This window comes from Hemicordylus capensis, chromosome 5 (assembly GCF_027244095.1).
Source record: "Hemicordylus capensis ecotype Gifberg chromosome 5, rHemCap1.1.pri, whole genome shotgun sequence".
NCBI classification, from domain to species: Eukaryota; Metazoa; Chordata; class Lepidosauria; order Squamata; family Cordylidae; genus Hemicordylus; species Hemicordylus capensis.
Genome location: NC_069661.1, coordinates 32,370,020 through 32,619,814, shown reverse-complemented (window position 1 = coordinate 32,619,814; position 249,795 = coordinate 32,370,020). Strand labels below are relative to the sequence as shown.

Here is a 249,795-nt window from a genome sequence, read left to right as displayed (position 1 = left end):
CTGGTGCGTCACATGGGCAGCCAAACTCAGGCAGTGCTGCCCAAGCCTGGGTTTGGCGGCTCGTGTGAACAGCCTTACTGACTCCTAAAAGGCACAGGAGCTCCCATATATGTGGGGAGTTTCCTTGCCTACAAATGCTGTGTGCCAGTCATTTCACTGGAGGCAGCACATTTATGGGCACTTTCCTATGCATTATGGGGCTCTGGATGGGGACTTTTAAATGTGTTTCAACTGAGAACTCTCCTATGGTGCCTGTGTCATGGTAAATGGAGAGTATTGCATCTCTCTCAATGGCACTGAGCAGTATGCACATGCACAACATGATCTAGACCAAAATAAATTTGAGTTAGTTCACAAGGAAACCTTTAAAGAAGAAAGCATTATTTTAACTCTGCTACAGGGAAACAGTTTCAAGTTTCCCTACCCTTTAGGAAAAGTAAAAGTAAAATAATCAAATTTGCTTCAGCAAGTTAGCAAAAATGATGCAGAGATTAACACTGGATTTAATGATGCCACTTAACTGCTTTTGATCTTTCTCTTTCAATGGGACTGTGGTTATTATGGGAACCACATTTTTTAATACATAAAAATATGATGCTAAAATTTCAACAATGCATTATATATATAATTCTTAAAGGTTTTTTAAAAACAAAATTTGAATCACTTAATAATCACAAGACCAATTCAAAGCTTATGCTTTGATTTTTATTTCTAACTTGGTGCACAGTTCACCAAACACTGCTGATTCATAGGACCGGGTCTCATGATCAGTGAGACCCGGTTTCTATGGGTGAGCGGGAAGAGCAGGCTAAGCCCGCTCTCCCCGCTCACAAGCGGGCAGGGAGCCCTGGGCATCCGGCTCCGTGACGGAGCCGGCGGGGGTGGGGGGACTGGGGGCCGCGTGGCCCCCGCAAGCCCCAGTATGCCCTGCGCAAGCATGCAGGGCCTACTGGGGAGACTCCCGGAGCCGGGAGGTGGCTTTTCGCCTCCCAGCTGGGGGTCTACTCATGAGTAGGCGTGGCGCGAAGGTGTGCTGTGGCTACTCACGATCATAAAAAGCAGGTTTGCTGGAGCTCTCGCTCCGCAAACCTGCTTTTTACCAGGAGTTCTTGAGCGGGTTACCTGCTCAAGAACCACCGGGCTCGGCTGCGAGCCTGGTGGTTCTTGCGGTCAACAAAAATTGGGCTAGCCTCTGCTAGCCCGATTTTTGTTGATCGTGAGAATCGCCCCATAGTCTCCGTTCCTTGCAAATGAACTTTTGCAGGCTTCCTTTAGCAAGTTCCATAGAAGGAAAAGGAAACAGAATAGCCGCAGTGCTTGGTGGACTGTATGCCTAGGCATACCCCAGTCTCATGGTTCCTTGTGACTCTGGAAGCTCTGATGTGTATCCAGGGCTCCCTTCCCTTGGGTTTTCCATTCACCTCAATAGAAAGAGCAGTTTTACACACACACACACACACACACACACACTTACTTTTAGTTTAAGATGAGAGAGTTAAAGTGCTTACGATTTTCGCTTGTTTTCTATGGAAACTTCAAGTTAAGGATGTTTCTAGTACATCCCCCTTAACAAAAAGATATTTCTATTATCCCACCATGTTTACAGTGATCTTTCCATTACTTCACTCTTATTAACAGTAGGAGCTACTCTGTAGTAAAACATGCAAAGAATTTTGCCAGTGCTGCAGACACAGGGGCGACATTTCCAAACCAGCAGTCTCTGCTCTGAATGTGGGTGATCTTAGCCACACAGCTAAGCTTGCTGTGGTGACTCAGTTGGTACACATAGCTCAGCAGAAGAAATTCAGCATCCAGTTTTATTGAGGGAAATGACTGCTGCTGAGAAGAGTCAGTCGGGCCATTTGACATGCTGTGATATGTTCCAGGACTTGGTGACTCTGTTATAATGGGAACTTCCAAAGCTATTAAACTGAGAAATATTTAACAGGTTTGTTTCCGAAACAACAAAAGTATGTATCAATCTGATTTTTTGGATACATTTAAAGGAACCCGGGGCAGGGAAGAATGGACCTTTATCCTTGGCCAAATGTAAGTTGCTTACATGTGAAACAAAGCAAATTCTTTGCTGTTTATTTCCAAACTGCTGTGTCTTGGGCATTTTTCAACGGATCTGTAACAATTTGGAAATGTGGTGGTACTCATCATCGAATTGCTCTGTGCCAACATTCAAGTGACTGGCTGGTTTGGATTTTCTGACCAATACAATGTTCAGGGCTTATAGTGATAGAATGCAATGTTTACACCGCACCTTATCTATAGAAGCAGTGCTGTGCTTGTAGAATACATTCATGAGACTATTCCTGTATTAAAGTGGATGGGAAAGATTGCACTTGTAAGAGTTCCATGTATGCATTAGAGTACACATGGAACTCTGGATCAGGGACTTGAATGTAGGTTGCCTGATTGGAGGTTTTTCTTTATCTAGATATAAAGCTGCTTGGGCCTCCCTCCCTCCAGCCATTTAGGGCTTTATAGGTAATAACCAGCACTTTGTATTTGTGTCAAACCTATTGGCAGCCAGTGTAGTTCTTTCAAAATGGGTGTAATATGATCTCTTCAGGCAACCCTAGAGACCAACCTGGCTGCTGCATTCTGTACCAACTGCAGTTTCTGAACTATGTACAAAGGCAGCCCAATGTAGCGTGCATTGCAGTAGTTAAGCCTGGATGTTACCAGCATATGCACCACTGTTTTAAAGTCATTTATCTCCAGAAATGGACGTAGCGGGTGAATCAGCCAAAGCTGATAGAAAGCACACCTGGCCGCTGCTTCAACATGAGAAATCAGGGAGAGGTTTGGGTCTGTTAAGAGAACAGGTGGTAAGGTGCATTGTCCGAAGTATCTTGTCCACATCCTCGGGAGTCACAAACTGAAACTGATCCAATTTAACCACACAAGAGGTGCTGCTGGACATCTCCAAAATAGACTCTGCAGTAACTGTAGTGTCTAGTTCAGCTCAAATACGAGAGACAGAAAGTCTTTTTAGAGACAGAGAGTCTGGACTTTTGCAATATGATGTGAAAACTATATTGTTTCATTCACTGCATTTTGATCTGTGTCAGATTTCCACAAAACCCACTTCAAAAATTAAAAAAAAAAACAAAAAACCCACACACAAAAAAATCCACACTACATATTTTTGTCTGTCTCATTCAATTTCCTAGGATTTGTATTTTTCAGGCTTCTTGGCAACAACACTGTTACATCCTCAAAACAAAGCAGCTCTTCTGGTCATCACCTAGCAAGGAGTGAAGCAAGAGTACCTGGTCATTTCATGATACAAGAGGAATGATTGCAAATTACAAGCCCTTTTACTAGTAAAGGCCTATTGCTGCCTTTGGCAAGCAGTCTATTGGTCTGTGCAACCCAATATTGTCCACGTTGACTGGCAGTGGCTCTCCAGGGCCTCAGGAATGGTCTTTCTTTGCCACCTCTTTAACCCAACATGCCAACTACTGATGCAGAGACCATACCTCATGCAAAGCATATATAAGCCCATGCCTATAATGTGCATAGTTTTCATACACAGATAAATCCTTGCATTCATTTCTACATATCTGATTATACATTTTGATGGGTATGCATTCTCCTTGCTATAATTTAGTTTTATGCCAGTTTTATGTTACTTGCACTCCAGCACCTGTGAAAATAGGTTTTTGCAAATAATAATAAATACAACTGGCCTGATATTTCAGGCACAAATAGGAAGAAGGAAATGCATAACACATTTCTCTTCCATTGCAACTGCTGTATGGAGGAAGTGTGCAATATTTATTGCAAAATTACGCATATTTTCCACAGTACTAGGAAACGTTAACTCCTTCTCTACTCTGACGATATGTGATGATCACATGTGTCTGTCTGCCTATGGGTGGAGATTGGATATTTCCTCATTCATTGTTAAACAGTTTTCTCTGAAGAAATAAAATTGGTCTATTGAACATTTAAATTGTCTCGCAGTTTTTTTGACATCCTCTTTAAAAAATATGGTTCTTGGCAGATTTTTGAAACAAAATGTTATTAAATGTTTCTCATATAAAACTTGCAAAAGATAAATACGAGTATATGCAAGGAGCTCAATACAGCAAGATTTTAAGTCAAATGACAAGAAGCATCTGAAATGTCAGTGACTGTGTGTGCTTATCACTTTTTAGTGGTAAAAAATCTTCAGAACATCTAATCTCAATCATTTGAGCCAATGAGAGCCAAAATACATGCAGGAGATCCATGACCAGTTCTGATGCTTTAGCCTGCTTTTTGAAGGGAAGAAGACTTAGGAGATCGCCATGTCTGTGTCTGTGTGTCCCTCTAATAACTTTTGGGTTTGCAGCACATGGGAATGGCCTTAGGGGATCTCAACAGGGGTATTTGCCAGTCTGCTATGTTGGTTCAAGATAAGCCCCTTTGTAACGCATGTGGCAGGACAGTCCTAGGTAAGAGTCACCAAAGCGATTCTCACGATCGCCAAAAAGCAGGCTAAGGGAGACCGCTTTTTGGCGATCATGTGCTGCCATGGGAGCCATGCAGCTCCCAGAAGCAAACCGCCAGAACTATCCCTCCCCTTAGCCGAGGTTAATGGAGCGAGTGCGGTGACACACGAGTAGATGGAGTGCGGTGACACACGAGTAGACCCTTGACCGGGAGGCTGCAAACAGCCGCCCGGGCTCAGGGTTTTCTCCAGGATGATCTGCGCACTTGCGCGGGGTATCCTGGAACTTCCGGGGGCTGTGTGGCCCCCGATCACTGCAGCCCCCACCTTCTCCATGACGGAGCTGGCAGTCGTGTGGGCGGCCGATTCATCTGCCCAGGGCTGCACACTTGCTCGTCTGCAGGGAGAGAGGGCTAAGCTCTCACTGATCATGAGACTCACCTCACCATGTTAAAAGAAGTGGGAAGTGGGCTTCATTAGTTCAACTTAGACCTACTTGTTTTAAACTGAAAAAAATCAACTGGGGAGTGCAACTGGCTTTATTTTAGCAGGGGTGCTAGCAGAAAAGGGACTTTCATTCTTTAATCCTGTACTGTTTTCCCAATCAAAACCCCAGCTGGGACAAAAAGACAGATACTCTACTTGGATTGTAACTGGCTGACATGACGCACAGCATTATGGAGCCATAAGGCTGTGTCCCAGGGTTACTGCAGAGTCCTAAGATAGTGTCGGGGCTGCTCATAATGAGCAGTTGTGCTAGCAATGCATCTGCTGTTTCCCCCATTCATAGGAACATAGGAAGCTGCCATATACTGAGTCAGACCATTGGTCTATCTAGCTCAGAAATGTCTACACAGACTATACACAATTAGACTACGCAGCTTCTCTAATGTTGCAGGCAGGAATTTCTCTCAGCCCTATCTTGGAGATGCCAGAGAGGGAACTTGGAACCTTCTGCTCTTCCCAGAGTGGCTCCATCCCCTATACAGGTGAAACTCGGAAAATTAGAATATCGTGCAAAAGTCCATTAATTTCAGTAATGCAAATTAAAAGGTGAAACTGATATATGAGACAGACGCATTACATGCAAAGCGAGATAAGTCAAGCCTTAATTTGTTATAATTGTGATGATCATGGCGTACAGCTCATGAAAACCCCAAATCCACAATCCCAGAAAATTAGAATATTACATGGAACCAAGAAGACAAGGATTGTAGAATAGAACAATATCGGACCTCCGAAAAGTATACAGTGTACTGTGCTTGATTGGCCAGCAAACTCGCCTGACCTGACCCCATAGAGAATCTATGGGGCATTGCCAAGAGAAGGATGAGAGACATGAGACCAAACAATGCAGAATTGCTGAAGGCCGCTAATGAAGCATCCTGGTCTTCCATAATACCTCATCAGTGCTACAGGCTGATAGCATCCATGCCACGCCGCATTGAGGCAGTAATTGCTGCAAAAGGGGCCCAAACCAAGTACTGAATACATATGCATGCTTATACTTTTCAGAGGCCCGATATTGTTCTATTCTTCAATCCTTGTCTTCTTGGTTCCATGTAATATTCTAATTTTCTGAGATTGTGGATTTGGGGTTTTCATGAGATGTACTCCATGATCATCACAATTATAACAAATTAAGGCTTGACTTATCTCACTTTGCATGTAATGCGTCTGTCTCATATATCAGTTTCACCTTTTAATTTGCATTACTGAAATTAATGGACTTTTGCATGATATTCTAATTTCACCTGTATCTTACAGTGCTCACATGTAGTCTCCCATTCAAATGCAACCATAAATGCAACAATAAATGCAACAATAAAACCAGGGCAGACCCTGCTTAGTTAATGGGACAAGTCATGCTTGCTGCCACAAAACCAGCTCTCCTTCCGTTCATTACAATGAGGAAATCAGAGGAAGCACTGCTAGCAAATCTGCTCCTTCTGAGCAGCCCCAGTGCTGCCTTAGGACTCTGTAGCAGCCCTGGGGCAGAGTGTTTGGGTGATGGAGGGCAGTGCAACATGTCAGCCACTGTCTTATATTCACTAGTAGGGAGGGGGAGGGGGCAGAGGCCTGGAGAGTCCAAAGACTGATGATCATTGGAATGTGGGTAGAAAGGTGGAGGGAATAGTGTGTGTGATGGAAATAATTAAAAGTAACTTTAATGTATGTCTTTTAGCCTGCTGTCTTGTCAGTGAAGCCATAGGGGTGAAATTCACTGGGGAGACGCAAGGGCTAAGGCACAGCCAGCCAGGGGGAGCACTGGGGTTCCTAGGCAGTCAGACAGAGGGGTAGCCCGTAGCAAGCTCACACAGAGAATGGCTGAGCTTTATCCGTTCTGTTCTAAATTCCAGTGATTCAGCAATAAGGTCCAGGAGATTCCCAGACAGGCAGGAACAGGGATTTTTTCTGTAGCAATCCCACATAGGAAACTGCCCTATGGTACAGATCGCCACTCTCCAACTTATGAAGGTTTCCTTACAAAAAGCTCAAAGGAATCGCCCAAGGATAGTGATTTCAGCTCAGGATTTCAACAATGGTCTCATCACCTTAAGTGGCGCAGCAGGGAAAATGCTTGACTAACAAGCAGGAGCTTGCTTGTTCGAATCCCCACTGGTACTATATCAGGCAGTGGCAATATAGGAAGATGTTGCAATGGTAAACCCCTCCTGTATTCTACCGAAGAAAACTCCTGTGGCCTCCAGGAGTCAAAATTGACTTGACGGCACACATTACCTTTACCTTCTTGCAGAGGCACTAAAGGTCAGGAAACATTCAAGGAGGGGATAATTAGGAATTCCTGTTTTGAGGGCAGAGGGAAATGCATGGGTGGGGAGGATGCTGTTCAGATGGTTTGCCGAAACAAGAGCACTAATATGTCAATCTAATTAACTGTCTTGGAGGTTGCCTCCATTGCATTTTAGATTGTGTTTGCTCACTTCCTTATGGTTTGGTTTTGTCTAAGACCCCTGTTTGCTCTATATGGAAATTCAGATTTTTGGAGAATTCAAGGATTCAGATTGGGTGCTTTGCCTCTCTAGGGTGGTTTCCAGATTACACTCTGCAAGAGTTTTGCAGTGTGCCCACTAAGTGTGCTTCTGTACTGCCTGAATTGTGAGATAACTGTCAGTAACGTGCCGGCCATATCTCTGATGCCCTATTTTGGGTTTTATTGCTGTGCTGCAGCGGTACAATGTCACATTTGTATTGCAGTATTTTTCCATTGTAGGAGGGTTGCAATGATGATTCTGCAGTGTAAGTGGTGTGAATGGTTCATTCACGGAGGGGGCAATCTGTCGAAATTGCCCCTTCCTGCTTTGATTTTATGGCTATCTTTTTATTTTACCTTTTATTTCTTATTTTTTCGTATTTTTCATTGTGCAAAGGGGGAAAAGTGGGCAGATGGGAAGCCACCCCTCCTCGCTGCCCTCTGGAGGCAGTGGTGACTCCTTGCAAGGGGGCTCTGAGAGACTCTGCATGGGCTTGCTTTGCTCACCACTTTTCGGGGGCAAAGCAAGGCAGACAACTGCCTTGACTCCCCCAATACCACCCACTCTGCCATTGGTTTTTTTCTTTTGCTTCCAATGCGGCAATTAAAATTTTGTTTTGGAATGGTGCTTTCTCCCTCCCCATGGCTTTGCACAAGGCAGCCCAGAATTCTTTTTAAAAGGTCATCACATATGACCCCCACCCTCCGCAATCCCATTGGCCCAAAATGGAGCAGGAGGAGGGGGCAGATAATGTGGTTCAAGGAGAATATGGACATCCCTGCCTCAAAACCACGTTGCAGTGGACAGCAATATGAACGGCCGACAGCCTACCACAAAGCATTGAACAACCTTTTACTTGCCGTTTTAAACCATTAGAACATTCTGTTTCACCTTGCAACACTTTCTACTGGTGCAATCCTCATAATCTGGAAATTGCCCAGTATGCTTGCACCAGCTCAATTTGCATGACTGCTCTTTGGTCCAAATGGCATGTTTCTAAACATCTAGCCTTTCCCCACTTCAAACTAACTAACAGGAGTAGGGGAGATTTTCAGGGGCTAGTTTCTCTTTAAGGGATAAGTGTGTGTGTGTGTGTGTGTGTGTGTGTGTGTGTGTGTGATTTTCCAGGGCTAACATTTTCCAGGGCTAGCAAATTTGAGTGGTTTTTGTTTGTCCCTGTCTGGAGGGGGTGGAGTTAGCTAGGGCTGGGGGAGGCCGCACATTCCTTAGACATTCCTTTGACTCACATCCTGTGTCTCAGTTGGAAGACTACTCTCTACATAAGAGGTGAAGGCCTGAGAGCATAGCGAACAGAGCATAGCAAACAGGAGATTGGAGTTTTGCAGGAGTTTAGCAGGAAGTGTGCGAGGGAGCCTGGAACAAGCCCCTATGATCACAAGGAGTCTGGCGGAGAAGAGAACATAAGTACAAATCCATCCCTCATATTCTTGGGAAAGGCTGTTTGGACAGTTAAATAGCTGACCATTACAGCTGAAACCTATCCTTCTAATAAGCTATCTCTAAATACTGTAAACAGCCAACAAAAACAGTATGAAGATAGAAGGTCAGCAGGGCAGGGTGCACTTTCCAGTGTATTGCACAGAGTGCCACATGTATGACTATTTGCCCCATGGGCAGAAGTCATGGGTGTGTGCTTGGTGCAAGGAGCTCCTGGCTCTCAGGGAGCAAATTCGTTCCCTTGAGACCAAGGTGGTGGATCTGGAGAAGCTCAAAGAGACAGAGAGGCATGTGGATGAGACCTTCAGTGACGTGATAGAGACATCCCACCCCAGGGCTGATAGCTCCTCTGCTGTCCAGGAGAATGAAGGTCTCGGGCAAGGAGGACATTGGTCTGAGGAAGAGGGAAATGCTCCTTTAGAAGGGACCCCTTCCATGGATGATGAGCCCATATCCATTCGCACAGGGGATACTCCTCTGGGGGGTGGGGGCCTCCTTGTAGTGGGTGATTTGATCATTAGAGGTATAGAGAGATGGGTTTGTGACCTGTGTATTGACTGCACGGTGACTTGCCTGCCTGGTGCGAAGGTTGCGGACATCATGCAGTGTCTAGACAGGCTCTTAGGCAGTGCTGGGGAGGAGACAGCTGCCATGGTGCACATCGGCACCAACAATGTGGGGAAATGTAGTCAGGAGGTCCCGGAAGCCAAATTTAGGCTGATAGGTAGCGTATTGAAGTCCAGGACACCTAAGGTAGCATTCTCAGAAATGCTACCTGTTCCACTCACAGGTACAGTGAGACAGAGCTGAGGGGTTTCAATGCGTGGATGAGACGTTGGTGCCGGGAGGAGGGGTTTAGATTTGTTAGGCACTGGGATACATTTTGGGGCAAGCAAGGCCTGTACAAAAGGGATGGGCTGCACTTGAACCAAGATGGAACCAGACTGCTGGGGCTTAAAATCAAAAAGGTTGCAGAGCAGCTTTTAAAATGACACCTGGGGACTAGCCGATGGGAGCTGGGCAGTATCCGGTTCGGCAAAAGCCATCCTTTAAAGTGCGAGGGTGCAAAGGATTCAGCTAAAACAGAAGGGGATATTGCAGAACCGCATAAAGAGCAGACAGGAACCTGTGCCAAGTGGTCAAAGAGTCAAAAGAAAGATAACATACATCAGGTGAGAGATTCAGTATGTGGGTGCTTATATGCCAATGCCAGAAGCCTACGAGCCAAGATGGGTGAGCTGGAGTGCTTGGTTGCTAACACAGAAATAGATATAGTGGTCATAACAGAAACATGGTGGAACAGGGAGAACCAGTGGGACACTGTTATCCCTGGATATAAACTCTATAGAAAGGACAGGGAGGGGCACCTTGGAGGTGGAGTAGCACTGTATGTTAAAAAAAGGGATAGAATCTAACAAGCTAGAAAACCTAGGTGGACTGGAGTCCTTCACAGAAACCCTGTGGGTGACAAGACAAGGCCTGAAAGGGAACGTGCTACTGGGGATGTGCTTTCGCCCTCCCGATCAAAACGTTGACAGTGACTGGGAGTTGCAGGAGGAAATCAGGGAAACGTCAAGGAGAGGCAGGGCTGTAATAATGGGTGACTTCAATTACCCACACATAGATTGGGGGAATTCACAGTCAGGTAATGACAAAGAGGTCAAATTTCTAGATATGCTGAATGACTGTGCCCTAGAACAGCTGGTCTTGGAACCAACCAGATAGAAGGCGACCTTGGACTTAATCCTGAGTGGCACCCAGGACCTGGTGTGTGATGTCATCGACCCTTTAGGGAACAGTGACAATAGTGTGATCGAATTCAGCATACATGCAGGGAGAGAATCACCAAGGAAGTCTAACACAGACATTTTGAATTTCAGAAGAGGAAACTTCTCCAAAATGAGGAGTATGGTGAAAGGAAAGCTGAAAGGGAAAATCAGGAGAGTAACTTCACTCCAGAGTGCATAGAATTTACTCAAAACCACAATACTAGAAGCCCAGTTAGATTGTATACCCAAAAGGAGGGAAAGTACCACTAAGTCCAGGAGGATGCCAGCATGGTTAACAGGTACCATCAAGGAAACCATAAAAGGGAAGAAGACTTCATTCCAAAATTGGAAGACCTGTCCAAATGAACAGAACAGAAAGGAACACAAACTCTGGCAAAAGAAATGCAGGGTGACAATAAGGGAGGCAAAAAGAGAGTTTGAGGAACATTTAGCCAAAAGTATCAAGGGGAATAACAAAAACCTCTTTAAATACATCAGAAGCAGGAAACCTGCCAGGGAGGCAGTTGGGCTATTAGACAATGATGGAGTGAAAGGGATTATTAAGGAGGATATGGAGGTTGCAGAGAAGCTAAATGGGTTCTTTGTATCCCTCTTCATGGCAGAGGATACTGAGCATATACCTGTTCCTGAACCATGTTTTTCGGGGATGGAGGCTAAAGAACTGAGTCAGATAGAAGTGACAAGATCTGGAAAAATGGAAAACTAACAAATCACCAGGGACGGATGGCATCCCTCCAAGAGTCCTCAAAGAACTCAAATGCAAAATTGCCGACCTCCTTGCTAGAATATATACAGTAACTTATCCCTGAAATCGTGCTCTGTATAGGAGGACTGGAAAGAAGAAAATGTAACACCGATTTTCAAAAAGGGATCCAGGGGCAATCCAGGAAATTACAGGCTCATTAGCTTAACATCCATTCCAGGCAAATTGATGGAAAGCATCCTTAAGGATAAAATTGTAAAGCACATACAACAACAGGCTTTGCTGGGAGTGAACCAGCATGGCTTCCGCAAGGGTAAATCTTGCCTCACAAACCTTTTGGAGTTCTTTGAGAGTGTCAACAAGTGTGTGGATCAAGGTGATCCAGTTGACACAGTATACCTGGACCTCCAAAAAGCTTCTGACAAAGCTCCTCATCAAAGACTCCAGAGGAAACGTAGCAGTCATGGCATAAGGGGACAAGTACATGTGTGGATTGCTAACTGGTTGAAAGACAGGAATCAGAGGGTAGGGATAAATGGAGAGTTTTCACAATGGATTGAAGTAAGAAGTGGGGTCCTCCAGGGATCTGTACTGGGAACGGTGCTTTTTAATTTATTGACATATGATCTAGAAGTAGGAGTAAGCAGTGAGGTGGCCAGATTTGCAGATGATACCAAACTCTTTCAGGTAGTGAAATCCAAAATGGATTGTGAGGAGCGCCAAAAGGATCTCTCCAGACTGGGTGAGTGGGCAACAAAGTGGCAAATGCGGTTCAATGTTGGCAAGTGTAAATTGATGCACACTGGGACAAAAAAACCCAACTTCAAGTATACGCTGATGGGATCAGAGCTGTTGGTGACTGACAAGGAGAGGGATCTTGGGGTCGTGGTGGACAGCTCGTTGAAAGTGTCAACTCAATGTGTGGCAGCTGTGAAAAAGGCCAGTTCCATGCTAGGGATCATTAGGAAGGGGACTGAAAATAAAACTGCTAATATTATCATGCCCTTATACAAAACTATGGTGCGGCCACACCTGGAGTATTGCATACAATTCTGGTCACCACATCTCAAACAGGACATTGTAGAAATGGAAAAGGTACAGAAGAGGGCAACCAAGATGATCAGGGGCCTAGCGCACCTTTCTTATGAGGCAAGGCTACAACACCTGTGGCTATTTAGTTTAGAAAAAAGATGACTGTGGGGAGACATGATAGAGGTCTATAGAATCATGCATGGTGTGGAGAAAGTGGATAGAGAGACATTTTTGTCCCTCTCACATAACACTAGAACCAGGAGTCATCCCATGAAATTGATTGCCAGGAAATCTAGGATCAACAAACAGAAGTACTTTTTCACCCAGCGCATAATCAACTTGTGGAATTCTCTGCCACGAGATGTGGTGACAACCAAAAACCTGGATGGCTTTAAGAGGGGTTTGGGTAACTTCATAGAGGAGAGGTCTATCAATGGCTACTAGTCAGAGGACTATAGGCCACCTATATGCAACTGGTGCCTCTGAGTACCAGTTGCAGGGGAGTAACAGCAGGAGAGAGGGCATGCCCTCAGTTCCTGCCTGTGGCTTCCAGCGGCATCTGGTGGGCCACTGTGTGAAACAGGATGCTGGTCTAGATGGGCCTAGGGCCTGATCCAGAAAGGCTGTTCTTATGTCCTAAATGTGTGTCTCTGCAACAGTCTCCCTCAGTTTCAAAACTGAAAATCCAAGGTATTAGTTTTCTTTCACATTGTATGTATTTTATAGTTGTGTGCTGCCACAAGCAGTAGTGTACTGGAGGGATGGGGTATAAAAATTTGTAGTAATAATAATAATAAATAATAATAAAAAATAAAAATTTGTAGTAATAATAATAATAATAGTCATCATCATCATCAAATAAATAATTCAAACTGATAGGCATTTAGCACATAATACACCGGATCTGATAGTCATCAAGAAGAATCAGGTTCTGATAACTGATATTGCAATTCCAGGGGATAGATGAATTGATGAAAAACAATTGAAGAAAATAACTAAATACAAGGACCTTCAGATTTAAATTGAGCGGCTTTGGGAAAAGAAAACAATAGTGGTGCCAATAGTTGTTGGTTGAACTCCATCTCAAGACCTTGGGCATCAATAAAATTACAACACATCAACTGCAGAAGGCCACACTACTCGGGACAGCTCAAATACTACAACGCTATCTTTAATTTTTCTTTAGTTATCCTAGACCCTTGGAAAGCGCCCAGTAATTAAAATACCAAAGCCAGTCCATAACATCAGGTAGACTGTGTGTAAATTCCGGAATAATAACAATATACGATAGAGGACAGGCTGTCTGGTGAAAGAGCTTGTCCTCGCGGCTGCGTGGCTTTAAAACACATCCACACTGCTTGCTGAGACTGGGTGTTCTTCCATTCTCTGAGAGCATTGTGTGGTCACAGGGTGAGATGCTTCCGCCACCGGGAATAATGGAGAGAAGTGCGTAAATAACACAATGCACTGAGAGAGCAGAACACTCTGTCTATGCAAGTAGCATAGGCAGGTGTTTTAAAGTCACAAAGCAATGAGGACGGGATCTCTCACAGTCAGCATCATGCTGCACAGTTTTAAAAAGATCATGCTTTTAGTCAGGATTGGCTATAGACATTGTCTCTGATCTTGATCTAAGACATGCTTGTATATATTTGAATGTGTCTGTGTACTGGCTTAGAGGTGGAGTCCCTGTGTTTGTCTCCTCATCACTTGCTGACTTGAATTCAAACTGAGAGATTCTCCCTCTCTCTGCATAAGAGACTGTTAGCCTGTTTATTAGTTTCATCGCCTATGTTTAGTAAGTAATAAACATCAAACACTTGTTTCTCAGTTAAAGTTGGCTTCCTGTTCAGTTTCTTATAAAGGATAAGTAATTTCTCGGCTACAGTTATCAAAGAAACACATGATCATATTAGTTCACATAACATAACATAACATAAGTTCACATGATCATAATTAGGGTAGGACATACGTGTTCCCAATCTGTGATCGTGCGCGAGTGAAACAGCAAGGTCAGAGGGTGAGGAAGTGATAGTTTGTGGGGAGAGAAGCTGGGTCGGACGGTGCTGTCCTACCCAGCTTTCATACACATCTTACCAAGGTTTTACTCAGCTGAGTATCATACTCATACTCACTTTACCAAGGCAGGAGGAATTGCCATTCAACCCAGCTCCTCTTTCCCAGATGATCACTTTCTCTCTTTGTGCTTACAAGGCAAAGCACAAAGTTTCAAGAGTAATTTTGTATTTAGATGTTCTTTCCCTTTTCTAAGAACTCAGGATGATTTACAATAAATATATTTATTCCATGTTATCCTTGCCCCCAAGGGTGACAAAACATGATTACAGCAATACATAACCACAAGAAGGTGTAACCTGACTGGCTCACAGCCAGGCTGAACACCTATGGCACAGCTCCTCACACTGACTTTCTTTTTTAATAAGCACTGACAGCCATACATAAGTCTTAATGTCTGTAAATGAGGTATTGTTTACCAGCGCACCTCTTGTTCTTTTCCTCTAGTGCTCCTGATCAGCCTCAGCAAGATCAATTCCTTCAAATCCTCAAGGGGCAGAGAAAAGACCGAGAGACTTTGCAGAATCGATAGCGCTATGAGCATTTAATAGTGCTGTAAAACTCTAATGACTATTGAAACATTAATTGCTATTAGTTGATTGCAATCTCAAAACCAATTGAAAATAATGAAAAAAATCCCTGTCTGGGCACTTGTGTGTGGTCTTAGGCACGGCAATGTTTACTAGTGCCTGTATGGGGAAGAATTCCTTGTTTTGTTTGGGGGTTTTGTTGTTCAAATCATTGAGTCCGTCAATGGGTACAGGATGGAGCCCTCAGCTTTTCTCCTTAGAGAATATTGATTGAGGTAGAACAACACCATTTTCTATTGATCCTGTATTTCAGCTGCACAGTGAAGTATAACCATGTTTACAGCAATTAGCCTCTAATTAGTCTCCTGAAGTTCCAGCCCTTCTCTGATAAAATGAGTTATGGTAGGAAGGGGAGCTGTGATGTTGGAACATGACAAATACTTCTTTTCTTCTGAATACAAAAGTAGCTTGATACTTGGTTCGCATACACATCTGGTTAATGAGCCTTCTTCAGGACAGCATTTACTTCAGTAAGGTAATAGAAGTTTACTGTCTCTGATACTTGTGGATCCCAGGCAAAAGTCAGTGGAAATGACTGGTATTCAGGCATGTTGGAAACTGTGCCTACAGAGTGTTTCATAAGTTCATGTGTGAATTACAATTTGTTTTATATTATGCTACCCTAGATCTGCCAGGGCTTTACATCAAAGAAAGAAGAAAGATGAGAAACCCCAGTCTGACAGGATCTTTCAGAGAAGATGAGATTTATATGTAATTCACTTGTATAATCTCTGTAGTAATTCTTTAACTCATCAAATGTAGAAGTCCTTGTTCAAGCCCCCCTCATTTATATTCAGTTTAAAGGAACAATGCATATGCTATAGTTTTCACCCAAATGATATTTGATACTATTTGATAGTTCACATGCAATGGTAAGCTAGTATATTTGAGAGTAATGGAAGCCTGTAGCCAAAGAATTGGCTAGCTAGTTCAAAACATGAAATTCAGTCCATATCCCACACTGTTTCTTGCTCCTGCCTCCTGGGTACCACTCTGGTCTCTCTCTCTCTCTTGCCTCTGGCAGCATAGAAAGAACCTGAATATGTTTGCAAGAAGAAATGCATGAAAGCTAAGTCGCTTTTCTATGCACATGGAAACAAGCATGAGGTAGGGTAAGTATTTTCAGCTCAACACTAATCCAGACTGCTCTCTTAACCAAGAGGAGGGTTTTCTATGAACCAAGATGATCACTGTAAATTTCCCTTAATTGTCCAATATTAGTTAAATAATCATGTAATGAAATTAGGACTCCAGCACTAATGTTTTGGATAATGCAGTTCTAGGAAGAAAATAAACTCAAGGATAATACAAATTCCAAGGGCTTTTGGGGGGCTTTAAATATATTGGTAACATTTTGCATAATAGCTAGGTTTTAATTAGAGCTAGACTGCACAGCAATTTGTCTTGGATACTCTGTTGTGTTTACTACAGCAGACACAATGGAAAAGAAAGTTCATCATTAATTTTCTCATATTAAAACTGAGAAATAAAAAAGTTCTCTACCATAATATATGAAGCTTCCAGTGGGGATGCACCTCCCTTAGATTGTTATGAAATCGAAAGTGATATGCACAGTTCCCTGGAGACTCTCTCTCTCACTCACACATAGACACACACACACACACACACACACCCATAACATGTCATGGGGAATTTCCTTTGGTTGGAGTTCCTCTGAGAAGTTGTTATTACATGCTCTCTGATACCTGGCTTGATGCTTATTTATCCTGCATTTCACAGCTCCAACCTAGCCTTCTTTGCAGATTTGTACAGCAAACACCAGCTAACTCTTATTATCGACTTGTTAAAGGCTTGTGAATTTTAATGGAAGGAGTCCAATCTTTCTCCTCACCTGTTTCCCTATTCCTTCCAACCTATCTTGTTTGAGTCTCCCCCTGCTTTACCACTTGGCACCTCCACTCCTCAACATTTCTCTACACTCACCACTTCAAACTCACCCAGGGCCAGTTGACATTTTCCTGCCTGAGGCAAAAAACGATATGATGCCCCCTTCATTAATGAATTGTGTGCCTCAGCAGAGTAAGGAAGGGCGGTGGGACAGTGGGGTAGCAGGAGCCTGACACTTGATGCCTCCTATGTTCCCCCCTGTGCTTGATTTGAGGTAACTGCCTCATGGAAGGATGCCCCTAGGCCCACCCCACTACAGCTTCTACAGCTTCTGACAGGAGACTTGGGACATCAAGGATCCTGATAATGGGGGACTCTCCCTCTCCAGAATCAACTACTGAGGGGATCCCTCTTGCAGAGTTTTCCACCTATAAGGAGGAAGGCCTCAAGGGACTGTATTTCCTCTAACCCTGCTCCTGAGAATGTGTCTTTACCGGTGTTTTCAGACTGCAGTGGCTTCTCCCCTCCCGAGAAAACTCATGAGCTCCAGGAATCTCACTTTCATCATCACCATCTGAAGTTTCTTCTGAATTCTCTCAAACAGCACAGGAATATGAGAAAATTTACCTACTGCATGCTGTATTGGAGGGTTCAGCAATAGCTGCTCTAGTCCTGAGCCTCAGTGCTATAGTGTGTGTATGTGTATTGCATATCTCCCCACTGCTTATCCCCACACTTGGTGATTTCTTAAAACAGACTAGCTTGTATATTTAGACTAGCAAAATGCTGGCCATTATGACAGACATATTGATGGTGTGGTATTGTTTGTTCCATATTTCAGCAAAAAAGATCTCAAAGTAGTTTAAACGGGGGGGGGGGGGGAGATAGTTTCTTGACCCCCAAGGGTTCACTGTCTAAAAAAAAAGACAAGGTAGACACTAGCAATATCCACTGGAAAGATGCTGAAATGTGGTCAGACTTTTTATACTTGTCTTACTTTTCAAGTATGCCAGCCATGGACCAATCATTTTGCAAAGTGTTGGAGGAATTCATAAGTATTGGGGGTTTGTTAGGCAAGCATAGCGCATAATCTCCAGTCAGGTCTTATTGGTTTCCTCACAGTGGGGAGGGAAGCTTGATAGTAGCCACTCCCTATAAACTACTCATAAAATGCCCCATGCAGAACCAGGGCTGGCCCTAGACCAAATGGTACTCCAGCTGAGGAGTGCCTTTGGTGTCCTCTTCATTGTTCAGCATTTGAATATCTTATGTTTTATTGGATTAGTCAACTCTGTCACAACTTTGATGCATAATCTGAATGCATGATTTATCCCTGTCATATAAGGTGATACATTTGCACAAATGGATTTATGAATCTGTATTTATTGACGCGATAGACAAGCAAATAGAAACAAATCTGTTTCCACTCATCTTTTAAATGCTTTTAAATGTAACAATAACTGAAATGCCATGTAGCCCCAAGTCCTCCAGACAGTAGCTTGTGTTGCCTCCTGATAAATCTGACCATGTTCAGACTCCTACAATTGTGGTTGAAGCTGTGGGAGAATTTATTATTATTTTTTCCTTGGTGAAAGATGGCTCCCTATTAGAATACTGGAGAGCTCCTGTTTTACAATGACTGACATTTCCCCCCTTGAGTGCAAGCATATAGGGGCAAATACAGTTTTAGGCACAAATACTGGGACAGTTCCCTACGAGAAAGGGTAGAATTACCAAGTAACCTCATTCCACTAATGTGGTGGTAATGATCGCAATTACTTTTATTTACATACGTTCAAGTGCTGTGCTAAACGCTGTCATTAATATGAAGTCAGTTTTTGATTTGTGACTTGTGAAATGAGAGATGATTCCAGGACTGTCCTCTCCTAAAGCTACTCCCTTTTCCTCAAGGCTGTTGGCCAAATCCTGTCACTTGCAGAAATCAGGGCAAATCTACTATGGGAGAACCTGGGACTAGTCTGGAATTTGCTTACAGTCAGTAGTGTTGGCAGATGTGTGTTTTTGTTTTTGCGAAAATACAATTAGAACATTAAATTACAACACACACACACACACGACAAATTACATCTAATAAGAAACTTGGACTATATTTAGAACATTCTTAGGGCTGAGCTGAAATTCAGGGGGCTGGGAACAAGTCCGAAGGGACCATTCCTGCTGGCAACTAGCAGTCTACTATGACTACTACTGTGAATATATACATATTGCTTGTTAACAACAGTTCTCAAAGCAATTTATAGAGAAAATAAATAAATAAGATGGTTCCTGGTCCCAAAAGGGCTCACAATCTAAAAGAAGCATAAGGTAGAAGCCAGCAACAGCCCCTGCTGAGATGCTGTGCTAGGGGTGAACGGGGCCAGTTGCTCTCCTTCTGCTAAACGTAAGAGCATCACCATGTAAAAAGATGACTCTGCCCAGTTACCAGGGGCTTGCTCGGTTAGCATGATTTCCCCGCCCCCAGACATGGTGATACAGCATCCTCCCAAGGAGCATTCTGGGTGGGATATGGCAACCTCCTGGAACACTGCTGTGAAACAGGCAGAGATGAAAAGCAAAAGACAGAGAAAAAGGAAGACTGATTACATTGCTTTGCCCTTGAAACCTTCCTAAAATTCAGCCACAAGTTCGAAAATGGCCCAGCCTGCCTTAAAATGTAGGGTATTAAAGCAGGTGAGACTGCTATCGGACACTATCATTCATTCAGTTCTTCATATTCCTTTTATGATATCCTGAATCACAAGTCTCCATGCTTGGTTAATAACCTGAAGTCCCACTTTTGTTCTTGGTAAGGTTGTTAATTTAACACGGTTCAGAGCATTCAAAATAATTAAAAGCCCTTCTCTTTTAGAACGCTCTTGTGCTTATTGGCACTATTTCCCATCGCTAAATATAACTTTAGATACCATCTAAATGATCACCACATGGTTTATCACCAGATCTTTAGGGGAGCAAAACGCAGTATCTCACATAGAGACTGTTCACATGTGCAGCCTAGCCCAGCCTAGCCCCGTGCCAAACCTCATTTTTTAACCTGGCATTTTATTTTATTTTATTTTATTTTATTTTATTTTATTTATTTGATTTCTATACTGCCCTTCCAAAAATGGCTCAAGGTGGCTTACACAGAGAAATAATAAATACATAAAGATGGCTCTCTGTCCCCAAAGGGCTCACAATCTAAAAGGAAGCATAAGATAGACACCAGCAACAGTCACTGGAGGTACCGTGCTGGGGGTGGATAGGGCCAATTACTCTCCCCCTGCTAAATAAAGAGAATCACCACGTTAAATAAAAGGTGCCTCTTTGCCCAGTTAGCAGGGGTCTTTATGATTAGCTGTGGTAATCATCATCTGGCCAATTGCCACCGGGTTGAGAAGCTTCCCCCGGGCCCAGCACTGTTTCTGGCAGCTAGCCGGGGGAATGGAGCAGCCATGCTGGGCACGGCAGCTGCTGCTTTTGTAGCATGGGGCACCCTGGGATGTGGGAGGGGAGAAGTCCCAGTGTGCCGCTGCTCATGTGGCATAGCAGAGTGGAGGGCGGCGGCGGCTAATAAGTGGTTAGCTCCTCTTACTAGGTTAGCTCCTGCCTTCCCCGCAGTGCACCCAGCAGCGGCTAGGAGGTTGTGTGAAAGACCTCACTGTGTATCAACAACTATTATCCTTCAAAATATCTGTGTGCTTGTGCATGCCCACCACATCTGAATGAAATCACCCATTTCATTCACGTAACCAATAGGTACCATAATTTGTGCATTGCTCCCACCCTATCGTCGTGTGGCATCAGAACGAAACCAGTCAGCACAGAGTCAGTTCTTCCTGCCACTCTGAAGCCTCCTGTGAGAAGAAAAAAAAAAGCCAGCTATCAACAATCAGGGGCATCAGCACCACTGCTTGTGAATTCCCCCCACTCTTTGCCTCTTTTTGTACCCCTGTCTCCCAAATCACTGAAATTCCCTACTGACTTTGCATGCTGTGAAGAGGGTGGCAAAGTAGGGGTCATTTCAGCCTTAGAATCATCAGAAAAACGTGGGCTTAAAGAAAAGCAGAAAGCTGGGGATGGCATTTCATCGGTAACTCTTCTTGCTTAGCCTAAGGGCCACCATTACTGAGGATTTTTTGCCAGGGTATTTAAATGTGGATGGAGATATTCACAATATTCGAATGAGGTGGATTATAATTGCATCGGGTCATTCTATCTGATTGCAATACACCCTGATGTAACACACTAATCTGCACTCTTAGGCGATGAGCACAATGTCTAGAAGACACAGGGAGATGACTCATGGTATAATGAAAGGTTGCGGAGGGGGAGAAAAATGCAACCTTTCAAAATGCAATTGACTGTATTTTTCCATTAGTTTGCAATGACTCTGCAGGAGCTTTTGTACACTAATGAGTAAATAATAGGGTAACCCCCCCCCCCCCCCCGCAAGAAAAGTCTCCATACCACAGATTTGTAATATCTGTGTATAGTTCATGCCCACTTTGATTTACAGTTTCATATAATAAAGGCTAGAGATGAACAATAGTTTTAAATAAAGTCAAATATGGTATGATAGAGGCATCCATCGATGCCTGTGGAATACAACCTTATTTATTTTGTCCCACTGTCATCTCTGGTCAAATAGATTTTGCAGGTTTGGGGCTGGAAACAGACATCATTGAAGAGAGAAAGGTGGTATGCTGCAGCTATCATTACCACGGGTGTACACATTCATTTCTTTTGTCTGATTATCAGTGGGAAAAGGTTGGCTAGAAGCATTGCAAACCTCTGCAAAGCCTGTTTTAGCAGAGATAATGAACATGCTTCCTATGAGCAATAACGGCTCTATCAGACCAACTTGGGCTTTCTAAAATGATAATAACCTCTCCTTGCTTAAGAAGCATTATAAAACTTGCAGAGCCTGTTTGACAACTGATTATAGTGGGATGAGTGTGCATCTCATGGGCAATGATAGCTCTCTCATAGGAAGTTGTCTTCTACCACTGATCCACATAGCTTAGTATTTTCTACTTGCTGGGGCATCAGGCAGGAAATTTTCTCAGCCCTACCTGGAGATCCCTGGGATTGAACCTGGGAACTTCTGCATGCTTATCAGATGTTTTATCTCTGAGCTATACCCTCATCCCATACCACTTTTAGCTGTCTTAAAGAAAACAAAAACCAAAGCCTGTTGGCCATGGGAGAAAGTGGGAATTCTTCAACTTAAGTTGCCTATGATTTTTTCCTTCCGGGGCTAATAGCAGCTTTTGGGGGTGGTGATGATGGTGGTTTCATATGGGGAATCAGAGCAATGAAAAAAGATTAGACCACCCAGGCTCTGATCCGGATCCAGGTCCTATTGTTCTTTTTTGAGAAAGACAGAAGTGTTGGGAGTATAGTTGCCAACTCTGACTGTAGTTATTTCTACAGCCCCCACCCCATTTTTTCCAGTGTTTTTCACATCAAGCCATTAAAATATACAGGGTTGCTTTCAATAGTTTTTTCACACTCGACTTTTAGTTTGCATCTCTTCCAGAATGGAGGTGTGCATTCACATATTGACCAAATTTACCCCAAAGTCCCTGTGAGCTATTGGGGAGCACTTCACACACAATTTGAGTTTTTCATTGAGCGTTCAAGTGTAGCCCAATTTATATCCAAGGTAAAAAAATCAACTTTTTGCATTACTTATTTTTGCCGGGGGGGGGGGGTGGACTTCAAACTCGTAGTAAAACCTTGTAGAAAACCCATACGGTAAAGCCTGCTGTCTGGGAAAGCTCCTGGAGATCGGTGCCAATCCCTGGAGACACTATTCCATTCCAGGAGGTTTGGCAGCCCTAAGCAGAAGCTCCAGTCACAGAAATTGGCCAGGTCTAGTTTAGACCTCAGAGTCAAAACCCAAACCCTTTCTGTAGTTTCCCTGACTGCCCATTGAAAATATCCTTCTTGAAAAACCACCCACAGCAATAAGGTCATTTGTACTCTTAGGGTGCGAATAAATATAATATGTAAGATGGCAGCGGGGTGGGGGTGGGGGGACGCAATCTAGACTTTCAGGATATTTATCAACTGACTTGAAGTATGTGCCAAAAATGTATGCCCTACTACAGTTTTCTTATTGTGCTACAGATATAATGAATTTTCAATTAAGCCCTCTAGCAAGTCTGCAGGTTTTTAATTATTGTGTTTGGTAAGCCTTTGCTGGAACTCAGTAAAAACAAGCTGTAATAATCAAGCCAATCTATCATAAAACACCCATCAATACAGAACTCACAACATGATCAGCCAGACCCAGGTTTCTTGTTGGTAACTATGTTAGAGAATCTCAGGCCAGAACGACACAAATATGCACACCAAGTGGATGGTATGAAAAATACCACCTACTGTGTCATGTTGCAATTGTCTCTGTAATCTGTAGGAATACTCATGCCATGATGATGCGATGTCATCAGAAGTGGCACGAGGATCTGGGAGGTCCAGGCAGAGCCCTGTGATGCCCCCATGGTGTGATGGGTCTTCTCCCTCCCGCCCCATGGCATGGTTGAATAAAGCAGTGCTCCCCGTGGTTCCTGTCTGCCAAGGAAAGGTCAAAGGGAAGTGGACAGATGCTCTCTGTCTGCTCTCTTTTTTTCTTTTCCTGACAGCTGGGTACCATTGTGTGGGTGTAGGGGGAACATCCAGATGCTCCTTCTTCAGCACTACTGCACAAACAGCAGCACTGAAGCAGACTGTTCACTGCTGCCACTGCTGTCCACCACCACTCAGTAAGCCTCCTTTTGGCTTACCAGGTGATGTTGATGGGCAACAGCAAATGGTCCTCTAAGCAACAGGGCCATTTTCAATGCTGGATGCCCCAAGCCCAGGGGCGGGGTGTGGAAAACGGAAACTGATGCTGCTCCTGCAAGGCACACCTGCTACGGCTGCTTCTCACTATCACCTAATAAGCTTGGGTCCAATCCAATGAAGATACTTTCTGGGTGACAATGGGCAGTCACTACACAGAGTGTGACTGGTCAGGTGAACTCTTCAATGGGTGTGGTGGGTTTATGGCCCATGCCTCACCTGGTCACCATCTGATGCTACCTCTGGATGTCTTCATATTGTGTGTTTCCCTGATTCACAATGAGATGATATCACATCCTGGAGTTCTTGCCTCAGTAACTCAGAACACATTCTGTTGGAGGACTGTATCCTGCACAAAACCTGTTGAACTGAGTGTTAAACAAAGGCTGGTTTAGATTCTTTTGAGATCTTTCCTCTGACCTTTGCACTTTCTATTATAAGTTGAAAACTCTTGACACTGGGACATTTTGACACAGTTGCCCTGTCCAACAAGTAATTCTCCACATGCAGTTTAAGGTTGTACTCCTTGAATGTTTGAATCAGCTCTTATTCTCAAATACTGGGCAGTACAATCAATTTCAATTTTATTATTACAGCCTTAAGCCAACCAGGAAGAAAATGATAGGAAGAACATACAGAGGTGCAATAAATATCAAAAAGAATATCAAAAATGTAAAAACAAGCATGCAAATAAAGCTAAAAATACATTATAGAAAACCATGGTGGGATGTTTGTCTCATAGCCCCATAAATGAATTTAGCTACTATTTTGGTGACTTCATCAATATTTTGGTGACTTCATACTGGGCAATAACATGAGAATTAAAAAGAGAAGGAAAGAATTAATTTAGCATCCTAAAAAAAAATACTTGAAGAAGTGATACATTTTTTTACTAATTACACAATCGCTTTTATGTTGTGGATAAAAAATTAGTTGACATCCCAAAGCATCTAGTAGCTGAATTTACTTCTTCATTTTGACTTGTTCTATTATTTACTCAAACCAAAGTTTGATAAAAACCTTAAGCACTACTTAAAGCATGCAAATAATTAAAGCAATTGGGTAATTAGCAGCTACTTTACAGCAACAATGCTGTTGAACTTTCATCTTATAAAAATGATACTGCCTGGAGCTTATCCCTCCCTCACTTTTTGAGGGTAAATTAGGATTCAGATTTTAATAGTCCAAACTTAAAACACACACTATTTGGAACCTATTGAGTTTAAAAGAAGGAAGTACAAATTGTGGCCCTAATCTAGCTGCAGTCACCAGTAATTCATCACATATAGCAAGCAGTTGTCTTGGATGAGGATATACATTTCTGTCTGAATAATAATTGTTAAGAAATCAAATGAGTATTTCTGGGGGAAAGTTGCTGTTATAATGGGCCACATGATTGACAAGGATGGGGCCACAGCTCAGTGGTTCATGGTTTGTATTAGAAGGTCCTGGGTTCAATCCTTGGCATCTCCAGGTAAGGCTGGTAAAGACCATTGTCTGAAACCATGCAGAGTTGCTGCCAGTCAGTATGGTCAATACTGTCCTAGATGGACCCATGGTTTGACTTAATATAGGACAGTTTTATGTTTTTATCCTCTTCTTTTTGACCTATTGTGCATTCTGCTGGGCTGCTAAAAGGACTCTGTTTAGAGCATGTTGATTTCATGTGGAATTGATTAGCAACTGCCCAAATTCCAATTGCATCAAAATTGTGAAATTCCAACTCTCCATAATCATATAACTAGTTCTAGAAAACAGCATATTTTTTGCATTGATGACAAAGATAACAGCATACCCATCTGAATCACCACAGATGCGATTTGGATCCAAATTAATCTGAATCTGAATGGATTTAGATCCAAAACATGGGTCCCAGGGCCAAAAGGGTGGGGTGGGGTGGTAGTTCCTAATGGGTGGAGGCTACCACCCAAATTGCAGATGAATTGGGCAAGGGGCTGATTTTTGGTGAATTGTTGAAGTTTATGTGTCTTTAAGGTTTTCCGTTTCACGTCAGGGGGAAAGGGGTGGCCTAGAGAAGAGTGGGGTTGGTGGTAGTGCCCAAGGAGGGCACGGAAGCTACCAGAATTTTGTTGAAGTAATTAGGCAAAGGGCTGATTATTTGTGGTTTGTTGAAGTTCACACGTCTTTAAGGGTCCCCCCCATAAAGTATAATGGAGGTTTCAGCAGCCTCATAACTGCATTTGCGGGGTGCTGGGGTGGCCCAGAGCAAGTGGTGGTGTAGTGCACATAGGGTGCCAACCACTCCCATGGGTTGCTAACCAATGGGGTACAGGGTTCTGTTGTTTCTGATGTGTTCTTCTGAGTGTGGATTCTCTGATAGCAAATGAGAGTGGATTCATGGTGTCTCATAGAAAATCTCATTTACTATCAGAGAATCCACACTCAGAAGAACACCTCAGAATCAACAGAACCCTGTACCCCATGGGTTAGCAACCCATGGGAGTGATTAGCACCCTATGTGCACTACACCACCACTTGCTCTGGGCCACCCCAGTGCCCCCAAGTGCAGTTATGGGGCTGCTGAAACCTCCATGATTCCCTATGGAGAAAAACCTTAAAGATGCTTAAACTTCAACAAATCACCAAAAATCAGTCCTTTGCCCAATTCCTCTGCAATTGGGGTGGTAGACTCCATCCATTAGGCACTACCACCCCACCCTGCTCTTCCACCCCAGATGCCCCCTTTATGCCCCAGATCTGCCCCAAAGGCACTCAAACTTCAACAAATCACCAAAAATCAGCCCTTTGCATAATTCCTCTGCAATTTGGGTGGTAGCCTCCACCCAGGATGCAAAACAACATTCTGCAAGCAGAGCAGTGAGGCTTGGCATGGGACCCCCTCCCAGCACTCACACAAGTTTGAAGAGTGATGAATTGATGACAACAGCGGTGGCACACAAGTTTTTGGCGCATTTCCGCAATGGATTGGAGCCTGTGGCATGTGTTGTGAGCATTGTGAACACAACCTATGTAGAAGCAAACAATCTTTGAATAACAATGCTGACAACTCACAATATGACCCAATCTTCATTGCAAAAACAAGTCTGTGCGCACACAGACACAGTGAATTGAACCTGTCCTTTGCCCACACCACACCATGAGAGGCCCCTCAAAAAAAGTCACATTAGGATAGGCACACAGTTGCATTTTGGGATTGCATTGCAATGCATACTGCTGGGGTGAGAGAGAAAGACTGTAGTCACATTACTATTATTACCTGTGCGTGTGTGTGTGCTCTTCGAAAGGGTTAGTGGATTTTTTGAAAAAAATCCCTTGAATTTGTGTGTGTGTGTGCGTGTGCGCGCGCTTAAAGTGCCCATTTCAGGCATGTAAAGTTGTTCAGTTCAAGAAATGACTCATATGATAGTCATGTGATGGGCAACTTCACTGTTTCAGATGTTCCAAGAACAAAAAATGGTAGACAAATGAAGAAAAGCCTTCAAAAAGTTCTGTAAAATTTATTTTTCAAACATGCCTTTGCCACTGCAGGTGCTGCATCCTGAAATCTGCCTCTCCAACACGGAATATGTCCTGCTCCCTCCTCCTACAGAAGAAAGCTAGCCTTTCAGCCATGGAGTGTGTGTGTGTGTGTGTGTGTGTGTGTGTGTGTAAATGGACTTTGAGGTTTGTTTGTAAATAGACTCTGAGGTTTTTTCTGAGGTGTGTGACTGTGTAAATGGACTTTGAGGTTTGTGTGTGTGTGTGTAAATGTACTTTGAGGTTTGCCTGTCGGTTGTGTGTGTATCCCGAGCTGCCTCTAGCCCTTACCAAGATATACTTATGCTTTGTGACTTCTGACTGGGGGAAGAGTGTATAGAAAGAAATTGGCTATTTATATTTACAGTATATTAAGTAGGTAAGTAACCTAACTTGGGGTTATACCCATTTGTTACTGTATTTATTATGCTTGATCTGAACCTAAACCATTTTGATAATTTACTTCTTGAATAAGTAAATATTTTATCACATGCTTAAGAGATATTTCTTTAAATGCATATTATATTCTTGGCCGATTTTAAGAAATTGGCCTCACTGTCAATTGCACACCTAGAGCAGAACCAAACTACCAAGGGGTAAGAAAACTGGGAAAGGATGGTCTTTAAGGAATAGGGTAATTGGTGGCAGTGGGAAAGAATGGGACAGTGTGAGCTATGGTTACAGAACCACACAGTCCCTCACAATATGCAAACATCTGACTTAACAGATGGCTTTTCTTTGCTGAATTGGGACATATGAATTCATTGCAAATTGTAAGATGTTTGGGCAGGGGCTAGCTACATTACCTCTTATATGCCTGGAACTAAATATATGCTAAGCAGATGCATTACTAGTTGCAAAGCAAAAATAGTTTCTGTTGTTGTTGGCGTAACCATTGACATGCAAAGGGGAAAAAAATAATTGGATTAGGGATGCAATACAGACAAATGTATTTTTGCATACAGCCTAAGAGGCAAGCTATCTCTAAATACCAGTTGTAGGGGAGCAACAACAGCCCTGCTAGCGCATGAGCATAGCTGGGGGGAGTGCCGCGATTACAGAAGTGGCAGTGAGCGGAGCAGTAGCAGGTATGGGCCTGCTCTCCTCTGTGTTCAAGGGGATGTGTAATTCCTCCATTTTAAATGGATATGCCATGATTTGGAAACCGAATTGCATTTAGTGGACATCCCTACCATATCGCAGGGCTGTTCTTATGTTCTCATGTTCTTCAGCAAGACTGCAAATTTTGGAACAACAGATGCAATGCAGTAAAGCACTCCTTCAAAAAACATATTTTAATTGGATTTTCAATAACTGGCAGTAAACCCAACTACAAACAGACATCCATTAAAAAAAGAAGAAAAAGGAAATAGAAAATAAGAGGGAAGAACAGTTGGGTTTGACAGAATGCCGCAGCAGTAAAGCATACTCCCATGCAATCTCTGAAACCTATAAAAGTCACAAAACCTACCAACCATTGTTACTTCAGTATTGTCTGGATTTAGCTTTAATCAAAAGCCAGTGTGGAAAAGGTCCAAGAAACTAACAGAATCCAGAAATGTCTGAAGCTGTAGAGTGACAAGGTTTATAATAACTTTCCTCCAAAAGGGAAGATTAAGGATGGAGTGGTAGCTGTGTGAGGAATTAATGGAAAGATCAGCCTCCTTTTAAAAAAATGAAATAAAATAAAGGTCTAAAGCAAGGATTCTCAATGTATGGTCCCCAGATGTTATTGGACTTCAACTCCCATAATTCCCTACCAAAGGCCACTGGGGCTGGGGATTATGGGAGTTGAAGTCCAATAACATATGGGAACCCAACGTTGAAAATCCCTGGTCTAAAGGACTATACCAGGGGTCTCAAACTGCCCTCCAGCTGCTGTTGGATTACAGCTTCCATCATCCCAGCTGCAATTACCACTGAGGTTGGGGGTGATGGGAACTGTAGTCCAACAACAGCAGGAGAGCTCCAAGCTGGCCATCTTTGGTCTAGATGAAATAGAATTTCACTGTCATTTAACACTTAACTTCCCCCTATTCTAACAAATCCAATATTGTACAGTTCTGGATTTCTTGAGCCAAACTAGACACTGAGGCAATTCTCATGACCACAGGAAAGTGGTCACTTGTGCAGGGCATCCTGGGACTTCTGAGGGCCAGACGGCCCCCGATCCCCACTGCCCCTACCAGCTCCGTGATGGAGGCTAAGACCGCTCTCCCCACAGAGCCCGGTAAGGCTTTCCATACTGCTCCTGTGGAGAGCCTCACTATGTTCAGCTCATCATTCATGTTAACAGGCTTACTTCTTCCAAAAACAACATCTGCAGAGGGCTCTGATCTAGATTGGGGCCATGGAGGAGGGGACCCACACCATGATCCATATTGCTCCCCCATGGCTACTACTTGACAAGGGAAAAGGTTCCTGTTGGAGCCAATGGGTGTTTTTTCCTTGTCAAATAGCAACTGTGAGGAATGGGATCTGGATTTGGACCATGAGCAAAGGACCCCTCACCTCATCATGGTCCAATCCGGATGGTGGATGGAGGTTTCTATGAAATGAAGACTGTCCGTGATTATGGAGGTACTTATTGTGCAGGGTCAGAACTCCAGAGATGATTTTGATCTACCTGTTTTAGATGGGGTCACACTTCCCCAAAAGGAACAGGTTTGTTTTCTGGGAGTACTTCTGGATTCTCACCTCTCCCTGGTCTCTCAGGTTGAGGCGTTGGGCGGGCTGCTTTCTATCAGCTTCGGCTGATACGGCAGCTGCACCCATTTCTCAAGATCAATGACCTCAAAACAGTGGTACATCTGTTGGTGACCTCCAGACTTGACTTCTGTAATGTGCTAATGTCCGAAAAAGCAATGAAACTGCATGCCATCCACTTATGTGCAGTTTGCCCTTGCCCTATGTAGTATAAAGCCAGTATGCACCAGAAATCTGTAAATAGGATGGGGAAATGACAGATTAGGGGCTTCATCTACTGAAGGAATACTGAAGATGGTAGGTCTGAGAGAGATATGTTTCATGGAACATTCAGCCTCAACTGCAACATGAAGCAATTCAGTTATTTGAAATGTAGCCGTCAGCATGGGTTGTAATTTGCATCTGACAGCTACGGTATAAAATTTTTAATCAAAATGAAACTTTTACAAACTTGCCAACATACTCATAGAAATAATAAAACCACTTTGCTCCAAAATAGACTTTGGGAGAAATGATTGATGGCTTCTTCATAATTAAACACATACTAAGCATTCAGTGTCCACCAAGACAATTATTCAGACTTCATAACAATGCATAAAGAGGGGGGAAAAACTCAGTTAATGGGCTGTGACTATCCGCAGACACTCCATTATTCAATTTTATCCCTTAATTTTCAAGTAAGAGGAAGATAGTTAAGAGGTAAAACATTAAAGGTCTGCAAGCACTGAATATGAGCAGGAACGGAAAGTTTGGTACCAAAAAGGCCTACGCTATTTTTCCCCCTTCCTTGGCTTGTCATCAGCAAGGAATACAGATTCCACCACTACTGGCAGTCATCAAAGGGGAAGGAATTTATTGGTTGACATCCAGACTAATGAAACTCTGAAACTTCATGTGATGTGTTGTGTTGCTGCTGAGTTCCTGACTAATGCAGCATCAGTGCCTGCGGGGCGGGGGCAAATTTTGACGACCTCCTCTTCTTCTGAAGCTCTCTGTGCCACCCAAAAATATGTCCCTGAGGGTTGTGTGACCCTCAGGGGCATATTTTTGAGTAGCACTTAGCACATCCAGGGGAAGAAAATGTAGTCAAAATTGCCACTCTCTGTGTGAGTGCCAGAGCCCATTAGCAACACTGGGATGTTATTATTTTATTATTAATTAAATCGCATGAACTTCTCATGAAGCACTGATAGGAACATAGGAAGCTGCCATATACAGAGTCAGACCATTGGTCCATCTAGCTCAGTATTGTCTTCACAGACTGGCAGTGGTGTTTCCAAAGTTACAGGCAGGAGTCTCTCTCAGCCCTATCTGGAGATGCCTGGGAGGGAACTTGGAACCTTCTGCATGCAAGCATGCAGGTACTCTTCCCAGAGTGGTGCCATTCTCTAAGGGGAATGTCTTACAGTGCTCACTCATGTAGTCTCCCATTCAAATGCAAACCAGGGTGGGTCCTGCTTAGCAAAGGAGGCACTTCCTGCTTGCTACCACAAGACAGGCATGGGGCTCCCCCAGTTTAGTATTAAAGGAGCTAAGTGCTTTGTAGCAGCCTTGTCAACAATCCCACACAAGTTGTTAGCCCAGCGTTTTACGAACCTGCTAACCACCCATGTTTGTCATTCATGTCATATCAGCAGCTTGGGAAAAGAAAAGAAAAAAACAGGTTTTCAAAAACTTGCCTGCCTCATCATCTGGAAGTGCTTCTTGCTTGCTATGGCCAACCAGAAGAGTGGTCCCATGTGTTGCCTTTTCCTGCACATGTTCCAAAGCATGCCTCTAATGTACACATTTCAATGGATCTGTACTTATAAGTGGGCTACCAATGCTACTTTTTTGTTGTTTGCCAGGAAACCTATTGCTTGGCTCCTGGAGTTGATTTAGAATGCTTTAGAAGCTGCTTCTGCCTCCCAGATACTGAGGTCATTCACACAATCAATGGTTGATTAGTTTGTTAGTCTGAATGTCAGCCATTATTTACTTAAAGTATTTATGCCCTGCCCTGCAGGACCAAGCTCTCCTAGGAAGGTTAACAGAATAATACAATACAATACTATACTATACAATACCTAAAATCGTAATAGAAAAACAAAACCACACCATGAAACTTAAACAGCAGAGAAAACCAATCTGTTCAAAGCCTTGCAGAACACGGTCTTTACAAACTTCTTAAAGGCAGGGGCTTGCCAAACATTCAAGGAGATCTTCCAAAGATGTGGTGCCAGCACTGAGAAAGACCTGCTCCAGGATCACCACATGAATGGACATTAAAAGTCAGAGCAGGGCTTGAGAAGTTGACTGAAAGACACATATAGGTTCAGTGGGCAAGTTTGGTCATAGGTAACCCTGACCCAGGCCATCTAGGCCTTTAAAGTTAATACCAACATTTTATATTGGATCCAGTATGGTATAGTGGTTATTGTGTGGAACTAGGATCTGAAGGATCTGAGTTCAAACTTCCGTTCAGCCCTGGAACTCTCTGAGGCTATTCTCACGATTGGCCAAAATTGGGCTAAGGGAGCCTAGCCTGCTTTTGGCTGATCATGTGCTGCAAAGGGAGACATGCGGCTCCTGGCAGCTAGCCGCCCAAAATACCCCTCCCCTTAGCCGAGGTTAACGGAGCGAGTGCACTTGCATGGGGCATCCTGGAACTTCCAGGGGCCATGCGGCCCCCGATCCCTGCAGCCCCCGCCGGCTCTGTGATGGAGCCGACAGTCATGTGGGTGGCCGATCCAGCCACCCAGGGCTCCCTTTTGATCATCTGCAGGATTGCAGGCTAAGCCTTACAGCTCTTCTCACTGATTGTGAGAAGAGCTTCTCTGAGTGATTCTGGACCAGTCAATTAACCTTTCTCTAGTATAACCTTCATGTAATGTGTAATTTTATGTTGGTCTCTGACCGTAATAAAGGCTTATGTATGTATGTATGTATGACCAGTCAATTATCTCTCTACTTAACATACCTCACATGATTGTTATGAGGATAAACATAACCATCTACACTGCTCTGGGATTCTTGGAAGGAGAGTGGGATATAAATAAGCAAGCAAGTCTCATGTGGGAATAGGCCAATGAGTGGAATGCTCCTGGTCAGTTGGCAACTGTTAGTGTTATTGGTGCTAACTCTGTTATTTTCTGCCTCTGTCACTGTTTCATAACCAGTAAGGACTCAGGGATTCCCCACACAGGCTTCAGCTCCCCAAGTGAAACTGGTTTTTTTTTAGTTCCACACATGGCCTGTCCCAACCTGAAGCCTTCTGGATTTGCCTTTTAAGGAGAAAGTCCATGTTACTCAACAGTAACATGTTGTACAACTTTCTTTCCTGAAATCATTAAGTTGAGCATTTTCCTGCTCATGTCACCAGCAACTAATAATGTGGAGTGACAGTGGAGGGATGTAAAGTTAATAATGTCAACACACATAATAAGTTGTACTACATATTAGCAAGATGGGAGGAAGGAAATCATCGTAGGGTTGACCATTTTGGGCAGCAGCCCATGTTCTTCATATAATCTAGGCGCAAAAGCTCTCTCTCTATTTCTCTAAGGCGAACCCGTCGCGAATCCCATGTGTGGCAGTTCTCGGGAGAGTTCACAAGTGAGCTGCCGGCAGGGGGAGAGGAAAATGGTGGCGCCAGACAGGCTTGTGGGCAAGGGGGAAAAGAAAGTGGCAGCCGGGGGAAGAAAATGGTGGCAGCGGGCAAGAAAATAGCAGCGGCGGTGGGTGGGAAGAAAATGGCGGCAGGTAGGCAGTGAAAATGGCAGGGGTGGGGGGGGAGAACTAGAGGCTCAGATGCTCTCCACCCGGCCCAGCTAGCACTCTTTTATTTTAGTTTCATGATTAGTACTCCTAATGTAGTTTTCTTCTAGTTAAAGCAACTATGCCCCTCCTCAAATTTGGAATGGGACTGTGGTATGAGAATAAGGGGGTTCAGCCTTTACCCCCCACCCCACCAGTCATGCCCCAATCTGAATGTAGAACTATTAGCTGTTGGCATGGGGACACCATTGCACCCTCTGTGGCAAACTTACAGGTGAGATTTGGAGTGGGAAATTGGCTTGGTGAGAAAATTAATTGCACCCCTCCACTTGCTTCATGGTCCCAATCCAAACAAGCTCCCTCACAGTATTACAAGAAGAAAAATTTAGTTGGGAGTTCTGACCATAGAGTTTCAACGTAACATGAAGTTTCAGCTTCAAACCTCAATGATGTTCAAAAGCATGCAGACCAATGCATGTATTAAAAGTAGAAAGGTGATCACAAATGCCTCCCTGACATTGTATTTCAAGCAGGGGCCCTTTTGACAAAACAACTTCTATGTGAGAGCCATCTCTTCTAGAGCTCTATGGGGGAAGCGCTAGGAAGGGCCACGCTTCCTAGTGCCCATCCGTGCCATCGAAGATGGTGCTGGCGGCTTGGTATTTCCCTTCAGTGAGCTCCACTGGTGCTGCTTTGCAAAGTGTAGCACTGAGCAGTGGGAATGGTCACCTCCATGCAGTGCTGGGTGGTGGGGGTGGTGGCTGTGCAGAGTATCCGGCTGACCGTAACCTTTCTTGGGTCTAATCAATAATTAGGAACTGTACTTCAACTGGTTCTCAGGTTTTGTGATGAAGAAGACTGCTGTAGCCCCTTATTGGCTGACATGCTGAAACAGTATAAATAAAAGATGTAAAAAATAATAATTAAAAAATGAGGAGCGACAGGGAATGAAAAATATAATAAAATATGCTAGTGCTTAATAGTTAAAAGGAATTCGATTATACTCTGGAAAATAACAGAACTGAATCATTCTGGAAATACTTATGGTGTGGTAATAAATTGGTTTAATTTGCCTCTGGGATAAAATCCAATTTTTTTTAAAATAGCAAATGAATCTCAATACAGACATCGCCACAAACCATAAAATAGACAGTGCACCAGGCATGCAGCCTGTGAAATGTTCAGTTTACAATGAGTGGGAACGGTGTGATGATCCTACTTCCATGGATTTCCCCCCCTTGGTCTTCGGATTAGCCACATGATCTTATGGGTGCCAAAAGATATGGTAGGGTAACACCTCTCCTGCAGTCACTGCATTGGTTGCCCATTCACTTCCAAATTCAATTCAAAGTCCTGGTTCTTACCTTCAAAGCCTTGCAGGGTTTGGTGCCTGTTTATCTACAGAATCGTCTCTCCCATCCAGTTACATCCCGTCCTGTTAGATCATTTCAGATGGCCCTTTTGTCGGTCCCTAATTTTCGAGAGGTTTGGAGTTCTAGGACCCGCAAAAGGGCTTTTTCGGTTGCTGACCCACTTCTTTGGAATTCTCTTCCCCTTCAGATTCATCTAGCCCCCTCTTTACCGGTCTTTAAATCCTTATTGAAGACCTTTATTTTCCGCCGGGCATTTACCCTGTAGTTTACTCTATTTCCTTTCCATTATCTATTTTACTTTGTAATTTTAAATGTAATTTTTGATCATAATTTTGAATGTTACCTTATTTACATGTCATTGTACACCACCCGGAGTCTTTGGAGTGGGCGGTATATTAAATAGGGATGTGCCCGAATGTTATTTGGCACCAGCGGGGGTGGTACTTTAAGGGCGGGGGACGGTGTACTCACCCCTCCCGCCGCATTTCCCCCTTCAGCACTCTGTTATTTTTAAGCCCCTTGAGGTGGCAGCATTCCTCCCTGCTGCCCCATTTCCCTCACTGGCCGGAAGTGGCCAGAAGTAGCTATCGCTTATGCACCCGCTGTGTGTGTGCGCACCCATCTGCCATGCTTGCGCACGACAGGCGCATGCGCGATCGCTACTTCCGGCCACTTCTAGCTGATGAGGGAAATGGGGTGGCAGGGAGGAATGCTGCTGCCCCGAGGGGCTTGAAAATAACGGAGTGCCGGAGGGGGAAATGTGGCGGGAGGGGTGAGTTCGGAGGCCTTTATAATGGCCTCTGAAACATTTTGGGCTCAAGCCTAATTTTAAATAAATAAATAAATGGAAAATCTAGCATGTTTAGGGGCTTATTATTGCTTTTAAAAAAGTTTCAATGAAGTTTACTCAGGCCCTGTTCAGACATAGTGTCAAACCTTGGGTAGATGAAGCTGTGGTTAATCTGTGAAGCTGGGAATCATGCTGAAGACAAGGGTTTCTTAACCTTGGGCCCCCAGATGTTGTTGGACTACAACTCTCATCATCCTCAACCACAATAAATCATAGTTGGAAGTGCTGGGAGTTGTAGTTCAGCAACATCTGCGGGCCCAAGGTTAAGAAACCCTGCCGTAGACAATCGACCAACTGTGCTTTGGCAACCCCTGGCTTCTGGACATAGGAACCCCTCCCTCTTCCTGTTCTTCCCAGGCTGTATCTCAGCAAGCTCTGTTCTGCTTGCATCACCAGACTGTGAGCTAGGTGTCAGCACGTCAGTAAAATTGTCACCATTGGCTACCTTGTTAGAGGGGGCATGCTCATGGTGATCGTACCTCTTCGGCATTGATCACCCTTCCTTGGCAGGGCAAAGATATTTTAACCCTTTGCTCACAGCACTTGCACCGCTGCCTTTGCAAGAACTCTCAAGCTATACAGTCATGCACAAGCAGAATTACTGATATGCCAGGATGGCAAGGGGGACTTTCAGATGGCAATGAGGTCCTGCGGGAGGAATGAAGAACAGCAGTTGAGAAATTGGGTCAAGGGGGCAGTGGGCTTTTTGGCTGGGTGGATGGGAGAAGGGACGATCCACCAGAAAAACTGATGCCATGTCATATACACACAGTTGCTCCCAGAAACTAAGGTGTATCTCATGCAACTTAATTGCAGAAGGTGTTTCTGGGAACTGTTACCTGACACCCCTGAACCATCAAAGACCTGGAGGAGTATAAGACCCTGAGGTCTGGTCCAGATCATCAGAGTGCAGGTCCAGAATGTGTGTCTTCACCTTCTCCGATGTATTCCTCACACCCCATCTTCATGCACCCCATCTTTTCTTTGAACCTTAGCATCCTCAATTGACGGGATAAACCATTAACTGGCTATTCATTGGTTTCCCTGCCCCTCTTGCTAATGAACGTTCTCCCATCCTCTCCACCATTCCACTCTTCCCTTCTCCCTTGCTAGATAGACTTGCTTTGTAGATAGGTTAGAAGGATTTGTCTTTGCTTGCCAGGATCCAACATTCATTGTAATTCTTGAAACGTATTTCCTCAAGTAAATCTGCAAAAGACATCCCTGTTCTGATTTCTCACTAAGAAACTGGGGAGACCTGAGTTCAAATCCCCATTCAGCCATGAAACTAGCTGGGTGACTCTGGGCCAGTCACTTCTCTCTCAGCCTAAGCTACTTCACAGGGTTGTTGTGAGGAGAAACCTAAGTATGTAGTACACCACTCTGGGCTCCTTGGAGGAAGAGCGGGATATAAAATGTAATAAATAAATAATAAATAAAATAAAATAATTCCTTGCACATCCACTGGCTGAGCCCTCCCTGATTTTGATAGCCCAGGGGTGGATTGGCACATCAGAGGGATCCCTTGGACTGTGGTTTGATAGAACACTGGTACATTGGTTAAGTCTCTCGAACCAAAAAGTCCTACAGTGTGTAACACAAGTGACATGAAATACAGGTGGGACATAGGTGTGAATGGAAACCTCCTGCATGAAAATAAAGCAGCATACAAGCTCTCATTCTTATGATGGAAGGATGGGTAAATGGAGGCTGATCAAGATGCATGTGGTCAGAAATGCATTCAATTATTTGTGTTACTAGGGCTTAATGCATTTGTGCACAAAGCACTGCAGTAATGAATTGTTGGAGACCTCTCCTGCTAAGGAACGTGTGCGACCCAAAACAAGCAGGGAAAGTGGGCTTTCTCCAATGTGGTTCTGTCCTTTTAACTGCATGATCTCTAGGGACACGGCATCCCTGTTGCCAAGGAATGGCAGGAGGAGTAAGGATATGGCAGAGGGCAGAGCACCAGCTCCGAGAGGGGGCCAGCAAGAAACATGACCAACCTAGAACTGACACATTTCTGGGTTTTTCTGAGCCTACCTCTCTACTGTTGTGGGAGGAGCTTGCACACAAACCCCAGGTTATAGTGGCAGCAGAATTCAGATGACACAATGGTGCTGTCGAACCTCAGATTTCAGCAGTGAAAAAGTTATGCCATCGAGTCGGTGTCAACTCCTGGCGACCACAGAGCTATGTGGTTTTCTTTGGTAGAAAACAGGAGTGGTTTACCATTGCCTTCTCCCACACAGTATGAGATGATGCCTTTCAGCACCTTCCTATATCACTGCTGCCCGATACGGTGTGTTTCCCATATTCTGGGAAACACACCAGTGGGGATTTGAACCAACAGCCTCCTGTTCTCTAGGCAGGTTGCTACAAATCAAGGGTTCAAATTCAGGTTTGGAAGCAAAAACAGAGCTGCGGGTGACAAAACCATGGCTTCATACATTCAGACGATCACAAACTCCAACCTCTGGCATGTTTACCTCTGGATTGGCATTATGTCTGAATGGGACCTCAGTGTCTAACTGGGGGTAATGCTGTGATCTCCTCTACAAAGAACCTTTTTGAAAAGAGGCTGGATGTAGCCTCTGATTTTGCTCTCCAAGGCTGACATTAGGGAAATAAAAGCCCCTCACTAGGCTGTATAAAATTGCCCGATGTTTATTGACCAGCCTTCAAATGCTAACAATTGTCATAAGGCTGCTTACCAAAGCAGAGTAGTCATTTGAGCTTTCCAGTGAATTTGTAAGGAGTATTTCAAAAGACCCACTTACTGCCATTTTTTCTTCTTCTTGTAAATTTACTTCAGAACTCTACAGGAAGCAAGCTATTCTTTAACAATTGCTTTTGCAAAATACTACACAATAGAAACCATTAGAATTTATAAATGACTATCAAAATTCCTCATTTTCGGTTCCAGTCACAAGCTGGGAAGAATTTTCAAAGGTTCAGGGTCTGTTGTATTCAGGCAGAGTGAGTTAATTGTGCACTGTTCCCTTAAGCACAAGCCAGCCTTAATACTTCCCAAATCCCTTTCTTCTCTTTGCCTGGGAAAACCCTGCTGCAGGCTGTCATTAAGAGCTCTGCCAAGGATCTGTATAGAAGTGGCTTAAAAGAGTGCTGTAGTTAAGTTACCAACACCTGTGTGCAGTTTCAGTTATGTAGACTAGGTTCAACAGACAATACATATTAGTGGGGCTTCACGGGCCTATGTATTTCTTTGTTCCTCCTTGTGACTACCAGAGGCAAAATAGATCTTATGCAAAATGAGCAAAGATTTCCATTTTTTTCAAAGGTTTAACTTGATTTTTTTTAAAAAAAATAAATAAATAAAAATGCCAAGCATTGGGCTGTGAAAGCTGCTGCCTTTTATCTCAGAGAAAGTCTGGATTTTTAACAGCAACATGACAGGCAGAAATCCAGATGGTGCAGCTTCCTCCATGACCACCTCTTCATTCAGGAAAAGGCTGGTTGAATTTTATAAGGGGAAAAGATAGCTACACTAACTAGATTCCTACTGTGTGTCGGGCTCAAGTCTTGACAATGAAGAGTTTAATAAAGAGGCTTTGGAGCCAGGCCTGTCCCCACTTCATTTTCTTCAGAGAGCCATGAGGGGTGAGAGTGCAAAAGGCAAACTAACACCCAGTCAATGCCTTTCACCCCATCATGGGGCCAGAGATATTTATTTATTTATTTATTTATTTATTTATTGATATTGATATTGATATTGATATTGATATTGATTTGATTTGATTTGATTTGATTTGATTTATATACCGCCCTTCCAAAATGGCTCAGGGCAGTTTACAACAGAATAAAAACAAGTAAAACCAGTTAACAATTAAAATTAAAACTATAAAAACAGAATAAAACCAATTAAAATATTCAAACAGCTAAAAACCCTAGAGAACCAGGGCAAACATTAAAACAGTTAAAACAAATTAAAAACCCTGAAAGGACAGGCCAAAGAGATGGGCTCTCTTGAGAGTAAGAATTCAGTAAGGAATTCAGATTACGGATTTCTGCTGGGAGTGCATTCCATAGCCCAGGAGCAGCTACAGAGAAGGCCTGCCTCTGAGTTGCCACCAAATGAACTGGTGGTAACTCGAGACAGACCTCCTCAGATGACCTTAATGTGCGCTGGGGACCATGCAAAAGAAGGTGCTCTCTAAGATATCTTGGTACCAAGCTGTTCAGTGCTTTAAAGGTAATAAACAGCATTTTGTATTTTGCCCAGAAACATATCGGCAGCCAGTGTAACTGTTTCAAAACAGGCATAATATGGTCTCTCCAGTTTGCCCCAGAGACCAATCTGGCCGCCACATTCTGAACTAACTGAAGTTTCTGGACTACGTACAAAGGCAGCCCTACATAGAGCGCATTGCAATAGTCAAGCCGGGAGATTACCAGCTGATGCACTACTGTTTTGAGGTCATCCTCTTCAAGGAACGGGCGCAGCTTTTGAATCAGCCGAAGCTGATAGAAAGCACTCCTGGCCATGGCCTCCACCTGAGATACCAGGGTGAGGCCTGGGTCCAGGAGTACTCCCAATCTGTGCACCTGCTCCTTCTGTGGGAGTGTAACCCCATCCAGCACAGGAAGATCTAACTCCCCCCTCAGATTCTGAGTCCCCACAATGAGCAACTCTGTCTTGCTTGGATTAAGCTTCAATTTGTTCTCCCTCATCCAGCCCATTACTGCCTGTAGGCAGGCATTTAGAGAATGAGTGCCATTTCCTGAAGATGAAAAGGAGAAGTAGATTTGGGTGTCATCAGCATACTGATAACACCCAGCACCAAACCTCCTGATGACCTCACCCAGCGGTTTCATGTAGATGTTAAAAAGCATTGGTGACAGAATGGAGCCCTGAGGACTCCATATAACAGCTCCTGTTTTGAGGAGCAACTGTCACCAAGCTCCACCATCTGGAATCTACTTGAGAGATAGGAATGGAACCACTGCAAAGCAGTGCTCCCTATCCCCAACTCACCAGGCGATCCAGAAGGATACCATGGTCGATGGTATCGAATGCTGCCAAGAGATCCAGAAGAACCAGCAGAGTCACACTCCCTCTGTCGATTCCCCAGTAAAGGTCATCCATCAGGCTGACCAAGGCTGACAACCCCATAGCCAGCTCTAAAGCCAGTTTGAAATGGGTCTAGATAAACAGTTTCCTCCAAGACTGCCTGGAGCTGGTCGGCCACCACCCTCTCAATCACCTTGCCCAACCAAGGGATATTGGAGATTGGCTTGTAACTGTCCATCGCTAAGGGGTCCAGGAAAGGCTTCTTTAAGAGTGGTCTAACCATTGCCTCCTTCAGACAGGGGGGCACCCTACCCTCCCTCAGTGATGCATTTATGATATTAACTAGGCCACCTCCAACAATCTCCCTGCTAGACAGAAGCAGCCAAGTCGGGCAAGGATCCAGAGAACAGGTGGTAGGCTGCACTGCCCCAGCAGGTTGTCCACATCCTCAAGAGTCACAGATTGAAACTGATCCAACCTAATACTGCAAGAGAGATTGCTGGACACCTCCTCCATACACCTTGCAGAAATAGTGGAGTCCAAGTCAGCCCAAATACAGGAGATCTTATTCGCAAAGGACCCATTAAAGGCATCACAGCAGAGCAACTCCGGGGACTGATTGGAAGTAGAAGGAGCAGAAACCAAACTCCTCACAACCTGGGATAGCTCCGCCGAGCGTGAACCTGCAGCCACAATGCATGCAGACCAGAATATCTTTTTTGCTGAGCGTACTGCCACCGCACAAGCCTGCAAATGGGTCACATGTTAAATCCTGTCAGATTCAAACTGAGTTCTCCACTTGCGCTCTAGTCACCTACCCAACTGCTTCAGCCCCCTCCTTGTCCCCCCTCCTTGTTCAATTCTAGATATGCCCCTGCTTTGAGTTTGTGTGGTGTTACGTTTACCTCCCAACTAAGCAATCATGGCCTGGCTCTTAGTCTGAGGTAAGGAGGAGGTCTGCTAGGTTAGCAAGTGCAGGTCGGAATTCCAGTGTCTCTCTTGGAAGTTGGCTTTTGTCAATTTAGTATTTAGGAATCTCTCTTCTCCTCTGTGAAGAGGAGCCAGTGGACCTGAAAAAAGTCTGCCTTCCTCATCATGAGGTAAATGTGAGATTTGTTCATAAAGAAATTCGTTTTGAACAAGAAAGAGGATAATTTGTCCCCCATTCTGCACAGAAGCAATATTCCCTTGTCAAGGCAGTCTTGCTTTAGTACAGACCTTAGCACTAGGCCCCAAAGACCATGAAAGCTTTCTTTTAAAGTAGTTGTAGGCTTGTGGACATGACAGAGTAGACCTGCGGCTTATTGAAGGATGTTCTGGGATACCAAAGAGGCTTCCAAGGAACTCATTTATATTCAGTTCCTCAGGCTAAGCTTAATGATTTGATTTTTCATACCATGTGTAGGTCTCTTTTGAAATGCCAGTACTGTGGGGAATTTTGTTTTAAAAGTTCACTTTCTTTTATTTTACTTTTTATTGGATTCATGCTTATACACTTACCCAGTATACATTCAATTAAAATTTAGCTGGATAGTCACAAAGGTCAATCATCTAAAGACCATCAGTATACAATTCTGATGTGCTTCACACAATTAGTGTGAAGTGCCATGAGGGCTTCTGTGGGTAGAATGGGCTTAGCCTGCTCTCCCTGCAGACGAGCAGGCTTTTAGCCCTGGACAGCCATATTGGCTGACCACATGATTACTGGCTCTGTCATGGAGCTGGTAGGGGCTACGGGGATTGGAGGCCGTCCAGCCCCCGGAAGTCCCAGAATGCCTCCACAAGTGCGTGGGGCATTCTTGGGAGACCCCTGAGGAGGGGAGGTTTGTTTTCACCTCCCAGTCAGGGTCTCCTCATGGGTCAACTTGTCACAGCGCAGAGATATGCCAGAACATCTCATGGCCAAGAAAATCAGGTTAACCGAGTGCTTGCTCTGTTAACCTGGTTTAAAGGGTGGGCTTCTTAGGTGGGCTAGCTGCTGTGGAACCACTGGGCTTGCCTGCAAGCCTGGTGGTTCTCACGATGGGGGAGAACCAGGCTTAGCCCAGTTCTCCCCCATCATGAGAATAGCCTCGCTATCTTTAAAAGTTGTGTAGAAGAGGGTACAAGGGTTCTGCATCCACCCTGCTGAGCAGCAGGCCTTGAGTTAAGACTCCTGCAGCCAACTAAATGGGTGGTTCAAACTAATCTGTGATATTCAGCATGACTGCAGATCATGTTTCTTTTTATTTGCTGCAGTGACAGCAGAAGCCACAACTGACAGAATTCTCATCAGGATCTGTAGTCTAGACCTAGCAACTCCATGCTCTTGTGGCTTCCTCACTTCCCTGCTCACTTTCTGCCAAAACTGCACAGCACCTATTGTCTCTAGGCCCTTCAAGCAGTTTGTTTTGCCCTATCCCTACTTTTTTTTTGGTTCTTCCTTTCTTCAAGTACATGTCTCCAAGTGCTCAGGATCTTGCTGGGTGACTCTGGGCCAGTCACTTCTCTCTCAGCCTAACCTACTTCACAGGGTTGTTGTGAGGAGAAACCTAAGTATGTAGTACACCACTCTGGGCTCCTTGGAGGAAGAATGGGATATAAAATGAAATAAATAAACAAATACATACATACACACACACATGCATACATACATACAAGCCTTCCAGGATTGACCTGGTCTCCCCAGGAATTGGCATCAGTCTCTAGGAAAAAATGAAAAGTGGTCCTGGAGGCTTTAATATCGCAAAGAGGCACCTTTTAATGTGGTGATTCTCTTTATTTAGCAGGGGGAGAGTAACGGGCCCTATCCACCCCCAGCACAGTACCTCCAATGACTGTCGCTGGTGTCTATCTTACGTTTCTTTTTATATCAATCTTTTTTGTTTGTTATTTCTCTGTGTAAACCACCCTGAGCAATTTTTGGAAGGGCAGTATAGAAATTGAATTAATAATAATAATAATAATAATAATAATAATAAATAAATAAATAATACAAGCTACCTGTAGCCAAAAATTGATGGGATCATAAAATTGAAAAAGTGGTCGAAAATGAAGATGCAAAAATATTATGGGACTTCCAACTACAACAGACAAACATCTGCCACACAATACACCAGATATAACTGTAGTCGAGAAGAAAGAAAAACAAGTCAAAATAATCGGCATAGCAATACCAGGGGATAGCAGAATAGAAGAAAAAGAAATAGAAAAAATAACAAAATACAAAGATCTACAGATTGAAATTGAAAGGCTGTGGCAGAAGAAGACCAAAATAATCTCAGTAATAATTGGTGCCCTAGGTGCAATTCCAAAACACCTTGAAGAGCACCTCAGCACCACAGGGGCCACAGAAATCACCACCAGCCAATTACAAAAATGCAACTTTACTGGGAACAGCTTATATTCTATGACAATATCTATTATAATAACAACAACAATATTGATAATAAAATTCAGCCATCCCAGCTCCTTGGGAAGGACTGAATGTCTGGATAAAACAAACCACTCAATAACACCTGTCTGACTGTATAAACAAGAAGCAACAACAACAACAATATTGTGAAAAATATTGGAAAACATATGGGGGAGGGGGAGGGAAATCTCCAGGACCAACTTTAGTCAGAGTTGGCAACCCTACTTGGTCCTCATGTATGCTGACTTGAATTTCCTGATGGAAGAAAGGTGGGATTTGAATGTCAAAGTAATTTTAAGCAAAATAAATGAAGCACTAGACCGCCTTTCCATTTCTTTTTACACAGTGACTCTTACCTATGATCCTCTCTTATGCGTTGCTATTTTGATTTGCAACTGACTGTCAAAACACAAGTTACGAAGGGTGTTGCCTATACTTCGAGTGGCCACTTGAAACATGGCAGACTAGCAAAAAAACTCTCCTGTTGAGGTCCCCTTGCACCCCCCATGTGTTATGAATTTGGTGGTGCACCTATATTTTGAGCAGCCACAATCTTGAAACAACATCAAATCCCCATTCAGCCATGAAACTAGCTGGGTGACTCTGGGCCAGTCACACATCTCTCAGCCTAACCTACTTTACAGGGTTGTTGTGAAAGAGAAACTCAAGTATGTAGAACAATGCTCTGGGCTCCTTGGAGGTAGAGTGGGATATAAATGTAAAAAACAAAACAAAAAAAACAACAACACGATGAATCAGGGGGGAAATATTTGCAACAGGGTCCTCTAGGGCAGGGATTCTCAATGTTGGGTCCCCAGATGTTATTGGACTTCAACTCCCATAATCCCCAGCCCCAGAGGTCTTTGGTTGGGGATTATGGGAGCTGAAGTCCAATAATATCTGATGACCCAACGTTGAGAATCCCTGCTCTAGGGCCCCTTCTATGTGCTATGAATTTGGTTTTTATCAGACTGTGGATACAAAAGTTATTAGAAGGACACGGACACAGGCACATGTGTTTATATATCGTGCAGAGAACCAGACATCTAAGAGAGAGACATACACACTGCTTGCAAGCTATTCTAAAACATGCCTGTGCTGCTTGAAGAGACAGGACTGCTCCTAATAAGCATTGTATAAATGCAGATGAGATGCTACTCTCATCTTTGCCAATGGGAGTAGCATTGCAACTGCATTTATGCAATATTTAGTAACTTGCTCATGGAGCAGTTCCACTTCTGCAAGCAGGATGGACATGCTTTTCAGTGACTTGCCAGAAGCATGTGAACCTTTCTCGTAGATATCCACTTCTCATCATGGTGTGTAAGCTATAGGGATGTGCAAACTGATTCAACCATGAATTCATTTAGGTCGAATAGGGGATGATTCAATCATTCAACTCATGATTTGTCCCCTTTGCTAAGCAGGGTCTGCCCTGGTTGCATATGAATAGGAGACTACATGTAGCACTAAGAAATTCCCCCTAGGGGATGAAGCCACTCCAAGTTCCCTCCATGGCATCTCCAATATAATGCTCATAGACATTCCTGCCTGCAACCTTAGAGAAGATGCTGCCAGTCTGTGTAGACAATACTGAGCTAGATGGACCAATGGCAGCTTCCTATGTACCTAAGAATCAGCTTCCACGATTTGACTCAAATAGATTTGGGCAAATGGAGTGGCATTTTGAGGCCCATTGAGGAGGAGAGTTGGTCTACCAATTAGGATCAGTGGATAGACCAGCTCTCTGAGGTGGGCTGCCACACCATCTGGAGTGAAGAGTTGGTCGGTCTACCAATTGGGATCAGTGGGTAGACCAATGCTTTGCTCTGGACTTAGTGTGTTAGCCCACCTTTGAGAGTTCTCCCTGCCATTTTGAGGCCAGTTTCCCCAGCAAAATGGGCCTCAAAATGGCACCCAATTTTCCCAAATCACTTCAGGTCAAATTGGGGTGATCCATCAAGGCAGCTGGCCAAGACAGCTACTTTCGATGAATCAATGGGGGTGGGGGGTATCTGCAATTTGATTCAACCTCAAATGGAATCACAGATATTGATTCATGAACACCCCTAGTAAGCCTCAGATAGGGAGACACACATATACATGGTGATCTCATAAGCCTCCTCTTTGGAAAGCAGACTTAGAAAAATTGGCAAGGGCTTTTTATGGTAGCCCCTTATTCTGGCATTTTCTTCTAAAATTGCCCCCTTTCAGCTATTTTTTAAAAAAGACTTTTCACAAAGTCTTTGACTGCTGATGATCTGCAGTTTTTCTACTCTGATGTTTTCCTGTTATACTGCTCCTCTTATTGCTCTTCTAGTTGTTTTTTAACATGGTTGTTTAATGTTGCTGTTACCTTTTTGTACACAGCTTTGATAGATAGATAGATAGATAGATAGATAGATAGATAGACAGATAGACAGATATCCTTTATTATGGTAACCAACCAGATAAACAATCACCATACAGTTTGCAGCAGACAATAAGAACCTATATCAAAGTAAGCATCTCTTTGCATATTTCGCAAGCTATAAAACAAAATTTAGCCACATTTAGAGAAATGAAATCATTATAATCAGATAAAAGGTACTGCAGATAAAACATATCAGTATTTCCAGGATACTTTACTAAAAAGGTGAGATAAAACTATTTCAGATAACCTTATAAAACGAACAGTAGATCAAAACATGCAAGGTTGTTTCAATGGCACCTGTGCCACAAGGGCAAAGCTGAGCGGTGTAAGGTATTTTCTTAAATTTCCCATCTAGTGTGCTAAAGCAAGCAAGGGTCATTTCTCTACTGAATTTCAGGGTCATTAAATGATTTAAATAGCTTGCAAGTCTCAGGGAGAGGGGTTGCTTGGACAGAAATACGCCTTTTGGAAGACTGGCTAGATTTACAGTAATTGCCCTTCAACATCCATCCATTTCTCTGTTTAAGCGTTCTTTTGGCCTGATCGGGGCCCATCTTATTAAGTTCTTCCTAAGAAAAACCATAAGAGTATAATATCTGCTCTAAAGACCTTTTCTACTTTGAATCAAAATTCTCAGTTAGGGTCATGGAAACTAACCCTACTGGACAGAATAATAGTCTTAGCTAATATGCAAAGACACACAGGCAAAGTTCCATCTCTACTATAATTATCCCAGCTTCTTGACGGAGGACCACATTGGGGACATAACACAGAACCTAGAATATGGATCTTAGGAATTTGGGTTGGACTGATTCCAGTAGGATGCAGTTGTTATAAGGGCCATGTTGAGCTCCATCTAGGAGTTGTGCCCAAGATTTTGCCAGAAATAGCTTTACTGCAGTGGAGACAAATAAAGCTCCTTTGAAGGAGTGAAAAGATGTTATAGCAGATGCTGATTTCTGGGCATTTTGAGATATGTAGTCCAAATGGGCATTCTGGCTACCGAACGATTGAAAGACTTCTCTCAAGTATTTGAAGATTTTTACTTGTTCAATTTTGTAGCCATTCAAATGCCATGAACAAATTTTAGGGCGTTTGGCAAATATAAGGATTTTGACTTGGAGTAATCTCCAAGGCTTCCTCCTTACAATATAGAGCAAGAGAACTAAGAGCATGTTTTAGCCCAATCTGAGTCTGAGAGAGCAGAACTGCATCATCCACATAAAGCAAAATTGCTAAAGGTTTGTTTGCTAACTTTGATGGATGGTAAAACAGATTTTAAATAATCTGTTTTACCATCCACCAAAGTTAGCCATGAGAAGCCATGAATTTAATGTAAAAGTTAAATAATGACGGTGCCAAAATAAACCCTTGTCTCTCACCTTTTTGAGTTGTGATTTCTTTAGTGAGATGACCCCAAGCACTACAACGAATTCAAAGAAGAATATTTGTAAAGTTTTTATATTAGGAGTAATACCCATTTATCTATGGAGTTCTTAAATTTGGACCACAGTTTCCCTCTGGAAATCGAATCAAATGCAAATCTGAAATCAATGAAGGCAGCATATAGTGCAGTACTAGATTTATGTGTATACTTTTCTACCAGATGCTACAAGATATGCACTTGATCTAAGGGAGAACGACCTGCTTGAAAACAGCTTGTTCTTCTGCCAAAATATTTTCTAACTCAAACCAACAATCAATTTTTCATTTAAGTGTTTTGCATACAACTTACTGATAACACTTAAAAGACTAATGGGGTGGTAATTGCCAGGTATGTCCCTTTCCCCCTTCTTATAAATGGGAATTATCAAGTTTCCCCCCAAGACCTCTTTAATGCTCAGATAGAATAAAACAGATTTTTTTTTTTTAAAAAAAGTTAAAAATAGCAAATGTTTTGATGTTACACATCAGCATCAGTACTTTACAGTAGTGGCTGAAATGTGCTCTCATAAATCAACATCATGACTCAGCAAAGCTGACAATAGTTAGCCAATCCTGTTACAGTGTCAATTAGTCCTATTATCCCCCCCCACCCCATAAAGAGAGGGAGAGAGTAAAAATTCCCACCCTCACATAATAGGAAGGGGGAGTAATAATGGGAGGGAAAGAGTAAAAGCTCACACCCTCACTCAGAAGCCAATACATTTAATTGCTTCCTTAATTTCTTATTTAACATTCATTCTTGACTGGGTATAAGTAAAGTATAAGTAATTTCTCTGCAAGATTGGGTTTTGGGTCCAGTTGAGAAACAATAAGTAATTTCTCTGCAAGATTGGGTTTTGGGTCCAGTTGAGAAACAATAAGTAATTTCTCTGCAAGATTGGGTTTGGGGTCCAGTTGAGAAACAATAAGCTGTGAGATAACCAAGAGTTTGTAGTCAAGAAATCTAGATAAGATGACTACTTTTGCATCTCGGGTGAGGCATCCCACTGTTGAATTGCTCACTTGAGCTATTTTAGGTTCTGGAAGAACAAAGACCAGTAGAGAATGAAGAGAAACAATGAGAATCAGATTTTGCAAACAAGCAAACCATGAGACACATATCTCTGACTGTAAGTGATCAGTTAATCTATCAGATAGAAGACAAAAATACAGCAAGAGAGATGTGGGAAAGATTAAGGGATGCCTTTCAACAAAGAACCATGAATTGTTGAGTTTGTCTTATGTGGCAATTGTGTATAAAAGATTCAGAGACGGAGAGAGTTTGCAGGAGTACATGTGCTCATTTTTGGGAATACTGAATGAGTTGGAACTGCAGGAGATAAATATGCCTGAACCAGCAAAGATTGGACTTTTGCTTAATACCTTGCCTAAAGAATATAAGAACATTGTCAATTATCTGCAAATTAAAGAAAATGTGACGTTGAGTTTTGTACAGGAGTTTAATTTTGCAATTTAAAATTAAATTATTATTTTTAATTTGAAAAAGTAAAAAAAAAGGGAGGAATCAGTTAAAAATCAAGTCTACAGAATTGCTGGTGGTAGTCAAAGTTTTATATGTGGAAGCACCTTGTATCTGAGGAATGCTTGTCCTAGTAAAGAACAAGGGAATTATTTTCAATAGAGGAAAGGGAATAAGACTAAATTCCTGAATAATAGACTTTCTAACAAGCAAACATACCTATGAAAAAGTGCAAGCAATGAAAACAATGCTGAGAAAGATGAAAAATTGTTTGCTGCAAAAGAAATCTGCAGGGTTGATTCAAGTCAAAGTAGAAACAAAATATATTTGGATAGTGGAGCAGCTTCACATTTCTTCAATAATTTGCAAGATTTCTCTGAGATAATCATAGAACATAAAAGTCCTATATACTTTGCTAATGGGCAGCAAATTTTTGCAGAAGGAAAAGGGACAGTTTATCTGAAGTGTAATCTTGGTGATTGTGAGTCCTTTGGGGACAGGGAGCCATAGTATTTGTCTATTTTTATCTATGTAAACCACTTTGGGAACTTTTGTTGAAAAGCTGTATATAAATATTTGTCGCATTCGTGGTGCAAATACAATGAATGAAGTGTGTATTCCCGGGGCATACTATTTTCCAAGTTTACAAAACAGTATAATGAGCGTAAAATCAGCCACAAGGCATGGATGTAGAGTTCTTTTCAGAAGGGATCATTGCTTTATTTTCTGAAAAGGAAAACTTCTGATGGAAGGCATGTTGAGAGATGACCAACTATATGAAATAGATCACAAAAGAGAGCAAGCAAATGTTGCAAGGGAGTGTGCCCACAAAGATTGCATAAATTTATGGCATCGCAGTTTCAGGCATCCAAGCAAGGAATACATTTCAAAATTAGTAAATAAAAAGAACAATTTTTGATGGGAGTTGTAGTTCAACTGTTGCAGAGAAATTACGTATCCAATATAAGTAATTGAACAGGAAGCCAAGTTTAACTGAGAAACAAGAGTTTGATATTTATTATTTACTAAACATAGGCTAAGAAAACAAAACAAACCCAGGCAAACAACTTCTTATGCGGTAAGAGGGACAACCTCTCAGTTTGAATTCAAATCAGCAAGTGAGTAGGAGGCAAACAAACACAGTTTGACTCTACAGCCCACCCCCAAGCCAGTACAGAGACACATTCAAATATATATACAAGCATGTCTGAGACGATGTCTGTAGCAAATCCAAACATTCTCATTGACCCCTTCTTGTTGTCTTGTTCTTTAAATCACAAGTCCCAGTGCCTCTCACAAATTCTGAATTTGTCCTCTGGCTAGAGGCTGTGTAAGAATGTCTGCCTTTGGTCTGAGGATGGCTGAGGGTGATGGGAGTTGTAGTCCAACAACATCTGGGGACCCAAGGCTGGGAATCTCTGAGACTGAGCATGATGGGAAAGAACTCTGCATTAGGCCCTGGACAGCTCCTGCTAGTTAAGGTAGACAGTGATGGGCTTCAGGGCCCATAGGTTCACTATGAAGCTGTCTTTTTCTGAGTCAGACTATTGGTCCATCTAGCCCAGTACTGTCTGTTCTGATTAGTACTGGAACCCCAAGACTTTCAGTCAGAGAAGAGTCTTTCCCAGCCATACCTGTATAGATGCTGTGATTGAACTTGGGACCTTCTGCATCCAAAGAGATGTTCTTCCAGTGAGCTTGAGTTCAGGAGTTAACATGTATACTTACCAGAGGGCTTACAATACAAGGCAGAGCAAACAATAGCCGGTGAAGAAGACAGCAGCTTGATAAAAGAGCAATAAATTGCTATAACAGGGCTGGACTGAAATACACCCCCTTTACCACCCTATTTGCAGGCCGTGAAAGTGGGGGCACATTTTGGCAATTCTTTCAGGAGGATTAAATTATGTACCAGCAACTAGCAGCCACCATTCCCCTCCCTGTAATGATGTGACATCATGATGTAGCATTACTCAGAGGGGATAGAAAAGCTCTCTGCAGAAGTTATGTTAAATGTGTGTGTAGGGTAGGTGGAACCAGTGGGCACGAACTCATTCCGCACTCTGATGTTCAGGGCTACAAATGAGGGTTGATGCCGGGACTGAAAACAAACTGAATGGGGCTGCAGAGGATCATGTGGCAGTTGGTTAGAACCTAGAGTGATTCATGAGATGCTTTGGAACAGACCTGAATTCTGAGAGTGGAATTTGAGGCCAAGTCACACACAACCAAATGGTAGGTTTGTGATGGCTGAGTAGCTCTATGCTGTTGTAGGTGACCCTTCTACAATATTCTAGATTTTGCCCTCAGATTAAAACGCCAAATGGCTTGAAGGCATATTTGTCTCTTCTTTGGCATGCCAGTGGCACCTGTGTTTTTACTAGAACCCTTCCATGCAACTTTAGTGTGAGAAGCAACCTTGAAGTTTGTCAAGCTGAGTGCTGGTCACAATAAATTAAAGGGGAGAATCATCAGTCTGTATTGTGGTGGCTCTTGCAGCTGTTATTAATGCCCCCTTGAGGACCGTCAGTAACAGACTCATCACCTTGCTGTTGTTTCTGTCAAGGCAGAAACCTCTTTCCTGACATCCATCTTCAGACGCATTGATGTTCTTACCAAGGTTTAGAGTCTAATAATAAAATAAATGCCCTACTCAAATTCACAGCACAGGAAGAAATGAACCATAATAATAATAATAAAAGTCCCTAGTTGAGCTACTCAGTATTAGTGAACATAGGCTTATTATTGGTTAACATTCCTTAGGAAGGACATACGTTGGGGTACTTCAACCACACATTCTGGGGTACACAGCACAAATGGTCAAGTGATGCCTACACACTGGAACAATTCCAGTGCCTAGTAATAACAAGGATTGTACTGAATGTTTGCCTATTTCAATTTTCAGGGCAAAAGTAGTGGTTTTGGGCCCCCTAAGTTGTTTTCCACTAATGTTGAGAATGTTTATTTTTTTTCAGTCCTGCTCACTGGCAGACATACTACACAACAACGGAACATACGTGCAGTTGTGCAAGAGTACTGCTGTGCAAAATGCAAGAATTGCACAAATGCAGTTGCATGATGGATGACCATCCATTGCGACACTGCATTTGTACCATTCTTGCATTTTGTGCAATAGCGCTCCTGTGCAACTGTGCACACATTCCTTTACAAGGCAAACAGAGGGCCAGTTCAGGTGAACAATGGCCCGCTGCAGCCCTACATGCAGTAGTGTTAGGACATGCCCCCCGTGTCTGACGCCAGATATGTGTGTGTGGGCTGGTTTAGTTCCCGAGCAGGGCCACATGGCCCCATTCAGGAACTAAATGGCCAGCGCTGCATGTGCAGCGTGGCAGAGAGAGCCTCTTCTGGCCATGCTGTGAATGCAGCGCCAACCCCAAACTAGCCCCTGAACTAGCCCACACAGTGCCAACCCCAAACTAGCCCACACAGCCCCGTTTGGTAGTTAGATGGCCAGCACTATGTTCACAGCGTGGCCAGGGGAGGCACTCCCTGCCTTAAGGGAGCTAGATGCAGCGCAGGCTACCTACTAGAATCTACTAGTGTGCATGCGCGTGCGCACACACACACACACACACACACACACACACACACTAACCAATCACAACCACAAAAAGCCCCCTAAAAGCTTACCAATCCAACAGCAAGAGCACACAAAAACAAACACCCCCACAAACCTAAGAAGAACTATCCAACAACAAAACTAACTTACTAGAACTAATCAAGAAATATAAATTAATTTAAAATGGGTGGGGTGGGGGTCTCACCACTTTGATGGGCAGGGCAGGCAGTGGCAGAAAGACATGTGGGCCAGGCAACAGTGGCTGGCAGGCAGCAGTGGTAGGCAGGCAAGTCAGGCAATAGGCAGCAGTGGCAGGCAGGCAGGGGTCCAACCAGGCAGGTGGGTATCAGAGCTGAGAAGCAGGGATTGGGAGGTAGAGTCCACGCAGCAGCAGACCAAGGTGCAGAGCAATCCTCCAAAATGCAGAGCACAGCAATGCTCTAGAATCCAGCAGCTCCTGGAGCACAGTCAAAGCCCTTCTCCAAAAGCAGATAATTAAAGCCAAGCAGGCACTTCCTGGCTTTAAATACATTTTGAAAATTCCTCCTTTGCTCTCCCCCGTCAATGGGGGTAGAGCTGCCCTGACAACACATTTGAAGGACAACAAGCCAAACAGAGCAAAGGAGATTGCTAGCTAATTGGAAGGCAGTGGCCAAAAACCAATCCAGAGGGCTGAAATTTTGTCAACAATCCCTTTGTAATGGTGGCCGCCACATTCGAACCATCGAACCAGTTTGAATTGTTTTGATCCAAACCGGGCTTGGTTCAGTTTGAACTCAGACTGGCCCTTCCAACTAGGGGCTGGTATGGTTTGAACCAGTCAAACCGAGCCAATTTGAATCAAACCCAGGTTAGATTAGATCTGGTTCTCACACCCCTATCTTCACCCTGTGGTAAAGGCTGCTTTGCACAGCAGTCTGGATGAGGAGGGGGAGTGATTTTCATGTCACTCCCCTTCCTCCCAAAGCCATTTCCAGATGTAGAAATCAGTTCCTGAAGGCTGTGCAGCATGAGTAACTGTAATATATGTTGACCTAAGGTTCTTGAAAGAATGGCAGAATAAAAATGTTATCCATCATATTAATTTTTTCATTCTGAAAGCAGATATATTAAATAAACTCAATCCGATCTACTTATTGCATAATTAAAGAGCAACATTTCCACAAATAATCTGGAAAAGGTAATATAGATTGGAAACAACAACAAAGATGTTAGAAAGCAATTTTAGCTTGGAGAGTGGAGGATGCTGCATTTTCATTCATGCAGAAAGGTATTTATTGATGCATTCAAGGTGTTCACATTTGTTATCTAGTCAAGGAATAGAACATACTGTGGTATTTAGGTAAGCAATAACAGGCCTTAAATCACAGATTCAGAATACTGAACTGTTGACTGAACTCTCACTATGAACAGAGTGTAAACATCACGGAGGCTTACCCATGTTAATGAAAAGCTCTTTTTCAGTATTGAAGAATTGAAGGAAAATGTCTGTAAATCTTTTGTTTTTTTAAAGCTCTTTCTCAAAAGGAAGACTGGACATTTCAGTGGACACCTAACTCGAATTTGTTAAATTAGTACCCATTTATAAATTATCTTAGCTTATCTGCCTAGGATGACAATTTTCTGTTTGTAAAGGTGCTTTCTCGGTGTCTAGGAACAGTCTGGGGATATTCACAAGACCATGCTGGCACATGGTCGGGCAGGTGAGGGGGAAGGCAGGGTTTCAACTTACCTTCCCCCAGATGATCCTTTGTAGCCCCTGCAGCATGCAAGCCACACACCCACACGGCCAGCACAGCCAGGATCAGCATGACTGACACTTCACACTGCTCCAGGCAGTGCTGGTAAACAGAGGGCAGGACTCGTCCCAGCCTCCATGAATCCCACAGTGCACTGCGTGCCGAGTGCAGTGCAATGGGGAATTTGACGGGCATGAAGTGCAAGCAGCTTGCGCTGACACACAATCCTGGGAGCTACGTTAAGGGCACGTTTGCACCTTTAAACCCACTTAAGAGCCAGGCTGTGGGCGGATGGTCTCAGGGGCGTAACGATAGGGGGGCAGGCAGGGCACGTGCCCTGGGCGCCACTTTGTTGGGTCACATGTGGGGTGCCAAAAAGTGCCACGGCCCCCCCATCCCCCCTGGATCGCGCGGTGGTGGCGGGCTGCGGCGGATTGCGCAGCGGTGGCGGGCGGCGGCGGGAGTGAGCGGGGCGGTGGCGGGCGGGGCGGTGGCAGATCGCCGAGTGCGCAGAGCGATGCTGAGGCCTGCCGTCTGGCCTGGCGTCGCTTCCCAACTGCACAGGCGCGCCTCGCAGTTGGGAAGCGACGCCGGGCCAGACGGCAGACCTCGGCGTCGCTCTGCGCACTCGACGATCTGCTGCCGCCCCGCCCGCCACCGCCGCACTCACATCCGCCACCGCCCGTGCTCACTCGGGCACTCCCACGCCGCCACTGTGCGCCACAAGCCATGGGGCACACGATCCGCCGCCGCCCGCCACCGCCGCGGAGTCCGGCCAGGACGCAGGTATGTGGGGGGGGGGGCGCAATTTCAGGGGCAGAGCTTGCCCTGGGCGCCGTTTCCCCCCGTTACGCCTCTGGATGGTCTGCAGTGAATCCGTGTGGATCCCAGCGGTTCTCACGGGCAGCCAAGCTCGTGAGAACAGCCTCTCTATCTATGCTAATATAATTAAGGTTATCTCCTGATATTAGGGTGTTAACGAATACCTTGTGATGGCTGTCTGGTATTTGAGCACTGTATTTACTGGAGTGCTGCCTTTTGTGACTCATTATTTCATGAGATTAAGCCCATTGCAGTCTTAAAGAGATTTATCCGTAACGGAGCTCAGCAGGACTTCATTTCAAGTTAACACGCTTCGGACTGGGGATGATTATTTATTTAAAATTATATGCATCCTGCTTACTATGTTTCTCAAGGCATTTGATAATATCCATTTCACCTTCAAGGTATGTTTGCCCATCCAGCCATTCAGAATACACAGAATTGCTACAGAAAAGACAAAAGGAGTGAGCTTTGGAAGGACAAATGAATGAACTTTGAAATGGATCTGTTGGTGCTGGATGGAGAGGCCCATGCGTTCAGAACTTGCTGGATTTTGGGTTGTGCACTAATTTGGTAAAGACTTCATGTGCTGCATAAAGATCTGTCAGAACTAGACTACAGCTTCTAAGAGGAGAGCTGGTCTTGCAGTATCAAGCATGAATGAACTCCTTTGCTAAGCAAGGTCCACCCTGTTTTACATTTGAATGGGTGACTACATGAGCGCCATCTGCTGTAAGATATCCCCCTTAGGGGATGGGGTGGCAGCTCAGTGATTGAGCATCTGCCTTGCATGCAGAAGGTGCAAAGTTCATTCCCTGGGATCTGCTGCCTGAAACCTTGGAGAGCCACTGCCAGTCAGTGTAGACTGAGCTAGATGGACTAATGGTCTGACTCAGTATAAGGCAGCTTCCTATGTTCTGTGTTTGATTGCAGAGCAAGCAGATAAGGGTCAAAGGGGCCACAAGCAGCAGATGTGGTCAAGATAGACTGGTGTCAAGTGCTGGACTGGGTAGATGAGGATCAGAAGACATGGTTGTGGACAGTAGGATGATCAAGTAGGAACATAGGAAGCATATACTGAGTCAGACCATTGGTCCATCTAGCTCAGTATTGTCTACACAGACTGTCAGTGGCTTCTCCAAATTTACAGGCAGGAGTCTCTCCCAGCCCTATCTGGAGATGCCAGGGAGGGAAAATGGAACCTTCTGCATGCAAGCATGCAGATGCTCTTCCCAGAGCAGCCAGCCACATCCCCTAAGGGAAATATCTTGCAGTCTGCCATTCAAATACAAACCAGGGCAGACCCTGCTTAGCAGAGGGGGCAATTAATGCTTGTTACCACAAGACCAGCTCTCCTCCCAGGTTTATGAAGGTGAGGCGAGGCTCTTGATCCATCAGGTGGTATTGCTTAGACAGAGGACACCTGAGCCTGGAGGAACTGTGATGCAGGGCCAGCCTGGCCCCTGTTGCTTCCTCAGATCTCCTGGACTGAAGAGTTGCAGTATCGGTTCCACCCATTATATCGAGTTATCAGCTTGCTCTCTGCACAGCATTACAGTAGAGCAGGCTCCCTCTGCTTGGAAGCTGCTGCAGTGGTGCAGGGGATAAGTAGTCAGAATAGGTCTGAGACTCCCAGGGCAGGGACGGCCCTTCCATGAGGCACGGTGAGGCAGATGCCTCAGGCAGCAAAGTACTGGAGCACCAGTGAAGTGGAAAGGTGCCTTTCTGCCACTTTAGGATTATTGGAGCACCAGTGATGTGCAAGATGCCACTTTTAAAAAAAAGGAAAATTGGGGGAGGACAATGCACACAAGGGGAGGGAGCATTTGTCATCCTGCATCAGACACACAGTGGCCTTGTGTCACCACTGTCCCAGGGCTTTACAGGATTCAAACAATATGAATGTATAATGCAGGCCTGCTCAGTTTTGTCCCACCGCTCAGCTGTTTTTGGACTACAACTCCCATAATCCCCAACCGCAGTGGTCAATAGCCAGGGGTTATGGGAGTTGTAGGCCAACATCTGCAGGAGAACCAAAGTTGAGCAGGCCTGGTATAAGGTCTCTAAATGTTAGAATTCACTATTATGTTTTGCTTGGTTTATACTGAGTTCTCTCCTCCATTGAGTTAATTTGGGATATATCTGTGCAACTAAGGCCAAAATCCTATGTATGCTTACCTGAGAGCAAACCCCACCAAATACAATGGCATTTACTTCTTTGTAAACTTCCATAGAGGGGACTGTACCTGTAGAATTTAGCACTTTGTTTATTGTTTATGCTGGGAATCATATTAAACAAATACAGAACTCCAAATACTCTGTGTAAACATTGTATTTTATAATCATGCTAATAGGTGTCAATCATTAGTACTGATTTACATTCAAATGCAATGCACAAAGATACAATTGGATGGTTTTTAGGGGAAAATGGCTAAAATTAGAACATAATCATTTCTCTTGCTAAATGTGATTCCTGTAACATGCCACAAATTACAATTTTGAATAAATCATAAAGACTTTATAACAGTAGAAATGAACATTAATTCTCTTCATGGTATATATCCCACTTTCCTTTGTAAAATTAAGACAGCTTTCAACAATTAATATACAGAAAAATGTGCATATTTGAAACCACTGCAAAATACATACAATTAAAAATATACAGAACATATGCATATTTTAAAGCATTGCAAAATATACATAACATTAAAAAAAACCCCTCTTGTAGCTCATTCTCATGGCTGCTAATTTTTATTGGCACATCTCATATTCCCCTTGCCCAAAAATATGAGTCCTGTCACAAGCATATTACTATTTGAATAGCTAGGGCCGCAAACCTATGCACGCTTACCTGGGACCAAGTCCAACTGAACTCAATGGGACTTACTTCTGTTAAGCATACATAGGATTGCATAGCAGTTGGACGCCATGTATATCAGTTTAGGGCACAGAGAACTCTAAAAACTGTTGGGATTGGTTTAAATGTGAGACATAACATTCACATGCATGGCAAAGAACATGTATTGGCACTCTGCCTGACTCCTTGCCCAACTGACACAAAGAAACCTACCCCACCATATCTCACTTCCCACCTCCTGCCACCACTTTTTGTATCTTACGCCTTCCTTTCCTTTTCATATGACTGAAAATAGATGTCTGAATTTTCAGTTATGCTGCAGAAACCATAACAGAAGGAACATTCTTTGTTTTTTAGAAACCTCTTTTCTTCTCAAGACTTTTGTAGCACCCAGAGGGGTGAAATATATGTTTTTTAAAATGTTTTTCCCCCAGTTTAGTTATAATTCCTTTTCATTGTATAGATAAAGAAGAATCTTAGTAGACTAATGAAAAAATGTACATGCATCATCTAACCATTAAAAGTGGACAGTGAATTTTCAACTTTCAGATTAAAAAGAAAAGAAAAGCTCACAAAGTATAATTCACTAGCACTTTAGGAGCAATGTTCAAAGTAAAACATAAAGTACAAAATAGGACATTGTTGTGTTATTTACTCCTTTTTACTTGCTGTTTAGAGTCAATAATGGGTAAAGCATTTGAAAAAAGGGCTTTGTTGACAGCTACATTTGCTTATCTTCTCTTTGAGGCTTTGCTTGGTCCAGCTGAGTTTGCTGAAGAAACTGGGATTGTCTCTTGGTAACAGAAGATGTAAACTGATTGGTGCATGGCCTGTTAAGCAGGAAAAGATGATGCAGAGCAAGTACAAATGCTGCACAATAGGGAATAATGGAAGAGGTATATTACTGAACGGATGCTACCAGGTCAGTATATCACTAAAATAAAAGGCTGGTTGAATGGCAGAGTACATTTCTCAATATGTATTTCAGATTATCCAGGACAATTATATTACAAAATTATTAGAAATATTCATCCTGATTTTCAACAAAATGTTCTCAAAGTGGTTTCCATAGCAAAAGATATAAGAAAATGGTTTCCTGTCCCAAAACAAGACTCTCTCTCTCTCTCTCTCTCTCTCTCTCTCTCTCACACACACACACACACACACCCAGCAACAGACACTGGCTGCATTCATACGTAGTGGGAAACTAGAGGTGAAGGAACCTGAGGTTGACTTTCTTGTACGTCCAAATTCATGAAACCCCAGTCCTGACAGAAAAGCAACCTCCACAAACTAAAATTTGAACCCTCGGTCTGTAGTGAGTTTGGCTGCTCCTGCCCAAGGTTTGCAGCTGGCTGCTATCTATCTATATATTTAATTCTCCTGGGTGTGCCTTGGAATGTGCATCACAGCACGCAGCTGATTGGCTGGGCAACGGACACGCCTGATTGGCTGAGGCACAGCCAGGAGGACTGGTCGCCGTGGCGGCGGCAGGCCGGCTGCGGAGGCCACAGGCAGCAGCAGGTCTAGCCCGGCCACGGAGGCAAGGCCCAGGAGGGGGGAAGAAAGGGGGGGGGGCAGAAGTGGCAGTGGGGTGGAGAGGTAGCGGAGACTGGGGCAGAAGGTAGGGGGGAAGAGGTAACCGCTGGCCCCAAAGAACGCACAGACGCTCTGTGCGAGGTTGGCTAGTATGTCTGAATTCTGAATTGCAGGCTGTGCTCGCTGTAACCAGAGTTGGGGGAGGAAGCTCCACCCTCTCTCTGGCTGTTAGGGCTGTCTTTCATGCCAGAAGAAAGCCTGCACAGTCAGTTTCTCCTCCTCTCTGCAATCTCCCTGACTGTAGGTTGGTTCCTGTCAGTTTCATGTGAACGCGGACAGGTAAGCGCATGTGCGGCGGGTGGGGAGGAGGAAGGCAGAACTACAGGTCCATTGGACCCTTGATTCCATGTTATGTGTGAATGGGACCACTGGAAAGAGACTATGATTCACCAAGTAGGGACAGTTACTTTCCCACTGCTACATATAAGGAAGACATCTCTTTAAAAGGTGCCTCATTAACCTGCTTTCTATGAGCAAAATAAAATCTGCAGAATTAGAAAAGAGAAGAAATCTTCTCTGCGAATAGATTGCCACATATGATATATACATTCATGTAATCATTACATTTCCAACAGTATCCAGTCACCGTGCTATGAATTCTCATGTCTCCTTGGAATAAGATACCAGAAATGTATTGATGTATAAGTTTTATCTAAAAGAAATGTTATCTGAAAGTTGTATATTTTTACATTTCCATTGTTTTTCAGTTATAGTGGTCTGCAAATCAGTCTCCCATTTCGTTTATATCCAATATTTTCTGTTTCTGGTTTTAGAAGTACTCTGTATATTTCGAAAACAACATCTTTTTTTTTTTTTTTGCACCTCTGGATTCTATAACAGCTTTCAAAGTGAGTTAAAGGTCTAATTACATTCATATTTCCAATGGATTATTTTAAGAAGTTTCTAAGCTGTAAATATTGAAAATAAGAAGGAAGTTCTTCTTCAAAAACATGTCTCAAAACATTATATGATATTTCCATTCCAACAGTCTTCATTATATCTGTAAATTCACCTCCTTACCAAATTCTCAAAATTACCACATTGTTTAGCAGCCTGAAAATCTGCTAGACAGATTAGGAGAGGCTAATAGTGAAATATGCAGGGCTAGGTTCTCTTTGTATTTTCCGCACTAACATTTTAATGATGACCTTCCTGATCTTGTTTCTTTACAGCTTCTGTTGATCAGCTGAGTTCAACTGTACCTAAACACTAAGAGGGAGTTAACCCTTTCCGGCTCCTCATTTGGAAGTATGCTGCCTCTTTTATCAAGCCACTGATACGTGATGAGCTTCTTGTTTTGAGAGCAAGGGATCTCATTTATCAAAGGGTGTGATCTCTTATGCTTGGCCATGTGCTATAGTACTCACCTAGGAGCACAGGCCTCTGCTGTTTGGCATGCCCTTAGACTGTGATTGATCTTTACATTAGCATTCCAATCTCCAAAGTGTCTATAAGCATACTGTAGGTACGAAATGCCACAAGGATTTGTGGAGGGGAGCCCCAAACCCTGTACCAAGGGCACTATCCAATAGAGTGGGTATTGGCTCCATCATTCCAATAAAAATTATCTCTCCCTCACGGAAGATCAAAAATCGCCAGGGAACCCGTCCACATGGACAATAAGAAGTCATGAATTCATCAACAACTAGAAGAGCCCAAAGCAGCAGCAGATATTAGGCATTCTGGGGATTTCAGAATAGCTGGAAACCTGCATGAAAAGCATCTTGGGACTGGCAAAGTGAGTGATGCAGAGTGAGAGTTCTATTCAGAGAGGAAAACAGGAAAGAGGATATCAAGAAGTAAACAGATTAACGGATATCAGGCAAAGACACCAATCATGCAGATCCAAATTAGAATTTGGTTTTTAAATGGCAAGACATTTCCCCCTGTTCACGGCTGCAGACTTAGCAAGGCACCTTTCAAAGTGACGACTCTCTTATATTTAGCAAGGGGAGAGCAAGTGTCCCTATCCAACTCCAACACATCATCCCTCTTGTGGTTGTTGCTGGTGTCTACCTCATATGTCTTTGTAGACTGTTTGTCCTTTGGGGATGTTTTATTTCTTTTTCTATGTAAACTGCTTTGGGAACTTTTTTTTTGGTTGGAAAGCCAGCGTGGTGTAGTGGTTAGAGTGCTGGACTAGGACCGGGGAAACCCAAGTTCAAATCCCCATTCAGCCATGAAACTAGCTGGGTGACTCTGGGCCAGTCACTTCGCTCTCAGCCTAACCTACTTCACAGGGTTGTTGTGAAAGAGAAACTCAAGTATGTAGTACACTGTTCTGGGCTCCTTGAAGGAAGAGCGGGATATAAATGTAATAATAATAATAATAATAATAATTGTTATTATACAATAATGAATGGGATTCATGCAATGAGGAGATTAATCCCTGCCAGCCACTGGGGCATTGTTTTACAAGACACTTGGTAGATACTACCCCCCTCAGAACTTTTCTGCTATTGATCTGCCTCTTTCTAATGCTGGATCCTCAAGGGATCATCTTTGCAACTCTGCCTCAGGCCTACCCTGCCAGCATTCCATCCAGGAGAGCGAGACCACACTCTGCTTGTCTTTCTTTCTCTTTCTCCTTCATTTATTTGGACTAGGGCCATAGTGTAAACCTTGTATATTACAGTGCCTGTTGTGAGTCATTTAGCATTATACCTTCAGTCACAAAATCATGGATAGAAGTGCAGTTCTGCTGCTATGGGGAATGCATCTGATTTCCTCCTAGTTCTTGGTTCTACTTGTTTGCCTATGCCAAATACTTCAAGCATAGACAAAGGGAAACGCCCAGACCTAACTGAATCCTTATATTCTGGGAACCAGCTTCTATCCCAGTGGTGGTTTATGAAAGCAGAGTTCGCAACTGGAGAAAAGGCCTTTATGTTGGTAGACCTATGAGCTTTGGGCATTACAACTGTGGCATACTAAGGAGCAGCAGGAAGAGTGTTATTTTGTCTGTGCTGCAGAGACTACAGAGTCCAGGGCAAAATACACACAAATAGTGCAGGAACAGAAGCACACGTGTTGCAGGCCATGCCAACTGAGGTGTAACAGGTTAGCAAACAACTAGCTCTTATGTAAAGCTATAAACCAGCAGCTAAAGTTCAGAATTTGTATGTCTGTAGAAGAACCCAGGGCACATCTCTAAAAATATCTCTCTCTGTGTGTGTCCCTGTAGTCAAATCTAATAGCTCATATCTCTTGGGATGTTTACATGATTTGGTAATGAATGTAGAAAAGAAATAATTAGAAAGGAAGGTGCAGATACTACTAGTGATTAAAAACAACACCCCTTTGGTACAATATACAGTGGTAGGGAGGCAGAGGTATCAACAAGCTAATTTTAAAAGTAGGTAACATTCCTGCAGAAGGAAATAATGAGATGCCCCAAGTAAGAAGGTCAAACTCATTAATAAAAACACTGGCAAGTTTTGCTCTAGGTGAAGATGGTGGCAGCCAAGCTGTGAATGGCTTGGTTTTTAAATGACAAGATACTGGATCCTGTACTGATCTGATAGTTAATTAGTGTTTCTGCAGATCCATGTAAACAACCTTAATATTTATACCTTTGAAATTCTGAGGGTGATACCAGCTAGCTTGTTGCTGGGCTGTGCACAGAACCGTACAAAAGAACACGAATGCACCCTATTTCCCCAGATGGAGGCAGCCCTTCAGAATCATTTTCTCATTATTTATTCATTTCTGTGCCACTTTTGTCCTGGGGTATTTGAGGTGCTTAGAACCAAGTTAAAGCAACAGCATGCAAAATATAGAAACTAAACCTAAAACAAACATCATAGCAGACTACAGCTACCAGTTTAGAGGTCCATAGAGTTGGAGGGGACCTTGGAAGCCACCTAGTCCAGTGCCCTGCTCCATTCAGGAAATCCAGATCTAAGCAGCCCCAACAGAAGCCTGTCCAATCTCTGCTTGAAGACCCCCAGTGAGCAAGAGCCTTTCACCCTTCATTGCTGGACTCCTCTTGCCATTACCAAGTTTCTCCTAAGGTTCAACCAAAATCTACTACAACTAGATTTTAGTCTAGGTCTTATTCATATTCTAGTTCTGCCCTTGGGGGCTGCAGAAAACCATATTTGCTCTCTTCTAAGTGACAGCCCTTATGGCTTTTAGGAATGCCACCATGTTGCCTGACACCTTGGGAAATACCCAAACTTAAATACCCAGTTTCTTCAATTATGTTCACATTTGGGTTTCTGAATGCTAGATAGATAGATAGATAGATAGATATCCAAAAATTGAGGAATTAGCATCTTAAACATTGCAAATTTTCAATAGACATTAAAGGAGGGAAATAAGTTTATTTATATTAACGAATACACTGGCCATAGGAGTAATGGAAATTTCTGTTTTTGCAAAATACCTTGAATATGTATGCCCTTACCTCCGTTTATTATTTGCAGACATGTGCACTTTTCCTGGCAGGTTTCAAAGCAGAGTCTGAAATGACACATGCAGTTTATTAGGGCAGCAGAGGCGGCACTAGAAAAAAAAACAAATTGAGGGAGGGGACAGAAGGGGTAATGGGCATTTCGGGTTGGGTGCAGTATGTCCCACATGTTAGATTTCTGAAATGGGGGGAGGCAATTGGGGGGCAAAATACATGTCTGGAGTATTTTATCCCTACAGGGTATTTATGGATCTGACCACAGTTATGAACACCTGGTTGGTTTCTAGAATAGAGTACTGTCAAGTGGTGTCTCTTTATTTAGCAGGGGGAGAGCAACTGGCCCTATCCATCCCCAGCAAAGCATCCCTTCAGCGGCTGTTGCTGGTTTCTGTCTTATGTTTCTTTTTTAGATTGTGAGCCCTTTGGGGACAGGGAGCCATTTTATGTATTTATTTATATCCATGTAAACTCTATCTTTGGGAACCTTTGTTGAAAAGTGATATATAAATATTGGTCATTATATCTGTAACAATTCTTAACTTTTATATAGTGTTCAGATTAACCAGGTAGCCTTAAGCAAGCTACTCTCTTTCATCCTCAGTTCTCCTGTTTGTAATAAGGGGATAATAATACTGTAAGAATTACCTAGGGCTTGTTCATACAGATCTTTAAAAGGCAAAAATCCCACAGGGCCTTGGTTTGCCCTGATGGAAGAGCAGTAATGGTGAAAGCTCACCCTCTTTTTCATGCAACTATGAAAAGCACCCAAGACCTGCTAGAAAAAGGTGGTAACCCTTCTCCTTATAAATACACAGAGAGACATTCCTTCCTATAATGGGGAACTCAGCTCATGAATAATGAGCAAGCTGACACCAAGGAGAATGAAAACAAGATGCTAGCGAGGAGATGAAGCTCTAAGGATCTTCAGCCAGGCAATCAGGATAGTGCTTGTAATCATTAAACTAACAATTTGTCAAAGGGACCCAGTGCTATCCTGAATGGCTTTTGGATGAAGCTGAGGAAGCAATTTGGACCCAGGCAGACATTTAGGGGCAAATTTAATTAAAACAAGATGCACTTTATTGCCACAAGTCTCCGCGGGTTCAGTCAGCATAATTTGCAAAATTCAATGCATACAATCACGGATTGCACACCAAGAGAAGGGAATGGAGAGGAGCAGCTGGTAAGGGTAACAACATCATTTGTGGTATTGCCCTCAACTTGTGGTGTAAACATGAATCTTTTGATATGGATATCAGAGCACCTACAGAGGAATCTAATTTCAGGGACCAGGAGAAGTTTCAGCATTTCTGATGATGTGTGGGCATTTCAGCCTGTGATAGCCCACTGCCCAACCAATGTGGGCTAGTTTGTTTCCCAAGGCATGCATAGTGTCCAGGGCATGATCTGAAGGAAGAGAAGATGCCATCGCAGAAGACATGGCCAACTCCAGGGCATGTCCACACAGCCCCTCTCACTCTCCCAGTCAAACAGCAGTTTGCTAGCCAGTTGGGTGATTCTTTTCTCTTCCTTCTTTGGAGGCTACGCCATGGTCCAAGGGCAGCAAGAGGCTCCCTAGGTCCACTGGACCCAACACCTACAAAACAGAGGAATGCCTCTTTATGCCCAAGCATTTACCTCCTTGAGGGGCAGGGTGGCACTCAAGACACCAGCCTTATTGCAGGGCTGCTGCAGTTCACAGTTGATTCCAGACAATTGCTGCATTAACATTCCAGGTTCTCGGGGCAGCACCCAGACTAAGTTAGACATGATTAAGATGCATTGAAACTAATGGAACATTAATCAGTCATGACTAATTTTCTCATTTATTTCAGTAATGTTTAGTCACGACTAACTAGTCTGGATATTGCCCTCTACTTCTTGGTTTGCCTTGAATGCAGCCCGATTGTAACCAACCCTGTCTGTGATTCTGAATACCTGCAACCAAACCTAGCTGCAACTCCAGCTAAGAACAGGACATACATTCATTCATTCAACTTGAGAAATCAAGTTTCTTCTTAAACACTAAACACTTTCTAAACAGCTTCTCCTTAATCAGGTTGCATTACATTTGCACAGGTCAAATCTTCCTTTGCTTAAGTGCTCTGAGGGACAAATACTGAAAATAAGCATCCAATGGAAACAGCACTGTGCAAGTTCCCACACACTGTCGTAATGAGTTGTGCAGCTGCCTTCTCACGCAGTGCTCTCGTGCAACACTGCTGGGACTGGCTTTCAGATGCACAGCAGCCTTGGTGGGTCAGAAATGCCAGTGTTGCCTTGCACAACGTTGGCCAGTGAATTTTAATAGAGGGATCTAAAAGGCTTCAGGTACTAGTGGGGTGGGGAGTGGTAATGGAGTTGAAAGAGGTCTATCAACAGCTACTACTCGGAGGGCTATAGGCCACCTCCAGCCTCAGAGGCAAGATGCCTCTGAATACCAGTTGCAGGAGAGTAACAGCAGGAGAGAGAGGGCATGTCCTCAGTTCCTGCCTGTGGGCTTCCAGCGGCATCTGTTGGGCCACTGTGTGAAACAGGATGTTGGACTAGATGGGCCTTGGGCCTGATCCAGCAGGGCTGTTCTTCAACTATATGCTTTTGAGATCTGTCATCCAGATGATATTTTCAGATGTTCCTAAGTGATGGAGGGACATGTATTACATCACTGATTATTAAGTAACATCATTTGAGAAGTCCCGTGTTTCAAAATCAGTGGCTGACATGAAGAAAATTACTCAAACTAGTTCCATTGAAAGACAAGTTAAGCATTGCCTAACATGTCCTTTTAATTCCAGTGGGGCTATTTTGAGTAATTTTCCTCATCATGTCAGCCAATATCTCCAATTTTTAATTTTAAAGAACAAAAGCAAAATTTTTGGAAGTATTTATACCTACCTGCTTTCTAAATGGACTGCTGTATACAACTCCTTCAGTACTAAGATTGTCACTTCCTCTTTTCACAGAAACTATACAAATAAATAAATGCCAGTCATTGGTTTGCGCTTGCATGAAACCAGTTGAGAAAGGGGATATACAGGTGCTCAGGGTTTGCAACTTCACAGAGTCTGGGCCCAGCATACTTGAAGGGATGCCTTCAAGTAAGTCAAGTAATTATATTTCCCTCCTAGTCATGGAGATCTGACTAGGCCCATTTGTGGGTGCCTTGCTCTTTGAGGGCCAAACTAGATGTTAGGTGCAACAGTGTGTTTGTTAAAACATGAGCTTGCCCCTTTGATCGATAAAGCAGAGGGTCTACTTTTTATACTATAATGTGAGCACAGAGAAAACCCCATCCCTCCCCATCTTACTTTGCCAGGCTCCATTGCTTTTAAGCACTTCTCCGTCATGCTTCAATACTAAATGTGAGCCTGGCTGGGTAAAAACTGCTTAAAGCAGCAGAACACAGAAAGGTATGGAGAGGGAAGGGTAGGTTTTGTTTCTTCCCTCCATTTACATATATCTTGGTATAAAAAGTAGATGCCACTGTGCTTTATGGTCAAATGGAGTAGGCATATATTTAACGCATGAATCCTCCCAATGTCTAGTTTGGCCCAAAGGTACAGCTCTGGAGCCTTCTTGGTGTGCCCCTCTATTTCTGGAATTCCTGCCATGAGTGGTTCACCTGACTACCTTCCTCTCCACCATTAGAAGGCAGACAGAAATTGTTCCTTTTACAAGGCACAATTTAAAATTGCCTTGCTTGAATCCAGTTGACACTATACACAGCCTCTGTGTTTTTAACTGGAGAATTGCTGCTTTGATTATTGCCTTAGATGTTAAAGGTAAAGGTAAAGTGTGCCGTCAAGTCGATTTCGACTCCTGGCACCCACAGAGGCCTGTGTTTGTCTCTGGTAGAATACAGGAGGGGTTTACCATTGCCTCCTCTCGTGCAGTATGAGATGATGCCTATCAACATCCTCCTATATTGCTGCTGCCCGATATAGTACCAGTGGGGATTCAAACCGGCAACTTTCTGCTTGTTAGTCAAGCATTTCCCCCTGAACCACTGGTTTATTATTGCAGTTGTAATCAGATTATATTATTTATAGATGATAAGCCCAATACTTATACCCGGCCTTTTACCATGGTAGAACAAACCATGGGTTTGTTCTACCTTGGCAGCTGATTGTCTGGGCAATAGCTGCCAGGTAGAAGGCTTTCCTCGTGCGTGGCTGTGGCTGTGCCAAGTGGCTGTGCCAAGCACAGGTCTCTCTGGGATGCGGGAGGATTTCCTCCTTTCGGTCTCAGCTTGGTTCACCACCACACCACCACTCATGTGGGTGTGTGGCCTGCCTTCCCTGCAGCCCTCCTGAGTGGCGGCCAGAGGTCATGTGCATGATGACCTCATTGTATCCCTTCTAAATGACACTGCTCCATACTCCTCCTTTGGAATATATGAATTCTACATATCATTGACTGCAAAAATGAACAAGCCCACAACACAAACCCCACAAAACCATTTTCTTGCAATGGCAAAATCAGTCATTTGAGTATACACATAGATTCTCCGCATACTCAGTGGGGCCAGCCAAAATATCATTTTTGGGTGAAGAAGACATCTCTGTGGAAATACATTCCCACCCAGCAGCTTGTTAGTTACAGTGAAAGTAGTCTGGGAGAGGGGGTAACTTGTAAACATATTTAAGTTATAATTTTTGAGATTGAGCTAATATCACTTACCATTTGGGTGATGAACAATGGTGATTTTATCTGCGAGGAAGAAAAACACACACATGCACTGTGGTTAATATATTTGACAACACAGTTTTTTTGTTACCTCTTCCTTGATTTGCTGGTTGGTCCCTGCTCACAATGGGTATATCTCTACATTACGAGTGTATGTGTGTTGGGGGTGCCCTTACAGTAATACAATCTACCCCTCATGACCACAGCACAGCACAATATCAACACTTGTCTTGATTGGCACTTTGGCAAGAGAGACAGGGAGGATTATGGATAGATTTTCCTTCTTGAAAGCGGCAATTTCAGTGCATCTGCCCTTTCTTCGGGTAAAGGTAAAATATGCTGTCAAGTCGATTTCAACTCCTGGTGCAAAACAGAGCCCTGTGGTTTTCTTTGGTAGAATACAGGCAGGGTTTACCATTGCCTCCTCCCATGCAGTATGAGATGATGCCTTTCAGCATCTTCCTATATTGCTGCTGCCCAATAAAGTACCAGCAGGGATTTGAACCGACTACCTTCTGCTTGTTAGTCAAGCATTTCCCCACTGCACCACTTAAGGTTCCTTCCCATCCTGCAGTGTTGTTGCCTGCCCTCTAAAGGTGCCTGGGTTCTTCTTCAGCAGCAGTGGGGTACATGAAAGTCACTGTGACTGCCCTAGCCCTCCTCCGCCACCCCACCTCTGCTACTGCACTCTCTGGCAGCCAGAAGTGGTGCTAGGGGGTGAACAAACGGATATAGCCAGCATTGAGGGCTGGAAAGGAACTCTTAGGGGTGGTTGTAGCAGCTCTCAAAATGGGTAGCTGTGGGCACTTCAAGGCTTCGTCAAGGGGCATCTCAAGGCCTCTGTATATGTGGAGGCAGTGCAGAGGCTGTAGTGCAAAGCGGCCTTGGTGAATGTGAGAGTGGTGGGAGATGGTGAGTTAGTTCAGTTGAGACACAAACTGAGTGAGCTGAGTTGAGGCTGGCGTTATGCTTCCCCTGACAACTTTCTGTGCTTTCCTAGAAAGATCTGCCATACACTTTAAAATTCTGCCATACACTTTAAGATTCTTTAAGCAGAAGATTCAGTTCTATATCACATCCTGGTGCTGTTAGAAACACAATCCCTGCTTCCATTGCCTAAAACACTAGCATTCCATAAACTTCCATATCTTAAACATAAAATATGTTTAAACTTCCAAATCTTAATCATAAGATATGTAGCATCTTGTGTCTCTCTAAAGGAAGGCATATCTTCAGGTTTGACAAAAGCCCCAAATGATGAGTTGTATCAAAGCTTCCCTTCTGCTGGTGGAAGAGAACCCTTCGATCCAACTTGATGGAAATCCTCAATGAAAGTCTTTCCAGGGCCTTCATTGAGTTTTGGTACAGCCTCCAAGTACAAATGTAGCCTTCTTTATCCTACAGTCCCCATCTTCTGCCTATTGAAATGCTAGTTAAATGTAATTTACCATACATGCTTTCCTCCTCCGGTCTTTTTCTGATAATAGAGTCTCTAAGCTGGCGTATTTTTTCCTTAAGTGAGAAACAAACACACAAACAACACAAAAATCAATAGCTGCAGTTGATTGTTAAAAATAATGAATGAGTAGCTGGAGGAATTGAGCTTCTTAGTATTCTGCACACTTAAGCTTCTTAGCACAGGAAATCATTTTTAAAGGCATGAAAAAACCCTCTCTTTTTTTTTAGAAGAAGCCTTGTAGTTTTGGCATTTGATAATAAAGGATTTGTGGAAAGTTTTCTCTTGCTGCAAATGAAGCCCCATCACCAACCTTGCCACCCACTCTCCAAGGCCAGAGGCAATTATTATCATCCACAGAGAGAGAGGGAGAGCCTGCCTTGATCCTCACTTAATCAGAAGAAAGTGTTCTACAACAATCTAGACTGTAAAGGGAGCATAGGAAGAACCTGTTAAGCCTTATTCTATCAGCTTTATTTGCCCTCCACAGTCTCTTCAATTGCCTAGTAGAAACACAAGTGAAATCCTCATACGTAATATCCTAGAGTAGACCCATCAACAATAAAGGAAACAGAGTAAACTTAAAAAGCACAGCTGACTTCAGATTGACCAATCAAATGATGTATTTTCTATGAACAAATCTTAACTGTGATTTATGTGACATTAGCCTGCACGTGAGCTGCTGCCAGCACTCGGCACAGTCTGAAAAGACATAGATAGGTCCCAGTTCAGCTTAAGCTGGTCATGACTACAGCTCCATTCAGACATGATGTTGTACCTGTGTTCAGGTGTCTGCACACTTGCACATGTTTTTATGTAAATGACTGTACGGATGTTCACTTTAAAAGCCTCTCAAACGGAGCTTCCGATAGGAAGGTTACTGCTGTACAGGCATTCAACAGAACATGTGAGTAACTGCACCTGTGTACAAATCTGTACTTGTGTGCACTATTCCCAGATTGTGCAAGTGTTGAATGTAATGTGTGGATAGTGCAAAATCCCCTACTTATGAGTCTGACCACTGACTCCAGGTTGGAGGGGAAATGAGCAAAGTGCCCTCCAGTGGGCTTGCTCCTACATTGTGGCTCCCATATGTGTGGGGCCTGGAGGGGTCGGGGGAGGAAGACCAGTGATACTGCAGGCCACAGCAGCAGTAGGCCCTCTCCGACGTCTGGAGTCCAGCATTTGCCTGACAATGCCATATGCTGATGCCAAATACCTCTCTATTTCTACCTCCCACAGTCACATATGAAGCTGCTTCCTCTACTGAGCTGAAAGCAGAAACCCAGGGGCCTAGGTACAATACCACAAGAGGAGGGGGCAAATATCCCTGGGCCCTTGTGGGGGGGGTCTATTAGCTGGGTCACATCTTGCTCTTTGCTCTCGCCCTCGTGCCTCTCTGAAGAAGAGGAGGTGGGGAGGGCCCATCTTCACTTTTTCTTCCTTGGCCCACTCCAAGCTTGCCATGTTCCTGGGGAACTCCACTTGCACAGGAGCTGTATTTAAACTTCAGAGTGCATATAGGCCTTTACATCAGTGGTAGTGATTGTCAATATACCAACACTTCCTTTGTCCAATACAAAAACTCCACAACTGCATGGAGCTTATTCAGTTGCAAGTTGTTGGGGTTCAGACCAGTGTTCTCCATAACAGCAATTCCCAGATGTTGTTAACTACAACTCCCATAATCCCCAATCAAAGGCCACTACAGCTGGGGATGATGGGAATTGTTATCGACAACATCTGGGGATCCCCGTTACAGGGAACACTGATTCAGACAAAAATGCATGGAGCTGTTATTCCCCAGATTGTCAGAAACCAATCTGCATGTGGTCATTAGAATTGCATTCATGGTCTGTAAATTCTGAACTTTGTTCACCTCCTGGTTATATGTATATCTATTCATAAGACTGGGATGACATGTGAATATCCAACCCAGCTGAATGAAAAAGCCAACTCATGCTGAGTAAAATTAAGACTTAAAACCCCATGCAAATTTGAGACCCATCTTGTTGAAAATAACAGTCAATTTATAAGCACCCTTGAGAATTCTACCTGCTGGATGGCTTCTAATCCACTTCTATGATTCTGCCATTGTTTGAACTTCTCCAATGCTTTATCCATAGAAATTGCCCCAATTTTCACCTGCTCTTGCAAAAAGATGAGTTCTTCTTGCCCCGGGGGGATGCTTGGCTTGACAGTAGTATAAGTGATCCCTTCAGAATAAACTCTGTCTACAGGTAGCAAATGTAAACAATTAGAACAAAAGCAAATCCATGTCCACAGGTATATCTATTTTAAAACAAATAAGGATTCCAGAAATGGAGAAAATGGGCAGGCTGTGAGAAGTTACTGGGACGGTTCCAGCTTAATTTGTACTATGAGCTTCAATAGTGTATGTTTCAGGGCCAAACTAGACATGACAATAAACATGTTGTTGTCTATTTTGTCCCCCCACCACACCTTTAAAGTAGTTCTCATGAGCAGCCCCAATCTGGATAGCGACTGTGGTGTGAGGGTAGAAGGTGTCTAATCCATTGATTCTGTCCTGTTTTCCCACTGAAAGCCCCCAAAGTGATTATTTGTCCCTGAAGGTGCCATTTCAGCAGATGGTACCATCATGGGAGACGGTGTGGCATTAAAGGGTAAAAACCCATTACCTCCTACACTGCAGTCCCAGTTCAGATCGCTTCCCCGGGAGTTGCTATTTTACTAGCAGGAATGGAACTACCATTGGTTTCCTCCATCCAAAGGCCATGTGCTGTCGGAGGGCAGTGAATGCAGGCCCCCTCTGCCCACCACCATTTTTGAGGTTAAAGCAAATTTAACATCTTGTCTGGTCTGGCCTTCAGTGATAGAGAAGCAATGTTGCATCACCCTGCCCTCTCAGAGCTACCAGCCTACACCCTCACTCCTCCTTGGCCAGCTACAAGCAGCCTTTATATGAAAGAGGGACCTCTTTCCCTCCATTAAGAGGTCAGTAAGAGGTACAACATTGCCAGGGTCATCGCCTTCCCACTAGATGCAGTGGAGTCCCCAAATCTGGCTCTCAGCTAGTTAGCCAGTCTCTGGCTACTTCACACAGCCATTCTGTGAGGGGGATACCAGTACATTCATAGATTACATTCTGCATTGGGAAATTAGCAGATTGATGCCCACACAGAACTGCATGATGCCAATAACCAAATGCAAAGGGAATATCCTAGTATAAAAAGCATTCCATGGTCATTTGCCTGATTAATTCACCCTCTATTAAGTTTTATCTAGATTAAGTCATTCTCATAAGCGTTTCTGTTGTGAGACAGTACCAGGCCATTAACTAATTATGAAATTCAAGAAGAGAAGTTCTGACACATGACATTAAGGCCAGGGACTTTGGTTCACAAAACAAGGATAGGAAATGTGGCATTACTAAGATAGTGCCGCACAGCAACTGAACAACTTGTACCACACTTTCCTGAAGATAAGTGTCATGTTGTCCTGGATTTTCTCTACCAATGTAGCGTATTGCCGCAGAACCAAGAAACAAAGAAGGGCCTCATCGTTTTTAATATAGTCTCAATGGATACTGAAGTGGTTAGAAAGCCAAGGACCCTTAGAATGATCCTCAGGGTGCAGAAGAGTCACAAGGCATGCAAGGTTTAATGTTCTGGTTCTTTCTATGCATGCAGCAGCAGACAGACTGAGCTCCTTCCTTCTAGAACTTCCCTTTCCCCTTCCAGTTTAATCTCTAGATCAAGGAATGAATTACAGACACAATGAATTAAAGAATGAATGAATTACAGAAATATTACAGACACAGTGCTGGTTGGCCTTAAGGCAAGGGTGCAGCATGATTCATCTCAGCAAAAGAAAGAAAGAAAGAAAGAAAGAAAGAAAGAAAGAAAGAAAGAAAGAAAGAAAGAAAGAAAGCATTGTTATAGTATCATTCATTTAGAGCAGGGATTCTCAACGTTGGGTGTCCAGCTTTTATTGGACTTCAGCTCCCATAATCTCCAGCCCCAGTGGCCTTTGGTTGGGGATTATGGGAGTTGAAGTCCAATAACATCTGGGCACCCAACATTGAGAATCGCTGGTTTAGAGCACATGAGTGACAGCTCTGCTGCCAATCAGCAAAACTGTATTTTTAGTAAAGATAAACAGATTCTTCCAGTTCTACCCCATTATTATTCTGCCATTCTGATGTCCCTTGGGTTCTGTTCCATTTGTCTCTTCCACAACTGCAGGATTTTATTTTAAATGGCATCGATTAGTTTACTTGCCACCAAGGGACCATTTCTTTTTTATTTTAGAGTTTATTTTATATTTTCCTTCCAAATGCAGCAGAATGGATATCAAAAAAGAAGGCACTGAAGAGGACGTAGATGCTCCTGCGGCCATTTTAACTCAGAAGAATAGTGTGGCTAAATAAATCATGCTTCCCTTGGTGCCCCGTTCAGTTTAAAAATGCCTATACCTGAGATTTTAATTCCCTTGCCCTCACCCTCCGCTCACAGAAGGATCACAGTTGTGCTTCTACCGGAAGGTTTTGATTTGGGTAGGGGGATTGGGGCAATCAGATTCCAGATTTATTTTTAAAATTAGCTTTAATTTCTTACAGCATTCTGGAAATTCATGGGTGGCAAGCTGCACTGTATGTAAGCCAGTATCAAGCTTCAATTCAATTTGGACTCTAATATTCGGCCAAAACCAACAAGATGAAGTTCAGCAGAGACAAAATGAAATCTTGCAAGTGGACACCTGACTTGGCAGCCATACATGTGTGGACCTAGGTGTCTTAGTGTCCACTCCAGATCATAAGAAGTAATCATTCAACCCTATTCTGCACTGATCAGACCTCACTTGGAATACTGACTCGCCTACCTGAGCTTCCTGTCTAAGCAACAGGTGTGCTTGCTGCTTCTGCAGCACGTTAAGCCCTGCCAGCATGGCTTACGGAGGAGTGGAGGCTCCATTGCTACTGAGGAGTGCACCCCCGCACTCCCGATGCTTCTTCCACTGGAAACAATGGAGACAGAAGCAGGGATGCGGGGATACACTCCTCAGCAGCAGCAGAGCCTCCCGGTCTTCTCAAGGCATGCTGGTGGGGTTTAAAGTACAGGGGAAGCAGAGACCATGCCTGTCACTTAGACAGGTGGCTTGCCGAGTGGTATATGAACCACTATATTCAACTTGGACCTGCCCTGTGTGAGGTCATCTCAGGTGGGCCTTCTCAGAGTTCCGGGCCCAGGGGAGGGACGTGGGGCCCAGGCCCGTGGCAGGGCCTTCTCTGTTGCAGCCCTCTCCTTATGGAACACTCTGCCTCCTGAGATTCGCAATGCTACCTCCCTTCTGTCCTTTAAGAAGCCCTATTTTGCCAGGCTTTTAGTTTTGTGTGTGTGTCTTTTTCTTTTTTCCTTTCCTTTTTTTCCTTCTCCCCCCCCCTTCTTCCCTTCCCTTGTTGTTGTTTTAATTTACGGAAACTGCCTCAAATCTAAGGAAGTCAGGCAGTCAATAAATTTGCTGAATGAATGAATGAATAAATAAATATTCAATTCCGGGCCCTGCAGTATAAGAAGGGTAAATGAAAGGCGGTATAGAAATTTAACAATGCATAAATAAATAAATGGGAATGGGTTTGGAGGAGGGCAACAAGGGTGGTAAGGATCCTGAAAGTCAAGACCTATGTGCTGGGGATGTTTAGCCTGGAGAAGAGAAGTCTAAGGAGAGATATGATAGCCATCTTCAAATATCTGGAGGGGTGTTGCATAGGAGAAGAAGCGAACTTGTTCTCTGTTGCTCCTGAGGGCAGGACTAGAACTAGTAGGGGAATTTCCTAACTGTATGAGCTGTTTGATGGTGGAACAGTCTGTCCACCATTGTGGTGGGCTCTCCTTCACTGGAGATATTAATTATTTCCTGCACTAAGAAGAGGGTTAGACTACAAGACCTTCAAAGCCCCCTCCAACTCTAAAATCTTAGGATACTATGGGCTGCATCAAACTCATTACCAAGAGGAAAAGATAGAGGTTTAAATATAGATCTTGCTTGTGGATATTTAAGCAAATCTACGTGGGTTGCAAGTGACCAGTACTTTGAATCAGAATACCAATTGCCTGGGAAAAAACCCAGTGAGAACTTTCATACATGAAGCAGGTCTTGCTTCTGTTGGGTCTGAGCCACAAATATAAGCCTACAGTGGTTACGAATGCTCATTTGCATTACAGACAGACACCTCTTCTCTGCTTCCTTCCACATGAACAAAGATCAGACATTAACACAAACAACATGAGAAAGGCTCAAGGGTGATGGAAGCCTCATATGTGGAAAATGCCCTTCATCTGGAAGTGCTTAGATTAATGAGCAGGGCCGGTGTAATTTAACACTGCGGTAGTCAACTGACTACTAAACTGGAACTTCACATTAGGAAGCTAATGATAATTAACTTTGCCTAATTTTCTGCAGCAGAATACTGTACCTCCTCCATCATGGTCATGCTGCACTCTTAGGTTATCACTGGGCCCTGTGGTGCCCCTTGGTCCCTTGACTGACAACATATTGATCCTGATTTCACACTCTTTTACCAATGCAAAACAGCTTTGAAACATGACCATTCTTCTGTGGTTACATTTCCACTGTTTATTGTGCCCACTGGCTACACATTGTGCAGTACAATAGAGAATCCGGCCAGTATATTAGAAATACATTTATTTCAGCAGGTGATTGATGTTTAGAAATTATTTGAACTTGTACAGCAATAACCTTGGACATCGATGCACCAGCAGCATTAACACAGCTATTTAATCATTTCCTAGGAAAATGTTAGAATAGTGCTTGAAGGTTACAGTAAACTCCCTGCTCATAAAAAGGAACAAATAGTCAAATAGAAAATCTCTTCTCATTGATTAAATAGGCATGAACATAGCGCCTTCCTAACAGGACCCGTAATAATACACTTACCCATTCGTCAGGGGCGTAACTATAATAGGGCAAGGGGAGACAGTTGTCTGGGGGCCCACTGCCTTGGGGGCCCCCCAGAGGCAAGTCACATGACTGACTCCCCCAGCCACGCACCCGCCCAGGCCTCCTTCAGTTGTATTTATCCTCTGAAACTGATGTGAGTTTTAAGACCTGGAGCTACCGTTCTCTAGTACCATTAAATGACTTGCATCGTCCACAATTTACAAAACCTTAAAAAAAATAATTTAGGATGAATATATATATACACACACACACTTTACTCTGCTTTTTGTTACCACTATTCAGCCTCATTTAAGATTTCTTTACTTCATGAGCTGAGCTTCAGTGAAGGGAGGGGCCCATTTTAAAATCTTGTCTCTGGGCCCCCTCCAACCTTGCTCCGCCCCTGCCATTCGTGCTAGAGATGTCATTGAAGCTTACATTTCCAGGCTCAGAGATATGTGTTTTAGGGGCTTATATTGCTAATCTCACATACAAGGAGCTTTCCCAGACAGCAGGCTTTACTGCAAGACTTAACTGCAAGTATGAAGTTGCCCCCCAAAAACGATGCAAAAAGGAGATTTTTTAAAACCCTGGATAAATCCACACTTGGAGTATTGCATATAAAGAAGGACATTGTAGAACTGTAAAAGGTGCAGAAGAGGGCAACCAAGATGATCAGGGGCCTAGAACACCTTCCTTATGAAGCAAGGCTACAACACCTGGGGCTATTTAGTTTAGAAAAAAGACGACTGAGGGGAGACATGATGGAGGTCTATAAAATCATGCATGGTGTGGAGAAAGTGGAGAGAGAGAAATTCTTGTCCCTCTCACATAACACTAGAACCAGGAGTCATCCCATGAAATTGCCAAGAAATCTAGGACCAACAAACGGAAGTACTTTTTCACACAGCGCATAATCAACTTGTGGAATTCTCTGCCACGAGATATGGTGACAGCCAAAAACCTGGATGGCTTTAAGAGGGGTTTGGGTTACTTCATAGAGGAGAGGTCTATCAACGGCTACTAGTCAGAGGACTATAGGCCACCTATATGCAACTGGTGCCTCTGAGCACCAGTTGCAGGGGAGTAACAGCAGGAGAGAGGGCATGCCCTCAGCTCCTGCCTGTGGCTTCCAGTGGCATCTGGAGTGCCACTGTGTGAAACAGGATGCTGGACTAGATGGGCCTTGGTGCTGTTTCAGCAGAGCTGGTCTTATCAGTCCATCTAGCTGAGTATTGTCTACACTGACTGGCAGAGCTCTCCAGGGTTTCAGGCAGGAATCTTTCCCAGCCCTATCTGGAGATTCTGGTGGTTGAACCTGAGAACATATATATGCAAAGCAGATGTTCCACCTCTGAACTATGGTGACATCCCCAGCTCCTACATCCCCATCTCCCTCCTCCTATGCTTACAAACCCCCTCCCCTTTCCCCTTCTAGCCTATTTTCCAGGCACTCCAGCAGCAGGGAACAGAAGAAAGGAATGGATGGATGTTTCTCCTCTCCCCTCTCTGGTGCCTAGCATGCTGCTATGCAGTTGCCATGTGCAAGAATCCCTTGAGAAATGTGGATTTCCAAATAGTTACTGACATTTCAGTAGCTCCTGGGAAAAGTATGTTTTCCAGAGACTACTTGTGTCTGGTTTGCTGTGTAACAATATGCCAGATACCAGAGGAGGGGAGGGACCTCCCTCCTAGGGATGTGCAAACCGGTTTGATGACAAGCTGGTTTGACATTGAACCAGTTGAGTTCAACAGTTCGGGGTTGAACCGAACCACTCCCTGTTCAGTCCGACTCCGGACTGAGCCCGCCTGGCCCTCCTGGGTCATGACCTGGCCATCCAGAGGCTCAAGGGGCATGCCCTTTTGGAGGCTGCCGTGATGGAGGAGAGGCCTGGAAAGGGCCGAAGAATGCCTGAACAGGGCAATTTACTGCATAATTGAGGCTGGCAGGGACAGGGTGAACATCTGCAGACCTCTCCCCCACCGAGGCCTCGGAGAAGATCCCCGAAGGGGGTATGTGAATTTTTTTTTTTAAAAAAAAGAGGTTTGTGAACCCCTCCTGGACTGAACTGTACATGGAGAACGGGGGAGCGGTTGATGGGGAAAAAAACTAAACTAGCTCGGTCTGGTTCGGACTCGAACTGAAATGAGCCAGCCGGTTTCAATGACACCCCTACTCCCTCCTGCTTGCTGCCAGCCAGAATATGCAGTGGAGAAGAGTTTTAAACAGCCCATGGGTGGCAGGGGGAAGGAGGTTTGTGAGGAGTGAGTGAGGGGGCTTAGAGGTTTATAGGGATGGGATTAGGTTCAGACCAGTTTTGGCTTTTAAATAAATCAAAACTATTTCCTTTTGCGAGGGACACTTTGGCTTACTTAGAGTCAGTTGAATTCCAGGACACTCATTTCTATTTAGAACTGAGCTTAATGATACATAGAATCACATGGTTCAACTCTTGCTGGACTGTACCACTGGTGACGGTAAACTGCATAAGTGATTGCTTCCACATGTTTAAAAATAGCCCCTGCTGAAAGAAAAGAAGGATGCCAGGCAGAAGGGTACACATTTCAAGTACAGCCAGAGCTGTACCATCTGACTCTCTACTGGTTGCAGGGTTGGAGCTGATGGTGTCCCAAGGCATTCCAGGAACATGGCCCCATGGAGGGCACAGTTGCTGGCCCTCATCCACCCCCACCCCCACAGTGCTGTGTTCCTGCTGCCGTCTTCCTGCCACTCGGATTTTGGCCCTGAGCTGGCTGGGAATGGCGGGCACATGCACCCTTCCCTTTCCCAGCTGATTTGGGGTCAGGGAAGTTCCAAGTGACAAGAAAGTGGCAGCATGCAACAGGAGTGAGCTGCCGCCGGGGACAGGGTTGGGAAGTGAGGTGTGTGGCATGCTGCTGGGGATGCAAAGTATGGCTAGCTGCCTGGAGGGGCCGCCACAGGGGGGCTGTCAGGCTGCCACCATGGGCAGAAGGGCTGGGTCACTGCCACTGTGGCGGGAGGGCACCTATTTAATCATGCCCCCCTCCTTTTCCCTTAGAACATAAGAACAGCCCTGCTGGATCAGGCCCAAGGCCCATCTAGTCCAGTATCCTGTTTCGCACAGTGGCCCACCAGATGCCGCTGGAAGCCACAGACAGGAGCTGAGGGCATGCCCTCTCTCCTGCTGTTACTCCCCTGCAACTGGTACTCAGAGGCATCCTGCCTTGGAGGCTGGAGGTGGCCCACAGCCCTCCGACTAGTAGCCATTGATAGACCTCTCCTCCATGAAGTCATCCAAACCCCTCTTAAAGCCATCCAGGTTGTTGGCTGTCACCACATCCTGTGGCAGAGAGTTCCACGAGTGGATCACGCGTTGCCCTTGCTATGCCTGTGGCTCTTTGTCTATCTCAGCACTTAGTCCTAGAAGTAGAATTTGTCACTGCTGGAGCAGGAACAGTATAGTCAGAAAGAGCCCATACTGACATTGGTTCTGCATTGGTTTTGCTGGGTAGACCAGCAGAGAACTATAACGAGTGACAGACAGCAGCCAAAGTCAGACATCTTTCCTCTAAAAAACAGACAAACTGTGATGTAAATTCTGCTGGGGATATCAAGCAGTGAACGATGCTTTTGTTGATAGTTTTGTGATTAATACACAAGAAGAGTTAAATCCAGAAATGAGTCACAGTATGGCCATTACACAGTTGCTGTTCCTTTCTTTTTCAGTGCAGTTAAAAACAACAGAGTCAAGTCCCATACCTGTTTTTTTGACAGGATACACCAGTTTCTCATTATCAGCATGCATTCCAGTTGCCTTTTTCTGAAAAACTACAACAGAAAGCAAATTAGGAAATAAGCAATGGCAATACAGTAAAAAGAAAGGTGAATATCTTTCAGCTGCTCCGTGCCTTGCAAGTGAATCTAAGGCCCTTAAAAATAGATTGCAAGAAGAGACTCTCTCATTGTTGACTGGGTTATTTTTAAAAATAAATATAACGAGGCTCTACACACAGTCAATGTGTAGAGCTTCATGGAGTTATGCGGGAAGAGCGGGCTTAGCCTGCTCTCTCCGCACACAAGCAGTCACTCGTTGCTGGGCAGGCGGATCAGCTGCCCAGATGAGCAGCTGCTTTGGACAGGTGCTCCTGTGCCCAGCTGCAGCTCCCTCGGGAGATCCAGGAGTTGGGGGGGAAGGGGAGCACTGCCGTGCCATGCCCCAGCCCCCGGAGTCCCAGGGAGGCACCACATGCGTACATGGTGCCTTCATGGGGTCCCTCTCCCCCCCACCCCGAGTGTGTCAGCCATGGCTGTAAGCAGCCGCGGCTGACACACGATCAAGCAAACAAGGTTAACAGAGTGCTGCTCACTCTGTTAAAACCTCACTTAAGGGGAGGGGTTTTTAGGCGGGCTAGCCGCTGTGGAACCACTGGCCTCCCTTAGCCCGGTTCTCCCCCATCATGAGAATAGCCTCAATAACTTCTAACTTTTGGCAAATAAAATGAATACATATATCTCAATCAAACAATCTTTCTTATGGTCAACAACCTACATTAAACAATTAAATTAACAATAATCAGTAAGATAACAACAAATAACTACAACAATGCTAACAACTAAGATGAACTGAGCAGCTCTGGACAAATTTTACAGACTTTATAACAATTTTTCGCAACATTTAAGGAAATTAAATCATTCTGGTAGGACAGTAAACACTGAGGGTACATTTATGTTACATAGGCTCACAGCATGTACTTCCAACATTTGACACAGGAACAGCCAACATCCTAACTAATGAAGTGCCAGTGGTCCATGGTGCTGTAGATTAGTTTCAGACCAATGCAGCACTGATGCACATTGGAATCAGGGTGAACGCTGACCTCCAGAAGTCCTCTGTGAAACCTAAAACTATGTCCCTGATGGACACTTTTTGGGTGGCACGAGCACCAGTGCTGAGTTAGTCAATTCCATCTGCAGCACCAGTGCCTCTTATGGAGCACCAGCTTCATTAGTTAGGATAGGAACATAGGAAGCTGCCTTATATCAAGTCAGACTATTGGTCCATCTAGCTTAGTATTGTCTACACTAGGGCTGGTCAACTTCTGCCCTCCTGAAGATGTTGGCCTATAATTCCCATAATCCCTGGCTATTGGCCACTGTGGCTGGGGATTATGCGAGTTGTAGGCCAACATCTTCAGGAGGGCTGAAGTTGAGCGGGCCTGGTCTATACTGACTGCCTGTAGCTCATCCAAGGTTTCAGGCAGGAGATGCCAGGGAGAGAAACTGGAATGTCCAGTATATAGGTAGACCCTGCTTAGCAAAGGGTACAATTCATGCTTGCTACCACAAGACCACCTCTCCTCCCCTCAGTTTCCATCAGGGAACCCAACACCTGTATTGATTGATTGCTTAAGTGCCGTCAAGTCAGTGTCGACTCTTAGCAACCACATAGAAAGATTCTCTCCAGGATGATCTGTCTTCAACTTGGCCTTTAAGGTCTCTCAGTGGTGCATTCACTGCTGTTGTAATCAAGTCCATCCATCTTGCTGCTGGTCATCCTCTTCTTCTCTTTCATTTAACTTTCCCCAGCATTATGGACTTCTCGGGGGAGCTGGGTTTTTGCATAATGTGCCCGAAGTATGATAGTTTGAGCTTGGTCATTTGTGCCTTGAGTGAAAATTCTAGATTGATTCGTTCATTTGTTTGTTTTCCTGGCTGTTCATGGTATCCTCAAAAGTCTTCTCCAGCACCAAAGTTCAAAAGCATCAATGTTTTTTTTAACATACTTCAAATCTCAGTTACAAATGCTGGGTTCCCTGATGGAAATAAAGCAGACTATGCTGAGCTTGGTGGGTCCAGATGTCCAGATGTCATGACCAATCTCTACATATTGGAACCTGGACAGAAAGTAGAGACTGGTGTGGGGATGAGCAGGGGTGTGTGTGTGTGTGTGACACATATTCCCAGGACTGTGTGCTTGTGTGAATTGCAGATGCCGCTCTTTTGTGTAAAGCTACCTTCAGAGACAAGTTGCTCAGAATGAGACAAGTTGCTCAGATTGAGGAACCAGGCCTGAAGCCACAGCTATATAGGGCCAGCCAGGCTCCTGTGAGTCCCCTAGGTAATCTGCTCTGACTGGGCTGATGAGCGTCCATACCTTCTCTGGAGCTGTCAGCTGAGTGGGGCAGCTGAGTGGGACAGTAGGAAAGATAAGGCCAAGTGCTCCCCTGGTGGCACAGAAAATAGTGACAGGGCTGAGCTTCTGGAAGCCGTGGTTCAAGACTCGCCCCCAGCATCCCACCCCCCAGTATTCCCAATTTTGGCACCTAACAGCTCCAAATGTAGGACACCTGCTTTCCTAGTAACAGAGGAGTGATTATTATATATTGATTTTGTACAGAAAATACTAAGAATTGCCTTAGTAATTCTATCTTGAAAGAGAACATTTACGAGATGATTTTAGATAATGTAGTGAACCAAAGCAGGAAGAAGCCATCAGGATTACATTAGGAAAGATCAACTTTGGTGAATTTAGTTCATTCTCTCTGATCTTATTTTCTTTGCTTGAACTTTCTGATGTAGGATGTTGAGGCAGCAAAAGACTGATTTCTCCATTGGAAGCACCACCTGTTATGACAAAAGCCCTCAAATATCGCTGATGACATTACACAAGTCTTTTTGATTTGAAGGAAATGCTCGATGTGCATGAAACAACATTAGGGAAATGCTTAGGAAAGTGCTTTGAATGAGAATACACCAGTTATCATCAGACCATCAGAATAAAACAGCAGTTTGAGCAAGAACTCAGGCTAGTGGCATTAAGGTTAAAAGTTGTACCCCTGAAAGATGTTGAATTCCAACAAATAAAGCTGGATACTAAATTAACTGGGCTGTCAGACAACATGATTAGCAATCACACCTGATTTATTTGTTCTGGACTATACACAGATAGCAAGCAGTGTTCCCTCTATCAGATATTTCCAGATGTTGTTGAGTACAATTCCTATTGATTGGATTGATTGATTGATTAAGTGCCGTCAAATCAGTGTTGGCTCTTAGTGATCACAACTCTCATTACCCTCAAGCAAAGGCTATTGCAGATGGGGATGCTGGGAGTTGTAGTCAACAACATCTGGGAATCCCTGTTAGAGGGAACACTGATAGCAAGCAGAATATTTTGAACAGAATATTCAAGTAGAATATTGTGTGCATGCATGCATGTGCATGTACACCCTGCCTTCAAATACAAAATGAGCCCATCAGAAAAAGATTATAGCTTAGCCTAACATGCTAGTTTTCTATAAACTGGTTCTCATGATAATTCCATTAATTAAACAAAATCCTGATATCCCTGCTGCACGAACACTCCTGCAGAGCGTGTCATGTGAACTCAGAATATTTTTATTATCTTGGATGGGAGCCACAATTGACTGACATTTAATTGTCATTGACAAACTAACTTAAGATCCTAGATTAAGGATCTCATTTGAATGTAGGCTCGATGTCAGTCAGTCGTGCTGCCAAGATCACAGAAAAATCCTGAGTTCACATGACATGCTCCATGGGATGGGGAATCATATGCATGGGAGTCAGAGCTCAGTGGCAGAGCATCTGCTTTGCATGCAGAAGGTCCCAGGTTCAACTCCTCCCATCTCCAGGTAGGGCTAGGAAAGACTTCTGCCTGAGAACTTGGTGTACTGCTGCCAGTCAGTGTAGACTCTACTGAGCTAGATGGACCATCTTGGTAGAAGGCAGTTTCTTATGTTCTTTCTGTATTCCTATGATCTCGGCTTTTCATTTCACTAACATTGGAATATTCAATCATTTGATCTTCCCACCAGCAGTCTGATATAGTACCATCCAGCAATAGATTCATCACATAAAACATATGACAATACTCTAACTTAGAACATCAAGAGAGTTTCCCTTTGTATGTCATATGGTGACAAAGCGTTTATACACATGGTGTATAAGCATTTCATTTGAATTCTGCTTGGAAAGTGAGGTGAATCAAAGAAAAATATAAAACACATTAATCACAGCTGGCAGGCTCCCTCATTGGCAATCTTAGTCGAGATGCTGATGAGTCACCAGGCACAGAGACTGATGTATCCCCTTTAGGCCTCAGGCAATTCTCTAAGGTCAGAGATGAGATACATGGCAGATCACTGCAAGCAAACCTGCACCTGCCTGTGGTTAAACTGTACTAACTTCAGTCTCCAGGGCTGATGATCTGGTGCCAGTAATGAGCACAAACCTTTCACTATGTGCTAGGAAACAAAACACTCTCATACATTTATTTAACAGCTATTCTGGCATTGTGTAATTGGAAGCATCTTGAAATAAGCAGGTGAAGAATATTTTTTAAAAACCTCAAGGAATGGGATGGAAGTGCACTGAGAGTACACACCATTTGGACTGAAAAATCATTTGGCATTACTGAGTGCTGTTGATGAAATTTCACCATAATGCAGAATATTTATTCTGGTTTCAATTACAGAGTGACTGGAGGAGGCCACTCCACTGTTTACTGAAGGGGGCATTAGGACATGTCCACCCTTGCTTGTGCCCAGAAACAGTGATCCTCCTCTCCTGTGGTTCCTGGAAATTGAAGCTTCCCTCTCTCGTGATTCCCCATGGCAGCAGATCTTCATATGGCACAACTCCAGTTCAAAACCTGGGAATTTTGAATGAGAGTAAAGATCTGTCCCCACACCTGATATTTACCCTGTCCACACACACAATGCTCTGACACATTTGGCATCAAACTATCCTTTGGGTTCATGCAAGGCTTCCCAGGGGAGGAGGAGGAGGTTGCAGTGCAAAGGTTCTATCATTAATCAGAGAGAGTGGAGGCCCCACGGAAGTGGGCCCCCTTTGTTGGGTTTGCTCCGAAGGTATTATACCCCAAGTCCTCCTCAGTAGACTGTCTCTCTTATAAGAGTGCAGGTACGCTGGTAGCAAGCTGCCAGGGGAGAAGGAATGTGGTTTGGTCTGCATTGACTGCTATGCCGAGGTAAGCCCTCACAAGAGCATCTTTGGTCACAGCGGGCCAGACCCCCCCCCAGGACCCTTTGTCCTCCCTCATAGACATATCCCTTCCTAGGAAGTCACCATTATTATTGTTTTTGTTACTATATTTATTTATTTTATTTATATACCACCTGACTTTGAAGGCTCTAGGCGGTTCACAAAAGTAAATACAATAAAGGCATAATACAAGTGTTAAAACAATTTTAAATATTCACAGATTACTTAAAGCTAGGCTAAAAAGATGTGTCTTAAGGGCTCTTTTAAAGGTAGGTATGGCGCAGTGGGGAAATGACTTGACTAGCAAGCCAGAAGTTGGCGGTTCAAATCCCTGCTGGTATGTTTGCCAGACTATGGGAAACAACTATATCGGGCAGCAGCGATATAGGAAGATGCTGAAAGGCATCATCTCATACTGCATGGAGATGGCAATGGTAAACTCCTCCTATATTCTGTCAAAGACAACCACAGGGCTCTGTGGTCACCAGCAGTCGACACTGACTTGATGGCACACTTTACCTTTAAAGATGTTGAATCATGAACACATTCCAGAGCCCAGGAGCAACTACAGAGAAGGCCCGCTCCTGAGTTGCCAACAGACAAGCCGGCAGCATCCAGAGATGAACCTCTCTCGATGACCTTAATATGCAGTGGGGATCATGCAGAAGAAGGCACTCTCCCAGGTAACTTGGTCCTAAGCCATTTAGGGCTTTAAAAGTAATTACCAGCACTTTGTATTTTGCCCAGAAACCAATTGGTAACCAATGCAATTGCTTTAAAACAGGCAAAATATGGTCTCTCCAAGACACCCTGGAGTCCAAACTAGCCATTGCATTTTAGACCCACTGAAGTTTCCGAAGCACATACAAAGGCAGCCCCACATAGAGCACATTGCAGAAGTCAAGCCTAGAGGTTACCAAAGAGTGCAACACAGTTCTGAGATCATTATCTTCAAGGAATGGACACAGGCAACTGAAGCTGATAGAAAGCACTCCTGGCCAAAGCCTCAACCTGAGAAACCAGAGTGAAGCCTGGGTCCAGAAGCCCTCCCAAGCGATGTACCTGTTCCTTCAGTGCAACCCCATCCAGAACAGGAAGATCTATCACGTTCCTCAAAGTATGACCCCTTACCATGAGTACCTCCTTGTTTGGATTCAGTTTCAATTATCCCTTATTCAGTCCATTACTGCCTGCAGGCAGGCATTTTGGGGGTGTTATGCCATTTCCTGATGATGATGTCATGGAGAAAAAGATTTGGATGTCATCAGCATATTGATAACACCCCGCCAAATCCCCTGATGATCTCACCCAGCAGTTTCATGTAGATGTTAAAAAGCATCAGAGAAAGGATGGAGCCCTGAGGAACACTATACAATAGCTCTCATTTCAGAGAGCAACTATCTCCTAGCAACACCATCTGAAATCTATCTGAGAGATAGGAACGGGACCACTACAGAACAGTACCACCTATTCCCAAATCCCCCAACCGATCCATACCATGGTCGATAGCATCAACAGCCGCAGAGAGGTCCAAAAGAACCAACAGAGTCACACTCGCTCTGTCCATTCCTTGGTAGGGATCATCCATCAGGCAGACCAAGTCAGTCTCCACCCCATAGCCTGCTCTAAAACCAGTTTGAAATGGATCTAGATAATCAGTATCTTCCAAAACTGCCTGGCGTTGATCAGCCACCACCCTCTCAATTACCTTGCCCACCCAAGGGAGGTTGGATACTGGCCTATAATTAGCCATCACTGAGGGCTCTAGGGCAGGGTTCTTAAATAGAGGTCTCACAATTGCCTCCTTCAAACATGGAGGCATCCTGCCCTCCCTCAGTGAGGCATTTATGATGTCAACTAGGCCATCTCTAACAACCACCCTGCTAGATGTTATAAGCCATGTTTGGCATGGATCCAAAGGACAAGTAGTAGGCCGAGCAACTCCAAGGAGCCTGTTCACATCCTTGGAGTCACAAATTGAAACTGATCCACTCTAATTGAACCAGAGAAGTAACTGGCTCAAATGCAAGATATTTTAACTGCAAAAACATTTTTTAAAGCATCACAAGGGGATGATGAAAAATCCAAATCTAAATTCAGAGAGGAGGGAACCTGAGTCAATCCTCACAACTCTGAACAACTTAGTTGGATGTGAACTTGTGGACACAGTATGTGGAGAATAGAATTGCTTCTCTGCTGCATGTACTGCCACGGAATACGCTTTCAAATAGGCTTTGTGCCGTGTCTTATCGGATTCAAATCGAGTCTTCCTCCACTTACACTCCAGCCGTCTTCCTTGCTGCTTCAGCTCTCATAGCTGTTCAGTATACCACGGAGCCAGTTTTGAAGTGGAATGGAGAGGATGCTTAGGGGCGATAGTGACTACTGCCCTGGTAAGCTCCCTGTTCCAGGTCTCCTGAAAAGCATCAACAGAATCACTGGAAGAACCAACTCTAAAACCCTCCAAGGCCTCTTGGAATTCAATAGGATCCAGTAGCCTTCTTGGGTGGACCATCCTAATAGGTCATACACCCCTGAGGAGGTGGGTTGTGGCCATGAAACCAACCTTAACCAGATAATGGTCTGTCCATGACAATGGAGACACTCTTGGAATATCCACCCAAGGAACACCACCTCTAATCTGAGCAAAAGATCAAATCGAGAGTATTACCAGCAGTGTGTGTTGGCCCTGTGACCAATTCGGATACACCCATAGTTGTCATGGGTGCTATGAACTCCTGAATTGCACCAGACAAGCCAGCAGCAAAGTGAACATTGAAGTCACCCAACACCAAAAGCCTGGGCCACTCCAACACCAGCTCCACGACCAGCTCTGTCTGCTCAGTTAGGGACTCCATTGGGCAACAGGGTGCTCAGTAGAATCCCCAATCTATCCCGAGTCCCAGGCCAAGATACACCCACCCCCCCAATATGGTCCAATTGTCTCACAGTATTTCCGGTAAGGGAAATGTTTTTCCAATGGATCACAGCCACTCCACCCGCCCCCTTCCCCCAACCTGCTCCACTACAGATGAGTATCCAGCCCAGATAAGATGAGCTAGCGCCACTAGCCTTGCTTAACCAGGTCTCAGTTATACAAGCCAGGTTGGCTCCCTGGTCCCAGGTTGGCTCCCTGGCTGGAGAGCTGATCTTGTAGTAGCAAGCATGACTTGTCCCCTTAGCTAAGCAGGATCCATCCTGGTTGCATATGAATGGGAGATTACATGTGAGCACTGTAAGATATTCCCCTTAGATGATGGAACCACTCTGGGAAGAGCAGAAGGTTTCAAGTTCCCTCCCTGGCTTCTCCAAGAGAGGGCTGAGAGATTCCTGCCTGCAACCTTGGAGAAGCCGCTGCCATTCTGTGAAGACAATACTGAGACAATATTGTACTGAAGACAATAGACAAATGGTCTGACTTGTTATATGGCAGCTTCCTATGTCCCTATCCATGATCAAATCATGGATGATATCAGTCTTATTTTGAACTGACCTGGCATTACAAAGGAGCACGGGCAGGTTGTGGGCAGTTGGAACTACTCACTGAGGCCTGAGAAGGACAGCTGGCAGGGGAAACAGCTATCAAATTTCTGATCTCCCTTCCCCTGTAATGGCTTGCTGACCTGCCAGCGCCAAGTCAACTATTCCCCACCTCTACTGAGATAGCCACTCCTGAACCCCACAAAGCACCCCCTACTCCCCCGTCCATACCAGAACCCTGACACATAGCTATAATTAGCCAGGTGCTAACAAGGAGCAAAAGGAGTCCCTTCACAAGTACAAAAAGGGCCGCCAACAAAAAGCTCTTCCAAAACATGTCTGTTAAGTTTCTGACCCCACGCAAAGGGCGGCTCTCCAGGCGCCAGATCCTTCCTAGCCCTGCAACCTGAGATGTTTTAACTGGAGTATTAAAACTGGGACCTTCTGCACGACCACTATTGAGCTATGGGTCCTCCCACAAAGGAGTCCAGAAGTATGGGAAGGGGCAAAATTCATGCTTTGCATGGAGGAAGTCCTTGGTTCAATCGTTGGTATTTCCAGGTAGGGTTAGGGAAGCTTTCTGTGTCTGAAACCCGGAAGAGCTGCTGCTATCAGACTAAACGCTGTCCTAGATGAACCAATAAAATGACCCATTTTAAGGCTGCTTCATTTGTTTATACCTAATCAGACTATTGTGAACCAGTCCTTTGGGCTTTTCAGTGTAATTCTATGACAAGTTATACATGAATCCTTTATTTATGAACACGATATAATTTTCTGATTGGTTTGTTGTACCTAGTAATTCTTTATCCACCATCAACACCATTATCTTTTAGCACAAATGTTTGTCTGAGAAAAGGTTTGTTTGAGAAAGGCACTGCCAGAGATAAATGAGTGAAGAACATTGAACTGAGATTGAGATGGATATGTCAAGCTCTATCCATTGGGCATTAAGGAAACTTCCTGAAGACTGAATGCCAACGCGTATTACCTTGTGCTATGTAAGGTGTGCTCTCCTCTTTTAAAGGCACAGATAAAGGGCGAGGTGCAGGTGCTGGTGGCCGATTCATAATAAAGGATCTACCTTCTTTTCTTCGCTCTTTCTTCACATTAGCAAGTATAGTATCATACAGGCCATCATCCACCAGAGCAGAAGTGTATGGATCTTCCTCTCCCACTTGCTCAGTTTTATACTCTTCTTTCTGGTGTCCGTGTGTATTTCTGCTTTCCTTTTCGTCTTTCTCACTTTCCCATGCTGCAAAATATACAATGGCACTGTCATTAGGCAGACCCTGGTTTATTATACAAACTGTTGGGTCTCCAAAGTGAATGACAAGATCAGTTTGCGCCTGCTGATGTAAACCATTGTAAAAATGCCTTCAAACTGCATGCTGGGATGCATATTTTCCATTTCAAATTTGTCTAGGGATGTGCGAATCGATTCGGGTACAAAATGATTTGTACCCAAATCTACCTGTTTGGGGTGATTTGTGGACAAAACAAATTGCCCCTGTGCTTGCTGGCCAGATTTGGGTCCAAAACAAATTGCCCATATTTCGGACCTGACAAATTTGTAGATTCAGACCTCAATTTTGTGGTGATCTCTCTTGATGTCTCCATTCTGCCTCATGGGAGGAGAGAGAGAGAGAGAGAGAGAGAGAGAGAGAGAGAGAGAGAGAGAGAGAGAGAGAGAGAGAGAGAAGCTTTGCTTTGCCTTACCTGCCTGGAGTGGATTCACTGCTTTTTATTATTTATTATTAATTATTATTATTTATTCGATTTCTATACTGCCCTTCCAAAAATGGCTCAGGATGATTTTTGTTCCTGCTTTCCTGACTGAGGAAAAGAGGAGAGAATTTTTTTTCACCTCCTTCTTGCTGCTGAGACAATCACTGCCTGTGCCTGCTGTCTGTGCGAATCAATTTGGGTACAAAATGATTTGTACCCTAATGTACCTGTTTGGGGAGATTTGTGGACAAAACAAATTGCCCCTGTGCTAACTGGCCAGATTTGGACCCAAAATGTATTGGCGGGATGGGCTATAAATGTTTTAAATAAATAAAATTAAATAAATCCCTAAATTTGGCTAGTCAGATCCACATGTATCACCTTAAGCCCTCAATCATCTACAATTTCTATTAGAGATGTTAAAAAGTACAATGCATTGAAGTGAAGCATTTGTGCTATATAAACCTATAAGTTTCATTATTATGAAGCATGGCGCAGTGATTAGAGTGTCAGATGAGACCCATGGAGACCCAAGCTCAAACCCCCATTTCAGCCATGAAGCTCAGTGAATCACTTTGGGTCAGTCACTTATATCTTAGCCTAACCTACCTCACAGAGTTGTTGTGAAGATGAAAATAACCATGTACACAAATATGAGCAACTTGTAAAAGTAAATGATAATTGGCTACTCACACTTTGGTGGTATTGATTCCAGGGTCAATGGGGACAAGTTACTTGAGTGAATTATGGATTTTTGGAAACCATGATCATATTTACAAACATCTATTTAATGTTTTATTCTATTCACATGCTCTGCAACAGTGTGAAGCAGTCACTGAAATAATAATAAGATTTCTCATCCAAACTTGCAAATGTTGGTAAAAGAAACTTTGAGCCCCTCCAGATCTCAATGTTCCTCTAATCCTGCCTTCTGAAATGAGGAGCATATGAAATATTGACAAAGCTATGGGTTGAGTGGCTGGCTGTTGATATTAGCATTAATTATTTACATTTATCAGATTTTTAGCATTTGAACAGTATCCTAACATGCACAGAAGTATTCTACTGAGGAGTGAAATTTTGTTTCTCTGAATGTGCTTCTGTTTTAGAAATGCTTGTTCTAGAAGGGCTTAAATAAATGTGTTGCTTACTCTGCACATGACCAGGGACATCTCCTTTATCACATGGCATCAGATAAAAAGAATTACAATATACTGTGTTGCACATTAGGACCCACGTTATTATGATTCTTACAAAATTAAAATATATACTATGATGCTCATGAGGAATAGTTGCCCCCATATCATTATGATTCTTCCTGCTACATTTTTGGTCCTAGGACATCCATAGGGGGCACTCATGCTGTGAAGGAAACGTTCCTTGAGAAGGGAGATTGATTCAAGATTGCTTTTTAGCTATTCTTCTGCAGTACCTGCAGTAAATGGCTCTCTGAAGAATGTGAAGGGATGACTCATTACAGTTTCTCTTTGAAAAGAAACTAGCATCCCCTCCCAAAGATGAAACCAACCTAATACTTCACAGAAACACAGCACAATTAAACTGAAAGATTCCTATAGAAAGTGTTTCAGAGGGATTCTGCTTCATCCCCGGGATATTAACTGGCACTGCCTAGAGTCAGTGTATGTGTCTGTCTGTTTATAGACAAATTCATGATGCGATAAAACTATTCATGCATGGCATAGCCATGTGCCAGTTTGGCAGGCAGGCAGACAAGCAATTCCAAACTCTTCCCAATAAATCTTTTTATCTTTTCTCCACTTGTTTAGGCAGCTCTTATGGGAAGGCTGGCATTTCAAGGACACCAAGCAAAGGTGGTTTGCATCCAGAGTGCTCAACTGTGCAGAAGAGTAAGATGTTTATCATCCACACAGCCGTCCTATGCTTGCTCTCTCTCTCTCTCTCTCTCTCTCTGGAAATTTTGGAGCCTAAAGGCCTTTGGAGGCCCCGCTCCCCTGCAAATGAAGCATCATCATGCTCCGCTGGGAAACCAGACCACCTAGGACAGACTAAAGAGGATTTGGGGCGGGGGGCAGGGCTGTGGAGGCCCTGGACTTCAGCCCTGAAGTCCAAGGATAAGAGGGCCTCTGTCTTCGTACAAACTCAACTCAACTTTGCCTAAACATCTTGCATGCTATGCTTACAATGACTGGATACCCCATGGGCAACAGCAAATAAGGAAGAACTCTTTTTATTTCAACGCTGCAAAGTTATAGTAGGGTAGCACCAGTTTAACTGCCATGGTGTCCCCCAAAGAAGAAGCTTGAGAATGGGAGTGTCCGTGTTTAGGGAGGAGGAATTCTCCAATTAACCTTCCCACCCTCTCACACTAAATTACAGGCATGGGCATTGCCTCAGAGTTGGGGAGGAGGGAAGTATATTCACTCCACTGCTTCACCTATCAGTGGGAGCAAAGGTCCGTGCTCCTCTCTGGGAGTCTACCGGACCAACAAACCCCATCCATGCTGATCGTTTCATCTTTTGTAGCCCCTGCCTTAAATAAAGCCCTACAAGGAGTTTGATAGCTCCATTAGGACAGTGAAATGAGTTTTTATATATAAAAATGCCATGACATATACGCCTTCTCTCTTTCTCTCATCTGTACACTGCCTTTCAGGCCAAGGCCTCCCAAATGGTTTACATACAGTTAACAAATCAATAGATACATGTTTTTGGCTGCAGCTGCTGACAGTTCAGGGCTCCCTTCCCTGAGGCGAGATGAGGTGGTCATCTCAGGCAGCAGATTACTAGGATGCCCTACAGCAAGATGTCCTTATGCCCCACTTTAAACAATGGAAGAGGGGGAGGAAGGTGCATTTGGCACTTGCCTCAGGACAGTGCACAAGAGTCTTGAGCTGCCACTGTGAGAGTTAAAGCTGCAGCAGGTCTGCAGTAAATAATCCCCAAGAAAATGGCCACCAGGAAGAACCTGGTAGCAAGTGACACTTGCAGAGGGCAGGGCTTCCTTTCTGGAGTAAGAACAGTCCCTGGCTGCTGCCTCTTCTTCTCCACAGCAGCACCAAGCAGCAGCAAAGGCTGGGGGGATAAGATAGCAACAGTCCTACATCAGCCTTGGTGTTTTGTCTGCTTTGGCTGGAGGAGCCTGTCAGTATGAAGATACTGAGCATTCTTGGACAGAGAATACTCTTAGCTGCCTCGACAGAACTACGGCTCTCAAGGTTCCCTGAAGAGGGAGAATGATGACTTCTAACCTGTCACGTAGATATGATCTCAGTGGTGCTGGGATCCGAGAAGCAACACGCTAGACAAATACAGATAGATGTTCCACTCCAGCAACTATCAGTATTCACATGGCCCAGTAGCAGATCCAAACCAGCGGCGGCCTGTGTCTGGCCACGGCAACGGTCCCGCCCCCTACATCTGACATCAGACACGGAGGGGGGGCGGGGCATGGTCCGGCTGTGTGGCCCCATTCAGGAGTTAGATCTAGGCCAATGCTACATTTACAACGCGGCCAGGAGCAGCTCTCCCCGCCTTAAAGGCAGGGAGAAACTCTCCTGGTCACATCGCAAATGTAGCGCTGACCATTTAACTCCCTAACGGGACCACACAGCCCCATTCGGGAGCTAGATCGGGGCCAGCACTGCATTTGCAGAGCGGCCAGAAGTGGCTCTCCCTGCCTTAAGGCACTCTGAGAATGCAGCACTGGCCATTTAACTCCTGGCCATTTAACTTCTGTTTGGGAGCTAAACCAGCCCCCCCCCCCACCGCGTCTGACATCAGACACGGGGGGCATGTCAGGTCAACGAGGCGTGGAGCCTGAGGGGCGGCGGACCGGGTTCTTTGAACCTGGTTGCCCAATGATGGCTACGCCCCTGACATGGCCCATAGAAGCTCATGAATGATGGGTTTTGCAGAAGCATCTGGTGGGCCATTGTGAGAAATAGGATGCTGGACTAGATAGGCCCTGGCCCAAATCCAGCAAGTTTTTTCTCACATTCTTATGCATATAAACAAGTTCTTACAACAAACATTCTGGGAAAATGAGTTTTCTTTCATGACTCTGTACCTGGAGACAAGTAGAAAAGCTCATCTTGTCTTATTGTGGTAGGCTGATTTCGAGGTGGTATTGGTGGTCGCTCCTCAGCCGCCATAACGTATATGCTCTTAGCTTTACTACCCAAGTGACATGGAGTTTCCTCCAATATATATTTTGCTTCTTTTTCCTCTTCCTCTGCTCCTCCTCCTTCTTCCTCTTCTTTCTGCTTTGCTTCATCTTTCATTCCTTCTACCTTCTGGATTTTCCAATAGGCTCTGGGCTGTTTTCCTGTGCTTGTCCTAGCTGTTAATGTTGGGAAGCTATATTAGTTATTTCATTTAAAATAACCATTTGGAAACATTTCATCCTCTGCAGATTTCTACAGAAGTAAGAGTAGCACTGCTAATAAAACTTTCATAAACTAATACAGTGGAAAGCTATCAAATGTATAACTGGAGTGAAAGAACATCTAAAATATTTATTAACGAACAGTGGAGGCTTGCATTAGATTTGCAACTTCACTACACGACACATTTGGGTAGGTGATAATGTTATGCTTTTTCCAAATTACTGTGGAAACCCAGCACTGTGGTTGCCTCTCCCCCCTAACCATGTACTCCTTTTCAGCTCAAGATGCCCGACTTCAAATGCAGTTTAGTATTAGTATTTAATATTAAATGCAGTTTAGCGAGTGGAGCAAGCTATAATGTATGCAGCTTTAAGCTTTATTTTTTTAAATAGACTACGGCTTGGTAGTTTATCATTTAACATTCTTTAATATGGAATAAATATTGCCCTTGGAAGGAAATGCTGAAACCACTGCAAAAAGTGTACTTTACAGATTCTGGTGCACATATTGGTCAAAGTTGCGTGTGTGTAAGAGCATTTTGATTGCACAAGGGAAGGAGGGGTGATTTCCATCCCTCTCTTCCCCTTTGCTACCACCAATGCCCCCTGAAAATGTATCTGAAAAATGAGGGACCTTCAGGGATATATTTCCAGGGGGAATTGCAGCAGCAGAGGGAAGGGGGAACCGGTGAAAATCATCCCCATCTTGCACATGTGAAATGTTTTCACACACAGTCTTCATCGATATGTTAGCCTCTGTGTGGCTCTGCTGCCCCTGAGATACATGGCATGGCTCCATCAGGAGAAAAGTGAGATCCTCTGAGGCAAACTGCTTCCCTACACTTTTTAGGTTGTCCCCTACTTTAGACTAAATAATGTATCTCATGCATTTTGTTTGCTTGCAGCTGCAGTTAACAATGCCCCAGAGCATGGATTACTGAGGTGCCCCGAGGCAGCTGCTGGAAGTTCTGAGACTGTGATCCAATGACCTGGCACTGACTCTGTTTGAATGGATTGGCTAATCACCACCAACAGCAAAGTCAAGGGCCATTAAAAGACTACAAAACACAGCAGGTGGCAAGCTGAAGGCAAAAGAACTCATCCCGACCTAGTGGGAATGTCTGCCAGCCCAGACACATGTTCTGTCTATGGAGGTCCTGAGAGCTACCTTGGAATCACAATTAGAAACCTGGCATAGCCCACTGAAGAAAATCCAGTCACTCCTTACTGGCTCTTAAGAACCAAAGAAAAACCCTGATCTTGAACTGCTCAGGTGTGTCTCAGCAGCAATTCAGCTGTTAGTCTTGGGTAGACAAATAACAGATGTTGACAAGCCTCAAACAGACAAAGCAGCTTCTAGAAATGTGCTTCTAGACCAGGCCTGCTCAACTTTGCCCCCCACCGTAACTGTTTCCAGACTACAATGCCCATAATACCCAGCCACAGGGGCTGATAGCCAGGGATTATGGGAGTTGTAGGCCAACATCTGCAGGAGGGCCGAAGTTGATCAGGCCTGTTCTAGACCAACACTGGATGCTGTTGTGTGGCTAGTGACCATAGTTTTGCTCTGAGCTCTGAGCATCACAACTCTAAATCCTCCTTCCTTTTCCTGTTTCAACGGATGTTGGTGCACTGGTTGTCTGTGCATTCTGCTTAAATAAGGAGCCGAGGTCTTCAGGACACACTCTGGAGTTTCTGTATATCTCAATGACTCTTGGTGTTCAGCTCAGAGCAAAGGATGCTGGGAGTAAAAGAGCATGAATACTAGGAGACTGGCTGTGCTTGTGGGCATAAGAAAATATGTCAGCATTTATTGTCATATGAATTTTTGCTTTTAAGAATATCAAGATAAAATTACCAAACTGCTCACAAAATTATAGCTCATCAGCAAATACATCCACCACACTGAGAGGAATGGATCCAATAGGGCAGAATCTAAAATGTCTGTACTAGAAACTTACAAGGATGTCCATTACATTGAAGTTCTGAGCTCATCATCATCACGTAAGTGTCATCTTCGGCCTCTTCTTCATCTTCCTTCTGATCATCACTTGCATTATTGTCTTCATTTACCTGAGGGGGGGAAATGATCAAGTAACTCAATAATAGGAGTACCAAAAGGATTTCACTGCAGCCAAAACAGGGAATTCACATATCTGGTTAGCTATGCAGATACCCCCCATCTACTTCTCACTTCTCTCTTTTCTTGTATTCTTTCATGTTTTGTTAATTATACATTTGTCCCGGAGGGGATCCTGTAGAATATGTATGTGTGTGTGTGGGCGGTGGCAGGGCGGCTGAAGTCAGAAAGAAAAGGGAAGGAAGGAGAAGGAGAAAAACGGAGTTGTTTCAGAATAAAGCTTAGTTAACCACCTGATGGCGCTGCGCAGCGGGGAAATGCTTGACTAGCAAGCAGAAGGTTGCCGGTTCAAATCCCCACTGGTACTTATATTGGGCAGCAGCGATATAGGAAAATGCTGAAAGGCATCATTTCATACTGCGTGGAAGGAGGCAATGGTAAACCCCTCGATTCTACCAAAGACAACCACAGGACTATATATCAATCAACCAATCAATTTATTACAGCCATAGTCCATACAGAGAACATACAAAGATTAAAACAAGATTAAAAACACAATATGCCAACAGTAACATAATACATAATACATAATAATCAGGGCAAAACAATAGCTACTATGAATGAGACCTTAAACAAGATCTTAGTCTAATAGCGATCTATTATATTAATTCTCCTGGGTGTGCCTTGGAATGTGCGTCCCAGAGCCCAGCTGATTGGCTGGGCAGCCAATGCGCCTGATTGGCTGAGGCACACCCAGAAGGATTGGTTGCCGCGGCGGAGGCCCGGCCATGGAAGCCAGAGGTGGCGGGCCTGGCCCGGCCCCAGAGGCAAGGCCCAGGAGGGGGGAAAGAAAGGGGGGACATAAGTGGCAGTGGGGAGGAGAGGTGGCTGGGCCTGGAAGCAGAGACTGGGGCAGAAGGCAGGGGAGAGGTAACCACCGGCCCCAAAGAGCACACAGATGCTCTGTGCGGGGTCGGCTAGTATAAAAGAATTTCACCACCACCTTAGTAACCTCATTATTTTGATCCTCAAGACAGAGATTCAAATAAAAGGAGCCAGCTCCTGGAAATTGCTCTAACAGAGGGAATATGAGTTCTTTCCTAGTATCATAGTAAAGGGAGCAATATAACAGCACATGCAAAACCATTTCAGGGAGGCCTGCACCACAAGGGCATAGGCCAAAAACGGACATTCCCTTATCAAATCTTTTTTCCAAAAGGGCTGAGGGCAACACATTCATATGGGCCCTAGTGAATGCTATCCTAAACTTTAAAAAGTATAGGGAAGCTAAATATTTAGCACCTCTATTCACCAAAGGGGGCATGAAACCAAAAAAATAGAGAGCAGGTCCTATTTCCCCTAGAAACAAGATTCTGGTGCTCATTGTCATGAAGGCGTTGTATAAGTATAACTTTTGCCTTCTCATTTCCCATGAGTAGAATTTCAGAAGGAGATAGACCAATTTGCAATATTTTATTGTTGACATATGACAGCCAAGGGCTAGGAAAGGAGTCCCTCCATATAAACCAAAAATAGGAGGGCTCCCGGATATCCAAGCAAAGCTTAATCCATCTGATAAAAGTAAGCTCCCATGCTTTAAAAAAAAAAGTAAGCGATCCAGATTCCAAACATAACACTGAATAAGGTACACATCTGGGTGCCGCAAAGATAGCCTTAAGGAATATTGATTGAACCCTTTCCATCTCTGATGTTACTCCTTGAATCCAAAGTGGGACCCCATAAATTAATTGAGCTACAATCTTTGCTTGAAAAACTTGGAGAGCCATAGGTATATACTGGCCTCCTTTGGAGTAATAGAATCACAAAAGAGCATTGAGAGTTTTACGAACAATAGAGAAAGAATACAATCTTTGAGATTTCCAGTTAAGAGTATATTGGAAATGTATACCAAGGTATTTAAATTTATAAACCTGCTCGATATTTTCCTTATTTACCACCCACTTATAAAGTTTCCTAGCTTTAGTGAAAACCAGGACCTTAAATTTCTCATAGTTAATAGATAAGTTGTTGTAATTACAATAATGGGCAAAGGCTGCCAGCAATCTAAGGAGACCAAGACGGGTCTGGGACAATAACACCACATCATCCACATATAGCAACACTGGCACACGAATGTCAGCCAATTTCGGGGCATGTGAATCTACCATTTCTAAACACCGCGCTAAATCATTGATTAAAAGATTAAACCATGAAGGGGCCAGAACACAACCCTGCCTGACCCCATGAGTGGCGGGGATTGGATCAGTTAGAGCCCCATTGGGAGCATATCTGACTCGGATAGAAGAATTTACATGGAGCTGCATAATCAGGAACAACAATCTTTTCTCCATCAAGGATTTCCCAAGCTTGGACCACAATAATTCCCTATGAATTAGATTGAACGCAGCTTTTAAATCCATAAAAGCTGCAAAAAGTCTACCTTTGGGAGCACTAGAGTATTTACATGCAAGATGGTTCAGAATCATACAGTGGTCAAATGTGGAGCGACATGCTCTGAAGCCTACCTGCTTGGTCCCTGGGATCTGCTGATCAGAAATCCACGTTTCAAGTTTAGATAAACAAATAAAGGGCATATACTTTGCCCACTACCGAAAGCAGGCTAATGGGCCTATAGTTAGACGGGTCAAGATGGGAACCCCGTTTGAAGACCGGGACCACTATTTCTATTCTCCACTTAGCAGGGAAAATACCTGTACTGTTTATTGAAGTAAACAAATTAGCTAAGACTGGGGCCCAACAATCCATATTGGCTATCAATACCTCTGGAAGAATAGCATCAGGACCAGGAGCTTTACCAGTTTTGAGACGGCTAAGTAAATCAGCTATTTCACCTGACATAACCGGAGGCCATAGGGGTAACACCTCAAATGAAGGTGACACAGAGAGTTGCGTGGGTTGCACAGGGCTCTGTAGTCGCCAGGAGTCGACACCGACTTGACAGCACACTTTACCTTACCTTAAACACAGGGCCGGTTCAAGGGGTTTTGGTGCCCTTGGCCAAAATAGTCTCCAGTGCCCAGAAGCGCTGCCTCTGTATCTGATGTCACCAAGCCCCACCCCCGACAATGCTGCCGCCACTCCTGCAGCAGAGCTGTCTGTGCACTACACACAAATATGAAGAATATTTATATGCATACCGCTTTTCAACAAAAGTTCCAAGAGCAGTTTCTCTTTGGGAACTTTTGTTGAAAAGCGGTATATAAATATTCACTGTACATATACAGAGAAAGGGAGTGGGTGGGAGGGAGGAAGGGAGGCAGAGGGGAGGTTGGGAGCCACTGGCCAAGCGCTGTGCACCAGAAAAGCCAGGCATTTACCCTCAGCCATTGCTGCTGCTGCTGCTGCTGCTGCTAGGGATAGCACAGCAGCCACCCTAGTCCCTGTTCACCCTCACAAACCTCCTTGTTAGATCACGCATGCTGCCTCGATTGGGCTACTGATCCTGCTGTGCTCCACACAATACATTATTCCTTCTCTTTCTTTCTCTCTCTCTCTCTCCCCGCTTACCACAAGCAGACCTCATGTGCATTTTCTGGGCTGGCTGCACTGAGTTCCTCTGCTCCCCAATTCAGCAAAATCTGGACAGTAAGATCCTCTTGTTCCACTACTGGATTGGTCTCCAGGTTGAACCTGGGCACTGGTTGTTCCTTTTGCATGGCATCACTGGTAATTAAGAGCAATGCAAGTGACTGGTCCTCAATGAGGTTTGGTGAGCCTGAAAGTGGGGCTTCTACATCCCTAGGTGCTGTCTCATTAGATCTTGCTTGAGCCTGGCTGCATGTGACCACATGTCGGGCAACCTGGTTGCTCAGATCATTTCCAGTCAAAACAGGAGTTTGTAAATCCTTGTGCACAGTAACTGTCCAGGGGACCCTCCCAGCCCCGGTACTTTAGGCAAATATTGGCAAGCGGGAGGTGCACCACTGCACTTTCAAAGGGTTTAACTGCCGAACTTCTACCCTCAGTAGAGAGATTGCTCTGCTCCCAAATCTAGGAGCACGCTGCTCCTTCAAGGTAGGCTGCCACCAGTTGAAGACTGATCTAAGCCACTGACCAGGCTTAGACACTGCTTCAACAAACTAGAACTGTCCGGCTTGGGACTTACAGGCACTGTACAGCCAGAGTCCACACAACCCAGCTCTAGACAAGATATTCTGAAAAGAACTCAACAGTAGCGAATGACGTTACAAGGCCCATGGGAAGAATTTTGCAAGTAACCCTCAAGAACCTTCTCCTAAGTATATGAACTTTATTAAGAAACAAGGGTTGCACAAATAATAAGGAATTGGGAGAAAGTAGGTTGAAATTGGAAGTAAAAAAAGGCACACAGTAATTCAAAAGAAAATACAAAAAAGCATTTACTAACTGACTAGTACTGAGCTTTACCTTAGTCTGTAAGTAGGCAGGTCCTTGGCTGAGAGAGCCATTAATCTCTACAGCTTCTCTGGTGGCCAGAAGCTGTTGCAAATGAAAAAGAGTGAACACTGGCCAGGCCTTTGTCCTCTAGCTTTAATTAAAGCCATGAGGGAGGGGGTGAGTGGGGCTCAGACGACTGTGGATCTTACACCTGTCCATAGTTCAAAGAGTATTCTAATTTCTTCCCCTCTGGGTAGCGAGATACAAAGTGGCCCTATCTCCTGTGTCAGATAAGAGTAGGGAAATGGCGAAGGAAGGGTCTGTTAGACATTGTGCAGTGATGCTCTAGATCAGGGATTCTCAACCTTGGGTCCTCAGATGTTATTGGACTTCAACTCCCAAAATTCTCAACCAAAGGCCACTGGGGCTGGGGATTATGGGAGCTGAAGTCCAATAACATCTGGGGACCCAACGTTGAGAATCCCTGCTCTAGATGATGGAGGTCTGCATTTGTCACACTTCCTACCTATCCCTAGATAGGCACAGAAAGCATGATTGACTGATCCTTCCCTCTCCCTGGCTCAGGAGAGGGCAATGTGGGTGTGTCATGGCTCTTTTTGATGCCCATTAACCATTGATGCACCTTGTTAAGGCCAATCTGGCCAATGGCTTAAACAAACATAAGATTGCATTATGTTTATGAGGGAAGCAGCTATAAAACATTTGGTGATGAGATTTTGAACCAGCTATGTATGTGAACCTGCAAAGCTTATGAAGGTTCCTGAATCTTCATTTCATTGATTACTGGGCCTACATTGCTGAACTTCTGCATTCTACTATTGCTGCTGCTGATTGTTTCTCCAGCTTCCTGACCTGCACAACTCCTGAAGGTACTTTTTCCTTATCATTCCTGGACTCTGCTGTTCACTGGATGTCCACTGCAGTATGGCTCAGATCCCACCACCAACTTTTTTCTTGTCCACCTCAGGAGAACCTGCTCTTCCCTGGAAACAATAGAGGTCCTATTTCGGCAATCACCTCCTCATTATACAGACCCCTGATTTTACTCCAGCAAATCAGAAGGCTATATTGATTGATTGACTGATTGATTGATTTCTATACCGCCGTTCCAAAAATGCTTTAGGGTGGTTCACACAAAGGATAAATAAATAAATAAATAAATAAATAAATAAGATGGCTCCCTGTCCCCAAAGGGCTCACAGTCTAAAAAGAAACATAAGATAGACACCAGCAACAGTCACAAAGGTCCTGTGCTGGGGGTGAATAGGGCCAGTTACTCTCCCCGTACTAAATAAAGAGAATCACCACATTAAAAGGTGCCTCTTTGCCAAGTTAGCAGGGGTTGCTCCACTGCCTGGGTCCTGAAGGCCATTTGCCCTTTCCTACCCACTTGGAAGTGGTAGGGATGGGCTCAACAGCTCAAAATTGAGTTGGGGTCCAGTTTTGACCAAGAGCTGAACCCTCTCGGGCTGGTTCGGACCCTGTTCAAGGGGGAGGGGGGGCTTTCCTTAGAACCATTAAAGAAATCCAAAGTACTTACTGCTGCTGGTGACTATGGAGGCTGCGGGGGCGGGGGGCACTGCAGAGGCTTCCCCTCTCCCTGCCAGCCTCCCAACGAGTCTTCCAAGGCCATTTTGACCCATTTCAGGCCCATTTTTTGCCTCCATGCTCTCTCTCTCTCTCACACACACACACCAAGCCCCCCTCTCACCAAGCACTCTTCCCTTTCTCACCAGCCCTTGCCATACCTCTTTATTTCTCGCACCAAGGCACCATCAAACCTTCCCCCCACTCTCACCAAGTCTCTTTCCCCTCTGTCTCTCTCACCAAGCCTCTTTTTCCTCTCTCTTTCACCAAGCCTTGCCTCCACTCCCCCTTTTTCTATCCTTTGCCACCTCCCTGCCCCCAAACAAAAATAAACATTGGGAGACCAGACTTACAACAGCCAGTGAACTCTCCCAAGCAGAAAGCTTCCTTCCAATCCCTCCCTGCCAACTTGTGGTTTTGCTCTTACTGGCTAGAACAACCTGCTCAAGTTGTTCCAGCCAATCTGATTGCAAGGTGTCACCGTCCTGGCCCTGTTCCCAAATGACAGAAAAACTGGTGGAAAAGAAATACGGTTCCTTTTGGCTGCAGGGGCTGTATTTTCAACATGATTTTTACTTCCTTGAGTGGGTGATGCCAGGAGCTGCCCACTAGGGATCAGAAGCTGGAGCCGCTTGATTAGCAGCTGTTCCAGCCAGAAAGTTACAGGCTTGGGGAGGAGGGTCTGGTGAAAGCTCCCTGCTTTAGAGCGTTCTCTCTGGCTGCTGGTAAGTCCAATATTCTACTGGATCATGTGTTTGTTTTTGTTTGGGGGAAAGGCCAACCACCCTTGATTGTAACATTAGAGGCTTTAAAAAATGTATGTAATTATTCTTGGGGCAAGTATAACTGATTTTAATTATCAAAAGAGGGGCTGTGGGAATGGGGCCCAGTTCTTTTAAGTGCCTAGCAATGCTCCTGACAGACAGACAGAATCCTTATTACTGTCATTGACCAATAAAAGGCAGAAAAGCAGAAAGTCCCCTCTTTCACGTGACTCCCAGCCCTTTTCACATATTAAGTTCAGCACTCATATGATGAGTGTACAGTGCACACAGGAACAGATCTGAAGACAGGTACAGTTGTTCACACTATGTTGAACACAGGTACAACAGCAGTACACTTCTGTTTGAACCATGTACTTGAGGGGCATGTACACAGGTTCATTTTTTAAATGAATGCAGGTACAGTTACTCACACAAAAACATGAATGAGTGTACAGACATCTGTAACTCATAATGCCTGAGGGCTCATATAACAGAGCTTTAGAACCAACAAATAATTGGCATGTCTGTACAGCAGTTAAGCAGCTCTGTTTCTGAGGGTTTGTTCACTTGCATTTACTTACTGTGGCCAGTATCCAAAGACCTACTTTATTTTATTTTAATATTTTTATTTATTAAATAAATGGTGTCTCTCAAATAAATAAATAAAATTATTTATTTGATTACATTCTTATACCACCATTATGGCAGTTTACAGCAAAAACGATGATAGCAAACAATTAACACAATTAAACAATTGCAACAATTAAAGTAATTGAAACAATGAAATCAATTAAAACAAAACAATAAAATCTTAACAAACAGCCTGATTGAACAGGTGCATTTTCAAAGCCTTCCTAAAAGTTTAACTTCTTCCTCTCTAATCTATTACTTTAGATGCTTCCAAGGGCTGAAGGGCTTCCAGATCCTCTCTCGACCTCTCGGTAATCCACAAACCGCCTTTGCACAAAATCAGCCAGCCAGCCAACCAATCAATTATTATTACAGTCTTTGACCAGCATAAAGTATATTACATTAAAATGGCATTAAAACAGGCTATGCCTGCAGCTGTGAGAGGCTAAAAGCTATGCACTGTTATACAGCTACTGTTCTTAAAACTGTGGTTAAAATGGGTAAAATCAGTGTAGAAATGGGTGAAATGGGTAGACTGGGCGAGACTATATCAACGCTTTAATGGTTAAAATCTTTAAATCTACGGTTTTGAGTGCTTTAGTGGTGGCCTCATCCAACATCCATGTTGCCGTCACTGTCAGTGAGCTCAGGTTCTGGGAAGAAGAGGGCCAGTAGTGGTTGTGCTTTCTTTTGGACAGCAGCAAGTTACATCATCCGTTCAGCAAAATCTAAGTCTATGGATTTTTGGATTTTACTCACTCCAGGCCATAGAGGGTTCATCTGCTGAAGCTTGGACTTGGAGATGATGTTAATGGGATGTTTATTGAGGTCTGTTTTCATTGCCATGGGGGTTATCAGCGAGGTCAGTTTCAGAAGGAGGAATGTTATTCTTTGCTCTCTCTGGAAGCAAAGGCTGAACTGCACAGTCTCTGGAAACCCTCATGGCTCTGATGTTGAAGCTATGGAGAAGATGCTCCTCCCCCACTCACACGAGTTTTAGTTGGAAAGAGGCTAGAGAGAAAGGGAGCAAGACACGTTGGAATTCTGGACAGTTGGGTCGGAAGTGCTACCTGGGATGTGGCTGGGATGGCGATCAAGTTGTTGACTCAGGGAAATTGTTATTGCCTAGCCAGATGACAATTTATGGGCATTTATTTATTTATTTATTTATTTATTTATTTATTTATACTGTTAAATTTATACCCCGCCTTTCATTAAGAAAATCCCAAGGCGTCTCACAATAAAATTTAAAAACAAGATTATAAAAAAAACAAAAACCCACATTAAAACGTTGAGCTAAAAATATAAAAATAAATCTGATTTTAAAAAAAAATGAAAAAAAAAATTAAAACACAAGCATAAAACCTGTATAAAAGCAGCAGTGGAGACAATCATATAAAAGCCTGAGTAAAAACCATGATTTGACATGCATTCTATAAACTGTGATGGAGACTGAGGAGCGGATACCCACCGGGAGAGCATTCCAGAGTCTGGGGCCAGCAACAGAGAAGGCCCTGTCCCGAGTGCACGACAACCTAGCCTCCCTCATAAGTAATTCACATTAAAGTAATTCACTGGAATTAAAGTAATTCACATTAAAGTAATTCACTGGAATATGCAGCAGTACCTGAGATATTTGAAGTATTCATGAGGAGTTGACAGGGCAATTCATTTTAGAGGGGCCCACTGGTGCTTTGCATGGGGATTTGACAGAGTGGGGAGGGGAGGGAGCTGTCAGGGCGTTTCCGAGGGCCAGTTCAGCTGGGCTTGTTTCCCCACAGTTGCCTTGTGATACGGACATGTCAAAGGCATTCCTGAGTTTATCCACTTTTGCTGCAATGTTGTTTAGGTGCCCTAGAATTTGAATAGTCATTTCTGCCATTAATAAGAATAGTCTGCTTAGATGCTCAGTAAGGAGTTCATGCGGGAGGCGGTGGGAGGATGTCTGGGAATTTTGAGTCCCATTTTTCGTGGATCCGGGGGATTTCTTGGGCTGGAATTCTTGGATGGAGAGAGAGCAGCCTGATGTACTGCTGTCTCCCTTGGAAGAAGAGGGAGGTCTCTCCATGGCTAGGACCATAAATCTGTTCTTAGTGGGGATTTTAGAGAAAGTACTCATGGCTCCTTTCAGCTCAGTGGGAGGGAGATAGGAGTCTATTCTCATCTGCTTCCCTGCCTTGGCTGCGTGGTGGTCCCCATGGTGGTCACCATTTGGGCTGTCCCTGGACATTTTCTTGCCTTTGTTGGTCATGGTTTTGCTTGGAAATTTCAGCTCAGAAAAGAGAAGTTTGCTTTAAGAGCAGGAGATTGTGAGCGGAGCTGCTAGCTTGTCATCACCTTGGCCCAACCCCTTGCACAAAACCTAGAAATAACTTAAGACGCAGGACCCAAATTTGCCAACTACTCCCTGATTCATACAACCTTACCTCCTAGGCTTAGGTATGTAGGGTCTTCTTTCTGTTGAAATGAAGCCCCCCTTCTCCCCTTGCTATATTGCAATTTGTTTTGGACAACTTCTCAAACATGGCTTGTCATTTGGCGTGGGGGAGCTGTGGTCTGAGAAATATTATCCCAAAGCTCCTTTTGGATAAGTGGAACCTAGTTGCTTTGTTCGCAGAGCTGTGTGTGCTTTGAATTAAAAGAAAAGTAAAAACTCCACACCAAGGTACTCCAAAGGTAGTGCCACAAAAAGCTGAATTATTTGATTCATACAGTTCACTGGTGCCTCTTTGACCCCTACTAACTGAGCAATGAAGAACCTCTTAAAGTGGTGGCTCTTGTATTTAGCAGAGGGACAGCAATTGTCCGAATTCAACCCTGCATAGTGTCCCTCATAGCCTTTGTGAGTAGTGTAATATATTTTTTAGATTATGAGCCCATTTGGGACAGGGAATCACTTTCACATTGTTTTTGCTCTGTAAACTGCTTTCTAAACTTTTTTGTGCAAAAGTGGTATATTATGAATAATAATAAAAATAAGAAACACATATTTGCTTATTTTTAAAATGCATTCTCTCTCTCTCTCTCTCTCATACCCCATCTTTCTTCCATCAGGGAACTCAGGGGGCAGTGTAGATGGGATTCCCAGGAAATCCCTCATCTAGGCAGTGCTGCTCAGAACTACACCTGTTTTGCTTCAGCAAAGTGCTTGTATCATGTGCCCTCCAATCATGCCCTGGAACCAGATTATAGGGCAGACAGGAGCTGGAAACCATAACCCTGCCCCTTAACCACTAGTAATCCTATTGAGTCCCTCTGTGAATCAGCCATTTCATCAGGAATGCCTTTACAGATTCCTTTAAAGCCACAAGGGCTAGATTTCTTACATTAAGAAAGTGAAAACTGTGAACCAAACAAGACAAGATATATTAGATTATTTACTGTCAATGACCAAAAGAGAGATATACAATAGTGAATCACATAAAATAGCATAATATCCTTAAAATAAGCATATACATATATCTAAAAATGGCAATTTTAAAATACACTCATAACTTTGAGACTCTTATTTTAAAAACCACATAACAGTACTTAGCAACTATTCTGGAAATTACTGAATCTTCATCAGCTAATAAATACTTTACAAGGAAATCCCCAGTTTTCCCCTTCAGATTATTTAGCAGGGGGTTAATTAATTGCTGTTTTACATCCTGGTAAAGTGGGCACATTAATAGAATATGGGCCATTGACTCGATCTCCTGGCTGCAAGGACATAGACAAGATATATATTGCATGACTGGAGCCCGCCCACTTGATTGTTTCTATCATATATAGCACGCCTGATCCGAATCAGGACAATGGAGGGGACAAAGGGTTAAAGCCCTGTTCCCCTGTAGTCCTAGTCTGGATTATCCCTTAGAAAAACCAGGCATGCATGCCCCATTAATTCAATAGGCTCAACATCCGATTTGGCCCAAAGACTCTATGGATGCCAAGAGCAGCAGCAGCAGCAACAACAACATCCTAACAGTAGCAGCAGCAGCAGCAACAACAACATCCTAACAGTAGCAGCAGCAACAGCAACAAAACCCCTGCCCCTTTTCCTCTACATGGTTGGAATCATGCTTCTGATACCCCATCCAGTGAGGCAGTGCCAAGATGGATAAGTAGGCAGCAAATTATTTTTGCATTCACTTTTAATTTTCTGGATGTTGAATGTTTGATCTGGGGAAGCATGGTTGTAGTTGCAAACTGAACCGCCTTCAAATTAATTGTACTCTGTCAAAACGGTGTGAGAACTTTCTTTCCCCCTTTAATAAGGTAGTACTAGTGCAGCATGTACTGCCTGGCATTTGGATTTCAAAAACAGAAGACATTTCAAGGCCAGAATTAAAGCAGCATATGTTGGAGCTCCCTTCCTTATGGAAAGTTGTCAAAGCCTGAACATTTTAGAAGTGTTCTTTTTTCTATTCAGACTGGCCTTGGCTAACAAATGCTGATGCCTTTATGCTTTTTAGCTCTTTAACAACATGGTTTATATTGGGCACAGTTCTTTACCTTGTGGGCAAAGCACTGGTGTGCAGAAGAATACTCCCATGACCTCCCAGAGTCTTGATTCCCCTACTCCCATCTTGGTCCTGAACCAGGCCATTATTTGGAACTGGAAACCTGTGCATACCTCTAGGACTGCCAACTCTGACTGAAGCTGTTCCTGGAGATTCCACCCCCCTCAATATTTTTCATGATATCAAGCCATTAAAATTTCCAGAATTACTTTCAGTCAGCACCTGGAGATTGATGCCAGTTCCTGGAGACCCCAGGTTAATTCTCAGGTTGGGCAACCCTACAACAAATCCCATATCTCAGTCTGGTTTTCCCTGTTGCTTGATCAAGGATCAGGAGCTCATCTCAAGAAAATGATAACCAAGATGATCAGGCGGTTGGGATTCCTACTTGATGGGGAAAGGCTCAAGTGCTTGGGGCTCTTTAGTTTAGAAAAAAAGAAGATGAAGCAAGGAATATGAAAGGGTTATAATATTATAAACAGTGCAGAGAAAGTGCCAAGTTTTTCTTCTTCTCACAAGGCTAGAATTTGGGGTTACCCAATGGAATTGATTTGCAGAAGATTCAGGATAGACAAAAGAAATTATTTCTTCACACAGTGACTGAAATCCAGATGAAGGAAGCGCTAGTGTTATGTGAGAAGTGGTGGCACTCCTTATGGCTTCAATGAGCTCAGCAGTGGTGACTGAGGAAATCCCACCCCTGGACAAGATGAGAGCAGCGACACTAAAATGCCCTCAAAAGAAGACTGGTTGATAAAAATTTGGGAATATGCTGAGATGGCTAAGCTTACAGCACTTATAAGAGACAAAAATTTGGAATGCTTTAAAGAAGATAGGGAACCATTTTTGCTTTACTTAAAGAACTATTTTTCTAATATGGAATTTTCAGTAGGGTTTGAAATATAGTAATAACAGAAGGTTGGGTTGGGTAAAATCGAGTAGTAGTGTGGAGTATGTAAGTTTTGAATTATTATAACAATGGTTTATATGTATAGTTATCGTGAACTGCACAGATAGGTAAGCGGGAAGTCAATATTTACTTATGCGTAGAAATGAATGTAATTTGAATGTAAAGCTATTGTATAAACCAATAAAAATTTGCAAACTTGCAAATTTTAAATAAAAATTTGTGATTATACAATGAGTAGTAGGCACAGAGCAGCCCTGCCTCCACAGCAGTGCAGACATGTTTTAAAGTGCATCACAACAACACAGATACCCCTCTCTTTGGCCTGTTGTTCTCTGTGCAATATGTCAGCCACTGAATGCAAGAGCTAGCCAGCAGGTAGCACTACCAGAATCATGCACACTCCCTGCTTTATGTGCAACCAAAGAATAAGAATGAGAAAAGTAGGAGAACAAAAGCCTGTAGAACTGTGTGTAGAGCCAGCCAGATTGCACTGGCAATTTGTGGGAAAGCCCTCCATTTATTGCAGTCTGTACCTACTCTGGGAGAGTCCAGGCTCACCACCGAACAGAGATCTCCATCTCCAATAATCCCAAAGGTGATTGAGAACAAAAATATAAATTAAGGGCCATCTGAAATCCAGGTGGAACAGTACCTTCTGAGGTAGGGTGTTAGCTTGGGTACCACCATGGAGAAAGCTCTAGTGTTTGCATACATTATATGTGAAGGGAACAACGGATGAATAAACAAATATGGTTGGCCTTGTTGTATCTAATCTGGCCTTGAAGTGCAATCCTGTCCTTCCCAGATGATGTAACTGGAGGAAAGGTATGTATTTAATAGCATTCAATGTTTCTACCACAAATATTGTTTATAATTTGTTTTAGCTCTTTACTGTTTTAGTGGTTTGTTTTAATGTAAACCACCCTGAGCCATTTTGGAAGGGCGGTATATAAATCAAATAAATAAATACATTAAATAAATAAAACTGTATTAATGGGAAGCTCATTCATAGAGTGGTGAAGAATTGGCCAGGTATGGCAAGTTTATTTTTCCAAACCAACCAAAAAGGCAACGTTCTTGTTGATTTTGTTCTTTTGTACTATTTATCTCATTTAAACAAAAGCTGACTTCCAGAGCAAGAGCATGCTTGTGGAATGAGCAAATCTCTGCTAGCACAAGTAGTCAACTTTGTTGAAGTTCTGCTCCTACCTCAAGGCCTGTTTCCAAAAGGTGGTGCTGGGGGATTACTGCTCAACCACTTGGCAGTTGTGCTTTGGAGTTCTGCAGGGTTCCATTCTTGCCCTTGTACTGTTTAACATATCCACGAAACTGCCGGGAGGGGTCACCTGGAGATTTGGTCTGAGGTATCATCAGTATGTGGATGACACTCAGTTGTAGCTCTCTTTTTCATCAGACCCAAGTGAGGCGGTGACTAGGGGTGTGCACGGAACCGCCACACTGCGGTCCGGCACTGTGGTGGGGGTTTGCTTTAAGAGCAGCGGGAGGGTTTACTTACCCCTCCCACCGCTTTCCGCTGTGGCGCCGTAATTAGTAGTGTAATTGGGGCGGCAGGATAGCTCCCTGCCGCCCCTTCCCTGCTGCGGCTCGGCAAAGCTCCCAGTAATGCTTTGCGCGCGCATGTTGTGCGTGCGCTTCACGTCACTGACGTGCACGTGCACAAAGCATTACTGGGAGCTTTGCTGAGCCACAGCGGGGAAGGGGCGGCAGGGAGCTATCCTGCCGCCCCAATTACACTACTAATTACGGCACCACAGCGGAAAGCGGCGGGAGGGGTAAGTAAACCCTCCCGCCGCTCTTAAAGCGACCCCCCACCCCCAATCCAGACCACGCAGGTCTGGACCGGTCCGGACCCATCCCTAGCGGTGACTGTCTTGAATCAGTGCCTGGATGCAGTAATGGATTGGATGCAGGTGAACAAGTTGAGACTCAGTCCAGACAAGACAGAAATACTATTGGTCGGTGGGTCCTCTGTCCGGTGAATGATGTTCAGCCTTTTCTAGATGGGGCTGCACTCCCACTGAAGGACCAGGTTCGCTATCTGGGGGTGCTCATCGATCCAGCACTGTCACTAGAGGCTCAAATGGCCTCTGTGGCTTGGAACGCCTTTTATCAGCTTCAGCGGATACACCAACTGCGACCATACCTGGACAGAGATAGCTTGGCTGCAGTTACTCATGTTCTGGTAACCTCTCGCTTAGATTACTGCAATGCATTATATGTGGGACTGCCTTTGAAAATAGTCCAGAAACAGCAGTTGGTACAAAATAGGGCTGCAAGATTACTAACTGGATCTGGTGTTTTTGATCATATCATGCCAGTGCTTCATCAGTTGCACTGGCTCTCTTTCTGTTTAAGGGCCCAATTCAAAGTAATGGTTTTAACCTTTAAAGCCCTAAATGGCTTGGGACTGAGTTACCTGAGAGAGTGCCTTGCCCCATATGTCCCAACAGACCTTAAGATCTTCTTCAGAGGCCCTGCTCTGAGTGCCCCTGCCAAACGAGGTGAGGTGGGTGGCTACTAGGGAGACCGTTTTTTTGGTGGTTGAACCCCGTTTATGAAATAGCCTCCCCAGTGAGGTTCACTTGACATTATCACTTTGTTATTTTAGACACCAGGTAAAGACCTTTCTGCCCACTTTTAAATTTAAAGGGTCTAAGTGGACATTTCTAAATTTGATTTTTAAAACTAACAAGTTTTAAAATTGTTTTGTACTGTATTTTGTATTGGGGTGTGTGTGTGTGTGTGTGTTGTGATTTTGTGTGCTTTATATGTTTTTATTCAATGTTTTAATGCTGTGTTGTGAGCCAGAGAACAATTTATGGGGTGGCTAACAAATAAAGTTTATTATTATTTACTGTTGTGCTAAAAAACAAGGATTTGTGTAAGACTGCAAGAACAATCTTTGGATTTGGAATGCACTCTCTGCTGAGATTTGTGGGCTGACCTCATTGTTTCAAGAGGGTCTTAAAGATGAACCTTTTTAACCAGGCCTTCAGTTCTTCTTTATTTAACTGTTCTTGGTTGTTTTAATTGAATTTTAGTTTGTAAACCATTTTGAGACTGCTGATATATGTGGTATAGAAATGTGGAAAACAAACACATTTATTTATTTATTTATTTACTTACTTACTTACTTACTTACTTACTTACTTACTTACTTACCCTAACCCTGATGGCACTTCACACAAATAAAAACAACAAAACAAAACAAAACTTGTTTTAAAGTTTCCATTAAAACAAATTGGGCATTCTGCGCTTGAGCATCTGTTGCACAAATGCAAGCACAATCACTGGTCTGGAGTACAAGTTCCAGACTCAGCACAACTGACTGGCACGACACTTTTGCACTAGCCCAATGTCCTCCAACAAGTGTGTCACTGCTCTGGATGTCGGCCAAAGTGAACAGCCACTGCAAATTCTCTGTAATGGTTTCTGGAACATGCAACTAAAACTGCACTCCGTTGTCTTCAAATTCATGAACGTGGTTTTAGAGTACAGTAAGATGAAAAACACTGAGTATACTGAACTCCAAATCTTATTCTGTATGATTTTCCCTTCTCTGTAGGCCTCCCTCCTAGCTGCCAACTGGAGCAATCTGAAAGCTGCACCATCTTTAGGTCTCTATTATCATGGCTATGTTTTCAACCCATCCAATAGTTGCACATCTTAAGTCCCACGGAAATAATGAGGACTCCTATTGGTGTAACTGTGGGCTGCATTTCCCAAGCTAAGGGTGTCTTAAGGCAGACACCTAGCAGCATCAAATATAAGAAGCGAAGCATGAGAATAACATCACTGACATTGAATAGAACAGCTGTTGAACATCATTTGTTAAAAAGCAAGGCTGCAGCTTGCTCTGCCATTTCACTCAGTACATAAACAGACAATCCTCCATATTATGTCCGCAATTTCTCCTTGAGGTTGCTCCTCCCTATTACTGAAAACTAAGACGTATCTGACAGATTGCACAGCCAGACACTCCACTTATTGTCTCTTAATTCTTCTTTTCTCTTTTTAAAATTGAGGTCTAGTATTTCTTTCATTCTTGTTTATGCAGTCTAGAAAAACAAAACATAAAGAGGAATGGATTCACAACACTCAAGCTCTATTCAGACGTTACGTTGTACAAATGTACCAATGTCTGTACACTTGTATATGTTTTTCTGTGAATGGCTGTACCTGCATTGAAAGTGAACCTGGATACAGGTCTCTCAAATGCATGGTACAGATAGGAAATGTACTGCTGTACCCGTGTTCAACATTATGTGTGAATAATTGTACCTTTGTACAGGTCAGTACCTGTGTACACTGTAGACTTGTACTAATGTTGAATGCAATATGTAAATAGGGCTTCTGAATACACATGTATATGCACACAGACATGCATATATACATACAGGTCTCCCAGAGGTTTGTGCACAGGTGTTTAAAGACCTGCATGTGTTTTATGTAGCCAAACTGCGGTGGGAAAATCTGGTGTTCTCAGAGCAGTTGTGCTTTCTGTGAAATGTGTGGACAGCATTTCTAAAGGGGATACCTGTAGGAAAAGCTTTAAAAGAGGTTTAGGAAACCTTCCAAACAGCTTTAGGAAAAGCTGTTGGAAGGAAGGAAGGAAGGAAGGATTTTACCAAGAAAATGCAGTACTGCATTGCAGAAATGGTTATGCAGTTGTTTCTGCAATTAAATCTTGCACTTGATGATAAACTTTTTAATATAGTTCACTACATATCTAATGATTGTTCAGTGAAAACACATTATGTTTAGACATTATAGGGCCAGTAATGTAAGCCTTGTTATCACTTAGCATTCTTTAGTGTTTTCTGCACTGACAGCCCATTCCTTCTAGCAATGGAGCTGAAGGGAAAGAAATCTCCTAGGATGGTGTTTCTTATTGCTAATTAAAACAGGTACAGGTATTCAGCGACGTAAATTGTTCCTCCTGGCTCAAAGCTAAGTGCATGAAGTTTTTGTTGTGAGACAGCATCTGTCCAGTCAGCTATAAGTAGGTTAAGCAATTCTTTGGGGATTTTTCATGTTAACTGTTACCAACTCAGTGGATGAAGTTTTAAGCAGTTCCATAAGGGTGCTAGAAATTGCCTTTAGAGCAGGCCTGCTCAACTTTGCCCCCCTCCCCCGCTGTTTCTGGACCGACTCCCATAATCCCCAGCCACAGTGCCCAATAGCCAGGGATTATGGGAGTTGTAGGCCAACATCTGCAGGAGGGCTGAAGTTGAGCAGGCCTGCTTTAGAGAAACAAAAACTGGACATATCCACACTATAGATTTAAGCTGGTTCAGTAGTCATTCCCTCTACTCCTGGAACTGGAGTTCCATGAGAGAAGCTAAAAATCTCTATTGGAAGTCCCAGCATCCTATCAAGATCCCCAGGTTTCTTCGGGAGGAAGTCATTGTTGGAAGTGAAGGACTTTGCGCTGTCTCTTGTCTCAATGACAGTGGAGGACAGAGTAGTGAGTCAGAGGGATAGAGGGTCACGACACTGGTCATCCCTTCTCTACTGCTCTGACACTATCCCTTTGGAATGTAGATTGCTACTCTCAGGGACTAACTTGCTTCCTTCTGCTTTGCACTTCCTCCTCTCCCTTTTCTTCCTGTTCCTTCTACCTTGCAACATGCAAGCTCCTCTCCCCTGCACCATGTGTGCAGACATGCAGAATCCATCTGCATCCAGCTAGCTAGCTAGATTAGAGATCCTAACTCCTCACTTTCCTATCTAGAATGGAGTTCTTTAATAAATGCCATATATATTGATTTGAAACTATGAACTGGCTCCAAGTTACTTTACTCTCAGCATACACGCATGCCTAACCAAATTCCGCTGTGTTGTGCCTCTGTGCACTCTGCTATAATGAAAAAGGGATTCTCTTACCAGAGAGAATTCCCAACAGTCATGACATTAAAAAAGGTTATACATCAATAAAGCCCCATTTGGAACAAGCCACTGAAAGGCATGTAGCTTTTCAAAGAGCAGTGCATGTTGGCTCTCCCTAGCTGTCAACTAATTTAAAATGTATAATACAGGTGATTGGCACCTTCATTGCCTGAGCGGACATTCAGCCTGGGTGTGCCTGGTCTAATCAACCAGTATGTCACATGGGTTCTTTATTTTATTTTATTTAAAAATCCCCAGACCCCATTACAGTACATTTATAAAAACTATCATTGACCATCATTCTTCTTCTTCTACTGAAGAAGAAGAAGCCCAAACCTGTTACCACAACACATTGAACACATAACACTCAACAACGTCAAGGTCATTCTTAAACAAATATATCTTTCCAAACTTGAATGAACTAGATGTCCCCTCCTATTATTAAAAAATAATAATAGATCCTTCCACATCATAATAAAAGACTGGGATGGAATCGACCCTTTTGGAATATTTAAATAATAAGTCAATTTTTCAGCTGTTACAATATACTAGAGTTTGTTATATCAATTATCTAAGGATAATGCTCCCTCTTTCCAATTTTTGGCAATGATCAATCTAGCTGCGATCAACATGACAGTACATCCATAGATTTTAGTGTCTCTAATTCTCCTAAAAAAAAACCAACCTAAATGCCAAGAGGGGATCTGGCCAAATCTGTTTTCACCATCTCTATAAAAATGAATTTCCAGAAAATCCTAATTCTTGGACAAGTCCACCATAGATGGCAGTAAGTCCCCTTCTCCTTACAATCATTGTTCCAGGATTTAGCAGATGTGTTCTTTGCAATATGTGCTAATCTCACCGGACTCATATACCATCTATGGACTATTTTCATATAATTTCCCTTAATTTGAGCAGAAATATACTCACAGTATATTTCTCCAGAATATTTTCTTCTTCTTCCCAAGTGGACTGGGCACAAGTGATGAAAGCGATGGGGAAGGCAAGATAAAAGCAGGAAACTAACTGAAGGCATGCAAACTCCCTCCGCCCCCAGATCTTCAACTGACACTAGAAAATGAACAATCTGGGTGCAAAACAAATTTCCCAAGGCATAGACCTTTACAACGTGTGGGCCCTCATGCACACAGCAGTGGCCCTCTCACCTGTCAGCACCAGATGAACCTCTGACTTCACCCTTACTTAGAACTACCACCCACTTTAATTCTGCATCACCACCACCATTCTGCTCTGCCCCGTCTGGCTCTGTTGCCAGAGGAATCCTCATGGCTGGGTATGCCTACAGTTCCTTTTTAGCTGAGTTAGCCATGCCTCCATGAAAGCTAGGGTTGCCACTATCCACTTTTGTTCATTAAATATCACATATCTCGATGCTGTAACCTAGCAACCAGGCATTGTGGATCTAAGCATTGTTCCTGCCCTCAATTCTGCATTAATGTTGCTAATATACACACGTTCCACAATGTAAAATATTCATCAGAGAACTGGAAATGTTTAAGTATTTATTAACCATTTCCCCCCAACACTCCTTCTCCGGAGCACTGAGAGTTACCCAGATAAGTGCCTGTTGAAATCAGCTCTCCCCACTTATTTGCATGCACACAAACATAACCAATATGGCTATTTATTAAGATTATCAACAAAAAGTGCATTTATCCCCCCCATCTTGATTAGAAGTCAAGAAAACAGTAGGTGGGGCGAGAGGGTTTTGCAGCAGAATTAGAACCCTAAGCACACAGTTGTTCCTCATTTCTGTTTGAAGAGACATTGGATTTCCCCCATACCCTATGGTAAATGGCTGGTATCCAGAGCAAGGAAACACTAGTGGAGTGACAGGAGCAGACTAATAACACTTGCAGACTAACTGCACCCATGCACCCAGAAAGGGGCCATTTTTGACAACGTTGTTTTCCCCAGGAAGCCCTCGGTGCTACCCAAAAATATGTCCTTGAGGGCTGCACAGCAACAAAGCCACCACCAGCAGTCACTGGGAGTGTCACTATTCTGGGCTGAAAAGGGACAGTTGCCATTTTCCTGCTCCACACAAGAGAGCCACCACTTTAATGCAGAGGAGTATCTAGGGAAATTAGAGCCTAGGGCAAGCACTGAAATTGCGCCCCCTGTCCAAACATCTGACACCCATCTTTCAGATAACTTTACCATAATATCAGCTCAAAAACACAAGTCAAGCTCGTTAATCTTTTAATATTTCAAAAACTATTTAGCAGTGGATGTAGCCAGACCAAAAAATGCTAGAAAACTACAAATTTCGGTATGCTGGGGCTCATGAAATATCCAAATACTATGTGGAGGTGTACTTGGAAAACTAAACAGAAGTGTCTGTGTAATTCTCTACTATGCATTGTAGCATTACTATTACATAAGTTTTAAAAATAAATGGAGAATTTGACTTTTCCCAGATACTCTGAAAATAATTAAAGGATGTGCAGAGTAAACTGTGTCATTGCTTGGAATATATTCTAGTATTAAAAGTTAAAATGAGAGAAAGAGAGCAAGAAAGTCCCAGTGGGGCGTAATACTAAGGATTTCACACTGATTCAAAGACAAACTCACCATTAATAGCCATATTATTAAGACATCACATTTAACTCATTTATCACAAGAAGCAAAATAAGAGCAAATGAATACAATCCTAGTTCATAAGCTTCAGCTCAGTATTCACAAGCCCTGATTTTCTGTACATAGTGCCAATCTGAATATGTGTACAGTGACTTATATTATATTAATTTTTTTATTTTTTTTAACCTGTAGCCCCTTTGGGGGGCTTCCTAAGGGCCGTGAGGGGGTCTGCAAAGGTCCCCCCTCCCCTACTGGCCTCTAGGGCCTCACAGGCACAATCGGAGCATGTGTGGTGGCCATTTTAAAAAATAACTTATTTTAAGAAATGGCCACTGAAAACAAGATGGCCACTGTGCATGCCCAAATGGCCTCTGCGAGTCCTGGCATGGGCCTAGGGCCTCACAGAGGCAATTTGAGCATGCACGGTGGCCATTTTGTTTTTGGTGGCCATTTTTAATTTTTTTTAAAAAATTAATTTTCAAAAATGGCGCCCTCCTTCAAGTGGTGCCTGGGGCACGTGCCCTGCCTGCCCTACCCTAGATACGCCCCTGCTTTAATGGATGCATCTAGTCCAGCTATCTCTGCCAGTGGTGACTCTAGAGGGGAAAAAATTGAGAGGGACACAAAAGGGGAAAGTGCATGAGCTCTGGATGAGTGAGCACTGTCCAACACATTAGATTTCTGAAACAGAAATGGGGGGCAGGTGGGGGTAGACTACTTGTCTGAGGGGGCACTTGTCCCCCCCTGCCTCCCCCCTATAGCCACCCTTGGTCTCTGCCCAGGAGAGATAACAGAGTACCAACTTCAACCGGCAGAAGATCCTCTGTGTCACAGAATCCACTTGTACCTCCTGTGACAAAGATAGATCTAGGAGAAACCCCAAACTGTGAACCTCACTCAGTAGTTTATGTAGATGTTAAAAATCACAGGGGACAAAATAGCATCCTACACAATCCTATAATAATTCAAGAGAATCAGCTTCCAATACCATCAGCCATAGTCACCATTCTATTACAAAAATGTGTGGAGGGCAGCATCTGGTGCAAAGGAATAGGGTGACAAAGACGGTCTGTATCCCAAAACTAGGCCAAAAAGTTGTCTGAAAGGAACCAATAATTGGCTGATAGGTTTTTCAGTCACCACAAGAAAATTGGGAAATACCAGAATAATATAGTTGATATTGCCTTGATGAGGGCACAAGAAGCAGGGAAAATATTCCCTGTGATTTTATTCCCTGAATCTCTTTATCAATACATTTATCTTTATCACTAAGCATATATAACTCACTTGAAGAATAGAATCAAGCCCCCTTCTGGAAATCCTGTACTGACTGCTGGAAGGAGGCCTGTTCTCTTGTTCCAGCAAGGGTGGTGGCTGAGCATTGCTCCCACAACCTGCCTTCTCTTGTGTGAGTGATCCCCAACTACCTGCTCATATGCAGTCTGCAGTGGGCTGCTGTTCTTGTTATTCTCTGAAAGGGCCAGCATGGTGTGGTGGTTAGAGTGATGGACTAGGACTGGGGAGACCAGAGTTCAAACCTCCATTCAGCCATGAAACTTACTGGGTGATTCTGGGCCAGTCACTTCTCTCTCAGCCTAACCAACCGTACCAGATTGTAGTGAGGATAAACATAACCACATACCCCACTCTGGGCTTCTTGAAGCAGGATATAAAGGTATAAATGCTGAAAGGTATAAAGGCTGTGGCCAGGAGTGCTTTTTATCAGCTTCGGCTGATACACCAGGTACATCCATTTCTGGAGACAAATGACCTTAAAACGGTGATACATCTGCTGGTAACCTCTAGGCCTGACTACTGTAATGCACTCTATGTGGGGTTGCCTTTGTACGTAGTTCAGAAACTACAATTGGTACAGAATGTGGCAGCCAGGTTGCTCTCTAGGTTTACCCAAAGGGACCATATAACACTGATTTTAAAAGAACAGCACTGGCTGCTGATATGTTTCTGAATGAAATACAAAGTGCAGGTTATTACCTATAAGGCCCTTAACAGCTTAGGTCCGGGGTACTTAAGAGAGCGCCTTCTCTGTCATGAACCCTGTTGCCTATTAAGATCATCTGGAGAGGTCCGGTTATAGTTGCCGCCAACTTGTTTGGTGGCAACTCCGGACCGGACCTTCTCTGTGGCTGCCCCAGGGCTTTGGAATGTGCTCCCTGCTGAAATAAGAGCATCTCCTCCTGTTTGCTTTTAGGAGGAACCTGAAGATGTACCTGTTTTCCCAGGCTTTTAACTGAAATTTTTAATTTTAATGTGTGTTTTTATCTACTGTGATTTTTATCTGTTTTTATGAATTTTTAAATGTGTTTATATTCTGTTTTAATTTGTACACCGCCTAGAGATTTCTATACTAGGTGGTATAGAAATGCAATCAATCAATCAATAATACAATGGATGGACTCCTCTCCTACTGGAAACTACCCCTGCTACCTGGGCGAAGAGTTGTTTTGCCGTCGAGTCGGTGTTGACTCCTGGCAATCACAGAGCCATGTGGTTTTCTTTGGTAGAATACAGGAGGGGTTTACCATTGCCATCTCCTGTGCAGTATGAGATGATGCCTTTCAGCATCTCCCTACATCGCTACTGCCCGATATAGGTGTTTCCCATATAGGTGTTTCCCATAGTCCCATACTCTGCCTGATATATAGGTGTTTCCCATACCAGTGGGGATTGATCTTTTAAAGTAGTAGCTCTCTTATATTCTGCAGGGGGAAACCAGTTCCATAGTGCCAGCCTCCTGGGGCTGTGCTGATGTCTTCCTCATGTTTCCTTTTAGACGGTAAACCCCTTTGAGGCAGGGTTTGAACCATTGTCTCATTTAATTTGTGATATACACAGCTTTGTGAACCTCCTGTCTCAAAGATGTATATTCTTACTAATAATTCCTAATAATACCAGTTTATGGCCAGTCTGGGACAGTATCAGCATCTGCCAGATTGGTCTGTTGCATGGTGATGTCAGGTGGCATCAGAAGCAACAGCTGCAGTGCATTCCTAGCACTTGCTTCTCTGCACGGGAGAAGACAAATGCTGGAAGCAAATTCCAGCTGCTTGTTCCTTTCTGCCAACAGCCAATACAATCACAGTTGGCTCCAGTCCACACAATCCATTCTTTAGAGGGGAGAGGTGGGAATTCATCCCACTTGGGAGAAAATAGCTGCAAGCTGCTTCAGAATTTTATCAGCTGTTTGGTCTGTTTTAGACCACAGAAGTGTCCAGACCATGATTTCAAAACAGCTGTTCCAAATACAATTAAGCTAGATTAAGAAATGACCTCTCTGTGTACTTAAACTGTATTTGTACTGGTTTCCAAGCGAGGAGGAGGAATCCCTCCATAAAGCTCAAATGATTGTAGGTTTTTAAAATTGCTTTTCCTTCATAGCACAAAAGTGGCATGTGGGGTAGTAATATTTTGTCAATCCATCATTTGTCAATTACAGAGATGTTGCCCTGCCTTGCAGATCTCAGATTCAGGCCCTGGTATCTTATAGCGAAAAGATCTCAGCAGGATTAGGAAGGAGCTCAAGATTCTAGAAAGCTATTATTACTCATGTTGACAGTACCAAGCTAGGTGGGCTATTGGTAATACAAGATGTATCTTCATACAGAGGATATCCCATAATGCATTATGAGATGTGTACCACAGGTCAGGTTGTGGTGGAATGGTTGTGATTGTGCATGAACATCACATTGATCTCAGAATGTTGGTCAGTGCCAAAGAACAATCATGCAATGAGCATCCTGTAACTAGGAAAACTGGAAGGAAATTGTACCATAGCAGTTAAGGATTAAAGAAACTAATATTTAAGATGAATAACAGGATTTTAGCACCAATTATCATTTCAATCAGTTTAACATTAGATTCCGAAGGAAAACCATTACTTGTAGTTGAATCTCCCTGCACCAGCAGTCGTGACCTTCTATAACATTATGTTCCTTCTGCAATCACTAGTATAATTACTTAAGCCATATGGCTTTTTACCAGGCTGTTGGAGATAACAAATATAGGAGCTTAGTTCCTTTTGAAGCATATACAAGGGCAATATATCACTAGCATATAAAACTTGGTTGCTATTGGGTGTTTTGTTGTTATTGTTACTACCACCCCGAGCATATTATTTATTACCTTGCTTGTATCACAGACTTAAATCTCTGTAATGATAATCTTTTGGTCCATTAGCAAAAATTGTTTTTAGATTCATATTTGCCCTGACTGTCCTATCCTTAACATGGTCTAAAGAGTAAGGCTTCATTCGCACATAATGCAAAACCAAGGGTTGAATGGACCTGTGGTCACTCTCCCCCGCCCCCATGTGTGCTTACCTGCCTGCATTCGGACAAAACTGACAGGAACCAAACTGCAACCAGAGATTGCACAGAAGGGGAACTGACTGTGTGGACTGCCTTCTGGCATGAAGGACAGCCCCAACAGCCAATCACAGCTGGAGAGAGGGAGGAGCTTCCTCCCTCAGCTGTGGTCACAGTGAGTGCAACCTGCAGTTCTACATTTGCATGTAATGCTGATGGCTGGAAATCTTAGGTATGAGCAGCGAAACTCAATACAACCCAAGGTTTCAAACTGGAGTTCTGCAAGGGAAACGTCGGGTTGCTTTTCTGAGGGGGATCAGGGTTTCACGCAATTTGTCAACCCCAGGCTCCTTCGCTTCTGGTTTCCTGTTATGTGTGAATGCGGCCTAAGACTTGCTCAGTGTACAAAGGCAAAAATGACCTTGATCATTTCTAGCTTTACGTTTTAATTGTGTGAGTGTCCCACACATAACGGAAACGGAGACGGAAACTTCTCTTTTGTTGTTGTTATAGATCAAGCGTGGATGTGATCTAATTGCTATTGACTAAACAAAAGCTAAATCCACCATGGCTAATAATGGTTTAAATGTTGCATATAGGCTACTAAGTTGGCAAAGAAGCACCTTTTAATGTGGTGATTCTCTTTATTTGGCAGGGGCAGAGTAACTGGCCCTATCTACTTGCAGCATAGTACCTCCAGTGGCTGTTGCTGGTGTCTATCTGATATTTCTTTTTAGATTGTGAGCCCTATGGAGACAGGGATCTATCTTATTTATTTATTTATTATTCCTCTGTGTAAACCGCCCTGAGCCATTTTTGGAAGGGTGGTATATAAATCGAATGAATGAATGGCTGATAGGAGTTCTAGTCCAACAACATATAAGGACCAAAGTTTGAGAACCCCTGACTTAAGAAGGTGGGAGATCTTAGAGAGCATAATGGGATGGAAAAGATGAGGGAGGCTGTATGTTGGGCCTAAGCCATTTTTTGGCATTGTAAATTATAACTAGCACCTTGAAATATGGGATTGGGGAGCCAGCGTAGATATTTGAGCTCTGTTAATGGCAGCTGAAGAACCAAATGAGACTATTGCATGCAAATTAGAGCTGAATGAAGCCCCAAAAATATTCTAAGAACACTTAACACTAATAATACTTAATATTTACATAGAACTTACAAATGTTCAGAGGACTTCAGGTTAATGTTCTTGCCGCAACTTTGCGTATCGAGGGAAAACAGCGCCTAGGGCAAGCACTGAAATTGCACCCCACCCCATCCAAACATCTGACACCCATATTTCAGATAACTTTACCATAATATCAGTTGAAAAATACAAGTCAAGCTTGTTAATCTTTTAATATTTCAAAAACTATTTAGCAGTGGACGTAGCCAGACCAAAAAATGCTGGAAAACTACAAATTTCAGTATGCTGGGGCTCATGAAATACCCAAATACTATGTGGAGGTGTACTTGGAAAACTAAACAGAAGTGCCTGTCTAATTCTCTGCTATTCATTGTAGCATCACTATTACATAAGTTTTAAAAATCAATGGAGAATTTGACTTTTCCCAGATACTCTGAAAATAATTAAAGGATATCCAGAGTAAACTGTCTCACTGCTTGGAATATATTCTAGTATTTCAGAAAGACAGTTAAAATGAGAGAAGAAAGCAAGAAACTCCCAGTGGGCCTTAAAACTAAGGATTTCACACTGATTTAAAGACAAACTCACCATTAATAGCCATATTATTAAGACATGACATTAACTCACTTATCACAAGAAGCAAAGTAAGAGCAAAGAATACAATCCTAGCTCATAAGCTTCAGCTCAGTATTCACAAGCCCAGATTCTCTGTACATAGTGCCAAACTGAATATGTGTACAGTGACATACATATACATATATATATATATATATATATATATATATATATATATATATATATATACACATATATACATATATACACACACACACACACACACACACACACACACACCTGTAGCCCCTTTGGGGGGCTTCCAAAAGGCTGTGGAGTGGGGTCTGCAAAGGTTCCCCGTCCCCCTGCTGGCCTCTAGGGCCTCGCAAGGACCATTTGAGCATGTGTGGTGGCTATGTTTTTAAATCTTTTTTTTTAAAATGGCCACTGAAAACAAAATGGCCACCGTGCATGCTCAAATGGCCTCTGTTAGTCCTGGCATGGCCTAGGGCCTCACAGAGGCCATTTGAGCATGCACGGTGGCCATTTTGTTTTCAGTGGCCATTTTTTTTAATTTTAAAAAATGGTGCCCGCTTCAAGTGGTGCCCGGGGCATGTGCTCTGCCTGCCCCACCCTAGATACGCCCCTGTGCAGCAATCTTTACAATGCCCTGTAAGTGGCTGACATGATAAGAACAAATATTCAAAGTAGTTGCATTGAAATTGAAAAACAGGTTAATGGCCTCACCATTGCACAACTCAATTTGTGGAATTTTTGTGCTTGCACAACTGTGCTCTGGAGCAACTGCTTGCAAGTTGTGTTATAAAGTGCACAGAACTTTGTGCAGTATGTGAACTACCATTATTATTCCTGTATAGCAGCTGAGGAGCAACTTCCCCAAGATCACCTTGTCATTTCCTACTAATCCACTGGTCTAGAGAGGTAAATCCAGTGGTCCAGAAATATGCCGCAGTCTAGCACTTGGTGGGGTTGCAATGAAGGTCTTGGAAAGGATATTTAGATGCAGTGACATGTCTATACCTACAAAGATTAGAATAGTTCAGACAATGGTTTCCCCCGTGACACTCTATGGATGCGAAAGTTGGATTTTGAAGAAGCAAGGTAGAAAAAGCATTGGCGCTTTTGAACTTTGGTGCTGGAGAAGACTTTTGAGGATACCACGGACGGCCAGGAAAACAAACAAATGGATCATAGAACAAATCAATCCAGAATTTTCACTCGAGGCCCAAATGACCAGGCTCTAACTATCATACTTTGGACACATTATGCGAAGACCCAGCTCCCTTGAGAAGTCCATAATGCTGGGGAAAGTTGAAGGAAAGAAAAGAAAAAGACTACCTTCAGCAAGGTGGATGGACCCGATTATGACAGCAATGAATGCACAACTGAGAGACCTTAAAGGCCAAGTTCAAGACAGATCATCCTGAAGAGAATCTATCTATATGGTCGCTAAGAGTTGACACCAACTTGATGGCACTTAATCAATAAATCAATCAGAGAAGTGAAATGTGCCTCATGGCAAGTTTTGAGCTAGAGAAGTCCTGATTTGTATCTCCATCTTTTAGGAACTAGGCTATACCAGCTATTCTAGGCCAAAGATGGCCAAGACCTATATCCTCAAGAACCATGAGCAGCTCCTAGTGTTCTGTGTGTGCATTCATGTCACTCAGAGCTTAAAAATATACCCTAAAGGTTTGTGTAGTTGGTTAAAAGCAAAATAAGAAGCATTACAACCTTAACTTCAGACCCAGGAAGTTTTGAATTTCAAGACATGATTTAAATTCATGTTCCTACAGCCAAATGCTTGAGATGAAATATAGTTTTTAGTCCTAAATGACCACTTGTTATCCCAGCACAGTCGTACCAGTATAGCTAAGACGGAGAGTAGATTCAACATTCCACCATTATAAGCCCTGAACATTCTATTGCTTATCAAATCAAATCAATTTCTCTTATCTGTTTGGCCATGAGCACACATTCATTAGGTGACAAGAGATACCTCCCCTGCAGATTTGATGAAGATCCATTGGGAAATGGCTTAGATAGAGCAGTTCAAATTTTTTCTCTTTTAAACAGGGGTTTAATCTGTAAAGACGTCGTACAGTGTCGTATATCATTCTGGCTTTAGAAATGAAGCTCAGTGCACTGTACCCACACTTTGCCAGGACTTTGCCTGGTGTTAGCCAGGACAAGTTTCCAGGACTGAAATGGCCTACTGAATTTATTGCAGATTATTTTAAGACTGCACTTGCATAGGTGGCCTTTTGGGGTAGCACTGTGCCTTGTAGAGATGCACCAGGCAGACATTCATCAGGGGCATCTCTAGGAAGCGATTGGGGAAGCTGCACCCGCTGAATGTTGGCCTGGATGCATCCCTCCCCAGCCCAATGTCCAGTTGAAGGACAAAGGCAAAGTGTGGATGCATGGAGCCTCATTCCTAAAGCTGGCATGATATACGAGACTGTACAGATTCCATGGAGCAGAAGTTAAGATGGAAACCTTAACTTGGAATTTCCATGTTTTTTAGAACACAAGTGAAAATGTAAGCCCATCTTAACTCTCATCTTAAACTGGAGCTTTTTTATTACTGAATATTGTATAGCAATTCAAATAGCTGCAAATGCTTTTGCACCATTACTTCCAGAAACAATAAAGGAGAAAAACTAAAACGGCAAATTGAATATACAGTTATATACAGAAATGCTAATACTAGAGACCATTTTTATTAAATGAGAGAGAGAGAGAAAGAAAGAGAGAGAGAGAGTTCTTCATTCTCTACTTAATAAAATACTTTCCCCAGTGTTTGTTCCATTCTACAATAAGAACGTCAAATACCAAGGGATTTCTTTTGGGAGTGAGCCTACATTCAGAAATGAGAATTTTCCTTAGATTTATTTTAGTTTGCTTCATCTATGATTTCAGTTCTTGCTTCTGTACTATTCACACATCCACACTCTTTTTTTTAAAAAAATAGAGGTTGAAATATGTGTTTCAGCTGTTTAGGAGGCTGCATAATTATGGCAAACTTTTCAATACTTTGCTCAGCTCCATGGCAGCAGGTTATTTGCCAATCCAGGTGGTGTCAGATTTTTGTGTATGTGGTTTCTCACATTCATTTTAACTCAGCCGAGCATAGCTACACTTCAGCTGCCTTCTCTTTTAAAAGGTCATCTTTAAGCAAATCTGTTTCAGAATGTAGCAAAAATCACTCCTCCACTGCAAAAATCAAGTTGCTATTGAAATAGCCCAGGGCTGCAATGAGTGTAGTTCCCTTGCCTTAGAGTCAAACCAGACACTATGTTAAACACATCTCTGCCCTTCTGTTGTTGTTGTTTTTAAGAGCAACTGTAGGGACCCTGACTGTGGTGTAGGGGAAGAGGGGTATAAACCTTTCCCACTATGCTACAGTCCCAGTGAAAAGGTAGAAGTCAATTATTTTAATACTGTTCCTTCTCCACCCTTATAAACACCCAAATTAGCCATAAGCTTAGGGGTTACATGCCACAGAAATATGTGGCCTTTGATAAATAATAGAGACAAAGGATGACACATAAGTGAAAATACAGAAAATAAGGAAATATCGCTGTGTTGTTTCTTAATGGAGAAAATAGCTGGATAAACATTTTTTGTATCAAGCCCAATTGGTTAAAGATAGGAGATAGACAATTCTTGGACTGGATTCAACACACAATACAGCCACCTTGCACATTCCAGAGTCTTGTGTATGCTTATAAAGTGGAAGCCAAGGCCAATTTATTGACTCAGATTAGATTCTAATAGATTGGAGAGAACCTTCTTTCCATGACATAGAGTTGACCTTCCAAGGGAAAGACCTCTAAAACTCAAAGCAATATTGGTTTGTTTTAAAACCCTCTAAAGAATCTTGTGACACCTTGTGACGCCAACCAATTCATTGTAGTAGAATCTTTTGTGGAGTAGAGCCCAATTCATCAGATGCTACAAAAACATTTATCTATAAGAACATAAGAACAGCCCTGCTGGCTGTTCATAACCTTAACCCTAATCCTAACTCTAACCCAAGTCCCTTCCAGTCCAGCATCCTGTCTCACACAGTGGCCCTCCAGATGCCCCTGGAAGCCCACAGTCAGGAGCTGAGGGCATGCCCCCTCTCCTGCCGAAACTCCCCTGCAACTGGTACTCAGAGGCATCCTGCTTCTGAGGCTGGAGGTGGCCTATAGCCCTCTGACTAGTAGCTGATGATAGACCTCTCCTCCATGAAGTTATCCAACCCCTCTTAAAGCCATCCAGGATGTTGATTGTCACCACATCCTGTGGCAGAGAATTCCACAAGCTGATTATGTGTGGTGTGAAAAAGTACTTCTGTTTGTTGGTCCTAAATTTCCTGGCAATCAATTTCATGGGATGACCCCTGATTCCAGTGTTATGTGAGAGGAAGAATTTATCTCTATCCACTTTCTCCACACCATGCATGATTCTATAGACCTCTATCATGTCTCCCCACAGTTGTCTTTTTTCTAAACTAAATAGCCCCAGGTGTTGTAGCCTTGCCTCATAAGAAAGGTGCTCTAGCCCCCTGGTCATCTTGGTTGCCCTCTTCTCCACTTTTTCCAGTTCTACAATGTCCTTTTTTAGATGTGGTGACCAGAATTGTATGCAGTACTCCAGGTGTGGCTGCACCATAGTTTTGTATAAGGGCATGATAATATTAGCTGTTTTATTTTCAATCCCCTTCCTAATGATCCCTATCATGGAATTGGTCTTTTCACAGCTGCTGCACATTGAGTCGACACTTTCAATGAGCTGTCCACCACAACCCCATCCCTCTCCTGGTCAGTCACTGATAGCTCAGATCCCATCAGCATATATTTGGTTGGGGGGTTACGTCCCAATGTGCATCACTTTACACTTGCCAACATTGAACCACATTCGCCATTTTGTCACCCTCTCACCCAGTTTAGAGAGATCCTTTTGGAGCTCCTCACAATCCATTTTGGATTTCACTACCTGAAAGAGTTTGGTATCATCCGTGAATTTAGCCACCTTGCTGCTTACCCCTACTTCTAGATCAATTATGAATAAATTAATAAGCACCGGTCACAGTACAGGTCCCCCGGGGACCCCAGTTTTTACTTTCCCCCATTGTGAAAACTCTCCATTTATCCCTACCCTCTGTTTCCTGTCCTTCAACCAGCTAGCAATCTACACACGTACTGGTCCCCTTACCCCATGACTGCTAAGTTTTCTCAGGAGTCTTTGATGAGGAACTTTGCCGAAAGCTGTTTGGAAGTCCAGGTATACTATGTCAACCAGATCACCTTTATCCACACACTTGTTGACACTCTCAAAGAACTCCAAAAGGTTTGTGAGGCAAGATTTACCTTTGCAGAAACCATTCTACTTCTCTCCCAGCAGGGCCTTTTCTTCTGTGTGCTTTACAATTTTATCCTTGAGGATGCTTTCCATCAATTTGCCTGGAATGGACATTAAGCTAACCAGCCTGTCATTTCCTGGATTGCCCCTGGATCCCTTTTTGAAAATCGGTGTTACATTTTCTACTTTCCAGTCCTCCGGTATAGAGCCTGATTGCAGGGAGAAGTTATCTATTTTAGCAAGGAGGTCGGCAATTTCACATTTGAGTTCTTTGAGGACTCTTGGATGGATGCCCTGGCGATTTGCTAGTTTTCAATGTTTCCAGACAATTTAGTCTGTCTATCTAACTATCTATCTAACATTTATATCCTGCTTTTCCTCCAAGGAGCTTCAAGTGTTATACATGGTTATGTTTATCCTGAGATAGGTAAAGCTGAGAGATAAGTGACTGGCCCAGAGTCACCCAGTAAGTTTCATGCCTGAATGGGGATTTGAACTCTGTTCTTCTCAGTCCTAGCCCAACATTCTAACCACTATAAATTCTTCACAGTTTTTTTTTTTGCAACAGCAGACTAATCTAACTACATCTGGAATAAATATTCTAGCTTTTATAGGCATTGGACAAGAAATCTCAGGCACCCTGGTCTTATGGCTGAACTACATGTCATGTTAAATCTAATTGGGGATGATGTGCTTGTTTTGTAGAATTTAAATAGCAGATGTGGGGTTCCAATTAGGACCAGGCCCATGGCATGAGAGGGAGGAGCTTTTAACCTTTTAACCTGGTGATGGTTCTGACTTGGGCCACTTCCCCTGCAGCTGATTTCTCCGAGGGAGGGAGGCTCCCATTAGCTCCAGTGTGGATCAGGACTGTGGCAAGGACAAATGGTTAAAGCTCCTTCCCCCACATGCCACAGTCCTGCTCCTAATTGGGGCCCCATGCGTAAGTTGTAAAAAGCGAGCATGTCAGCCTCAATCATGGGCTCAATGTAATAGGTAGTTTGGCCCTTAGAGGTATTGTTTCTTGCTCCCTCTCCATGTTCGGAGCAATCTTCACAGGCAGGGGCGTAGCTAGGGGAGAGGGGGCCTGTGTTCACCCCTCTCCCCAGAGGCCCTTCCAAGTGAGGGGGATAATGAAGAAAATAGGGAGGGGTGGAGCTGGGGGGCCCTCGGGAGCTAGGGTTCTTTGAACCCATTCGCTCAATTATAGCTATGCCCCTGTTCACAGGGTCAGTCTTCTTTTGGAGGACAGAGAACTGGAGCCTTATTGGTGTATCCTCTATAATAAAATGCTTAGGTGTAATCCCGTGTCTGCCCGTGTCTTTCTTGGCCGTTCTGGGCATGCGAGAACGTCTGAGAAAGATACGGCCGCAGAGACACGGCGGCCATGTTGCCTCTCCGCACGAAAGGAGGAGAAGCGGGGACCAGGGAGGGCGGAGGCGGTAGCGGCAGTGGCGGGGCCGGCCCTGCTGCTGAAGCGGCCGTATGGAGCTCAAATGCCGACATGTGGGAACCGGGAGGGGACCAGGAGGGGACCAGGAGGGGAAGTTGGCGGAGGTGAGCCGGTGGCCGCAGCGGCGCCAGGGGCGAGCCGGCGGCCGAGGTGAGCCGGCGGATGAAGCGGGGAAGGGGAGCCGGCGGGTGGTCTAGTGCCCGTTATTTTAACGGGCTTAAAAATACTAGTTTGGAATAATCTGTCTATTTAACGATGAAGAGCTTGAGCAGGTATCACAGTGGTACCGAAGCCAGCATGCAGACAGATGGTGCTAGATGCTGAGCATTGGCAGCCCAGTCCTAAAATCACCAAGCTAGCCCCCCCCCATCAAGCAACTTTCCTAGCAATTCTATCAGACAAAATGAAACTGCCCTTCAATGCTCTCCAATTCAATTCCAGTGTTCAAATTAAGGGTGGGTGGGTCTAGGGGGCCCTTTGGTGAAATCCACAAGGCCCATCCCATGACACCCCCACCCCCTTTTTTCCAATGAATGCCCCTCAGCGGCCTTTAAAAACAGTAGCTGAAGAGGCTGGCACAACAAGCAAGGGAAGGCAGGTCATCTCTGATAATCTGACAATTGCTCAGCCCCCCATTTTCATGGCCTATGGCTATTACTACCTGTCCCAGTTGCAGTTTTTACTCAGCCAGTACTGACGTTTTAGCTGTGCTTCTGCAGGGCAAAGGGTTTGTATGGTTCAGTTTTGTTTCTAATCGGCTGCTACAGCTCAAAAAGACTTCCGACAAGGGCAAAGGCTGTTCCAATCTGTGCATCCATTGTTGATTCTAGTCAGCTCACAACACTGGCAAATGTACAATTTGATTGTGAAATTGCATCAGCAAAGAAGTTGTTTTTCTTCATCTTCATGAGGGGAACGTAGTAGTTTATATGCTAAAGCAAGGGCTGCAACATTTGTCTTTGTTTTGAAATCCATCCTGGCCTCAGAAGTGTTTTGGATGTGGCATACAAACCATTTAAATTGGAGTACTTGGACATAAGTCAATTTAGCTCCATGGAAATCAATTGGACTAAACTTAAGTACTCCAGATTAATTTGTCTGTAAATTGGGCAGGTATTTAGGTACACCAGATTAATTTGTTTGTAAATTGGGCAGGTATTTAGGTTTCTCAGTTCATTTGCTTCAGCTAGTATTGTGATGTACATTTTGCTGCTTTACAAAGAAAGGAATGGTTAGTAGTACATTTTGATTTCAAATTTATTTTGTGATTTGTGAGCAGCATAGAATATAAAAGGCTAGAGGTGATCAAATTGAGAGAAAAATGTTCATGAGGAGAGAAAAAATGTTCATCATAGGCTTTAAACTGGATGTGTAAAGTAGCCACCTTAAGTGGCGCAGCAGGGAAATGCTTGACTAACAAGCAGAAGGTTGCCAGTTCAAATCCCTGCTGGTATGTTTCCCAGACTATGGAATACACCTGTATCAGGTAGCAGCGATATAGGAAGATGCTGAAAGGCATCATCTCATACTGTATGGGAGGAGGCAATGCTACACCTCGCCTGTATTCTACCAAAGAAAACCACAGGGCTCTGTGGGCGCCAGGAATCGGAACTGACTCGACAGCACACTTTAAAGCCAAAATAGCCTGGAGTGTCCAGTATAAGGATGTGCACGAAATGGATTTTGCATTTTGTTTTGAGCTTGAGACAAAACGCATAGATGAAACATTTCATCGAAACAGCGGTTGAACCAGTTGTTTTGATGAAACAAAACTGGAAACATTCAGAGTGTTTCGGCCATAGGGAACAAGGGGCAAACCTTTTTTTAACCTTTCCCCCAAACCCCCATAGGATGCTATACGGGTTTTAGGGAAAGGTTAAAAATTTGCTAAAACTGCCCACTTGCCCACTTCTTTTCTGGGTTGGGTGTTATGTAGCACCCATCATGCCATACCACCCAACCCACTTTGGTGTCCCTAGAAAATACTCATGGGGAACAATGGGGTGTTTCAAGTTCTCCATTGTTCCCTATGGTTGAAACAAAACCACATTTTGACTGAGTACACCTTGCAGTGCAGATTGTAGAGCAGACCAGAGCAGTGAGTGAAACACAAGTTAGTCTCAAGGCCAGACAAGGAGCTCATCACAGCAATCACCAAGAAATATTAGACAGAGAGATAGCTGCCATTGTCCATTTCTCGCCACAACACTCTCTCAGAAACAAATAAAACCACAAGTCAAGAAAGACAGGCACCCAAGTTCTGCCTTTGTCAATCTGAGATCTTATTGCTGCTATGATGCTCCATGCAACCACAACTTTACCTTGATCTTTCAGTTGGACATTGGAATGGGGAGGGATGCACCCACACAGACATTTAACAGGTATAGTTCCTAATCACTTCCTAGAGATGCCCCTGGTGAATTTCTGCCAGATGCATGAATTTCTGCCAGATGCTCCTCTTAGCTCTCTGAGAGGAGAGCTGGTCTTGTGGTAGCAAGCATGACTTGTCCCCTTAGCTAAGCAGGGTCTGTACTGGTTGCATATGAACGGGAGACTAGAAGTGTGAGCACTGTAAGATATTCCCCTCAGGGGGTGGAGCCGTTCTGGGAAGAGCATCAAGGTTCCAAGTTCCCTCCCTGGAAGCTTCAAGATAGGGCTAAGAGAGATTCCTGCCTCTGCAACCTTGGAGAAGCCGCTGCCAGTCTGGGTAGACAATACTAAGCTAGATGGACCAATGGTCTGACTCAGTATATAGCAGCTTCCTATGTTCCATCTCTGATCAAGGCAAAGTGTGAGTGCATGGAACCTTGCTTCTAAAGCCATCATCATATATCAGACTGTACAAAGTATTTACAGTTTATATGGGTACAGAAGTTAAGATGAGTACCTTAACTTGCAATTTCCATTCCTTTTATATGTAATGTAAAGTATCTTAACTCTCATCTTAAACCAAAGGTTTTTGGATTACTGAATACTATACTCGGTACAGTGAAAACTACAAAATCAAACATTCCTTGATTACTTCCTCTTCTCCTCCTGATGTATCCTCTTCAAGAGAGGCACTCTATAATGGCTCTCTCTGCCTCCCAGTCCCTTTGAATATATTTTGATACTCCCTGCTTTTGTGTTTCCCTGCGTGGGAGGGGGCATTGGTAAACCCCTCCTGTATTCTACCAAAGAAAACCACAGGGCTCTGTGGGCACGAGGAGTCGAAATCGACTTGACGGTACACTTTACCTGTACCTCCCTCCCCGCAGACAATGGGGCACAGTTGCCCTTGACAACACCTGATTTATATGATAAAAAGCCAACCAAGAAGTAAGGAGATCACAAGCCAATCAGAAATCAGTGCCTGCAAAACCAATCAGCAAGAGAAAACGAGGCTTCCCAAATCTCGAAACGTCAAACATTTTGATCGAAACAGGGTCGCCTTGTCCCGAGCTCAAAACAGCTCTGGGAGTTTTAAAAATGAAAGTTTGGGGCGGTGTACAAATTTGATAGATAAATGAATAAATAAACCAACCAGGCCCTTTATTTAAAGGTCATTTTGTGTCAAGCTTGAAACACTCGAAACAGCCCATTTTGAGTCTAACCATTTTTGTTGTTGAAACATTTCACACATTCCTAGTCCAGGAACCTACCCATAGGCACCTAGGGTCTGTTCCAGAAGTCAGTTTCACCACAATGTAATGAATATTAATTACCCAAATTCCTCTTCCTTACACCCAACACTCACTGTTATACTGTTACATTTTCCAGTTGATCCTAGGTAGGGAAATACTACCATGGCATTGTATAAAAAAAGATTTGTAAGAGAATCCTTTGTTCCACCTTTCCTCAAGCATGTAAGGCAATTTAAATGGCAACTTGATACCATTTCAATAGTGGATCTACTTGTAAGTATATTAGCCTCCTATTTGTAGTTTCTAGGGACAGAATTGTGTGGAGTGTGGAGTATGATAAGGATATTGTGTGTGGTATTGTTTGACACTCCTAGGGTTGCCATATTCAAGCTCTCCAGATCCGGGCACCCTAATGTACCTGTTATGCAAATAAACTTTAAAATAATTTGCATATTATGAGAATTCTGGAAATCAACTGATGCAATGTCCAGTTGACTTGTATTTTCTCTGGATATCTACCAACAATAGTTGGGGAGGGTCCCTTTACCTGACCATTTACCTGAGCATTGAACACCAAGACTTTATTTCCCAACACTTTCTAATATACATGTTCAGCTTTTACGCTTGTCTAATTAGCTGTGTGCAGTGCTGTCATGGATTCTTCACAAACTGCAGACTACCAATCCCACTCCATTTTCCAATACCTGTTATTTATTGGTGAATAAATACGCTATTTATTGGTTTAAATATGCTAATTTAAATATGCTATTTATTGGTGAAGGTGAAGATACCAGATAAGAAAGTACAAAATCAAAGCTCTTGCTGAGGAGCATAAGAACATAAGAACAGCCCTGCTGGATCAGGCCTAAGGCCCATCTAATTCAGCATCCTGTTTCACACAGTGGCCCATCAGATGCCACTGGAAGCCTACAGCAGGAGTTGAGGGCATGCCTTCTATCCTGCTGTTAATCCCCTGCAACTGGTATTCAGAGGCATTCTGCCTTTGAGGCTGGAGGTGGCCAATAGCCCTCTGACTTAGGGGTGTGCAATTCGGATTTTTGGTGTTTCGATTCGGATCTGAACTGAAACACCCCTGCTCTGTTTTGTATCCGAATATGGCCCATCCGAATCACCACTGATTAGATTTGGATCCGAATTAATCTGAATCCAAATCTGAATTGATTCGGATTAAAAATGGGTCCCAGGGGCAAAATAGTGGGGTGGAGTGGTAGTGCCCAATGGGTGGATGCTACCACCCAAATTTCAGGGGGATTGGGCAAAGGGCTGATTTCTGGTGAATTTTTGAAGTTTTAGTGTCTTTGTGGCAGATCAGGGGCATAAAGTGGGATCTGGGCCAAAAGAGTGTGGTGGGGTGGTAGTGCCTAATGGGTGGAGGCTACCACCCCAATTGCAGAGGGATTGGGCAGAGGGCTGATTTTTGGTGAATTTCTGAAGTTTACGCATTTTTGTTTTCCCCCATTAGGTATAATGGAGGGTGTATCTCTTCACGTCAGGGGGAAAGGGGTGGCCTAGAGCGGTGTGGGGTTGGTGGTAGTGCCGGGTAGGGGCAAGGAAGCTACCTGAATTTTTTCAAAGGATTTGGGCAGAGGGCTGATTTTTGATGAATTGTTGAAGTTTATGTGTCTTTAAGGTTTTTTCTCATAAGGTATTATGGAGCTTTCAGCAGCCCCATAAGTGCACTTGGGGGGTGCTGGGGTGGCCCAGAGCGAGTGGTGGTGTAGTGCACATAGGGTGCCAACCACCCCCATGGCGTACAGGGTTCTGTTGTTTCTGAGGTATTCTGAGTGTAGATTCTATGATAGCAAATGAGATTTTCAATGAAACACCATGACGCCACTCTAATTTGCTATCATAGAATCCACACTCAGAATACCTCAGAAACAACAGAACCCTGTACCCCATGGGTTAGCAACCCATGGGGGTGGTTGGCACCCCATGTGAACTACACCACCACTCTCTCTGGGCCACCCCAGCACCCCCCAAGTGCACTTATGGGGCTGCTGAAAGCTCTATAAATTACCTTATGAGGAAAAACCTTAAAGACGCGTTAACTTCAACAATTCACCAAAAATCAGCCCTCTGCCCAAATCCTTTGAAAAAATTCAGGTAGCTTCCTTGCCCCTACCCGGCACTACCACCAACCCCACACCGCTCCAGGCCACCCCTTTCCCCCTGACGTGAAGTGATACACCCTTCATTATACCTAATGGGGGGAAACCTTAAGGACGCGTAAACTTCAGAAATTCTCCAAAAATCAGCCCTCTGCCCAATCCCTCTGCAATTGGGGTGGTAGCCTCCACCCATTAGGCACTACCACCCCACACCACTATTTTGCCCCTGGGATCCGAAATTTGAACAGACGCCACATCAGACCTTTTTGCATTGAAGTCAATTGGAGGCAAAAAGGCAGGAAATTCAAATAGACGTCATTGCTCAAAATGGAGGGGGGAAAAGAAGGCCACAAAATGGAGGTCCGAAACATCCGAATATTTTGGATCTGAAACAGGGGTGATTCGTTTCGGATCCGAAATTATTCGGAAATCGTCGGGGGTGATTCTTTTCGGATCCGAATCACCCGAAATTCGCTGTTTCGGGTACAGATTGTTCTGTACCCGAAACGTTTCTCACATCCCTACTCACATCCCTACTCTGACTAGTAGCCGTTGATAGACGTCTCCTCCGTGAAGTTATCCAAGTCCCTCTTAAAGCCATCCAGGTTGTTGGCTGTCACCACATCTTGTGGCAGAGAATTCCACAAGCTGATTATGCATTGTATGAAAAAACACTTCCGTTTGCTGGTCCTAAATTTCCCAGCAATCAATGTCATGGGATGACCCCTGGTTCGAGTGTTATGTGAGAGGGAGAAGAATTTCTCTATATCCACTTTCTCCACTCCATGCATGATTTATCTATGATGTCTTTATCGTGTCTCCCAGCCGTCTCCTTTTTTCTAAACTAAATAGCCCCAAGTGTTGTAGCCTTGCTTCATAAGAAAGGTGCTCTAGGCCCCTGATCATTTTGGTTGCCCTCTTCTGCACCTTTTCCAGTGCTGAGTCCATTTTCATCACCACTAAATTCTACAATTGACCCTACAAAACTGGCGCTAGGAATTAAGGCTTTCATGCTTGAGCCTTGTCATGGTCACCATTTACATCCTGAGACTAGTTCATGAAATGTAACACCAAAATGACTCCTTTTGATTTAGAATAATATTATAGGCTGGAAAAGAGCAGGTAGCAGGGAAAATTCATGGTGGCTTAAAGCAAAATTAAAAAACAAACAAACCACGAACACAAAATAATATCTGTAGAAAATAAATTAAGACTACACTAAGTTTGAGATATTAATAGCATAAATCCCAATCCTTAAACATTACAATACACAGGTAGGCAGTGATTTACATCAAAATCAAGTTATCCTCTCAGCTGCCCTATAGAGATCCCCTGCTTGGGGGAGGGGGAAACCCACACCCACAAAAGGCAACTTTCCCCATGCTTCACCTGCCTTTCTCTAAGTCCAGCAGTTGAATAGAATAATGACTGCCGGTTTTGCTTCTTAACTCTGCTTCTACAAGGGCTGGAGCTTAGCTTTTTGATTTTTGATTTTTTTAAATGAAAGCAGGGATTCTGGGAAAGCTAATGGGCTAACAGGATACTGGGCAACTGACTTAAAATCTGGTAAATATCCAGAAATTGGGAGGAGATGGCAACATTAGACACTCCTGGACTTGTGTTTAACACCTCATTCATATAGCATGATCAAGTACTTCAGTACTTATCATGTAATATTAATGGTATGAGACTGCCTTATGTTGAATCAGATCATTGGTGCATCTAGATTAGTGTTAGCTCTGTTCAGATGTAAAAAAAAAAAAAAAAGTGAGGTGGGAAGAGTGTACAGCGCTTCAGAGCATGCCCAGAAGTTCTGCCTCCAGGCAGCAGCACTGAGAAGCATCACCCTCCTAGGTGCTCTTAACCCTTCGGGGCCAAAGTCCAGGGCCTCCACACCTCTAGGAGCCCCCAGACATTCTTTAGTCTGTCCTGGGTGGTGTGGTCATGGCACCGTGGCACAGGCCCGCACTGCGCTGGGCGGCCAAGAGGGATTGCCACCTGAGCTAGGTGCTTTAGAGACAGAGGGGGGAGTGGGGAAAGTATTAGGTGGCGTGTTGAAATGTTTGTACTAATGCATATTTGCATAAATATACCTGTTTAATATTCTTACATTCTTGTGAGTTCAGTTGCTCTTTGTGCCCTCAAAAACCCACATTAGAAATACTGTGTGTGTGTGTGTGCGCGCGTGCGCGCACGCGCAGTGGGCTGATGCTTAATCTGCAAGGGGAGGGGGGCTCCAAAAGGTGGGGGGCTCCAAAGGCCTCTAGGTCCAGGCTGTTGGAAGGAAAGGACTTTGCGCTGTCTCTTTGCCTCAGACAGTGGAGGACAGACTAGTAAGTCAGAGGGCTAGAAGGTCAAAGACATTTGGTCATCACTTCCTGCTGCTCTGATGCTATCCCTTTGAAATGTAGATTGCTAATCTTAGGGGATTCAACTTCCTTCCTCCTTCTCTCTCTTCCTACCTGGCTGTTGACCTTGCAACATGGCAAGTCTCTTGCCCTGCACCATATGTGCAGAGAAGATGGTGAATCCATCTGCATCCATTTAGATAGATAGATTAGAGATCCTAAATCCTCACTTTCCTATCTAGAATGGAGTTCCTTAATAAATACCTTTTATATTGATTTGAAACAAGCAATTGGCTCCAAGTTACTTTACTCTTAGCACACATGCATGCATAACTAAATCCGCTGTGTTTGTGCCTCTGTGCACTCTGCTATATTGAAAAAGGGATTCTCTCACCACAGAGAATTTCCAACAGGTTATGGGCTCCAGCCAGTTATGGGAGCAGTATTTTGAGCTGCGTGTGCTGCAACTAGATAGTTAGGTTTGTTCCAGGAGATCCATTGAGATCTAGCGTGGACACTTTGAATTGCTAATCTACAGCAACTGCCTTTTGGAGCCGGTGAGCATGGCTGCATACCTGGAGGGAAAACTCAGGCTTACCATCCTGGAAGCGGATAATTACTTGGAATGGAAGACTCGACTGAAGATTGCACTGAAAGCAGAGGGACTCCACCAAGTTACTGAGGAAGACCCCCCGCCAGATGGAACCTCGGACGCTGAGAAAAAGGAGAAGGAACTCTGGCTAATTAAGGACCGAAAATCACAAGCGATGATTGCAGCTTCCGTGAGTAAAACTTTCCTTTATGCTATTTGTGATCTTGGAACCTCAAAGGAGATGCTAAACAAGCTAGATTCTATGCATATGAGGAAAGGATGGGCATACACGTTTAATTTACGCCGAAAATTGCAAGATCTCCAATATAAAGATGGGGACTGTTTCTCTACTTTTATTGGGACTTTGGAAGATTTCTTTTTTCAATTTAGACAAGCAGGAGAGGAATTTACAGAGAGTCAAAAGCTGGAGACTCTGTTCTTGAGCTTGCCTGCTTCCTATAGCACTATAATTGGGCAATTGGAAACCCACACCAATCTAAACTTTGAAAAGGCTGTAGAAACATTGTCTTCGGAGGCTAACCGAAGAAACCTTTTAAACTCACGCTATGAAAGTGAACTGGCTAGCAACTTTGCTCTTAAAGCAACAATTGATCATTCCAGACGTAACCCGAGATGGGGAGGGAATGCTGGAGGAAATGCTGCAAGAGGGAACCGCATGGGCACCTCATATTTGCATACAAAGAGAGCCGATTACACCAGAGAAACTCAGCCCAGAGAGAGAGGTCACATGACCGCCAGTGCTGAAATGAGGTCAGCTGGAAACAAAGCCTTCAGGTGTTTCCTGTGTAACGAATTTGGCCACCGGGTGGCGCATTGTCCCAAGAATCAGACCAGGAGGTCTGGGAATATCAGTCAAACAAAGGAGAATGAAAATAGAGATTCCAAGTATACAGACAGACATTTCAACAAGAACTATAGTGTTAATTTAATGAAAAATAATGAAAAGCTGATTTTAGATTCTGGGTCATCTGTCCATATTTCTAAAAATCTAAGTTTCTATACTGAACTGTTTGATATTCCTGAAGAGACCGTTTATTTGGGCAATAATACTACAATTAAAGCAAAGAAAAAGGGCGAAGGAATTTTATATTGCAAATTGCTGGATGGATCTGTTAAACCATTTTTTCTGAGAGATGTTTTGTATATCCCTGAATTCTCAAGCTCCTTGATTTCAATATCCAAGCTAGAGCAACAAGGCTGTGAATTGTATATTAAAAATGGACAATGTGTTGTTACCCAGAATGGAAAAGTTTGCCTTGTGGGCTCGGAATTTCAAGGTCTTTATCATGTGGAAGAGCAATTTACAGACAGAGAAAGACCAGCCCAGTCCAGACCTGAGGCATACCAGCCTAATGTAATGAACCTAGCCAAGTTGTGTCAGCATGGAAACTGCTTACAATTATGGCACAGAAGACTAGGACACAGAAGTTTTGAATCAATTCAAAACATGAAGGAACAGGGATTAGCTAATGGCATTGATTTTGTACCATGTGACACTGTAACTAACTGTGTTTCTTGTCTCGAGTTCAAAGCAGTAAACAAGCCATTCCCAAAGCAGAGTGAAAGGAAGACGAAAGGACCCTTGGATCTGATCCACAGTGACATATCTGGACCACTACCAGCAACCATAGGTAATCATAAATATTTTCTAACTATAACAGATGATTTCTCACGATACACGTGTGTTTATTTACTGAAGGAAAAATCAGAGATGCTGGAGAAATTAAAACAATATGTGGCGATGGCAAGCAACAAATTTGGCTGGAAGCCAAAGATCCTGCGCACAGACAATGGAGGAGAATACATGTCCAATGCTACACAGCAGTTCTTAAGAGAACATGGAATTGTGCATCAAACTACGGTGCCTTACTGCCCGCCCCAAAATGGAATCGCAGAAAGAATGAACAGAACTCTACTGGACATGGTAAGATGCATGCTTGCTGACGCACACCTCCCACAGAAATTCTGGGGAGAAGGCATCATGACTGCTACATACATACACAACAGAATGAACACAAAACCTATTGAAACAACACCTTATGAACTTTGGCATGGTCATAAGCCGTCCATGACGCATCTGCGTGTCTTTGGAAGCACGGCTTACTCATACATCCCAAAGGAAAAAAGGACTAAGTTAGGGCCTAGGGCCACAAAAGGGATTTTTGTAGGCTACGCAGCACAATCCAAAGCCTACAGAATTCTGGATCCTGACACCAACAGGATAACCATAAGCAGAGCAGTGTGTTTTGAAGAGGATGAAAGAGCTACACCTTCAGAGGGGGCCTACACTGAAGCAAGCAACCAGACCAAGCACCCTGATGACTGGATTATGCTTCCTGATCTCAGAGGAACTGAGGAGGAGGAGGAGACAGCAGATCCAGATCCAACCACACTTGACACAGAGACCCCCAGCGATCCACCAGACGCACCTGAGGTGATAGAAGGGACCACAGAGGGTGAGGTGAGGCGATCAACGCGCTCAAACAGAGGTGTTCCAGCTCCGAGGCTGTCCTACCTCGCAAGAACAGCGGAACAACCAGAACCTTCATCATGGGAGGAAATATCCCAGCTACCACAACCAGAAGCCCAGAAGTGGAAACAGGCTGCAATTGAAGAGCTTGAGGCTCTACAGAAAAACAAAACCTGGACTCTTACTAAGTTACCACAAGGAAGAAAAGTTATTGGCTGCAAATGGGTTTTCAAACTCAAACATGATGCTGATGGTGAGATTCAGCGCTACAAAGCCAGATTAGTAGCAAAAGGATATTCACAAAAATATGGAGAAGATTATGATGAAACCTTTGCACCAGTGGTTAAACATACCACAGTAAGGACTCTGTTAAGTATTGCTGCTAGCAAAGGAATGCATGTTGAGCACCTAGACGTGAAAACTGCATTCTTGCATGGTGAACTGGAAGAGGACATTTACATGCAACAACCACCAGGTTTCTTACAGGAAGGCAAAGAGGACTATGTATGCAAACTGCAAAAGAGCATTTATGGTTTAAAACAAGCTGCCAGAGCATGGAATATAAAACTGAATGATATGCTGCTTCAAGCAAACTTCAAAAGAAGTGAAGCTGATCCCTGCCTGTACACGAGATGCAGAGATGGGAAATGGACTTACATTTTGGCGTATGTTGATGATTTGATTTTTGCCTATGAAAATCCAGATGACAGCAAGGAAATAATGGATCATCTGAACAAAGAAGTGGAAGTCAAGCAACTTGGCAACATTGCACACTACTTGGGCATTCAAGTACAAAGAGAGAAAGATGGAAGTTTCCTGATCAACCAAGAACAGAAAATTAAAGACTTGATAAACTTGCTCAGACTGGAAAATGCAAATCCTACACCAACTCCAATGGAAGTGAACTACATAAAGCAAGAAGATCAAACTGAGCCACTATCTGACAACCATAGATATCGTGAAGCATTGGGTAAGCTTTTATACATTAGTACACTCACTAGGCCAGATATTAGTACAGCAGTTGGTTTACTTTGTAGAAAGACTGCATCACCAACAGTCAAGGACTGGAATGCAATGAAAAGACTTGTTAGGTACCTAAAGGGTACTGCACACTTTAAGCTCAAGCTGCCAGCTAATAGTGAACCAAAACTAGAAGCATACGTAGATGCAGACTGGGGTGGAGATATAACAGACAGGAAATCCACCAGTGGTCACATAATTTTCTATGGAGATGGAGCGATAAGCTGGTCAAGCAGAAAACAAGACATAGTAGCATCATCAACCACTGAAGCGGAATATGTATCAGCTGCACAGGGCTGTCACGAGATACAATGGCTGTGTCAACTACTGAAGGACCTAGGTACAGATGTACCACAGCCCATACCAGTGTATGAAGACAACCAAAGCTGCATTCAACTCTCCAAACAAGAAGATGTAAAGAGGAGTACCAGACATATTGATGTGAAGTACCATGTAGTGAGAAGTCTGCAGAAAGATGGACTAATCAAGTTGCTCTACTGCCCGACAAATGAAATGCTCGCAGACTTACTCACTAAGCCACTACCAAGACCCTGCTTTGAAAAGCTGAGAGAGAAAATGAATATTGTGAACTGAGTCACGAGACAACGAGAGGGGGTGTTGGAAGGAAAGGACTTTGCGCTGTCTCTTTGCCTCAGACAGTGGAGGACAGACTAGTAAGTCAGAGGGCTAGAAGGTCAAAGACATTTGGTCATCACTTCCTGCTGCTCTGATGCTATCCCTTTGAAATGTAGATTGCTAATCTTAGGGGATTCAACTTCCTTCCTCCTTCTCTCTCTTCCTACCTGGCTGTTGACCTTGCAACATGGCAAGTCTCTTGCCCTGCACCATATGTGCAGAGAAGATGGTGAATCCATCTGCATCCATTTAGATAGATAGATTAGAGATCCTAAATCCTCACTTTCCTATCTAGAATGGAGTTCCTTAATAAATACCTTTTATATTGATTTGAAACAAGCAATTGGCTCCAAGTTACTTTACTCTTAGCACACATGCATGCATAACTAAATCCGCTGTGTTTGTGCCTCTGTGCACTCTGCTATATTGAAAAAGGGATTCTCTCACCACAGAGAATTTCCAACACAGGCTACAAAATTACCTAGGTGCACCTCTGCACTCTCCCAACATTCTCCCAACATATGGCATTTGAAGAGGCAAATGCCACAAACGTGAGTGTGTATGCTTCCATGATCAGAAGGCTAGGGCACTCCAGCCTTCTGATCACAGAAGCAAATGCCTCCAATTTTGCAAATTTCACTGCATAGATAACTTCTAAACCCCTCTTTGTAGCTGTCACAAAACCATTCTTGCAAACAAACCAAACGAGTACACAGTCTCAACCAAGAAATTTAGAGTAAGATTTTGCTGCACCTATTCACAATATAGTTCAACACCAGTATAATCTGTGTACACAGTGTACACAAGAACAGTTATTGACATGCTCTGCTGAATGCAGGTATAGTAGTGCACTTCCTACCTGTATACTGCATGTGAAGGGGCTGCAAACCAGGTTTACTTTCAAAATGTACAGGTACAGTTATTCATGCAAAAACATGTATGAGTATACAGACATCTGGACACTATAGTGTCCGAATAGCACTCAAGTGATTATGGAAATCTGAAAAAAAAACAACAGCCAGGGTAGAACCTACCTGCCTAGAAGTGGACCACAGCCTCCTTTTGGCTTTCCTTTATAGCTGAGGGTAATGTGACATCTTTTTTAAAATAATGGCTATCCATTGTGCAACTGCATTTGCACAACTTTTCCCTTTGGACAAGAATGCTCTTGGATAACTGTGTGCACATTTCATTAAAAGAACATAAGAACAGCGCTGCTGGGTCAAGCCCAAGGCCTATCTAGTCCAGCATCCTGTTTCCCAAAGTGGTCCACCAGATGCCTCAGGGGAGCCCACAGGCAAGAGGTATGTGCATGCCCTCTCTCCTGCTCTTGCTCCCCTGCAAGTGGTATTGAGAGGCATTGTGCCTCTGAGGCTGGAGGTGGCCCACAGCCACAAGACTAGTGACCATGTCCTCCATGAATTTGTCTAAGCCCCTTTTAGAGCCATCCATGCTGGTGGCCTCTGGATATCCACTGGATGCCCCTGAGAAGCCCACAGGCAAGAGGTGAGGGCATGCCCTCTCTCCTGCTGTTGCTCCCCTGCAACTGCTATTTAGAGGTTTCTTGCCTCTGAGCCTGGAGATGGCCTATAGCCAATGCCATCAGCCATTGATAGACCTGTCCTCCATGAATCCGTCTAAGCCCTCTTTAAAGCCATCCAAGCTAGTGGCCATCACCACATCCTGTGGCAGAGAATTCCATATTCTTACGTGCGGAGTTAAAAGGTACTTCCTTTGATTGGTCTTAAATTTCCTGGCCATCAGTTTCATGTGATGATCCCTGATTCTAATGCTGTAAACCGCCCAGAGACGTAAGTTTTGGGCGGTATAAAAATGTTTAAATAAATAAATAAATGGTAAGGAGTGGTGGTGGTGGAAATGTCTCTCTGTTCACTCTCTCTACTCCATGCATAATTTTAAAAACCTCTATCATGCCTCCCCGTAGTCGCCTCTTTTCGAAACTAAAAAGCCCCAGATTCTATAGCCTTGCCTCCTAAGGAAGCTTCTCCTTATGAGGCACATGGAACATAGCAACATAGGAAGCTGCCATATACTGAGTCAGACCATTGGTCCACCTAGCTCAGTATTGTTTACACAGATTGGCAGCGGCTTCTCCAAGGTTGCAGGCAGGAATCTCTCTCAGCCCTATCTTGGAGATGCCAGGGAGGGAACTTTGAACCTTCTGCTCTTCCCAGAGTGGCTCCACCCCCTAAAGGGAATATCTTACAGTTCTCACACATCAAGTCTCCCATTCATATGCAACCAGGGTGGACCCTGCTTAGCTAAGACTAAGAGGATATGTCATGCTTGCTACCACAAGACCAGCTCTCCTCTCTATTGAACATTGAACACTATTGAACATTGTGCATTATTTTAGCCAGTAGTTTTCCATGGAAGAGCTCAAGAAAACAGGGACTGTCTCTGGTAAATAAGGACATTTGGAGTGTATACATATCCAACGGTTCTAGGAAACTGTGAGTTGTGATGACCTGCACTGAAAAAATTTCACATATCTCTGTGAAATAAGTAAAATGCATTTGTAATAAGCTTCCTGGGTCTTGCATAAATTTGCCATACTTTATCCTGAAGCTTTCGGGATTTGCACAGGTAACTGTACAATGAAGTGGAAGTTATTTTTGTTGAGGAGATACTGAGGCCTTGACCAGCAATGGCTGATAATGCAGATTTGACATTTCTAATATTTCATGCATAGTACTATTTCCTCATGGAACACTTAGGCCAACAAATAATGAAATAAATTTTACTCTCCACACTTGTAAATTAATCTCTTTGTATATACTCTGAAGGAGAATTGCCATGTACCAGCAAGAGAGTCATTTGTGTTGATTTTTTAAAATCAATATATTCATTCTTCATCCATAATTAATGAATTCATCATCCCATAGAGTACAGAATTTCAGCCCGGCCTTGTAAGAAAACACAAATAAAAGAGTGCCTGAATCACAATCATGGAAGTGGAGTTTGTAAAACAAAACAAAACAAAACAAAGATGACTTCTAACATCAGCTTTTAGAAAATTCTGAGCCATATTAGAAATCAAAGCTCTGCTTATTATAATTATAATTCCGTGCTAAGGGCACTACCGCCACTGCTGATGCTGACAAGGAAAGGGAGAGTTATAAAACAAAAAGAGTTTAAATATAGAACACATATCCTCTTGCCTGGGTAGATAATGTGTGCTGCATATCTTCTTTTGTGTTTCCCGCACTGTTAACTTTGAGACTGTAAGTACTACAGATAACAGTTTAAGGCAATATTTAAAGGAATGCAGCTTGTCTGCTTATAGTTAGTGGACCTTCTCTAAGTTAATCAGTATGGGAATCAACAAGGCAACATTTCAGTCATCAGAACATAAGAACAGCCCTGCTGGATTTTAGCCAAGGCCTAAATAGTCCAGCATCCTGTTTCCCACAATGGCCAATCAGATGCCTCTGGGAAGCCCACAGAATTGCCCTTTTGTTGTTTCACCCCTGCAACAGAGGTGTCTTACCTTTGAACCTGGAGGTATCCTATAACTCTCAAGACTAGCAGTCCTTGATAGACAGGTCCTTCATGGATTTGTTTGTGCCCCTTTCATGATGTCAGGAATATATGTGATGGGCCAAAAGGAAAGATGTTTTTGTTTTTTGTTGTGTTTTAACTTTGGATAATCAAGATGTATAATATTCTTCAGTAATATTAAGAACCATCCATTTTACATAAAGCAGGTAAACTCCATAAGGTGGTGCTATTGTATTTTTTTCTTTAATTTTGCTTTACTGATGTTGACCTCCAGAAAATGGGAATCCTAAGGCAACAGAAGATGTTCATGCTCCACTAATTTCAGGTCATAATCTGAACAGACCAAAGCCACAGAGGTCAACCAATGGCATGAGAGCCACAAGTGACACAGGCAGTGAGTGGGGTGGGGGTTGTGGTACCCCTGGAAATAGACCCAGTGGGCCTTGCTGTAGAGTCAGGTCTATAAAGTGTCTGACTCTTTTGTGCTGTAGTAATTTGTCTTTGCTTTAGTAGACTAGAGGCAAATCTATACCAAGGCACAGAGGGCTGCATAGTAAATGCTAGATGGCATGTTCTAATGCTTTGGTCTTTAACTGTTGCACACTTTCTAAAAAGGTTGGGCAACAGTGGATGAAAGACCTGATAGCCGGCTCTGAGGTATGTAAAATATGATATGAACTGCACCCTTGTAGTCTAGGATGAACCTGCTGCTTCTTCTTATAGAGGTTACTATGAAAAAAGGCAGTGGGACACATATGTCCTGAAATATGCTATCAAAACTCCCATGTATCTGCTTGGGAAATGTTGCCCCGTCCCCTTGGGGCAAGAGCAGTGCCAGATTAAGACAGGCTGAGGCCCTAAGCTATGTAAAGCTAGAGGCCTCGTAGCATTAAACATTTTTTTAAAGATAATAAAAACAGAAATAACAAATGTTTACTTTTTCATATATACTGTACCTAGCAAAGCTGCAACGAAAAACTAATAACCTAAGAAAAACAGTTATGTTAGGAGCATAGGAACATAGGAAACTGCCTTATATTGAGTCAGACCATTGGTCTATTAAACATTTTCAGAGATGCTAATGTACAAAAACATAAGAGCATGAGAGCATAAGAACAGCCCTGCTGGATCAGGCCCAAGGCCTATCTAGCCCAGCATCCTGTTTCCCAAAGTGGTCCACCAGATGCCTCAGGGGAGCCCACAGGCAAGAGGTATGTGCATGCCCTCTCTCTTGCTGTTGCTCCCCTGCCACTGGTATTTAGCAGCATCTTGCCTCTGAGGCTGCAGGTGGCCTATAGCAACCAGACTTATAGCTATTGATAGACCTGTCCTGTTGGCAATTAATATAGGAGATGCAGGATCACTACATTTTTTTATTAGTACAGTGGCAAGTTGGTTACCATCTTCTGGAAGTATACCTTTGAAAGGATATCATTAGTGTTGGGTTCTAATTTTGACTTACAGCTTCTATAGCAATACTTGGACTTATTGTGGGTAAACACCTTATCCTATAGAAATGGAAAGCAAAGGACACTTATGAGTCAGAACAGTAGATTTATGATTTACTGCTTTTGAATGAAAAAAAAGAGAGGCTTATTTGTCATCACAAATTCCAGAAAATTTGGAAACCAGTCTTGGAACTGTATGCATTGTGAAAGATACTTTTGTAGAAATTAGTGGTAAGAGTGATTCTGTTATTAGTCTTTTTGTTTTGTTTTGTTCTTTTTGTACTTTTTTAAAAAAGCAGGGAGGGTTTTGAGAAATGGGATGGGTATTTATATATTATATAAAGCTGAGGGACAGAAATGTGCTGAAAAGTGTAATTTTTTTATCAGTTCTATTTCTTTATCTTAAGCTATGTTTATTAAAAATGTTCATCCTGTCTGAAACATTATTATTAATAATTTAAAAATCCGGCACTGTTTCAAAGCTTTCCCATGGGGAACAGCTTTCACACTACCCTTCCCATAGGGCAGGCCTGTATAATTTCTCATGTACCAAACCAAATGTAATCCACCAGCGGTGTGTTATGGGTCTTTGAGAACACCCCGTTTCTCCAGCCCCAGATACAGCTAAAACAGGAGGTTTATCAAGCTCATGATGGACTGTAGTATATGGGTGCTGGACTGCATTTCCTTGGTGGGTCACAAATTGTGCAAGCCTGCTATGGAGGGCCCATGGATGTATCTCCGGTTCTATCTTTGGAATTGCACCCAGCAATATGATGTTCAGAACAATGCAAGCACTCAAAATACTTGTGCTGCACCAGTGTGGACTTCTATTACCAATGTGGACCAGTGTTCTCTCTGATTCTTTTCATCTGTGTGCAGAATGAGTTCTGTTCTGGGCAGTAATATCAAGACAGTGTGCGTGCACATGAATTCAGAGTGGGGTCTTCCTGATTAAACCTGAGCGGGATCCAAAATTAACTGAGCAGACCTGAAAAAACTTGTGAGAGCAAGCATGTGCTAATGCCTTAGAGGGAACACTGGCGTGGACTGTTTAGTTGTGGAACCAACCAGAGAGATGGTGACCTTTGATTTCTGGCCCTTTGACCCCTGGACACTTCCACTAGTAACTGACCACCACTTATTTTTGATCATGTCGTCTGCATTTGGCCCCTGTGATGCTCATCTGCCCATTCCAGAATTGAACTCCCCAGTTTGATGCAAAACTCTCAGCTGAGGCCTGGCAATCTTCTGTAACATGTAATTAGGCCCTAAGCCACATGAGTGGGTGAGCACTGAATGTGTTCCTTCAATTTAAACGTGTGGTGAAAGTGTGGGGACAATATAGTGAAGGAAAGGTTCTTCCTGACTGCTGCAGGCAAGCAATTAACATTTTGAAGCATGCAATTTGATTAGCACTAAATCACTGTCTCATAGTCTACAGGACTGCAGGGGCCATCAATTGTTATAAAACGACCTAATGCATTTGATAATCCACCAGAGCAATTCACTCGCTCATCTACTCAGCAACTAATTTCAGGGAGACTGTATAAAGGAAAGCATCACCTATGCCATAGAGCCATTGTGGCACAGGAGATGGATCAAGCAAGTCAAATTTCTAAGAAGTTCATTGGGTAGCCTGGGCAACTCAGTCTCTCAGCACAACCCAACTCACAAGGCTATGCAAGGATATAATAAAGACTTCATCTATACATCCTTGGGATACAAGTTTGAGAAATATATATTGAGCTTATCATAAAAAGAAAAAGAAAAGGCATGGTCACGACCTCTTTACTTAGTTAATCTGAATAAATGAATGCAGAAAAGCAAAGTAGTAAAGCGTATTCATGTAATAGTTTCAAAACTTTAGAAGTTTTTACATTTAAATAATATATTCAGTCCCCTCATAATGCTACTCATGACGTTAATTTGGGCTAAATGTTGGGGAAGATAGTACGGTCATTCATGTGACCAACGTGAAGAGGCTCCTACCTGCCTCCTCACATACGATCACTCTTCTTCTGAATAAAATCTCACGCTGTCCACAAGTACCACTGTGGCTAGCGGCAGAGCCAGGAGCCAGAGCAGGAAGGCCTCTGACATGCACCACAATGTGAGGCCCTAAACTGAGGCTTACTTAGCTTGTGCCTAATTCTGGCACTGGGCAAGAGTTCAAACTGAAAGCATCCTTTTGAAGCAGGGCTGGATTATGACATTTAGCTATGTATGAATGCATTTATTTATTTATTTATTTATTTATTTATTTATTTATTTATTTAGGTCCTCAGAGGCTGGATTTGGACATAACAGGAACCTGGAGGCAGAGCAGCCTCGGGTTTGCGCCTGCCTCCATTATCTCCAAATTCAGTAATGGAGGCGGCCTTCCCTAGGACTGGAGTTGAGGGAATGAAGCTCTTCCCTCTATCCATCTTGATTGACTTTTTTGGCTGTCCATCAGTCAACGGTGGAAGCCCGGCAGCCAAATTTACAGTACAAAGTAAATGAGCTGCAGCTTAGGGCCTCACATTTTGGCCAAATTCAGACATAACACACAACCAAGGGTCCACTCCCCCCGCCGCCGACGTGCTTACCTGTCTGAATTCGGATGTAAGCACTGGACTCCTCAGTGCAGTCTGCGAGACTGCAGAGAGAAGGGTGCACTCATGCCCTTATACCTCACTTTTAGCCCGAGTACAAAACCCGGGCTACCTCATTGCAGAGCACCCGGATCGGGACCTATCCTGGTGCTCCACACAACCAGCCCTACCTGGATAGGGCTGTACAAGTCTGTGTAGGGTTGGTTGTGTGAATGGCCTTGATCCCATGATACAGTGAGATGCCCTGAGTTGAATGAATTGTTCTCCATTCCCTCTCCCCAATAATACCTCCACATCCACAAGGAATATAACCTCAGCTATGGAACATCTATAATGGTTGCTATTATTTGACAGCAGAACTATGTCAACTAAGATGTGTCTATTACACAATCATACAGGACGAAGGGGGCACAGCTCAGTGGCAGAGCACATGCTATGCATGCAGAAGAGTTCCCTGGCATCTTCAGTTAAAAAGGTAGAGTGAAAGTGAATACCTCTGCCTGATACTCAGGAGAGCTATTGATAGTCACAGTAGATTATACTGGACTGGATGGACCAATAGTAGGGGTGTGCTCAGTATATGGTAGGGGTGTGCATTCATTTTGAATGAAAAGCAATCTCAAATAGACTTGGGGCAGAACAACTGAGAAAAAAATCCTGAATGAACCAAATTCAGTTCATTTTCATTAAGGGAGCTCACCTATAGCATGGCAACACTAGTGGATTCTTCTCCTTTTTAAACTGTTTAAAGTTTAAAAATAGTGGCAGAAGTTCTTTTGGTGGCCATCTTCTGGCAGCTGTTGCTGAGATGGAAAGAAACCCACATCTGCAACCATGGCAAGGAAGTTGCATCTGAGTTGACATCTGAGTTGCTGTTTGGGCCCATCCTTCCCATGGGGCTAGGTCAGGCATCGGCAGTGGGCCTCCTAAACTACAAGGGCTCTCAGCAGCAGCCCAAGAATACCTTGTGTTGATTCTGGTCCAGATTTTCTGGCGCAGGTACTTAGTGTATCGAGAGTGATCAATGAGTTGAGTTTTGACATGTTGTAAAATGGTGCTGCCACGTCTGACTAAGGAGCAGAGAAAACCCTGTAAGCTAAAATTAATGCAGCCATATTCTTCAGGTTTTTGTTGTAGCAAACCATTAGTTTTTCCTTCTATCAATCACGATTCCTTATAGAGAAGGATGTGATGCAGTTATATTTCTTTTCTTCCCAGAGATCACCCACACAATTTAAGTCAGGATGGAAGTTCATTTGCAATGGAGAAAGTACAAGAAAAGGTTAAAATTATGGCTGATATGATGTGCACCACCAGAGATAGTGCATGCTGTGGTGACATTACCACAGGCTCAGAAGGCAGCAAGGATGTTGCTGCCTGCACAAGCAGGATCCCTACAGTTTCCCCCCCATTAAGTACAATGGTAAAAACTGCTGCCAAAACAAAGCACCCCAGTTTTGGACCTGAAAGGTTTGGAGATTCGGACCTCTATTTGTGGCCAAAGTGAGTTGGGAGGTAGTCAGTGTTCTCTCTAATTTTTTTCCATCTGTGTGCAAAATGAGTTTTGTTCTGGACGGCAGTATGAAGGCAGTGTGCGTGCACATGCATTCAGAATGGGGCCTTCCTGATTCAACCTGAGCGGGATCCAAAATTAACTGAGCGGACATTAAAAAAACTTGTGAGCGTGTGCATGTGCACATACCTTATAGGGGACACTGTTGGTAGTGCCCAATGGTAGTTCACTGTGCCCAATGGTAGTGCACAACGGTAGTGCCCTTATAGGTTCATGTAGGGGGCAATAGGGTGGCCCAGAGTGGGTTGTGGTGGGTGGTAATGCCCAATGGGTGCAAGGATGCTACCACCCATATTTCAAAGAGATTGGGCTATGAGGTGATTTTAAAAAGATTTTTGAAGTTCACACGTCTTTAAGCTTTTCCCCATAGGGAATAATGAGAAATTTTAACACCCCCCCCCCAAGTTTGTGTGTCTTTAAGCTTTCCTCCCATAAAGAATAATGGGGATTTCAGCAGCCCCATTACTCCATGTGGGGGGCACCAGGGTGGCCCAGAGCAGGTGATCGTGTAGTGCACACGGGGTGCCAACAAACCCACGGGGCACTGGGTTTTGTTGTTTTCAGTGTCTGAGGTGTTCTGAGAGTTGATTCTCTGGTAGGAAATTAGAGTGGATTCTCTCATTTCCTACCAGAGAATCTACTCTCAGAACACTTCAGACAATGAAAACAACAAAACCCAGTGCCCCATGGACTTGTCGCTCACTACACCACCACCCGCTCTGGGCCACCCTGGTGCTCCCCAAGTGCAGTTATGGGGCTGCTGAAATTCCCCATTATTCCCTATGGGGGAAAGCTTAAAAATAACCTCTTTCACTAATTTATTTTAAATCTGGGTGGTAGGAGACACCCATTGATTTATTTGAAATATGGGTTGTAGCTTCCTTGCACCCATTGGGCACTACAACCCACCACAACCTGCTCTGGGCCACCCTGGTGCCCCCCCCCAACCCGGGGAGTTATAACTGGGCTGCTGAAATCCTAATTATTCCCTATGGGGAAAAGCTTAAAGACATGCCAACTTCAAAAAGTCTTTAAATATCAGCCCTTTGCCCAATTTCCTTGAAATTTGGGTAGTAGCTTCCACCCATTGGGCACTACCACCCACTGCACTCTTTTGCATCCAGGACCCTTTTTTGATCTGAATTTGTTCAGATTCGGAAAATTCAGGTAGAAATAGAATCTGGGGTAATTCGGGGGGGGGATTCAGACAAAAATGGGGGGTGGTTTGATTTGAATTGAATTGAAAAAATCAGGGGTACAAATCGAATTGAAAGAATTGATTTGTGCACATCCCTATCACTGACAGCTGACTGCAGAGAGGAAGGAGAACTGACTTGCTAGGCTTCTTTCTTTACTGAAATACAGCCATGGCAGCCAATAGCAGCCAGAGTGAGGGAGGAGCTCAACACCAGTTGCAAAGCAGTCAGACTGGGGTGCCAGGGTTTGGATGTAACACTGGCACCACGGAACCAGAGGTCCAGGCAGCAGAAATCACTGCAAACTGAATGTAAAAATCTCTGTTGAGAGAGGAAAACTGTGAGTCCATTTTATGGTGAAACTGCGGTTGCCCGCATTCAAATATACAGTTTTTGAAACCGGAGGTCCCTTCACCTCCGGTTTCGTGTTACGTGAGAATGCGGACTTAGACTCTTGTAGCTGGGACCAGATACTGCAGGAACTCTTAACAAGCTCTTACATAGGAACATAGGAATCTGTCTTATAACGAGTCAGACCATTGGTCCATCTAGCTCAGTATTGTCTACACTGACTGGCAGTGGCTCTCTGAGGTTTCAGGCAGGAGGCTTTCCCAGCTCTAATTAAAGATGCCAGGGATTGAACCTGGGACCTTTTGAATGCAAAGCAGATGCTCTGCCACTGAGCTGCAGCCCCATCCCTTAAGGAGAATATCTTAAAGCAGGCAGTGCTCATATGTAGTCACCCAAATGCAAACCAATGCAAATCCTACTCAGCAAAGGGGACAATTGTGCTTGTTACTGCAAGACCGGCTATCCCTTGACCCTTTGTAGTTAATTCATTATAACTGTGCTTCCTCCAAGGAACTCAGAGCATCTTTTCAGGTTCACAACACCCCTGACAGGGAGTTTAGACTGAAAACTGATTTGCATTTTACTGCAATAAGGATGTTGGATTCAAATTGGCACATAGTATTCATAATTTATATTTTTCACAGGCTTTAGGGTTGGTTTTTTTGTATTTTCATTCCACTCTTAATTAAAACCCCTAACATTTTGTTTGCTATTTGGAAGCCCCAACTCATTTTGTTTCCATTTTCCAAAGGTTATTCACAGTGACTACTATATCTTTTTCCCTGAGTGGAAATAGGTATTTCTGCACTCAGCTTTTCTGCATATATAAACAGGTGTTTCTCCCTAGTCTGTCTTTGCATTTACCAACATCGTGTTCATCCAGCCATTTGTTGCCTACTTTCCTAGAGTTATGAGGCCTCTGCCTCTTTGAGGTCTATTTTAAATAATATGATATAATCTTCAAGTGTTACTACTTTATAGCACTCCCCCCCCCCAAGTTACCAACAAACATGTTATGAATGATGGAAAGGGATGACCAGAGAGTGCCATGATGTCTTGCAGACCTTTCATTGCAGTATGTGATTTTGTAAGCAAAAGCTTATAGGATGATAGGGTGATAAATTGATTTTTTTCAATTTGATTTGTACCTGAATTGAATCACCCCACAATTTGTTTTGGGCAGCTGGCACAGGGACGATTTGTTTTGTCCAGCTAGCACAGGGGAGATATATTTGTCCACAAATCTCCCAAAACAGGTAGATTTGGGTACAAATCATTTTGTACCCAAATCAATTCGCACAGACAGCAGGCACAGGCAGTGATTCTCTCAGCAGCAGGAAGGGGGTGAAAAAAATTCTCTTCTCTTTTCCTCAATCAAGAAAGCAGAAACAAAAAGCAGAGAACCCATTCTAAGCAGCAGGCAAGGCAAGGCTCCTCTGGTTCTCTCTCTTTCACTCACGAGGCAGAAAGTCAGAATGGTGGTTGCCTGTCTCCTTAAGTACATTTGAAAATCCCTCCTTAGAAATCCCCCCACCTTTGTCCCATCTTTGATCCTTGCCCTAGCCAATGCGGGGTCAGTCACCCCTGGCAACACAAGATTTGGAAGGAAATGAGCCAATCTGGAACCAGGGGGAATCCCCAGCCAATTGTTGCACACTGTGACTGACACTATAAGTCACCAATCTGAAGATTGGGAGGGCGGGATTTTTTTTTTAAAAAAAACCCTGAAACAAAATGAAGACAGCAAGAGAAGTCGCCACAAAATGGAGGTCTGAATCTACAAATTTTTCAGATCTGAAATCTGGGCGATTTGTTTTGGACCCGAATCTGGCCAGCTAGCACATGGGTGATTTGTTTTGTCCACAAATTGCCCCAAACAGGTAGATTTGGGTACAAATTTGTTTTGTACCCGAATTGATTTGCACATCCCTATAGGATGAATATTGAGTGCCAAGAATTGTGGATGCCTGGCACCAGTTCCTTGCTTATTACTCTACCTGGGTAGCTGGTCATAAGAGGGAACTCCAGCTCTTTCAGCCTAAGCAACAGGATCCAGCCAGGAATTCAGGTGATCTGGAAAAAGCCACCCACTTCTCACTTCCTCACATATAGGTCTCCGATAGGCATGCTGCTACTCTTCAGTCTGAGAAAGAGGTCACCTAAGGAAGCCAGTTGGCTGCTCTTTCCCAACATCCAATGAATCAATTCACTAGTAAAAATCACTGGTCCTGGATGCCACTGTGGGACAAACAAGAGGGAAAAGGAAATGCCGCCCTGAAGAGGAAAGGTTGGGCCAGCAAGCCCATAAACCACATGCCTAATCTGTACTATTGAGATGCCTGCCTCCACTACCGCCACTTCCTGACTGCCACTGTCAAGGGTGGGACTTCCCCTCCTCACAATTGCCCCACAGGCATGGCCCAAGGTATTGCAGCACTGGAGGCAAGGTGCCAAATGCTACCTTGATCCACAACCCTGGTGAGGGTTTTCACTTTGGCTGAAAACCACATATACCCCCTGCTATCTCTTATATCTTACCAAAGACACCCTCTCCAATTGTTTCTGTTTACCAGGAAGAGACCCAATGGTTTCAGAATGAACACTTGAAAGCATTGAAAATAGCTCTGTAGAAGGGGAGCATGGAAGGTTGCCAGAGCTCCTTTTCTCTGCTCATGCTTCTTGCAAGCTTTGCAAGGAATGTGAGGAAAGGTGCTATGTGCAAAGTTTGCAAGGGCCAGATTGGTCCTGAAGAGCTGTTCCAATGGCAGTGACAGGGGGCATCTTGCCACCCTGTAAACGCCCCCCTCAATCTGCCACCTAAAGTGACTGCCTCACCTCACCTCATGAAAGTTGTGTGTAAAATTCCACACAACTACTGTGAAGGAGCTTATATGGGAGCCTCAAATCAGCAGTATCCAAGATACTTTAATAAATTTAGAATTTCCCCAAGGCTATGATCTTTAAAACATATCTTTGGCTGAAAACCACATATACCAAACATCTCCTCACTGCATCTACTACATCTTACATAGGACACACTCTCCAACTGTATCTGTTCACCAGGAACAGACCCAATCATTTGCCTGTACATGGTAAATCATTGTTCCATTTTTGTTCCTATTTTTGCCTTTTAAGAATACCTTTTCAAATCTTTTTTTCATGTGAGATGCTAGAGTTGTCATTTTTCAGGGTTCAGCTCCCTCTCCAGGGTCCCTAGACATTAAATCTCCAAGTGGGGAATAGGTTCATCTTGTCTCTCATGAGCACTAAGGCACCATATAGTATGCACAGCCTGTCATTTCACATATGGTAGCTGCTGAAATATATTTGAACTAGACCAGAAGTCTAGTTAGTCCACTGGTAGGCAGATTTAGAAGTGCCACTGGGGGATGGGAAGTTGTCAGTGACAGCTGGTCCCTATCTGCATATGGAATCTCCACTGCCCAATCAAGTGCTTCAGCGGGGGCGTGGCTTGCCACATCCCCACGCATCCCCCTGGTCCATCTACAGGAATTAATAATATAGATTGTCAATCACATGGTGTTGGGCATGTTGTTGGCTTTTCCTCTCTATCTTTAACACACACACAAAAAAGTGTACCAACCTGGCTTTTAAACTGGTACATGTATTTTTATTATTTATTTTATTTATTTGATTTATATACCGCCCTTCCAAAATGGCTCAGGGCGGTTTACAATTAAAACAAACCACTAAAACAATAAAAAGCTAAAACAAATTAAAAACAATATAACAATGATCAACAATTTAAAAACATTTTAAAACAGCAATTAAACAATTCCAGTAATTGTTTGCATGTATGCAGCATGTATGCAGCAAAGTATGTAAACAAACAGCATGTCTAACTCAGAGGGTACACTGACTCTACTCTACAAACCTATATAGGTTTTATAGTATATACCCAATTAATTATCATGAATTACCACAAAGAATGTACAGCATTCTGAGAATCCCCCTTCAGTTCCCTGTAGTTCTCTCTAGTTGTAGTGTAGATCAGGGGTGTGCCTGATATGAGGTGAGGTGAGGCAGTTATCTCCAACAATGGGCTTTTGGGACACCATCAGGGCAGCAAGATGCCCCCACCCCTTGCCATGGGATCAGCTGTTTGCCAAGCAGTGATACCACCACCACTCAGCAAAAAGACATTCCAAGATGGTGGTCCTCCTTCTCCACCTCCACTCCCATTCTGCAAAAAGGCAGAAGATGGCGAAGGGAGGAGAAGAAAGTGTACTGGGCCAGTGGGTGAAAGCAGAGAGGCAGAGAACAGGGGGAAAGGAAGGATGTGACAGGCTGGGCATGGGGAGTGGAAGGGGAGAAAGAAAAGGAACAATACAACAGGCTCTGTCTGGTGGGGGGAGGTGGAAGGAGAAGCATAGGAGAGGTGGAAGGAGAGGGGGGAGGTGGAAAGAGAGGGAGAGAGAATGTGAATGGATAGGGCAGGCTAAGCAGGGGATGGGAGAGAGAGAGAGAGCATTGGCAGAATGGGGGAGGGAAAGAAGTATAAAGAGTTATTGATGCAGGGGGAGGGGACTTTGGCCACACTTCACATTATGGGAGAAGGCAACATCTTGCTCCCTCACCTCAGGTACTGCAGGAGCTTGGGCCACGAATGTACAGATGCCCCCTAAGTGACTGTGGCTATAATCCTCTAACAGCTTTTTAAAAATTACACTAGAAGCCATCAAACTCCATGAACCTTTTTGTTGATACTACTCAGACCAAGATACTTGGGAGATATTGTGAGAATTTTGCTAGAGCTACTGACTATTTTGAAATGAAAGACAAAGGAAAGAAGAAATTCCACCAGGTATGAGAGATGATGTTATATCCAAACTCTAAGGAAAAGGTGGATTTAGCCAGCGAACTAGAAATATATAGCAATATTATCAATCCCAAGCAAAAAAACCCCCCAAAAACAGGGCAGGAGGAAAAAATTATTTTTGCATTGAATAGATAAAGAAGGTGGGCAAACTTGATTTTGGCTGCATAGATCATGCATTGTGAGAGGATATTCTTTCTCCAGCTTTTATTGGAAAAAAGCCATTGCTTGGCAAATCCCATCTTAATTAAGTTATTGATCGCAAGAAAACATTTGGTAGCATCCACAAAGCAAGAATGTGGCATACTGAAAGAAGCTATAAGATACATGTCAAATTAATCAATGCAATCAAAAGTTATGACAATGAAAGGAAGGCACAGCGAGATTGGATCCAGGGCTGAGAGAACAGTTTGATACAGTTTGAAGCAATTCTTCTTGCACTCATCACAGACTGTACTGCAAAATAGGCAGTCAAGAAGAAGAGAGGAGGAAGAATAACGGGGAATAAATGCATGACTTTTATTCTGCAATGACATTGCTTTATTACACATGCCAAACAATAGGATGTTTGCCCTTTCAGCAAAAGTAGAACAGGAGCCAGCAAACCTTTAAAAAGGACTAAATGTAAATGAAAGCATGAATACTAGAGCTGTCCACGAGGGATCAGGTTTGGGATGTCTGAAGTTTGCCACATCTCAAGCACAGATTCTGGGGTAGGATTTCTACAGATGTGGGTTAACAAGAACTGTGGAGTCCAAGCCAGCCTGAGGAAGGCATCTGAAATTGCCTTATATGGAGCATTGGTCCACCTGGCTCAGCCTCGTCTACTCTGGCTCTCTAGAGTTTCCGACAGAGGCCTTCCTCAGCCTTCCTTGGAAATGTGAGGGGTTGAATATGGGATCTTCAGTATGCAAAGTCTGTGCTTCACCACTGAGCTATAGCTTTTCTGCAGCCCCTGAGATCTGACATCCGATTGTTCCCCTGAGGCTGCAAGTTCAGCTTCTTTAAACAAGGCACCAGAGTGGATACCTCCATTGCATCTCAATCACCTAAGGCCCCTCCTGTCTAAGCTTCCACCAGTATAGACAGAGAGTGTATCTGGTGGCTTAGCAACGATGCCATAGTGCCAGGCTTCAAGTAAGAATTCTGCACTTTTAAATTCTTTCTGGCAGCCAGGTGATATTTAGGCCTTGTGTGACCAAGACAGAGGGGAGCACTAATAATATATTTGCCCCCTAACTCTCCAACTGCTTCCTTCTCCTTCATTCCTTGCTACATAACCATTCTTATGAGCAATGGTTGAGAGAGCTGGGTATGTTTAACCAGGAGAAGAGAAGACTAAGGGGAGGCACATAGGAACTTAGGAACATAGGAAGCTGCCGTGTACTGAGTCAGATCATTGGTCTGTCTAGCTCAGTATTGTCTACACAGACTGGCAGTGGCTTCTCCAAGGTCTCAGGCAGGAATCTCTCTCAGCCTTGGAGATGCCAGGGAGGGAACATGGAGCCTTCTGCTCTTCCCAGAGTGGCTCCATCCCCTAAGGGGAATATTTTACAGTGCTCACACTTCTAGTCTCCCATTCATATGCAACCAGGGCAGGCCCTGCGTAGCTAAGGGGACAAGTCATGCTTGCTACCACAAGACCAGCTCTCCTTAAGCATTACGTGTGAAGGCAAGGAACTTCATTTAACTTTTTTTCACAGCACCTAATGCATATTATGCACTTTATGATGAATAAATGATCACAATGATAATGACACAGAAGTGATTACAGTGCCATACCTATTATTTCCACACTTTTTTGATACAAGAGGCATAAGCTAAATATTTAGTGTTCCTTGGGTTTAGCCAATAACATTTCAAGAATAAAATAATAATAGGGAATAAAATAGAATTGAATGGGAACGCTTCCAAGTACATGAAAGCTGAAATGAAAGCTGTTGTAATGATGAATGGTAATTTATTTTGCTGTACCTTATATCAATCTTTTTTCAGGAGATCAAAATATAATATGCTGATTATTCGGGCTGGAAATGGATCTCATGTATTTTTCCCCCCAGGTTGATGTATTTTTTAAAATAATTGGGCTTGTGGGGTGGGGGTGGTGGGGAATCAGGGGCAGATGGAAATGCTTCTGACAATCAAATCAAATCAATCAATCAATCAATCAATCAATCAAATGTTGATCATTGCTGCCAAATTTTCTTAGAACTGTTAATAAATTTAGAATGTTTTCTTTTTAGTTCTTGCTTAAAGAAATATCATGACCAAAAAAAGAAAAAGGAAAAGGAAATGTTTCTGACAGCCTGGTAGGGAAGAGGTGCAGCCCAAACTCTTTGGATGCCTGAGATGAGACACCAAATACCACCTTGCCCTGCTCCTGCAGGCTTTGAAGGGAAGGGGCAAGGAGAAGAGACTGCCAATAACCTCTTTCATCTCCCCTGCCCCTTTCAAAGCCGCAGAAATTGGATTCAACCCTGGTTGGCTTTGAAATGGCTGTGGGATTAGAATGGGCTGCTGAGAGCCCATGCTGAAAGCCCCTTCCTCTGTTGATCTTGCATTGACCAGCTCCGCATTCCTTCTTGTTCTGGAAGGAGGAGGAGGAGGAGGAGGAGGAGGAGAGAGTGCGGAGATGGAGGAGCTGCAGCAGCAGCTGTGATGGTAGTGTGTGGGCAATGCTCATAAGAGCATGCCCCATCACAGCAGGAGAGGAAGAGGAGGGGAGAGGAAGTGGCAGACAGGTGAGATGCAGCCTATGGTGTTGGGGGGCATAGCAGTGGCGCCTGCTTTCTCTTACATCCACTGTCTGAGGTGACTGTCTCACTTTGTCAGATCAAAGGGCTGGCACTGGTTTGGAGCAGGAACAGCTGTGGCAACCATTCAGATTCCCATAGGTTACACAGAAAGCAAGCAAATTCCAAGACCAAGGGCCAAACTATATAACATATGACATGTACATCAACTCCGAAGCTTCTCTTGTTTAAGAAAAAGCAGCTGTAAGGACTGGATCCAAAACAGTGTAGAAGGACCAATGCTCGGACTCGGTATAAGGAAGTTTCAAACATGCCTTTGCATGCCTATCATGCAGAGTGCAGACCAATTTAACAGTCTGTCGGTGTAGAGAACCAGTGAGCAGGTCAGAGATAGATAGACAGACAAGACGGACAGACAGACAGGTATTCACAGGAACAGGAACTGCCTTATTCTCTGACTTTCTGGTGTCAAAATTATTCTCTTGGATGACATTAATATTTACAATGTCATGGATGTGACAGGCCTGTTCTGACATCAGAATAATGCTGCACTGTCAAGTGAGGGGGGCAATTTTTTTATTATTAAAAATTGAGTATTCAAATTTTGATTATCAAAAATTATCAAAAAATAATTTTTGAGGCTGTGCAACCCTCAGAGACATTTTTGGAAGTTACAGTGAACTTCAGAGGAAAAGGGAGATTGTCCAAAATAATCTCTCTCCCCTCATGAGACAGAACACAATTAATCAGTCCCTGTTGCACCAGTGCAGTGCTAGTTTGGATATCAGCCACTCTTTGGGACAGATTTGTAAAGGCAAAATCTTTTTAAAAAAATTACTCCTCATTTCAACATTGTAAGTGAATTGCTATCTTAAGTGGGAGCAGGATTAGTCATTAACAAAATGAGACTAAAGCCTTCTCTGCATCCATAAGTGTGTTTAAAAAAAATCTTAATGACATTCATTCCAGTAGACACAATTGCTCCTAAGCGTCCCTTCCAATCTGCTTTAAAAGTGGCCCCTTGGTATACAGAGGAGTTGCGGGGTCTGAAGCAGCAAGGTAGGCAACTGGAGTGCAAGTGGAGGAGAACTCGGCTTGAATGTGACAGGACACAGCATAGAGCCCATCTGAAGGTTTATGCGGAGCAGTGCGTGAAGCAAATAAACAATTTTGGTCTGAGCGCATTGCTTCTGCAGGTTCGCGTCCAGCAGAGCTGTCCTGGGTTGTGAGGAGTTTGATTCAAGCTCCTTCCAATTCAAACCAATCCCCGGGGACTTTGTTCTGCTGTGATGCTTTTAATGGGTTCTTTGCGGACAAAATTTCTTGTATTCGGGCCGACTTGGACTCCACTGTTTCTGCAGAGTCTATTAAGGTGGTGTCCAGCAATCCCTCTTGCAATATTAGATTGGATCAGTTTCAATCTGTGATACCTGATGATGTGGACAAGCTGTTTGGGGCGGTGCGGCCTACCACTAGTTCTCTGGTTCCTTGCCCAACTTGGCTGCTTCTATCTAGCAGGGAGATTGTTGGAGATGGCCTAGATAATATCATTAACTCATCGCTGAGAGAGGGTAGGATGTCTCCTTGTTTGAAGGAGGCAATGCTTAGACCACTTCGTAAGCCTTCCCTAGATCCCTCAGTGATGGGTAGTTATAGGCCGGTCTCCAATCTCCCATGGTTGAGCAAGGTGATTGAGAGAGTGGTGGCTAACCAGTTCTAGGTGGTTTTGGAGGAAACCGATTATCTAGACCCATTTCAAACTGGCTTTAGATCTGGCTATGGGGTTGAGTCTGCCTTGGTCGGCCTGATGGATGACCTTTACCAGGGAATTGACAGAGGGAGCGTGACCCCGTTGGTTCTTTTGGATCTCTCAGTGGCATTCAATACCATCGACTATGGTATACTTCTGGATCGCCTGGGGGAATTGGGGATAGGGGGCACTGCTTTCTAGTGATTCCACTCCTATCTCTCAGGCAGATTCCAGCTGGTGGAGCTTGGTGACAGTTCTTCTTTAAAACATGAGCTATTATATAGAGTCCCTCAAGGCTCCATTCTGTCACCAATGCTTTTTAATATTTACATGAAACTGCTGGGTGAGGTCATCAGGAGATTTGGTGCAGGGTGTTATCAGTATGCTGATGACACCCAAATCTCCTCCTCCTCCTCCTCCTCCTCCTCCTCCTCCTCCTCCTCCTCCTCCTCCTCCTCCTCATTGCCATCATCAGGAAATGGCATTCACTCCCTAAATGCCTGCCTACAGGCAGTAATGGGCTGGATGAAGGATATCAAATTGAAGCTGAATCCAAGCAAGATGGAGGTGCTTATTGTGGGGGATCAGAATTTAAGGGATGAGTTAGATGTGCTGGATGATTTACACTTCCCCAGAAGGAACAGGAACGCAACTAGGGAGTGCTCTTAGATCCAGGCCTCACCCTGGTATCTCAGGTGGAGGCTATGGCCAGGAGCGCTTTCTATGAACGCCAGTTGATTCAACAACTGTGTCCATTCCTTGAAGAGAATGATCTCAAAAAGGTGGTGCACCAGCTGGCTCGACTACAGCAATGTGCTCTACATGGGGCTGCCTTTGTACATAGTTCAGAACCTTCAGTTAGTTCAAAATGCGGCAGCCAAATTGGTCTCTGGAGTAACCTGGAGAGACCATATTATGCCTATCTTAAAACAGCTGCACTGGCTGCCGATATGTTTCCGGGCGAAATTCAAAGTGCTGGTTATTATCTTTAAAGCTCTGAACGGCTTGGGTCCAGGCTACCTTAGAGAGCGCCTTCTTTGGTATGATCCCCATCGCTCATTGAGGTCATCTGGAGAGGTCAGTCTCCAGTTATCACCGGTACGTCTGGTGGCAACTCGGAACCGGGCCTTTTCTGTAGCTGTTCCTGGCCTATGGAATGCACTCCCAGCAGATATCCACAGTTTAGGCTTGCTGTTGGCCTTTAATAGAGCCCTAAAAACTTACTTGTTTGGCCTGGCCTTCCAAGGTTTGTAAAGTGGTTTTTTAAAAGTATTTAAATTGGTTTTAAGTGGTTTTAATTGTTTTTGAATTGTGTTTATATTGTTTTTAGCACTGTGTTTTGAATTGTGTGTTTTTCTGTCTTTTTAAAGTACCTTTGGATGGGGTGGTTTATAAATGTAGCAAATAAATACATTCCCTATTTAGCTGATCTAGCCCAGTAGTTGCATTTTCATACAGAGTTAGTACAAGTACCATATACACGTTATGTTCAGTGTGGACTGGAAGTATGTGGGGAAAGCAGGATCATGCCCATCTGCATCTGCTGGCCCTGCCCATCCCTCTGGAAATTTCAGCAAAAAGCAGGGTTTGCTCACGATCACGTGTACAGAGCCTTCCTGGCTCCAATATTTATGTTTATAGGCTTTTCCAGAACTTACGCTGAACTTACATTGGAAGGGGTGATCTGTGATCTGTTGGGGTTTGTGATTATTTAGCAAAGCACCAAGGAAGCAACCACTCCAATTACAGAGTGCAGTTGTTGCAGCTATTTAAGTAACACACATGGAGATCACTGTAGGGTCCAAACTAAATTGATTTAATGGTGAAGTATATTTGAGATAGGAGAGACCTATCCTATCTATCAGTGACATAATGAATAGGTAGGGAGAGAGAGATATGTCTCCATCTTCTCTCTAGGAGGAAAGAAAGAGGACTGACTTTCTCTTCAAAACAGAGTCAAAGCAGGGGCCATAGAGCAGAGGAAAGCAGGGACAAGTGAGAAGACCCTTACTAGCTACCTCTGCTTCCAGTGCCCCTAGTGGTCATTAGGATAGTTGGTGCAAAAGGTTGATGCACTGGAACTCCATATCCAACATGATCTCCCTCTGCCCTATGCACATTCAGTCCACACTGAACATCATGTCTGCACGATCCTATAATATGAGCTGCATAAAGTGGTCTCATTCTGTAACCCAGAAAGCCAAATTCTGCAAGTTCATCACAAGCAGAAGAGCACTTTCCCTTTTGTTTTCTCAGAGCAGCTTGAAATGCATGGCAACGTTTAGTTTCTCCAGAGGATTTCTTTTTTAAAAGGAGCCAACAGGCTTGCCTCCCTGAAGCACATCTTCCTTTTTGCTTCATTACATCTCTATAGTTCTCAAACTGCAGAGGTGGGACAATGAGGGAAATGCCACCGGAGCTGAAAGGGGTAGTTGCTCTTGTTATTCTTCAAGTGTAATATATTACATGACAGAGTCTTTTGAAATTGAGGGTAATTGGAATGGAAATGATGTCCAGATTCCAGATGGACCGTCCATATTAACCAGGGGTGGCATAAGTGGCAGGGCCATCCCTGGGAGGGTGTGGGGCTGGGGGCGAGTAGCACTCCTCGTCATCCACACTCCTCCTTTGCTGTGGCCGCCACTCCTCGTCCCCCAGTATCCAACTCACCCAGTGCTAAGCAGATGGATACAAAATGAGAGGTGTGTGCATGTCCTGATGCCGAACCATTTAGTGCCCGCACACCTCTCAGCTCTTGCAGCACTGGGAAGTTTGCTTGCCTCTCTTGTCGCTCGAACAAGGAGGGAGACGATGGGCCTCCTTAGTGCTGCTCAAGTTGGATACTGAATAGAGGGGGCAAGGAGCTGTGGAAAAGTGGGAGTAGGGGGGTGGTTGGGCCTGGCTGCAGGGCCTGGGTGAGCATGGGGCTGAGGGCGATCGCCCCACCCAAAGGACGGGCCTGATCAATGAAGTTGTGTGTTGCGGGGGCAGAACCTCTTTCAGCTGCTGGAATCAGACTGTTACTGAAACCTGCTTCAATTTCACTGAGCGCCTGAAGTTAATTCATGAAACCATACTGGGTATATTAAAAAGGATACGATTAAATATTATTATATTATACCAGGTCAGCATTGTGTCATCAATTTATGGCTTTATTACTTAGTTATAAAGCACAAATCTTTCTTTTTAATTTGTGCTCACGATTAAGGCTCAGCACAGCCATGATTTCCTTCTGCACACTATAGGGGGACATTGCCTACCGAATACACATAGAGTACAAAGGAATATATCCTATTAGAAATAATAACTTACTGCCCAACCCACCCAATTCAAAGCTCTCTGTGTGTTCTGGCATACATAGGAAGCTTCCAATGAATGTAGGCTTCCTCTTTTACTGCAGGACGACAGTCTCCAGTGTTTAACTCTCATAATGTAAAATGCTGGTCTACCTGGCTAGACCTGTCCTCCAAGGCAGGCTGATGTGCTAAGTCTGGAACAGAGGGTTGGTCTCCCTGCCGATGCCATTTGGTAGATGAGTTCTCCCTGGAAAACCAGGAAAGCTGGTCTACCAATTGGGATTGGTGGGTAGACCAACCCTCCACTCCAGACAATGAGGCTATTCCCACAAGCAGCAAAAATTGGGCTAGGAGAGCCTAGCCTGATTTTTGCTGCTTGTGTAAACCACTGGGCTTGCAGGCGAGCCCGATGGCTTACAAGCAGCTAGCCCGCTTAGGTAGCCCACTGCTTAAAACGCTCCGCAAACCCGGTTTTAAAAATCGTGATTAGCCACGATGTGGCTCTGTGCCGTGGCTACGCACGAGTAGACCCCCGACTGGGAGGCTAAAAAGCAGCCTTCCGGCTTGGGGGTCTCTCCAGCATGCCCTGTGCACTCGCGCAGGGCATGCTGGAACTTCCAGGGGCTGCGCGGCCCCCAAACTCCCGAGCCCCGGCCGGCGCCATGAAGGAGCTAGCGGCCGTGTGGGTGGCTGCTGCAGCCGCCCAGAGCAGACTGTCTGCTCATCTGCAGGGAGAGCAGGCTAAGCCCGCTCTCCCCACAACCCCCCTAGAGGCTCTTCACACTAATCGTGTGAAGAGCCTCCTTGTGTGTCAGTCCATCTCGGATAGCTGGTTTACCTGGGCAGACCGCTTTGCATTGGCAGTGGCAAAGAGGGCCAGCAGGAGGGTAGTGCGGAACACCTGCCCACTCACCCACCCTCCTCGCTGCTGCTGTCACCTCTACCCCACCCTTCACTTTCACGGTGGCAGTGAGGAGGGCAAGTGAGCGGGTGTTCTCCATCACCTGCCAGCCCACCTTCCTCGCCTCTGGCAAGTGGCAGGTAGTGGTGGCAGCGAGGAGGGCAGGCATGTGTTCCCCGTTGCCTGCCCACCACCCTCCTGTCAACTGTAGCCAGGAGGGTGCATAGGTGGGCAATGGGGTGGTAGGGGCCACTGCCCACCACCCTTTCTTGCTTTGTGCTCTAAGCGGGTGCTTAGCTGGCTTTAATGGGCGTACTGGCCCTAAGGGGGAGGTTACTTATGCTATTCTGAACTGCCTGGAGGAAGGGTGGAATGAAAATGACACAAATAATACAGTTGTACTGAAAGGCTTTAAACGAAGCAGCATTTTAAAAATCTCAAGGCAGAAAAACCACAATTCCAATGCTTGCCAATAAAACCAAATTCAAGTACTGCAGTCATAAAAAAAAAAGTGGGTGTAATTCTTATGAACATTTTGGAGCTCAAATATTTTGAACAAAGGAGCCCTAATATAGTCGCTCAGTAAACTGTTTTTATGCCATGTACTTTGACTAAAGAATTTAAAACATGCTATTATTAATACAGACAGAGATGGGCAAGCTTTCTTCCATTTACCTATAATTGACTCAGAAGTGATCCAAAGCATTCTGCCCCAGAACCAGGAAGCCGTTGGATGAATTAGTAAACCAGTTCAAGACTTGTTATATGCCTAATTTGCCAGCCTCCCACCGTCCCCAGCATACTTATTGTCAACTCCTATCTACAAAACAACACTCCTCCCTTCCCTTTACTTACTGTTCCTTTGCATACTGGGATATCCAAGGGGGAGAGAGGAAGGTGGGAGGAATCCTCCCAGCTCTTGATCCACTGCTGACTGTGCTGCTATTTTGCTTTGCAGCATGTTAAGGAAATGAGTGGGGAAGAAACCTCCACATTATGTCTCTACTGCCACTTTCACAAGGAAAAGGAAGAGGGAAAGCTTTGGTCAATTTTTTTCCAGTCAAGAAGTTTTACAGCTTGAAGAGCTCTCCTCTCCTTTGAGCTGGACATTTTGAACCTCTAAAATTCCTCTTCAAGTCTGATTTAGAAAGTAATGATTTTCTAGATACAAATCATGATCCTCAAAACATTTGTGACTGTGTCAGTAGTTTCCAAAGAGGTAGCCATGTTAGATTTTTGCAGGAAAAACAACAAAGAATCTCGTGGCATCTTGAAGACTAATACATGTATTTCAGCCTAAGTTTTCATGGACTTGCGTTCATCTTTAAGGCACAACAATACTCTTTGTTGTGTTAGCAGAACTCTGGGGACAAAGTGGAGACTATAACTCGGTTTCACACATGATGATGGCAAGTAACTATGAAAGAGCTTCCAGTTCCTGCTGGAGATGTCCTCCTACTCCTGCTGTCATGTCATGAAAACCCTGAAATGTCAGGTGGAGGATGTCAGGTACCCAGCCCAACAGTCTGTTGGAGTTCCAGTGCATCAACCTTTTGCACCAACTATCCTAATGACCACTAGGGGCATTGGGAGTACAGATAGTGAGTAAGGGTCTCCCTAACTGTCCTACCTGTCTCTACTCTATGACCCCTGATGTGTCTCTTCCACACTTCCTGTGCTGAGTCACAATCCTTCCTTTCCTCTTAGAGAACAGATGGAAACATCTGTCTCCCTCCTTACCTATTCATTATGTAGTCCTTTAGATTAGGTTTAGGTTTTCCTATCCAAGTGCACAAGAATCTCCATGTGCTTTCTCTAAATAGCTGCAACAACTAAATCATCTTCTGCTACCTACTCCGTAACTGGAGTGTGTGCTCATTCCTTAGTGCTCTGCTGTTTTACCTACTGAGGGTAAAAATTAACAACCCCCAGCACATTCATCTGACATCTGAAACCAACATTTGAAGTTGGCTTGACAAAGTCTGGCTGAGGTGACAACTCAGCATTCTCCACCCAACATTTCTGGGTTTCCATGACACAGATGTGGCAGCAAGAGCATGCACCTGGTGGGAACAAGCGGCTCTTCCACACCTAGTTGCCACTGTTATATGGGAACCCGGTCAGTGTAGTGACTGTTCCACTCTCTCCGCGCACCAAAAACAGTGAGATGATTCTCAACAACCCCAGGGTGCGCAGGCGGGCAGGGGCAGGGAAGCCAGGGTGAACCTCCCCTTCCCCACGAGCAATGAGGCAGCAGTGGGAGTGCGCTCTGAGCTCCCACACAGACAGCCCTGCTCTGTGAAGCTCCATGTAGCACAGAGCAGGGAGGAGGGAGCCAGGGTCGGACTCCAGGCATCCCACAATGCAATGTGCAACATGCGTGTTGCACTGGGGGATTCCTCCATCAGACAGGTGCTCTATGCACCTGTCTGTATTTCTCCTTGGGTTGAACTCAGCCTGAGGAGACATACGATACCTGGCAGCTGTGTTAAGGGTGCAAGTGCACTCCTAACCTCGGCTAACAGCCATGTTATTTAGGAGGGTTAGGCAGGGAGAAGCGGAAGGATCCACGGGGATCCCACCTCTTCTCACCACCAGCCTAACCCAGGCTGGGTTGCCCCAGCCCTGGTTAGGCTGGTTGTGAGAACAGCCACCCTATTTCCTAATAGATGTGTGAGACGCAGAATTCCAACATTTAGCTTCCTCTGACATTTTCCTTTTCAAAATAAAATGAAAAATATAAATGCTATATTATCATGAATGACAGGAAGGGTTGGTTGAACAGTAGTCAGACTGCCCTAACACCACAGGTTCATTTTTATGTATTTCGGCCGATTAGCCACCATTTGCCACTTCAGCTAATAAAAATAATACAAGCTAACTATTACACATACAACTCTGAGAGCAGCCGCCTTTCACATTGCTATTTTCTATTTAAATCCCCTTCAGTCAAACCCATCCCTGCATGCAGAAGTCAGGCATATTGAGTTTTTGTTAGCTGGAGATCAAGAACAATGAGACATGCTCTGTTGCTAACTCCCTGTGCATTGTTCAGTGCCTGGAGATAAGTGCACTCAGCCAAGTTCAGTGAAAATCAAAAAACCTTTTGAGGATGTGGGAAAGAAAATTGAAGACAAACCTGGCAGTTCTTAATCCCGACGGCATCCAAGTGAAATGTGGTATATTAAATCTGACTCATGCGTCATTTTTGAAGCATTTCCCCCTCGTTTTATTGACAGTTGCAATATGCTTAAGCACAGTAGCCTAATCAGTATAAAGACTCAGAAGATTCAAGAGAAACAGTTGGAAATGTACTGCTTCCCCTTTTCTAACTAGTAACAGGTTTGGGCGATTTGTAGAGAGAGGTTTAGCTTGACCAGTTTTCTGCTAGAAAGAAACTGGTGGCACAGAGTCAAGATAAAGGCTAACATAATTTTTTTTCTAGGATAATGCGCAGCTTTCCTTGTTTAGGTTGTGCAAACAGGACCACAAAAACACCACAGAGGGCCTTCCATTTATGAATAAGCAACAGAATTCCACGGTTGCCATCTTGCTGCCAGAATCAACTTTTTCTATTTTCATTCAGCCATTCTGTCTTTGGACCCCTTGCCTCTGAGCTCCCCAACTGCCTTCATTATATTCCAGCCTAGTTTCCCATCCTGCCCTCTATCCCGGCTTCTGTTGTTCTTCCTGGCCCTTTTTGTATCAAGATCCTGTTTTTTACAACAAGGATCTTTTGTATTAAGATCCTATTCCCTCACAGAAGCTCCATGGTCTGCATTTAATGATCCTTCACCTTCAGAACGTTGGTGAACGCTCTGTAATAATAATATTTAGTATGTATATAATACTTTCAAATATTCAAAACATTTCACAAACAAAATCTTCTTGTAGGCCATATGAAGGTAACGTAGCTGTTATTCTCATATTTCAAAGTGTGGAAGGAGGTGCGGCTGAGAAAATAGTGTCTAAGGCCATCTAGTGAGTTCATGGCAGAGGTGAGAGTCAAACTAAGAGATCTCTTAAGGTATAAAGGTTACACCAACATTCCATTGCATCAGAGCAGCTCAACCAATAGTGCCGGACTCACAGATGACAAGGTATTAGTGAGCTTTTACTCTGTATAATGTAGGAGACACATATGGCCCTTTTCACCTGAAATTTGTAAAGCTGCATCAAGAGATTGCTGTTTAGTACAGCAAAACAACACCTAATCTCCAAGAGTTCAACACATTCATGACTCATGATACTCAGCCTTGTCTTATGCCACATGATCAATATTGTTAAAACAGTTCCAGTAATATTGTTAAAACAGTTCTAGCTCAAAGTTGAGCCATTCGGCATGAGGGGCCAAAGGGTTGAGCTAAACCAAGCTCAGTTTGGCTCGAACTGGCTCAAAAATAACTGGTAAAGGGGAATCCGGTAAGGATAAAGGAGGGGACCAAGGGACCTTAAAAAAAAGAGAGAGTTGGGGTGGGGAAAAATAAATATTTACCATCAATTTGCCACTGGAGGCAGCCGAGGCAGTTCAAGGGGTTTCAGGGGTGGTTGGGTGTGGCGGCAGGGACTTCTCCCACCCCCACTGGAGTGGAGAGGCTCATTTTGGGCCCCTTTGGGGCCTCTGCACATGTGCAGTGGCAAAAAAGGGCCTCTGCACATGTGCGGTGGCCTTTTTTTTTTTTTTTGCATCCATGCAAATGCAGAGGCCTGAAACAGGCCCAAATTGGGCCTGCCGATACTGACGGGGGAGGGGTGGGGACCCGCACCGCCACCCCTGGCCACCCCTTAGACCACTGCACGTAGCTGCCACAGCTGTCACCAGTGGCAAATTGAAAGTAAATTTTTACTTCCCTTATAGGAACGTAGGAACATAGGAAGTTGCCATATACTGAGTCAGACCAGCTCAGTATTGTCTACACAGCCTGGCAGCAGCTTCTCCAAGGTTGCAGGCAGGAGTCTCTCTCAGCCCTATCTTGGAGATGCCAGGGAGGGAGCTTGGAACCTTCTGATGCACTTCCCAGAGTGGTTCCATCCCCTAAGGAGAGTATCTTTCAGTACATACACATCAAGTCTCACATTCATATGCAACCAGGGTGGACTTTGCTTAGCTAAGGGGACAAGTCATGCTTGCTACCACAAGACCAACTTTCCATTTTTTTTGCCATCGTGCACACGCAGAGGCCCGAAACAGGCCCGAACTGGGCCTACCGATACCAGTGGGGGGAGTCCCTGTCGCCACCCCTGACGGACCAGACCTGATTCCTGTTCAACTCGAACTGAACCGGGTTTTCCGGTTTTGTGAACATCCCTAATGGTGCTGGAGGCAATTGTTGCGTATCTCATGGACAGCAAGAATTACAAATAAGGAACTTTTAGATCGAGTTAAACCAATAATATCGCTAGAAGCCAAGATTACCAAACATAGACTGACATATTTTGGTCATGTCATGCGAGCTGACTCACTCGAAAAGACAATTATGCTGGGAATGATCAGCGGGAGAAGGAGACGGGGATGGCCTTGTACTCGATGGCTGGACATTATTCAAAATGACACTGGAATGACCATGGCAGACTTAAAGAAAGCTGTCCAAGATAGGATGGCATGGAGTGCAGTGATCCATAGAGTGACCGAGAGTCGGACACGACTGAATGGATAGAGAAAGAGCGACCATCCCTAATACTGATATTGATAATGTGTTCAGTGCATATAGCCCTATTAAGCATTCAGCTCTTAATGCCAAATACCACCACTGGGGCACCTTTTAAAGTGATGGTTCTCTTATATTTATCAGGTGGAGAGCAACTGTCCCTATCAAGCCCAAACACAGCATCCCTCTAGTGGTTATTGCCGGTATCTGCCTTATTTATCTTTTTAGACTGTGAGCCCTATGGGGACAGGGAACATCTTATTTATTTTTCTATGTAAACCACTTTGCAAACTTTTTTGTTGAAAAGCACAACAACAACAACAACCCTAATACCATCTTGCTTATGGCACTATTTCAGCAATTAGGTCCCTAGTCCCGTGTCTCTTGCTGAATGTTCAATTTGATTCTGAGACTGGATTCCTGCATCCAGAGTTTCTCCTTGTAACTTTCATTAGGTCCTTAATCTTTAAACTCTGTAGAAAGAATAAATAATATTCAAAGTTTCATAGCTGAACCAGGGATAACACTACTGCTTTACATTGTTACTTTCAATGTAACTATCTCATTGTAATGTTGTGATCGTAAGCTAGATAGTTCGAGGTGAAATATACAGAAAAATTCAAGAAAAGCAGCTTTAACTCTCAAGGACAGATGTGCTATATTTTGTTTCACCAGACCATTTCTAGCCTTACAGTTTGCCTATTTTGTATGACTTGATTTATTAAAAAAAAGGCGGGTGGGGGAGAAGAGTGATTAGAGATGGCAGATGCCTTCTGCTGCGTGTCAACTCAGATTAGACCCGTGCTGCAAACTGCATTTCAGCCATGAAATAAGTGACCTGTTGCTATGGATCTCTTTACAACAATCATGATTTTGATATCCTGACAAATTTTGTATTTCATACATGTGTCATTATAACATATTTCCAAAGGATATTGCAAAAGAAATTTTGTATAATAATGTGTTTTTTCTTTTCCTAGCAGGGATCAGTAACATAATAAAAATGCAAACATATTCAGGAAAAAAAAACCCATACGATGGAACTGGAAGCATTAGCTAGTTTAAAAATGTATTTTAGTGTTATTTTATGAAGGAAAACACGAAGTGAATATAACTACCAAATAATTTTGGATAGCCAGGATTCAGAAAATGGATTCCACCCCCCCCCAGAGTAATTTTAAGTATGTTAACTCAGCACAGGGGCATCCCAAGTATTTTAGGTGCCTGAGGATGGACGCCAAATGCCCCCTACCCCTGCTCACTAGATTATCGCCCTCCTCCTTTCCCTCCCCCACACAGAACATAGGAGCATAGGAAGCAGCCGTATGTATACTGAGCTGGGTCCATCTAGCTCAGTATTGCCTACACAGACCGGCCGTGGCTTCTCCAAGGTTGCAGGCAGAAATCTCTCTCCCAGCCCTATATTGGAGATGCCAGGGAGGGAACTTGGAAGCTTCTGCATGCAAGCAAGCAAATGCTCTTCCCAGAGCGGCTCCATCCCCTGAGGGGAATATCTTACAGTGCTCACACATGTAGTCTCCCATTCAAATGCAAACCAGTGTGGATCCTTCTTAGCAAAAGGACAATTCATGCTCGCAACCACAAGACTGGCTCTCCTCTAGAGAGAGAGAGGAGCAGCATGGCAGCAGCATGAATGGCCACTTTGTCCTCTTCTTTCACATGCTGTATTTGAAAAGGAGGATGGACTAGGAAAGGAAGTGCAAAGTTGAGGAGAGCGGTAGGATACCCCCCATGCTGAGGAGTGGTAGGATACCCATGCTGAGGAGGATAATGGAGCGGTTTTTTGCACACTGTGGGTGAGCCAAGGGTAGAGTTGCCAGGTCCAGATGGTTAAAAAGGTCTATGTTTTTCCTTGGCCTTTGTATTTCTGATATGTGAAATGCTTGCATTTGTCCAAGATCGTTTTCATGCTTAATTCAGAGGCAATATGCCATTCACTGCATGCATGCAAGTTGCAGAGGATCAAGACAGTGGGAGAGGGGAACCCACAACCCTCTCCTGCATGTGGGCATCCCAACTGCTCTCTGGCTACTTATTGTGGAACACAGAAGAGTGCGCTGGATAAGGACTCGGCCTGCCCTAATCACAGCAAGCCGCCATGCTTTTAGACTGGGTGAAAGGCTTCTAAAAGTTCCAAACCCCATCTTTCTCTGCAAAGGCAAAAAAACCCTTTTGTTATAAACTAGGGATGTGTGAGCTGGCTCGAGGTTGTGACAGTTTGCACTGGAGCTGAACCCACCGGACCGGTCTAGGGCCAGTTGGGAGTTTTTTTGTTGGTTTTGGAAAGAATGGTGCACTTACTGCCATTGTGGAGCTTCGGGGGGTGCTGCCGCGGGGGGGGGGGGGCTGTCTTTTGAAGTCTCTCCTTCCCCTACTGGCCTCTCCCTGGTCTGAAATGGCCCATTTTGGGCCATTTCCGGCCAATTTCAGGCCTCTGTGCATAGGCGGTGGCCATTTTGGAGGCTGCTGCGCATGAGCACCGGCCATCTGTGTGGCCAAAAAGGGCCCGAAAAGGGCCATTTCAGACTGGGCGGAGGCTGGGGGAGGGGAGACTTCAGGAGACCCCGCCATTCCCCAGAGTGGAACACCAGAGTGGGGACACCAGAGCCAGGCTTGAACTGGTTTGGGCTTGAGCTGGATCAGGCCTGGTTCTAGTGTGCACACAACTGGAACAGATCCGGTTCAGTTTGAGTCCGGTTCTATTCTAACTGAACCGGGTTTGCTGGTTTTGTGCACACCCTATTATAAACTGGAAGTACTCCTGTTGTGTTTGCTTAATGAAGACAGTTTATATGGATTATTATTTGTTACAAATAACAATACTCTGTTGTAGTTGGTTAATGAAAACAGTTCACAGTTCTAAACTATGTGCATTTCTATTTGTTTTAAATGGAGTATCGACAGGAACATAGGAAGCTGCCTTATACCATTGATCCATCTAAGCTCCGTATTGTCTACACAGACTGGCAGCCGCTTCTCCGAGGTTGCAGGCAAGAGTCTCTCTCAGCCCTATCTGGAGATGCCAGGGAGGGGGAACCTATAGGCTCTTCCCGGAGCAGCCCCAATATCTCATAGTGCTCAGCTCACACATGAAGTTTCCTATTCAAATGCAACCGGAGTGGACCCTGCTTAGCAAAGGGGACAATTCATGCTTGCTACCAAAAGACCAAATCTCCCCCGCTTGGTCCAGCACTCCTCCCTTGATAAGCACACTCCCGTTGTAATTGCTTAAGGAAACCCACTTAATATTTTAACCATGTGGGTTTTTAAAACTGAATTTATTAAAGACATTGATTTAGAAAATTGCAATTTCTGTTGAATTTTACACTACTTCAGTATAAGTGCCCCAGGCTGCAAATTGTTTTTAGAAGGCCATATAACTTGGACCACCCCTACTTTTGTGATCCCACCCCCCAGACCACCACCACCATTATTATTATTATTATTAATTCGATTTCTATACCGCCCTTCCAAAAATGGCTCAGGGTGGTTTACACAGATAAATAATAAATAAATAAGATGGCTCCCTGTCCCCAAAGGGCTCCCATTCTAAAAAAAACCCACAAGATAGACACCAGCAACAGTCACTGGCCGTTGGATAGACACCAGCAACAGTCACTTTAGGCTGGCTATGGGCCTGTTCCTGTTGAATGCTTGAGAAATCGCTAGTTTTAAATCTTTGACAGGAATGCCCCAGAAGCCCAACTGTGAAGAGGGCTTGCACATCACTAGTTGTGATGCACAAAAGATGCACTTTTCAAACAGGGCTGGAGGGAAGCCAGCAGCGGCCCGGGCCAGACACAGAGGGCCTAACTTTGCTTGCAAAGGGGCTGCACGGCTCCGTTTGCAGGCAAAATCCCCGGCCAGCACTGTGTTTGCAGCGAGGCTGGAGCAGCTCTCTCTGCGTCACTCCTGGCCACGTTGCTCTAGTTTAGCTCACAAATGGGGCCACACAGCCCCATTTACTAGCACAATCCCTGTCCAGCGCCGCATTCGCAGCACGGCCGGGAGCAACTCTCCCTGCCTTTTAGGCGACATCAGATGCAGGGAGTGACTCTCCCTGCCTCTCTGTGACATCAGACACAACAGGCGTGGCTGGGTCACCAGGCACGGCCCCTGATTGGCAGCAGCCCGGGTTCTTCAAACCCGTTCGCTCAATGGTGGCTCTGCCCCTGATTTCAAAACAATCCCTAAAGTTGTCTGCTTCCAAAGGAAAACACCACAGCAAGATAATCACTCTTATTGGAATCCATTCCTGGAGCAGGGTGCTGCAGGTACAAATATGAATACAAAGATTATTTATATACCGCTTTTCAACAAAAGTTGCCAAAGTGTTTTAAACACACACACACACACACACACACACACACACACACACACACACACTGCCAAAGGGCTCACAATCTAAAAAAGAAGCAAAGATAGACACCACTAACAGCCAGTGGAAGGTTGCTGTGCTGTAGGTGGATAGGGCCAGTTGCTCTCCCCCTGCTAAATAAAGAGTATCACCACTTTTAAAAGGTGCCTCTTTTGTTCGGTAAGCAGGTAGGGGTGGTCTTACTTGCTCCAGTTGAGCCTTATGGGCGAAAGTCAGTGGGCTGCAGTCTGGACAGAGCTGAAGTGTGACAAAACCTGCTCCTAGTTTCAGATGCTGGGGTCACTGTATGGAGGGGAGGGGTTTAGCCCTTGTCACAACGATGCCTCTCCACGAACAAGAGCATTCACCTGAGGAGTGCAATGTGTCCTGGTGAAGTCTGCAAGGGGTCCCTGCAATAAACTAGTCCTTCTTGTTTGCCTGTCCTCTTATGATTGGAATCTCAGTGCTTATAAATTAAAGCCTTATTTGGCTACCTAAATCAGAAGTACCTCAATTTAGGGCAGGAAGTATTTTATTTTTTAAAAGCAGTTTCACATAATAGGCTCAGCAGCTTTGAAGAATGTCGTTTCTTAATGGTTGTTCTATTGTTGCAGAGCCTAAGGACAATTTTCCTAATTAAGCAATAAATCACCCTTGCAGAAAAATGTGGTACGTCACTACTAGAACTGTGAAGAATTCTCTTAGTTTAATTTGCGAGGCCTGTGGTGAATAAGACTGTGCAGGGAATAACGTTGCTCTTTCTATTCATTTCAGACCTCCCTCCCCCAAAACATTGGCATAGACTTTTGTGAAACTTTGCACTGCCTTTCTCAATAGTATTTACAGTTCAATCTTTGTGTATTTTAAATCCAGATGCAAGTGATGATGACAAGTTTTGGAAACAGGAAGTTTGGAATATAAACTCCTCCAGCCCAGAAATCTGTGTTTATTTTATGAGCCAAACCCAAAATTTCCTTGGAATTTGGGCCTGACTCATAATACATTTACCACACCACCAGTCCTCCCTTTCAAAGAGGATAAGGTATTGGTGGTAAAGAAGGCTTGTTGAAGAGAGGAGAGACCTTGCACCATTGGAGCCATAGTTCAGTGTGAAAATCTCTGCTTTGCTTTCCAAAGGTCCCAGGTTCAGTCCCGGGTATCTCCAGGTAGGGCTGTGAAGGACTTTTGCCTGCATCCTTGGAGAAGCCACTGCCAGTCAGGATAGACAATACTGAGCTAGATGGACCAATGAATCATCTTAGTCCATATAAGGCAACTTCCTATGTTGTACCTCTCAGCCTCAATGCCTGGATTCTCCTGCATATGCACAGGAATGTCCTTTCTGACTAATATGAATTTGAGCTTCCCTGCAGTTGTGCTGATGAAGTTAAAAGGAGGGCTGAAAATTCAAACTCCTATGTGGGAAGAGGGTGCCCCATTTTGAGCTGGGCCCTGACTCATTCAAGTCTATATTAATATTACATCTATGTTTGGCTTTGGCCAAACATAAATGTAATATTTGGCCTATGTTTGGCTTTGGAATGGCCCATGTCCATTCCAAAGCTAGTTCCAATGAAAGCTATCACACCTGCTTTTCATTTGAAAAATAATATTCACCCACCATGTGTTTCCAACGATTACTCATCCCTGAGTACCAGATCTTCCACCATGTGGTCTATATTAACGTTCAAGGGAAGGCAGGATTGAGTAATTGTAGGGGATCTGTTCAGCAAGGACAGGAGGAAATACTGTACAATAATGGATTAAATACTTGATGTTAATTTGCTCCATGGTTCACCCAAATCTGAGCTCAGGTTGAGTTCAGCATGAAGCCTGAAAAGAATATAAGGGTTTTCAAAAGCTATTTAGGCCAGCTGTTTAAGGCTATGGATGTTCAAGTGTAGTGTTCTTTTGTTTTTCCATCTCTGCTTTTTGTATATGTAATGATCAGCCCCTCCTCTCTCCTAAAGAGTGAACCAGAAGTGAACCCTGTCCTGACTGACAGGCTGGTGACCTCCAGGGATCAGCCAATCAGCACCAGGTGGGTGGGATCTGGAGGGCATTAGGGAGGAAGAGAAGCATTTCTTTGTTGAGAAGAAAGCAGGTGGGGCCAGCAAGACATGTGGCAGGGCAAATGGCTGCAACAAGCAGGACTGCAATTCTTGGAAGATAGGACTGCAGGGGCTACCATGGTTTTGGTGAATTCAAGAAGGAAGCCATGGTTTTGGTTTTGGGGGAAGTTTAGCTTGGGGAAGAGTTTGTTAGTCAGTTTGTGTTAGATTTTTATTTTCCTTTTGAATGCTTGGTATGTCCTTGCAGCTGGTCTAGGGCTGTGTACCTGTAATGTAAGTAAGCTAAGAAACAATAGCCTGTGCCCATCCATTCAGGGTGTTGTAAAAGACTCTGCAAGCTTTTAAGGGTGCTTTGGTACTTTCTTACATCCATATTCTTTGTAATTGGGTAACCATGATTTTTAAAGTGTGCCACTCCAATATCCGCTGGAGTGCTTTTTGGAAGGAACCTTGTATCCTACTGAGTATTTTTACCTGTAACTAAAACCTGAGAAAACCTCAGGCGGAAACAGTCTGTAGTATTTTGAATAAAGTTTTTTTCTCTTTTTGTTCTTTGCATTTTACATTCCTCTGAGTGGATTTTTAACTCAGGAAAGGGGTTTTTACTCAGGTGCAGAACACATCTCATTTTGAACAATTTGATCGTTCAGCTACCAAGTTTTCTCACCATGTGTAAGCTTGCACACGGAAGGTTTTTGTACTTTTCCAAATAGTAAGAGAGGGAGAGTTTTCCCTGGAATTCCACCCAAGTCCAGGGGTGGTGGTTTAAACTATGTTAATTGGATGGTGGCAACAGCAAATAAGCTACTAATAAAGGAAAGTTTTGAGGAGCAGCCTTTGTTCAGAAAGCAAGGAGATAATTCAGCATTTTTCTTCCCCTCACGTGGGCTTGCCTTGAGACAAAAGTTGGGTTAAATCCATTATAATAATAGTTTATGAAATATTGTCTGGCAATCCAGACCACCCCTCCACCAATATGCCAGATTTTTCCATTGTGTGTGTTGTGGGGGGAATGATTTTTTACAATTTTCCTTTCCCTCTACAGCTGACTGTGCCTCCCCAAAAACATGTCCTGGGAGTTAGGGACCCTTGGGGAGATACTGTAGTTTCAGATGGCATTGGCAGCTGCAGATGGAAGGGGAGATCACCTAAAACCATCCGTCCTCCATTGCCAATTTGCTAATCCTGCCAATTTGCTTCTGAGTCCCCAAGTTCATATCCCGACTCTGCCATGATACTTGCTGGATGACTCTGGGCCAGTCACTTCTCTCTCAGCCTAACCTACTTCACAGGGTTGTTGTGAGGAGAAACGTAAGTATGTACACCGCTCTGGGATCCTTGGAGGAGGAACAGAATATAAATGTAAACAAACAAATAAATCAAGGTGCTCGTTTTGACCTTTAAAGCCTTTAATGGTTTGGGCCCTGGATATCTGAGGGACCGCCTGCTCCCAAGGGTTGTTGCCCACTTGATGAGGTCATCTGGCGGGTGGGGGGCCTCTGCTCCGTGTGCTGACAATGACGGAGGCTTGGCTGTCCTGCACGTGGGACAGGGCCTTCTCTGTTGCTACCCCCAGACTCTGGAGTGCTCTCCTGGTGGGCATATGCTTCTCAGTCTCTATCACAGTTTTTAGAAAGCTAGTGAAATCTTGGCCTTTTATCCAGGCTTTTATATGATTGTTTCTATTGCTGCTGCTTTGTATTTTTTATGGTTATATTGTTCTTTTTAATCAGATTTGTATTTTTATATTTAGCTTAATATTTTATTTGTGTAATTTTTATAGTCTTGTTTTAACTTCTGTGTGAACTGCCTTGAGATTGTTTTTAATGAAAAGTGGTATAGAAATATAACAAACAAACAAACTGTATCATGGAAAACCCTGGCATATCAGCAGAGGGTGTGTCTGGATATCTTCATTTTCATTTTTGCATTTCCAAACAGTTAAATTTATTCAAAGCCTAAAGCATAGAAATTCACACATATATTTGCATCATATGCAAACAAGACATTATGGTTAAAATTGAAATTAGTTACCAAAGCACATAAAACAGAAATGTCAATATGCTCACAATTACATATAGGTTACATGTATGCTGCAGAGGACTGTGTTCAGCTGAAGCTATTGTCAAAGAATTAATAATAGAACTCTAGTGTTTGTGATTTTTAAAAAAATTATTGTGATAATTAAGAAGGCTTATCTGCAAGCACACCACCTCCTAGGATTTTAATTAAATAACCAATAGTTTTGTGCTATATTAGTCTGATCAATTCATCAGACGATCAGATTGCACTCTGTCCTCACTTCATCCAGCTCAGGCTCAGTCTATGTTTATGGTTGGCCCAGGCCAAAATACCTCCACCTGTTTCCTTCATGCCTCCTACATCCAGGCCTTTAAATGTAGACCTTCCCACCACTACACTGCTAGGAATGTTGGGGTATTTGTAAGTGTTGTTTTGAAGTAGGCTGCTAAGCATCGGAGGGCATCACACGTGCCATGCCATGGCAGCAGCCCCAGTGACAAGATTCTGAGAACCCTCCATCAAGGGACCTTCAATGGACTCCTTTCACCTGAAAGAGGCAGTGCATGAAAACAGAGAATTCTCTCATATTTCTTCTGTCTGTCTTGGGTTCTTTGTGGAAAATCAAAATGATAGTGTTGTTAAAGATGTAGGCCCTGTAGAATCCAGAGGAAAGAGTTGTTGCATGCAAGGATAAGGCAGTTGGGTAGAATCAGGAATATTAATGGTTCAATGAAACAGATATTATTCACAGAGAGGCAAGTGCAGACTGATTTCCATTCTCTTGCAGCTGGTTGTTTGTTAGCCCCACTTCTACTCCAAGACTAGACTAAAAGTATCTAAAGCACCATTCAAAAGCTGGCCTGGATCAAGGAATGGATTAACCAAAAACACCACAGGCCCTTTCCAGTCCTTGGTCCCCCGCACATGACCAAACACACCATCATATGAGAGCTAATCCTGGAAGGTGGACTTGCACATCGCCAGCATAAATTTGTGTAATTTATACTGTGGCCGTGTTCACACGACATGTAAAAAGCTCCAGTTTCTGAAATTTGGTAGTAAGCCTGATTTTTGGCTGGGGTGCAGGAAGGCAACATTGGTTTGTTATCTAAATTTGCCATTATCAGCTCTGTCAACCTGACTTATGGTTTCAGAACCAAATCTGTGACCAAGATGTTGGTTCAAGATCTTTGAAGTAGGGCTTACAGAGCTGATATTGACAGGTTTGGATGACACAACCAGTGTTGGCTTCCCAGCCATCCACCTCACAGAAGTCAGGCTCTTCATCAAACTCCGGGAATAAGAAATTCAGCTTTTTATGTATCATGTCAACTTGCCCTGTATTACTAGCAGAGATGCACAAGTTACAAGACTTGCCCTTCCTGTTATGCTGACTGTTCTACTGAAAAGCAACACCTAGTCAGGTCCAAGGATGGTGCTCAGAATTGAAAACCATGACCCTTCTAGATTTTGGTTTCATGTTGTTTCATGGTAAGATCACTCCCATCCCTGTCCAGAGAGGACTTCCAGCAAATAGGGGTTGAGGAAGAAATTTTGGATGAAAAGTGAAGGGGGTTGAGAAGAGAGAAGTAATATCTGGCCAGAAAAAGCAGGAAAAAATCATGGGAAAAGATTCCACAAGGTGAGAATTATCCCACCATCAGGCAGAAATATAGTGTAACAAAGACATTTTTATTATGCCAATTGTCTCCAGTGCTATAGGGGGGGCAGAGAGGACTCACTCCCATATCTCTTTTGTGGCCCCCTTAGCTTCTGCTTTTAGAGGGCTAGAGGAGACCAGATTTGATTGAAGTTGTGTGGAGTCAAGAGTTGCAACTTGTGGACATAGGAAACATAGGAACATAGGAAACTGCCATATACTGAGTCAGACCATTGGTCTATCTAGCTCAGTATTGTCTTCACAGACTGGCAGCGGCTTCTCCAAGGTTGCAGGCAGGAATCTCTCTCAGCCCTATCTTGGAGATGCCAGGGAGGGAACTTTGAACCTTCTGCTCTTCCCAGAGCGGCTTCATTCCCTGAGGGGGATATCTTACAGTGCTCACACTTCTAGTCTCCCATTCAGATGCAACCAGGGCAGACCCTGCTTAGCTATGGGGACAAGTCATGCTTGCTACCACAAGACCAGCTCTCCTCTCAAAGGAGAGCACATCATTAAGGGTTCCCTTCTGTTTTAAAAACATCATCCTCCAAATATGCATTCTTTTAATATTAAGTCCTAGAAGGCTTTATTAATTTAGAAAATGTTTGCCTTTGCATGTACAAATCTGTGTAAGTGTGTTCTGAAGTGCTTTGATAATTGTGCTTTAACCTCTCATTTTTTAAATAAAAAAAAATACTTTGCTGCTGAAAGCATTCTTTAATTTAAAGTTCTTTGCAATAGTTTTTTTTAAATTTTGCAATAGGAGAGTTCTGTTGATTAAAAAAAAACAACGGAATGAAAGTCCACATGTTCAGTGGAGCAAGATGAATAGCCACTGAATCTGCATTCTCACCCTGAAGATCAGCACTATTTCAAAGGTACATGAGTGTGTTTTCTACAGAAATGATGCAAATCCTGCTAAGCTTTCTTTTGTCTGTGTTCCCTTTATAACAGGTGACTGACATATCAAGTAGAGATGTGCACAAATTGTATTTTGCTATTCAATTTGAGCTTGAATTGAATCACAATATAATTGAATCGATTCACTGAAACAGTGGCCATTGTCGGCTGTTTCCCCCAATCAACTCAAATTGATTTGAATGATTTGAGTGATTCGGACATAAGAAACAATGAGGAACATGAATCACCCCATTGTTTCCCATGGGTAGACCCTAGAGACACCAAAGTTGGTTGGGTGGTAGGGCATGATGGGTACTATCAACCATCCAAAACACAAAAGAAATGGGAAAGAGGGCAATTAAAAGAAATCTAACGTCTCATTAAAAAAATAGTTTTTGCAAAAAGGTTTTGGGGGAAGGTTAAATTTTTTCCATAAACCACCCACTTGCCAATTTCTTTGGTGGATTGGGTGGTAGGTGGCACCCATCATGCTGTACCACCCAACCTACTTTGGTGTTCCTAAGACCTACTCATGGGTTATTATGGGGTGTTTCGAGTTCCCCATTGTTCTTTATGGCTGAAAGAAGAAAAGTACACACATTTTGCAACCCTGCCTTGAACAACACTGCAGATGAGAAGCACACAGTCACTCCCAACACAGAACACCACATTTTGCCAAACACACAGTCCAAAAATGGCCAAAAAAGGAACACTGACCCAGAATCCACTGACAGCCACAGTGCCTGTACTGCACTAACATTATTGGCACAAGTTGCTCTCTCATACACAATTATGACTTCTTACTTCAGCACTGCAACAGCTGCTAAAGCAGTACACTTAGCAGCCAACAAGCATAGCCATAAGTTCAGCTAGAATAACTTCTTCAGCCACATTCGCAGGCGCAGGAGCAAGAGAAAGGTGGAGTTTCACTGGGTCAGAGCATCTTGAGGGAACAAGTGTTCAGGTAGACCCAGTTCAAGCTGCCTCTCCTTGAGCATCTGCCTACCCTTTTCGCCTGCAGTCCCAGAAGGGCAAAGTGCAACCCGCATAACCAGGTTCAGAGTGTGTGCCACACAATGGATGGGCACAAACTGGCCCTGCTCATCCGCCTTAGGAGAGCTGGTCTTGTGGTAGCAAGTACGACTTGTCCCCTTATCTAAGCAGGGTCTGCCCTGGTTGCATTTGAATGGGAGACTAGAAGTGTAAGCACTGTAAGATATTCTCCTTAGGAGATGGAGCCACTCTGGGAAGAGCAGAAGGTTCCAAGTTCCCTCCCTGGCAGCATTTCCAAGATAGGGCTGAGAGAGATTCCTGTCTGCAACCTTGGAGAAGCCGCTGCCAGTCTGTGAAGACAATACTGAGCTAGATAGACCAATGGTCTGAGTCAGTATATGGCAGCTTCCTGTGTTCCTGTGTTGGCAGTATTGGGGATGACCATAAACCCTCAGCGAAGTTTTGACTGCCTGACAGCCATCATCTTCCGTTTGGTCAGTGTCCAGCACTCCACATGCAGCACAGCCCACCTGTGCTTTGCTGCATGGGAGGGGCTGGCCACGCCACCGGCAGCAGATGTCCCCTCATTCTCCTGCCCCCACCAGTGCAGCATGAGGGGCAGGAAAGCAATGTGCAAACAACAAAACCCAGTACCCAATGGGTTAGCAACCCATGGGGGTGGTTAGCACCCTCTGTGCACTACATCACCACTCACTCTGGGTCACCCCACAACCCCACAAGTGGCTTTAATGATTTTCTCCATAGGGAAGAATGGAGGTTTCAGCAGTCCCATAACTGCACTTGGAAGGTGCTGAGGTGGCCCAGAGCGAGGGTGCCAACCACCCTCATGGGTTGCTGACCAATGGGGTACTGGGTTTTGTTGGTTCTGAGGTGTTCTGAGTGTAGATTCTTTGGTAGCATATAAGATTTTCAATGACAAACCATGAATACACTCTCATTGCTAACCTTAAAGACACATAGACTTCAAAAATCACTTAAAATCAGCCCTATGAGAAAAGTAATTAAAAATATTTCAAATATTCATAAAAATCATAGGGGTGTCTGATTGCTTCAGGATTTGGGTGGTTGTTGGCACCCATGGGTGCTCCACAATAGGGAATAATGGGCTGGTTCAAGTTCCTTTATACCCTATGAGAGAAAAATAAATATATATTTCAAAAAATCATAAAAAATCATACGAGTGTCCAATTGCTTTGGGGTTTGGGTGGCAGGTACCCCTGGGTGCCAGCTACCACCTCACCCACATTTGGAGGTTCTAACTGGTTCAAACTTGTTCAAATAGAACTATCCCCAGTTTGGTTCAAATTTGAACCTGCAGCTCGAACCTGATGGCTGGTTTGGTTCAAATTCAAACCATCGAACCACCCTGGTTTGAATTCGAACCAGTTCGCACATCCCTAGCCTCTTATACCCATGGGGAGCGTGTTCCACAACCTAGGGGCAACAATACATGCATAGACTGTACTTGATCTCTTATAACTTGGGCCTTTTTTGATGCAGTAATTATCCATGGATAATGAATATGTTGCTCCACCCCTGACCAAGGTATGTTCATTAGGAGGATGGTTGTCATGCAGTCTTGTGCACACATGTGGTCATTTTCAATGGATAATTTCAATGGATAGTCTCAATTGAAAATTGTTATGTTTGGGTTGACATTGTGCATACATATGCATGTGCATTGTGCATACACAATGCATTGTGCATGTGCATGCATTGTGCATTTGCATTGTGCATACATTGTGCATACAGTCTTGTGCATACATGTGGTCATTTTCCATGGATAATTTCCATGGATAGTCTCAACTGAAAATTGTTATGTTTGGGTTGACATTTGGTGATATTAATGTTCTCCTTGTAGTGATGAATGTGTGATAGCTCATTCTCAAATGGAAGTTTAGTGCTTGACATAGCAGTCAGCTAATGATGAATATACCTATATAAGCTAAGGGACTAAGTGTGCTTAATTTATCTTTATATTCCAGTATTTCATCTGGCTGTTAGATATGGGCCCCATCAGTTTTTTCCAGGTCTTAGTTTCCTTTACAATTTCCTGCTAAGACATTTGTTCAGTAGAGCAAAGAAATTGCTCAGTTTTGCTTCCCCTTCTTTTTCTGGGGGTCCAGATTATGTAAACATCCAAATAAGTATACAGAACTGGCATTATTGTATGTATGTTGACATTTATATCCTGTTCTTCCATGGAGCCCAGAGCAGTGTATGTGGTTATGTTTATCCTCACAACAACCCTGTGAAGAGCTTAGGCTGAGAGATAATTGATTGGCCCAGAGTCACCAGGAAGCTTTTCACACAGGGCTTTTGAAACCCTTTAACTCGCATCTCCTCCGGAATGGAGGGGGTGCGTTCACATATCAGCTTGAATTTAAATTTAAATTTATTTATTTACGGTACAAGACCAAACATAATGTACATACAACAAGCAGCAATAGTACAATTATCAGAAGAAGAAAAAGTGGCGGGGGGGGGAGAATAACGTATAAAACATCAATTAAAATTAGTTAAAACATTTCTTATTTTTATAGCAGCTGCACAAAATCTGGCCGTGGCCAAGGTAATTCCCTTGTGCCGACCTGACAGGAAGAGCTCAACATAGAACTCATCCTGATGTCCCAAAAATTTGCACAAATAAGGTTCAAGCCAGGAGGTACTTATGGTTTTGTAAAAGGTGCAGTATAAAAGCACATGTGCAGTTGTCTCAACCACTTCTGCACCACAGGGACGTAGTCGATCCTTATAAGGGACGCCCTTATACCTTCCCTCCAAAACCATAGATGGCAGGACATTAAATCGAGCCTGGGAGAATGTTCTCCTTTGGGTCAGAGCAGACAAGTACGTAAGATAAATTGCTAGAAATGGGTAACTTGAGAAGTAATCATTATAAGCTCCAATAGAGACCCTACTCAGGTCCCTTTGTTTCTCCAGGTCCCAAATTCTCTGTTTTAAAACTTTTTTGACTAAATCTGGGCCTAAGGGGCATATGAATTGCTCAGAAAACCCACGATTACCCAGTATGACCTGTACATTTTTCTTCCAAATGGACTGTTATTTGTCCTTTAAAACCAAAGGAACCAAGCCCAACCCATGAGAATTAATTTTGTGCCAATAATTAATTAAACGTAACCAAGCCTGGACTACTATCCTGGTAATGCCCGCCTCTAAACGAAGCGACGCATTTGAGACACAATGAGGGAGTTGGAAAATACCTTATAGAAATCTCGTTTGAACCCGTTCAAGTGACTGTAGATTTCCTGTCAAAAAAATCTGTATTCCATAGAGCAGCTGGGCTAGAATTTTAGCTTGGTAAACCTTCAGTGCAGCAGGAATGGAATAGGCCCCTTTGGTGTAAAAAATTTTTAATACAGCTGTGATTGTATGTTGAGCCTTAGTGGCTAAATAGTCACAGTGGAGTCTCCATGAGAGACGCTCATGGAGCACAAGTCCAAGATATTTATACGTTTTAACTTGCTGAACGCTATTACCATTTATAGACCAGCAATGCTTTTTTGATCTCTTACCAAACACCATCACCTTTGTTTTGTGAGTATTAATGGCCAGAAATTCCTCAGCACAAAATTGTGCAAGAGTTCTCAGAGCCCTCTGCATGCCAACAAGCGTAGTAGATAATAATGCTGCATCATCTGCATACAGCATACATGAAGCAATAGTGCTACATCATTCTGCCTGCTAGCTTGGGCTGATGAAAAACAGGGTCATCTAAGAGGGGGATTAAATAATTAATATAAAAATTAAACAGGAAGGGAGCCAAAATACAGCCCTGTTTAACCCTTGATTTACCCCAAAGTTCCTGCAAGTTAACGGGTTATTGGGTTATTGAGTTATTTTTGGGACAACTTTGAGTTTGCAGTAAAGCCTCCCTGTAAACCTGTGGTAAAACCTGCTATGTGTAAAAGTCCCTAGTGAGTTTCATGGCTGAATGGGAATTTGAACTCAAGTTTCCCTTGTCCGAATCTAACACTCTAAGCACCATAAGGATATAAGGGAGCCAGCATGATCTAGGGATATAAGGGAGCCTGTTCCTTATTATGCTCGCATGCTCTCTCTCTCTCTCTCTCTCTCTCTCTCTCTCCTGCACACAGATTGGGAGAGGAGAGCTGGTCTTGTGGTAGCAAGCATGACTTGTCCCCTTAGCTAAGCAGGATCTGCCCTGGTTGCATATGAAAGGGAAACTTGATGTGTGAGCACTGTAAGATATTCCCCTTAGGGGGGGATGGGGCTGCCCTGGGAAGAGCAGAAGATTTCAAGTTCTCATCCTGGCTTCTCCAAGATAGGGCTGAGAGAGATTCCTGCCTGCAATCTTGGAGAAGCCACTGCCAGTCTGTGAAGACAATACTGAGTTAGATAGACCAATGAACTGACTCGGTATATGGCAGATTCCTATGTTATATGCTTATAACATTATCCTTATTACTTGTACGTATAACATTTGTATGTACTTATGACATTTTATTATTTATACTCCACCTTTTCCTGGAAAACTGCTCTACATGGCTTACCATGAAAGAATTTACAACACCAAAATAGATAATGAAAAGCAATCAAACAAAAACAAAACCTGCCACAGCCTCATAAAATAACTCTACAGCTCACATTTAATAGAATGCCTTCTTCACTATGAGCTCTATTGCCTACTGAAATCATCTGGAGAGGTTCCTCTGCAGTTGCTACCAGCTCATCACACAGGGACAGGCCTTCTCTTCTGCTGCCCTGAGACTCTGGAATACACTCCCTGCTGAAATAAGAGCCTCCCCATCTCTGATAACTTTTACAAAGTCTCTAAAGACACATTTATTCACCCAAGCTTTTAAACTAGACACGTGGTTTTAAATTGTTTTAAGGTTTTAATTTCTGTTTTAATTTGTTTTGTGTTGCTGTGAACCACCCAGAAACGGCAGTTTTGGGGTGGTATACGAATATAATAAATAAATAAATGTATAAATGAATAAGCAAGCAAGCCCAAACACTTTCTAAAAAGCCAAATCTTGTATGCATTCTGAAATACCAACAGTGGAATGCAGATGCAAACATCTTTAGGGAGGACATTCCACAACTTTGGAGCTACAGAAGGCCCTGTCTCTAATTGCCACCTGCCATACCCTAGAAGGCAGGGGACATTATCAACAGAGCTTCCATTGTATTGAAATGTGGCAATTGCGGCAAAGAGTGTTTTAAAAATGCAATTCAAATAAGGTTCTGTGGGATTATATAGGCAGCATGCTATGAATTCCATTACTGAGGTGGTTCAGCTAATAACTGAAATTTCAGAAACAGAAATCTGGCTATATGAAATTGTCTGGTGAGGCTGGCTGTCCTTACCCCTGAGGATGGAGAGGTAAGGGGGCCCAAGGAGACAGGGACAGGTGGCAGCTGGGGAGAAGTGGAGGAAAGACAACCAGTGGGCAGGGACTAGGCTCCAGCAGAGGAGGGGCAGAGCCCTGAAAGAGCCAAAGGGGAAGCACACGAGGATAACATCAGCAGCACACCTCCCAAAGGGAGGGAGTCTGAGCAGGTGGAAGGGGGAAAGACATTGGCAGCAGCACACCTCCCAAAGGGAGGGAGTCTGAGCAGGTGGAAGGGGGAAAGACATTGGCAGCAGCTGTAAAGGGAAGATTGATTGATTGATTGATTGATTGATTGATTGATTGATTAAGGGCCGTCAAGTTGGTGTCAACTTTTAGCGACCACATAGATAGATTCTCTCCAGGATGATCTGTCTTCAACTTGGCCTTTAAGATCTCCCAGTGGTGTATTCATTGCTGTTGTAATACAGTCCATCCACCTTGCTGCTGGTCGTCCTCTTCTTTTCTTGCCTTCCACTTTTCCCTGCATTATGGATTTCTCAAGGGAGCTGGATCTTCGCATAATGTGTCCAAAGTATGATAGTTTGAGCCTGGTCATTTGTGCCTCAAGTGAAAATTCTGGATTGATTTGTTCTATGATCCATTTGTTTGTTTTCCTGGATGTCCATGGTATCCTCAAAAATCTTCTCCAGCACCAAAGTTCAAAAGTGTCAATGCTTTTTCTATCTTGCTTCTTCAAAGTCCAGTTTTCGCATCCATAGAGTGTCACGGGGAAAACCATTGTCCAAACGATTCTAATCTTTGTAGGTGTAGAGGCATCTAAGTATCCTTTCCAAGGCCTTCATTGCTACCCTACCAAGTGCTAGTTTGTGGCGTATTTCTTGACTGCTGGAACCTTTACTGTTGACAGTTGATCCTAAAAGGCAGAAGCTATCCACCATGTCAGTGTCTTCATTGTTAATTCTGAGGCTGGTTGTTGTACCCGTTGTCATTAGTTTAGTCTTCTTTAAATTTAGTCATAGTCCCATTTTTTCAATGTGCTCCTTGACTTTCATTATTAGAGCTTGCAGATCATCCGCATTCTCAGCTAAGAGTGGTGTCATCAGTGTAGCGCAGGTTATTGATGTTTCTTCCTCCAACTTAAAAACTCGCTCATCTTCTTCCAATCCAGCTTCTTGGGGGAGGACTTGGGGGTAGCCAATTACAAGGAATAAAGAGAAGCGTTGGCCCCATAATTGGGGGTGGGCGATGCATAGCCTGTGAGGAGGTATATAAGGAGCCGGCTGGGGATGAGAAGCTGGCTGGTGGCGAGTGTCATGAGCCTCTGGAGAGGGGCAGACACAAGAAGTAAGGAGCCTGGGATGGAGGAGGCACAGGGTAATGCTCAATGCCCTCCCCATCCCTGCTCTGAGGCCAGTCCCAGTAAGCCCAGCCAGGCTTGGTGAAGGGGATAGGGAAGTGTAGCTGGACAGAAATATGAAACATAATACAGAAAGATCAGCCCCAGATAACTGTCACACGTTCTTTGTTTCAAAGAACAGTTCTTTATTTAGCAAGTACCCGTTCTTTTTCAAGTTAATAAAGAATGCAGTTTGTTCTATATTTTAAGTACTCAGAGGTAGCCCAGTTACTGACTGCAGTGCACACACAATGAAGAGGTTGGCTTCATGTTGCAGGCCTCTAGAAAGCAGTCTTCTTTAGCCCTGCAGGCTAGATAGCTGATTGCACTCTGGTACTACAACTCCTATGATGAAGCTTGTTTTTTGGAGCCAAAAGTTCACCTTTGCCCCTGCAGGCAATGGGAGGAGGCTGAGCCTTGTGGAGCAGAGAGCAGCCAGGCCTATGAAGGCGTGGCCCCTTCTGCAAAAGTCTCGCCCTAGAGTTGAACGGCCAAACTGTCTGTCATCATGGCGTCTTCTTCCACCCAACCTCCAGCAAAAAAGGCAGGTGAATGCAAAAATATTGTGAAGAATGGGGAAAGGAGTTCTGCTGGTTGTCTAAAGTGCATGATAATGCTTTGAAAGCTCATTGTATTATATGCAACAATTTCGCATGGTGGAATGTGTGAGGTGAAATAGCATGCAGCTGGAGAAGGTCATGTTCACAATATATGAATGAGGAACCAAAATCAAGCCATACTCAAGTATCTCTTTTTATCATCTATTGTTTTTATACCATTTAAATGAAAGAGATTTGAAAGGCTCTCTCTGATGACAAAGCTACTCTCACTTTTTATGAAAAATAGAACACTAGTATTTCTTCTATGCTGAACTCATGAGAAGCATCACTGAAATCACTGAGAGCTATCTTTACTACCGATACCCATAGATTTCAATGGAACTTAGTTATGTCTAACTTAGAAAGAATGCTACTCATGAATTCTAGAACAAATTGCTTAGAAAAGGAGTATATAAATGTATTAAATTTAATACATTAATACATTACACTACTAATACATTATTGTTCATGTTCTGACAAACACATGTAATGCCAATTTATTAAGGTTTTACAGTGAGGCAGTTCTCATGCACAGCCTAACCCAGGCCAGCTTGGGTTAGGCTGTGCATTAGAACTGCCGGGATTGGGCTCGGCCCCGGCAGGGCAGCATCACCTAGCCTGGCTTTTTAGCCCGGCCGTTAGAGCTGAGGTCAAGGGAGCGAGCACTCCCTTGACTCCGGCCTACCTGCTTGTGTGCAAGCATGGGCTGTTTCCAGCCCGGCTTCACACAAAGGCAGGAGCCTAGAGTGCCCATCTCTCGGGGGAATCCCCATATGCATTGTGGTGCATTGTGGGATTCCTGGAGGCCAGGACATGTGTCCTGGTCTCTGGAACTGCACGCTGCATCATGCAGTGCTGCTTGTCTGGGATTCTGCTCCACATTCCGGGGGACGCGAGATCACTCATCTTGGAGGGAAGGTGAGTTCAAACAGCCTTCCGCCCTGTCTGCCCACCCAGTCATGGGAACAATCTCAATGTGTTCTTTATTTGGGAGCTCTTCAGGTGGCAAGCCTAGCCCCAGAGAACATCTAGCTACACTTCTTGTGGGCCTTTATTTCCCCTAAAGTGCAATATTACAGCCAAATGACAATAAATACTATATTCCATTGCATGCCTGAACCACTAACCTACCTATTTATCTACCTGAATCGTAACTGCATCTCCCCCGCCGCAACAAACAAACAAAACCAAGAACAGTGTCTTTAGGAAAGGAAAATGGTTTTGAATAATTGAATTTTCTTTGTGGACACAGACACAGACACACACACACTTACTTCCCCAAAAGTAATAATAATATTTCTTGATATCCTTTCAATTACATTCAGTGCTAGATTATAACTTTTTAAATAGAGTTAATAATTAGCACTTACATTTAGTTAATAATTAACTAATTATGCCATTAGTTAATAGATTTCAGTCATTCTGGTGCAATATTATTCCTTTTCTCTTAAGAGGATTTGATGTGTAAGGGCGCTTTCAAATATAATGGCAAAAAGCTTCCCATACCATATGTCGAAAATTGTTGCTGCTTTCCTGAACACCCCTGCATACTGCTAGCGTTTTAATTCCTCATTGAGAGCAGAGAATGAAAGCAATCTACATAATGTATATTCAGAGGCTGCAGTTTTATTGATTAGATTGAGCTTATATTGCATTTTCTACAGGTTAGCACTTTGAAAATTTGCTGACGACGACACTGCATTTTTTTTATTACCAATGTAATCGACAGTGTTAATAAAACAACTATGTTGTTGCAGAATGTCTATGGCATCTTTTCCTATGAGCTCACCTCTAAAAGCTGCTAAACTGAGTATCAAAGCATACAGGTTTTCACCTCATCAGCAGAGTTCCTTTCTCCATCTGATTAGACTTTAAATTCTGGAATATTCCATAAGAATAACATATCTGGGGTGCTCTGGAGAGATGTTTTAGTGACTAAATTACACTCAGTGTCCCAGAGAGAAAGATATTAATTTATGAGAAGTATACAATCATCAGCTGCTTGTTACAATTTTATTCATTAAATTCCAGATTTATATCACAGTCTTCCTCCAAGGAGCTCAGGGTAGAATACGTGAATGGGGTTAACACATTTTATCCTCACAACAAGTGAGTGAGTGAAGTAGATTAGGTTGACAGAGCATGACTGGCACAAGGTCATCGATTCAACGAACTTCATAGGGCCATGATTACATATCATGCAGAACCTTGGATAAAACTGGACTCTACACAACGTCCTTGGGTTTCAGGAGTGCACACTCCCCGCTCCCATCCCCATGTGAGAATCAGCATCCTATTTAGGTTAAAATAGGCAGAAACTATTTTACCCCTGCTAACTGAGCAGAGAGATGCCTTTTAAAGTGATGATTCTCTTATATTTAGCTGGAGAAGAGAGCAACTGGCCCTATCCAACCACAGCACAGCATCCCTCCTGTGGCTGTTGCTGGTATCTGCCTTAGGTTTCTTTTTAGACTGTGAACCCTTTGGGGACAGGGAGCCATTTTATTTATGCATTATGTATTTTTCTGTGTAAACCTCTTTGAGAACTTTGGTTGAAAAGCAGTATATAAATAGCTATAGTAGTAGGAGGAGTAGACTTGTTGTGTCATCCAAACTCACAAATCTCAGCTTATTCCGATCTACTTGCTTCAGAGAACCCAACCTTGAGTACAAATCTCTGAAGCAAATAAGTTAGATAAGTTGAGATTGGTCCGCTTGGACAACATGACCAATCTCAGCTTATTTTAACCTAAAAAGGAAGTTGATGCTCGCATATGGATGGGCTCCCAAAGCTCTGGAGTGTTGCATACAGCACAGCTTTATTCGTGGTTCTGCATGACATCTGAACTGGCCGATGAACCTTAATGGAGATTCAACCCAGGCCTCTTCAGTCCAAGTCCAGAATTCTACCTACTGCACCACATCGGCCCTCACTGGTTTTACTTTCAGAATATATTTGTTCAAATGAACATAATACTTATTTTTCTGGTTATGATAATGGTAAGGCAATCACTTGCTGTAAATTTGAAAAAGCACTGATAAAACACTGTTGGAAAGAATACGTTGTACTGTGCAGTTTTTACCAGTGGGGCTTTGTTCTCTTGCTGCTCTAGCTCCCCAGGTGACTTAGCTAACTGGTGATCTGCTGCTTGTTTTTAAAGCTATGATTAATGCCCTTTCCCACCTATGCAGGCTAATTGGTTGGTTTTAAGGCAGACCTTTTCACTTCCTGCGAAGTATTAGCTGCTTTTCTACTCCGTGTGCTGCACCATGTGTTAATTCACTAAGAAGTATTGAATCAGTGGGCTGGGATATTTTGTTGAGCTATCCTGTACCATTAAGGCTTTTAAGCTTTTGACTACAACAAAGCATTTTACCCAGAGAGTGAGCACAGTAAAAAAAAAGAGAAAGCTTTGAGTTCCTTCTGAAACCCACAAAAAGCAGAATCCGTGTTGAATGTTTGCAATCAAAATGTTTTTTTTTAGAAGAAAGAATATATTGATTGCATGTTTATAGCTTGCCTACTTAACCTATGCACACAAATGGTGGTTTTCATTCTGGTATGATTGCTTTTTAGCAAACCTTCTCCAAAGCTGTGTTTTCTCTCTACAGCTTGAAGGATATTCACTTCTAATTCTCTCCGCTGTCACTGCTCCAAACTGTAGTTATTGTGACAAATGAATTTGGAACTGCCATATTAATATTCTTGTAGGAGGAATGGAGATCTTTTTGAGTCAGCTAGTCCTTTTGCTGTGCTAATTAAGTGCTAGTAAATTTGAAACTGCCTGTGCTACTAATTAGCAAACACATAGGATTCAGGCTTAAGTATAGGCCTTTCCGGATGACATAATAGGAACATAGGAAGCTGCCATATACTAAGTCAGACCATAGGTCCATCTTGCTCAGTATTGTCTGTACAGCCTGGCGGCAGCTTCTCCAAAATTGCAAGCAGGAATCTCTCTCAGCCCTATCTTGGGGGGCTGTGTGGCCTGTTTGGGACTGAAATATTGCCCCCCTGTCTGATGTCAGACACACTGGGGCGTGTCTGGGGCTGTGCTTGCGGCCCCTGATTGGGCGCGGCCTGGGTTCTTTGAACCTGTTCGCCCAATGGTGGCTCTGCCCCTAGCACTGACTGCTTTACTCTTAAAGGTGCCTCTCACAGTCCACACCGGCCACTACTGGCAGAGAGTACTCAACATATACTTGTTCCTGAACTGAGCTTCTGAGGGATGGAGGCTGAAGAACTAAGTCAAATAGAGGTGACAAGATTATGTTCTAAACTGTCTTGAAAAATTAAAAATTAACAAATCACCTAGGCCAGATAGCATCCACCCAGGTGTTCTAAAAGAACAGAAATGTGGAATTGCTGATCTCTCAGCAAAAATATTTAACTTGTCCCTACAACTGGGCTGTGTACCAGAAGACTGGGAAGTACTTAATGGATGCCTTTGGATGTAATGAGGAACCACAATTCCGCACTCCCCCGCCCCCCCTCCATTTCATGCATTCAGATAATGGAGAGCTACCTCTCTGCAGTCTCACTCACTGCAGAGAAGAGGGGGAACTGGCTGTGTGGGCTTCCTTCTTTCATGAAGAACAGCCCGCACAGCCAGTAAGAGTCAGTGAGAGAGGAGCTTCTTCCCTCAACACCAGTTTCAGAGGGGTGAAACTGCAGTACCAGCATTCAGATGTAACACTGGCCTCACTAATCTCTTGGAGTACTTAGGCCCCATTTGCACATAATGGGAAAGGGGCCTGAGGTTGAATTTCTTGTACATCTGAATGCGTGTAACTGCAGTTCAGACACAAACGTGACCCAAGGTTTCCCTCCTTAAACTCCAGCTTGAATCTTCAGTTTGTTGTGAGTTTCGCCGCTCCTACCTGAGGTTTCCTTTGAGGGTCATTATGTCTGACCAAATGCTATGGCGAGCTCCAACCAGAATTGAGGGAGGAAGTTCATCCCTTGCTCCAGCTGTGATTGGCTGCTGGGGCTGTCCTTCATTCCAGAAGTCTGGGAAACATACCAGTGGGGATTCAAACCAGCAACCTTCTGCTTGTTAGTCAAGCATTTCCCTGTTGCGCTCCTATTTTAAAAGCACTACACAGGCTGCCAGTTAGTTTCCAGGCAAAATACAAAGTGCTGGTAATTATCTACAGAGCCTTGAATGACTTGGATTCGGGGTATTTAAGAGAGCACCTTCTTCTTCATGAACCCAGCCGCCTATTAAGATCATTGGGGAAAGGTCCAGTTGCAGTTGCCACGGGCTCGCTTGGTGGTGACCAAAAACCAGGCCTTCCCTAGGGTTGCCCCGAGGCTCTGGAGCACACTGCCAAATGAAATCAGCATCTTCCCACCTCTGGTTGTTTTTGAAAACTACTTTTGAAAACACACCTGTTTCATCAGGCTTTTAGTTTATGATGTTATAAAGTTTTACAGTTTTATGTATGGTAATTTAAATCTGTTTTATAGTATTTTCAGTTACTGTTTTTAAATTGTAAACCGCCCTGAGATTTTATATAGAGCGGTATATAAATGTGTCAAATAAATAAATAAATAAATAAATAAATAAATAAATAAATAAATAAAGTGTAAGGTGTACCATTGGGGCAAAAAACCGCAACACACACACACTCACTCACTAATGGGGACTTTGTCAGTGTCTGATAGGAGAAGGATTTTGGGGTTCTGATGCACAGCTCATTGAAAGTGTTGACTCAGTGTGAAGCTGCTGAGAAAAAGGCCAGTTTCATGCTAGGGATCATTAGGAAGGGGATTGCAAGGGGATTGCAGGAAGCTTGAGTGAGTTGTTCCCTCTTCTGCCTTTCCATACCTATCCCATCCCCTGCTAACTGAGAAAAGAGGCACCTTTTTAAAGTGATGATTCTCTTTATTTAGCAGGGGGAGAGCAACTGGCCCTATCCATCCCTAGCACAGCATCCCTCCAGTGGCTGTTGCTGGTGGCTATCTTATGCTGCTTTTTTAGATTGTGAGCCCTTTGGGGACAGGGAGCCATTTTATTCATTCATTCATTCATTTATTTATTTATATGTAAACCGCTTTGTGAACTTTTGTTGAAAAGCAGTATATAAATATTCATCGTATTCGTTATATACCTGCCAAAGGGAGGATATATGCAGGCACCCAAAGATGATGTGTGGGGCCCATAGCAAAAGAAGTGCTCATAGCACAAAGTGGACCATAGCAAAAGAAAACAGCCCAGCTCTAAATCATTTATATATCCATCCACCCACCCATCCATCCATCCATCTTTCTATCCATCCATCTGATTTATATACTGCTCTTCAAAAAATGGCTCAGGGTGGTTTATGCTCTGAATTTATTCAAGAATTTATCCTGAATTCAATGGAACCTATTTCATAGTAAGAATGCTGAGGAATGCAACTGAAGAAAATGACTACCTAACTATGTGTCTGTGTTTTTATACGAACTATTTCCTACTAAATCACTTGGATTCTTAACCAGCAGCTAATAGAAGTCACTCACAGTACAGATAGTGCTCTGATCAAAGAAGTATGGTTTGGAATCTGGTAGACTTATTCATGATCTGGAACCCCTAGGGGAATGCACATGTCTGGGCTGCAATGGAGTCAGATGAAGAAATAATGCCATTGCTACAAAGACAAATGAAGCCAATTATTGATCTGCACGGGCTCTGAAGCACGTTACATCATGATGCTATCTGGTGCAGGCCCGGCGGCTATAAATGGCTTATTGCTTATAGGTGGTCAGCAAGCTCTGTAATTTATTGACACAATGTGAGTGCTTAAGGGACTCCAGAGAATTATTTTTTTGGCCTGGATTCCGCCCCCCACCCCGGCAAATTGATTGGACAGTGTATTATTCTGGCTGGCTGGTTGTTACCTGTTGGCTAGTAAATACAGAACCATGCTAGAAAGGAAAAGGACAGCAAAGTTACACTATAGATATCTGAAACAATATCAAAATGTGAGCCAGGAGTCTGCAGTCTGGAAATCAAAAGCTGAAAAAGGAAAGCTGTCCTCCACTTCTAGTTATGCTATGTACTATTGTGCAGATCTTGAATAAGTAATACAGCTTGTTGGAATCAGCAGATCACAGCATAAGTCCAAGAGGCGGCCACTACTGCTTGGATAACATAGGGCCAAGGAAAAAAAGCTTTGGGGGGCTTCTGCCAAATAGTGATATCATGCAGATATCAGGGAAGCTGATGGGAGGGGAGGAGCCAGCTCTCCCAAAGCCTCTGGTTCTGAGGATGTCACTGGAGGGGGGGGGTCAGGCCCTATGGACATTGTCTCAAGGAGCTCCATCTCTGGAGCTCTCTTCGGGCTCTGGTCCAGTGTCGGGGCACAGGGTTGAATCCAGTGCTGGCCCTGCCACTTCAAGTTCATTCTCTGAGTTATTGTTGGGGGCTGGATGCATGACACATATGGGGCCAGGTGGACCTTCAGATAACTCAAGTCTGTCTTTCAATCATTCATTCATTTAAAAGTATTTGCTAGCCTTTTAGATCCAAATGCTGGTCGGCATGGAGTGCATTGATCCATAGAGTGACCGAGAGTCGGACACGACTGAACGAATAGAGAAAGAGAGAGAGCTGGTTGAACCGGTAGTAAACTTAAGTAATAGGAAGGCAGACAGGAATTCCACTGGATTCCTGGCTTCAGTAAAATAGATTAGGATTTCCCATTGTTCATGTGAGCTGCATTTGCAGTGATCAAGTGTCTAAGCTACCTAATTGTTAAAATCAGTGTTAAAGTTTTCAAGAGTTGCAGTTCTTTTGTGTCAAGTTGCAATCTTTTTGTCGGATCTTAATGCATCCATTCCTCTTCAATAAGCAATTTTCTCTGGCAGCTTTGGAAAGCACAGATGAATGCTCAGTGCCCACAAAGTAATCAGGGCACATCTGGAAAAACCCCAAACTACAATCTTGGTAATTAGCAACGATGCCACCATAACCCCAGAGAATCAATGGACTGATAAGGGCTTGCAGGTTTGACATTAAGCAGAGGTGCAAGACAGTTAATAAGAAGCAATATGGTTGAATAAGGCAAAGCTTGAAAAAGAAACAGAATACAGATAAGGAGGCTTTTGCCAATAAAGCTACTAGTGCAATATTTCTAGCAGAGTAGTAGTGGAAAGGTCTACATTTAGTGGCCTCTGAAATTCCTGGAGGAAATGCATGATATAGTTTTTTAAAAAATGCTATTGTCCCCAACAGACTATTTCCTATGCTATGTATGCTCTGGTTGGGAGGAACAAGAGAACCAAATTTCATGTTACACAGAAGATGCATGACTGGATGTCTTGTGTGTCCCCCCCCTTACTGAAACAAAGCTCCTGGTGGGGGGGTCTGCCAATTTGATCAGAGCACTGTCCTGTGTGCCTGTATCTGTGTGTGTTTGTGTATGTAGCCTGTTCTGGACTAAGCAGGGGCCTCCCGCAAGGAAGGGATCTAGGAGCACCATGGACCTTGGACAGCTCCAACTGCAAGGAGTCAGCACCGTGGCTGGTGCCGAGCAAGATCACAGGAGCTGAGCAATGCAACAGTAATGAATGTTGTTCATTCAGGTCGTGGTGGTGATGTTGGCTTGGGTTCTCCTGGTTCCCCTGCAATGTTCCCTGTAACAGGGATTCCCAGATGTTGTTGACTACAATTCCCATAATCCCCAGCCAAAGGCCATTGTCACTGAGAATGATGGGAGTTGTAGTCAACAACTTCTAGGGTGTGTGTGTGTGTGTGTGTGTGTGTAAACTCCTCTCTGTTATGTTTTCCCAATCAAAATCAAAATCTGCTGTTTGCATCACAGATAGTTGAAAACCAGTTTGATGCAGTGGCTAGAATGCTGAACTGAGAACTGACTCCACATGCATGCCTAGCCAAAATGCTTACTGGGTAAACTTCTGCCTGTCATGCTCTCTTAGCTTAATCAACCCTACATGGTCTGCTGCGGTCCTGACAGGCAGGGTATGATAAAAGTAAAATAAATTAAACCTAGTACTAGTGATTGTAGGTATAGGATTATAGAATGATATGTAGGCATAGGATTATATCTATTAGTGAACAGACAAATACGAACTATAAAAAGGAATCAAAATCTACACTGCACTGAAATGACCTAGTAGGTTTTGGAGAAAGATCAAGGCAGATCCTGGAACAACTGATAGAGACAGATTGTCTCCTTGCTGAGATTAAAATAATGCATAGTGCAGCATTTTTATTAGCCTTCATAGTTATTGACGAAAATAATGAATTGAAATACCAGTTCAAAACTTTAGAAGCATGCACTCATTTAAGAAAGTGGGAAGGACCCCAGACAGTTAACCATGTTTTTCAAGTTTTTCCTTAATGTTACATATTCTAGTGAATAAAAGCAGACTGCAAAAGCTGTTCTGTGTATTTTCACTGAATTTTTGTTCTTTAGGGATGGTTGCTAGGGAAACCCTGAGACTAGAACTTTTTTCCAGCTCACTTGCCACTGACAGTAACCCTTTAAGATATACCATTTTTGGGATTACTCTTAACAATAAGCAAAATTAATTCCTGCTTACAGAAAATGAAGACAGAGTTAGTTATTTCTTTCGTAACTGGTGAAGGAGTGAAACTCAGGACTCTTTAAAAATCCCAAACACTTGCTCAATCAGCTCCAAAGCAGATGGAGTATCCAAAATGGAGTATCCAAAATGCCAGAGAAGCAGGCATAATGGCAATCTTTTTTAACCATGATGTGGAATTGCATAAACATAAAAAAAAATTCTAGTTGAGGGTAATTCGAACTATTGAGGACAAAACTGATTGTATATCACCATTAGATCCACATTATTCTTCTTGGTTATGCTACAGATCATGTCAAAATACCTTACCACTAATTTGTAGAAAATATGTTGCCAGCTGCAAAAAGGAAATCCCTGCAGACCATCAATTAATGAATGTCTTAATGAATTGTGGACCACTGCAGAATTGATTAAATTAAAGCAATTTGTTCATACTAGACAGAACAAAATCCATCTAGAGAAGATAATTTTAATATTAAGTTTTGTTTGCTTTATATACTAGCTCCATTATCATATACCAAGTTGACACATTTCTTATGAATCCAGTATTGTTATGTGGGATATAAATGAAAAAGCATAATCCGCTTTCCCGTTTCTTTTTCTTTTTATAAGTATTAGTGTTGATACGTTGTAATCGTCATCATCGTAATGGCTTGGATCCAAAGAGTAGTGAGCAGAAGGAGAAAATGACTTAGTGCTATTTTGTGAACTCTTGCAGCAAAGAGCCACAATATTCTAGGGACTGCAGAAAAGGATGGGGAACATGGGCCAACATCCTACCTAATGCTGCACATGATGTGGCTGTGGGATATATGCTGACAGTGGCTGTGTTCCTACTTCAGCAGTGTGGATGCTTATGTGTGGGGGCAGGGATTTTTACCAAACTCCCCTTTTACCCTCTCTGAGCAGTGTGTAACTATGTCCCTGAGGGCTGCAGAGACCCCTGACAGCCATGTTGGACCCGATATGACTTCTGTCAGGTATTATTGAATGGAATTCTGCACCAATGGCAGGAAGCCCCGACAGTCAGAACTTCCAACTGAGCTCCTGACTGTCCACGTGGAACTCTGTTGGTCCTGACATGCCTGTCAGGACCTGCTCTTCTCCTGCCCTCTTCCTATCCCCCTCCTTTACCAGGTCAGGGAACAGAAGCTGCACCAGAGACAGTCACCTTGCCACTTTCCTTTGGCTGTGGTTTCTGATTTGAAAAGTCCCCCCTTTTCTCCTTTATGTAACTTTAGATCATCCCATGGTGCCGGAGATTCTGGGGTATTTAGTTCTTTTATAGCTGCATAGAAGAATGACACATTCCGCAATGTGTAGTGACCTAAAAGAACCTAAAGGGGATGTTTTAAACCAGAAGCTACAAGTGGTGAGGTGACTGCCTCCTCTGTAGGAGTGAAGAGGACATTGTACCTGCTGTTGCTTGCCCCCCATGCTGTCCCTGGTAAGGGAGGGTGATGGGGAGAAGGGAGGTGGTGGATCTTACAAAATGTCAGAGACATGACAGGTTCTAATGTGACCTGACAGTTGGGAGGGTCTATGTCGGCCCTTCCTGACAATTTCCTAGTTGATTCAGAATGAGTTAGATCCGACATTTTTCAATGTACTTGGGCATAATAATTACACATTGCTTAGAACATTTCCACAGGAAGGTTAGATTGGCACCACCCCTCCTCTCATATGCACAAGCAGTTGCATGGTTGAAATGGAAACACCGTCACTGTGGGTAACTACTGGCTGACATCCTGACTGTGTAGACCAAAAACATATTGCTGAAGGTCAAGCTACGTGTTTCTAGTCTAGCGGAGCATTGCTGTAGTGCTCCTGGAATGCCAGCAAGCTCTAAGAAGTATTTGTGCTCTTGCAAAAGAGTGGAAGAGTCCCCACACTTTGGAAGCATGTCAGACCAGCGCAGGGGCTCATGCTTCACTGATGTTAGGAGCACGCATATGCTTTGTTAGTCAGGATGCCAGCCACTGATTTGATTAGGTAGAGGTAAATAAAGCACATTTAGCTTTTAAATGAGGATGAGTTTGCTTGCTCCTCCTTAGTTTTTCAAGCCTGGGTTTTATGTTTGAGACTGTTAATCTGATTTGGGGCTGCAAGTTATTTTCACCAGGTATTTCCTTGTTATAGCAGCAACTACTGAAAACTCTGATTCACACAAGTAAAAATCAAGCAAAAGGAGCCAGTTTTTTGCGTGGCTTTCTCACTTGATTCACTCCGGTTGCACACGAATTCAAAATTCAGGAAGAGACACTGTCGAATGTAAAGCAAAGAGCTGCTCAAATGTCTCTGAAGCATGAGGACAGAAACAGAAAACCACTTGGCTATAGGGATCTGCATGAACCTGTTCGGAGGCCCTTTTATGGGCCTCTGAACAGGTTCAAACTACTGGTGGTGTGGCCGGTTCGAAGGCTAGGGGGGTACCTTTAAGGGTGGGGGAGGCTGCTTTTACCCCTCCCACTGCATTTCCACTGCATTTCCCCTTCCAGCGCTATACATTAAAAGGGTCTGGGGGGTGGCAGCGTACCTACCTGCCACCCCATTGCCTCATCGGACTGGAAGTACCCGGTGTGTATGCACACATCAGGTGTACGTGCATGCACTTTGCACTCGTTTGCATGCATGCGCCCGACGTGCACACTTGCATCGGGTACTTCTGGTCAGATGAGGCAATGGGGTGGCAGGGAGGTACGCTGCCACCTTGCCCGATCCTTTTAACATGAGGCACCAGCTGGGGAAATGTGATGGGAGGGGTGAGAGCATGCTCCCCTACCCTTAAAGGTATCCACTAACCCTAACTACCCCCCGTGGGTTCCATGCACATCCCTACCTGGCTTCTCTTCTGCTACAAAGCCAAGGGCAGGGACAGCAATGGCACTTCTTTGGCCACCTGCTAGACAAATTCTAGTGAGTGTTTCCTGAGAAGGAACTCTCCCCTGGCCCATCAGTCAAAGAAGTGTCACTGCTGTGCCTGTTTTTAGAGCTTTCTGAGTGGTGGAAGAGACAAATCACTGTTGGCTTCTGTCTCTGTCTGCCCCCATCATCCCTGACTGCCTCCACCTCTTGGACATGTTAGGTAAGGCCCCTGCCCTCCTGACAGCTCCCCTCTGAGTTGTTTGGGACCCCCTGGGGGTCCCAACTTCCAGTCTGAGAACCCCTGGACTAGCAAAAGCACACATTTAAATCCAAGCTAGTAGTAGTAGTAAAGACATGATATATCAACAGCCCAATACATACATCTTTGATCAGTTAACTTCAGTGCAGGCCCAGTTGCACATGCAACCCAAGTCATTGCTTGTGGAGGCAACATTTTTAAGAGTTCTAGTACAGAAGTGCTGCAGTCCCAGCCAGGTGTTGGCCTTGAAGCAAGATGCATCAGTTACACTTGCAACCAAATCCTGTCTGCATCAATTCACAAGTAAAACCAGTCAATACTTCCTGCTTAAATGGTTGCTTTAAATTGTAGGGGTGTGCACAGACTGTTTGGAGCAGTTGGTCCAAATTCAGACCGAATTCAGACCAAACCACAGGTATGCGAACCAATCTGGTCAAACTGATCAGCTGGGCCAGTTGAAGCTCGAAGCGGTTTGAAGTGGTTTGTGATTGAACTGCTCGAATCGGCCCGGTTTGCAGCCGTCCGGTTCACAATCAAACCAGTTCTGCACATCGCTACATTTAATTCAAACTACATGTGACACAGAGCTTTTCATCTTTCCACCAGTTTTCTTTTGCATTGAAAGCAGTTTCAGAAGCTGCAGTTGAAAGCAGAAGGCTGGTGGCACCGAAGGGAGGGATGTTCATATCTCTTTCTCTCCCTGCTGTTTCTCCACTAAAATCACCTTTCCCAAGATGCTTCTGTCTAGAGGGTGATTTGAGCCTTAGTTCTCCAAGTGGTAAAACCAAGTTGCTACTCCAATGGTTAGGTAACAGACGCAATGCGTAGCCTGAGTATTTTTGAGATATTTCATGGCATTAAAAAACTGAACATTGATATTGGTAATAAAATCAGCCTTCAGTTCAAAATCATTTGCATTATGTACTAGGACCAGCTCTAAAACTCTAATGGGAAATTCCTGGAAGCAGGTTACACAGAATCTTTCAGTTTGGCTCAAGCTCTCACATGAAGAGGCTGCTTTTCCATCTTCCTATATGTTTTGTTGGCACAATGAGAGGGAAGCACTTTTCAGTTTAAGTGAATGTATAAAGGTTGCATATATAAGCTATTTTTCTTTAATGGGTGAAGTCTATCATCATAGTCTTACATTTAAAAAAGACCAGTGGTTCTATTCTGTCTTGATAGATTTTGTTACAGCCTTGCAGTAAGAAATATTATCAGACGTCTAAACATTCTTTCACAGTGGTGGACAATCTTTCTGGCAAGTGTGCCATAAGTGAATGCCACTATTCTTTTTGGCATTCATTGTGCATTGTAGCAATGTATCACATTGCTACAATAAAGGTGCAGCCCTTGTGTGTTTCCCCTCTAGCTTAGGGGTACCTAACCTTTTTAACAAGTGTACCCCTTCTGTCACAAACCTTCAGCTTAGGTTCCCAGTAAATCAATCAATCAATCAATCTATCTATCTATCTATCTGTCTATCTAAGTGTGTGTGCGTGCACACACACACACACACACCACGCACTTTTAAATGTTACAGTTCTGAGACAGACTCCAGTCTCTGGCTTGCATCCACACTAAATTATTCTTGAATACTCCCAATGGCATAAATGGGAGAAATCTACTTAACTGAAAATAATAGAACAATTAAACTTCAAATAACCTGGGCCGTGCCCAATCAGTGGCCGCAAGCGCAGCCCCAGACACACACCCCACATCTGACGTCAGACGCGGGGGCATTATTTCAGTCCCAAATGGGGCCATGTGGTCCTGAATGGAGCTGAAACCGACCTGCCCTGCATTGGCAGCATGACTGGAGCAACTCTCCCTGCCTTAAAGGCCTCATTTGGGAGGGAGACCCCCCCTGCATGACCCCGTTTGGGAGGGAAACCACATCCCGGGCTAACCGGGCATGTCTGATGTCAGACTGGGGGGGGCGGGGCCAGGGGGCCACAGCAGTGGCTGCACATGGCTGCCAGCCTGGCTCCACTCCTACTCTCATGAATGTAAATGGGAGTACTCAAGAATAACTTAGCGTGGACATATCACTAAGGAGTATATGTCAGCTTTAAGCCAGTGATCCTTATATAAGTAACAAATAGTGCAGCCACAGCATAGGGAGCCAGGAGGACTTTGGGTACCCCCTGGAAGCCCTTCAAACACACCTAAGGATATTAGTACTCTCCAATGGGAACCTCGACTCTAGTAAGGATATGCAGAATGTGCTGAGCTTGGAATGTTATCACACAGAACGGGCCGTTGCCAGAGTTCCATTCCAAAATGAAACACTCTCCAAAATGGAACACTCTTCAAATGAAGGGCTCATTCCATCGGAACAACTGGCTCAACCGGTTGTTCTGACGGAATGTTCCAGGCATCTGCATTCTGCGCAAATGCCCAGAATGTTCCATTGGAACAATAGTTCAAAACGGTTGTTCCAATAGAATGAGCCCTTCATTTAAAGGGCGTTCCATTTTGGAACGGAACACTCACAATGGCCCATTCCGAGTGAGAATGTTCTGAACTCAGAATGAGTCTAGCCTATGAGGCCAGGAAGCAGCACTGTGCTGGAGAGGCAGACTTGTATAGGCCTGACTCTAAGCCATAGACAGGCCCACAGGCCTCCTGATCCTATCCAGGAAAGCCGCTAGACTCAGCAGCCTGGGTTTTACCTTATAATTTCTAATATCACACTGTTGCAATGTGGAGCAAAAATATACCTGTTGAAAGCTGTCTTGCTTCTGAGCTCTTAAGGAGTGTGGGGTAACAGATTCATACTACTCCTTTGAAGACCTTCTTTATAGCGTATATATAAAAGGGAAATTAATCCAAAAAAGCAAACGACATTAACGCATCATCATCAGTGCTCGATGTTTCACTGTTTGAACAGATGTTCTTATATAGTAAGCTCTTCCAATCAACCACCTGAAGTTAATACATAGCAGGAGGGGCGGGGATGTGGATGTGGGAGGAAGATAACAGAGCTTTCCCAGCAGAGCTTCCCCAACTCAGCGCTGACAAGGAGAAAGGGAGGGGAAAGAAGTAAGTTCAGGAATACAACCTTTAATGGCCAATATATTTCAAAATGTCTCTTACTTCCTCCTTACCATTCATCTCAGGTTATCTCTGTGCAATGCTTCCCTGATTTTTCTTTTGTGTGCAGTGTTCTAGCTCCAGAATGCACACTTTAAGTGGCATTCCCCCCCATTATGCTTGTCTCTCATATGTACTGACCAAGGTCTTTCCCTATTGATATATTTTGAATCTGGAAGATGTTTTTTTAAAAAATCTGGTAAATAAGAGCCTTCCAGTTTCTCCTACATAACATTTGCCACAGTCTGCACAAATAATAAACAACCTTTTTTTGTTTGCAAGTACCTTCCCTATCTTCACAAACTGGGCAGGCTTTAGTTTTATACTTCCTACCATATAGTCTTGATCTCACCAGCTGTTGCCTTAAGGTCTTAGCTGTTTGGCAAACTGCATTGGCCTTAACCCCATATTTCATTAAACTTCTCTAAGACTGCCTAATAAAGTTGTCTGAAATAAAGGGAATCTTCAAGATGGGCAATCCTGCCTCATATTTAACAAACCCCCCCCCATCTTTTTAAGGGGAATTGTATCCATTAATGTCTGCTAAATTGATTGCTCTTTCTTTTGCCTGACTTCCATATCCTGAAAGAAGATCTCAGCTGCCCTCCTTATGATATGCTCTGTTATCTTCCCCCACGCCCCACTTCTTGTGTTATGTGTTAACTTCAGGTGGTTGATTTGAAGAGCATACTATATAAGAATATCTGTTCCAACAGTGAAACATTGAGCACTGGTGATGACGTGTTAACATCGAAATGTTTGCTTTTATAGAGCCCTTTTGGATTAATTTCCTTTATATATATATATATATATATATATATATATATATATATATATATATATGCAATAAAGAAAGTCTTCAAAGGCATATTGTTGCAGGTTTGTCATCATGTGTATTTCATACTTTTCAGAGCAACAAACATTAATTTAGGTCAACCTTCTCTGTCCAAGGGAAGACTTCCTCCTCCTCCTCCTCCACCACCATCAGTCGCTATCCTCTGATTAAGCTACCAAATCAGACCACAATCTACAGAATCTGCAGAGATGTAAGTTTTGGGCAGTCTAAATACATACATACATACATACATACATACATAGATGCAGGGTTGCCAACTTCATAGACTCCAATAATCCTTATTTCCCAGGGACAGTCCATATTTTTTGGAATCTGTCCCTGGCAAATCCTTGTCCCTGTTTTGTCTATTTTTGCCTCTTGAGAATCCCTTGTTCAGTTTTTTTTTTCCATGTGAGTTGCTAGAGTTGTCATTCTTCAGAATTCAGCTGCCTCCTTGGAGTCTCTAGGAATTAAATATCCAAGTGGGTGGGTGTGTGCATCGTGTGCCTCTAGTGCACCCAAATGTAAAGAGGCACACAACCCTAAGGCAATCTGCATTGCACCCCCAGCCCCAATGAAAACATGACATGCTTAGTGGGAGTAAAACAGGGCCACTTTATTAATGTACAGCAGAATAAGACTTGCAATGAGGTACCTTACTAACCATAGTGCAAGTACTCCTCCCATGTGGGACCGCCGCCTAGGGAGGGCCATCTCACACCAGGATGAAGGGGTACTGATTCGGTCAGGCACCAGGTCCTGACTTCCTCTCATCATGAGGCTTTCCACCACTGGGGGGGGGCAACCCGGCCCACCCCCAACTCAAGCTGCCAAAGCTCTGAGTTGGTGAGTCTAGCCACCACCCGAGCAGGGGCCATTCTCAACCCTCCAGGCTGAAAAAACCCTGAAGGGCTGTTCCTTGACCCCCTCACCCCAAATGGCCCTCCAGCCAAACACTGTTAATCAATCTACCTACCCAACACCCACACTCTCCTGCCACAAAAGTGGGGCAAACCTCCTTTTAGCCCCGCTTACCCCACTCTGGTAGTGCTTCCTGAATACCTCACTGCACGTCTCAGAGGAACAGTCCATTCCCCTAATCGGTCAAATGAACAGCGTCCTGAACCTGAATGAGGGAGCCCTGTCCACTCTCTTGCATGCCCTGTTGAAGCACAGCGGGTGCCCCTGGCACCTCCAGTTCAGCTGTGGCATCAGGCTGGACCAAACCAACAACAGATCTGGCCAGCGGACCCCCTTGGCTGGAATTCAGTCTTCAGCCATGTTTAATATAGTAGGTAGGGACTTGGGCAGAAACCCTTGGTATGAGAAGTGTACCCCTATTTTCACCTGCAAAGTGTTGAGGGTATGAGATGGTCATCTGGGATAACGTGTTCTGCATATACTTTATTTCCATTTGTGGCATACTTCTGGCCAGAACTGTATGCCACACACCCCAGGTTGCTTGACCACATCCCCTACACAATCACAGGCATGTTTCTGTTTTCATTGTTGAAATATTGGAGGGCATGCAACTTCAAAGATTCTGGTACCTAGCTGGAGCTGAGGAAGGAGACCAGGGTGCGTGTGGAGGTGTATCTAGGGAAAATAGTGCCTAGGGCAAGCACTGAAATTGCGCCCCCTGTCCAAACATCTGACACCCATCATTCAGAAAACTTTAACATAATATCAGCTCAAAAATACAAGTCAAGCTCGTTAATCTTTTAATATTTCAAAAACAATTTAGCAATGGATGTAGCCAGACCAAAAAATGCTGGAATACTGCAAATTTCAGTATGCTGGGGCTCATGAAATACCCAAATTCTATGTGGAGGTGTACTTGGAAAACTAAACAGAAGTGCCTGTCTAATTCTCTACTATGCACTGTAGCATCACTATTACATAAGTTTTAAAAATAAATGGAGAATGTGACTTTTCCCAGATACTCTGAAAATAATAAAAAGACATGCAGAGTAAATTATGTCACTGCTTGGAATATATTCTAGTATTCCAGAAAGACAGTTAAAATGAGAGAAAGAGAGCAAGAAACCCCCAGTGGGCCTTAATACTAAGGATTTCACACTGATTCAAAGACAAACTCACCATTAATAGCCATATTATTAAGATATCACATTTAACTCACTTATCACAAGAAACAAAGTAAGAGCAAATTAATATAATCCTAGCTCATAAACTTCAGCTCAGTATTCACAAGCCCTGATTCTCTGTACATAGTGCCAAACAGAATATGTGTATAGTGACTTATATTATATTAATTTTTGTTTTAAAGAAATTACCTGTAGCCCCTTCGGGAGGCTTCCTAAAAGCCATGGGGGCATCTGCAAAGGTTCCCCCTCACCCACTGGCCTCTAGGGCCTCGCAGGGACCATTTGAGCATTTGTGGTGGCGATTTCTTAAAATAAAATTTTCTTTTAAAAATGGCCACTGAAAACAAAATGGCCACCACGCATGCTCAAATGGCGTCTGTGAAGCCTGGCATGGCCTAGGGCCTCAGAGCAGACATTTGAGCATGCAGGGTGGCCGTTTTGTTTTCGGTGGCCATTTTCATTTTCATTTTTTAAAAATTGTGCCCCCAATTCAAGTGGTACCCAGGGCACATGCCCTGCCTGCCCCACCCTAGGTACGCCCCTGGTCTGGGGGCAGAAACAAGACGATTCCTGCAGCCATATGGAGACACCACACTATGCACTATGCCACTGTAGCAGAATGGAGCTCAACTAAGTGAGCCTCAACATTAGTACTCAGGTATAGGCTACAAGCCTGCACACTAAATTTAAAATGCTACTGCTGACATTTTTACTCCAAAAAGGCTGACTTTACTGAAAATAATCATGCTGGCAATAGACCACATTCCTAGCTTTTAGGTGGGGAAAAATTCTGGTGAGTGGCCCAGAGGTTAAACACACACACACACACACACACACACACACACACACACCAATCCTAGGTAGGCTAGGGATTTGTTTTGGTCAGTTAGAAACTTGACATGCACACCAAAGGAGCATACTGCAGAGCAAACAGCTACATTTGACTCAAGCATAAGAACCAAGTCATGCACTATGAGAAAAAGCATTCCAAAATATCCTTTGGAGTGATCAGCCAATAGCTAAACATCCATTGTAGTCATCAGTCAATAAACTTAGAGGTGGGGGGATTCATTTTGGGCACCACAAATGTGACCATCAGTCAGAACCTGAGCACATGCAAAGCCTGCCAACTAAGTTGTTCCAAAAGAAAATGCTGCTGGAGCAACTCAATGACACACCTAGCATACTGGCAAAGATCTCCTGGAAGAGGATTAGACAACTGCTCTTTATTTGAACTGGGACAGGCCACATTCACCATGAATAGTGAACTGTAACCCAAATAACTCTGCAATTTTACAGGGTTGTTTTCTCAACCTCAGCTTTTGGAAGTAACATGTCGCCTTTTCCACCTAGATAGGGTAGCATCAAAGTGGCAGAAAGCTCACATATGCTGTACCCTGATCCATCTGTATTTAGTAATGGTTTCACACATGTGAAAATCTGGCTTCTCTCTCTTCCCCTGCCCAACTTTCCATTTTCTGCTCTAACTGCAGAGTTACATTAATTGTATTCAGATTCTACCAGCACCATTTCAGCAGGGAAATAGTCCCTGCCTTATCCTGCCTGAGGCCAGCCTGAATGAACTCCCACAGTCAGAGCACATGCTGGGCAATCTGTTCTTCCCTTTCCTCCTTCTGTGACTAAAAAGTGAATATGGATGTTCTGGCTGAACATAATGAGAAACTTAGATGGGAATGAAATTCTTTGATCCTGCTACACTTATAGGGCATCCAGACTCCTGCACAATTCCTCCAAAGTTAATCACTTTTAAGTCCCATTGTCTCCAGTGGGAATGATCTGAGGGTGTGCTTAGCTTTCCCATTTGAACAAATGTGGGTGTTAACTTTGTCTGGATTATGCCCATTTTTTTTTTTAAGAAAGGGAAGTGTCCTATTACGTTATGTAATTTACAAAACCTTTCTCCATTTTCATGGATATTTCTGTCCTCTCGCCACTTGCACTGCATATTCAAAACATTTATCAGCAAAAGCAGATATTTGATTTTTGCAAAGTGGATCCAGATCACTGTTACACATCATGTGTGTATTATTATCAGCAACTTTGTATCTTGCTCATTCAAAATCACAAATAGCAATATAAATCGTTGCTCAACACAGGCAATTAGGCCATCCACCCCCCCCCCCACACACATCTGATGAGAATGTTGGCAAACCCACATTCTGTTGAGGACATTTATCTACTATAACAAATATGTGCCCTACACCCCCACTCCAGGAAAATCAAGGATATTCATGGCGCCTCCAAATACGACACATGTCCCTGCTTCTTTCACAGCAAATTGTATCCCTTGGCAGTACCATGAACTCTTAAGCTAGTTACACATATCATGTCTTCTGGAAAAGTAGCTACTTACTGTCAGTTCTTTAATGATTTTCTGAATCTCTTTATGGTCATATTTTTCTGCTATGTGTGCTGGGTTCTCCCCATATGTATTGGTTATCCTGCAAGCCTGAATTGCCTCAGGGCGTTGGAGGAGAAGAGCTGCAAGCTTCTTTAATCCAAATTTAGCTGCACAATGGAGAAGAGTAGGAAGCTCTTCCAGGTGTAAGTCTGTAGTAGGAAACAAACACACACAAAGACCTCATTTTTTTTTTTAAAAAAGTGTGCTTATTGTTGCTAACTTGAGAGCACGTGGAAGGGATATATAACTGAAAAGGCAGTAAGGTATTGTTTGGTATAGATAATGAACAGCTCTACCAAGGCTTGGGTAGCCCAAGAATTTTCTCCAGGTTCTTACCTGGGTAAAAGAGCATGAGGTCCCCAGTCATAGCAGGCAGCACAAGCAGAAACAGAGTCAAGAGACTAGAGCACCTGGCTTGAGAAGAAACCCTTCATGCTCCTAATGATGTCACCATGTTCCTTGTGCGGTGCATTTAGGGATATCTGGAGGCCGGGTTGCTTTTTCCCAGTCTCCAGAAATCCATGCTGCACAGAGCAGCCTGGGTCGTGTGGGCATGCAAGCCACACATCCCACACAAGGCTGCTGGTGGTAAGGTAAGATTGATTTTGCCTACCCCACACACCCTCCCTGCCGGGCTGCAATGATCACGAGGATGACGACCTTATAGTGTGGTACTTGCACTAGAGAGACTCAAGTTCAAATGTCCACTTGGTCATGAAGGTCATTGGGTGATGTTGGGCCTGGCATTCTCTCCCTCCTGAATTTATGCTCCACTGGGCTCCTTGGAGGAAGTCAAAGGTGTGAATGTAATAAATAAATCAACACAGTTATGAGTTAGAGGTGTGCAAGCCAGAGGAGCCTGCTGGCTCTGCTGCATCACCAGAGCTGCCGTTGCCTGCAGCACCTGCTGGCAGTGCTGGTTGCGGGGAGCACTCCCCTGTCAGGGAAACATGTTCCCTTGGCAGGAGTGGAGGGCGAGGGCTCAGCAACTGCTAGTTCAGCCAGACAGTCCCTCTCTCACACCGCCCTCCCCACTCATCTCGCCCCTCAGTGAGAACCCTGCCCTCATTGTTGAGGAGCCTGGGTCCTGTTCTGGGGGCAAGTCTGAGAAGGAGCTTTCTGAGTCACCTCAGCCTGGCCTTTCTCATTCCCAGATGGAGGGCAGGGGTGGTGGTGGTGATGTGCACCCAGCAGCCCCTGAAGGTTTGCCACCACCCACGTGGCTGAAGAAGACCACCTCAATAATTGCAAGCAACATTTGGCAGCACTTTGGCATTGTTCAAAATGCCCCTTCTTGTGTCCACTCTAAGGCACAAGTCAGTAGAGGGAAGGATGTCAAGCATCTTGGAATGTCCTCGCGGCATCATCCTGTCATCCTCACTGCTGCTGACAGCGTTAATGTGCCCATTTCTGTTGTGCCTTTGACTAGTGCTAGCAAGGGCCATGTGCCAATTTTGCTGAGGCAGAGGATGCTCCCTGTCAAGCAGTGGACTAAGCCGTCAGGCAGCAAGCATCGTCCTGGTCAAACAGACCCACATCTCATGACCTGGATCTTAGGCGAGATGATGGCTTTGGATGACCAGCCATTTCAGATGGTGGAGAATTCCAGCTTACGCCGGCTTCTCCAGGCACTTGCTCTCAACTACAGAATCCCATCAAAGATGAGTCAGACGGTGGTCCCCTCCCTGTACAGGTGGTGCAGTGAGCTCATGTCAGGCATTCTGGAGGCAGCAGGGCCCAGTACCAGTGTGCATTTCATGACAGATCTGTGGAACAGTGTCATTGGAGTGCACGCTGCTTTCCTGTCCCTCACTGCTCACTGGTGGGGGCTGTTGAGAGAAGGGACCTCCGGTGCTGCTGCATCCAACCCCTCCCGTGCAATATGGCACAGGTGGGCCATGCTGCATGTGGAGATGATGGATGTGGTGCACACACTGGAACTGGCGGGCGTGATCAGTCAACAGACTGAGGAATGGCTAGCTAGGAATCCAAACCTCAGGTGGGACTTCATTGTCACTGACAATGAGAACATCTTCTTCATTGTGATCCCCACCGCCCATTGAGGTTGTCCAGAGAGATCCGTCTCCAGTTGCTGCCAGCTTGACTGGTGGCCACACGGGGATGGCCTTTCTTGGTTGCTGCCCCAAGACTGTGGAATGTGCTCCCTACTGAGATATGATCTTCCTCATCTATGACAATCTTTAAAAAGCATTTGAAAACCCATCTCTTCACCCAAGCTTTTTCAGTTCTTTAAAATTTTAAGGTTTTAATTTGTAGGTTATTTTTCAATTGTTAAATAATTTTAAGTTTTTGTATATATTTTAACTGCTTTATGCTATGGTTACCTGCCCAGAGATGAAAGTTTGGGGCGGTGTACAAATTTGATTAATAAATAAATAAAATAAATAAATGATGCCAATATAACTAAGGCAGTAGAGTGGATGGAGTGTGTGTCCATACTCAAGGAGACCAAAGTGTCCAGAGTACAGGGCAGCCTGCCAGCACCGCGGCTGCACTTGTAGAGAAGTGCTGCAAGATTGCAGTCAATTTCCATTGGAGCTAGAAGGCAAGGCACATGCTCAATGAGAGGCAGCGTGAGCATGACTTCCCTCAAAACCTCATCCTCAGGGATGTTGAGAACTGATGGAACTCCATTCTTCTATTGCTCCAGTGCCTGCTGAAGCAAGAGGAAGCACTCCATGACTTGGCTGGGAATTGTGGCTTGAACGTGTGCGAATGGAAGCTAATGTCCAAGATGGTCTCGGCACTTGAGCCCTTCCTGTTTGCAACAAAGAGCTTGTGTGCTGAGCCAGACTGTGCCTGCTGCACTTCTCCTTGAGAAGCTGATGGGTGAGCTTCAGACCTCGCTTACCACTAGGGATGGTAGACCCTATCAGATTGGCTCATCAAGAAGTTGAATGACCAAGAGGAGCATGTCTTGGCTTGTCTTTGTGACCCAGCTATGAAGGGCAATGCCATCCATGAGGATGAGCTGCCTGGATGGAGGTACGTCCTGTTTGAGCAAATTAGAGAGGAGGAGCAGGGGAGGCTCAAGAACCAGGAGGAGGGTGCTGCTGTGCCTATGAGTGCACAGTCCACACCCAGCAGCAGTGCAGGTCGACTCTCTCCCCCCTCCTTTTCCCAGTCCAGCAGTGCTTCATCCCTGGTGGCACCAACGTAGCCAGCAGTGGCTCAAGCAGGGGCACCTTGGCACTTTGCCAGGGATGCAGAAGGCTCGGCTGATCAGACTGTGTTGCAGTACCTGCAGGAGCTGGTGGCGGAAGACCCGGAGAAGAACCGCGTCCAGTTCTGGGCAGTGTGTCACCAAGTCTGGCCGGACTTGGTGGTGGTTGCCAGACACCTCCTCTCATGCCTACTGACCAGTGTCCAGAGCGCGAGGGTGTTCTCCACAGCTGTGGATGTGGTCACACCCGATTGCTCACACTTGGACCCTGCCTTGGTGGAACAACTGGTTTTCCTCAAGGTTAACCTCCCCCTGCTGGGCTACCCCAAGCTGGAAGTGGAGGATGAGTGAGTGTGATTCGTCCCTCCTCACCCACCTGCAACACCACTTAAGAGCAGATCACCCCACCCTCACCCTGACAAATGCATAAGTGTCACCGTCTGCTGCTAGGGCTATTGACACATGCAGACACGCATGCATGCACCCCACTGGCACAGCTCCTGATGCTGACCAACTGGTGCCGCCCCTGCCCAGCCGCATTGTAAATAGTAAATAATGCTTTAAAACTGTTATATGGAGTTGCTTCGCTTGCTTCCTGAGTTCTAGCACTGACACTCATACATGCATGCATCATACATGCATGCACTGCCAGTAATTAGTCAGTGGTCTGGTACCACCATGTGTCTGAGAGCCTTGCAATGCAGGCTCACAACAATGCTGTGATGGCCCTGCCAGCCTGAGGCAGAATTTTCTTTACTTTAGCATGCACAAAGAGAAGAAAAGAAGACTTCTCAAGGTGTGTTATTTTAAACATTTTTAAAATGTGTGTTTTTTAAATGCTCACCCTTACATGCTGTCTGTTCTTCAAATGCTTGCTTTTAAATGCTTGTCTTTTTTTAATGCTTGTGTTTAAATGCTTTCTTTGGAGTTTGTGGTGCTTGGTGATTTTTAGTTAGGTTTGTGGTTTGTTTGCGGTTTGTGGTGTATCCATAGTTAGTTCTGCGGTGGCTTGCTTGCTGGGTCCAGCAGGTTAAAGCTTGTAATTTCTTTGTTGTAGTAGTATCATGTTAGTTTGGTTTGGGGTTTCTTGTTCTCTTGGTCAGGTTTGTGGTTTGTAGTTAGGTTTGTGGTTTGCTTGGCTTGTGGTGTCTCACTAAGGCTCCCCACACAAGCAGTGTGAAGAGTCTATAGAGTGTTTGTGGGTAGATCGGCCTTGACCCACTCAACCCACAGATGCCCTCCCTGTGCAGCTGGGTTCGCCACCCAGACAATTACTGGCTCTGTCACGGAGCTGGTTGGGGCAGCGGAGAAATCCCAGAATGACCCACGGGAGTGCGCGGGGCATTCTGGGGAGACCCCAACACTGGAAGGCTTGTTGCAACACCCTGGTTGGGGATCTACTCATAAGTCACTGCAGTGTGGCGCTGCGCCATGGCAACACACAACCAAAAAAACAGGATTAGCAGAGCACTCGCTCTGCTAACCTCATTTAAGGGGGGGGGGGGGGATTAGGCAGGCTTTCTGCCAGGAGCTGCAGGGCTCCCGTTGCTGCACATGAGCTGCTGAAACCAGGCTGGGCTCCCATAGCCCGGTTTCAGCTGCCCGTGAGAATAGCCTCACTGTGAGGCTGTTCCCATGACCAGGAGAAACCAGGCTAAGGGAGCTCAGCCTGGTTTCAGCTGCTTGTGTGCAGCAACGGGAGCCCTGTGGCTCCTGCAGCAAGCCCACCTAATCCCCCCCACTTAAATGAGCGTGGCTCCTTGCAACAAACCTCCCTAAGTTCTTCTCCCCTTAAATCAGGTTAGCGGAGTGTGCACTCTGCTAACCATGTTTTTTCAGTCATGAGTCACCATGGTGTGGCTTCGCACTGTGGCAACTCACGAGGAGAACCCAGACTGGGAGGCTGCAACAAGCCTCTGGGCACAGAGGTCTCCTCAGAACAGCCCGTGCACTCGCGTGGGGAGTGCTGGGACTTCTGGGCCCCCCGATCCCCGCCACCCCTACCAGCTCAGTGACAAAGCCAGTAATCATGTGGGTGGCCAATCCAGCCACCCAGGACTAGCTGCCCAATCGTCTGTGGGAAGAGCGGGCCAAGCCTGCAGAACCCTCCTCAGCCCTCCACACTGCTCATGTGGAGAACCTTTGTCTGCAGTTAAGTTTGTGGTTTCCTGAGTTTAGGTTTATAGTTCAGCACAGTTTCCAGGTTGGTTTCTTAAAGCCTTGCCTAGATTTGTGATTTTTAAATATAGTTTGTGTTCAGTGTTTTGGGTGGCAGCATGCCTTGGAACACCAAAATGGGCTGGGTGGCAGGGCACCATGGGTGTCAACTACCACCCAACCGCCAAAGCAACCAGGCACTCGGGTGATTTTTTAAAGGAATTTTTAAATTTGGAGTGGTTTTGGTTTTTCTGCCATAGGGAATAATGGGGATCTGCAGCAGCCTCATTATTCCCCACAGGCAGTGCCTAGGCACCCCAAACTGGGTTGGGAGTAGGGTGCCATGGGTTCCAAGTTACCACCCAGCCTGTAAGGCAATGGGGCACTCTGGTGATTTGGGGGGGGGGGGGGATTTTTATGTATTTCATATTCTCTGGTGCATTATAACTTGTTATCATAATGAATCCCTATGAAAAATTTATGTAACATCAAAGAATCATAAACATAGTGTAGATTCTTGGTTGCTACATAAGCTCTTCATAGGGAATCACTCTGAAGAAGTAATGTAGCAACTAAGATTCCACACTGTGTTTGGTTTCTTTGATGAACTTATTGATGTTGCATAAGTTCTTTATAAGGAGTCAATATAAGAAAAAGTTATAACACATCATAGAAGCAGAAATACATAAAAATTCCCCCAAAATAGCCAGAGTCCAATTACTTGGGTGGTAGTTGGCACTCATGGCACCCTACCCCCAACCTGCTTTGGGGTGTCTAGGCACTATTATGCCCATTATTCCCTATGGCCAAAAAACCAAAATCCCTTCCAAACTAAAAAATTCCTTAGAAATCATCTGAGTTCCTGATTGCTTTGGGGTTCATTGGTAGTTGTCACCCATGGTGCCCTACCACCCAACCCATTTGGTGCCCTTAGGTGCTTTCTGTGCAGAATAATGTGGCAGTTTGACTCCGCATTATTCCCTATGGCAAGCCATTTAGAACCGGCTCGAGTATGGTTTCGGTTTGAGCCAGACCAGCCTTGAGCAAATCAGTACTTGAACCAGAGCACCCTGCTTGAGCCCAGTTTGAACTCAAGCTGAACCTCTCCAGCCAGGTTTTTTTTGCACATCCCTATTATGACTTAGAAAGCTCAAAATCTCAGATGTCTGTGACTCAGACAGTACTTGTGTTTAGCTGAATTTGTATTCTTCCCTATACAAAGAGCTCTGGGGAGTTTAAAAAATGCTAAAAACTGCCTGCACATATCTCCTCATGTCTGGGGTCTCCACAAGTGAAAGGGCTAAAGGCCTAGTTTTCAACGAAAGCTTACCATTTAGGCAAGCAGGGATTGTTTGTTTATTTATTTACGCAAGTTCTCTGAGGGGGCCATGCCCCTATGGGCCTTGCTGTAGCTACAGTAGTAATCCTGGCCAATGGAGAATGGTGGGCTTGTGTATCAACTAGAGTTTTTCTCCCAATGCGTTCCAAGGCATTGCTGCCTCAGGGTGGCAGAATGATACTACTGCTCATTAAAAGCTGATAGAGAAGCAAACTGCACAGCAGGGAGAAACATAGCGAGGCCCAGCATTCAGATGGGGTGCACAGTCCATATTACATTATTTTTATAACAAGCAGTTAGCAGTCCCCACCCACCCCCAGCAATCTTTTCTTTAACTATACAATTTTATACAAGGAATAATATTATGTAAAAGTTACTCCAGCGGATAGATAATGAGGATTCTAAGATATATTGTGTGTGTTCTCTTTAAACAGAAAGACATTTTTCCAGCCTAAGTCTTTGTGATACATATTTACCACAAAAATACGTGGGCTTTAAAAGCACATTTGCCCTTTGTCACCTAGTTAAACACAACATTTCTGGAGGGGATATGCTGTCATAATTGGCCATATAATAGCTCCTTTCCATGGCACAAAATTACCACTGCAGCTAAAATGTGTGAAGAATATCTGTTTGCTAAGCACCTGGGCCATTTAGGATGACTCTAATAGTCATTGCATGTTTGAAGATGAGGTTGTTAAAAACTATTTTGAAATAGCAGGTCAGTAGCTTGTATTGTCCCTTTTATTTGCTGCTTGGGATGCTTGTGAAGAAGGTAAACTGAAATTAATTATTACACAGTTAGCAGCTGGAGCAATGTCAGTGGGAGAAAAGCAGCATTCTTGCTCAGAATAATTAGGGAGACACATTTTAGAGACCAGGGGAAATTGTACAACAGAACCACAAATGGGTTGCTGTTTTTTTTAAGTAACAACAGTTCCCACTTGGTAATCTTATATTTTATAAGTTATGTGGTTTATAACTCCCACATACTATAGTGAGGCACTTAATGTTAAAGTTGTTGATTATAGGGAAGGTTTTAGTAAGAAGCCAATTACTTATTTATTTGTTATTTATTTGTTATTTCTCTGTGTAAACTGCCCTGAGCCATTTTTGGAAGGGTGGTATAGAAATTGAATAAATAATAATAATACTACCAGTACCATTACCTACTACAATTAGCAAGAGCTACTAGTAAAAGCTCTCCTCAAGAGGGGTAGGTCAAATGTTAGCAAAAAAAGGATATGGAATAGATTTTACCATATATTATATACAATTGTTATTTTTAGATAAATGGATCCTCACATAGTTAGATAAATTAGGAAGCCATTGAGAAAGAACCAGAGGAGGAACAGGTATGGCTTCTCCTTAAATAGAACAAAGAATCTAAAAGACCAACTTTGGGACTTTTTCAAGTATTATTGATGCCAGTCATTTGGGGTTAAACATTTGTGAACTAGATTATCAGATGTTATATTTCCAAGTTTTTTTTGAAGAGTATTTAATAATTTCTTATCTATTATGATAGATATGAAGTCAAACATGGCTTTTTAAATATAATGAATATTAATTGTTTGTATATTATATATTGAACTTTTTTTGTTATTTCGTGCAGGGGAAATTGTACAACAGAACCACAAATGGATATTCATGTGCAGAAAATGAGAAGTGCTAACCTGTATTTTTTGTTAATAAAACTTCTAAGTTGCCTTCCCAGCCCAGACTGGCCACTCAAGGTGACACACAATGCAATAAAACAGCCACATGAAAATGTGAAATGTAAAACATAGCAAACATTTAAAAACTATCCAACAACCTACTGAAGATACAAAAGAAACCATGAAAGCACAAACTTTTCCCCCCAGTTCATAAAAACAAACACTGGAGTGCTATTCAAACATTACACTGAATACACCAGGGGGTGGGGAGGGAGTAGTACTGAGTGCATTGTCACCATACCTGAACATCACATCTTAATGGCTTAGCACCTATGTATGTATATGAGTATTCATGCCTGGGAGTCTCTTTGTGCAATCAGGAGCCCTGAATTCTCAACGGAAGCTAGCAAAGTATTACAAAAACAGAAAAATATGAAGGGCATTCAGGGATGGAACCAGCTGGCTCTCCTTTGGAAAGGACCTCCCAAAGGGAAGGTGCCAACAACAGAAAAGCCCTGCTGCACTCTTCCATAGAACTTATGGACCTAAAGGATTCACCTATTGATCTTAAGGTGCAGAGAGGAGGTACATATACACAAAGGTTAAATATTTCACAAAAGTAATCTAGATATAATCATAAGTACAATCATAGCAAGGTTGCTTTTTTGCAGTGATTTATCATGAATGTTCTGGAAATGTAAGGGGAGAAAAGATGCAGATGAAACTAGGAATCTGAAACCTCTACCAAACTAGACAAGGTCCAAGTCTGGAATTTTCAGCAATGTTCCTACTTCTGTCAGATGCAACAGGACTCAGAGCAGAAACAGTGGGAATTAGACACCAATTCCATCTTCTCTGTACCACTGGGACTATAGCTTGGGGGATGAACATTTGCATGCAGAAGGTCCCAGACTCCGTCCCTTATATTTCAAGTTAGAGGTGGAAAAGACTCCTGTCTGAAATCCTGAAATGCTACTGCCAGTTACTGCAGATATACTGACCTAGGTGGTCCAATGATCTGATGGTATAAAGCAGCTTCATATTTATTTTTTAAAATTTTTTTATATACCACCCTTCCCAAACCGGCTCAGGGCAGTTTACATCAAAATAAAAACAATTAAAATCAATTAACATTTAAAATAAAAATTCAATCAATTAAACAATTAAAATCATTAACATTAAGTGCATTTAAAACCAACATCAAAAATTTAAAACCATAAATCTAATTAAAAGCCTGGGTGAATAAATGTGTCTTCAGTGCATATATGACAGATCACTTCATGCCTGTTAACAGAATTCTCTTAAGTTCTGAAGTCCCAGCCCATGAGGAACCACTCATGTACTACATAATCTCCAGGGTCTGCTGTGGTTCCATAGAGGCCTGATCTTTACATGGACATCTTAGGACATAAGAACAGCCTTGCTGGACCAGGCCCAAGGCCTATCAGGTGCAGCATCCTGTTTCACACAGTGGCCCACCAGATGCCTCTGGGGAGCCTACAGGCAAGAGGTATGTGCATGCCCTCTCTTCGGCTGTTGCTCCCCTGCAACTGGTATTGAGAGGCATTGTGCCTCTGAGGCTGGAGATGGTCCACAGCCACCAGACTAGTAGCCATTGATAGACCTGTCCTCTATGAATTTGTCTGAGTCCCTTTTAAATTCATCCAAGATAGTGGCCATCACCACTAACCATGACAGATAATCAGGCTTCCCCAACCTGTGGCCCTCCAGATGTTGCTGAACAACAATTCCCATCATCCCAGCCACAATAAGTTGCAGCTGGGGGTGATGGGAATTGTAGTTCGGCAACATCTGGAGGGCAGGTTGGAGAAGTTTGCCATAGATTAATTATGTGCTGTATACGCACAAATAAGCTGCTTCATTAAACTGAGTGAAGAAGCCATTCCAAGAGAGGGAAAGAAGCCTCTTTGTTGCATTACATTAATCGATCAGGGCAATGATGTATAACTGCCATCAACTGTGTGTTTTATGTATTTTAAACTTTGCATTTTGTACACCCTTTGGAATGTTTTTAATGAAAAGTGGTATAAGTATTATTTTTAAATAAAATAAAATAAATGCATAATCCAATGCATGAGAAAAATAGTCAAGGACATGAGGCACAATCCAGCTGAAGTTAAGCACTTTTAGACCCCATTGTTTTCAACAGAATAAATGTGAGCATGTGCTTAACACCTGGAATCAACAGGACTTCAATGTGCTTGATGGATATAGACATAAGCTTCACTGTGGGATCTTCCAGATGGATGCAAAGCTTCCAGGATGTGCAAAGCTCCTGTGCAAACTCCAATCGCTGTCTTACAGTCAATGTGCTCACACAGGCTTCCATGCTCTTTCCTAGCACATTTTATCCTCTGGCTACATGCCAAGCAGGGACCTTGCACAATTCTCACAGCGCCACCTGCTGGCCAGCTTTTGCAATCCAAAAAGAACCTGTCTGAATCCCCAGTTGCCACAAAACTAGTGTGAAGTTCTTCTTAGATTGCAACATCTGGCCAACAGGTGACACTGAGAAAATTGCATGAGGTCCCTGCTTGATTTGTGGCCAGAGGATGAGATCACACTAGAAAGGAGCACAAAGGCTGATACAAGTGTATGGTCTGTGATAAGACAGCATTTTGAGCTTGCACAAGAGCTTTGCAGATTCCACATTTTATTTTCATCTGGAAAAGCTCTATGTCACATCAACAATGTGAAGTGCTGATATGCTACCAGGTTTTTTTTCTTATGGCCACTTTCCAGAGGGTTGTTTACATTGGGCCTTTCAGAACCATCACCAGCCCGGCTAGGGTTGCCAACTAAGGACTTTTATAGAGGACATGCAACTATTGTGAACCACCCAGGGACTTTTTTGTACAGAACAGTATATAAATGTACTAAATAAATAAAATAAATAAGTATTTTGGGGATGAAATTACTTTTCTTTTTCTTTTTTTGCATTAGGAGGAATATTTGGTATTTGGGGGACCAAAGAACCTTTGCATTTGTTTGGTGTCTGAAGTTCTGGGGAGCAGCTGGAACATGGAACACTTTGCTCTCATGAGCAGCTTCTCTCCCTCTCTCTCCGGGTAAACCTAACCAGGTGAGGAATTTACAGTTAAGAAGCAGGGGCCTTGAGAACTCAGCACCTAGACAGCAGCCTGAACAGACATACAGCTCACCTGGTCATCAGCCTCACAGTGGTGAGCTTTATTTATTCTCAGCTTATCCAATTTTTTATCAAAATATGCATATATAATACCAATAAACGTGTACAAATATTTTGCAAAGTGGAAACTTTTTGGAGACTTTTTTTTTTTTTTTGGTGAAAAGTGTCCTCTATTTCTACTTATTTTGGTAATGGATATCAACTTTTTTCACCATCTGGACCTGGCAACCTTACCAGTCACAGCCTGAAACTTGTTTTTCTTTCATTGTATGTAAACTAGTTTGAGAAGTTGTGATCGAAGGGAATTATTTTTAAATGAAGAAATGTTCTATCCAGTACAGTAAAGACTATATACATGTCTCAACACTTCCTAGCTTTCAAAAAATGATCTCTTAGTAACCTAGTGAATGTCAAGCCCATACTTATTTCAGAGATCTGCTTTATTTTCTTCATCAGCTGAGAACCAACACATGTATTTTACTTATTAAGCAGAGTGAACACAGAAGTGTCTATTTTCTTGCTATTATCACTTACTGAATGGACAGCATTTAGTTCCCCCTTGTTCAGAGCCCACTGTAATTACAGTTAATTACTACTCTTGACCTTGTAAATCTACATCTTCTGTATCTGCAGAGGGAATTTGAATGCATGTGCAGTAATTATCTCAATAAAAACAGTTCACCAAAGCATGAGGCACTTGCAGGCTGCAACCCTTTAGAATCCAGACAGTCTGGATAAGAAGCCAGGAAAGACCATCTGTAGACGGCATTTCAGAGAATCCAGTTCCCTCTGACCTTTACCTGTCCCATTCCTCTGCATCCTGTTAGAAATGGTTAATGAAGCCAGAAAAAGAAAACACGATGGCCTCCTTTACACATAACGTTAATGGACCTGCAGTTTGCCCCTGTGCCCCTCACTGTGCTCCCAGACAATCCCAATCTGGAGACTGGGAGACTAAAACAGGGAGGACCTGGCTGTGCAGGCTTCCTCCTTTGCATGAAACAAAGCCACAGCAGCCAACTGGAGAAGGAGAGAGAGAGGAGCTTCCTACCCTCAACTCCGGTTTCAAATGGAAACTGCAAGCTCCAGCCTTCAGACAACACAATGCCACTTTCTGACCTGAGGTTTGGCAGTGAAATTGAAGTTCCGATTCAGGATTGTTAAAAACCTCAGGTTGCTTTTATTTCAGAACCGCTGGTTTCCGCATACGGATGACAACAAATCTGAACGTCTGGCATGGTTGCCTCCGGTTTAGTGTGATCTCTAAAGGCAGCCCATGTTAGACTTCATGTGGAACCATTGTTAAAGCCAGGCTCCGCACATCTGTGGGCCTTGGGAGCCTATGTTCCTCCCTCCCATCCCAGTGCAGGTGTCCACTTCCCATCTAGGTTTAAATAAATCAAGATCAGTCATGGTGTCTGGACCCACAACTTGGTTTATCACTTATTTCAGTCAATATATTACTTACTAAGGCTGTTCACATGAGTAGCCCTACCCAGGCTTGCACAGCCCTGCCAGGGTAGAGCTGCTTGTGTGAAGTGCTGGGATCTGGGCTGATCCTGGTGTTGCCCCACCAGGTTTTTACCCAGGTGAAAAGGGCAAGTTTTTTTGCCCCAGGTTATTGCCCAGGTGAAAGAGCACAAGCATGCCTGGTTCCTGGTCTTGTTCTGCTGAGGCTGCCTGCAGCCTGACACAGAGACACAGAGCTGGGTACCTAGAGCACCCAGTTTGTGAGGAAATCCCCCAATGTAACATGCTCCTCATGAGGTGCATTAAGGGATTCCTGGAGGCTGGGCTGCATTTCCACAGCCTCCACATGGTCGTGTTTCCTGGCAGCACTGGTTGTGTGGGTGCGTGAGCCACATGGTCAGAACCAGCAACAGGATCATCAGGGGAGGGGGTAAGATCAAGCCTGCCTTCCCCCCGCACCCTCCCTGCCCCACTCACAGGTCACGAGAATGACTTTAAAGCCCTTTTTTGTGTGCAGCAGCCTGGTGGGCCATAAATACTGATAATGCGTTGCACAGAAAGCTGGTCAATGTTCACTATGAAACTAAGCTCACAGTAAACTAAGCATACAGTGAAGAGTGCATCTTGGCTTGGGATAGCTAAAACATGAGACATGGTCCATTGCTTCCCATGCAGCTTTCAGGTGTGTAGGAGGAGGTCTCCACAGGACTCAGTGGAATCTTTTCCCTCCCTTTCTCCCACTGGCCAGAACATGGATGAGAGCACATTGTGTCAGGTTCATGGCAATGTACCTAACCAATCTCTTCAATGGGAAGCCCACACAACCTTCCATATACACATCCAGTTGCCCACTCCTTGCAAGGACTCCAGAAAAAGATAGATTTTTGTAGCTTTTAATAAGATAGGACTGTGCACTGACTGTCCTTTCTCTTGACTGCTAGAATCCATTGTATGTTCCTCTATCTCATCAATAGCTACTTCATTACGCAGGAAGTAGAAGATGACTCTGAATTGAAGACAAACCCCTTAAGAAAAAAGGTTAGACCTGTTTTTATCTGAAAGGAAGAGGACTCTGAATTGAAAACAACCCCTCTTTTCTATTATTAAAGTGCTTGGAAAAAACCTAGGCTTCGGTTCAAATAAATAGGGGGTAAGTGATTTTTTTTCTTAGTACCCCCAAAGCATAAAGAATACAGCCTACGTACCAGTTTGTTGGTGATGTTCCGCATCTTTGCATAGAGAATCACTGAAGTCTGGATACATGGCAGGACTTTTCAGTAATAACGTGAGAACATTATCAACCTTCTCTGCTGATGAAAACTTGGAAGCCTGAGCAGGAAGGAAAACAAAAAAGAGCAAAAAAAGGTAAGCTGAGAGTGCACGTTCACCTTGTCTTCCAATCGAAGACAGCAAATGAAATACCATCTTTTCTGTCATGGCACTCTGCCTTTAAAGCTCCTTCCCTGGTGAAACTACTAGCCTGGAACCATTAGGCACTAGGTTAAAAAACTTCTGCTTTCCTGAGATTTTAATTAGCAACAATGACTGACATCTGAAGCACTTGTGGAAGGCTGTTGCGCTCAGGCAAAGTTCTTGCACTGCCTACTTGGGCTAAGTCTGGAGCTTGCCTGTCTCATTTATTTTAAAAGGAACTTTTGCACAGTTGCACAAATCCCTGTTTATAGTGCAGCTATCTTGCATTAGGGTAACTTTGCTCCTTACACAAGTACTTTGTTAGTCAGTGAGGCGATTCTCACAATCGCCGAAAAATGGACAAGCTCGCTTTTTGGTGGTTGTGTGCTACCACGGAAGCCGTGCGGCTCCCGGCAGCTAACCCGCCTAAATCCCCCTCCCCTTAGCCAAGGTTAATGGAGCGAGCGCTCTGTTAACCTCTTCTCCTTGATTGTATATTGCTGCGGCATGGCTCCATGCCATGGCAATGCACGAGGAGACCCCGGCAGGAGGCTGAAACCAGCCTCCCAGCCCTGGGGTCTCTCCAGGATGCCCCATGCACTCATGCGGGGCATCCTGGAACTTCTGGGGGCCGCATGGACTCCCTATCCCTGCAGCCCCCACTGGCTCCATGACAGGGTGGGTGGCCAATGTGGGTGGGTGGCCAATGTGGGTGGCCAATCTGGCCGCCCAGGGCTCCGTGGGCGATCATCTGCAAGGAGAGCGGGCTAAGACTGCTCTCCCTGCAAATCCCCTAAAGGCGAGTCTCACTAATCGTGAGACTCGCCTCAGTAAATGGCTCCTATGTCTTCTCATGCTTTCTAGTTTTATTCTGTAATGCTGTTTAATTTTTGTCTTTGTAAGCTGTCTTATACATGGATTTTATAAATGGATTTTTAATATAAATAGTAGAGTGCATATTTTGCATGCAGAAGATCCCAGGTTCAATCCCACATATTTTCAGATAGAGCTGGGAAAGATCCCTGTCTGAAACTCTGGAAAGTTGCTGAGGGGGGCTCGGGGGTCTCTCCAGGATGCCTCACATGCTCACGTGGGGCATCCTAGGACTTCTGGGGGCCACAAGGCCCCCAATCCCCACAGCCCCCGCCGGCTCCATGATGGAGCCGGCAGCCATGTGCGTGTCCAATATGGCCATCTGCGAGGAGAACAACCTAAGCCCGCTCTCCCCACAGAACCCCATCAGGTGCTTCGCAGGTGTCATGTGAAGCGCCTCAAGAACTGTGTTCTACCCGGGTTTGGGGTTTGTGTACACTCCCAATTTTCAGTTTCTGATTTGAAAAGTAATACACGAACATTATAATAAATCAAAAATTTTGACAACAGATCCTTTTGGATCAATTCATTTATATAATCTGGCATAAGATATATGCACAAATAGCGGTAACAGTACCCCTACAGAAACATTATAATCTGCTATTTTCTGACATAACAATGGAAAAGGTGAAATGGCTTCAGTTCCTAAAACAGCAGATTGAACTATATTACAAAACAAAACAAAAAAGAATACCAAAAACGTCCCCCTCTTACAAGCTCCCATGCCAAATTACAGTTGTGCAAACACAGTTGTATGGTGTGATGCCAGTTGGAAATAATGGACATCACATTGTGCAACTGTGCTTGGAGGACAGGTATATCAATGGCTACTCGTCTGGTGGCTATAGGCTCCCTCTAGCCTTAGAGGCACGATGCCTCTGAATACCAGTTGCAGGGGAGTAGCAGCAGGAGAGAGGGCATGCCCTCAGCTCTTGCCTGTGGGTTTTTCAGAGGCATCTGATGGGCCACTGTGGGAAACAGGATGCTGGACTAGATAGTCCTTGGGCCTAATCCAGCAGGATTGTTCTTATGTTTACACAGTTTTAAGTCACTGCAGCACAGCCTTTTTTTGTAATAGGCAGTGTTTTAGACATATGCAGTAGCCTGATAGTCAGTGTGGTATCGTGGTTAGAATGATGAATGACAACTGGGGAGATTTGAGTCCAAATCCCCATTCAGCCATGAAACTCACGGGGTGACTTTGTGCCAGTCACTTATCTCTCAGCCTAACCTACCTCACAGGGTTGTTGTGGGAATAAACATAGGAGGAACAGTGGGATATAAATCTATAATTCATACATACATAGACATACATTATTCTGCGTACAATGTAAGCCATTTTTTTCTATTGTTTTTATTGTGTTTTAACTTGTGATTTTTAATATTAAAATTTGTACACTGCCTAGAGATTTACATATCAGGTGGTATAAAAATATGATAAAATAAATAAATAAATAAAATTTAGGCAAAGCTTATTTTCTCTCCCTCGAATTAAATTGAATTATTATTATTATTATTATTATTATTATTATTAATCCAGGGCTTTAAACCTATTAATGCAATTAGGATTTTAAGAGGCAGGTAAATTTTGAAAGTTCCATCTTGCTTTCACTTTCTGGTTGAGGAGAACAACAGTGTCCTTAAAAATGTATGTTTGAAAATAATTTACCCCTGCCCTTAGCCAATTGCTAATAATGTAATGCATCATCTTTTATTAATCCTTGTGTTATGAGCGTAATGCCTTAGGCGGCAGACACGGTAGATTTGTCACAGGAAAATGAGACTGTCTGAATTACAAACACAGCTATTATTTTTGTTCTTGCTTTGCAATTACGATATAGACATGTCAAGTGCACTCAGACTGGTCACTGTTGGACAAATGATATTTCAGGTCCTTTCCTCTCCTACAATAGATTTTCTTTTCCCATGATATGACATTGGCAGAGGCAGCTTTTGCACTGCGGAGGCTTTCACCTCTTTTATTTGGTATGGTTAATGTCCCGAAATATATAAGAAGACATTTACATGGCATTATTCAAACAAAAGATCAAATATCAAATAATTGTATTTGATTTGCTAATGCTTTCCATAAGAACATAAGCAAAGTCTTGCTGAATCCATCAAAGATCCATCAAGTCTAGCACCTTGTTTCCTATAGTGGCTGAGCAGATCTCTTTGGGAAGTCCACAAGCTGGGCATGAAGGCAATTGCCCTCTGCTCCTGTTGCTTCTCAACAATTGGCATTCAGTGGTATACTGTCTCTGAGCCTGGAAGTTCCACATCTGCATCACGGTTAGAAGCTTAAAAACGATCCTAGCAATGGCCGTTGGGGATGCGGCCATCGCTCAGTGCCAGAGCATCTGTTTGCAGGCAGAAGGTCCCAGGTTCAATCTGCCAGGGCCCAAGTTCAAACCCCAACATCTCCAGGCAGGGCTGGGAAAGACTCCTGCCTGAAACCTTGTAGAGTTGTAGCCAGTCAGTGTGGATAATACTGAGCTACAGAGACCAATGGTATGCCTCGATTTAAGGCAGATTCCTACATTCCTAACTACTTGCTAAGCTACCTCATCTACATAATCCTTAGATTTCATCCTCCGCCCCCCCTCCACTCGAAACAATTTCCTTTGAACAAATGGCCCCATTCATATGTAATTGGAAACCAGAGTTGAAGGGGCCTGAGGCTGAATTTTTAGTATGTCTGAACACGTGCAAATGTGGTTTGGATGTAAAAGCAACCTGAGGTCTCCCTCCTGAAACTCCTGGGTCCTACCGGTTACATCCAAATGTGGACAGGTAATCGCACATGGGGGAGGGGGAGGGCGGAACCGTGATTTCATTCGCCCACATTTTATGTGAATGCAGCCTATGTATCTGCCTTATAGTGAGTCAGAACATTAGTTCATCCAGCCTAATATTATCTACCCTCACTAAACTCTGTGGGGCATAAGGTTGTTGAGAACTTTAACTGATTAATTAGTCAGACTACTCAGTTAAACATAGATTTTATTTGTGGATTCTTCAACATTGCAGCTGCCTCCTGATAATGGATTTCCAGTTGTGACAACATTGCTATAAGAAATTCAGGTGCATCTCCTTTTTCACTCAGTGGGCAAGACCCAAAGATTTTTAAGAATCTGATGAGATGCGTGCATCCAGAATCTTCTCATCCTCACAAGTAGGCTGTTCATAAAAGAGAATGAATCAGCCGCTGCTGTGTTGTAGTCTCTCTAAGTACATCAGAGTCCTTGGCCTATGCATGTATCTGAACATTCTTAAGTGAGAGTCCTTTGCATGTGCTGTGTTCAACACATCTGCAATCTGTCTACAGGTTGACCAATACATGTGTACACTACCAAATGTTAACCACCCAGAGAACTTGCGTTTTGGGTGGTATAGAAATATGTTAAATTATTATATTATATTATATTATATTATATTATATTATATTATATTATATTATAATTACTTATAGCTTGTATTTATATAATATAATATATTATTTATTATAATATTTTATAATAATATAAAACATTATATTATTATAGCTTGTGTTTCCATGTCAAAACAAGCAAAAAATCAACAAGAACAGGCAATTAAACAAAATACAATACCAGATCATAAATACAAAAACCAATACAACCAGTATAAAAGCAGAAGCAACATGATAAAATCAGTGTAAAAACAGCAATAGCACAAATCAAATAGTTTAATCATTTAGTGGATCCAATCAAAGTCCTGATGACAACAGAAAATGCTCATCCTCCGTTGAAAACAGCAAGAGAAAGAAGGAGCCCTGGGAAGAGAATTTCACAGATATTCCATCACTACTGAACAGGCACTATCTCTATTGCCCTCCAGACAAGTCTCAGCTAAAGGCACAGCACTTCCATCCCGGAATGCAATGCAGCATGCCAGTGGCAGCTGGTAAGGGTGGTGCCGGGTGCTGGTGGTGAGAAGCACCTTATAAGTAAATTAGAATGTGCTAACCAGCGGTACCGCTGCACTTGCAAGTTGCCTCAAGTAGCAGTGCTCTGTCTAGCAACATCCCGCATGGTGGCAGTGTGGCTCTGGCACTCACCTGGCTTCTGTGCATGCATGGAGGCCAGGTGAGTGCTGGAGCCATTGCGCGGGATGTTGGGTAGAGTGCCACTGCTCAAGGCAGCTTGTAGGTGGTACCACTGGTAAGCACCTTCTAATTTACTTTTAAAGGTGCTTCTCACTACCCCGCACGCCAGTGCTGCCCTCACCGGCTGCCACTGCTGCATACCTAGGCTTCCTACATGGTCTGGCCAGTGCCTGGATGGGTGGCTATGTAGGAAGCCTAGGTATGCCGACCAAGGCTTGCTTAGCTTCAGTAAGCTGGCTGAATCCTGTGTCTTTATACCATACCCTAAGATTTGAAGAATGGCTGCTGCCTAGACAAGCCCTCAGACAGTTTTCCTTCAGTAGGCAGCTGATGCATGGACTGCCGGAGGAGGAGGAGGAGGAGGCAGCAACCATGGCAGCTGAGGCTCACATTCTCACCAAGACTGGCAGTCCTGGCAGCAGCTGCTACAGCATCTGAGGCTCGCCCATCCAAGATGCTACTCCTGGCACTACTGCTGCTGCTTCAGCTCCTCTTCCTCCAGGCCCTGCTGTGATAGCATGAGGGAAAGAGCCTGGTCCATTTCCAGCCCACACACCACTTTCTGCCCACCCTCCTTCCTTCGCTGTCTAAACTTTGCCCAGGAGGAATTGGAGATGGAGGAAAGCTACCCAGTTGCCTCTCTTCCATCCATGGAAACATCAGAAAGGGCCAGGAAGGAACTGGAAAACAAGCAGGTGGCAAGGGTGAGCAACTTCTGATTCTCCACCATCAGCTTCTCTGCTGCGTGTTTGATCAGCTATGACTGACACCCCACCAGCTTTGACAGCAGTAGAAAAATATGGAGTATCTGGCCTTCGTTCAGGAACCAAATCCCAATTTGTAGCATTGTTTCTTGTGCGAAAATAGGTTTCAATACAAGACATTTCAACTTAAGTCACAGTTTTGGGGGAACCAATTGTGTCATAAATTTGAGGACTTCCTCTATGACAGGAAATACCTTCTGCAGTCTACAGATTTTGACAGAGGAGCCACATTCACACATAATGTGAAACCAGAGGTCGCTGAAACCGCCGTTAATTTTTATAACCGTGAATCACATCACAGACATTCGCCCAATTGCTGCCTGGCAAGCTATGTTTTAAGGGCAGGGGAGCCCCTTCCTCTTCCTCTGCAGGGCACCAGCCATTGGCCATGATCTTTTTGGAATGGTCCACCTGCTCTTGGCAAGGAAAGGGCATTTAAATCCCTTTAAATGACATGCAAGTCCTTCATCTGACAGCAATTCCAGCGATTGCCCTCATAAGAGCCCCACAACAAAACTGTCTTGCCCAAGCACCATTTCTGGCATTGGGGGGATACTGAGGGGCACTATTTTCCTGTTACTCTGGGAAGAGAACATGATGACTTCCTAAGAGGAAATATGTATATGAGGGAGGTCAAAGGATCTTGGGTTCTGGCCAGCTGTGACCCAGGATGCTCTTGCAATGGCTCACCCAGGCAAAGCAGTCTATGGAAAACAAACCACACTCCTGCCCCTGTGGTGGCTTGCTGCCCAGGGATTACCTCTCTCATGAGAAGGCCAGTCCACTGGGGAGGACCTTAGGCTTGAAAACCTTCAGTCTTCCACTGGACTGCACACTCATGAGTTGAGGCAGCAGTCCAGGGAAGGATTTCATGCACCCAAAGGAGATTTTGATGCTCCATGTGTTTGGGTGTAGCCAGGTGGGCAGATGGGAGAAACACAGGGACCAGGGACAGATTTTAACTCTCATTCAAATTTTCCAAGTTTGGACTGGTGTTGTGGCATATGCAGATCGGCCACTGCAGGGAATTACAGGAGACGGGAGCCCCAGTTTCCAGCAACCCCAGTAGATGGGGTTGTTGTTCTAGGCAAAAATAAAAATGTATATGTCCCAATGGGTGACTGGAGTAGTAGAAGGCCTGCTTGGACTGCCTCCTCACAGTAGTTGCCGAGAATGAGATAGGTGTTGCAAGGGTCCCTATCCCTGTGGCTTGCTTGTGTGGAGCAACTGGTTTGGGCGGCGTTTGCTGTCCGGCCCACATGCATGTCTCCATGAACTAACACTTTAGTGGCCCCCAAGAGGGCACTTTCCAATTTGACAGTCTTACAAGTTTGAAATGGGACATGGAGGCGTCCCTGTTGCCTGGCAATTGCTTTACAAGATCGGAGACAGGGGCCAGAGCAAGTGCCCAGAGAGGCGGCCAGCAAATAGTGCCACAGATATGGAGCGGGCATGATCCCGGGCAGTTCTCGGCCATGCTCTCTATGACTACATTTCCCGAAACAAAACCTCAGGTTGGGGCAGCAACACTCACTACAAACCAAAGGTTCAAATTGGAGTTTGGTAAGGGAAACCACAGTTAGCTTTTGCTGCGAAACCACGGTTCGCAACATCTGGACATCCACAAATCCCACCCTCTGCCCCATTTAACTGCGGTTTCACATTACGTGAGAATGTGGCCAGCATGTGCACAATGATTCTTTAAGTGGCCTCCTTCATATGTTTAATGGTTAACAACAGTCTGGGTGGTGGGAAGAAAGTTATACCCCCCATAGCCACAGGAATATTATGAGGCCCTGAGACTGGAGCCTGACTCTTTTTAAGTTTAAACAGTCAGCCCTTTCCTATGGCCTTCTTAAATAGTTGTGTGGTATCTGTCCTAGGCTTCAGAACTTTACATTTCAAAGGGCAACCCCACTCATCCTTAGCCCCATAGGCTATCTACAGAGCCACTGAGAGAGCTATAGGCAACCTGGTTCTGGACTTGGAGTCCTAATGTAAATCCTCACCCATCCATAAAGTACACTGGGCGACCCTTTGCTGGTTACTCCTTATCTCTGCCTAATCTACTTCACAGGGTTGTTGTAAGGATAAAATGGAGAAAAATGTGTGCTACACTGAGCTCCTGGAGGGCATAAACAAATAGCTAAACAAATAGATTTCCATCTACACACTTATTTTAGAAGGTTATTTTTCTCCTGCTGTTCCTATACAGGTTGTGATTGATATCAATTTTTAAAATGATTGTTTATAATAAACTTTGTTCACAGCTGAGTCAGAAAGAGTATGTCCTTTATATCTGGAAACCATCATGCACCTTTATGGCCCTGGAAAAATAGCAAGCAGTGAATAGCAACTGAACAACAATAAATTATTTTCACTTGCCAAGACATTACACTTAGGCATCTTATCAACTGGTGACATCTCTATGGTTCTTATTGATCCATTCTTTGTTATTATTATCCAATCAACATATATCCTTTATCTTATATTGGCACTTCTCTTCCCCTACCCCCTTATTTTATTAAGTCAACACAGGCATCAACTTACCTGACAAACAAATCCTATTGGATCAGCCACTTTCTGAAGTATGCATTCAATCTCCTCAGCTGCTGTGTAGTATTCAATCTGTGTCGTAGCTTTAATGACTCCCTCACAGTAGACATTTACATTTACAAAGCCAGCAGGAAAATCTTATAAAACAGAAATAAAATAACGGATGCAGAAGGATGAATAAAGGAAAATAAAGTGTGGAGAAGAAAGAAGAACCACCACCGAGATCCTTTCATCTACTGAATACAATGCATAAGACTCTTATTCAGAAGACATCTGGGTTATTCAGATGGCTATAGGAATTCTCAAATTTGGGTCCCCAGATGCTAGTGGACTACAACTCCATGTACTTGGACTACAACTCCAATGGGTGGGGGTGATGGGAGTTGTTATCAAACAATATCTGGGGACCCAAATTTGAGAACGCCTTCTCTTCCTATTGTAATTGTTGCATATTAGATGTGTATTAACATTTTAACATAGGAAGCAGCCTTATTCTGAGTCAGACCATTGGTCCATATAGCTCAGTATTGTCTACTCTACACAGACTGGCAGCAGCTTCTCCGACGATGCAGGCAGGAGTCTCTCTCAGTCATATCATGGAGATTCCAGGGAGGGAACTTGGAAGCTTCTGCATGAGCCAGCGTGGTGTAGTGGTTAGAGTGCTGGACTAGGACCGGGGAGACCCGAGTTCAAATCCCCATTCAGCCATAAAACTAGCTGGGTGACTCTGGGCCAGTCACTTCTCTCTCAGCCTAACCTACTTCACAGGGTTGTTGTGAGGAGAAACTTAAGTATGTAGTACACCGCTCTGGGCTCCTTGGAGGAAGAGCGGGATATAAAATGTAAAATAATAAAATAATAATGCACGCAGGCAGGTGCTCTTCCTAGAGAGCCCCCATACCCTAAGGGGAATATCTTACAGTGCTCACACATGTAGTCTCCCATTCAAATGCAATCCATGGCAGGCGTTGCTTAGCAAAGGAGACAATTTGTGCTTGTTACCACAAGACCAGCTCTCCTCCAACTTGAGCTGTGCTTATCTGTCTGGTACAGTTTCGCCTATTTTATTTGGCTCTTCAATCTTACAGCCATGGGAGCATGGGGCATTTTGAAATTCTGATCCATGTTAATATTTCAAAAGTGGAAAGTCGAAGCATGTTCACCCTTGTGTTTCTTTCTGGATCCTGAGCCCTCTCAATATTTTTAATCAGTTTCTCATTGCTTTTGTGATGTAAACTGCTTTATGGAATTTGTGTTGAAAGTGTGATATAAATAACAGTTAAGTTCAATTAGTCTATGAGTTCACTTATACTGTATACTCAGCTACAGCTTTCCAGCACTCCTTCATATAGTTATATATTTTTTCTGTTTTGAGGTTTCAATAAATTGGTCCTGTTTGGTTTCTGTTTGTTCTTCCAGTTTCTTGTATACATCACCCTGGTTATTGAACATATAAATAGAAAAGGGCCTGCTCTTGATCCCTGAGGTGTCTGCTCACCTTTTTGTGGCAACAGTAGAACGCTCTTGCAACCAACAGAGCCATTCCATCACTGGCTTCTCCCAGTCATCCTGTCACAAAAGCCATCCTGACACAGGGACCTTTCCCCAGAGGCCCCTGTGACAATGCTCCACTACAAATCCTAGAAGTCAAGAGTCCTCTCAGACCTGAGAACAGCCCTGGTCTCAGAAGAGTCCAACAGGAGGTGTCTGTGGCAGGTAGTGAAAGGCAGGTCACAGAAGCCTATTCAGAGATTATGCTGTACAAGTGTACAGATGTAACTGTACACTGTACAGATATAACTGTACAAGTGTACAGATGAACTCAGGCACACACACAAAAATGTATGAACTTTCTTACATTTTTGTGTGTATACCTGAGTGCATTTTAAAAGTGAACCTGGGCCTAGGTTCCTCAAACACATGGTACAGATAGTGACCACTGTAACCATGTATAGTGTTGAAAGCGGGGCCAGAAATCCTGACAGGTGTGTCACTCACCCACTCGTGTGTCAATGTGGTTTCCAGACAGCGAGCTTTACACTGCAAAAAGTGGTGTAAACTGTGATGTTTTGTGGTGCTGATTTAAAACCACAGTTGAAATCCGTTGCCACCTACAAAAAAGACTAAAGATTTTTTAAAAGTCTTTAAAAACACACCTCTTCACCCAGGCCTTTAATTAATGTTGTTTTAATGGTTTTAATGCTGTTTTAAAATATTATTTTAAATTTTTTAAATTGTTGCAATGTCTGTGTGTCCCCCCCCCATTTTTGTCTTAATGAATGTTTTACTTTGTTTTTATTCTGTTGTAAACCACCCAGAGACGTAAGTTTTGGGTGGTATTAAAATGTTTTAATAAATGAATGAATGAATGAATGAAACAGCAGACAAATACAGCTATTTTTTTGCGATGAATATGTGCCATTATACGGCTGCAACGCAGCAATAAAATCTGAAAGAAGGCATCGGAAATGTGAATGGCACCTTGCTTACAGCACAGGGACTGCGATGTCACGACACACAGGCTGTATGGAAGGACACTTAAGGGATACTTCATGACACTGTGGTAGTGTGAAATCTGGGAAGCGTCCAGCACTGCACAGCAGTGATCGGCTATAGAGGCAAATGCCAAAACCATGAAGGTGGGTGCTTTGGGGAACAGCAATCTGGAACGATCCAGGTTGCTGGTCATGGAAGCATGTATTATCACGGTTTGGGCCTCTGCCTCTGCTGAGAATCGCTGCTGTAACTGTGAGCAGCATCAGGGAGTGAGTGATACACCGGGCAGGACTTCCAGACCCACTTTCCATTTACACAGTTACCGTGGTGTTTTTAAAAATAGAAATAGGGCTAATGACTGTATCTGCCTTCATTTTAAGAATGTGTGTATAGGTCCCTCAAAGGCATGGTATAGAGAGGAAGTGTTCTGCTGTGAATATAACCTGAGTAACTGTACCTGTGTACAGATCTGTACCTACGTATACTGTATACTCATTGTACAAGTGTTCAACATAATGTCCGAATAGGGCTGCTGTCCCTGTGTACAGATCTGTACCTATGTATATTGTACACTCATTGTATGAGTAAGCTTGAGACAATTCAGACATTATTAGAGGAGGTGGCACTTGAGTACAGCTTCCGAAAATGAGGTGGAAATCCTACCTGGCACATCAGTCACTCTCCCCTGCCAGGCAAGTCCATCACACTTACAACCGTCATCAGAAGAGGCAAAGGCTGTAAGCATGTTGACCAGTTCTGTGGTCAGGAGGCTCCAAGCTGGGTGGGACTTCCACCCAATTCTTGGAGGGTTTACTTGATTACTGCCTCTTCTAATAACATCGGAATGAGGCTACTGACATATTTATAGGGCTAGAGAGTCAAGGAGAACTAACGGAAAAGGCATTCCAAAGCTGCAATAAATGGAGACCCAAAGGTGGGATATCAAAAGTGGGGGGGGGGCAGGAGCAGAAGTGAGAGGAGAGACACAGAGAGGAGAGCTGGTCTTGTGGTAGCAAACATGTCTTGTCCCCTTAGCTAAGCAGGGTCCGCCATGGTTGCATTTGAATGGGAGACTACATATGAGCACTGTAAGATATTCCCCTTAGGGGATGGAGGAGAGCATCTAGTAAGAGCATCTGAGAAGAACATCTAGGTTCCATGTTCCATCTCTGGCATTTCAAAGATAGGGCTAAGAGAGATTCCTGCCTGCAAATTTGGAGAAGCTGCTGCCAGTCTGTACTGAGCTAGATAGACCAATGGCCTGACTTAGTATATGGCAGCTTCTTATGTTCCTATGTCAGTGTAAGGTTCAGAGTACAAAAACATGCTGAGATGAAGCAGGAAGGTTAGAATGTTGAGATGAAGCAGGCAGGTGGACAAAACAGAAAGGGTTGATGTGTGGATTGGGTGAAAGGGAACTTATGGAGGCAGAGACCTCCAAATACTGGGTGCACCTGGAAGTATTTATAGACAATCCAATGAACAGTGTGCATAGAAGAGACATTTTCTATGTTCTTATCTAATGATAATCAAGACAGAACACAGCTTTCTATAGTCTTTAACAAAAATAAGACTATTGTTCAAGAGCATTTGCTGTAATGCCTAAGGTGCCTGGTTCAAGACCAGTGGGTCCAAGCAATCTAGCACCATGAATCCAGTAAAAACTGCATATAAATCTGGGATAGAGTGAATATATAGATAAAGTGAATAAACAGAGTGAATAAATCTGGGATAGAGTGAATAAATCTGGGATAGAGTGAATCCTGAGCAAGAATGTTTACTTTCATAACTCTAGTCTAGATACTGAATCCTTTTCATCTCATTGTTTAGGAATAGAAAAGTGAATGGTGCAGAAGATTTTAGCAGCTTCAAAACAGCAAAGGAAGAAAAATGTTTGAAGATATTAGTATGACTGTCAAATGAATTACCAGAAAGAGTTGGGGGGGGGGAGTACCTATGTACTATGTAAAACAAGAGAACATTTTGCTAAACTCCATGCAGTAATAAGATAATATGAGCTTGCACATTTTATAGTGGGGATTGATTGAGAATGGCAATCTGTGACTAATCAATGACATTTTAAAGACTGCCACCTGCCATTTCATCATACAAAAACAACCTAATAAATCCTATAAATCTCAAGCTTTTATGTCTCTGTATTAATAAAATAGGATAAATAGCATTTGGCATGTAGAATACATGCATAAAAGCACCCACAAATTAGTACTGGATTCTGGTGAGAAGTGGAACTGTTTGTAATAAGGCAAGTGGTAGGATACAAGAACCAAACACACACTCTTCCCCCCCCCCCACCTTACCTAAAGCTTTCATGCACCAGACTTTCTGGTTCCAAAGGTCTGGCTGCGTCCAGAGCCATTGATTTCCTGTTATGAACTCAATCATTAATGAGTCATCAGGGACTTCATCTCGCAAGAGAATGAATATTTCTCCAGGGTTCTATAAAGTAAGAATTAAATTGAATTAGCCCTTCACGTCAATAAATGAAGACGTATAACAGGTAAATTAGCAGTTTTTGTGTTCATTGCTTGAAACATTACCAGGAGATGTGTTTTATCCCAAAACATAATTACATGAAGGAGAGGGTGGGTAGTTTACCGGTTGCTATGGGGCTCTATGCATGCTGCATAGGACAAAGAATCCAGCTGGAATTGTGGCAGGGTATCAAACTAGCGTACTTCAGAGACGTGATGTGAAAACCCAGCTCCCTTGAGAAATCCATAGTGCTGGGGAAAGTTGAAGGAAAGAGAAGAAGAGGACGGCCAGCAGCAAGGTGGATGGACTCGATTACAACAGCAATGAATGCACCACTGAGAGGCCTTAAAGGCCAAGTCGAAGACAGATCATCCTGGAGAAAATCTATCTATGTGGTCGCTAGGAGTCGAAACCGACTTGACGGCACTTAATCAATCAATCAATCAATGGTTGAGGGGAAACTGCAAAGGAAAAGTAGATGGTGGAAGTTTAAGTACCACCCCCGCCCCCGTGACTTCTCCCCTCCTTTCATTGGAGAAGGGTGGCTAGGTTCTACATGCACCAACTACCCTCTGTCTCCAGGCCAAAGCATTATCTGTAAATCTCATGTTCTCAGATCTCTTGACTTCAGATGCAGGAGACTCCATGCTGGATTGGAACAGCAGCACTGGCAGAGGGGATATTTAATCCTCCCCCATGCAGCTGCCAGACTGAAATTGGGCCTCCATAAGTTGCTATCAAGTAGCTTGTCTGTTTCCCCTTGCTTGAGCAAGACATACAAGCTACCTATATTGCACTTGTCTTTCCCTCAGTGGGTTTAATAGCAGCTTCAGAGGTGCAGCAATTTTGCCTAGACAAACAGCATGAGGGGAGAAGTGTAAAGAACTCACCATCATTAGACTAATCCAGTTCTCCTCCTCAGCTGCTTTTGAGTTTAAGAAGAAAACACCAGGCTATCTGCTCATGGATCTCCCATTTCACATCTGTTTTGGTCTTCAGGGCTTCCAGGACTTTCAAGAACGCGAGGCTGTTCTCACGGCTAGCCTAACTCCATCAGGGCTGCCCCAGGCAGGTTTAGGCTGGTTGTGAGAAGTGGCGGGATCCTCGCAGATCCTTCTGCTCCCCACCCACCTAAACCCCTTAATCAACTTGGCTTTTAGCCGAAGTTAAGGGTGCTCTCACACCTTAACCCAGCTACCAGATGTTGAGGTGGTTCCTACGATCAGTGGGAACCACTGAAATGGGGTTAGCAGGGAGAGTGGGCTTAGCCCACTCTCCCCACAGAGGACCCGTCAGTCAGCTGCGGGTGGCCGAACCAGCCACCCACACAACTTCCGGCTCCATAACGGAGCCGGAAGGGGCTGGGGAGTTTGGGGGCTGCGTGGCCCCCAGAAGCTCCAGCATGCCCTGCGTGAACGTACAGGGCATGCTGGAGAGACCCCCGAGCCGGGAGGCTGCTTTTTAGCCTTCCAGTCTGGGGTCTACTCGTAAGTTGCCACACCACAGCAACTCATGATCAGAAAGCCTGGGTTAGAGAAGCACTTTCTCCGCTAACCTGGGCTTAGGGGAGGGCTACTTAAGCGGGTGACGCGCTTCCGTGGGATCAGGCCCAGCTGCGAGCCCAGTGGTTCTCACGGTCTGCCAAAATCGAGCTAGGCTCCCTTAGCCCGATTTTGGCAGACTGTGAGAATAGCCTCGTTGTGTGATTCCTTGGGCTTCATGCAGCCACAGAGACAGAAGCATAGAGTGCCTGTCTGAGGGGGGAATCCCTAATGCAATTCATGTGGCACACATTGCATTGAGGGAGGCCTGGAGGCTGGAACAACAAGTTCCAGCCCTAGATCCCTCCTCTGTGCTTCATGGAGCAGGGCTGCCCACGTGGATGTGCGGGAGGCTCACCAAAGAGGATCTGCTTGGTCAAGTGGGTGGAAGGTAAGGTGAAAGCAGCCTTTCCTCCGCACAATTCCCGCACTCGCCCCGCCCTCTTGGGGCAATCGTGTGAATTAACTCAGTTTCTCAGATGTTTAATACATCATATTATAGTAGATATATACATGCTCTGACCTTGCATGAGGCAAGGTAAGGTAGCTGCCACAGGCAGCAGATTATTAGAGTAACAGCAGGATGGCAAGATGCCCCCGCCCCCTTGCTGCTATCAGAGCAGCTTTTTAGGATCAACCTGACTCTTGGTTGCTCCACAAGGAGTGCCTTCCCTCACATTCCTGGCAAAGGCTGTGAGAAGCATGAGGAGAAGGACGAGGCTACTGGCATTCTTCTCTCCTCCCTGTCCCCTATGCCACTTTTAAAGCTTGCAAGGGTTAGGTTTAAATGGAGGCTGGCCCCCAACAGAAACGTGGTACCTATAATTTTTGTTATGCCTGCCTGATTCTGAAGGCTAGAAGTGGGCACCAAACCTAGATAAATCACAACATTATGCTATTGCATAATAGAATTGGGATAGGTCCACAATCAGTGACCCAGAACACGTTTTGCATGTAGCTCACCCCAAGTGAAAATCCCAGTATCGTAAAAAGAATGCAAGTAGCAGGGTTAGGAAAGATATCTGCCTGAGACACTGAAGAGTCGGAATAGAACTGGATTACATGGACCAACAGTCTAACATATCTCAAAATTATCTAATGTTATGTAATGGATATTATTCATGTAAACAATGCCCCTCATCCATTCTTTACTATGACTGTAAAAGCAAGCAAGTCCTATCATAATTTGCTTTTTAGACAAATGATTCACACTACAACTGAGTTATATTTGTCCAAGGAAACCAAATTTTTAAATAGAAGTCACGTCATCTGTGCATTATTTACAGTGCCTATAGCCATGAAGATAAACACTCCTTTGATTTCATATGCAGCCCTTCTGCAAATGAAACATATAGAGGCCATTAGTGGGGAGAAATACCAGAAAAGCCGCATTTTTATCCATCGTTAATAGATCTTACCTCACATGATATCCTCGTTGGCAGTACTAAGACTGCTGGCATTTCCAGTGTTCCAGTGATCAGTTCTGTTTCCACATTTACATCTTCGAGCTTCAAGCCATTTTCTAAATCTGAAGACAAGGTATCATGGGAATCTGCCAAGGGAATTACATTGTCCTTTTGAGTTCACTGGGGTTTACTTCCAAGTAAGTGTACATACAATTGCATTACAAGTTTATGGACAGATCTTATCCTATATATATATTTAATTTTTATTTATTTATTATTACATTTATGTCCCTCTTTTTCTCCATGGAGCCACCTAATGGCGTAGCAGGGAAATGCTTGACGAACAAGCAGAAGGTTGCTGGTTTAAATCCCCACTGGTACTATATCGGCTAGCAATGATATAGGAAGATGCTGAAAGGCATCATCTCATAGGAGAGGAGGCAATTGTAAACCCCTCTTGTAGTCTACCAAAAGAAAACCACAGGGCTCTGTGGGCGCCAGGAATCAAAATAGACTTGATGGCACACCTACCTCCAAGGAGCCCAGAACAGTGCCCATGGTTATGCTTATCCTCACAATAACCCTGTGACATAGGTTAGGCTGAAATATGTGTGACTGGCCCAGAGTCACCCAATGACTTTCATGGCTGGGTGGAGATTTGAACTCAGGTCTCCCCGGTTCTAGTCCAACTCTCTAACCACTACATCACACAGGCATAACAGTGCCAGGTCCAAATATCCTGTCCTGCTTTCCTTGCATACTCCCACACTCTAATGTGAATGATTAATAATTGCAACCCTGGACAATGGAGACAAGGACTGGGTTGAAGCAGCATCCCTATAAAGAATAGGAGGACAGTAAGTGATGTTTAGGTTAGGTTCAGACAAAAGCCATTCAAGGCATCATCAGTGGTGGGGGGAAAAAGGTTGAAAAGGTGCATTTGCATTGATTTGATCTAGAAATGCTGGGAAAGCTCACCAGGCTTGGGCCCAGATATAAGCTTTGGGAGCTCATAAATGCTCACATTAAAAAAGAGATGAGCATTATAAAGCCCCTGAACTCTTCTCCCACTTAGATTGAAACTGTGCATGCAAATTCCCTATTTGGATTGGCTCAGAAACTAAGCCAAGTGATTTCCATATAAACAAACAAATAGCATGGCTTATTTTCTGAGTCAAACTGATACGATCCAGGGGGAAATCCCACATCTCTAATCTGAGCTGTGCACCACTAAAGTAGCGATGTAGGTGGCTAGATTTTTTGGCAGCTCCCACCTCCGCCTGCCTGCTGGCTTCCCTCCCTTTGCCTATGTGGAAGAACAAGGCCTAGATCTCTTGGTTTTATAAATAAGCCCTGGAATTGCAAATGCATGGTATTATGAATTGGACTGATACTCCCACATTTCTTCTTCTTGTAAATAAGCCTTTGTATTGTGTTAATCTTCCTAAAACTTTTCTTTATTGTAAATAAGATTGTGTGTTTAATATGCTTGCAAATCCCTATGCATGAAAAAACTGGAAGGGTCAAAGGTTCATGCCTGCTGTGTTTTAGTTTCATTTTGAGAATGTCAATCTGACTGTTTGGTTTTGGAGGGGAAGCAAGATTTGAAAAATGGAGGGAATGTTGTGATACCCTGATTGGGGTTTTTGTATTGTTTTGTTTTGTTTTGTTTTACTTGTTGGAGTAAAATTGTGTGTGTATATAGAGAGAGGGTTTGAGAGAGTTTGGCAGTCACCGTGAGAAAAGAGTCAGCGATTGAGTCAGTCAAGAAGAATCAAGAAAAGAGTCTCTAGCAGTCATGAAGGTAGAGTTGGTGCAGTGGAATGCTGTGCAGAGCTGTGATTCAGAAGAAGAAGAATCAATGTGGTTCAGAGTCTGATGTCACAAGCAATAGCTGAAAATCACTACAGAGAGTGGAGACTCTCTGAAGGGCTGAAAACACAGAACCACTAGTTTGGATTTAATCCCAGGCCAATAAATGTGACTAAGAACTGAGCTGCTGAAGGAACAAGCCAAGCTGCTGACAAAAGAAGGTAACTGCAGAGGACTCTGTGTTAGGGAACAGTTGAGTTAGACTTGTTGGATGCATTTTCCCCTAACCCTTTTATTACTTCCTTTATGCTCTCTTGGCAACTGGGTGTTTGTTTGTTTTTTAAATTAAGAAACCAAAGCTAATCTCTCAAATTTACAATACACTTTTCCAAAGTAAACTTTTGTGTTGCATTTTTTTTTAAAGTTGAAGCTTGGTTAATTGTCCACCCCACACCTATAAGCCTTTCCACTCTACTGAGGTTTTGTTTTTGTTTTTTGGTATTTCTACAAAGGTGTAAGGGCTGTTGTAATAGTCCCAGCCATATAAAAGAAAAGTCTACTTGGTGTCAGCAGTACAGAATTGATATCACTGGGCTCGTGGGATCTGAAATTCCTCCATATGTGGTATCACATAGGTGGGACTAGTAAGAGTTGCCCCACAGCCTGCCTTCCTCCTCAGTTGCCCACCTTCTCACCTCTCTTTCTCTCTCCATCACTGGCAGTGGCAAAGAGCCAGTGTGCAGGCTAATGACATCACTGTGTGGCTCATATCACTGGACAGTGATGTCATTAATTCTGAGAGAGAGGCAGGTAGTATGTGGCTCCCCCAGACTTGGCCTAGTTGGGTGGCCTGTGTTTACTGCACATGGTCTCCCAACAGTAGATCCACCCCTGGTGTGTACTCTCAGTTTAAGTTAAGTGAGATTCATATAGCAGCCCTTTCAGACCTTCAAAAAGTATTGAGGGTGTTTGTGGCAAGCCATGCAAATTTGTCTCAAGGGGTTTCAACATTTGCTGATTAATGTGGCACCCCCTGCCTCCACTGCTACCTCCTCATGTTTACTGGAAAGGTCAGGCATTCCCCTCATGCACTATCGTCCCACAATGGTAGATGCAAGGTCCACCCTGCAAACTGCTTCACCAGTTCATACTGCAGATGGAGTTCCATAGATATTCATTCAAGGTTTGTGAGGGCTTTATATCTTTTCACTTTATATTCAGGATCTTTTGAGCACTATTTGCCCTTTTCAAAAGGGTCCTGAAATATATCAGTGCTAGGGCCAATGAGAAGCTGGAGATCTGTGATTGGATCTGCCATCTTTACATTTTGTTTAAAAAAATCAACCGGGGGGGGGGGGCAGGATTTGACTTCAGGGGAAAGGAATTAACCCTTACCCCTTTCAGTTTTTTTCAGTGGAAAGCTCCCTGTCAAAACTGCTATTTCCCCATTAAGGAAAACTTAGATATATCTGTAAG

General features: G+C 43.8%; 1 protein-coding gene and 1 long non-coding RNA gene across 9 annotated transcripts; one reads left to right on the top strand and one right to left on the bottom strand.

Annotated features, from left to right (window-relative positions):
* Window positions 1-58,181: 58,181 nt before the first annotated feature.
* BANK1 (B cell scaffold protein with ankyrin repeats 1) lies at window positions 58,182-249,541 on the bottom strand. 8 transcript variants are annotated; one of them, XM_053258221.1, is made up of 16 exons: window positions 249,471-249,541; window positions 246,520-246,653; window positions 243,386-243,524; window positions 238,566-238,708; window positions 230,045-230,168; window positions 215,815-216,011; window positions 98,357-98,468; window positions 96,078-96,350; window positions 91,293-91,556; window positions 81,554-81,622; window positions 72,925-73,103; window positions 70,862-70,925; window positions 69,408-69,437; window positions 67,623-67,693; window positions 64,722-64,777; window positions 58,182-59,584 (listed from the first exon to the last, which is right to left on the bottom strand). In XM_053258221.1, the coding sequence occupies exons 2-15, from the start codon at window positions 246,559-246,561 to the stop codon at window positions 64,766-64,768; spliced, it is 1,719 nt and encodes a 572-aa protein (XP_053114196.1). In that variant the 5' UTR covers window positions 246,562-246,653; window positions 249,471-249,541; the 3' UTR covers window positions 58,182-59,584; window positions 64,722-64,765. The 8 variants fall into 8 exon arrangements, with proteins under 8 accessions (XP_053114196.1, XP_053114195.1, XP_053114199.1 ...); XM_053258220.1 differs by having other exon boundaries at window positions 249,369-249,535; XM_053258224.1 differs by having other exon boundaries at window positions 249,461-249,509.
* On the top strand, window positions 60,312-65,259 carry LOC128328335 (uncharacterized). Its single transcript, XR_008309145.1, has 2 exons — window positions 60,312-61,161; window positions 61,486-65,259. It is a non-coding gene; the product is annotated as an uncharacterized LOC128328335 (long non-coding RNA).
* Window positions 249,542-249,795: the final 254 nt, after the last annotated feature.

What these genes read in the sequence shown, in the direction of transcription:
- BANK1 (XM_053258218.1), bottom strand. Translation starts at nt 247,099, where the DNA reads ATGTCACAGGGTTATTGTGAGGATAAGCATAACCATGGGCACTGTTCT. An exon ending in CAATAGGATTTGTTTGTCAG is followed by an intron (nt 230,169 to 238,565) that starts GTAAGTTGATGC and finishes CTTCCTGCTCAG; the next exon opens with GCTTCCAAGTTTTCATCAGC. An exon ending in CACACCTTACATAGCACAAG is followed by an intron (nt 81,623 to 91,292) that starts GTAATACGCGTT and finishes TTTCTGTTGTAG; the next exon opens with TTTTTCAGAAAAAGGCAACT.